The sequence below is a fragment of the Typopeltis vanoorti genome, chromosome 15 (genome assembly GCF_054136105.1).
Source record: "Typopeltis vanoorti isolate ZY-2024b chromosome 15, IOZ_Tvanoo_1.0, whole genome shotgun sequence".
NCBI classification, from domain to species: Eukaryota; Metazoa; Arthropoda; class Arachnida; order Uropygi; family Thelyphonidae; genus Typopeltis; species Typopeltis vanoorti.
In genome coordinates, this window is record NC_143563.1 from 67,947,305 (window position 1) to 68,235,662 (window position 288,358).

General features: G+C 35.7%; 2 protein-coding genes across 4 annotated transcripts; one reads left to right on the plus strand and one right to left on the minus strand.

Moving 5' to 3' along the window:
* Positions 1-996: 996 nt before the first annotated feature.
* Positions 997-178,725, minus strand: LOC150098844 (proteasome subunit beta type-4-like). Of its 3 annotated transcripts, none has more exons than XM_090405570.1 (9): positions 178,291-178,725; positions 169,132-169,181; positions 156,879-157,085; positions 137,293-137,376; positions 125,699-125,761; positions 82,454-82,535; positions 62,850-62,966; positions 53,878-53,966; positions 997-1,497 (listed from the first exon to the last, which is right to left on the minus strand). In XM_090405570.1, the coding sequence occupies exons 1-9, from the start codon at positions 178,291-178,293 to the stop codon at positions 1,461-1,463; spliced, it is 732 nt and encodes a 243-aa protein (XP_090261696.1). In that variant the 5' UTR covers positions 178,294-178,725; the 3' UTR covers positions 997-1,460. The 3 variants fall into 3 exon arrangements, with proteins under 3 accessions (XP_090261696.1, XP_090261699.1, XP_090261698.1); XM_090405572.1 differs by lacking the exon at positions 997-1,497 and adding an exon at positions 48,563-48,648; XM_090405573.1 differs by lacking the exon at positions 169,132-169,181.
* Positions 178,726-179,079: 354 nt separating this feature from the next.
* Nct (Nicastrin) lies at positions 179,080-185,695 on the plus strand. Its single transcript, XM_090404981.1, has one exon. It carries the CDS (start codon positions 179,153-179,155, stop codon positions 181,175-181,177), a length of 2,025 nt encoding a protein of 674 aa, XP_090261107.1. The 5' UTR covers positions 179,080-179,152; the 3' UTR covers positions 181,178-185,695.
* Positions 185,696-288,358: the final 102,663 nt, after the last annotated feature.

Below are 288,358 nucleotides of genomic sequence, written 5' to 3' on the forward strand. Positions count from 1 at the left end.
ATGCAGAGGACACAGTGGAGTTGTATATATCACTTTATTGAGGATTTCATCCTGTGGAAGGAGGTTTTAATACTCTATGCATTTTGCTATAGTAAGAGAGCTGAACGTAGTAAATGGATTGCTTGCCAAGCCCTTTTAGTAAGGTTTCTGATGCATCATCCCAAATGTAACAGCGATATTCCAAGGTTAGGTGAATTTACTGAGCAGAAATGAACTCCAAGTTTTTTTTATTTTATTTATGTATTTTTTTAAAGGCTAAGGTTATGGATTTGTGTATGCTCCAGGAAAAGCTAGCAGTTCAAGTAAGCCTAAAAAAAATAATAAATTCATATATTGTTCAGAGAACTGAGTATTATCAAAGGTAAGGGGAAATGACATGAGATCTGTCTTGCAAGCAATAAGACATAACTGCATTTTGTCAGAGATGAGCTCCAGAAGGTTGTTCTTGTCCTAGTACAGATAGGAATGGAGATCAGAGTTTAAGACACTGGCTATAATCTGTTGACTGGCCTTTTCGTACTAATTCTTATTAGTACAAAAAGGCCAGTCAACAGATTATAACCGAAGGTTATTCTTGTCCTAGTGAAGATAGGAATGGAGATAAGAATTAGTACAAAAAGGCGAGTCAACAGATTATAGCCAGTATCCTAAACTCTGATCTCCATTCCTATCTTTACTAGGACAAGAACAACCTTCTGGAGCTCATTTCTGACAAAATGCAGTTATGTCTTATTGCTTGCAAGACAGATCTCATGTCATTTCCCCTTACCTTTGATAATACTCAGTTCTCTGGACAATATATGAATTTATTATTATTTTTTTTTAAGGCTTACTTAAACTGCTAGCTAATGATTCACTTGCTGATCACACTATCATTGCTATAACTTTAAGAATAACTCAGCAACTGGACATAAAAATATTAGTAATAAAGCACTTACTACATTTACCTATCATGCTATGTTGTGATAATTTATTAAATTATAATAACTATACACATAAGATTAAATACTAACAAACTTAATATGCAGAGAATGTGAAGATAAAATTGACAAATAATGGCAAGCAACAGAAATAAAACTTCATAAGAAGAGATATTAAACACTGGCTAATTAATTAATTAAATAATAAATAAATAATTAATTAAACAGCTTTCAATATTTTTACATATTAATGTTAGTTTACTGTGTTAAAAGAATTTTAACACATTTTAACACTAAAAATTTTTCAGTGTTAATATTATATTACTGTAATCCACAGACTATTTGTAATTCTTTTGACAGACATCAATTCTGTATCTTCAACATAAATGAAACATTTAGAAAAGTTGTCCTTCTTAGAACAAACAGATAATACATTTTACAGAAACAAATCTAGAAGGAAATACTACTTGAATAATGACTAAAAATGAACAAAATTTCTTTCAACTTAAGTTTTGATTCATAAAACTAGTAATGTACACATCACACATTTTCTCTGTTTTTTTCCCAGTTGTCATCACTGCAAATATAGAAAAAAATGCATTAATCAGATACATACACACATAAATATACCATATTTTCAAAATAATAATAATTAAAAAAACTGCAATTATATGTTGTGCACATACTATACAAACTAATTATTTTAACAATAAACCACATGGTATTTTGTTGTTGTTGACCAACAAAAATATAAAAAAATATGGTATTATCCCAGTTTTATTTAAAAGGCAGAAGGGAGAGGACAATCACAAACATCCATGCCTATGCAGGATTTGAACCCACAGCCTCTTGGCTGGAGAGCGGATATGCTAACCAACCAGACTGGCATATATATATATTATTATTATTATTATTATTACTAAAAACCATGGTATTTCAGGGTCTAGCTACTCACTGAGGAGACCTCAAAAAGGTTGAAACTGATCTGGGTAGTGCCTCCCCCTTCATAATGTATAACAGTATACATGTCTTAGTGAGATGTGTTTTATATTATGGTAAATACTAAGAATAGTGATCAGAGCTTTACCCGCCTTTACAATGAGTTGCCCTGGTGTTGCACTACCTTTAGACTTGAACTATGTTCAGGTGCAAACTTAACTGTTTTGCTTACTTGGGAGAAGTAAAAAAAAAACAAGTTTATAAAATTACTTGGTATCCTTAATATATATTATCCCCAAAGTAAAAAACTTTTCACATCTTTATCTCATCCAGAATTTCTTATTCAAAGTAAAATCACCTTGTAGCAACTTTATAGGTAGAGTTGATAAGGTTCTGTATTACTAAAAACTGTGGTATTTCAGGGTCTAGCTACTCACCGAGGAGACCTTAAAAAAGGTTGAAACCAGTCTGGGTGCAGTATACATGTCTTAGTGAAATGTGTTTTATATTATGGGAAATACTAAGAATAGTGATCAGAGCTTTACCCACCTTTACAATGAGTTGCCCTAGTGTTGCAATACCTTTAGACTTGAACTACGTTCAGGTGCAAACTTAACTGTTTTGCTTACTTGGGAGAAGAAGTAAAAAAAAACAAGTTTATAAAATTACTTGGTATCCTTATATATATATATATATATATTGTATTTTTGATTGTCTTGAAAATATTTATTGTGAGGGGAAAAAAACTAAAGAGGTATGCACATTTTTTAGGTGCATTCACAAGAGAAAACAGTATGCATTAATTATAATAAAGAGCCAAAGGCTTCAATTCGGCGACATGAACTTTTTTTAAGTTAAAGGATATTATATCCCATATTGTTTCTTAGCCGAATAAGAAACCCAAAGAGTTTCATGCCGAATATAGAAACTATATAAAGTTTGGCGATTCCAAGCGTAAGCAAATACCTGGATAGTGCAGCAACTGACCCTTGAAGGTAGTGCAAGCTGAGGCAACTTATGTAAAAGGTGGTGCAGCTTGCACTACCTTCAAGGGTCAGTTGCTGCACTATTCAGCTATTTGCTTACGCTTGGAATCGCCGAACTTTATATAGTTTCTATATTCGGCATGAAACTCTTTGAGTTTCTTATTCAGCTAAGAAACAATATGGGATATAATATCCCTTAACTTAAATAAGTTCATGTTGCCGAATTGAAGCCTTTGGCTCTTCATTATAATTAATACTTTAATAGGACACCTCTTGGCAATTCTCATTAAAGGGATGTAAGTTCTGTTCGCTACAAACTTGGTATTAGCATGGTCTACCTACTCATCGATGAGACCTCAAAAAAGGTCGAAACCGGTCTGGGTAGTGACCTTCTCTCATAATGTTGAACAATAATACAGCTCCTAGGAGTTAAGTTCACATTATGGGTAAATATCAAGAATAGTGATCGGAGCTTGCTCCCCCTTTTAAATGAGTTGCCTCAGCTTGCACTACCTTCAAGGGTCAGTTGCTGCACTATCCAGGTATTTGCTTACGCTTGGAATCGCCGAACTTTATATAGTTTCTATATTCGGCATGAAACTCTTTGAGTTTCTTATTCAGCTAAGAAACAATATGGGATATAATATCCCTTAACTTAAATCAGTATGTATTAGTTTTCTAATTTCTGTATGTTCACTTTTAACTTACATGAACCAACTAGAGGATGAATGAGCGGATTTAAATGAAAGTATTTATGGCTCTGGAAAAAAAAAAAAAAAAAAAAAACTGCACAGAAATTTTGATTTTTATTAAAAATAATAACTACTACTTTACAAGATCTACCAGTTATTTACGTAATATGATATTTTACTGTTATCTGAACCCTAACATTAGCTAATATATGAAGTGATCCAAGCATTACTAGAAAACTGGAAATCCATAATGAAAAAAAAAAAAAAGAAAAAAGTTCAATATTGAACTATTGGAAAATGAAAGAAGTAAAACAATATATCAACAAAGAATAAAATGAATAGTTTAATAAAAACAATTTCATTAAAAACAATAGGAAGAGTTGGACATTTCACTACTCAGAGAAAGTCAAAACAAAAAAAAAAATAGTGGGATGTGCTGCAAATGAAGCACATTTGCAGCACAAATCTAATAAACATATGAAGTTATCTGTATAACAGATATAAAACAAATTAAACTGGTAACAAAATCTACAAATTAAAACAGAATGAATTATGTAATAACTAGTCAAAACAGTTGTAACATGATTTTGCAAAAGCAAATAAGGAGAGTAATTAAAAAACAAAGAAATACATTATGTGAATATATAAACTAGAAACTGACCAGACATTTTTGGGAAGAATATTTTTCTTACTATACAAGGATAAAGTAAAAATAAATCTGCTTGAAAACTTCAAAGGTGATACCAATTTAGAAATACTACAAAAAACTGAAAACCTTCAACCTGTTAATATAAGAAATATCAAAGGAAAAGAAGTGGAGCAGGCAGAAGAATTAAAGAAGTACCATCTTGATATAATTAGTGTTATCCAAAAAAGGAAGACAAAAAGAGGGGTGAGATTCTTCTAAATAATGACAAGATATTATATTCAGGGAACAATGATCAGGAAAAGGAAAGAGTAGCTATAGTAAGCAATACTAATCACAAAGATAATTTTCTTCAATGGCAGGTAAATTCAAGTGAAGCAGACACCTAGATGGGGAACTGAACAATAAGATTTATTGTTCAGTTCTATAAGTTCTATAATAATATAATAATTTTATTATAATATTGCATGTAGTCTCAACAGGTTGTACTATGGAAAAAAGCGGAGGAATTTTTCAAATCATCAAAGAAGACAGAACAACCAGAAAAAGAAAAAGTTGGCCCTAGTTGGAGAATCAAACAGCAAAATAAGAAATGAATAGTAGACGTATATAAATATATTGGAAAAACTTTGAGAAAGCCAGCCTGGTTGGCCAAGCAGCTCTGCTCGGCCAACCTGCTCTCTAGCCAAAAGGTTGCAGGTTCAAATCCCACCATGGGCATGGATGTTTGATTGTCTGTGGAAATACTAGTGGTGGTGGGTGATACATGGTGAGGTTGAAGTTAGTTGTAGTTGGTGGATTGAGTGGTGGAGACAGAGAGATGTAGAAAAGGTGTCCTCCTTCGATGACTCCCTGGAGGTATCATGTAATAATAATAATAATAAAGAGCAAAGCCAATAATAATGGTAATTACCTGCTGAATATTTGTTCAGGAAGGGATTGAGTCATCATTAATACCACATTCCACCTGAAAGATGTACATAAGTTCACATGAAAAGAACACATATGACTGTGAGTGTTGATAGCGATATCTTTATGCCAATTCACCAAGCTTCTCTTCCACAATTCTTCTTAGCCATATACTTCCATAAATCTTACCAGGAAAATTTTATCAATAGGGAAATACCTCTATAATTTTCATGTTTGGTTTTATTCCCCTTTATATATATGGCATTATGAGAGCTCTACGACAATCATCCAGAATTCAACCCTCTGACCAGGCCTTCTGAACTATGCAGTGCAGCCACTGTAAAACTTGTATATTTGAGAATGTCTAGTCAAATTTTATCTACTCCAGTTGTCTTTCCACATTTTACGTTTTTGATGGCTTTTTCTACTTCAAATATGGATATGTATTCCTAATTGCATTCCTGTTGGGAGTTTTCTTATGTTGCTTGCTTGTTTCATTTAGCAATCTTTTTAAAGTAATTACTAGAGACAACTAGAATATCTTTATCTTCAGTTTTCATGTCACCTTTATCATCTCTGGTTCCTTTTACAGCACTTTTTCCTCCATTTCTAAGCTTTTTCAATAGCCTCCAGAATATTTTGCCACCTTCCAGATATTCATTTTGTATGTTCTTACTAAAGTCTTCTGATGACTTTTGTTTAGTTGGTTTTACATTTTGCTTTCCTAAATCTTTCTCTTTATTATATTTCTCTGTACATTTTAGATTACAGGATGACACTTACTTGTAAGGATCTCACAGGAGATGTCCAACTGTTTTTGCTGCTGCTGATGATGATGATGCAAAGATGGACAGGGTAATCAGGGATGCTACTGATATCCAGCTCACAGAATAATTTGAATTTTGAGCATTGGAAATTTGGGTAAACAATAATGGCAATTAGTTTAATGTTAATAAGTGTAAAGTTATGCACTTTGTTGTGATGAGATTTCCAATGGCATATTATATTAGCAGGGAGGTATGCTACAAGTAATTGATGAGGTTAGGGATCTTGGCATCATGAAGTTCAAAGGTCACATAGTGCAAATACAACTCATAGGATAACTGTGATGTTGAAATAAACCTTGACATGTCAGGGTGAGGAAGTGATTTTGCTGCTTTACAAAGCCTTGATAAAATGCACCCAGACTACTGTATAAGTGTAAAGTTATGCACTTTGTTGTGATGAGATTTTCAATGGCATATTATATTAGCAGGGAGGTATGCTACAAGTAATTGATGAGGTTAGGGATCTTGGCATCATGAAGTTCAAAGGTCACATAGTGCAAATACAACTCATAAGATAACTGTGATGTTGAAATGAACCTTGACATGTCAGGGTGAGGAAGTGATTTTGCTGCTTTACAAAGCCTTGATAAGAGTGCACCCAGACTACTGTATGCAGATTTAGCCTCTGTGAGTTTAGAGGGAATAAAAACTCTGTGGAAAGGATACAAAGAAAAGTTACAAAGATTATGGGGTTATGGAATGTAGATTATAATGATTGCAAGTATACAAACTAAAGCTTCTGATTAACAAGAGTGATGTGATAGAGATGTATAAACTTCTGAACCTGTGTTATAAGATATTGTCTAATGAAATTTTTCATTATATGGAAGATGAGAAGAAAACATAGGGCATCCATGGAATATTTGCAATTAAGATAGTGGCAGAGATAGATTTTTTCTAACAGAGCAGTTTGCCCTTTGAAGTGGATAGTGTAGCTGGTTTGGGCGATGTATAGCTTCATTTGACGAGTCCTTGATTCCCTGCAGATCTCAGATAATAATTTCAGTTAAATGGACTATTAAAGAAGTGTTTTCTAAACAACAAGTACCAGATGAATGATGAAAAAATATTACAGTGCCAATTTTTAAAAAAGAAGATAAAAAACTGACAACAGAACAATCCGGACATAATTATAAATAATTATACAAGAATTATTCTGTTATCAACAATCTTAAAAAGTTGTATAAATCTTATCCAAGAAACCATAAACATATTTCTGATATTAAATGATGAGCTACAATGTTTTAGTTCTGGAAGATTATGTATATATGCAATATTTTCAATAACAGCTAATAAAAAAATCAACAGAACATAACTCATGCTTTGGAGAAGAGGAGGAAATGAGCAAGTGAATTAGTGGTGGGTGTGGGGACAAATGAGTTAAGTGAACACAGGTGAATGTAAGGGTGAATATCAGGAGGTTATTGAGGGGAGTGAAAGATAACAGTATAGTGAGAAAGGCTGTCAGTGTCAGGGGCGCGCCAGCCATATGTGCAATGTGTGCAATGCACACAGGCACCAGGATAGTAAAGGCGCCAAAGAGGAGGAAATACTTAAAATTTTTAAGGCGATTTTTTTTATTGGAGGGGGGGGGAATAGGAGCACCAACTAAAGTTTTGCACACAGGCACCAGACATTACTGCCATGCTACTGGGTATAGGGGTGCCAACTAAAGTTTTGCACACAGGTGCCGGACACTACTGGCGCGCCCCTGGTCAGTGTGTTGCCAAGGTATGACAATGATGAGTTGGGACAGAGATAGAATCATGAACGGTATGCTAGTTAAATTGTGTGAGAAGAAGGGAGTGCAGTTTGTGGATGTATGGCATGTATTTGAGTGAAGAATGGAATTATATAGATGTGATGGATTGCATTTGAATGGCTTTGGAGTGAGTGAACTGGAGAAACTGTTGCTAAATGGAAGTGCAGTGTGTGTGTGTGATGCAAGTCAAGAGATCAGAAGTAAGAAATGAAGTGAAAGAACAGGATAGTGGTACTAAAGAGACAAAAGTGCGTGGCAATGGAAACAGTAGTAGTGTGAAAGATGAAGAGAGAATGGGAATGCAAGAGGAACAGGGAAACAGGAGGAGAGGAAGGCATGGCATAGGGAGAGTGGATGTTGGAAGTAGTAGTGAATGTATGTATGGGGATGATCAGCATAGTAATGGAATAGATTGGGATGGGAGTAGGGTAGTTGAGACTGAGTAGACATATGTGGTATGCAGTGATAAAGGTGATTCGGCAAAGGCAGGCATGGGAAAATCGCAACCAACATGTAGGATAGTTACAGACTGAAAGTGAACTGCTGTGTTTATTTACAAATGCCAGGAGTATCAGAAATAAGAGATGGTTTCACTCATTGAGTTTATTTGCCCCAAAATCATTGGAATAAGTGAAACATGGCTGAATGAAGATGATATCCTAATGGGAATAGAAATCGAAGGGTACAGTGTTTTTTTCAAGGATAGAAAGGACAAAAAAAAAGGGGGGGGAGTGCTGCTGATGATAGCAGTGGAATTATGTCGACATAAGGGATAGATATGAGAGAGGAAAATAGTAGCAATGGTTATGAGACTGTGTGTGTGTGTGTGTGTGTGTGTGTGTGTGTGTGTGTGTGTGTGTGTGTGTGTGTGTGTGTGTGTGTGTGTGTGAGTGAGAGAGAGAGAGAGAGAGAGAGAGAGAGAGAAGTGGAGGTTGACAGGAAGAGATATTTAGTTGGATGTTACTATAGGCCAGAGGGTGGTGATGAAAAATGTATAAACAACTTGGGTTAGTGAACAAAGGAAAGGTGAGTATTATGGGTGATTTTAATTATGGCAGTATAGATTGAAATAAAGAGATATAATTTACAAATAAGGAAACTGAATTTTTTGATGAGAGACAACTATCTCAGGCAACATGTAAAGGAGGACACATGAGGATAGAGAGTTTTGGATACAATCATCTCATAAAAGGATGTAATTGTGAGTGGAGTTTTGCACTTTCCTCCAGTTGGTGAAAGTGATCATGCAGTGATTACACAGGTTGTGACTAGTCATATGCATACTTCTGTGAGGTAAGGATATATATGGAAGTACAAGGCTGGTGATTATGACAAGCTTAGGAGATAGCTTGGAGATGTAGCATGGAATGAGGAGTTGAGCAGTAAGGAAATAAATGTTGCTTGGGAACTGACAAAGAAATATATAAAACAGCATCAATGTGTGAATGTATTCCGAAGGTCAAAAGGCTGAATGAGGTGGGTGTAAAATGGATGAAAGAGGGGATTAAACATGAAATCTGGAAGAAGAAGCACTTTGGAAGCAGTACAAGATGAATAATGGTAATAATCAATCCTTTCTTTTAAGGTCAGAGGGTGGTCAGCATTCATAGTGAAGAATTTATGGAGACACAAACACGTGTTAGAATAATTACTTTATGTAACATTAAGAAATGAATTAATCAAATTGGTGATTACATGGCCAGTGGAAACAACCGAAAAACTAATACTGCATTATGCCCACACTCCCAGAAATTTATTGCTTACCAAAAATACACAAAACAAATGCACCACTATGACCAATAGTTGAAGGAATTGACAGCCCTAATTATCACTTAGCCAAGAAACTAGTGCCCACACTCGAGGAGTTGGCAGGTCATTCTCCCTCCTACATAAAAAATACACGATACTTCATAAACAAAATTAGAAACATCACACTCAACGATGAAGATTTATTAATCAGTTTTGACATAACTGCCTTACATTTTGAAAAATTATGGAGACAACTACCTTGTTATACAGTAAAAAAAAAAAAAAAAATCAGCTAATGCCTTTTTATTCCCATATAGGGAGTAGGTGAGGTCTTTTAGCCCTATCTAACTTTTGGAGACTGAGTGGGCAGTTCAATCTCCACTGGCAGCCAATCAGAGATAGCTGGCCCAAGGCTATCACTAATTAAGCAGCACGCAGTGAAGAGAGACGGCTCAACAAGTGCTCCATCTCGTGGTCCCTAACCCTAACACAATATATTTAATGTTTTTGAAATAATGTGGGTTCTACGGTTGATTTTCTTGAGTTTATGGGACGAAAAACCTGAGTTTCCAGGAGAAAAAAACCTGCTTGTCCGTGCTGGAGATCGACTAACTCGGGAACCGGTCGAAAAAAAGGCTTAGGAAATTTCCTCTAGTCAATGACTAGATTCGAAACAAAGTCTTCCTTCATGCGGTCAAGCGGCGTGGTGTGCAAATGCCACCTCCACTGAGCTACACAGGCTCTACACAGCTCTAGAGTAAAACTTTACTTTAATATAAATCAAAATCAACACTCGACGTTTCGACCTTCATATCAAGGTCATCCTCTGGAGCATACACAATATATACAGAAACAAGCTGCACTACAATCTACATGGTTTGCTAAAGTTACTGACCAACCGTTACTACAATTATTGACCTGACCTGTGGTGGGAAAAAAAAACTTGACTACATCAAAGCTAGAATCTTATTATTATTATTATCTATTAGGTTACAAAAAAAGGCCAATCTGTATATCTGAAGTTGTGGTGAAGGTAATAGAGAAATTGGTAAGGGACACAGAGATGGGCTGATAAGAGCAGTATTCTGTGTAGTTGTCAGCATGGGTTTGTTAAAGGGAGATAATGTTTTACTAATTTACTTATGTACTACAACAAGATGACAAATGTCTTGGGCAAGATAGATGCATATACAGTTTTATGCTTAGATTTTGCAAAAACGTTTGATAGACCACCCTGCAATAAGCTGTTAAATAAATTGAAATGGATGGGATTGGATAACAGACTTCTGAGTGTTGGATTGGTGACTGGCTGTCAGATAGGTATCAAAAAGTTGTATATGGGGGTGCAGTATCCTGAAAGAGGAAGGTCACTGGCGATATGCCATAGGGGTCAGTTTTAGGACCAATGTTGTTCAAATTTGTGTATTAATGATACTGGGAGATGGGTTTAACTGGTGAAGTGTAGCTGTTTGCAGATGATGCAAAACTGGGGAGAGCAATGCAGAGTCAAGCAGATGTTATGGCCTTTGCAGGAGGACTTGAATAGATTGCATAAATGGGTAGGGAAGTGGAACTGTCAGTTCAATGTTTCAAAGTGTAAGGTTTTGAAATTTGATAAGCAATGATGGGATAAAAAGTACACATTTGATGAGGAAACTTTAAAGATAGAGGAGTTGAGAGATCTAGGAAAGGTAGTGGACAAGGACCTGAAATGCAGGGGCCACATTGCACAAGTTGTGAAGACATCACATCGGATAATGGCAATGATGCAGAGGACCCTGACACGCAGAAATAAAAAGGTTATGATACTACTGCATAAGGCCTTGTATAGATTATTGTGCACAGATTTGGTCACTGGATTTTCATGGTGATGAGGATATATTAGAAAGGGTTCAAGAGAAGATTCACAAAAGTGGTCAGTGGTCTTTGGAATGTGGAGTATGAGGATAGATTAAGAGAATGTAAACTGCAAAGCCTTGTGAATAGGAGGGGAAGATGATATGATTGAGACATATAAGTTAGTCAGGGATTGTTATCAGCTTGACATGGAAGAGATTTTTCAGAGAATGGGAGATGGGGGTAGAACAAGAGGCCATCACTGGAAATTGTATAAGGAGGGTGTGAGCAGATTTTTTACATGGAGCAGGGTTGGTGAGTGGAATGCATTGCCTGAGTGTGTTGTGAATGTAGACACAATGAATCAGTTTAAGGCACGGTTGGATGAACTTTGTGTGTGATAGTGTGTACTTCCTATGTTGAGTCTGACACCATGGAGGTTAGATGTTAATAATAATTATTATTATAATAACAACACTCCAGTTTTCAAGTACTTTCCTTCTTATCATCAGCATTCTTCCATCCACTGCTGGATGAATTCCTCTCCATGTTTCTTCCATTTTATGTGATCTTGTGCATCTCTAAGCCCTTATCCTATATCACAGCTGGCTTGCATGGTCTTTAAGTCTAGTTCTGGGTATCTATTCTATTGTTCCTCTCTCCACCTGTTGTCAGACATTCCCATCATATGTCCGGTCCAATACCATTTACTGCCTTGTATTATTGTTGCATTACCCATTACATTTGTTTGTTTACTTATCCACTTTATTATTCTTTTTACTTAACTGTGTTATTTCCGAAATGGTCTTTCTCTCTGAGCATCTTATAGTAAAGCCCTTAGTTTCACTGATGTACCAGAATTTAGAATGGTTGTAAATCTTTCTTTTTTACATAGACTGATATTCTTTTAAATATATCTTACTGGAGAATGTAGTTATCTAAGTGATATTTCATTATCAAATTTATCAGGGAGTGGGGAACCTTTTTTCTGCCAAGGGCCATTTGGATATTTATAACCTCATTCATTGGCATACAAAATTATCAACTTAAAAATTAGCCTGCTATATTTGGTCAAACATTTAATTAACTCACCTCTAATGTGATGGCTGGAACTGCTTCTCTTTGGTGAGGCATGTGATGTTAGCTGGTATTGATGATGTTGCTACTTGCAACTGCTTTTCTAGGGTTTGCGTCAGTCAGTCTGGAGTGCAGTCGACTCTTTGCGATGGTAAGTTTTGAAAAGAACTGCTCACAGCAGTAAGTTGTTCCGAACACAGATGCATATTTCAATGCATGTCTCCCCAAAGTGGGAAATTCATCATTGCTTATGTAATGTTTATAGAACTCAAGCAGTGGGAGGTTGGTGTACCTAGCTTTCAGCTCATTATCGCTTTGCAACTGAATGATTTCATGTTGTAGGTTATCAGGCATATCAGTTGGTTCCAGACAGAACGGCGTAGCAAAGTTGATCAATTCCATTTGTTTACTTTTCATGTCCTTGAATCTTTCATTAAATGCCTCAATTAGTTTCACACATTCACCAGCATATTCAAGTGTCATAGAAGGCTTTCGTCCTTCCAGAGTGGGGAAATGCACCGTGTTATTCCTTTCGAGTTGCACTTTCCACAGCCTTAATTTAGCTTCAAATGATTTCACATTTGAAAGTAAGGAGCTGAGAAGCTGGTTGGGGCCCTGCAGCTTGATTCAGCTCTGAAAGGTACTTGGTAATATCCACCATGAATGCCAGATCACACAGCCACTTGCTATCATTGAGTTCCCTGACAGGTTTTCCACCTTCATCTCCATGAACTGCTTGACTTCATCCCGCAGTTCATAAAACCTCATGAGCACGTTCCCATGATTCAGCCACCGCACTTCACAGTGATAAACAAGATCACCGTACTCACACTCGAGATCATTCAGTAACTCCTTAAATTGGCGGCTGTTAAACCCTCTGCTTTTGACAAAATTTATGCATGGCACTGCTGTTGATATCACATTGTTAAACTGCAATGACTGTGCACAGAGACTTTCTTGGTGTATGATGCAGTGGCATATAATTAAATCACTTGGATCAAGACTGAGACGATTCAGTTCTTTCTTGACAAATGTAATTAACTCTTTTTGCGAGCCAACCATGGCTAGAACTCCATCTGTAGTGAGGCCACTTAACTTTTCAAATGTTAGCTCAAGTTTGATAAAACAAGTCTCTCAAACAAGTCCTCACCTATTGTAGTAGTGCCATGCATGGCTTCCAGTGACAGCAGTTCCTCTCACGTGTTAAATTCTGCAGTTATCCCATGAACGAAAACAGACAGTTGAGCAGTATTTGTTATGTCCGTTGTCTCGTCACAAGCCAGAGAGAAAAATTGGAAATCTCCTGCAGAATCCTTCAATGTTTTTTCAATATCTTGTGCTAAGTCAGTAATCCGATCTGAGATGGTTCTCCAAGACAAACTAACACTCTGAAACAATTTTACTTTGTCTGGTGCTAACAACTCTGCAGCAGCCACCATGCACTCTTTCACAAATTCTCCCTCTACATGAGGCCTCAGCTTCTTTATGATTAGCTCGCTCACTACATAACTTGTCTGAATAACGTTGTCTCTGTCACAATGAGGCCTACTGAAAGCAGCTTGTTGTGATTCCAAACTCTGCTGAAGAGAATTGATTTTATCCAGATGCATTTGGCCTCCCAATTCATTGAGTTTAGCATGCTTTGAACGGTAATGAAGCTCCAGATTGGCTTTTTTTCATTACTGCTAACGCATTGCCACAAACTAGGCACACAGGTTTGCCTTTGACCTCAACAAAAAATAATCATTTGTCCATTTCTCTTGGAAAGATCGACACTCTGCATCAACTTTTCTTTTCTTTCTGGTCACCATTTGTAGGATGCCACTTAATTTTAATAACTAACCAGCGTATGTGTCATCAGTGATGAGATTATTTTGCTTTGATTGCTGTTCTAATCCTGCATCTTGGATTTGAAACATATCTAACGTTCGTACCATCGACTCTCGAGGTCTTCTCGTCGGCTGCTGTGGCAGCCAATGAGAAGCATATGTCTGTCCCATCATGTACTCATATGTGTCTTGTCTATCCCGTAATGAAAGTTCCTTGCTTGTCCCTCAAAATTTAAGTCATTATTATGATTCATTTAATATAAATTTATGTTGCTATGAAAAAAGCTCCTAGATTTATTGAATTTTGAGTCCTGCCTACAGTTGCCTTGGCAGGGCCAGACCAAATGATTTCGCAGGCCTTATACGGCCCACAGGCTGGACATTCACTACCCTTGAAATTTATGTTCACTTATGACGATTTGCATTTGATATTTATATGAACTCACTTGATTAACCTGTTTTTCAACCTGTTTTTGATTTATTTCTATTTGTTTTCTTTCTACTGTTTCCACTATACATTATTTTTGATTTGCCCATCTCTAGATTTACTTCATTTCATTCTATAATCATGCATTCTAATTCAATTGTTGTTGTTGCTATTAGAATAATATAATATCATTAGTGAATCATAAAATACGAATATTCTCCATCTACATTTAATCTGTTTACTCCCAGTTCAATTTTCTCACAGCATTTGATAGTATTAAATTACAAAGATATCCTAAACATAATAGCATAAGTACATTATAAAAAAAAAACAGTAAAGCTTATCAGAGATATTTACAAAGATAATAATATGTAATAATGTATTTCAATCATGAAATAAAGGAAACCAAAATAAAGAAGGAAATTAGTTGTACACGGTGGAAGTCCACAAATGTTCAATATTCTAAGAGATAAAATCATAATAGAATTAAAAGATAACACATTAAAAGGAATAACGACTGATAATGATACAGTAATTCTGATCTGTTTTAAAGATAGTACAGCAATATTAGCAGACATGAAGGATAACTTACAAAAAGAGTATTCTATTTCTAAAAAATCTGTCAAAAATATAAGATGGGAATATCAACAGAAAAAACAACAACAACAAGGAACTTGTAACTGGTAGGCAACCAAACAGGTGTAAGCTAAAAATAAATAGAAAAATAATGGAACCAGTTGATGAATTTAAATGCTTAGGAACTCAGATTAACTCAGAAGGAATAACAACAAAATGAATTAAAAGAACAATCACTTCAGCAAACAAGATTTCTGGATGTTTAAGCAGAACAATAAGAATTTAGATATTGTAATTAAGATAAGTTACAAGTACATTTTTGTACATAATAAAACAAGTTAGTTTACACTTTTGAAACATCTGAAAGAAGTGCACTCATGAACATTGTGGGAGAAAGAAAAAAAATCATAACATCAGAAATGAAGAGGCATAGCTTTACAATTACCAATAAACGAATAGATGACAAACAGGAAAAAGGAATGGCACAAATGTATTAACAGACTGCAAACAGACAGAATAATTAGAAGAAACAAAAAATGGCTTATTTAAGAATCAAACCTAGATAACTGCGAGGAGACTTCCATATAGGTTTTTAAGGAATGTGAAGAAATAACATGGGATTCTAGATTGGTATCATCAACATAAGAGCCGTTGATGGAAAAGAAGTGTGGAATTTGGAAAAGAAACATGTCGACATGTTACTGAAACAAAGAAGATAAAAAAGGTGAAATTATTATGAATAACAAATACAAGATGTTATGTTCAGGCAATAATAATGAGGGGGAAAGGAAGATGTAGCTATAGTATTCAACACTAAAGACATGGATAATCTTGAATGGCAGGCAATGTCAAGTAGAGTAATATGGGCAAATATTAAAATGAAGAGCATCGTATTTAAGGAAATTAACAACAGACCAGATAATAACTAGAAATATTTAATTATTACTTCCTATATTTTGCTGAAGTTATTATTATTATTACAGGCGACTCCAAGGAGTCCTTAGATTCATCGAGGGAGACCCCATGTCCACCACAACTATTCGACATTCACACAGTATCTATCATACTTTGCCTTGAACTCATTCACTGTCATAGCACCCACAACAGACTGACAGCTTATTCCACTCATTCACCAATCTAAAGGTAAAAAATACAGCTCTAACATCCTTACTAACCACATTCTTGCCCAGCTTCCATGGATGTTCTCTAGTCCTCCCACCACCACCAGTCCTGTTCTCAAAAATATCCCCTGAGTTAATCCCATAGAAATCCTTCAGCCATTTGAATGTCTCAATCATAGCTCCCCTTTTCCGCCTATCAACCAATTTCTGCAACCCCCAAATCTTCAACCTGTTTTCATAAGGTTCATTCTATAGACCTGCTATCATCTTGGTCACTCGCCTCTGGATCCTCTCAACCTCCTCCCCATCAAGAAGAAACTTAGGTGATCATATCTGGGCACAGTAATCAAGATGGGGTCTTATCAAGGCTCGATATAGAGGAACAATAACTTGCTTATCTCTGCTCGTCAAAGTATTCTTCAGCATCCAAGTGATTTGATGAGCTGATTTAGCCACTTTTGCGATGTGCCCCCTAAACTTCAACTCCCTATCCACCAACACTTCCAAGTCCCTGGACTCATCAATCTCCAGGAGTACAGTTCCACCAATGTGATATACTGCTGCTAATCTTTTCACCCCAAAATGCATAACCTTACATTTTGCCACATTAAATTGACATCCATTCTCCTTAGCCCATACCTCCAACCTATCCAAATCATCCTGCAAAATTTTGACATCTTCTGCATTCACTATTGCCCTACCCAACTTAGCATCATCAGCGAACAAATGAACTGTTCCTCTCAGATCCTTCCCTATATCATTACCGAACAAATTAAACAGCAGTGGTTCAAGAACAGAACCCTGCAGCACACCACTAGTCACAGGCTGTCTTTTGGACTCTACTCTCTGGTATCTCTCCATCAACCACCCTCCTACCCGCTTCACCAACCCTATATCCATTCCCATATGTTGCAGTTTACGGATTAGACATCCATGTGGTATCCTGTCAAAGGCCTTAGCCAGGTCCAGCAGTATCACTGTAAACCCATTAGCCTTATCCAGTTCAGCCGTCACTGTGGTATAAAACCTGAGCAAGTTACTGAGGCATGATCTACCCTTCACAAAATCATGCTGTCCTCCATACAGTATCTCATTTTCATCAATTCATTCCTGTATTTTACCCTTGACTACTTTCTCCAAGACCTTGACAAAGACTCCTGATATGCTGATTGGTCGGTAATTTGCAACAGTAGTCTTGGATCCTCCTTTATGCAGTGGAACTATTTTCCCCTCTTTCCACCTCTTCAGGATTAAACCAGACCCGAGACTCAGATTAAACAATAAGGTCACGGGCACTGACAATTCTTTAGCCGCTTCACATAAGATCTGTGCTGATATACCATCTAATCCCATAGATGTATTCGCATTAAGGTTCTGTAATAGACTATTCACCTCCACACAATTCCCATATAAACTAATGATTCCTTCAACATCACCACCTGGATGATATACTCTTACAAAGTGCTCACTCAGTAATTCCACTATATCGACTGATTCAGTGACCTCCCTACCATCAGTGTTCCTTAAAATCATTCTGCCATGTAGAGTTTTCTTTTACTAGCAGCATATTGAAAGAACTGTTTGGGATTCTCTTTAGCTTGCATGGCTAATTTCCTTTCATAATCTGTTTTTGCCTTTCTCCCAACACTCGTTACCCTTCTGGCCTGCGCTTTATACCGTTCATGTGCCTGCAGGTCACCTTTCTCCTTAAATTCCTTCCACAGTTGTTTCTTTTTTTGTAACTCAAGTTTAATGGTATTATTCATCCATTTAATCCCTACTTGATTTACTATTCGGACTCTAGGTATACAGTCTGCCATAACCTCCTGAAAATGTTCCTTGACCACTTCTCATGCCCCATCAATATCCAGCCCTTTTAGCTTACATGCCATGGCACTGAACAAAGCAATCTCCTAAGCTTGTCATACTTGCCAGCATGGTAATTCCATATGTACCCTGTCTTAACCGAAAATTTCACACATTTAGCCACCTCCCAGGTCAAGACCCTATGATCACTCTCAGCAACAGGTGGCAACAAGGTCATATTCATTACAGTCAAATTCTCAGATGCTATTACTAGGACAAGTATCCTTGAACCCCTAGTATTTTCCATTACATGCTGTCTCAGATAGTTATCCCTCAGGAACTGAATAAAATCCAGTTCCTTCCTCACATGTGTCCTCTCCTCCTTCCAATCAATGTTACCATAGTTGAAATCCCCCATAATAATTACCCTCCTTCCACTCATTTCATCAATTTGCCTATGCATACTATCTCCACCATCTATTCCAACACCTGGTCTATAGCAGCACCCAACTGTACATTTTGTTCCGTTAGTCTCAATCTCACACCAAATAGCCTCAAATGAGCTCCTTTCACTATCTTGCAATACAACTTCTATTCTCCTTGGTTACAGTTCATCAGCTATCATCAATAACACTCCTCTCCCCCATTTTATTCACTCTGTCCCTCCTGAACACACTATACCCTACACATTCTATCCCACTAACCATATCATCTTCTGTCAGCCACATTTCACTAATGCCAATAACCTGTGGCCAGGAAGAGCAACCAAGACCAAAAATTCTTCCTTCTTGTTCCTAATACTCCTGGCATTAGTATACATGCAGAGGTCCATTTATCCCACCCTTATCTTGATGCGTTATACTAACTACCCCATTCTGATTTCTTGTCTTCGTACTGGCTTGGGCACATTATAAACATTCTTACACTCAACTGCCTCACTGATGTCTCCAGTGGTCACTGAAGTTAAATCGACATCTTCAGGGATTAATACACTGGTATATATATATATATATATATAATTACACTACATACTGGCTTTGGTTGAGTGTTCTTGGCCGCTGACTGTCTGCAGATGAGAGTTTCTATTATAGAACTTTAGGTCATCCTGTATCTTTCCTGTTCCATCTCTGTTACTGAAGTGTGCCTGCATGCACATGTTTAATACCAATGTATTAATCCCTAATGATGCCAATTTATAATTCCTACAATGTAGGAATTAATAATTCCTACATTGTTAATTTCCTTAAACAACACGATGCTGGAGAATCAATGTATAAACCTAAACACCAGGATAAAAATTGAGAATTGGATATGGACTATGTTCCCATACCATATGTTAACAAAACGACATGTACAAATTCACATGAGAAGATACAAGAAATACGAAAAATCTCTACATTATTTTTGATTGTGATGTCTTCACGACAGAAGAGTATACAAAGGATTTGCAATAAGACATGATAACTATTTAGTTTTAAGCAGGATAAAACTGATTTTCATACTGAAAAGAAAAATATGTCAGAAAGTTTTGAAAAGAATCAAAGTAGAGCAGATTTCAGAGTTGAATTGTCAACTTAAATATACAGCTATTATTCAATCCAATAATCCAAGAATCAAACTTTGGAGTCTCAATGGTAAACTACAAAGAAAACATTGATTGATTCAGCCAGGAATTCATGTGGTTAGTAACAACTCTAAATTAAAGATGCCAAGAAATTATATTCTTGATTTCATCCTTTATCCAAGTGTAAGCAAACAAACTTTGCACATGAAGTAACTTCATGACTGGATTATTATTTAAAGCCAAACGGCTATTTTTCTAGCATCCTTAATAATAATTAAGGGGGATACAAATCCCTTGTTGTTCAACTGCCAGTAAACAAAACTCTAAGATTGAGAACTACGAATCTATGAGTTTCATATATATATATATATACTGAAAAACTATCAGCGAATCCAAGTGTAAATGACCACTTGGTAGTACAACACCAAGGCAACTCGAAGCAAAGGTGGAGCAAGATCCCTCACTATCCTTGATATTTTCTCATAATGTAAAAACACAGCCCCTAGGGGATGTAATACTGTAATTACATTATGAGGAGAAGTAACTACCCAGACCGTTTCAACCTTTTTTTGAGGTCTCATCAGTGAGTAGGTAGACCTGGAAGATAACAAGGTTTAAGTGAAAAGAACTTACATACCTTTACTATACAAATGCCATAAAGGTGTGTTTGTATATTATAACATAAATTTAAAGCCAAATGGCTATTTTTCTGGCATCTAGGTTCATCAATCAAATCTATCGGCGAATCCAAGTGTAAATGACCACTTGGTAGTACAACACCAAGGGAACTCGAAGCAAAGGTGGAGAAAGCTCCCTCACTATCCTTGATATTTACGATATTTACGATTATGGCATTCGTATAGTAAAGGTATATAAGTTCTTTTCACTTAAACCTTGTTATCTTCCAGGTCTACCTACTCACTGATGAGACCTCAAAAAAGGTTGAAACCAGTCTGGGTAGTGACCTCTCCTCATAATGTAATTACAGTATTACATCCCCTAGGGGGAAGGGGGGTGTTTTTACATTATGAGAAAATATCAAGGATAGTGAGGGAGCTTGCTCCACCTTTGCTTTGAGTTGCCTTGGTGTTGTACTACCAAGTGGTCATTTACACTTGGATTCGCCGATAGTTTTTTGGTATATATGAAACTCATAGATTCGTAGTTCTCGATCTTAGAGTTTTGCTTACTGGCAGTTGAACAACAAGGGATTTGTATCCCCTTAATTATGGACTATTATTACTAAAATACTATGGATTACAGTAAAAATTTTGCAAGTTTTTTTTCACTTGGTCATACTCCAAATTAAAGATGCCAAGAAATTATATTCTTAGTTTCATCCTTTATCCAAGTGTAAGCAAACAAAGTTTGTAAGTGAAGTAACTTCCCAACCAGGCTAGATGTATATACAGGATAATAACTTCACATCATTTGGATTAGAGATAGATGTTGAAAGTTTTTTCATTTGGTTATACTATAAATTAACATCTATTTCCAATTTTCAAAATCTGTCTCTAATCCAGAGTATTTTAGTAATAAGGTGTGACACCTTTTGACTACTTGTATATGGGAAATATATGACTTCTGCATTACTTCAACCTTGGTACATCTTCTGGATCTGGCTTCTCGATGTGATAAGACCTCAATAAAGGTCAAAACCAGTCTGGATAGTGACACCCTTCCCATAATGCATAGCATTGTACATGTCTGTAAGGATATGCACCTTACATTATGGGACACTAAGACAACTGATGTTAAGTCATTAGACTCTATATACAAGTAGCGTGAAGTTACTTCAGATGCAATATCGAAGTGTAAGTGAAATAACTTCACTTACACTTCGATAAAGGATGAAACCAAGAATACCATTTCTTGGTATCTTTAATATAATATATAGAAATAGATAGGTTTTTGTTTCTGCAGAAGATCCTTGATATCTTTGCTATTTTGGTGGAATCCACAATAGTTCCACTGTAATAATTTCCCTATTCTTCTAGGTATGTAGACTTAGATTTCTGAAAGGCTTGTGTTTGTAAATGTCTGTTGTGTTTGTTTTTGGAATGTATGGGCAGCCAGTGTTCATCTTTTCCTCTGGAAAAATGTTTAATAAATTACCAGTGTCAGTTCTTATGTTTAATTTACATTTTTTGATGAAAATAGAGCTATCATTTTGTGTGTGTGGGGGGGTGTGTGTCTGGTGGTTTATCTTTTGGTGATGCATAATTTCCTTGACTAGTGGGTTCTCATTCAATGGGACCATTTTTAGTAGTTGTTTCAGGACTGAAACCATGATAGGTTAAACAACTAACATGCTCCAAACAGAAGCATTCATAATCATAAAGTTTAGGTGTGCTGATATTATTACATGATAAAACAGACATGTGGGTTTGTGTTGTGTTTGATCTTTTCTTAACTTCTCCCTTAGCATAAGAGGATTTCAGGAGAGATGTGTTGTACTGGTTGGCTTCCTCTTTGCATCCTGATATGAGATAGTTTGTTCAGTTTTTATTTTCTGTATCCATTTTTCATCCTTTCAACTTTGGTATGCACAGCAGTAGGTTGGATTGTCTCTATCACAGTTGACAGATTTAGGTTCTTTTACAGAACAAGAATTATTACCATATGCTTTACTATTATATTGGACACAGATGGAAGAGCCACAACAGGCATTTTGGGCATGTCCATATTTCTGACATTTAAAGCATCATAGTGGATTACAGATTGGTGGATATCTTATTTTGACTGTTGAAAATTTGGGTGAGTCAAAAGTAAGGATGATATTCATAATTGGTTCTAGGTGACAATTCCTACATATCAGGATTATCTCACATATTTCACTCCTTGATCTTTTAGCTCCAAATAGATCTCCTCATCTGAGCATCAAGAGTATCACATTCTAGAATAGTCAAGTGTATTATGAGACATTACCATAATTGGTGTCCCCCACTGATGAAGCTCGCAGTAGTTTTTTCTGAGTGTAGCTAACAGATGTTTCAACAAGAATAGTTGCATGAATAATGAGAAATACTGGTGTGTGTGTGTGCGTGTGTGTTTCTTATTTCAGTTATCAAATGATAATGATGTATCTACAGTATCTATTGGGACCTTGTGAGAGCTCTTGAAAATTTGAGGAAGAAGGTTCATATTCAAAGGGATTTTTTGGTTTGGTGCCAGAAATCCTCACCTACCATGGAACCACACATTGAAGCATACTATCCAGCAAGCTATAAATGTTCTCACAAGTGGAATACCATGGTTTCCCTAGATACTATTCTGGAAATGCAAACAAACAAGCTTTGGATCATGGGGGTAGGGGACTTACTGCAATACCATCATCTCCCCTGCAAGGCAAGCTCACTAGATGACTGATCCTTGCTGAGCCATCCACTATCAGGATCCCCCTGTCTGGATTTCAAAGGGCAAATATGATCTGGAAACAGAATAGTAAAAACGACTCAGGAGAAGTGGAGTGATGAATATAGGAAGTATAGAAAAGGAAGAAATTAAAATGGCTGAAAACCAAGAGATCCCCTCAGCTATGGACAGACCTCCCCCCCCCCCCCATATGGGAAGAGGAAGGTGGCAAAATGTTCTAGAAATTATCAGAAAAGCTCAGAAATGGAGGAAAGAGTACTGGAAAGGGAATTAGAGATCATAAAGTGACATGGAAACTGAAGATAAAACTATTCTAGATATCTGCAGCAATTACCTTGAAAGATTACTATATGAAACACAAAGCAGAAAGTTGTAGAAAACATTCAAGAGGAATGTACTTGGAAATATATATCAATACTTCAGGCAGAAAAACCTCAAACATGGAAAGACAGCTGAAGTAGATAATATTTGACTAAAATTGCTCAAATTTGGAGGAATAAGAGTTTTACATTTGCTGACCTGCATAATCCAGAAGTCATGGTCAGAAGGTTGAATTCCATGATTAGAATTTTGAGCTCTCATAGTGCTTGGCTATAAAACTGAATGTGAGAATTGCAGAGAAATTTCCTTACTGAGTGTTTTAGGGAAGATTTATGCAAGCATACTTCAAAAGTCTAAGGAAAAACTGTGAAAGGGGAAACCTGGAGAACAAACTGGATTCAGAGGATATCAGAAACAGATTTTCACTTTAAGACAAATAGTTAGGAAATCATGAAAATATAACAAGGATTTGTATTTACATTCACATCTGGAAAGCATGTCATAGGTTGCTAAGAAAAAAACCCATTCAAAATACTAAAATTATAGTGTGTTATTTTTATTATTATTATTATTATTTGACACCTCCAGGGAGTCCCAAGACTCATCGAGGGAGGGCACCTGCTCTACAACTCTGTCTCCACCAACTGACCGCAACTACACCAACGCCATATACTGCCGACTACTAACACTAGTTTTTTCCACAGACAATCACAAACATCCATGCCAATAGTGGGATTCGAACCGGCAGGATTTTGGCTGGAGAGCAGATACACTAACCACTCGGCCAGCAAGGCCAGCATTAGTTAACCTGCAATTAGTAAGGTGGGGTGTCACAGACCCCAAAGATTTTAAATTGACAACTTTTTAACAATGTGTGGCAGTGAGTCATGCCTCAGTATATGCTTCCATTCCCGTAACCTGCTACTCGACACCATAGACAACAGGCTGTTGCGTGCAAGCAAGTTTAGTGTAGGATCCCACCTCACCACTTTTGTTACATTTTCCCACCTTACTAATGGTTAAATGGGACATTATATTGAGCAATACATAGTCTATATTAGAAAATTAAAGTCTGTAGAGTTATTGGCTATGGAAGGGTTGGATCTTTAATATCCCCTATTTCTATTTGTCGATATTTGAGTTATAAGTTAATTAAATCAGAAGGAGGCAGAGGAAGCTGGTTTGAAGTAATCAAAATAACAGTGAAATCAATATTATCACTGTTATTTTGATTAAAAGACTATTTTTCACTGTTATTCATCAATATGCAGTTCATGTGATGCACAACATAATGCCCCCATGTGAATCCTGGCTATGTGAGTTTATAATTGCCTGCTACAGTCAATCAGCAATCTCTGAAGCACATGTCAGTGTGCTGAACACGAATAAATTTAGTTTTAATAATGTAAGTAATTATATAAATATATTTTTATAAAAATTGTTATTAATAATATATTTATTCACCCAGACAATGTCGCTTTCTAAGACAACAAGAAAAAGAAAATTGCTGATGAGTGGAGAAAATTAAGAAAAATGAGAATTGAATTACTTCTGCACTGAAACCAAGGACAAATTGTGTGCATTATTTGTAATGAAATAGTGTCGCCAAAGAACATAATATAATAAGGTACAACGATAAAATTCACAGAGAACAATATTCATGCTTTGAGGGTAAACTGAGAGAAGAAAAATTAAAAAGTATGAAGAATTCACTTCAAAGTCAACAAGTATATTCAAAAATTATGAAAGACAGTTATAAAATCAGCTATTTATTGGCAAAACATTCCAAACCTTTTAGTGACAGTTCCTTGGTTAAGGAGTATATGATAAAAGCAGCCTACAACGTCTGTTCCAAAAATGTGCAAGTATTTCACGATATTTCTTTGTCCAGAAATAATGTGATTGAAAGAATAACTGAAATAGCAGATAATCTGTATGACCAGTTGCAAGAAATATCCACAAACATACAGTGCTTTTCAATTGCGCTTGACGAAAGTTTCAATATTTACGACGTGGTTCAAAGTTGCTTTGTTTCTTCAGGCTTGCGACGACAATATGAATATTACTGAAGAGTTCTTGGAAATGATTTCCATTCATGGAACCATTACAGGGGAAGACATTTATGACACCATGTGGAACATTTTAAAAAAAAATGCCAACTTCCTCTGAACAGGCTCGTAGCTGTGATAGCCAATGATGCTCCAGGAATGACAGGCAAAAATAAAGGTTTTGTACTAAGACTTGCAAAGTTAAAGGAAATATATCTAGACATTCCAAAACTGCAATCTTTCCACTGCATTATTCATCAGCAGATCCTGTGCTCCTTAGTATTGGAAATGAGCAGTGTACTCAAGCCTGTGACAAATACTCTGAACTTCATCCAATCCAGAGGCCTCAATCACCACCAATTTGCACAATTTCTTAAAGACCTGGAGAGTCGGTGAATTTGAAAGGCTACCTTATTACACAGAGATTCACTGGTTATCTTGTCATAAGGTTCTAAAATGCTTTTTCTACTTTTAGAGGAGATAAAATTGTTCCTAGAAATGAAAAATCATGATGTTGCATTTCTTAATGATCAGCCATGGGTACAAGATTTTGGCACTTAGTTGATATTACATTTGAATGATTTAAATGTCAAACTTCAGGGAAAAGATCAGTTAATAACACACATGTATGATGCAGTGGCAAGTTTTAGCTGTAGAATTGGTTTTGTTTCAAAATCATTTAAAAGAGAATATTCTAAATTACTTTCCTATGTGTGAACAATAAGAATCAAAGTTTTACTTTTCTCAATATTGTTCCAAACTAGAAAAGAATAAAGAAGAATTTGATAGGTGATTTAAAGAATTTAAGGAGCAAGAAGTTTTTTCGCTTGGGCAAGCGATCATGCTTTCTATAAGGTCCACGCTAGGGCAACTGGTAAATGCCAGAGAGTGTAGTCCCATAATCTCTCTGGTGGAGGAGTCTCTCGAGAGACTCCTCCACCAGAGAGATTGGGACAAAAATATCTGAAGTTATCCCTGTCGAGCAAGCAGGTTTTAGGACTCAACACAGTTGTACAGACCAAGTATTAGGCTTTACTACCCATATCGAAGCAGACTTCCAGAGATGTTTGAAAATCTCTGTTGTGTTTGTTGACCTTACTGCTGAATACAACACGGTATGGAAAGAGGGGATGCTATACAAGCTGATACAAGTCATACCATGCCAATCTATCATGAGACTTATTTGTAACATGCTTTCTGACAGGTTCTTCCATGTGGTACTGGGAAACAAAATGAGCAAACTGAAAAGCTGAACAATGGGCTCCCACAGGGCTCAGTATTAGCACCAATCTTGTTCAACTTATATACATCTGATCTACCAACAACTAGGTCAAAAAAATTTGCTTATGCTGATGACATAGCCCTCACCATCCAACACAAGAGCATTGAAGTAACAGAAGATATTCTCACAAATGACCTTAGAACCATTGGGGAATACTTTCATAAATAGAGACTAACACTAAACCTTAATAAGACCGAGGTTAGCTCTTTTCACCTAAATACCAAATTGGCAAATAGGAAACTTCAGTTCAGCTTTAACAACACAATGCTGCAGCACCAAGATGTCCCTAAATATCTGGGTGTTACCCTGGATAGAACACTATCTTTCAAAAGATGTTTAGAGAATCTCTCTTTAAAGATCAGAACATGTAATAAAATCATACAAAAACTGTGTGGTTCTACATGGGGTTCTTCTGCAATTACACTAAAATACTCCACATTGGCCTTAGTCTATTCTACGGCAGAATATTGTTCACCAGTATGGCTAAACAGTCCTCGCATCAAGAAAATCAACATGCAAATAAATGCAGCGATGAGGACAATATAACAGGCTGTGCCAAATCCACTCTCCTCTACTGGCTTCCAACTTTGAGCAATATTGCACCACTGAACCTGCGCAGACAAAATGCTCTGGTAAAAGAATACAAAAAAATAAACAGCAATCCCCTGTTGCCAATATATGAAGACCTCCCATATATAAATATGAATCACCTTAAATCTCGACGGCCTCCACTAATACTGGCTGAAGAACTAGTAAATAGCAATTTCAATGTTAATTAGAAATGGCTAGAAATTTGGAAAGAAAAATCGCCACCAGACTTAAACAAGAATATCCTTCCCAACCAAAATCTGAAAGGGACTGACCTTCCACGTCATCTATGGAACAGCCTAAATAGGATACGCACAGGACATGGTATCTGCACAGACAGCTTACACAAGTGGGGAAGATCACCTACACCCCAATGCAACTGTGGAGCCAGAAACCAAAACCATCCAGCACATTGTGGAGGACTGCAGCATAAGAGTTTGTATGTATGTCCATTACTTGTATCATTTTTATTGTCTGCACAAATATGTATTTATATATTCTGATGACATGTGTCTTTATTATGCCATACGCTAAATAAATAAATCTGGTCAAATTTCTTACGAAACTTTCATAGTTTCTGCATTCAGCTTTGAAATAACATGGGATTTAATATCCACTTTATTTATATAATTTTGCATCACCAAAATGAAGCCTTTGGTTGTTTATTTTGAGTGCAAATTTTGGCAAGCTGGTTAACAATAAACATTGTCAAGTGTTGGAAAAAAATTAAAATTAAATTAAATTCCTTAAAATTACTATAATTATATTATGCAAGTATATATATACAGTATATATACACTGTATATATTTTTACCCCAAAATATTTAAAAAAATTCCCCAAAATATAGACATTTCATCCTCAAACTAGAAGTATTTTATTTCAACACAAACACAAATTTCAAACTAACAGGAGGCTCTAAATTTTTGCAATGGTTATTAGTGAGACTTTATACTTTCTTAGACTTTATATATATTATTGATTTGTTCAAATAAAATTTTAATTTCGGTTTAATCTGGTTTAAATATTGTAAATATTAATATAATAAAAATATTCTTTATTTTCAGTTGTCATAATCATTTTACTATTATTTTATGCTTGTAATGACTTAGAATAAATAAAATTTTCATTAATTTTCCAGTTTATTTCTACTCATTCTTTCACTTCCCTTCGATTATAATTAGTGCAGCATTTTTTAGTTGAATATTTTTTTGCAGCCCACTTGAGATGCACTTTTATGGCAAATGGCTCGCAGTCCAATTGAGTTTGACATTCCTGATCTATATGGATCACATTATGAAGGATGGTGGCATTAAGCTTAATATCAGAACAGGAGATAATTAATTCAGCTCATTTTATATGAACAATACAGTGCAAGCATGCAGCAATAAAAAGACAGACTATGAACACAGGAAGAAACACTAACATCGGTTGCAATGGAGAACCTATAGTCTATTTCAACTATTTAGTGAAGATGACAAATTAAAAGAGAAAGAGACAACGGAATAAACAACCCTGATATGGGGAGGAGTCAAATGAATAAATTTATATAGAAATTACTCAATTAACTGGATAAAAGATAGTATTCAAACCAGTTTTAACTTATGAATCTGAGAGCTGGATTCAAAATAAAACACTTGAACAAAGACTGGAGACCACAATGATATGAAGAGGTCTGAGAAAAATTAAGAGAGTGAACAGATGGCAGCATCAATAGCAGAATCATATTAAAAATGAGAATATTAAGAAAAAATCCGATATTGTTAGCATTCAGGAAAGTGTGCGAGCAGCATTACTCTAAGATGGTAATCATTTCAACAGAATGAGAGGAAATGTTAGCAAAACAAGTATTTGTTGCCATAATCACAAGAAAAAAACCCAGAGGAAGACTAAATTTAAGTGGATTATTGGAAGATTTTTCACTTAGTTATACTATAAATTAAAGATACCAAGAAATTGGAAGTTTATTTTTCACTTGGTTAGACTATAATAAATTTAGTTTAATCCTTTATCCAAGTGTATGCAAACAAAGTTTGCAACTGAAAATATCTTCAGGACTGGGGTAAGGTAGTGCAACACCAGGCAACTCCGAGCAAAGGTGGACCAAGCTCTCACCACTCCTTGTCTCAGTATCTCCTATAATGCAAAGCACATCTCCTTGCAGACATGTATACTGCTATGCATTAAGGGAAGGGCCACCACCCAGACCGGTTTCAACCTTTATTTAGGTGTATTTAAGTAAAGACCTCTCTAAAAATTAGATGATCCCAAAAGATCGCCCAAATCAGCTTTGTTCCACTCAGTGACAGGCTCACTCCATTACCAAGAAGAACTTCTCAGCGTTGGCTCTACCCCACCACCAGACATAGCCATAATCTCAGCGGTGGCTCTACTCAGAGACAGGCAGAGCCCCTCATATATATCCAGCATGGGAGGCAGACCCAAACGTGGAAATACTAAGACAGAAGCAATAGGAGAGGTCATATTTACTACAGGAGTTGCCAACAGGTGTACCACCTCATTATTGAATTACTCTGGATTTAGAGAAAGATGTTGGAAGTTTATTTTTCACTTGTTAGACTATAATAAATTTAGTTTAATCCTTTATCCAAGTGTATGCAAACAAAGTTTGCACCTGAAAATATCTTCAGAACTGGGGTAAGGTAGTGAAACACCAGGCAACTCCGAGCAAAGGTGGACCAAGTTTCTGTCTTAGTATCTCCACGTTTGGGTCTGCCTCCCACTAACGAGACCTCAATAAAGGTTGAAACCAGTCTGGGTAGTGGCCCTTCCCTTAATGCATAGCAGTATATATGTCCACAAGGAGATATGCTTTGCATTATGGGAGATACTGAGACAAGGATGATGGATGAGAGGATGAGAAGTCCCAGTCCTGAAGATATTTTCAGGTGCAAACTTTGTTTGCATACATACACTTGGATAAAGGATTAAAATAACTTTATTATACCAAGAAATTATATGCTTAGTTTAATCCTTTATCCATCTGAATCTGAAGATTGCATTTTCAGGACTGGGGCAACTCGTGGTAAGATGGTATATGACTTCACATCACTTGCCTTAGTATCCAATAATGCAAAACACATCTCCTTGTGGACAGGTATAATGCTATGCATTATGGGAAGGTGTTGGAAGTTTTTTTCCACTTGGTTAGCCTATAATAAATTTAGTTTAATCCTTTATCCAAGTGTAAGCAAACAAAGTTTGCACCTGAAGTATCTTCAGGACTGAGGCAACTCATGGTAAAGGTGGACGAAGCTCTCATCACTCCTTGCCTCAGCATCTCCCATAATTCAAAGCACATCTCCTTGTAGACATGTATAATGATATGCATTAAGGGAAGGGCCACTACCCAGACCAGTTTCGACCTTTACTGAGGTCTCATCAGTGGGAGCCAGACCCAGAAGTGGTGACACTAAGGCAGAAGCAATGGAGAAGTCATATTTACCTATACGAGTTGCCAAAAGGTGTACCACCTTATTATTAAATTACTCTGGATTTAGAGAAAGATGTTGGAAGTTTTTTTTCCAACATCTTAAATAAATTAGTTTAATCCTTTATCCAAGTGTAAGCAAACAAAGTTTGTGCCTGAAGTATCTTCAGGACTGAGGCAACTCATGGTAAAGGTGGACGAAGCTCTCATCACTCCTTGTCTCAGTATCTCCCATAATGTAAAGTACATCTCCTTGCGGACATGTATAATGCTATGCATTAAAGGAAGGGCCACTACCCAGACTGGTTTCGACCTTTATTGCGGTCTCTAATTTATTATAGTCTAACTAAGTGGAAAAAAACTTCCAACATCTTTCTCTAAATCCAGAGTAATTTAATAATGAGGTTTAATACGAGTTGCCAAAAGGTGGTACACCTTTTGGCAACTCGTATAGGTAAATATGACCTCTCAATTGCTTCTGCCTTAGTATCACCACTTCTGGGTCTGGCTGCCACTGATGAGACCTCAATAAAGGTCGAAACCGGTCTGGGTAGTAGCCCTTACCTTAATGCATAACATTATACATGTCTGCAAGGAGATGTGTTTTGCATTATGGGAGATACTGAGACAAGGAGTGATGAGAGCTTGGTCCACCATTACCACGAGTTTCCTCAGTCCTGAAGATACTTCAGGTGCAAACTTTGTTTGCTTACACTTGGATAAAGGATTAAACTAAATTTATTACATTATGGGAAGGGGTCACTACCCAGACTGGTTTCGACCTTTATTGAGGCCTCTTCAGTGGGAGCCGGACGCAGAGATGATACTAAGGTTGAAGTAATGCAGAAGTCATATTTTTATATATGATATTTTCATATTTTTATATATTTTATTTTATATTTTCATATTTTATATATACAGGAATATCTTGTATAGCGTAGTTAATTGGTTCCAAGAAGCGTCCGCACTATGCAAAACTGCGTTGTTCGAGGTCTATTTATAAAGGTTTTCAATTTAATTTGTTTATTACAAAAATTTAGGATAATAAAAATGTTTAAAAATGAAAAAAAAATTGTTATTTTTATCAACTAAATAACAAATAAAATCCTTTCAAACTGATATAAAAGTTGTAGAAAACAAAACAAATAACATTGCTTCAATATTAGCATACAGTAATTTACTTTTTACTAAAGTAGTATTTTAGTGTTCGTTGAATCATCCTTGTCTTCTTTGTCTCTTCAAGTACTAGATCTCTGTAGCATTTGATGGCATTATTGAGACTTTGTCTCACTTTGATGCTTCTTTCCAAATTCGGGTCGGCATTTATGAGAAAGTCGGAAGCTTCGTCGATTTTTTTCACAAAAGTTGAAAGGTCAGCAAAGGAAAATTCTTCAACCATGACATCAATGGGACCATCTTCGTCTTCTTCTGCTTCATAGGCTCGTTGTTGTTCCAACTCCAAAAAGGGTTTCATCATCCAGATCATTTGAATGAGAATCAATATATTTGTACACATTGTTACAATCTAAACTTGTAAAACCAAGATCTTTGCCCATCTGCACAATTTCTGTTGAGATTTCCTCTTACTGTGTTGCAAAGGCAACAAAGTCATTTGAACAATGCGGCAAGATATTATGCCATACGGCTCTCATGTTGCTTTGAGTCACCTCTTGCCAAGATTCATAAATATTTTCAATGGCATCTTTTATGTTAAATTTCTTCCAAAATTCACTCAAAGTCCAAGAATCTTTTTCTGCTTCAGCTTTAATAGCTTGAGCAAAAGTTTGTCTTAAATAGTAAGCCTTGAAAGTGGAGATAACACCTTGATCCATCGGCTACAGAATTAATGTTGTACTGCATAAACGTGGCTCTTGACTGTCACTTGCAGTGCTCGGGAGTCGCCAGTCAGTGCTGACAATGTTAGTGTAATAATGATAAGTGTAATAATAAAAACCGCGTTAGCCCAAAACCCGCGTTGTTCAAAACTGCACTATACAAGGTATTCCTGTATTTCATATTTTTATATAGTCATATAAAAATATGACTTCTGCATTACTTCGACCTTAGTATCACATCTGAGTCTGGCTCCCACTGAAGAGACCTCAATAAAGGTTGAAACCGGTCTGGGTAATGACCCTTCTCATAATGCATAGCATTATACATGTCTGCAAGGAGATGTACTTTGCATTATGGGATACTAAGGCAAGTGATGTGAAGTCATACCACCTTTACCACGAGTTGACCCAGTCCTGAAAATACTTCAAGTGCAAACTTTGTTTGCTTACACTTGGATAAAAGATTAAACCAAGTATATAATTTCTTGATATCTTTATTTTATTTAAGTGGATTGACAAAGTAAGAAGTGCCTTGGAAGATGGAAATATAAGATATAATGATAATGGAGTTGTGACAGACAGCAGATTAATTTGAGGGAAAATCAGAAATAGGAAATTAGTAATGATGTAAACTTTTTATGTAATAATATTATCATAATATTAAGTATCCCCAGGGTATATATATTGGGAATTAGAGTTGGTTTTTTGGGAAGAATAAATCCTTAATAAATGACACTTGCCCTCAGTTGAAGAATGCTCTGTAAAAAAATCTTCACATTACTAATGAACTTCAAACCCAGCGGCCAGATCAGTTTGAAAGCAGCAATTCTCGTCTGATCACTGAAGTTAAGCAAACCTGAGCCCTGTTAGTACTTGGGAGGTTGCTTCTGGCATTAATTGTTTTGGGGTGTTGCTACAGACCAAGGAACAGAGAGAGTGGGGACCAAGAGATGTTTAGACAGCTGAGCTTGGCAAGTGCAAGAAGAATGATTGTTATTGGAGATTTTAACTACAGCAGTATAAATCAGGGAGAGGAAGATGCATATAGCAATAAGGGAATGGAATTTCTAGAATTCTTGGGGACAAATGTCTTAGGCAATATGTAATAGAAGGAACAAGAGGTTCAAGAGTTTTGGATTTGGTCATAGCATCAGAAGAGTTGATAATAACCGAGATGATATCTCTCCCACCAATTGGAGAGAGTGACTATGTGGTTTTGACTTGAAAGATGAATAGATATGCAGCAGTATCAAAGAGATGGGAACGTATGTGGAATTATAAGGCAGGTGATTATAATAGTTTTAGATCGCAACTTGGGGAAGTTTCATGGAGGGAGGAATTGGAAGGCCAGGATATCATTAGTGCTTGGGAAATTGTGAAGGAATATTTGTTAGCAGCCATAAAACAATTGTGAATGATGAAGAACAGATGGATAAAGAATATAAGACACAGGCCAGGAGAGTGACTAGTATGGTAAGGAATGCGAAACTGGAATATGAGAAAAGATTGGCCCTAAGATCCAAAGAAAATCCTAGGGAATTTTTTAGCTATGTGGCCAGTAGGAGGAGAAATGACTGTGGAAGAATGATATTGTGGGATAAAAATGGGAACACAGTGACTGATACAGAGGAAATATGGAATTGTTCAATGAACATTTTATTGGAGTATTTCATCCTGGAGGAGTAAATTTTAATACTAGAGGGATAGGGCTGGTTCGAGGTTTAGAAATGCAGGAGGAGAGTATGTTCCAAATACTGAGTACTCTGGATGTCAGTAAAGCTGTGGGACTGGATGGTATTTCACCAAGGGTTTTGAGAGAATGTGCTAAAGAACTGACAGCTCTTTTGACCTGGCTTTTCAATGAAAGTCTGGCTATGGAAAAGATACCCACAGAATGAAAGGAAGGTAAGATAGTGCCATTGCATAATGGTGGTAGCAGACTGGAAGTGTCTAATTATAGGCCAGTTTGTGTGTCATCAATAGTTGTTCAGATCTTGGAGAGATTAGTAAGGGACTGTATACAGCATTGGTCAGATGAGGGTGATGTTATCTGTGAGAGTCAACATGGCTTTGTGAAGGGAAGCTCTTGTTTTTAGTAATATGCTAGCCTTTTATAATAAAGTTACAAGAGCAGTAGATGAGGGAAAAGCATATACTGCCATTTTCTTGGACTTAGCGAAGGCATTTGACAGGGTGCCACATGATAAACTGATATTTAAGTTGCAGCACATGGGTCTGGATGTCAGGTTGGTCAACTGGATTCAGGATTGGCTGTCCGAAAGGTATCAGAGAGTTGTGTATGGTGGGGCAGTTTCAAGGAGGCAGAGATTTACAAGTGGGGGCTCTCACAGGGCTCAGTACTGGGAACTCTATTATTCAACCTTCATATCAATGACACTGTCAGTGGATTGAAAGGGGATATTCAGTTGTTTGCAGATGATGCGAAGTGGGGAAGGGCTATTAGTAATAGTGCAGATGTGGTAGCCCTGCAAGAGGATTTGAAGAAGTTAGATAGATGGGCAAATGAATGGGAATATCAGTTTAATACAGCAAAATGTAAGGTCTTGAGGTTTGAGACACATCGATGGGACTCTGCATAATCTATTGGAGGAGATATACTAGAGGAAGTAAGGGAAATAAGAGATCTGGGGTTGATGATTGATAGAAACCTGAAATTTAGGGGACATATTGCAAAGGTGGTGAAGGCAACACAGAGGATTGCTGCAATAATGAGGACAATGACCTGGAGAGATAAAAGAGTTATCATTCTGTTGTATAAGACTCTGATCAGACCACACTTAGACTATTGTTCTCAGATTTGGTCCCCAGGATTTGAAGGAGATAAGTTAATTGTGGAAAGGGTACCAAGGCAGATAACAAAGATGGTTTCAGGACTGTACAATGATAGTTATGAGGATCGGCTGAGGGAATGTGGACTGCAGAGTTTGGTGGATAGAAGAAGGAGAGGTGAAATAATGGAGACTTTTAAATTGTTGAGAGACACTTACAGGGTAGACATTGGGACTTTCTTTCACTTGGTGGAACTTTGGGAAGGAGGGATGACAAGAGGCGCCATCCCTGGAAGTTGCGAAAGGAAACTGTGAGCAAGAGGGTGAGGAGTGGTTTCTTTGCATGGGGGGTGGTTGAACCATGGAATGCATTATCTGATAGAATGGTGAGAGCGAGAATGGTCAATGAGTTCAAGGAGTGGTATGATAGACTTTGAGTTTCTTAGGAAGGACCTCCCACGATGAGTCTTTTGACTCCATGGAGGCTTGAATAATAATAATAATAATAATAATGTGATGTGTATTTCAACTGTGTGTGTGTGTGCAGGCGGAAAAGTAAAAGGGCAAAAAACGTACGAAGAGTTTATCTTACAATTATACTGGAGCAGAAAAAAATAAAAAATAAAAAAATAATAATTAAATTGGATATATCATATATTTCAAAAATATTAAATTTATATATATATATATTTATAAAGATAATTATATTTTATTCTAATTATATAAGCTCCAAATAATTATTTTTATTTTGATAAATCCCTGGGACAGAAACATTTAGATCTAATTTCATTGAGAAAATTTGATTCTCTTATAAACAGAATATTTTTATTTAAGAAACAAAATTAATTGGAAATTTTTATTTAGTAATTTAATATTTTAATATAAAAATTTGATATATTAATAAATAATATAAATATGAAACTGAAGGGCAGAAAAAAAATCTTGCACACACTCAAAAACTTGCTCAGGCCGGTGCTGTGTATGTGTGCGCGCTTTGAATGGAAAAGAAGTTTAAGATTTAATTTGAAATTATTATGATTATTGTTATTATTATATGGATATTATTATTATTATTATTATTATTTGACACCTCCAGGGAGTCCAAAGACTCATCGAGGGAGAGTGTGCCAACAGCATCGAACGATTGGCCCCCTTTCAACTACTAACCGTGCTCAAACTTACTTAACTGAGCCATTAGTAGCAGAGGCTCTACCAATTGACCAACCTTTGCCGGCATGGAGTCAGGAGACTTCACAGAAGATCCATGGCACTAACCTCTCCTTAAACTCATTTACTGTCAGGGCACTCATAACTAGTTCTGGCAATCCATTCCACTCATTCAACACTCTCAGAAAAAATAAATAAATAAAAAATAGTCCTCACGTCCTTACTAACCATGCTCTTACACAACTTCCGGGGGCGGGGGGAACCCAAAGTTCTATCTCTACTGTCATTAATTGAAAAAATTCTTTTATGCAAATCTTATATAACCCCTTTAGTAACTTATGTTTCTATCATGTTCCCTCTTTTCTGTCTATCATCTAACATTGCACCCCATATACCAATCCTCATAGGATATGTTGAAGGTGTGTGTATATGTCTGCTCATTTCCCTGCATTTGGTGTATATTACATGGAATCATTTGAACAAACAGCTGTCAATATTTACCATACTAAACCCAGACCGTGGCTTAGATATGTGATGCTGTCTTTGTCATTTGGTCAGGCTCTGAAGTATCCCTCCATAATTTTACAGAATTTCTCAACAGCTCAAACCACAAAATCCAGTTCACATTGGAAATTGAAAGGGACAGATCACCTTCTTTCCTAGATGTTCTCATCTTAGCAGAGAATGAAGACAGTCTTTCATTTAAAATCTACAGTAAAAAGTTCAACACTGGAATATATCTACATGCTATCTGGCATTATCATCGTCATGCTGCCTAAAGATTGGTATAATCAAATACAGGACATGGCTTTCACAATATCCAGTGATGGCACAAAAGGCAAAATGAAATATCTTAAAGATTTTAATGGATACAATCTTAATACCATCAGTAACATCTTAAATAGTCCAGTGAACATACAACAACAAGACAACTAACAAAAATGTTGTTTCTTTACCCTACACATTACAGATAAAAATAGTAAAAATGCTCAAGCAAATATAACTTAAAAGTTGCCCTCATTGCCACAAAAAAAAAGTGTCTATAATGCCAAGATTGTCAACACAACCTCATCTTCCTCACAGACAACTAGAAGTGTACATGCAGTATCTGTTATGATGAATAGATGGGTCAATCTGGAGAAATCCTCCTCAAAGAATGTATCAAAGATATGGAGAAAAAAAATGGATATATAAGTTTTTATAAAAGAGCATTTTATACTGCAAAAGAGCATTTGTAAATTTATGTTTACAAATTTAAAATCGCTACCAAAATGATATGATGTCAAATGCAATGTAATAAAAACCAAGTCTCATCTTAATCTAGCTTTGGGTGAAATATGTCAAAAACCTAAATATTAATGAACTAGATTATGAGAGAAGTTACATAGCACACTGTAACTATAAACCATGAATCTGACATTTATATGCTATATTCAACATCTGGATTAAGTTCATTTCATGTACAACAGTTATTAATTTAGAAATCTCTCTGTTAATGCTTTTTTTCCCCCTATTTGTACCTAATCTGAAGATATAGATGGCAGGATGTACAAAACTAGTAATTAAATATTTTTCTTCACATTTATAAATTTAGGGACACAAAAACACACGTGTTGAAAAGATTATTTTACTAATTATTAATAAAATAACACTTCACATTTCGACCCCTGTATCGAGGTCATCATCAGAAGGATACATGCGTATATGGAACCAAGTTACATGCTCTAGTCCTGTATTACTGGTAAACTAAATCTGCATAGTTAATTAATATTTTTCCTAGCCTGACCTCTAGCGATAAAAAAAACAATAAATAAAAAATAAAAATAAAAAATAAATAAATAATAATAAAAAATAAAAAAATTAATAAAATAAAAATACAACTACAATAAACTGCTAAATTCCTCATGTATCTCTGCATTTGTACAGTTCTGATTGTTATAATATGATTTCCTTCAATTGCTGTTGAATGTTCCAAACACTTCATCAGGTTGTCTTCTTGTAGTGGGATTTTTCTTCTGCTTGTATAGGTTGTAATACAGGTTGTAGATGGGTCCTCCACATTCTTGGTATGGTTAGGGCACCATTTTTGTTGAGATTTGGGTTATGTTTGAGCATTTCACATGACTCTTTAAATTTCCTCTCAAAACAGATTTTGGTGCAGTATAGGGACTTGGTATTTTTCCAATCAATTCTGTGGTATGTTTACAGGGGTCGAAACATCAAGTGTTATTTTATTAATAATTAGTAAAATAATCTTTTCAACATGTGTGTTTTTGTCTCCCTAAATTTATAAATATGAATGCTGATCACCGTGTAACCTTAAAAGAAAGAAATATTTTTCTTGCTAGTATGTTATATATTCATGTGAAAGTTTCTGGAACATAAAACTACACTGACACTGGAATGTATACAAATAATGTACTTAATCATTTACAGCCAATGTTTTGCTAGCTTATCATAATTATTATATGGGCACCTCCATGGAGTCCGAAGACTCAACGTGGGAAACCCAATCCATCCACACAATCTATCATACCTCCTTGAACCTATTAACAGACAAAGCACTCACAACTCTGGCAACCTATTCCACTCTTTCACAACTCTCCAAGCAAAAAATCTAGTCCTCACACCCCTGCTAACCACACCTTTATTCAACTTCCAGGGATGACCTAATTGTTCTGGTTCCTCTAGCCAAATGCTGAAATATTTCCCCTGCATCTATCCTATAAAAGCCTTTAAGTAACTTAAATGTTTCTATCATATTCCCTCATTTTCTCCTATCAACCAACTTCTGCAATCCACACATCTTTAATCTATCCTCATAGGGAACATTCCACAGGTCACTCACCATCTTGGTCATTCGCCTCTGAATAATCACCACCACTTCCTCATCCTCAACAACCAGGGGACCAGACTTGAACACAGTAATCCAGATGTGAGCATATCAAGGCCTTATAAAGAGGAATAACAACTTCCTTATCTCTACTTGTTAATGTGTTCTAATGTGTTCTTCAATAGCCAAGTAATCTATAAATTAAAGATACCAAGAAATTACCTTCTTGGTTTAATCCTTTATTCATGTGTAAGCAAACAAAGTTTGCGTCTGAATTATTTTCAGGCCTGGGGCAACTTGTATATAGAAGTTAAAGACTTCACATCACTTGCCTTAGTATCCTACAATGCAAAGCACATATTCTTACAGATATGTATAATGCTATGCATTATGGGAAGGGTCACTACCCAGACTGGTTTCGACCTTTATTGAGGTCTCATCAGTGGGTGCCAGACCCAGAGGTGATACTAAGGTTTAAGTAATGCAGATACTCGTATATGAAAATGACTTCTGCATTACTTCAACCTTAGTATCACCTCTGGGTCTGGCACCCACTGATGAGACCTCAATAAAGGTCGAAACCAGTCTTGGTAGCATAACATCGTACATATCCATAAGAATATGTGCTTTGCATTATGGAATACTAAGGCAAGTGATGTGAAGTCTTTAACTTCTATATGCAAGTTGTCCCAGTCCTGAAAATATATCAGGTGCAACCTTTGTTTGCTTACACTTGGATAAAGGATTAAACCAAGAATATAATTTCTTGGTATCTTTAATTTATTGTATAACCAAGTGGAAAAACTTCCAACAACTATTTCTAATCCAGAGTATTTTAATAATATCCATCTTGATTTTAAACAGATTTTGTCACATGTTCCTATCTATCCATCAGCATTAAGAACAGGAATCATTACAAAGAGTACTGCTGTCATTCTCCATGCATGTGACTGTTCTCATTATTAAGCAGGGCTGAAAAAAGAGCAGGTAATCCGGAGGAATAATAAAGGCCGACCAAACAAACAAGAAAAACAGTTAAGGAAGAAAATTATGTACGGAGACTCATGATCAGGGGAGCATACAAAAAATCGTGTTTCCTGGGTGCAAAAATTCACGATATTAGCCACACTATCTGGATGCAAAAGAGTAAGTTGAAGGAATTTGTCTTAATTGGTACAAATGATTTGAGAGGCAAGACGTTGTGTAGGAAAAAGTGATGATTCACTTTTGATGAGTCATCCTGTTTCCAACCCAACATAAGGTAATGTTTAAAAGCATGGATAAGGACATACTTATGCCTCCAGAAGAAAATGTGCATTGTGGTAATTCAGAACTATGTCTAACCATTTTTCTAGTAGATATTAAGTAAATTTTGAGAAACCCATAATGTAAATAGATAATGTTTGTGGATTACTTAACAAAGGAAGATTATGTATAAATGCTGAAAGATGTATATAGGATGATATATGTATTGAGCCATGTCAAAAACAGTTCGGAGCTGCGGTGACCAATCGGCCGCCGCTGTGTGCATGACGTAGTCACCAAGAGAGGGCGCTCACATTAGCTATATAGGTTTCGGTGCGTAGTTCGATCGCCCTCTTATTTTTCTGTTCCTGGTTCCTGATCCAAGTGCTGGATAGCTTTGAAGCTTGCCGCCGTGCCCAACAACGTTCTCCCGTTGCTGTACGTGCCGCGTTGACCATAGTCACAACTGAGGAATGCGGCCAGAGTTCCAGAAAAGAGCCGTTGGTTAGCCAAGCCAACGTATAAATCAGCGAAGAGGTGAACCTCTTTCAAAAAGAATAGAAGTATATCGCAGACGCCATAAGAAATATACGATGAAGAAACCAGGAAGTCTAATTAAGGAAGTCCCAATAAGTACCAGAAAAGCAAGAATGGTAAGGTGCAAGCTTTCGTATTAAAATTGAATAATAACCAAAGAGGATATAAGAAACAGAATGTTAAGAAGCTCCATATAGTCAACTTCCACTTTGTATCTAAAGAACTGTAAATTTTTGGACATTCTGTCTATGTCTAAAGAGCAAGTGACACCCTAAGCTTAAGCTGAGCTGGAAACCAAGGCTTCAGACTGTTTATGTTAGAAGAGACATTGTTATCATTGTGTTAAATTTGAATTTGAATATTAACTGAATTTTGGGGGGGAGGATAAAACCTGAGCAAAAGAGAGAATATTGTCTCATGTGAATTTAGCAAGGCAGAGTACGTCTAATATACTCCACATTAGGATTGTAGAATTTATCTATGTTTATGCGTTATTCCTATATATATGAGCTGAGCACTCTGTAGAAATTAACCGAGCCTGAACGTAGTTATACAAAGAAGAGTATGAGATTGATAGTATAAGATTTTAGAGTAAACCATTTGGATACATTAACTTAAAAAGGGGAGAAGTTAGAATTGGAATTTCTGACTAAAGTGTATATATGTATTTGTCTAAATAAATGTATTTCTTTAATTCAAACCTCATGAGTCTGTCATTGTTCTGAGAATTGAGTTACCACTTGTTAAATTTTGGCCCGTGCATAAGTAAAAGGGGAATCCATTAGCAACTAAGAAAGGGGGGACCATGACTGCAAACCAGTTGATCCCTATATTGTTTTTTCAGTAGTTTTAAATTGTGTGTCAGAATTCAGTTGCCGGCTGGTGCAGTCGACTTAAAAGAATATAAATTTGTCAGCAACGGAATAGCTGAGAATAAGTAAGATAAGTAAATAATATAACTAATAATACCAGGGCAAGTACAAGACCTAACAATGTATTCTTTGAGGTATGATGTAAAGGAGTTGTAAGAAGAGGCAAAACTGAAGATTGCAAGTCTCCTACCATGCTATGATAGGCGAACTGAGGAGTCTTATAGACTCATAGCCAATGTCTATATGTAGATTGTGGAAAAGGAACTATGCAGAATTTGTGGATCTGTGTGTTCATCTAAATGGTTTTGGTGTTAGGTGTCTGGAGAGAGAGAGCTTTATTCACTGAGCATGCTGAAGTGCAAATTCAGGCAAACTTTAGAAATTAGGTTGGAAGCAAGTGAGTTTGTGTTAAGGCACCTATGAAACAACTGAGTGTGAGAATGACCAAGTGAGGAATCTAGTCTCTCAAGCCCAAATATTGAATGGGGTAGTCAATTCAGAGAGTAAAGTTGAGTGGGGACTAAAGGGTTGCTACAGTTTTTATATACTATTGCCAGAAGTATGAGGAACAAGAGGGAGGAGTTTTTGGCATTAGTCAGTGCAACCTCATCAAACATTATAGGCATTGGTGAGACTTGGCTAACAGCAGATGATATAGTTACAGGGATTGAATGTGAAGGGTTTAGTATTTTAAGGGAAGATAGAATGGGGGGGGGGAGGAGTACTTTTGATGATAGCAGATGAATCAGCCAAAAAGGATAGGAGACAGGTGGGAGGGTGACTGTTCATTTGAAACAATTTGATGTTATATCAAAGCCAGTAAGACAAAATATACAGTTGGTTGTTGCCATACACCAGGGAGTTCCACAGATGATCTGGAAGACATGCATCATCAAATTAGAACATTGAGTACAGGTCAAATGATTATTATGGGAGACTTCAACTATGGAGATATAGACAGGAAGGAAATAGAATTTATATCCCTGCTAAGAGATAGTTACTTAAGGCAGCATGTGATGAGGAACTAGGGATGGGAGAGTATTGAACTGGTCATATGATCAGAAGAGCTATCCATAACCAAGGTGACACAACCTTGCCTCCAATTGGTGAAAGTGACCATGCAGTCTTGACTTGGGAGATTGCAAAACATGAGAATATTCTCTCAAGAAGAGAGATATATGTAGAACTAAAAGGAAGGTGATTATGACATGCTTAGGAAGTGTAAATCTGTACCATGGCATAAAGCACTGCAGGGTAAGGATGTTAGTAGTGCATGGGATATAGTTAAGGGTCATCTAGAACAGCGCTTCCCAAACTGTGGGCCACGGCCCCCTTGGGAGCCGTAGGTTTTGTTGAGGGGGACCGTGAAATAATGAAAAGAAATTTAAAATGTTTTAAGACTAAGTAGATTTTTTTTATTTTAAAAGAAACGTATTTAACTTTTATTATTTCTTTTTTGTTATTTTTTTATATTTTGATGGAAAAATTCACACATTGGTGTTGGTTCACAAACTTTGCTTCCTACGTATTTCGGCGCTTAATGAATATTAGTAAATATTGCTTATTCGTATGTTTCATTTCAAAGCAGTGGTTAATTGTATTTACTTCAAATGCTCTCCAGGGAAGCTCCAAATCTTCCTGTCCCTTTCATCACGCGTTCGTAATCAGGGACTGTTGATATTGACTTTATATACACATATCAAAACTCGTTTTATATTATCACTGTCATCCAAGCTAGTTTTCTGTTACCAATAAAAGTTTCACATATACTTCACACATGAAAAAAAGCTTAAACAAGTTCATGTGGGGAGATAGTAACTTGCTTGCAGCGGTAAACAACACCTCCCTAACAGCCTGTAGAGGCAATAAAAACAAGTACTTTTATTATGCCAGTGAATAAGGTATGGAGTCTGTGTAATATATTTCTCAACAAATAGTGCAATTAGAGACAACTGGGATAAAAACACACTAATTAATGAATCACATGTCCCCCCATACAGAAACTATGCTGTACAGACTGAAACAAAACCATATGTTGCATGGGCAAACACAGTATCTAACTAAAAACTATTGTTATTAATTAGATGCGTGTGAGTTCGATTTTCCAAGGCAGCAATAAAATTCAACCGAACATGTTAAAATTCGTGAGTGTTAAAACTAAGTAATATATATACATATAACGAATGTTATGGCAGTTTCACATATGGAATTCGGTTGAAGAGAGTTAGCATTTCAACTCAATTGTCAGCTATGCTTTTATCTTTCGGTTGCGCGATCTTTTGTTAATACCGCACCAATCATATGCACGTTTTAATAACCTGCCTTTGCTGTCTGTTTCGCGTTAGGCTTAATTACCGTAAAGGGAGAAAAGTCACAAAAGAGAAAAATGTTCCTGGTCCGGGGATTCCCTTATTCAGGTAATATTCACTAATTTCATGTTATCAATCTGTGGTGTGCCAGTATCGATAAGTGGTGATATTATTTGATCTATTCTACGTTAAAAAAAAATAATCCTGAGATGGATAAGTGGCTGATAAAAAATATAAAAAAAATCCCCACGAACAATCAGAAGAAGCAGAAACAGACTCAAAAAAAAGGACAATATTTCATATTTTACCAGAACAGCCCGCATCGTCTTCAGAACCAAATGGTAAGAGGCAAAAAATGTAATATATGCATTTGATTTTTGCAATATTCGCTGTGTATGTTTTGTATTGAATATAAATGCAATAAATATTATTATAATATATCTCTCTATTACGATTTTTTTTTCGAGGGGGGCCGTGAAATATTTTAATTTTTGCAAAGGGGGCCCTGACATCCAGAAGTTTGGGAAGCACTGATCTAGAAGAAGTAGCATTAAATTGTATACCTAGGGTAAAGAGGGTTAATCGGGTAGGAGTTAGATGGATGAGTAATATCACTAAACACGAGCTGCAGAAGAAGAAAATGCTGTGGAAGGTATATAAAGAGAAAGGTGACCAGCAGACTCATGAACAGTACAAGGTTCAGGCAAGAAAGGCAAAATCAGATTATGAGTAGATTCTAGCCGAGCAGGCCAAAGGAAATCCCAAAGAGTTCTTTCATTATGTGGCAAGTATGAGGAAAAATGACTATGGAAGATTAACCTTAATGAGTGATGATGGTCACGAGGAGACAGAAGCAGATAAAATAGTTTAGTTACTAAGTGACCACTTTGCAAGCATATATCTTCCTAGTGAGGTTACCACTTTATCCTATGTGACAGGCACTACTGTGGAAACAGAAGTGGATGAATTGGAGGTTCTTAGGATATTGCAGAATCTCAATGTGAATACAGCTGTAGGATTAGATGGGATATCAGCTAAGGTTTTGCGAGAATGTGATTATTATGGCGATTATGACATGTAGGGAGAAGCTTAAATCAGTACCATTGCATAAAACACAGCAGGGTAAGGATGTTAATAGTGCATGGGATAAATGTCATCTGGAGGAAGCAGTATTAAATTGTATACCTAGGGTAAAGAGGGCAGGAGCTGCAGAAGAAGCAAATGCTGTGGAGGGTATATAAAGAGAAAAATGATAAAACTCATAAACAGTATAAGGCTTAGGCAAGAAAGGTGACCAGCGTGACAAGGAAGGCAAAATCTGATTATGAGAAGAATCTAGCCAAGCAGGCTAAAGGAAATCCCAAAAAATTCTTTTGTTATGTGGCAAGTAAGAGGAAAGTATGACTGCAGTAGCAAATTATTGACCAATCAGTATCTCATGCTGTATGTGGTTCAACATGATTTTGTGAAGGGTGGGTCATGCCTTGGTCATTTACTAACTTTTTATAATAGAGTAATAGCTGAGTTGGATAAAGGAAATGGCTACATGATGATTTTGCAAAGGCATTTGATAGAATACCACATGGAACTCTGTTATGCAAATTAGAACAAAAATAGGCAAAAAACAGGTGACTAGTGGTGTGCCGCAAAGTTCAGTGCTGGGACCATTGCTGTTTAATTTGTACATAAATGATATAGGAAATAACCTGAAAGGAAATACAGGTATCCCTTGCTTAATGCGGATTTGATTATCATGCGAAATTAATTGCGGCAATCCCTTGATATATGCAGCAAGAATTTTGTTTAACGTGCCTTTAAATTTACCACGCAAAATCATGCTCAAGCCACGAGGCTGCTAGCCTGGTGGTCATCCAAATTCTCTTAATGACCTGTGTGAGAATGTGAAAGTTTTATTTTTTCCCACCAAATACAACATCATTGTTACAACCTATGGACATGGGAGTCACTGCAACTTTCAAAACCTATTTTCTTAAAAAGACATTCTCAAAGGCAGTAGAAACAACAATGGGAGAAAATGGGATTACACTCCACGAATTGCAGAAAAAATTTAACATTAAACACGCAATTGAGAAGATTCGTGACTCGTGGGAGCAAGTGTCTTCTAGTTGCATGAAAGTTGTCTGGAAAACCTTCTGCCAGAATGTGCTAATGACTTAGGTTATTTTCAAAATCCTGTGAACAACGTGGTCAAAGAAATTGTTGCAATTGGTGAAGACCTCGGTTTTGATGTTATTGATGCAGAAGATATTACAGAATTGTTGGATTCAAATTCAAAAGATTTCAGTGACAACAATCTTCTTGAAATTGAAAAACGCACATATGAAGACAACGAACAAATGGAATGTGATGAGGTTCCAAAGGAAATAACAGTCAAAGAACTGGATGGAATATTTCGCAGTTTAGAATCGCTTAAGCAGCAAGTAATGGATATGGATCCAGATGTTAATTGAAGAATGTTTGTTTGCGGAGGTCTGAAGAGTCATTTTGCTTGTTATCGTAGAATTTATGCCGATAAGAAAAAAACTAACACTGTTCAAATGACTCTTTATAACTTCTTTTGATTAAAAAAAATTGCAGTAACTAACGTAGGTACAAGTATTTATTAAACATTTACTTTGCATTCATTTTTTATCTTTCCTAAAAGGGTACCATATAAAACGAACTATTAGTACAGTAATCGATCAGGAATGAATTGTACTTTTTACCATTGATTATTATTAGATTTGATTAACGTGATTTTGATATACGCGGTAACATCGAAGGATTAATTAACCGCATTAATTAAGGGATACCTGTATTCATTTGTTTGCTGATGATGCGAAAGTAGATAGAGTAATAGTTAATCAAGGTGATGTGGATAGGCTGTCAGTGTAAGCAAAAAATAATGGGTGTCAGTTTAATGTCGAGAAATATAAAGTTATGGATTTTTGGATAAATAGATTACAAGCTATATATCACTTTGATGGTGCTGTACTCCAGAAAATAGATGAAGCTAGAAATTTAAGTGTGGTGATAGGCAGAGAGTTAAGGTTTAGAGCAGTGGTCGCCAAAGTGGTCGATATCAATCCCCAGGGGGGGATCGATATAACATTGTTAGGGGTTGATTTGGGCTCAGGGGTCGATTGGGGGTCAATAGAAAAATATAAGACATCATTGTACGGGTAATATTTAATTCGGTTAACTTGGATTACCTCCATCCTGAATGACAATGCAATTGAGTGAATCGTAGGAACAGTGACATGAATAAGACCTGTAAGATGGAAGAAGGTCATAAAAATAGTTACGGAGGCCAATCAAGTAGGCCAAAATGACGTATTTACCAATAAATGGATGTTTGTGGTTCCCACCCGGCTGGTGCGGCAGGAGTGAGATCGCAACACGCGCGCAGTTGCTTATTTACTTATACTTACACGTATTCGATCCCAGTCTCATTTTTGCCATCGACATACAAGTGAGCGTTAATGTTCTAAAATTCATCAACATACATATTATAATTCAATCGTTATTCATTCACGAACTAAACTTCTCTATGTTGAAGAATTGAGAAGGGCTGGTAGTAATACCGGTGATATTAATACCAGTAGTTTATTAATACCAGCATATTAATATCACTAGTAATACCAGTGATATTACTAGTGATAGTAATAGTAGTAGTAATAGTAATATAATAATATATACTATATTATACATACAATAAACATTGTAACTATAAAATAAACAATCTAAAAACTCACATAAGCGTCTTTTTCGCTTGTCCTATTATAATTACGTAATAGTAAAATAGAGGGGGTCGATAAAACACCAAGAAACTCTTGAAAGGGTCGACGGTCAAAGAAGTTTGACGACCCCTGGTTTAGAGGATATATATTGCTCATGTTGCTAAGGTAGTCCATAAGATTACTTGTCTGTTGGAAGTTTTTCCACTTACTTATACTATAAATTAAAGATACCAAGAAATTATTTTCTTGATTTGATCCTTTATCCAAGATTTGATCCTTTAACAAAGTTTGCACCTGAAGTATTTTCAGGACTGGGGCAACTCATATATAGAAGTTAATGACTTCACATCACTTGCCTTTATTGAGGTCTCATCAGTGGGACCCAGACCCAGAGATGATACTAAGGTCGAAGTAATGCAGAAGTACATATGAGTAGCCAAAACATGTATCACACCTTATTGATGATGTGTTCTTTTCTCCTGACCAAAGTAGTTCATCCTGTCTGTCTGAAATACTGAGTTCCACACTGGCAGGGGATGCTGAAGACATCAGGGAAGGAGAGAGGGTCTAGTTGATCCCTGCCTTTAGTTGCCTAATAAAATAAGCTTTAGTTAGTGAAACATTGGCTGCAAATGACCAATTTAAGCTATTAAATTATTTGATTATATTCCAGTGTCCATGTAGTTTTATATTCCAGAAACTTCGACATGAATAACAGCAACAGCTACAGAAATTTAAACATGGAATTATGTTATATAATGTGTGGTTCTGGTAATGCCTGGTAAATCATTAATTATTTTCCATATTTGGTAAATAATAATGATTTTTATTAATTAATATTTCATGTGACAGAAATTAAAGTGACTCCTACCTTGCCTCTAGGAGTCGCATAAAAAATGAATTAATTAATTGTTTTGTCTGTTTTCATTGAGTTTTAATTTTTTTGTATTATTATTTATTTTTTTTTTTATATAATCCAGAAACCCTGCTCTAGAGACCAAACATGGAATTATTCAAACCACTTCATGCTTCCAATAATCAAGGTGGTGATCTTACACCAGATAATGAAATTCACCTCCCATATTAGAGCTTGTATTAGTTCTTTTAAATGCAGTACAAAAGTGGGAAGGGTATGATATTTTGTTGTGTGTTATATGTTTTTCCAACATGGACAAAAAATAACTGTCTATGTGAGTTGATTTGGCAGGGATTTTATTTTGGATGCATACTGCCCAGAGAGTTGTTGATGAAATCAGTGTGATGATTCACATTCTTCAATGTAGACTAGGAACGGGAAATGTTAGGAAAGTTTCACCTGCAATGCTAATTACATGACAGTGGATAGGATCCAACCACTGAAGTGTGCTGTCTTGGGCAAAATTAGACTTCAGACTCATAGCCAAGTCTTGAATGCTTGGGAGAAACAAAGCAAATAACATCATTCTGACCCACAGGTAGAAGACAGAATATAAATGACTCTCTGCACTTACCCACAACTCAGGTACTGGAGGTAGAAATCCCTGTTTTTTTGTCAAATATGAGTCCTGAGAACTTGGTTTCTATCACAACTGGGATTATTATTGGTCCACTGGTCTTAGCTGTGGATAAAGAAGAAGCCTATATTTATGGCAAAGTGCACACAAATGGACTGGTGTGATATAAACTTGAATCCATTTTCCAATCTTGGAAAATGGATTACTATTCTCTAGAAACCATAAATTAATCATTTTTTACTAGATCTTGCACACAGAACTAGTCGTAGCTCCCTACCTGGGATGGATGACAAGTTATTTGGAATGTTTGATCCTTGTCTAATGTGTTGATGATATCCCAAGTTTTGTTCTGAGCTTTCTTGGCTGCTGTGCATTCAACAATCTACCATGGTTTAGGAAAAGGCAGAAACCAACTTTTAGGTATTGCAATTGTGGCAGCTTCTATATGCACTCTATAATGTGATTCACTATGTTATGACGGGATGGATAAACTCAGTATCAAAGAATCAAATTTTGCTAAAAATGTGAACCAGTCAGCTTCCTCTATTTTCCATCAAAATATCCATGATAAAGTACATGGCTGTCCATGTAAAAAGTGGATATCAAGGGAAAACGATCATTCTCATATAGAATGTTATCAGTTCCCCACTTTGATAGTGAGAAGAGGGAAGACAAACAGACTGTTGAAATCAATGGCAGTGAATAGTCAGAAAGGCATATGGAAAAAGGTATTGTTTCCTGTGTTTGTGGCCATTGAAATCCCCATTACAAGAACAAGGTATGGCAACTGCAACATGACGTCAAAGTCATGCTGGATATATCTGCAGAAGACTGTAAGTGGATGCAGTATATTGTAATAAGAGGTTCCTCACTGAGAAGCAGATGGCAACTGCTTCTATATTAGTATTAAGAGGGACTTGCTAGAGCAGGATACAGTTGCCCACAAGGATGACAATCCTGAGCAGATGCATTCCCCTATCTTGTCCTTATGGATTATGACAACATTCTGTAATGTAGAATCTTCACAAGGCTTTAAATATGTCTCTTGCAAGCAAAGGTACATAGGCTTATACCTTCTGTAGGAGGGATTTGTCATTGACGTTTTGGTGGAATAATGCAACACTTCCATTGTAGAAATGCTTTCATTATACATTTTTGGTAGATCTGTCTGATTTCTGGTGTTTGTGAAGTAGTTTTTTTTTTTTCTTTTTCTTATCAGCATTGGAGTTTTGTATATTTTGAAGAACTGAGGACAGCCAGTGTTCATCTCTTTCTCCTTAGGAAAAATATCGAAAACATCATTAAATTCAAACTTTGTCCATGATTCTGGGTATTTTTTTAGTTTTATTTTCCTCTGAGGAAAGACAGGTATTGATCTATTAGTGGAATGCAGGCAAGTTCTTTATTCTTTGAGGTGTGCATTTCATTATATATTTATTTAATTATTATTATTTTTTTGCCAGCAAGTTTTTCATGTAGGAGAATCATTTTTGCTGTGTGTTTAGGATTAATGCCCTTATTATTTTTTTTCACTGATTTATTCTATTGAAACTGAGTAAATTATACTATTAAGAAACAAGAATGTAACTGTGAGCAGGTGGAAACAGTCATATGTGTTAATGTCTTTTTACTTTTACTTAATTGTCTAGATACTTTTTTTTTTACTGTTACCTTCTTAGTGTAGGAGGGTTTCTGCTAGATGCTGTGGTATACTTCCTCTTCACCTGGTACAGTATGTTCTGCTTTGTCTTGATCTTTTGATTCTGTCTCTTTCTTTCATCTCTGGCATGCTTGGAAGCATGTTAGATAATCACTCTTGGAGTCAGTACAATAAGTAGTGCAAAAATAAAGATTTCTTTTGCAATATTTATTTTTGTGTTCCTTATTATCACTATATCAGGCAGAGATGGCAGAGCCATGACAGGCAACGAGCAGGACCATATTTATGACACTTTAAGCAGTGCAAAGGATTCAAGATCTACGTAGCGCCTGAGAGAACAGTTGAAACATTCTGCTTCACTGATGTTGGGGGTTTCAAGGTGTTAAATTCAAGGATGATATTCCTAGTCAGTACCAGGATACCATTCCTATGTACTGAGTATTCTTTTTATAGCTTTCACACCTTGATCTTTTAATTCAGAATAAAATTTGTCAGGCACATCAATGAGATACCACTCCAACAATATCACTCCTCTAAAAAATTTTTAAGTTTTCTCTGTGTGTGTGTGTGCGTGCGTGTGCGCATGCGTGTGTGTGAAGTGAGCATATTAGTATTTTCCCAATTGATGATGCATGAGGGAACTGGCATTTTAGACAAAATAGACAGAATACTACACAAATACAACATCAAAACCACCTTTAAACCCCTGACAAAATTAAGACACCTACTCAGTTCTTCCAAGGATCCCCTGCCACACTTAGCCCACCCAGGGGTTTACAAAATAGATTGCACATGTAACATACCATACATAGGGGAAACGGCAAACCATCCGATTCAGAAAGGATGAACACAAACATCGCATAAAATACCTCCATTTTGGAAAAACTGGCCTTTCTGACCACGCACTCCAAACATACCACAGAATTGAATGGAAAGGTACCAAGTCCCTACACTGCACCAAAACCTGGTTCGAGCGAAAATTCAAGGAAGCATGTGAAATGCTCAAACATGATCTGAATCTGAATAAAAATGATGGTCTAACAATTCCAAGAATGTGGAGGACCCATCTACAACCTTCATAGCAACCACGAAGAAAAATCTCAATATAAGAAGACTCGGTGAAGTGTTTTTTTTTTTTTTTCCTCCTGAACATTCAATAGCAACCTGTATTGTACAAATCCAGAAGATAATCGTAATATAACAATATAAACTGTATAATTCCAGAAGAATCCTAGTACGTGAGGACTTTAGCAGAGTTTATTGTAGTTTTTATTTTATTTTTGTTTATTTTATTATTATTTTTTTTTTTTCACTAGAGGGCAGGCTAAGAAAAAAAATTAGTTAACAACGTAGATGTAATTTACTTGTATAGAGTGCAACGGCATGTAGCTTGTTCTTATACACATGTATCCTTCTGAAGATGACCTCAATATAGAGGTCTAAACGTAAAGCTATTATTTTATTATTAATCAGTAAAATAATCTTTTCAACACGTGTGTTTTGTGTCCCTAAATTCAAAAATATGAATGCTGATCACCGTGTAACCTTCAAAGAAAGAGTCATACAAAGGGAGGATTTGGCATATTATCTACTATAGTGATGTAACTCAACTGGAGGAAACTGATACCCCCCCTTATGGATTTAGTGGTGACTGTAGATATGAATTGAAGTTTAGAGTACATTGCAAAAGTGACCAAAACAGCAGGATTATCTGGATGTTGAAACCCACTGACAAATAAGGATAAAAGAGGTTTATTATTCTTCTTTATAAAGCTTTAATAGGCTTCATCTGGAATACTACACAGAGATCTGATCCTAGGTTCTTTGGGGGGGGGGGAGTGGAAAGGATTCAGAGATGAGTGATCAAGATAGTGAAAGGCTGTACGGAATATTTCCTATGAGGATGAAGGTTTGTGGCTTATAAAGCCTAGCTGATAGAGAAAAGAGTGATAGAGTAGAAACATGTAAGTTATTAAAAGAGTATAGAAATTGATGCAGAAGAAATTTTTCAATACATGATTAAAAGTGTGGCTGGAAGTATGAGGGCTAGAATTTTTGCTTGAAGAGGTGAGAATTGGGTGGAATGGGTTGCCAGACCATTATTTTTACAAGAACTATTATATTTGTGAAAAAGTTACATTATTTGAAGAACTCCTCTAATGAGCAGTGGCATTTTTTTTATAAATGTTTTAAAAAGTGTGTTTAAAGTTAAAAAAAAAAATCATATTTTGTGAATGCCTTTAGGTGGCAGACGATTTCTGTTGCCTGACATAAGACCACTATTAGAGGTCTGAAGTGACTTGAAAAAAGTATCATGTTTATCATGTTACAGCAGCATTTCCAGATTATGTAACCCTCAGCCCACATACAGGACTGAAAGATGTACAACAGGTTTATAACCTTTCAGGTGAGATTCACACGAAAAAAGGGGAAAAAAAGAGGTAATGATAAACTTTTTTAGTCATCATTTGGTTCAAAATCTTCGAACCAAGCCATGACTAATGTTCAAAAGTAATATGGTATTTAAGTTACATTTATCTAGATGCTCAGATTTCAATATTCAATTCAATATAAGATGTATAAAAAGTCATGCATTACAGGCTGTTATATTTTCACTTAGCTTATTTGTTTATTTATTTATTCTGAAATCCAAATAATAAATCCTTACACATGTTCCAATGGAATATTCCAATCTATATCCAATACGAAAGGCCCTTCAATAGTTGCTCCTTTTGAATTTACTGTTGCAATCTGATACTATAAAAGAATATATATTTTAACTTCTATTAATGATTAGGGTTAATGACATCTATTTTATATATTATAAAAGTTTTTATTTCATTTATCTACTAGCTACCAGTTTACTCATCAGCTCTGCTGCAGAGTAGGGAAGACTAAATAAAAGAAATTAACATAAAATAAATTTAAATGCCAGACACGAAAGGTCCATACAATTTTAAATGAGTTTCATTCATATTCTAAATATCTCACTTATTCCAAGAATGTTTGGGTGAATGAACTTAATGCATCCATTTCCCTTGTTTCTGATACATCTAGAATTCATATACAAACATAACAGCCCATTTCTGGATTGATAACAAGATTCACTGATGCTACTTATTCAATGTGACTTCTCTGTGACTTCCTCAAGACATATATTTTTTTTTATTTACCCAATCCAGAATCGTCATCAAATTAAACTGTTCGCTCTATATCCCAGCCATTCCATTCTTTTCTTTGTCGACACACACACACAAACGTTCACTTCTTTTTTGAGCATTGACCTTTCTCACACTGTGTTCCTCAGTTCACTCTGAATCTTCCTGTTTCCCAGTCTGTCTGTCTTGCAGACTTGTTCTCTCATTCTCTACACTCATGCTACCCACTTCTCTATTCATAAACACCACTTCAATCTAACCTTCCTCACTCTTCTGTTCTTTCCTATCATTTCTTATTTGCTCGGATTTGTAATCGTCACTCCTTACTCTCCCTTCCAGCAGAAGTCTCTCCAAATGACTTACACTCCAATCATTCAAATGTAGTGTATGGTAAGTTTCAAATATATGCTCCAATGGTGGGTATCTAAATGTGTCCCTAGAGTTTGAAGAACAAACAGAATGGGATTGAAAGAGATGTGCAATTTCATTAGACTATAGAGATCCAAAAGACTTATACAGTTCAATTCATCTTTCAAACTCATTCCACGCATTAACAAACTGCACTCCTTTCTCTTCACACATTTCTGTTAACATATGGCATGGATGTTTGTGCTTGTCTGTGAAAATACTAGTGGTGGTGGTCGACGGTAGATGGTATTGGTGTAGATAGTGAAAGTAGTTATAGTTAGCAGATTGAGTAGTGGAGATGGAGAGTTGTAGAGTAGGTGTTCTCCCTCGATGAGTCTTTGGACTCCCTGGAGGGGTCATGTAATAATAATAATAATCCTTGCTCCCCACCTCATCTTGTTATAGTCAATCTTGGCAATTGATAGTACTTTTCCTATCCTACTATTATCTTTTATCATTACCAACAACCTCTAGCTTTAAATTCTCCTTGTTCCCAGTTAAGTCATTTGTTCCCACTCCCAAATCTTTTGCTCATTTACTCCTCATATCCAACATCTCAATCACTCTATTCATTTTACCTACTACAAAACAAACCATGTGCATCTTGTCATTTACCACACATCTAATAATTGAATCCCCATACTACACAACTTGTGACTCTTTCATACCAACATTATCTGTTTCCATCTTCTTCACTCTTCCATACATATCTACAATTCTCCTTTTCACTCTACATCTGCTTCATCTCTTGCCATCAGTTTTCAAATTTTGCATAATTTTTTGCTATCATTCATTCTCACATGTCAGTCACATAAGCTTGTTCACCATCAACCTCACTTTCCATTTTACCATTAATTGCACTCTTTTCTTTGCTGTCACTTCTACATGTTTTTTTAACTTTTGCATAATCTTCCTCAACAACCATTTCATTTACAATGGCATGTTCCCTACTCTGATTTAACCAGGCTTGTGGTCCATCAGAATATCGTACTTCCTACATACTCACTCTTTTCTCTCTCTCTCTCTCACACATACCAGTACATTCACAGCACCATACCATCCTTCAAAAATCCATACCATTCACTTTATTCGTCTTTTGTTCCTACCTTTCATGCCATTTTATGCTAGAGCACTAATAAGAATCAACAAATTTCAAGTAATACTGCCTATGAAATTTAACCAAGCACCACGTTCCACAATCAAATATCACACAGTAGCACTCATCTAAAAATTAGACAATATCATCACAATAAATAAAAAATTAACTTACCTTGTCTCAGCCCACATGACAACTGATGTTTAACACTCAAACAAAGCACACCAAGTGGCCAAGCAAAGTTTATGAGAATATAACCTTTAGCATAGGAGTTGCCATGGTTTTTTGTCCTCTTATGATTTCTGCCTGGTCTTTGATGAGAACCAACAGTTTGAAACTGTTGTCAAGCACTAATAAAAGCTATATATATATATGGACTCCTGGGCAGAGTTCACATCTTTTAACTAGTGTGAACCATGGAAACTCATTGTCATAGGTTATATTCTCATAAACTCTTAGAAAAGTTTGAATCTGGCAATACAAAATGAATGGATATCTAATGAAACCTTTTAGGATCTTTATTATTAACACCAAAGAAAATTTGTAGAAATTGACTACACAGTATGCCCATTAAGTAATGAGACAACAATTATTATATCAAAACAAGGAACTATATTTGGAATTGTCAATTACATAGATTCAAAAATAATTTCTCTCCAACTCCAGTCTAGTGGATAGGAGGACGAGGGGTGATATGATAGAGACCTACAAGTTAGTAAGGGGGGGGGGGGGTCACATCAACATTATAGGATTAATGTTGAGGAGATTTTTCATAAAATGGTGGGAGAACAAGAGATAATCCCTGGAAGCTGTATAAGGAGGTTGTGAGTAAAAGGAGTGAGCAGCAGCAGATTTTTTGCATGGAGAGTTGTGAAAGATTGGAATGATTGCCTGGGAATATTGGTGTCTGCAGAGAAGTTGAATGTGTTTAAGGCACGATATGATGAGCTGTGCATATGAAAAAAGGGACCTCCTAGATGACTCTGTGACTCCATGGTATGAAGAAAGTATGAGATGATGTGATTTGCAGAATCTAGTGGGTAGGATGAAGAGGAGTGATATGATAGTTGATGATAGAGTTATGGGATGCACGTTGGAGTTTTCCATAAAATGGTGGGATGGGGAGATAGGGGAGAACAAGAGGTCATCTCTAGAAGCTTTATGGAGGATGTGAGCAAGGAAGCGAGAATCAGGTTTTTTTTTTGCAAGTAGAATTGTGAATGATTGAGATGCATTGCCTGAGAGTGTGGTGTCTGCAGAGAACTTGAATGTGTTTAAGGCATGATATGATGAGCTGTGTGTATGACAAAAGGTACTTCCCAGATGAATCTGTGACTCATGTCTTGATATCATGTCTTAGGATAATAATAATAAATATCAGTTTGGATAATTTATGAAGTTCATGCTATTATCATTCTAGATGGACTTGTTTCTCCTGGTGCAAAGCCAATAGTGATAACAAATAACTGGTAAAAAAATCAACACAGAAAACACTGAGTAAATAAGAAAAGAAGACACATATAATGTTTCTTTTTATAATGCTTTTCTTAGTGAATAATCTGGGAGGCATAATCCAATTGTTTGATTACAGATTGGAATAATGTTATCATGACTTATGGTGAAATTTTGAAGGAGGTAGAGGAAATAAAAGATTTGGAAATGGTGGTGAATAGAGACCTAAAGTTTACGATTCGCATATATAATTCTCGTAGACAGGCTTATGCGTTGGTTATGCATTATTAAAACACTTAAGGAATTGAACAACGTAGTTAAGGATATAAATTAAATTATACTTTAATAAATATTTTCCGATATTTCGGCAACGTCACGTTGCCATCTTCTAAAGGAACTTACAAAAAAAGGCACGTGCACGTAGGCGCTACAAACACAGTAACTGGGAATGAAGAGATGAAGCTATTGTTCACCTAAAAGTCCTGATGGTGCCTTCTAGCGGGCTAAGTAGGTGTTCTTGGCCGTTGGGCTGAAGGTCTGCTGATGTAAGCCTCCCAAATTTGGGGCAATCGCATACAACCAAATTTGTTGAGGTTTGGAGAATTTCTTAGGGCTGAGGCTGATTCCATAAATAGTCTTTCGAATTTGTATTTGCTACGGTGTATTACTGTAGCTTTCTTCCACCGTATTCTGTGGCATGTATCCAGAGCATGGTCCGCAAGACCAGAATGGCTGTACTTGTGAAACCGGATGTAGTCCTTGTGTTCAGAAATTCTGATATTCGCTGTCCTGCCTGGTTTGGCCAAAGTAAGACAGTTTACAACTTTCTTACTTTGGCTTACAACTTACAGAAAATTGGCATCCCTTATCCGCTCCATTAAAGACCAACCACTTCCTCTAGACCTACCTGGTGTATACCAGGTCCCTTGCAGTTGTAAACTGTCTTTAAATTATCCTTTAGAAGATGGCATGTATAATGTTTTTTTGTTTTCTTTTTCTCCAGGAGCCTTGAGAAAGTGTTGTTCAGTGAGAGAGTTTGGAAGTATAAGGGGGTTTCTGAAAAGTAAGGCAACACAATTTATTTCTTAATAATGGTGAAAGGGAATGAGATAAAACACAGTGGACAGACAGACCCATTAATAACGTTCAAAAAGACTGCCATTGCAGTGTGGCACTACTGTGGTCTCACAACTAACTCCAGTTGCAAGATGGTGGCTACTGTGCAAGTCTGGTCCAAAATAGGCGTCTGTGAAGTTATTTGTTTTTTGCAAGCACAAGGAACTTCACCAAGTGACATTCGTGATGAACTGGTTGCTGTGTATGGAGAAAAGGTAATGTTAAAAAAGCAGATGTGTTTTTGGTGCAATGAATTTCAAGCAGGATGTGGTGATTGAAGATCGACATCAGGTGGGCAGACTTTCATAGAGCAAGACAGAAGGCAACATCTCACACATTAACAGCACTGTTTTTGAAGACCAGTGAGTAAAACCATATGAAATTGCATAAGTGGTGAACTTTAATAAATTGTTCACCATGTCCTTGGCTTTCAAATTCATCACTTTAGTACGAAGAGCAAGCAAGGCTCCATGACCTGGAAACATCCACAATTTCACTATCCTACTCTCTGAAAAATCATGGCCACAGTGTTCTGGGATTGCCAAGGCATTCTGTTGATGGACTTCTTGCTGAAGGGAGGAACAATCAATGCAAAGCTTTACTGTTCAATGTTGGACAAACTGAAAATCAACATTCGACACAAATGACCAGAATTCCTGACAAGCAGCATGATTTTTGTGCATGACAATGCTACTCCACACACTGTGCCACTTGTGAGTGGTTATACTGAGGAAACTCTGCTGCTCGCCCCTCCCCTCAAGAAATACCTTTCTGGAAGGCACTTCACTATGGATGAGGAAGTTCATCAGGTGATGTGATATATTGGTTACAGGTGTGGGCTCAGATTCTTCTGTAATGGTATTGAAAAACTGTAACCTACTGTAGGGACAAGTGAATCAATAAATCTGGAGACGGAGAAGTAGTGCATGTTCAATTATTTCCTGGTGTATAATTTCAACTTCTATTATTAAACATCCTTGAGGAAAAAAAAAAGTGTTACCTCACTTTTTTGGAAACCGCTTGTACAAAGTTGAGGAATTTGAGTACTGTGGCACACCATTACTTGTCAGTTGGTCCTGTTATATGCCCTTCTGAAGGTTTCAACTCTCTGAAGATCATATGCGTGGATAGGCTTATGTGTTCATCAGACATGTTTGTAATAGATTTCACGGTTTGATATGAACACACATGAATTCATCTGTGTACATATCAAACCGTGAAATCTATTACAAACATCTCTGAAGATCAGTCACCCCATCCATCCATCCACCTCATTGAGGGTCGATCTCTTCCTCTTTTTTTCAGGGACCCTATTCAGCTGGCCTGATTTGCCCAGTAGTTAGCATATCTGCTCTCTAGTCAAAAGGCTGTAGGTTCAAATCCAGGCATGGGCATGGATGTTTGTGATTGTCTGTGAAAATACTAGTGGTGGTGGCAGTAGATGGCATTGGTGTAGATCAGGGTTTCCCCAAATTGTGTTCCACGGAACACCAATGTTCTGCAGAAAGTGAATAAGTGTTCCGTGATGTCAGCGACCAAGCTGTGTATTTTTAAACATGGAAGTAATTCGGGAAAGGGAATACCACTGTTTATGATCAGTCATAAAAACTGCCTGCAAGCCGATTACAACAATGGGCAGCGTATTCTCTGTTCTCAAAACTGAATGAAATAACATCTGTGTTGCAAATGTCAGTGACCAAGCTGCATATTTTTAAACATGGAAACATTCATGAATTATCGTTAATTTTCACACATCGAAATCTTTCAATATTTGGGAAAGAGAATACTGATGTTTATGACCAGTCATAAAAATTGCCTGCAAACCGATTACAACAATGGGCAGCGTATCCTCCATTCTCAAAACTGAACAAAATAACATCTATGTTGTAAATGTTAGTGACCAATCAGCAAGGAAGTATAAAGAAAATTTTTCCACTGAAATTGAAGATCAAGGTTGTATGTATCTGGTTCTCAAATCTAGTAATACTGAATACTTTCTTCACAAGTTCGTATTGTAGGGTGCAAGTGCTTGTTTCGAAACCATAGTGCCGTGATTTTTTAAAAGTAATATGCCTGCAGATTTAAATTTAATATGAATAAGAAACAAGCGACTTTGTTTAATTTTGGTGTTAAAAAATCTCTTACTGAAGGTGTCTGACGCAACAGACAGTGATTCATCCACCTCCAGCTTCCAAAGCGATCTCCAGAATGTACAAAAGGAGGAAACTACCAGCACACAGGAGAAAAAGTCTGCATTCACTCGTAAGTACTTATAATAATATTATAAATTTTTGGTGATCAGAATGGGATATGTCAATGAAAATCAGCACAAATTAATTTAATGATGTTGGCCTGAGGAAACTACAATATGCCACAAGATGTCATTAGTCCAGTGATTGATAACTGATTTAAATGTAATTTTATATTTGTCAACATGTCACACTGTATACATAAATGTACTAATACTCTTTATGATTATGCCATAATTAATTATTAATACATTACAATTAACCAAGGTGTTCCATGAAATTTTCAGGATTTGTGAAGTGTTCCATCATAGGAAAATCTGGGAAATGCTGGTGTAGATGATGATGATGGTAGTTGAGGTTTATTGTAGTTGGTGGATTGAGTGGTGAAGACAGAGTTGTGGAGTAAGTGTCCTCCCTTGATGAGTCTTTGGACTCCTTGAGGTGTTGTATAATAATAATAATAACATTACTGTTTTGAGAAGTCCTCCTTCCATCCTTTCAATGTGGCCACAGATTTCTTCTGGCAATAACTTTAAGGAGACTGAAAGTTCTGCCAATCCTTTCTAGCACCCCCTCATTTGACTGCCTTTCCATATATGATATCCTCATTAGCCATCTGTAATACTATATCTCAAACGTGGCTGTCTTTTTCCTATCAGACTCCTTTAGGTTACAAGTCTCACATTCTATTGTCACTGTTGGAGAAACAATGCATAATTAATAATGGATCCCAGGTACTTGAACTTGCTGGCGTCCTCAATTCTTTTCCATTAAGATACACTTGTTTCTCAGGAGCCTCCCTGTCCTATATTTCCTTTATGCATGAATAGAAATGAATAAAATTCACATAAATTCACTGTATTGCTAGAAATTATAAAAAAAATCAATATAATGTCAAAATATAATTCATACAGAGGTGTCTTAGGCATACACCTATTGTATGGTATGCCTAAGACACCTCTGTATGACATTATATTTTGACATTTATTAATTGAAATTTGGTTAACTCACCATTATCAAATTTCAATTATCTCTTATCTTTGATGATATAACACACCTGGATGATCAACATTTTGCTGTATTTATATAATAATAACTCAAAAGACAATGCCAAGTGGAGTACAAAATTTCAGTGACTACTCTCAATTAATAAAGTTTCATTATTATCAATATTTTCTGATATATCAGAAAAGTGGCATATTCGATATTATAGCTGTTGAAAGTTTATTTTTCACTTGGTTAGAATATAATAAATTTAGTTTAATCCTTTATCCAAGTGTGAGCAAACAAAGTTTGTGCCTGAAAGTATCTTCAGGACTGGGGTAAGGTAGTGCAACACCAGGACGACTCCTTGCAAAGGTGGAGCAAGGTACTATCACTCCTATCTCAGTATTTCCCATAATGCAAAACACATCTCCTTGCGGATATGTCTAATGTTATGCATTAAGGGAAGGGATACTACCCAGACTAGTTTCGACCTTTATTGAGGTCTCTTCAGTGGGAGCCAGGCCCAAGTGGAGATACCAGCCAGAAGCATTAGCAAGGTCATCTCTACCTAATAGGAGTTGCCAAATGGTGTGCCACCTTTTTAATAAATTACTCTGGATTTAGAGAAAGATGTTGAAAGTTTATTTTTCACTTGGTTAGGCACTGGTGTTGCACTACCTTACCCCAGTCCTGAAGATACTTTCAGGCGCAAACTTTGTTTGCTCACACTTGGATAAAGGATTAAACTAAATTTATTATATTCTAACCAAGTGAAAAATAAACTTTCTCTAAATCCAGAGTAATTTATTAAAAAGGTGGCACACCATTTGGCAACTCCTATAGGTAGAGATGACCTTGCTAATGCTTCTGGCTGGTATCTCCACTTGGGCCTGGCTCCCACTGAAGAGACCTCAATAAAGGTCGAAACTAGTCTGGGTAGTGGCCCTTCCCTTAATGCATAACATTAGACATATCCGCAAGGAGATGTGTTTTGCATTACGATATTATAGCAATATAACAAAATTATGATTTCATACCTATTTTCTGATCAACAGTTTCTTCCAAATATCTATTACTTGTCAAGTTTTGGATTTGATATATTCTTACATTTTAATTAGCAATATTTTATTTATCATTAATATTTTTAATCACTAAATTACAAGTGCCTACTTGCCTTGTGATGTGAACTTGGATCCCGACAATAAAGAATTCTCATACATTCCATGATCAGATTTTTTGCTTCTTCATATGACATCCTTGGATTCCTTTCATATGCATCTCTCAAAATAGGCTAAGTAAATAGCAAAAACAACAGGATATCAGAAAAACAAAATTTTTGTATGAACTATCGATTCAGTCACATACATTATTTCTGCTAACATTCATGTAACAGAAAACTGGCATCGGTTGAATCCTCATTCCATGTTTTAAGAAACTCAGAGGACACCTAAATGAATTAACAGAATTCTTTCTGCACTATCAATGTTAATTTATTATTATTAACATCTGACCTTCATGGAGTGGAGACTCATCGTGGGAGGTAAATACTATTGCACACAATGCTCATCCAACTGTGCTTTAAACTGATTCAATGTGTCTACATTCACAACACACTCAAGGCAATGCATTCCACCAACCACTCTCTGTGCAAAGAACCTACTCCTACTTAATTTAAGCATTTCACCTATTGGCATATCTATCCTCACAACAAACTAGAACTATTCTAAAATACAGTAATAAATCTTTTCATATAAGTTTATTTTTTTTATATATATATAATGAACTACTCCTAAACAGGTATTTTTTGCTTTCTCATTCTGGAAAGCATTTTGAAAAGCTGTTTTTTTTTTTTAAATAGAAATATTTTATCAAGCTGTTTTTAAAGAAAATATATTAATCCCATTAAATATATAACACAAAGTATTTATTATAGATCGGTAACAAAGAAGAGCTGTCACAATGATGAATGGAATAATGGCTGAAATGTGCAGAGAAAAGGGTTTCAAAAGTACATTTTATGGAGCTGTGGAATGAATTTTATGCATAAATAGAGCAATGCAGTCCTTAAAAGGCTATGTGGGGATATCCACCCATTTTTCTAGCACTGATCCATAATTTTTAGCAAAGAGTTAATATAAAGGAAAAAAAAAGCACTGAATAACTACAATGATATATGTTTACACATGATGATATGTAATCCACATCGGATTACATATCATCGGATTACAAACTATCGGTAATCCACAACATGGGCACCTTGTCTCTCAAGACAGATTTTGTAGTACATGCGAAGGTTCTCTGTCATCTTGGAGAACAAGGGATGGGACATCTACTGGACATATTGTATAATTTTATCCCTTAGTTCATCAAGATTTGAAGGCAGATCATGGTGGAATACATATTTCTTCAACATACCTCAAATGAAGACATCAAGTGATCTGAGAACAGGAGAACGTGAGGTTCACAGGAATTCTGTGAACCTCAAAATGAGCCTTCCAGGGAAGTGTTCTGATAAATAGGCTCTAAAACTATAGGATGTGTGACAGGTTGCTCCATCCTGTTGGAATACCTATGCACAAAATGGAATGTTTTTTTGCATGACACATCCTATGTCTACAGGAGACATAGGATGTGTCATGCAATTTTAGGTCTGACCTCAACAAGTCAGACCTAAAATTGCTGGAATGAAGCTCATATAAGAAATACCACATGAAAATTATGGAAGTGCTATCTTCACCTGGCAGGAGCTCCAGGTTTCAGGATGCCTAATCACAAACCAAAATAACATAGAAATCCTTGGAATAAATCTGGATAACGACAGTGTTTTCTCAGTATATAAACCACCCAGTATAACCTTTGCTTTTCAAATGTCCCAGTACTCAACACAAAGGAAATTTGCTGCTATTATAGATGACTTTAACAGTCATCTATAATAGCAGCTGGTAATTTTTACAGAGAGACTTGACAACAGCTTTGAGCAGTGCCAGTGCTTAAAAAGCAACAAGGAAAGAATGCCAGTACATGGGAAGTGATCAAGGATTGTTTGAGAAAGGCAATATCAAGACACATACCCAGTAAGGTGGATAAACTAAGTGGGAGTTAAGTAGATCAGTAGCAACATAAAGCAGGTGTTACAAACATTGTGGAGGGAATATAAAGAAAAAAGGTGATCAGCATATTCATGAGCAGTACATAGTACAGGAGAAGGATGACTAGCATGGTAATAAAGACTAAATCAGATTGTGAGAAAAACAAAATTAGCTAAGCTGACCAAAGTAAATCCAACAGTTTTTTTTCACTATATAGAAAGTAAGAGGAAGAATAATTATAAAAGGCTAACTTTAATCAGTGCCAATGGTAGGAAAGTAACAGAAACAGAAAAAAAAATAGCTGAGTTACTAAGTGATGTGCCACACCAGTCCTTGCCAGATGATTTTGTTGTATTCTCTTCTGGAGGATCTGACCCTGAAGATTAGTTACATCAGACACACCATCCATCTCAATGAGGGTCTACCCATTCCTCTTTTTCCAGGAACTTTCCTTCTATTGCTGTTGTGAGAAGTCCTCCTTCCATCTTTTCAATGTGTTCAAAGTATTTAAGCTTTCTGCTGTCGATATCTTTAAGGAGACAAAGAAGTTCTACCAATCCTTCCTAGCATCTATTCATTTGACCACCTTTCAGTATATGATATCCTCATCAGCCTTTTGTAACACCACATCTCAAAAGCAGCTATTCACTTCCTATCAAACTTCTTTAGATTCCAAGTCTCAGATCTGTAAGTCACTGTAGGAGAAACCAGAATCCTTAACTTTGTCCCTGTGGAGATAGATATCCATCTTTACAGATTCTAGACAGACCTCTTACGAAATTCTTCACGTTAATAATGGATCTCAGGTACTCGAACTTGCTAACTTCCTCAATTCTTGCTGTTAAAGGTACACCTGTTTCTCAGGAGCTTACCTGTCTATATTTCCTTTGAGAACCATACTGTTTGTTTTGCTAGGAATGAGTTGAAAGTCCTTTGTTCTTACTGATCTTATTAACTTTGTCAAGCATGACTTATTTTTCATGGTATTAACAACACCACACAATGTTATAAAAGAGATGTTTTATTAAAGCTTATATTTCGCTGATTTTCAACTCAGCATCATCAGAGCACAACACACTTGTACATGCGACAGTGAATGAGTGAAACAATATAATTGCAAAAGACAAAAGATCTAAAGTCCTATTTTTGGTGCCCTCTAACGAAAAAACAGCTATGCAGGAGTTTTTCTTAGGATGACAGTCTTCCAAATTTTTGGCAAATTAATGCAATTATATTTGTTAAGGTTGGGAGCATTCTTCAAAGCCATTGCTAACTCAAAAAATAATCTTTCAGATCTATAACAACTCCTAAATAGCACAAGTGTTTTCCTCCATCTAGTCCTGTGTGAAGGAGTGTCCAAAGCGTGGTCTACCATAGTAATAGTAGTTCCGACTTGCCATAGTAATAGTAGCGAATATATCTTTCATGTTCTTCCAGGCGGATGTTAACTGATCTTCCTGTTTGCCCATAATAGTCCAAGTCACAGTCCCAAGGAACTTCATACACTCCTGGGTGTGCTAAAGGGTGAAGTTTATCCTTAGGTGAGCAGATCAGCATTGCCAGCTTGACATGAGGTTAGAAGTAGTGCAAAGGCCATGTTTCAACAATACTTTGGCTATCTTTTCAGATGTACCTCTGATATAGGGAATAGAAATGGTAATGTTGTATTCTTGTGTATTAAGGGAGAGCAGAGTGATGGCCTATGTAGTATTTTATCTATTTTGTAGGGAGTGTAGCCATTTGCTAAGAACGTATGGTGCAGATATTGGAGTTCTGTAATCAGAGCTGCATGGTTAGAACAAATGGCTCTGGCTCTGTGTGTAAGTGTTTTTAAAATGCCATGCTGTTGGACTGGATGATGATGTGATTATTTATGTAGGTATCTTCCTGTGTGTGTGGACTTTCTGTAAATAGAAAAAGATAATGATCCATCTGAAAGGTGGGTGACTAATGTGTCAAGAAATGGTAAACAGTTATTTGATTCTTTTTCTACTGTGAAGTGGATTTTAAGGTGTTGGCTGTTTAGGTAGGTGACAAATGCATCCAAAGTGTCTTGTCCATGGGGCCAGATGGCAAACATATCATCTACATAGCGTAACCACACTTGTGGCATGTATGTAGCTGTGGTTAAGTACTTTGTTTTCAAAGTGTTCCATGTAAAAATTTGCTAACGGGGGGGGGGGGGGGGGAACCATAGCAGTACCATTAATCTGTTTGTAGAATTTTCCTCCCAATGTAAAGTAACTTACATTCATGGTAAATTTAAATAATTCAAAAATATCAGGGGGAAATTTAGACTTGATTAAATCGAGAGTGTCTATAAGTGGTACATTGGTAAATAAGGAGGTGACATTGAAATTAACCATTATGTCTGAATTTTTTAGGATGAGATTTTTAACCAGTGTTTTGAAATAGACTGAATTTTTTTACAAAAGTAGAGGAGTTGCCCATAAGCGGGGGAGGGGCAAGCGACTTGGCTAAATACCAGGCCAGTTTATATGTGGGACTATTTATGCTATCAGCTATTGGACGTAGGTGGATATTAGTTTTGTGGATTTTTGGTAATCTATAAATACAGGGTGGATTTAACATGAATTGGTTTTATTTTCCTGATGATTTCTTTGGGCCATGATGTCGCTTTTTTTCAGTAATTTTCGGACTTTTTTTCTTTTGAGACATCGTAGGGTCTTGCTGTATAATTTGATATGTGGAACTGTCACATAGGAGATCTTGCATTTTTCTGTTATACTCTTCTTGATTCATGATAACCGTTGCATTTCCTTTATCGGCTTTTCTAATAATAATATTTTTATTATTATATAACTTTTTTAGGGCAGTTATTTGCTTAAGTGGCATATTGCTTTTTGGAGACTTAGCCTTGTTTAGAATATTTGCTATATCTAGTCGCACTTATTGGCCATTGCTGACGGAAGATCGTGGATACCCCGTTCTACTTTAATCATAATTTCTAGTTTAGGAATTTGTTTGGGCATGAAGGCGAAGTTATGCCCTAGACTGAGAGTGTTCTTGGCTTCTTCAGTGAGTGTTTCGATGATAGGTTTACAACCACATGGTCTCGTCGAAGTTGCGGTCGGGACTTCGTATGTTGGTGCTGTTGTAGGAGTTCATATTTCTTTAAGTGTCTGCTTTTTACTTTTGTGAATTCTTTTTTTGCTGCAACTTTGGCGATGTGATGTAGGACAGTCCACATTTCAGGATTTAACACATTGATTAGTTCTTGTTGTAGAGCTGTGATAGAGCTGTTTAGCTTACTAAGCTCTATGCGAGTAGCGCATAGAGCCTTAGTAAGCTCTATGCGAGTAGCGCCGATTTGTTCTCGGAGAAGAGCTAAACTCGCCCATCGATAAATACAATCTGTCTTTGCCGATTGCAACTGTTCTTTGAATTTCAGAAAAGATGGAATGATATCGTTGTCGAGGCATCGTTTAAGAAAGGCTAATCTGTTCAATTTTCTGGACAATTTGAGTTTCAACTTACCGAAAACCGTCGCGTTTTGTATACAATATCTTCTCCGTGCAGAATCATCGATCTAACAGATAAGCTTAGGTGTTGACAGTTATTCATGACTTATTTTTCACGGTATTAACAACACCACACAATTTTATAAAAGAGATATTTTATTATAAGCTAAACAGCTCTATCACAGCTCTACAACACATGATAACACAGCTCTACAATGATAACAGTTTCCCAAAAATATGGGAGACTGTTATCAAGAAAAACTCCTGCATAGCTGTTTTTTTTTTTTTTTTTTTTCCCTTAGAGGGCGCCAAAAATAGGAGTTTAGATCTTTTGTTAATACCGTGAAAAATAAGTCATGAATAACTGTCAACACCTAAGCTTATCTGTTAGAACTTTGTGGAGCATTCGTCCTAGTTCCTCCTTGTCATTAAAAAGGAGTACAGTATCATCAGCATACCTCCGATTATTGATTGGTCTGCCACCTATCATGATTCCTGTGTTAAGCTCATCCAATACTACACACTTCACTCAGCATAGATACTAAACAAGTTAGGAGAAAGTAGGCAACCTTGCCTAACTCCCTTGCCAATCGAAAGCCAATGAGTTAATCCCACACCTATTCTTACCATCACTACCTGCTCACTGTACAAATCAGCAATCAATCTGATCATGTACTGATGAAACCCACTATTTTCATTACTTCCCACAATTTCATATGCTGAACATAGTCAAAAGCTTTGGAGTAGGATATGGAACACACTACCATAGGGTGTCTAAATTTTTTAAACTTTTCAATGATATGTATAAGGCAAAGGATCTGATCTCTGGTAACCTCGCCTTCATAAAACCTGCTTGTTCCTCTGGCATCTCTGAGCACAGAAGTGTAGGGTTGAAAAAAACGATTGTAGTATCTTGAACAAATGATTTAAAAGGAGAAAAGTATGGTATGAGAGAGGACTTGAAAGAATTCCTGGAAGTGGCAAAAGAAAAGAGTGACAGTGTTAAGATAATGAGTCTGTTGCCACAGAATGACAGAGTAGAGTTGAGAAGGAGAGCCATAACAGCAAATGATTCAATGCATAGGTTATACAGGAGGAGTGGTGTGGAATTTGTGGATGTGTAGAGTGAGTTTGATGAACAAAAGGACTTATACAAGAAGGATGGTTTGCATCTGAATGGATTTGGTGTTCAGAGAGTGGAAAAATTGTTGTTGAATGAAGTGAAAGTGAATGTGTAGAATGAATGCTGAATGTGTAGAGCTTTTAGAGGGGGGGGGGGTGGATAGCTGTTGAGTGGATATGAAAACATCAGTGAGGCAGTTGAGTGTAAGAATGTGTATAATGTGCCTGAATTAGTACCAAGGGTAATAACAAACCAGAATGGAATAGTTAGTATAAGGTGTCAAAACAGGGGTGGGACTAGGGGGCCTTTTGCACTTTATGTACACTAATACCAGGAGCATTAGGAACAAACAGGAGGAATTTTTGGCCTTGGTTGGCTTATCCCAGCTGAAGGTTATTGGCATTAGTGAGACATGGCTAACAGAAGATGATATACTTAGTGGGATAGAATGTGAAGAGTATGGTTTGTTCAGGAAAGATAGAGAAGGAAAAAAGAATGGGGAGGAGTGTTATTGATGATAGCTGATGAACTACAGCCAAAGAGAATATAACTTCAACTGCAGGATAGTGAAAATAGCACATTTGAGGCTATCTGGTGTGAGATTGAGGTCAGCAGAATAAAATATACAGTTGGGTGCTGCTATAGACCAGGGGATGGAATAGATGATGGAGATAGTATGCATCGGCAAATAGACTCAATGAGTGGAGGACAGGTAATTATTATGGAGGATTTCAACTATGGTAACATTGATTGGAAGAAGGAGAAGACACATGGGAGGAAGGAAATGGATTTTATGCAGTTACTAGGGAATAATTACCTGAGACAGCATGTAATGAAATATACTAGGAGTTCAAGAGTGCTCGATTTAGTAATCGAGCACTCTTGAACTCCTAGTATTGCATCTGAGAATTTGACTATAACGAATATGACCACTTTGCCATCAGTTGGTGAGCGTGATCATAATGTCTTGATCTGGGAGGTAGCTAAATGTGTGGAATTTTCAATTAAGATAGGGTATATGTACATGGTATGCAAAATACCCTGTTAAGACAGGGTATTTTGGTATTTTGCATGCCATGACATGCAAAACTGAAGGGCTGGATATTGATAGTGCATGGGAAGTGGTAAAGGAGTATTTGAGAGAGGAAATGGCTGACTGCATATCTAGAGTCAGAAGAGAGTAAGTCAAATGGAAGTTAAATGGATGAATAACACCATTAAGCTTGAGCTGCAAAAAAATAAACAATTGTGGAGAGAATTTAAGGAGAAAGGTGAGCTGCAGGCACATGAACAGTACAAGGCACAGGCCACAATGGTAACTAGTGTGGTAAGAAAAACAAAAGCAGATTATGAAAGGAAGTTAGCAATGTAGGCTAAAGAGAATCCCAAACAGTTCTTTCGATATGCTGCAAGTAAAAGAAAAAATGTATACGGCAGAATTACTAAGTGAACACTTTGTAAGAGTATATCATCCAGGCAGTGATATTGCAGTAATGAGGGAACTGATGGCTTATTTATTATTATTGTTATTACGGGTATCTCCATGGAGTCAGTAGACTCATCGCAGGAGACCCGAACTATCAAAACAATATCTATCATATCTCTTCTTGAATTCATTTACAGACGAAGAACTCACAACTGAGTCAGGCAATGCATTCCACTCATTCACCACCCTCCATGTGAAAAACCTCGTTCTCACACCCTTGTTAACCACACTTTTCCTTAATTTCCAGGGATGACCTCTTGTTCTTCCATCACTATCACACAGCTGAAACATTTCCCCTACATCCATCTTATAAAAATCTTTTAGTAATTTAAATGTTTCTATCATATCCCCTCTTCTCTGCCTATCAATCAACCTCTGCAATCCACAAGCTCTCAATTTATCAATTTAGGAAGCATTTTTTACATCACTCACCAACTTAGTCACTCTCTTCTGAACCCTCTCCACAGCCTCCTCATCTCCAAGGAATCCAGGTGACCAAACCTGAGCACAGTAATCCAAATGTGGAATTATCAACACTTTATAAAGGGGAATAATAACCTCTTTATCACTGGATGTTAGTGTGTTCCTCAATAACCAAGTAATTCTATGTGCAATCTTGGATACCTTAGCAATGTGTCCCCTGAACTTCATCTCCCTATCTACCAACACCCATAAGTCCCTAGCCTCATCAATCTCTTGGAGTACCATTCCATCAATGTAGTAAACAGCTGGTAATCTTTTAATCCCAAAATGCATAACTTTACACTTTTCCACATTAAAATGACATCCATTACCTTTTGCCGATTTTACCAGCTTATTTAAATCATCCTGCAAACTCTCAACATCAGCTTGATTTTTAATTGCGCTACCTAACTTTGCATCATCACCAAACAACTGAATATCTCCCTTTAAGCCAATCCTATATCATTTATGTACAAATTTAACAACAATGGCCCATGCACAGAGCCCTGAGGCACACCACTGGTCACTTGCTCCTCCATACACCACCTTCTGGTATCTCTCCCTGAGCCATTCTCCTATCCATATCACCAGTTTAGTATCCATCCCTATCTGCTCCAATTTGTGCAACAGTATTCCATGGGGGTATCCTGTCAAAAGCCTCAGCAAAACCCATAAGTACCACTGTGTAGCCATTTCCTTTGTTCAACTCAGATGTCATTCTATTATAAAAAGCTAATAAATTGCTAAGGCAGGATCAACCTTTAACAAAACCATGTTGGCCCCTATAGAGTATCATATCCTGATCCACCCGTTCCTGAATTTTGTCTTTAACCAACTTTTCCAATACTTTTACCACCACTCCCGAGATGGTGATTGGTCTGCAATTAACTACCGCAGTTTTAGAGCCGTTTTTATGCAAAGGACTACTTTGCCTTCTCTCCACTCCCTAGGAACCATACCAGAGTTCAAACTTAAGTTAAATAACCAAGTAAGAGGCATTGACAATTCCCTTGCACATTCACACAACACCCGAGCTGATATTCCATCTAAGCCCACAGCAGTGTTTGCATTTAAATTTTGCAATATAGTAAGTACCTCTGATTTCTTAACTTCAATTTTCACATTAGTTATTGCTACAGGTACAGAGATAGTCTCACTTAGGTGATAGACTTTTGAAAAGTGATCACTCAGTAACTCTATTATTACTTCTGAATTTATCACCTCAATACTATCAGCACCCACTAAAGTTATCCTTCTGAAGTCATTCTTCCTTTTACTTGCTACACAGTGGAAGAACTCTTTGGGATTACCCTTGATCTCCTTGGCTAAGATCTTCTCATAATCTGATTTAGCTTTTCTTACTATGCTGGTAACCTTCCTAGATTGAGCCTTGTACTGCTCATGGTTGTACTGTTTGCCTTTCTCCTTGCAAATTCTCCATAACATTTTCTTTTTTTTGCAAATCAAGCTTGATACTACTACTCATCCATCTAATGCCTACCTCGTTTGTCTTCCTGACCATGGGGACACAATCTGATATTGCCTTCCTCAGATACCCGCTGATTTTATCCCATGCACTGCTAACATCTTTCCCCTGCGACATGTTCCACCATGGGACTGCTGCAAGCTCACTCCAAAGCATGTTATAATTGCCTAACCTGCCGTATATATCCCTTAAGAGAGAAATCCACAAATTTTGCAACCTCCTAAGTCAATACTACATGATCGCTCCCACTAATTGGAGGTAACGAGGACACCTTACTTATGCATATATCCTCTGAACCAATGACTAGGTCCAGTACTCTCACATCACGTGTCCCTTCAGTTATGTGCTGTTTCAAATAATTATCTTGTAGAAGATGTATGAATTCCATTTCCTTTTTGTCAAGTGATATTTCCTCCTTCCAATTGATATCACCATAATTAAAATCCCCCATAATAATCACTATGCAATGAGTGAAGGCTTAGTGATTATTATGGGGGATTTTAATTATGGTGATATCAGTTGGAAGGAGGAAATATCACTTGACAAAAAGGAAATGAAATTCATACATCTTCATTCATACTAATTTGCTGATGCATGAATTCAATATCACCCCCTATACCCTCTGGCCTGTAGCAGCAACCAACTGTATATTTGGTTGCGTTGGTCACTATTTCACACCAGACCACCTCAAATGTTCTATCATTCACATGTCTATCATCTTGATATACTACTTTCTTTGGCTGCAAATCATCAGCTATCATCAACAGTACTCCTCCCCCACCGTTCTATCTTCTCTATCCTCCCTGAAAATACTGTACCCATCACATTCAATTCCAGTGACCACATCGTCTGCTGACAGCCAAGTTTCACTGATGCCTACAACTTTTGGTAGAGATTACACTGATTAATGCCAAAAATTCTTCTTAATTCTTAAAATTCCAAAAAATTCTTATATGGGAACTGAGGTGAATGAAATGAAGGTGAATAGCATATTACAGAACCTTAATGTGAATACATCTATGGGATTGGATGGAATACTAGCACGAGTCTTACGTGAAGCAGCAAAGGAATTGTCAGTGCCCTTGACCATACTGTTTAATTTAAGTCTCAGCTCTGGGTGAGTCCTGAGGGGGGTGGAAAGAGGGGGAAAATAGTTCCATTGCATAAAGGAGGCCCCGAGACTGCTGTTGCACATTACCGACTGATCAGCATATCAGGAGTCATTATCAAAGTATTGGAGAAGTTGGTCAAGAGAAAAACACAGGAATGGATAGATGGAAATTGGATACTCTATGGGAGGGGGAAGCATGGTTTTGTGAAGGGTAGATCATGCCTCAGTAACTTGCTCATGTTTTTTAATACAGTGACGGCTGAATTGGATAAGGGTAATGGGTTTACATTAAGGTATCGCTTTACCCTTAATGGGAAATGGGATACTGCTGGACTTTGCAAAGGCCTTTGACAGGATACAAGCAGGTTAATGTTCCTCTTTATTGAGCCTTGATAAGACCCTTCTTGACTACTGTGTGCAGTCTGGGCACTAGGGTTTCTTTTCTTGGTGATGGAGAGGAGAAGGTAGAGAGGATCCAAAGGCAAGTGAGCAAGATGGGGGACTGGTCTGTAGAATGAACCTTACGAGAGCAGGTTGAAGATTTGTGGGTTATAGAAACTGATTGGAAAAGGAGGAAAAGAGGTGATATGATTGATTCGAATTTCTGAGGGATTTTTTACAAGATTAATTCAGAGGAAATTTTTCAGAATAGGTGTGGTGGTGGGAGAACTAGGGCTGTCCATGGAAACTGAACATATTTACTGATGACATGCTCAAGCATCCAATAGCAGCACATTCTAAACTCATCACATGCCATAAGAAGAACCAGAAACTCATATGTTTAGTTTAGTAAAGAAAAACTACACCTTTACTCTGATTCCATGGATGACCTTGAGTTCTTTCTTGTAGCAATTTTCCATTGATATAATAGTCAGCCTGTAATGTACAAGTTCAAATGCATAAACTTGCAACACTTATCTCATTTTGCCTTGTTTACGATACTGTTTATGTACTGGTCATGAATCTGCCTATAATCTCTTTCTTTTTATATTTCCTCCATAACACTTTTTTTTTTTTTCAGGTCTTGCTTACCATTGCTGTTCATTCATTTAACTGCCACATGATTTACCCTCCTGACTCTGGGTATGTAGTTTGATACTGTTTTCCTTTAACATCCCTTGACTATTTCCCATATATTGGTAATATCCTTCCCTTGCAATCCCTTACACTACGGTGCTCAGAGCTGCCTCAAGCATTACTCAATCACTAGCTCTCCATATATACCTGTTCTTAAATGAAAATTCCGAGCACGTCATCAGTAAAGCTGTTAATTATAATAACCATAATATTGTTTAATAATCTACCTAATGATAAAAATAAACCAACTGGAAAAGCCAAAAAATCAAATACTATACTGAAATGCAAACTCATCCCACATTAATAGCATGTTCTTAAAATTTACCTAATGCAAATTGTTATATGAAGCTTGTTGTTCTGAAGATATTATTGTTTTATTAGAACAGAGCCTAATCTGAAACATGCATAAAACATTCTATAACCTATCTATGATTAAAAATGGGTCTATTATTCAATTTTTAATTTATTAGATATTCAACATAACAAAATTTCCCAAAACGGAATGGAATGGAATAATCCAACCAGCACTCAAAAGTGACTTTCAAAGTCATTTCACTATTGCCAGCTGAAGGTGTTCTAATAAGAATGGAAGGTGGACTTTGTGCCTTTTTACCCTTTCTTCTCTTCTTTCCACATATTCAGAGATTTCCAAGTTGCTGTTTCAGTCTTTCTGTTTCTCTTTATTTATGTCTAAAAGGTCTGTTTAAAGTATGGCTTTTATCTTTCCTATTTATTTCTATTAATATACTGGTCTGGATTTTTAATGTATCTACTATTTTTAATTACTTTCTTCTGCCTTCCTTTTATTGGTAAATTGCTTTTTTATTTAAATTTATACCTTTTATTTCATAAGTTATTTTTATAGCCACATGCTTCTGCTCCAACAAATGAATACAACTAAAATGCAAACATCCATAATTTTGCATGAGCTGCTTAAAACACTATGTATGGTTTATTTTGTATACGTCAATTATTTGCATTTCTAATCATATTTTTCATATTCTTCACCAAATATATCCTTAAGATTTACAAATCATAAATAATTCTTTTACTATAAATAATTTGCAATAAATTACATATTTAATAAATACAGAAGTTTCTGCTATGTGATATCCTTGTGGTGTACAATACTTGGGTGGTCTGAAAAGTTCTCGACCATAGATTGCAACACTATCACAAGTTTTTTTGTTTTTTTTTCTAAGTTGGTACATCTGTCATAAGCATCTATGTGAAATTGCAAGCCATTCTATCAAGTATTTTGTTTTATACAGCTGTCTGAAGGAAAAGTATTGTCTATATCCCTTGAAATGGATAAAGTTGAGTATCGTGTAGTTATAAAATTTTTTGTAAAAGAAGACTAACAGCAAAAGAAATTCATTCGAAGTTCATAAAAATTTATGGGCACTCTTCTCCTTCATTTCTGAGAATTAAGAAATGGGCTGCCGAGTTTAAACATGGCTGTACCAACCTTGAAGATGATCCACGTGAAGGATGTCCAAAAAGTGTAACACCAGAAATCATTGATCAAGTGCACAATATGGTATTGGATGACCGGCGAGTCAAAGTGAATGAAATTGCTGAGACTATAGTCATTTCAAAAGAATGTATAGGATATATTTTGCATGAAGAATTGCAAAAATGCACTTGCATGAAAATCTCTGAATTTTGGAGCGTTTTAACAAGAATAAAACTGATTTTGTGCGTCAATTTATTGCTATGGATGAGACTTGGATTCACCATTACACACCAAAATCCAAACAGCAGTCAAAACAGTGGACAGAAGCCAGTTGTTTAGCGCCAAAGAAGACAAAGTCAGTTCCATCAGCAGAAAAGGCCATGGTATCGGTATTTTGGGATGTTAAAAGGCATTTTGTTTATTAATTATCTTAAAAAAGGGTAAAACAATAACTGGGGAATATTATTCTGATCTTTTAACGAGACTAGATGAAAAAATTCGTGAGAAAAGACCTGGTTTGCAGAAGAAAAAATTATCTTTCATCAGGACAATGCACCTGACCACCTGTATTTTGGCAATGGGATTAAGGGATCTGCACTATGAGTTGTTGGAACATCCACCCTATTCCCCAGATTTGGCTCCCTCTGCCGTCTATCTCTTCCCAAAACTAAAACTCTTCCTTTCTGGTCAGCGTTTTCTTCGAATCAAGAGTGATTGCAGCTGTAGAGGGAACCACTACAGGAACGGGATAATGGCACTGCAGCATCGCTGGAATAAATGAATTAGTCTTAAGGGAGATTATTTATAAAACAAAAATAATTTTGAAATTATAAATTCGTTTTTTCATTGTTAGGCTGAGAACCTTTCAGACCACCCTCGTACAATTGTATACTTCTTCTTCTTCTTCCTTTCCAGGCTTATAGGCCAAATGGCCTGTTCCGTGTGCAGGACTCAATTCCATCTTTTTAAGGGTCTTCCTCTGCATCGAGTACCTTTTGGGTGGTAATTTAGAATTTGTTTAGGTATTCTGCTTCTATTCATTCTTAGTATGTGTTCATTCCATTTTTCTCTATAGCAAATCACTGTTTCATTTAGGTGAGGTTGTAATTCCAAGTTTTTTTTCTGATTTCGCTGCTTTTCATTTTGTCCATTATTGTGCCTCCTTCAGTTCTGCACAGAAATTTCATTTCAGATGATTCAATTCTTCTTTCATCTGCTTTTTTTATTGTCCATATCTCACTGCCATAAAATAAGGTTGGTTTAGCAACTGTATAGTAGATTCTTATTCGTGTGTGTTTTTGTACATAATTGGGTTTAAAAATTTTATTTATAATGCCTGTTACTTTTAAAAAGTAACAGACATTATAAAAATTTGATATCTTTGGTTCTATATCAGCTTCATTTTCATATGACATTGTGCAACCTAAATATTTGAATGTATTTAATTGCTCTATTATTTTGTTGTTTATTACTATTTTGCTTCTTATTGGATTAGCACCTTTGAAGGCCATGATTTTTGTTTTGTCTGTTGATATTTCCATACCATATGTTTTTATCAGATTATTTAGACTGCATAATGATTTTTGTAGTTCATCTTCATTATTTCCAAGGATTATTTGGTCATCAGCAAAAAGAAGAGTAGCTAATCTGGTGTTACGGTTTATCTTGAATCCTCCTTCATTAGTTATCTTCCATTCTTTTATGATTTTATCTATGTATATATTAAATAAAACCGGTTTGAGAGGGCAACCCTGACGTACTCCTCGATTTATTGGTTTCCAGCTTAATGTTGAATTATTGTACTTCACAGATATTTTATTATCTTGATATATATTATATAAGGCTCTAAAGAGTTGGTTTGGTATTTCATATTCTTCTAGGATTTCCCATAGTTTTTCTCTGATAATTTTATCAAATGCTTTGGTGTAATCTATAAAAGCTATGTGTTTCTATGTTCGTTTCTCTGTGTTTTTCAATTAATAATTTTAACGTAAATGCAGAGTCTATGCAAGACCTGCCTTTTCTGAATCCATTTTGCTCTTCTATTAATTTTGGGTCTACTATACGTTTAAGTTTATATGCTAAGATTTTTGCATATACTTTATAACAGATACTAAGTAAGCTGATTCCACGATAATTGTTACAATCAGATTTGTGTCCTTTTTTGTAGATGGAAATAACTATTGCTTTGATCCAATCTTGTGGGCATTTTCCTTCTTTCCAGATCATATTATAAAATTTAAGTAACCTGAGTGAGAATTCAAGTCCTGCATATTTGATAAGTTCCAAGTTTATATTGTCTTCTCCTGGAGCCTTTCCTATTTTGCTTTGGGTTAATGCTTCTGTTATTTCTTCTAGAGTGATGTTTTCCAAGTTATCAGAGATGATTACAAAGGGTAGTTTTCTGTTTTGAATGTTTTCATCATACCATAGATCTTGGTAGTGATTTTGCCATGTTTCTATTTTAAAGGTATTAATATCTGCTTTTTCTCTAGTTTCATTGTTTAGATCTTTGAGGATTTTATATGCATTAAGTCTTTTGAGCATAAAGTCTCTCTCTAATTTTGTTACAAAACTGTTCTATCTGTTTCTGTTTATTCTCCTGCATGCTGCTTTTTCTATTGCTTTTTTTCTGTTGTAATCGATTTTTGATTCTATTGTTTTTAGGTTGAGCCAGGTTTTATATGCTTTTTTTCTTTTCTTCAATAATGCATTTAATTTCATCATCCCAGTCCCTAAGTCCACTTTTTCTTTGTTCCTAAACTTTCTTTTGTAGCTTTTGTCATTATGGTTTTTAGGTTTGACCATTCTTCTTCTATGTTCTGATTTTGTTTTATAATTGTCATCCAGTTCTTTATTCTTATTTGGTACAAGTCTTTAATACTGCTGTCGTCCAAAATCTAACTTTGAAAGATTCAAAATTTATATTTTCCTATCTTGGTTCCCATTTTATTTTTCTAATTAAAAGGTAATAATGATCTGATTCTATTTCAGATCCTCTGTATACTCTTGTATCTATTATCATTTCTGACATTTTGATATTGCAGATTATGTAATCAATACTGCTTCTTGTGTCTCTTGCTTCCCAGGTGTATCTGTGGATGTCTTTATGTTTGAAGAAGGTGTTCATTATTTTAAGGTTATTGCTTATAGTAAAATCTCTTAATCTATTTCCATTTCTATTACAGTTAAATTCTCCGATAGGTCCTATGCTTGGTTTATATGGTTTATTGCCAATTCTTGCGTTGAGATCTATTATTTAATTACAGTAGTATAAATTGGAGAGAGGAAGATGCATGTAGCAATAGGGGAATGGAATTTCTAGAATTGTTGAGAGACAAATGTCTTAGCAATATGTAACAGAGGGAACAAGAGGTTCAAGAGTTTTGGATTTGGTTATAGCATCAGAAGAGTTGATAATAACTGAGATCCCACCAGTTGGAGAGAGTGACCATATGGTTTTGACTTGGAAAATGAATAGACATGCAGGAGTATCAAAGAGACGGGAACTTATGTGGAATTATAAAGCAGGTGATTATAATAGTCTTAGACGTCAACTTCGGGAAGTTTCATGGAGGGAGGAATTGGAAGGCCGGGATATCATTTGTGCGTGAGAAATTGTGAAAGAATATTTGTTAGCAGCAATGGTAAGTTGTATACCACGAGTGAAGAAGAGGACACAATTTGGAGTAAAGTGGATGACAAACAACATTAAACAAGAATTGCATTGCAAAAAAGAGGCTATGGAAGAGATATAAGCAGAAAGGTGAAGAGAAGATGCATGAAGAATATAAGACACAGGCCAGAAGAGTGACTAGTGTGGTAAGGAAAGCGAAATTGGAATATGAGAGGAGATTGGCCCTAAGATCCAAAGAAAATCCTAGGGAATTTTTTAGCTATGTGATCAGTAGGAGGAGAAATGACTGTGGAAGAATGATATTGTGGGATAAAAATGGGAATAGAGTGACTGATGCAGAGGAAATAGTGGAATTGTTCGAACACTTTAGTGGAGTATTTCATCCTAGAGGAGTCAGTTTTAATGCTAGAGGGATGGGGCTGGTTCGAGGTTTAGAGGTACAGGAGGAGAGTGTGTTTCAGATACTGAGTACCCTAGATGTCAGTAAAGCTTTGGGACTAGATGGTATTTCACCACGAGTTTTGAGAGAATGTGCTAGGGAACTGACAGTGCCTTTAACCTGGCTTTTCAATGAAAGTCTGGCTGCAGGAAAGGTGCCCGGGGAATGGAAGGAAGGTAAGATAGTGCCATTGCATAAGGGTGGTAACAGACTGGAAGTGTCTAATTATAGACCAGTCTGTGTGTCATCAGTAGTTGTTAAGATCTTGGAGAAAGTAGTGAGGGACCGTATACAGCATTGGGCAGATGAGGGTAATGTTATCTGTGAGAGTCAACATGGATTTGTGAAAGGGCGCTCTTGTTTTAGCAATATGTTAGCCTTTTATAATAAAGTTACAAGAACATTAGATGAGGGAAAGGCATATACTGCCATTTTCTTAGACTTAGCGAAGGCATTTGACAGGGTGCCACATGATAAGCTGATATTTAAGTTGCAGCACATGGGTCTGGATGTCAGATTGGTCAACTGGATTCAGGATTGGCTGTCTGATAGGTATTAGAGAGTTGTGTATGGTGGAGCAGTTTCAAGGAGGCAGAAGGTTACAGGTGCGGTCCCACAGGGCTCAGTACTAGGACCTATATTGTTTAACCTTTATATCAATGACATTGGCAGTGGATTACAAGGGGATATTCAGTTGTTTGCAGATGATGCGAAGCTGGGAAGGATTATTAGTAATAGTGTAGATATGGTAGCCCTGCAAGAGGATTTGAATAAGCTAGATAGATGGGCAAATGAATGGGGATGTCGGTTTAATACAGCAAAAGGTCTTGAGGTTTGGGAAACATCGATGGGACACTGCATACTCTATGGGAGGAGTTATACTGGAGGAAGTAGGGGAGACAAGAGATCTGGGGTTGATGATTGATAGAAACCTGAAATTTAGGGAACATGTTGCAAAGGTGGTGAAGGTAACACAGAGGATTGCTGCAATTATGAGAAGGACACTGACCTGCAGAGATAAAAAGGTTATCATTCCATTGTATAAGTCTCTGATCAGACCACGCTTAGACTATTGTTCTCAGATTAGGTCCTCAGGAAATGAAGGGGATAAATTAACTGTGGAAAGGATACAAAGATGGATGACAAAGATAGTTTCAGGACTGTACAAGGATAGTTATGAGGATCGGCTGAGGGAATGTGGACTGCAGAGTTTGGTGGATAGAAGAAGGAGAGGTGATATGATTGAGACTTTTAAACTGTTGAGAGGTGGCTATAGGGTTGACACTGGGGAGTTCTTTCGCTTGGCTGAACAGCGGGAAGGAGTGATGACAAGAGGTCATCACTGGAAGTTACAAAAGGAAACTGTGAACAAGAGGGTGAGGAGTGGTTTCTTTGTGTGGAGGGTGGTTGAACCGTGGAATACACTGCCTGATGGTGTGGTGAGAGCGAGAATGGTCAATGAGTTTAAGGAGTGGTATGACAGACTTTGTGTTTCTTAGGGGGGACCTCCCCCTCGATGAGTCTTGACAGACTTTATGTTCTTAGGAAGGATCTCCCACGATGAGTCTTTTGACTCCATGGAGGCCTGAATAATAATAATAATAATAATAATTACCAAAATGTGATCCTTAGGATTGGTCTTATTTAATATGTTCTGCAGTTGGGTGTAGAAGTTTTCTTGTATACTAAAGTGGATATATGTTATTAGTCCACATGTACATGTGGAATGAGGTTATAGTAAGATGTCCTTATGGGGTTAATAAGGTAACTTTGTGAAACCAAATGTTTATAAGGTAACTTTGTGACTAGGCTTAATGTGCAATGAGAGAGCTAATAAGAACACTACTATACAGGATGTGAAGCAATGCACTGAAAAATGCTCATAAAATTTTTACATAAACTTCAATAATTAAAAGTTTCAATAACTTACTTTTGCTATATAATCCCCATAACCAGTGGCTATTGTTGGATCCTGAAAGGCAGTACCAATTTTATCGATGCATCCCAAAAATCTAAAATAAAATAAATGTATTCAAGTTATCTTTGAAAAAAATAAAAAAATAAAAAATAAAGACATATTTTGATAATGAAACTGAACAACAACAACAAAAAAAAACCCTCTTTATTATTATTATTATCTGACACCTTCAGGAAGTCCAAGACTCATTGAGAGGGCACCTACTCTTACACCAACAATCACAAACATCCACTCAACCTCATTCACAGACAATCACAAACATCCATGCCCACGGCAGGTTTGAACCCACAGCCTTTTAGCTGGAGAGCGGATACAATAACCACTTGGCATCCAGAATTGAACTTACGATGCTCTCGTCTCAGGAAATCTAGCACAGCAGACACACCACTTCTGATATTACGTTTTTTATGTGGATGCTACCCAAGAAAAGAAGCAAAATCACAGCACATTACTATGGTTGGTAAGATAAGATAACCGATAATCCTGCTCAACAGACCAAGCATGGTGCTTCCTAACCCTCTCCCCAAGCAACTTTAGCCCTCTATCTTAATAAGCATGGTAGTGATGGTCTTATGCTAAGCAATGAAATTCATTATCACTGAAAGACATTTAACACACACATGCATGCCACAATGCAATTTGAACTGAGCCTGTTGTGATGCTAGTGGAGAAGCTACCGTATATTCCGGCGTATAAGTCAACTTTTCAGCATTGAAAAAAAAAGTACTAAATTTTTTAGGTCGACTTATACGCCGGGTCAAAAATTGATTGCGTTCCAAGAAAAGACTAGTACATATCATACTCTGTTAAATTTATTAACAATATACAAAATGGGTAAATAAGTTAAAATATTTCAACTTATATCAAATTTATTTACGGAAAAAATTATTTACATGTTATATAATTATTTATTTACAAAAGAAAATAGGTAGGTAACTACATAATTAAAATTTAATTTTCACTGTCTGAATGTATGAAAAGTTCATTGTGCTCTGGTTCTGTAATTTCTTCCGGTATATCGTCATATAAATTGTATTCATTTTCTCCATCAGATTTAGCATCAATTTCATCATCATTTTAAACAAAATCATCTTCCAAGCCATTTAATTTGTTAGATGTAGCATATTTTTTAAAAGATTTTATTACTGTATCTGGTTTAATTCCGTCCCATGCTTTCTCTACCTATTCACACATAGTTACCAAAGACGCATGTCGCATTTGTCCTCCTTTTGTATAACTTTTCTCTCCTTCTTGCATTCACGCATTCCACTGTTTTCGTAAACAGTCTTTAAATGGCTTGTTTATACAAACATCCAATGGTTGCACTAGTGAAGTTAACCCATTGGAATCACTGCCATATTGGTATTATTCTCTCTTAATAAAGATTTTGTGTTCTCTGTTAAATGGAATTTGAACATGTCTCACACTAAAAGACTGTTGGGATTTTTTAATGCACCTTGTCATGTATTCCAAATATTTTTTATCCAACACTTAACTCCTGCTTTGTCCATCTAACCATTCTCATGAACATGGACAAAAACGTTTCTTGGAATTTTGATCTTTGGCATTGTTTTTCTTTTAAAAATTATCATAGGTTTTAATTTAGTACCATCAGCCATACAAGCAAGTACAACTGTGAAACAGCTTTTTTCATGTCCAGTTGTTTTTAAAGAAATAGTTTTACTTCCTTTCAATTCTACTGTTCTATTACCAATCATGTCAAACATAACTGGAGTTTCTAATATATTTCCGATTTGAGACAATAATTTTTTTTTGCTTTCTTTTAGCAATTATAAATCTTTAAAAACTTAATAACTTATCATCCAAACCCTTTGGCAGCTTATGTGTGATTTTCGTTTTTAGTCAAAGAACTAAATTTTTCCTTTCCATAAACCGCTACACCAACTCACTGTAGCTTTCAAGTTTTCGCTGTCCTTTTTATTTGCTTTGCCTCACTTCAAAGCAAATAAACGAATGTTATTTCTTGTTATAATGAGTCCATTTTGGCGATTTTCTCAAACCCAAACCGCAACATTATTTTCCAGAATAGGCTACTTACAAATTCCTTTCCATAATGCGCACTTATTTTTTAGCATTTTCATTATTAAAGTTTCATTTTTTTCTCCAATCGCGAACTAGTTTTTCGTTTACTCCGAACTGACATGCAGCAACATAGTATTTTCTTTTGCAAATTTAATCACTTTGCACTTAAAACTTGCATCATATTTCATTCTTTTAAAAGGAGCCATTGAACTTTAGTTCACTATTGGTCAACTGGTCGATATGAAAAAGAAATTTTTCGAGTCGACTTATACGATGAGTATACTATAAAAACTCAAATAAACTCAAAAAATTCTACTATCGACTTATACGTCGGAATATACAGTATCTATTTGGCTAGCCAAGCTAGGTTTAGTGACACCAATTTTAGCAAACAATTTTAAGGAAACTACTTGTTCCAAAGTGAAAATAGAGATTAGTCCTTGAAACTGCATAATAAAATGCAAGAATTATTTTAGACCACTGCTCAAACAAAGCATAAGAAAATACATTCTAAAGATCATCCAAAGTAAAAGTGGTTTTTAAACAGATTACTTTAACAGACTTACTTAAAAGTAAGTCACAGTGCAAATCAAGTATTTCATTCAAAGAAAAGAACAAATCCTACTATACAACAGAGCATGTATTCATAACTGTTTCATGGTAAAAAAAAAAGCCAAGAGAAGAAAAAAGATAATTAATTTATTGAACTTGTTAATATTCTGCTGGTTTTTCTAGCCAGCATCTTCAGAGCACAAATTACAACTCTGACAAAAAAAAATTATTAAAAAAAATATCTTGGCCAAAAGAAATTACCAAAAAAGCTAAACCTTATCATGTCAAGCCACCCTGGATAAATGGAGTCCTACAAAAGTACCCCCCCCCCACACACACAACAGTTGACAGCATAGATAGTCCTACCAACCTACATAGCCCTACCTCTAGAATTATCTGCACTGCTCATGTACAATGTGATGTGGCATTGTCATCTAGAAAAATTAATTCTTCTCCTACAGCACCACGGAATAATCGAACATGACATTGAAGAACTTCGTTGCAATATCATTCACCAGTCACAGATACTTTTTTCCAGCATTTGTAGCTCAGTGCATCCATTAAGCATAATACTTCTCCACACCATGACTCCAGCATTTCAGTATCTATCCCTTTCAAGAACATTCTCATGATGGTAAGCAGTACCACTTTTATGCCAGATCAAGTGTCATCTAGAATCAGAGGAAAGACTAAAACAATTCTCATCTGTAAAGAGCACATTAGCTCACTGGTGTCTTGTCCAGTTTTTTTGATACACTGAAAATGTGTTCTGTGACGACCTGTGGATAAAGGGATGCATCTACAGGCCTTTGTGCATATAGACCTACTTGTCACAGCCATCTTGCCACAGTTTGTTGAGCTATCTCCATACCTGACTGAACAGAGCCAACTTGCAAAGGTGACCTGCCATGGTGCATCTATTATGTTTTGCTGTTATAACCAAAAATCTGTCTTCATTCTCCATGGTAGAGTGAGGGCGACCTCTTAGCAAATGTCTGGAACACATTCCATTGATTTGAAATGCTGCCTAGAACCTGCATACAATGCTATGTCAGATTCCAAGCTCTCTGGCAACATCAGTAATTCTCTGCAGCCTTCTTCAAGCTTTCCAATAATTCTTCCCCTATGTGAAAATACCTAGATGATGTCTTTGAGACATTACAAGACATACAAATTTGCAACTTTATTACTTCAGGTTCAAGTCCCACTGTGGACATGGATGTTTATGGAAATGGACATGGAAATTTGCCTTTAGGTAAATTTCATCACCTGGCATAAGATATCACCCTGCTTTATTGGAAGCCTGAAAAAGTTTGTTTGGTCTCTAGAGTTGGGTTTCCAGATAATGTAAAAAATAAATAAAAATGAAAATAGAAAAATGAAACAGTCCACCAGTGGTATTAATGTACCATAGATTTACAACCTTTAGTGGGTGGAAGTCACATTAAAAAAAATTAAAGCATGTTTTTTGTGTGTGTAGGTATGTGGGTGTGTGTTATAGATACTATTGGATTGATTCCATTCTTGCTTGAATATTATGTTGCAGGAGGAACAGTTAAGGAAACGCACACATTTGACACTACTGATATTCAACTTATCCCATCTCATTGAAGAAAACTCCATTATCTTAGGAGACATGAATAGCAAACACCTGTTATGGGGTTCTGAGGAAATAAACCCAAGAGGAGAAAACCTGAGTAATTTCTTAGATGAAACAGGACTAATAACTCTCAACAGTGGAGAACCTACTTATCTGTCTCATTCTTATGGTACAAAAGATGCCCTAGATATCACTGTGATGTCTCCTGATCTTCACGACAAAGCTATTTGGTCTGTTTTGCTTCCTACTGGTTCCAACCATACTCCAATATTAATCAATCTGAACCCAAAAATGACTAGACCCACCCAAAAAAGAAAATATTATTGGAACTTCCAGAAGGCAAATTGGGAGAAATACAAGGATGAAGTAAGTAAAATGCTGAAAGATCACAGATACCATGATGACTTAGACAAAGACTATATAACTTGGAAGAATACTATCCTAAATGCAGCAAAGAAAAGTACCCCAAAGGGCTACAGGAGATAAGTTATTTCAAACTACACAAAGGTTCACTAGGAACTTGCCAGTAAAATAACTAAACGAAATGAATTATTTAATATCTTAAAAACTGAAAGGTCTCCAGAAACCAGGATTGAGTACAACAAGATAAATGCTGAAATTAAACAAAAATATAATATATTACAAAGAACTAGGTGGCAAGAATTTTGCCACCTAGTTCTTTGTTACAAATACCTTGGCCTTTCATTTTCAAAATATAAGCAAACTAGAGATGAATACTAGGAAAGACCATCAAATATCAAAACAGGCTTGACAGCAGAAAAATGCTGCAAACTCCCCAAAATATCAAAACAAACTATTCTGGGATCCATTTACAATCTCTGAATTGGGAGATACCTTGGAGAGACTAGATATAAATAAATCATGTGGACCAGATAACATACAAGGAATTATGATCAAACATCTTCCTTCCCTAGCTCTAGATTGGCTACTTCGCCTATATGACAATAGCCTAAAACAAGGAAAAGTTCCGAAAAACTGGAAGACAGCCACAATCATACCAATCTTAAAGCCTAACTGCAAGACCAACCAGAAAGTTATAGGCCAATTTCACTGACTTCAATTCCAGGCAAATTAATGGAAAAAATGATACTCCAATGTTTGAATTACTATCTACACAATAATAGTATACTACCACATTTTCAGGCTGGCTTTAGAAGAAATCATTCAACAACTGATCAACTTTTCTACTTAACCCAGACAATTCAAGATAACTTCCAGACCAAACCTACCAAATCCACCATTGCAGCTTTTATAGATTTTATAAATGCCTTTGACAAGGTGTGGAGGCAGAAACTCTTTTCCAAACTTTGTCATATTGGAATATAAGGGAAAGTTATTAACTGGATCTATGACTTTCTAAGAAATAGAACAATTCAAGTTAGAATAAATAATACCTTTTCCAAGAAAGTGAAAATAAGACAGGGACTCCCTCACGGTAGCATTTTGAGCCCACTCCTTTTTTCCATCTACTTAAATGACTTAGATAAAAATATAAATAAAGAAACAAAGATAGCTATGTTTGCTGATGATTTGGTCCTATTCTCAGCTCACAACAACCTAGAAACAGCAGAAGGTCACTTAAACAAAGCCATTGAAAGTTTAGCTACATACTGTGAAAATCAAAAAATCAAAATTAACCCTACTAAATCAGAAATCTGTGTTTTTACAATTAATAACCACCTTAGAAAGTGGAGACCAAAGATTAAACTAAACAGTCAATTAATTACATTTAATGAAAACCCCAAATACCTTGGAATTACTCTGGATCCATCACTAAACTTCAATAAACATATCAACAATGTTGCAGTCAGAGCAAAAAGAAGACTAAATATCATGAAAAGTATCTCAGGTAAAGAGTGGGGAGCTGATGCTAAAAAAGTCACATATACCTCTATTATCCATCCCATAATGGAATATGCTTTGCCTATCTGGATGCAAACATCACAAACCAGTTTAGACAAGCTTATAAGAATTTTCAGAAAAATGCAGCTAAAATCATATGTGGACTAAGAAATACAACTCCTGGAAAAATAGCAGAATTCGAATCCAACCTTGTTTCTTTAAAAATTAGGTGGCATGAAAATCTTACCAAATTTGTAGAAAAAAGAGCCAACCTTGCACATCGTAGAACAAGTGAACTTTTTAAAAACTGGAAACTAACAAACAGAATACAGAAAAAATCGACAATGCATGAAATCATATAAAATAAAATTCCCTTGGATTGTCCAAATAAAATAGCCGACTACCCAGCATTTCCTCCAAATCAAGACAGGAAAAATATAGTAATCAACTCTGAAATAGGGAAACATGAGGAAAAAGCCTAGAAAACCCTGAAATCTTGAGATCATTAGCCCTTTCAAAAGTAATGGAACATGGACCTGACTCAATAAAGATCTACACAGATGGCTCCAAAAATCCAAATGGCAATTCTGGGAGCGGCGTACTGATCTATGGCTCTCATAATATAGAACTAAAAACAACTAACAGTATTGGATGCAATTCATACCATGCAGAATTAATAGCCATATAGCCATTAACACAGCACTGCAATATTTGGACAAACAAAACCCGAAAGAGTTTATATTTTTCACAGATTCCTTAGCAGCCCTTCAAGCTATTAAGAACGGCTACACTAGCCATCAAGAAATACTTAGAGACATAGCAAAAAAACATAAACAAACTACATAAGGATTCTGAAATAATCTTCCAATGGATCCCATCCCATGTGGGATTAAAGGAAAATGAAACTGCAGATGAAGTAGCAAAAATGGCCGCAACATCAAGTGATACCACAGATTCTGATCTTTTTAAAACCACCCAAAAAGAAAACATAAAAATAACAGTTCTTCAGGACATGACTCACCACTGGTACTTATCAGAAAATCCAGGAGCTACCATCAACTCCAAGTTTAATCACAGTGCCACTACCATGATCTCTTGCCTCAAGACCAATCAAGTTTAACAATGGCATAAAAGTCTTCCCCACCTGCAAAATCTGTAACATCAAGGAAGCATCACCAATGCATTTGCTAAACTGTATGAATATTTCCAAACGTGAACTCTATAACAACCCAGGAAAGGTGCTGTATAAAATACATGAACTTGACCTCTATGATCTGGTGTAATAATACCATGGGATAATAAAAATAAAAAATAAATAAAAAAAAAGAATAATGTTAAGAATTACTGAAGTATTAGAAAGACTTTGCAATAAAGGAACATAAAAACAAACTTTTAAGATGTTTATCTTAAAAACAAGAACAACAAATCAAATGCCTAACTTAGAACCAAAGACTAACATAAAAAATATAATAAACATTTATAAATTACAGCTTGATTTTAATGGAAGGTGCATAAGGAGCCAAATCATCATATAATGGTAAGGAAAAGATAGGAATGAAAATTTTGATTTCCTTCTTTCTGCTTATCTTTTTAAAGAGAAAATGAGATTCATCAAAATTAAACATTAGAGAGCAGTATATGATAGAGTAGAATCCAAGAGAATGAGGTGACTAGTGGAGTGCCGTGGGGCTCTGTACTAGGGCCACTACTGTTTAATATGTAAATTAATGATATAGAGAATGATTTAAGGTGGGGGGAAGTATTTAGTTGTTCACTGTTGATACAAACTAGGGAGGGAAATAGTTAATAAAGATGATGTAAAAATCCTGCAGGATGACTTAAATTGGCAGTGTGAGTGACGGATAATGGTTATTAGTTTAATGTTGCAAACTGTAAGATTATGCACTTAAGGCTGAAAAGGTTACATACTGTGCATCACATTGATGGTATTAGATTGCAGTAAACTGATGAGGTCAGGGACTTAGGTTGATGGTGGAGAGAGAGTTGAAGTTCAGTGGGCATATTGCAAAAGTTGGTAAAATAGCCCAAAGGCTTTACTTGGATGTTGAAGAATACATTGACAAGTAGAGATACACCGGTTATTATCCTTCTTTATAAGGCTATGATACAGCTTGATTGCTGTGCACAGTTTTGTAATCTGTGTTTCTTAGGTATGAGGAGGTGGTGGAGAGAATCCAGAGATGAGTGACCAAGATGGTGGTAGGTCTGTCAGTCAAATGCTCCTTATAAGGATAGTTGAAAGTGTGTGAGTTGCAGTTTAATCAACACACAAAAAAGAGGGGACACAATAGAAAATTATAGTATGTTACTAAAGGGTTCTATAAGAGTGATATAAAAGAGATTTTTACATTATCAGTGGGAAGCAGATTATGAGCCATCCTTGAAAGCTGTACAAGAGTATGATGGTTAGTAAGGGTGTATAGAGACTATATTTTTTGCTCGGAGAGTGACAAATGAGTGGAACAGATTGCCAAAGGGCATTTGGATTGGTGGTTTGGTCCTCTGAAGTGAATAAGTTATGGACAGTGGTGAGCTATGGAAATGTTAACAAAGGGCTTGCATCGTCAAGCAAAAAAAGCCATATTTCACACAAAAACTTTTATTAATACAGCTTGTGTACAAATGCCAATCAAAAAGTATGCAGGGGCAACCTGTAAAGGCTATCATTTTTAAACCAATATTTCATGATCTAAACATGAAATATTTATTATTATTATTACCCCAAGACCTCATGGAGTCAAAGAGGTCCTTTTATCACACACACATCTCATCATACCGTGTCTTAAACACACTCAAACTCCTTGCAGACACCACACTCTCAGGCAAGGCATTCCAATCATTCACAACTCTGCACAAAAAAACCTGCCTCTCACTCTCCTACTCACACCCTCTTTATACAGTTTCCAGGGATGACCTCTGGTTCTCCCAGTATTCTCTGTAGAACTTCTCCACCATTGATCTTATAACAACCCCTTACCAACAACATCTGCACACAATCATCTGTGTTAATTTATCTTATCACAGATGATTTGTGTTATTTTCTTAATACATAAGAAAAACATTTTTTTACTATCAAAATACAATAAGAATAAAATATTTTATAATCGCACATATGAAATAGTCCCCATTTTTTATAAACAAAATAAATTTCTTTTGTTTACAATACAAGTTTTAATGACAAACAATCCATACATAATAAATAAATATTATCTAAAAACAGTAATATTGAAGTGAGTTATATTTCTCTTTGTTTTTATACTTCAAGTGGTGAGATCTTTCTGAGCAATAAATACAAAATGTTATATTCAGGCAATGACAATCTAGGAAAAGAAGGAGTAGCAATAGTATTCAACACAAATTACGAGGCTAATCTTCTTGAATGGCAGTCAGTCTCAAGTAGAGTAATGTGGGCAAATATGAGAATGGGGAACTGGACAATGAGACTTATTTGTGCCTATGGTCCAACAGAAGGTTCTACTAAGGTAGAAGTGGAGAAATTTTTTGAAGCTTTAGAAAAAGCAACTGACACAATGAAAAATGAAAAGTTGGTCCTTGTTGGGGATCTAAATAGCAGAGTAGGAAATGATTGTGAGACATACAAAAATGTTTTGGGAGAATTTGGAGAAAAGAGCAAAGCTAATAATAATGGCAAATATCTGTTGGATTTCTGCTCAGGACATGGACTGGTTATTACTAACACCATGTTCCAACATAAAAATGTGCACAAATTCACATGGAGAGAAGAGGCTAGGAATAAGAAAAGTCTCATTGACTATGTTATTGTTGATAGTGATGTTTTCTCCCTGGTGCAGGACACCAGAGTGTACAGAGGATTTGAAATTGGAAGTGATCACTATCTAGTCTTGAGCAAGATAAAATTGAATTTCATATTGAAAAGAATAACATGTAAGAAAGTTTTAAAGCGAATAAAAGTTGAGCAGCTCTCAGATGTGAACTGTAGACTAAAATACATATTGAAAGATTATTGAAGAAAAAATGAAAGAGTTTGAGAACAGGAATCAAACCTTGGAGATTCAGTGGCAATCTCTGAAGAAAACATTGATTGATTCTGCCAGAGAGGCATGTGGTGAGGTTGTCTGTAAGGATGAAAAAATCAGAACTCCCTGATGGACACAGGAAGTTAAAGAGGCAGTGAGGGAAAAGAAAAAAGCATATCAAAAGTTCCTGTCAAATAAGTCAGCTTGTGCTCTTAGAGAATATAGAGACAAATGCAAGAATGCTAAACAGTGTGTAAAACTAGCTAAACAAAAGTCATGGGAGGACTTTGGCAAGAACATAGAAAATAAATATCAAGAAGGTGGCAAAATATTCTGGAGGTTGTTGAAGAAGCTTAGGAATGGAGGAAAGAGTGCTGTAAAAGGAGTTAGAGATGATAAAGGTGACATGAAAAACGGGAGAAAAAGATATCCTTGAAGTATGGAGTAATTACTTTGAAAAACGTCTAAATGAAACAAGCAGTGATGACAGCATAGTGGTAAAAAACACTGACCAGGCATGCAGTCAGGAATACATATCCATACTTGAAGTAGAAAAAGCCATCAAAGGCTTGAAATGTGGAAAGGCAGCAGGAGTAGATGATATCTGACCAGAAATGCTGAAGTATGGTGGTGTGAGAGTCTTACAGTGGCTGCACTGCATAGTTCAGAAGGCCTGGACAGAGGGACGAATTCCTGATGATTGGAGTAGAGCTCTCATAGTACCCATATATAAAGAGGGAAATAAAACTGCGTGTGAGAATTACAGAGGTATTTACCTACTGAGTGTTCCCGGCAAGATCTATGCAAGTATACTTGAGAAATGGTTGAGAAGAATTGTGGAAGAAAAGCTTGGTGAAGAACAAGCTGGATTCAGGCCAAATAGAGGCTGTCAGGATCAGATCTTCACTTTACGACAAATAGTGGAGAAATCATGGGAATATAACAAAGATCTGTATTTAAGTTTTGTCGATTTGGAAAAGGCATATGACAAGGTGCCAAGAGAAAAGCTATTCAATACGTTGCAGTTATATGGTGTCAATGGGGCATTATATCAAGCAATACTTAGTCTTTATGTGAGTTGTAAATCAGCAGTTAGAATTGAAGGAAGTACAGGAAGATGGCTTAATGTTAAATCTGGTGTGAGACAAGGATGTACATTATCCTCTCTGCTATTCATTATCTATATGGATCACATTATGAAGGAAAGTGGTATTAAACATGATATCAAAATTGGAGATGTTAATGTCAGCTCTTTGCTTTATGCAGATGATGTTATACTTCTAAATAAATCTGCTACAAGTCTGCAAGATTCTCTGACTAAATTGAAGAGCTGTTGTAATAGATATGGTATGAAGGTCAGCAATAAAAAGACAAAGACAATGAAAATAGGCAGAATCATTGAAAATGTCAACTGTGTTGTGAATGGAGAACCTGTGGAACAAGTAAAACATTTCAGCTACTTAGGCACGATTTTTACTGAAGATGGTATATTAAATATGGAAATAGACAACAGAATCAGCAAAGCTGGTATGGTGGGAAGTCAAATGAAGAAATTCATATGGAATAAGAGAGAAATTAGTCGGAACACTAAATTAGCTGTATACAAGACAGTGTTCAAACCAGTTTTAACTTATGGATCTGAGAGCTGGGTCAGAAGTAAAACACTTGACCAAAGACTAGAGACCACAGATATGAGAGTCCTGAGAAAGATTATAGGCATGAACAGATGGCATCAATGGCAATATCATATTAAAAACAAGGATATTAGGAAAGAACTTGACATTGTCAGCATCCAGGAATGCATCAGCAGATAGATATAGGTGGACTGATATGGTACAAAGTGCCTTAGACGATAGAAATATAAAATCTGATAATGTTGGAGTCTTGACAAGTAACAGACTGATTTGGAGGAAAATTGTAGATAGGAAATTAATAATGATGTAATTTTTTTCATGTAGTACTATCATATCCTGTACACTCCTTGAGGGTACATAGCAGGAATTAGATGATGAGTTATAATCAATGGTACGAATCAAGGGGCATTATTTTATAGTCCTATTTATTTATATGTGATTACCAATGCAGCTTGGTATTCTTATTTGTAAAATGGTAGTAACAATAACTATAATATTTTATTTAATAAAATCACTTTGTTAGGTTACCGTATGAGTTTGTCGCTTAATATATTTCAAAAAATTTTGTTTTTTGTTTTTTTTAAATAAAAAAGTAAACAAGAAGAACAAGGGGCTCACAAATTCGAGAAAAATTTAACAAAGGGCTCAGGCAAGCCCCGTGAGCCCCTTATAGGTCACCACTGGTTATGAATCTGTTATGATGAGTTTTCAGACTCCATTCAGATGCCAGAAATAATAATAATAATATAAAATAATCAAACTATTGATGAATATTAAATTATCTCTGTTTGTGTGATTTAATTAATATTCACAAAACCCTGACTGTCCTATTAGCTGAACTCTATGTCTCTGGAGTCCATAACTTCCGCTTACTTCAGTGAAATCCCACCAGTGTAGCATAGCACCCAACTTTTCCTCTTTGATCAAGTGTAAGCTTTACACTTTGGATACTAATTCACAAAAAAAAAGTGAACTAGTATCTATTCCCATCTATTCAGAAGTTCAGATTAATAATTAAAACCAGTTGGAGTTTGGAGTTTAAAGTTCTTTGATTTGTTCAATATTACAATTTATGAAAGTGCAATATTTTTTCAAATATAATGTAGTATAATGTCCCATTGAATATCTCTGTTAGTTATTGAAAATCAGGAAACTACTGATGGTATTATAACAAATTTTTAAGAAAGAGGTCTAACACAATCAGATGCTATATAACACCACAGATACAACTTTTCAAGCTATGAATAACAAAAACAGGTAGGTGATTTTCAATCTCAGTGCGAGACCATCAGAATACTTACTGAACAAACAAGAATATAATGATTTCTATAGTGCAGTTGCTGAATTCATTCATTAAATCTATAACATTAGTTCAGTGAGATAGAGGTGAATGAATCAAATACTTGGTTAGATGTTGTTATAGACCAGGTAATGTGGATGGTGGTGATAATAAAATGTATAATCAAATTAGCCAAGCAAATAAGAAAAGGTTGATCATTATGTAGCATAGGTGGGTGATTTTAATTATGGCAATATAGTCTGGAATGATGAGATAGCAATGAAGTAAAGAAAATGAGTTTCTTGAGTTTTTGAGGGATAACTACTTCAGACAGTATGTAACAGAGGGCACGCGAGGATTGAGGATCTTGGATTTGGTCATCTCATCAGAGGATGTAATTATAAATGAGGTGTCAAATCATCCATCAATTGGTGACAGTGACCATGAGGTGATTACCTGGGTGGTTGCCAGCAGTGTGAGGACCTCTGTGAGAAAAGGGTATATGTGGAACTACAAGGGAGAGGGATGCTTATGAAGAGCTCAGGAGACAGCTTGCAGGTGTAGCATGGAATGAGGAGTTAGCTGGAAAAGAGAAAAATGAATTTAATGTGTCTAGACCATGTGGCCAAATAGCAAACACATCATCAACATAGCAGAGCAAAACTATTGGTTTGAAAGTGGCTGTATTCACAATGAAATAGGAAGCTAATGACATTGGAACGCTTATGGGCTCCCCAATTTCTTCCACGTTTGTTTTCTAAGTGTTCCATGTAGAAATTGGCTAAAGGGGAAGAAATTGGGGAGCCCGTAGCTGTCCCATATCTCCCCTTTCCATGCAATAATATGTTTGGGGGAAATATGACTTAACAATTCAAGGGCCTCAATTAATGGTACATTGGTTCAAAACTTTGAACTGTTAGTCACATTTTCTATGGTCTACTGTCTAACCATCTGGTTTAATGCCTGTTATCCCAGTGTCCCATCTGGTTTAGCATTTGTCCTGGTTTTTTATTTTTTAAAGATGTCTTCTCTTTTTTTTTTTGTCCTTTTCCCTTTGCAACATATCTACAGCTTCTTATTTTTTTTAATTAAGAAACTTATGGAACAGAAATGTACTTGGAATTGGTTGTGATACACACATAATTCATAACTGTCCAAAGAAGCTGTGATATTATACAATTGAGACAGAAGCTGTAATTGTCAAAATTGAATTGACAAATATTCACATACACAGTTAAAGTAACTGAAGTACAAAATTTTTGTGAAGCTGATATTACATTAAAATAAAATACTTCAAGCATGGGAGTGATGGTTTCAATCTTTATTGCCAAATTTTTATCAATTGGATCCATTGATGTTTTCTATCAATTGGATTTTAGAAATGTTTAGAAATGAAGAAACGTACTCTGAATGGAGGCAAAGAGATAGTACTTGTGAAAATATATGAGATGAAATATTTCACACATTTCAGTACCAAAAAAAAAAAAAAAAAAATTTTGAATTAAGAATATTCTCCATTTACTAGAATTTGCTCTGAGCTTAGCAGTTACCTCAGTGCCTGTAGAGAGAGAGAGTATTTTCTCCAGCAGTCTTCTTCAAATTTCAACTTTGAAGAAGACTGCTGACAATTTTATCAAAAAAATTAAAAATAATAAGATCACATTGCAAAAAATACAGTCTTCAGAAAAATACTAGTGACATAGTTTTAGGGATAGTTACACCAATAAACTGATTAAAGTATTTACTTGATAAATATTTGTGCAATGAATACTTACCAAGAACAATTATTCTGCTGATGTTCATTTTTAATGCTTAGATAATCAATAAAATTAATTTTTAATTGATTTAATGTACATACTGTTCAACCACAGATGCAAGACCCTCAGTTGGCAATGTGCCAAGAAGAGTCAATTTATGTTGAAAGGAAGAAAGGAATAAGTAATGATGTAAGAATTCGTTACCAACATGACAAATCATGTACTTTATACATAACATTTTCCAATTGTTGTGCAAGCAAAGTAGTTACCACTTTAAAAACCAGAATTTTCATAAAAGAAAAGCTAATTTTCTGACATATAATAATAAACACTCATCCCACATTGCATCATCGCATTGATTACCCTATTACTGGAATGGATTCGCCTTCTTCTGCCATGCGCAGAAGTGTCGAGGGATCTCGCATCTGTAGTCACACAGTACACAGATATACAATGTTTTTATTTTCTTTAGGGAGAATTTATTTTTGAAAATAGTTTTTTAACAGAACTATTTATAGGTACACAAATATAAGAAAACCAACATATGAGTTAATAAATAAATATTTCAAATTGTTATATAATTTTAATTATTTTTCAGACAATCCTCCTTCCCTGCTTTAGTTTCAAAAATCTCTTGTTTTGGATGATAAATTATATGGTTCCGTATTGGGCAGATGTGAATCTACCAGATTTAAGGTGACAACTCTTGTGCCCCAGGGATTAGTCCTTGGACTATTGGTGTTTAATTTATATACAGGCAGTCATTGGGTTACGAATGAGATATGCTTCTGAGAACATCTTTAAGTCGGATTTGTATGTAACTCGGATCCCTGATGAACAGCCCATATGCGGTAATAATAATAATACTATGACTCACATGTGGCAATAATAATACAGTGTAATAATAATACCCCTGTACTATAATAATAAGTTATATAAACTACTGTGTTTTCTTTCTTTTAATTCAAACAGACAGAACATAAAAACAAACTCATACAAAAAGTTTAGATAGGAGAGAGGAAAAATTTCAAAAAAAATATTAAAGGTTGCATCAATGTCTTGCTTATTGGAAGGGGCATTTCTGAGGCAAGAAGGTTGCCTAACATTAATCAGAAGATGATGATGATGGAAATGGTGCTAGAGAGGATGGATCTGGTGCTGGAGAATAAGGATTTAATTCTGTTTCTGGAGAAGAGGAGCTTGCCACTGAAGTCGGTTTCTTGACAAAGGTATCTAAGGGTTGTTTGCACAGCCTTTTTTTTTTTTCATCATAAATGGCCTTGTAGCAGCTGATGTTGTTGCTAGCTGCACGGTAAACCTTTGTAAACTGCTGAATGTCAGGATCTTGCTCCTCAAGCTTAGCAAATCCTGCTTCGATGAGACAAAAGGCTTCATCTAATTCTTTGGTCGTAAACTTTCTTGGCTCTGAATCTCCTGATTTTTCGTGTTCTTGAGTTACTATTAGCTGCTTTTCTATCTTCACGAGTCCTTCATTGGTTAATTCTTGTGAGTGGGACTCTAGTAAGTCAACAACATTATTTTCATTGCTGTCCAATTGCAGTGCATTGCCACTATCCACCACAGCTTTTCTGGTTCGGCAATGTCTTCTTCTGTGAAGCTATGAAAATCATCACAGAATTGAGGGCACAGTTTGTTGCACAACCCTTTAATTGTTGATTGCTTCACTTCCTCCCAAGAATGTTTTTGATGGCAACATGGATGTTAGAATTCTTTCAGAACTCTCTCTCAAGGTCATCACAATCTTCTGTAGCCCTGAATGCTCGCAGGAATGTACACCACAAGTAATAAGCCTTAAATGCAGAAATGATTCCCTGGTCCATTGGCTACAGTAACGATGTAGTGTTGTGTGGTAAAAATACCATCTTTACATTAGAGCGAAAGCCATCTAAAGATGTTGGATTTCCAGGAGCATTGTCCAGCACAAGTAGAATTTTAAAGGGAATTTTCTTTTATGAACAATAATGTTCCACAACAGGAATAAAACAGTTCAAGAACTAATCTTCAAACATGGCAAGTGTGACCCAGGCCCTTAAATCTGACTTCCAAATAACAGAAAGAGCTGCTTTAATAATGCTGCAAAGTGCAGATTTGTTTATATTCACAAAAGAAACTAGTACCCAGATTATTAATTATCCTTATGGAAGCCTTGGGAGCGTGTTCATAAGTACAGAACGTCATAAGTCGGGTTGTCCATAACCTGGGGACCGCCTGTATTAATGATATTGGAAAGGGGCTGACAGAAGATCTTTAGTTGTTTGTGATGATGCAAAGACAGGGAGAACAATCAGAGATGCTAAGTGATATACAGAATTCACAGGGTGATTTTAATAAGTTGGAAGTGCGGGTGAATGATAATGACTATCAATTCAATGTTAGTAAGTAAAGTTATGCCCTCTGGAGTAATGAGATATCCAATGTCATGTTATATTGGTGGGGTTATAATTGAGGTAATGACAAGGATACAGATCTTGGAGTTATAGTGAATAGAAAGTTGAAGTTCAGGTTTTACATAGCAAAAACTGCAATTACAACTCAAAGGATAATTGCAACATTGACATGAACACTGACATATAAGAATATAGATATCATATTGCCTCTTTGCAAGGCCTTGCTACAACCCCAGCTGGACTACTGGGTATAGATTTGGCCTACTAGGTTCTAAAGGGATAAAAGAAGCAGCTGTGGAAAGCTGCAAAGAAGAGTTACAAAGATGATATCGGTATTATAGATTGGTATTATTATATCTCAATCCATTATGAGGATGACTGAGAATACATGCATTGCAGTTACTGGTAAACAGAAGAAAGATGGGTGATACAATAGCAGCCTATAAACTTTTGAGAGGGCATTATAGGATATCAGATACCTGAGATAAATATATATCAGGATATATATTTAGTTAGTAAAACTGTTCATTATATGAGAGGTGAGGAGAGGACAAGGGAGCATCTGTGGAAGTTAAGCTTGTGTGTAGTTAAGAAAAGGATGAGAGCTAGGTTTTATCACAGAGCAGTGAGTGAGCAGAACAATTATTCACACAATATCTATAATACCTCTCCTTAAACATCAGAGCACTCACAACTACACAAATGAAATTTTTCAACATGCTGAAAAATTTCTTTTGCATCAATCTCATAGAATCCTTTTAGGAAAATCATTGTCAAAACATTGCCAATGATTTTTTTTTGTTCACACCACCAATTTATTTAAATCATCCTACAGGATATCTACATCACCTTTATCCACTACTGCTGCCCTCAATTTTACATCATTATCAAACAATTGAATATTCTGCCTTATATCCTCCCCTATATCATTAATACATAAGTTAATGAGTAGTACAGTGTTCTATGGCAACCTTATTTGCCTTGATTCCACTTCATCATACACCACTCTCTGATATCTGTCAGTACCCCCCCCCAACCCATACCAAGCTTCATATCCATCCATATTTGTTCCAACTTAAGAAAAGGTTTTCCATACATCCAAATGGCTGCCAAATGTCTTTGTAAATCCAGTAGTATCATAGTGTAGCCATTTACCTTAACTAATTCAGTTGTTATTCTATGATAAAATAAGAGTAAATGCAGTGCTGCATCACTATACAGTACAGTATTCCTATCTACCCATCCCTGGATTTTACATTTAACTAACTTTTCCAATACTTTAACCATCACTCTCAAGATATTAATTGGTCTGTAAGTTACAACTTCTGTCTTGGAGCCACCTTTATGTAATGGAACTATCTTACCTTTTTTCCACTCCCTTGGAACCTTGCCATAGTTGAGACAGATTAAAAACTTCATTACTAAAAATACTCTTGCACATTACCATATCATCCATGCCATCAAGTCCCACTGCTGTATTCACATTGTTATTTTTCAATATGCTGAGCACCTCCAAGTTCATCTACCACAATTCTCACATCAGTCTCAGTCATATCAGCAAATGCAAAACCCACACCTGGTTGATACATCCTTGCAAAGTGATCACTTAGTAATGCAACTATTTCATCTGCATCTGTCACTTTTCTACCACCAGCACTAATTAAAATTATTCTTCTATAATCATTCTTCCTCTTGCTAGCTATACAGCAAAAAACTCTTTTGGATTTACTTTAGCCTGCTTGGCTAATTTTCTCTCATAATCTGATTTATCCTTTCCTTTAGTATTACACAGTGATCAGCATTCATTTCAGACAAATTATGGACTCTACAACTGTGTTAGAAATAATTATTTTAATTTCTAACACAGTTGTTAGAGTTAGAGTCCATAATTTGTCTGAAATGAATGCTGATCACCCATTCATTTTCAGTGTCTGAAAATCCCAAGAATATGGAAGGCACATATTCTACTCGCATAACCTTTCCACCTAAAAGTTAATTGATTTCGATAGTTTTAAAGCACATATCAGACTTGCTTTGCAGCCCTATTGAGCACTCTGAGGACAGCTTTCTGTGATATTGGTGCCTGGCTCTGTTCTTTTCACAGATCAGGTTTTTAATCACATCCATAAGTAGGTGGAAGTTTGTGTGTAGCGCATCAGTGAGTGGCAGTTGTTATCTGCTTTTCTAAGCTCAAAATTGAGTCATCAATTTTTTTTCCTTTGAGTCAATGGCTGGAAATGGGCCAACAGATTTGTGTTGAGCAGTGTTAGTTTTGTCCAGTTGATGGTTTGGACCTGATATGGGATAATTTCATGTTGCGAGTCCAGTTGGAGTAAAACTGGATTGTGGTCAGAGCTGAGGTTGTCCATTACACTTATTTGGTATTGATGTGCAACATATTGTAGTATCATTATGTCAAGGTTATAAGGAAGTCCTACCACATTGTAGTACATGGGTTCTGAGGTTCTATAATCACTATGTTCCTGGCAGCAGCAAAGTCATTGAGATTCTACCATTTTCATTTGTAGCTGCTGTCCCAGACTCTGTGTGTGTGCGTGCGCGTGTGAGCTAAGCATTTAGGTCTCCTGCTACTAGCACTGTTTCATTTGTGTCTAGAATTTCAGTCGTCTGCTTCCAATAAATAGTTGGAGAGCTATATATATGGAGTATATTTTCAGGGACTCACATTCAAGGTTTGGACCTCCATCTCCATGATTTCTGTGTTGGTAGTGGCAGGATTGACAATTTCACTGTGTCCTATATTGAGCTTGTAAAATATAGGTGCCCCCACAGCATCGGGTCTGTCATTATAGCATAGAACAGTATTTCTCAACCTGTGGTCTGCAGGGAGACTTAAATTAATTAAATAAATATATATTCTTTAGTTATTCAAACAAATTAAAATTGAATAAGAAAGTAAAAATTATTGAAATCAAATGGAGACTTAAAAAAAAAAAATAGCGTCAGAATGTTCAAAGGCAGAAGCAATAAAATTATATTGTTGTTCACTTCACCCTTCCTATTACTTGTCATTCTGGCAGTACAATATTGATATAAAACTCTAACTTTTGAATTAAGGTTCCATGTATGCCTGAAAAGACTCAATTTAAATAAAAAATTAATTCATTTTGGTTGACAAGAACTGGATCATATTTGTTGTTTTGATTACTACATTGGATATCAGGAAATCTACATCTGGATTATAAAAATCAGAAATTCATGTGTATTTGGTCCTGTGTAAGTGCTGTGCAGACCAACTCTAGTCAGAGTGTAGTTTTGGGAAAAAGGTAACATTTTCCTTTCAGTTGGAAGAATGTGGATTTGACTCATCCCATGATGCAAGGAACATTTCTGACTTCTCAACTGAAGGTGAGCTAATTGGTTTCGTATGAAGGTAGTATTTTTCAACCAGCCATTGACAAACATAAATATTCTAGTTTCATGGCCTAAATCACTTTGTCCATAATTAATATTTCCAACTCTCACTAGATATTCATTTTCATTAGTGTTGTACTTTACAGGAATAAATATCTTTAATATATTACATAATATGTATTTTTATATTATCAGCTTTCTGCCACAAAAGAGATTTAAGTTTATCTAGACGGTAAAAGCATGAACTTTACAAATTACCAATTTGTCTGCTACAAAAATGTTTGAGGATGATTTTATGCCAGATCAAAATGATTTGACTGTTTTTAATATACAGAATATGAAAATAGGTAGAAATATCGAAAGGTTTGTACTATATATTGAAAATACTAGTGGTGTTAGTGGGAGATAGATGGCATTGGTGTGGATGCTGGTAGTTGTGATTCGTTAAAAGTTGGTGGATGGAGTGGTGAAGACAGAGTTGTAGAGTAGGTGCCCTCCCTCGATGAGTCATTACATTCCCTTGAGGTGTCACATAATAATAATAATAATAATTTGTAGTGGCAGAATGACGAATAATAAGAGGGGTGTAGTGAACAACAATATAGTTTTATTGCTTCTACCTTCCCTTGCTGTTTTTTCAGATTTGAAGTGAACATGCACATCCACATTTCAACCAATTGATCGTTGTTTATTGATTTTTATTACTGAAGGGTTTTCCTCCTTCAACCAAAAGCTCAGTATACCTTCGGAAGTGCTAAATGATACTTGGACAAAGTGTGTCGTGAGTTAACCCCAGTATTTATATATTTATATATTTTTCGGAAACCTTTTTTAACCCTGCTGAGGTCATGGTCGAAAAATTGCAGCATAGGTCGCATGTGTCTGAGAGATACATTCATTACTAGTATGTGCTAAAATGCGATAAAACTTTAAAAAAAAAACACTGCAAATATAATACATGATGGTTTATTTATTTTCAGTTACAATCTAGAAATTACTGAACAGAAACAAAGAAAAAAAAACAACTAAACCAATACTATACTGACATTGGAGTTTGCGGTATCTCTCAGATACAATTTACTATCAAATATCACTTTCACTTTCGACTCTAGCATTCTCATCATCAGACTGGAGTAACAAAATCGCTGAATCTCTTCAACATCTGATGGATTATAAAATCGATATATTTTTCCAGCGATTTTCAACGGTAATTTAAAAAAACAACTGAACCAATACTATACTGACATAGGAGGTTGTGGTATCTCTCAGACACAATTTACTATGAAATATCACACACCTTTATATAACATGTGTTAAACCAAAACTAACCACATAAACAGTGTGGAATATCACTTGTAATATATGCATGCACAGCTACTCATGACCTCCAACTATACACCGGATATGTATAAGAATATTTATATTAAACAATTTGTTTGTATCTGCCAGATCAGCCGCGACCACCGCAGGGTTAATAATGGAAAAGTGGCTTAGAACTAGGACTTTGAAAAGAAGAGCAAACGAAACAAGTGATGCTAACCCTAATTATGATACCCATGTTGTAACGGCGAGTAAATCTGATACTATTAAGGTAGAAGAAACAAGCAGTTCAAAGAAAAAATATGGTGGTAAATATAACAGTTCATATTTGAAATTTGGGTTTACTTGGTGTGGAAATGAAAGTGAACAGAAACCTCAACGTGTTTTGTGTTATGAAGTGTTGTCGAATGAGTGCATGAAACCTGTGAAACTCTGACATTTAAAAACTAAACATTGTGATGTGAAAAATAAGCAAATGGGAAAAAAAAAAAAATTTCAGCAAAGCATAGCAACATTAAATCATGGGAAAGATGTAGTTTTGGCCATGGGTTCGATTAATAGCAAGGCACTAGAAGCATCTATCTCTTAAGTTTGCGCATAGCGAAAACAGGGAATCTCATTCTATCGGAGAAAATTTACTACTTCCAGCTATAAAAGATGTGGTAAAAACTATGTTTGGCACAAGTTACTAAAAGATGTTGATTTGACTTCTCTTTCAATGACACTGTAGGTCGCAGAATTAATGATATGGCAGGTGACGTAGAATCTCAGTTAATTGAAAGAGTTAAGAAGAGCCCTTATTATGCGTTACAAATAGACGAGACTACTGATGTTACAGATGATGCGCAGTTAATATGCTATGTAAGATATGCATACAATAACAACATTCATAATGATACGATGTTTTGTAGAACTTTGTCATTCCGAACAACTGGAGAAGAAATATTTCACATTCTCAATAATTACATAATACACAAAGGGATCCAGTGGAAAAAATGCATGGGCTTCTGTTCGGATGGAGCTTGTGCCCTTACAGGCAGACATAGTTGGGGGTTGTTTCTATGGTCAAGGACGTGGCTCCGGATATGAATCGGGTATATTGTTTCATACATAGGGAAAGGTTGGACTCCAAAGGAATGTCACCAGAATTTAAAACTGTGCTATACAACGCTGTAAAGCTAGTAAATTCATTAAGGCTCGACCAATAAACAACAGGTTATTTTCAGTACTCTGCAATGAAATGGGCAGTGAATACATACAACTTTTGCTTCATTCTGTTAATTCGTTGGATTTCCAGGGACAAAGTACTAACAAGATTATTTCAATTAAGGCATGAAGTTTTATTGTTTGTAAATGAACGTCATTCTAATTTTGCATCACTCCTTGTTGACGAAGCATAGTTATCAACACTATCCTATCTTTCAGACATTTTTTTTCGAAATTAAATGAACTAAATCTCTCCCTTCAAGGAAATTCTTAAACTGTTCTTGATGCATATGACAAAATAAAGGCATTCAAGAAAAAAAAAATGGTGTTGTGCATTAATTATATAAAAGATTTTTACATAACTTTACAGAAAGGTATTTTTACATAAAGACCTTTTCTAACATTAGAATCCTTTTTAGTGGAAAATGATCTTTTTGTTGATTCTGAGTTTCTGGAAAGGGTTTATGACCACCTCAAACAGAATTTTGAAACATATTTTCTGAATAACTTTTATAAGAAATTTCTTATAAAAGCATGAACAACATGGGTTCGAGATTTATTTCAGGCTTATAGTCATGAGAACGACCTTTTGTTATCGAAAAAAAGAACAGTTAATTAAGTTTTCAAGTGACAGTGGGCTTAAAATGCAATTCCGTGATCGTGGTTTGGCTCAATTCTGGATCTCACCTTCATTAAGAAGTGAATTTCCCAAATTATCTGAAGAAGCATCGAAAATTGTCATGCAGTTTTCTACAACCCATCTTTGTGAGAAAGGATTTTCATCACTCCTTCAAATAAAAAGAAAATACAAAAATCATCTCAGTCTCAGTCAATCTTCGACTGAAGTTGACCAATATTGAGCCAGATATTCAGCAATTCTGCAAAGGACGAGAAGCTGAACCATCTCATTAAAAGTAAGAAGTAACATAATTATATCATATTATTTATTTGGACTACAGTTTCTGATTATTCTTGTTACTGGTTTTTGGAATTAATCTATTTCCAAAATCAGACAAAATCGGGGATGAAACGAAAGTTATGCAAAGTGACGTCATGGTGAGGCTCAGCTCTGCTGGTGAGGAGGATAGCTGCACGAGTCCCATTTAGCGAAGTTTCATATCTCGTACAGTCTGAGCACACTGAATCCATGATATGCAGATAACAACATCCATACAGTCATGGATTGTACAGAAACACATCACAACGTAACGAATACCAGCAGCACACAGGACGGATGTAAATAAAACCACCACACCATTAATGAATCTGCCAGATTTAGAATGACCACTGTTGTGCCTCTGGATAAAACAGGACAGATATAATTAAAACCACCATTATAACACGATTAGTACAAATCACATGCATACGGTCGCTGGCGGGAAAATGCACCCAACCATGAGGATGGCACTTTGCGACTGACATCGTGGGTTGGACTGTATAGATATTGGGAAGGACCTGACATAATAGGATGTCTAAAATTTTTTTTGCTGGTCATGGAAAACTTGTCAGGGAAATAAGGTGATTCTTATCAGCAAGAAGTGTGTGTGTGTGGACGCGTGGAGGGGCATTAATGGCTTTGGGATGTTCCCAAGTGAAATTTTTGGGTGTATGCAGGGGATGGTTTGGACAGGACAAGGGATGTCATCCATGATGGAATTCATGGATAGTTCGTATTCAGTATTATGATAAATGGAGTAAGATAAGAACAACATTTTTCCCTCATCTCACAATGTACTTAGCGAATGGAACAGTTTACATGTAGCAGGTCGAAGCAGAGAGAGAGAGTGCATGAAGATTAAAGTTGTTGTGGGGCTAGCTTCATGAGTATGGGCAGATGAATGGGATTACATAAAAAATATAAAAGTCGCTGCGGGAACATGAATGGGGATTAAAGATAAGTGTTGTTGTGGGCAGATGAATGTAGGTCACAGCGGGATGGCACTGACATTCCCCATTCATTTGCTCATGGTACCAACTGGGGAAAAAAAGTTGGTGGTGAGCTTGATGAGTGTGGGCAGATGAATGGGGGATATATATATATAAAATATAAAAGTTGTTGTGGGCAGATGAATGGGGGCTAACAGCAGGACAGCGCTGATATACTCATTCATTTTCCCAAAGCAAATCGGAAATTGATACCTTTATTTGTTTAATAAAAATAAAAAGTTTGTTCAGTGATGATACACTTTTAATCGTTTACTTCCAACTTAATTATGTTTCAATATGTATTCAAAACATGCTTTCAGATTTATTATGTTATAAAAGGCACAGTTTTTCCAAAATGTTGGTAATTCCCACATACATTTTTTTAAAAAAATTACATAACTTAGTGGTACATAGAATTGTTTTAGGCATTTTACTGGTCCTTGGGATTAGAAAGGTTGAGAAACGTGACATAGAACATAATTCCTAAGCTTTGGGTTGTTGGCTGGTTGAAGGTGTTTTGTTTACAAGGATCACCTTGGCACTAAAGCATGTAGTAAATTCTTGTAGTTTGTGCATTTTGTTTCTACGATTGGCATTCCAGAACACAAAGTATAGAGACTTTGGTCTTGTATGTTTACAACAACATAATATAGAGATGATAAAGAACAGGGCACAACTGGTGGGACACCATCAGGACTAGAAGCCTTCTTGATATCCAGACTGTGTAGTATTCTTTCATCATGTCTTTCTGGTAGAGAATCACAAGGGGAATGCGATGCAATGTTCCAAGTCAAGTAGGAGATGATCTACCATGATCATATGTGCAGAAGTTTGATGAGAAGAATGATGCCAGGAAATCAGCTTGATCTTTATCTGATGTTGCAATATTGCCATCTGGATGAAACAAAGGTAGGGAGACTTTGTATTCTATACCAGAAAGACATCATGAATTTGGCGACCCCTCATGGAGCAGGGATCGTCAAACTTCTTTGACCGTCGACCCCTTCAAGAGTTTCTTTACTTTTTATCGACCCCCCTCTATTTTACTATTACGTAATTATGACAGGACAAAGCAAAAAAAAAAGACGCTCATGTGAGTTTTCATCATCATCATCTTCAAATTCCTGCCATGTACACTCAAGGGGTGTACAGGATATGATAGTACTACATGAAAAAATTACATCATTACTAACTTCCTATCTACAATTTTCCTCCAAATCAGTCTGTTACTTGTCAAGACTCCAACATTATCCGATCTTATACTTCTATCGTCTAAAGCACTTTGTAACATATCAATCCACCTATATCTTGGTCTTCCTCTGGGTCGTTTTCCTGCCAACCTGGCAGAGAACACTTGTTTTGCTAATCTTTTCTCTCCCATTCTATTTAAGTGACCATACCACCTGAGATTAGCTCTGCTGACGGATTCCTGGATGCTGACAATGTCAAGTTTTTTCCTAATATCTTCATTTTTAATAAGATATTGCCATTGATGCCACTGTTCATGCCTCTAATCTTTCTCAGGACTCTCATATCTGTGGTCTCTAGTCTTTGGTCAAGTGTTTTACTTCTGACCCAGCTCGCAGATCCATAAGTTAAAACTGGTTTGAACACTGTCTTGTATACAGCTAATTTAGTGTTCTGACTAATTTCTCTCTTATTCCATATGAATTTATTCAGTTGCCTTCCCATCATACCAGCTTTGCTGATTCTGTTGTCTATTTCTATATTTAATTTACCATCTTCAGTAAAAATCGTGCCTAAGTAGCTGAAATGTTTTACTTGTTCCACAGGTTCTCCATTCACAACACAGTTGACATTTTCAATGATTCTGCCAATTTTCATTGTCTTTGTCTTTTTATTGCTGACCTTCATACCATATCTATTACAACAGCTATTCAATTTAGTCAGAAAATCTTGCAGACTTGTAGCAGATTTATTTAGAAGTATAACATCATCCACATAAAGCAAAGAGCTGACACTAACATCTTCAATTTTGATATCATGTTTAATACCACTTTCCTTCATAATGTGATCCATATAGATAATGAATAACAGAGGGGATAATGTACATCCTTGTCTCACACCAGATTTAACATTAAACAATCTTCCTGTACTTCCTTCAATTCTAACTGCTGACTTACAACTCAAATAAAGACTAAGTATTGCTTGATATAATGCCCCATTGACACCATATAACTGCAGCGTATTGAATAGCTCTCTCTTGGCACCTTGTCATATGCCTTTTCCAAATCGACAAAACTTAAATACAGATCTTTGTTATATTCCCATGATTTCTCCACTATTTGTCGTAAAGTGAAGATCTGATCCTGACAGCCTCTATTTGGCCTGAATCCAGCTTGTTCTTCACCAAGCTTTTCTTCCACAATTCTTCTCAACCGTTTCTCAAGTATACTTGCATAGATCTTGCCAGGAACACTCAGTAGGGAAATACCACTGTAATTCTCACATTCAGTTTTATTTCCTTTTTTATATGGGTACTATGAGAGCTCTACTCCAATCATCGGGAATTCGTCCCTCTGTCCAGGCATTCTGAACTATGCAGTGCAGCCACTGTAAGACTCTCACACCACCATACTTCAGCATTTCTGGTCGAATATCATCTACTCCTGCTGCCTTTCCACATTTCAAGCTTTTGATGGCTTTTTCTACCTCAAGTATGGATATGTATTCCTGACTGCATGCCTGGTCAGTGCTTTTTACCACTGTGCTGTCATCACTGCTTGTTTCATTTAGCAGTTTTTCAAAGTAATTACTCCATACTTCAAGGATATCTTTTTCTCCTGTTTTCATGTCACCTTTAACATCTCTAACTCCTTTTACAGTACTCTTTCCTCCGTTCCTAAGCTTCTTCAACAACCTCCAGAATATTTTGCCACCTTCTTGATATTTATTTTCTATATTCTTGCCAAAGTCGTCCCATGACTTTTGTTTAGCTAGTTTTACACAGTGTGTAACATTCTTGCATTTTTCTCTATATTCTCTAATAGCACAAGCTGACTTATTTGACAGGAACTTTTGATATGCTTTCTTCTTTTCCTTCACTGCCTCTTTAACTTCCTGTGTCCACCAGGGAGTTTGATTTTTTTTTATCCTTACAGACAACCTCACCACATGCCTCTCTGGCAGAATCAATCAATGTTTTCTTCAGTGTTTGCCAGTTAATCTCCAAGGTTTGATTCCTGTTCTCAAACACTTTCATTTTTTTTTCAATAATCTTTCTGTATTTTAGTCTACAGTTCACATCTGAGAGCTGCTCAACTTTTATTCGCTTTAAAACTTTCTTACATGTTATTCTTTTCAATATGAAATTCAATTTTATCTTGCTCAAGACTAAATAGTGATCACTTCCAATTTCAAATCCTCTGTACACTCTGGTGTCCTGCACCAGGGAGAAAACATCACTATCAACAATAACATAGTCAATGAGACTTTTCTTATTCCTAGCCTCTTCTCTCCATGTGAATTTGTGCACATTTTTATATTGGAACATGGTGTTAGTAATAACCAGTCCATGTCCTGAGCAGAAATCCAACAGATATTTGCCATTATTAGTAGTTTTGCTCTTTTCTCCAAATTTTCCCCAAATATTTTTGTATGTCTCACAATCATTTCCTACTCTGCTATTTAGATCCCCAACAAGGACCAACTTTTCCTTTTTCATTGTGTCAGTTGCTTTTTCTAAAGCCTCAAAAAATTCCTCTACTTCTACCTTAGTAGAACCTTCTGTGGGACCATAGGCACAAATAAGTCTCATTGTCCAGTTCCCCATTCTCATATTTGCCCACATTACTCTACTTGAGACTGACTGCCATTCAAGAAGATTAGCCTCGTATTTTGTGTTATATACTATGGCTACTCCTTCTTTTCCTTGATTGTCATTGCCTGAATATAACATTTTGTATTTATTGCTCAGAAAGATCTCACCAGTTTTGGTCTTTTTTGTTTCAGTCACCCCTATTATGTCGATCTGGTAATTATCTAATTCCTCAGCTAGCTCCGTTTCTTTGCCATTCAGGCTTCTTACTTGATAGTACCGATCTTTAACTCTGGTGATGTTGAGTTGAGGTTTGTTTTCAGATTTGTTCCAGTAGCTGACTTTTTTGCTGTTCGCCCTGGTTGCCTGGAGAAAACAATGGGGGCCCTTGTTTAACCGGGCGACGCCCCAGTCGGCATGAAATTTTGTCATGTTGTACCATCATTTTTTATTTTGGTTTAACCAATAAGAATACAATTTGGTCGGCTAAATCCCAAATTGCCAGCCCATCCCCGTTCGTTCACTATCCAAGTAGATACCCAACAGGGTGCACCATGAGAAGATGAGGATTGGACATTAGGTCAGAAGCCCTGGTCGGTTCTCCACATTCCTTTAAAGGCTACGTGGAAGTCTCCTCTCAGTTATACAGCTTTGACCCTTAAGCACCCCCATGTGAGTTTTTAGATTGTTTATTTTATAGTTAGTATTTCTTGTATGTATAATATAGTATATATTATTATATTGGTTTAACGTGAAATGGATACGTTTTTGTTTTTGACATCCTTATTAACATTACATATTTGATAGGAAGGATAAATAATATATAAAATATAAAATTTAATTTAGATAACAAAATAATAATAATACAATCTTCCTATAGGTATATATAGGATGTACCACGGGCAGGAACCACGGACATCCATTTATTGGTAAATACGTCATTTTGGCTTACATGATTGCCCTCCGTAACTATTTTCATGACCTTGCTCCATCTTACAGGTCCTATTCATGTCACTGTTCCCATGTTTCACTCTTAATTGCGTTGTCATTCAGGATGGAGGTAATCCAAGTTAACTGAATTAAATATTACCCATACAATGATGTCTTATATTTTTATATTGACCCCCAATTGACCCCTAACAATGTTATATCGACCCCTGGGTTCGATATCGATCACTTTGGCAACCACTGTGGTAGAGAATCACAAGGGGCATGCGATGCAATGTTCCAAGTAAAGTAGGAGGTGATCTACCATGGTCATATATGTAGAAGTTTGATGAGAAGAATGTTGCCAGGAAATCAGCTTGTTCTTTATCTGATGTTGCAATATTGCCATCTGGATGAAACAAAGGTAAGGGCAGCATAGATGGACAGAAATAGTGTCCAACAGCTTTTGCAAGGGGCCCGTCAGGTATGACTGCCATGGTGCAGGATGCAAATTTTGTTTTGTAGGTGCTGCAGATGCTTCAACGTATACAGTGAATGAAGCTGGAGTTTTTGTCTCAAGCCACTTAAGCCTTTTGTTTTCACCTTATACCACCCTGACATATCTATCAGAAAACTATGGCTTGAATACTGGATGGGAATTTTAAACAGAGTGAGGTATGAAGGTCCTCATTCCAACATAGATAATTTCTGTAACAAGATCACAACAATATCTGGATCTGGAGAACAGAAACAATAATTTAACTATGGAAATGAGGTAAAACGTCTCAGAGATCTTCTCACAGTTGGTAATTTGTAGTTACTGTAGGACTATTTGCTGATTTCCACCAGGACAAAAGAAACTGACCATTTATTATTATTATTAAGAGAGACCTCCAGGGAGTCAGAGACTCATCGAGGGGGGGGGGGCACATACCACACACACCAGCTATCCTAGTTATTCTTGAATTCATTCGCACTTCTTGCACTCACAACATCCAATGGCAATCCATTCCAATCATGCATCACTCTCAGAGAGAAAAATCTAGCCCTCACACCCTTCTTGGCGGCCTTCATTCTCAGCTTCCAAGGATGCCCTCTTGTCCTTTCCTCACCCTCCATAACTTGAAAAATTCCACCAATTGTATGACCCTTTCAGAAGTTTGAAGTTTGTAAATCTCAATCATATCATCCCTCTTTCTCCTGTTTGCTAGTGTCTGCAGTCTATAAATTCTCAATCTGTCTTTATAATCAGTATTCCACAATCCTGATACCATTTTTAACACTTTGTACTCTCTTCAATATATCAGAATCACAACAGAAACCAGGAGACCAGACCTGCACACAATAGTCCAAGTGAGGTCGTATCAAGAGGCAAAAACACATCCTTATCCTTACATGTGAACGTTCATTTCAGCATTGCAATTATCTTTTGAGTTGTATTTGCAATCTTTGCCACATGGCTCCTAAACTTCAACTTCCTATCTATTAACACTCCAAGATCCCTAGCCTCATCAGTTTCTTCTAGCCTAATCCCACCAATATAATACGACATTGGATATCTAATCATGCTGAAGTGAATGACTTTATATTTACTGACATTGAACTGACACCCATTTTCCCATGCCCACAATTCCAGCCTATTCAAATCATTCTGCAAAGACTGCATATCAGCAGCATTCCTGATTACCCTACCTATCTTTGCATCATCAGCAAATAACTGTATGTCACTTGTCAAATCCTTTCCAATATCATTAATGTACAGATTAAATAACAGTGGACCAAGCACTGATCCTTGTGGTACACCACTTGTTATTTTTTTTAATTTTATTAATTTTTGTACTGGTTATGGGCAGTACTACCCTTACATCACGTCTAGACATCTCGTCCAGACTTCATATATAGGCCTAAGCCTTTACAAGTGTTTTACCCTATGCCTGTTCTAGTTATCATTGTGGTCATTCTCTGGTGGCGACGCCATGCCACCAGTGTGCCCTGTAGGGCCCTCAAGGAAAGAACTTTTATATCCTTCTGTTTTAAGCCCAAGCTGTTTTAAGTCCTTATAACTATCTGCACTCCACATGCCATGTAAGGAGATGGTGGAGCTGGTAAACCTCAGAGTTGCCCCATGCTCCTCCCATATCTTACTAACTAGATCTTGGTTATTTTTATAGTAGTTTACTTTATTATTATGGCTATAGGCTAGTGGGCACCCTGTTCCCACCACCTGGGCATCAACTACCAAAACATCACCATCTCTTTTAATCACTAAGTCTGGTTTATGCAAACCTGTGGAGGTCCTATAATGTGGTTCCACCGCAGTCTCCCAACTGTTGTTCTTAAAGCGGTTGTTCAGAATGGAGACCACGGCATCATGCCTCTGCACGTGGACCCCATGGGTGCGGAAACAACACTGTGCTATATGAGACAATGTCTCACTGTAGTGGCAGTCAGATCAATGCCCTGCCTACTCGAGTTGTGCGGGCTCGAGTAGGCAGGGCATTGATCCTCGCCTGGATAAGGTCAATATACTCGAACCCAGGGAGGAATCTGGTGCCATCCCTTACCCAATCATGCTGGGGGAGGCACCAGATATGACTCTTTTAAAGGAGCACCATCTACAGAACAGTGCAACAGAGATGCCCATCTCTTATGTTCTGCGGGTGCTGACTCAATTAAGGTACCTTGATAATGGGAAAGCCTTTAAGTCTTCTTGTATTAATGGGCTATTGAAAGCCTCTCTGCAGACAGGGGAAGAAGATAGTTCCAACTTCACAATTCTTGACAGCCACAGGTATATCAGGGTCAGTCAGCCATCCTCTTATCCATGCTAATATTGTATAACTCAAACCCATTTTCTCCAATTTATGCAGCAGTCTGCCATGCTGTATTCTGTCAAAAGCCTTAACAAAATCCAAAAGTATCATGGTGTATCCGTTCCCTTGTCTAATTCAATGGTAACATTGTTATAGAATGTGAGCAAGTTGCTAAAACATGACCATCGAATCGATTTTATCTGCTCAGAGAAGACAACCAACGTTAACAGGGTTTGTGTAGCGGTTTTGGTTTTCTGTGACTTCTTCAGTGCCAAGGAAAGGAGGCTGTGAATAGCTGAGAGGAGAATGGGTCACCAGAAATGAAACCTTGGATGAGATGTGACCTGAATTACCAAGAGGAGTGGTCACCTCACCAGTTATCTGGAAGGAGAACTGGTTAAGAATTGGCTGGTCAGTGGAATTGGAAAATATTAGCCAGGTAGAGTTATGTGTCACCAAGATTACTTTATTGTCGGGATTGTTGGATTGTAGGAAATCAATCTTTGAGGATAAGAAGTCAAAGAGGTAAGAATGACTTTCAGAATTGGGACAGGGATAGAGAGTAGATGAATAATACAAAATGAAGACCAATAAAATGTTAAGCTTCAGAAGGTCCAAAAGATGAAATTCAAGATCAAGCATTGTTTGGTAAGGAATATTGGATTGCACAGAAGCATAGGTGGACCATTCTTGAAATGGAAGGAATCATACAGAGTGTAGTTTGGAAAGATAACATAGATTGTGGTTACTGTGGTAGTAATTTGGGATTTTGTCATAAACAGAGCAGGTTTGGATGACTGTAGGTCAGTGAACATCATTTATGATGTTCACTGACCTACAGGGTGACAGAAACTGGAACCCTTGCTCTGGGAAATCCTATTCAGGTTTATTGGTCTTATGGCAGTGACAGAAAACTGGGTGACAGAAACTGGAACCCTTGCTTAGGGTTTCCCAGAGCAAGAGTTCCAGTTTCAGGTTTATTGGTCTTATGGCAGTATTTTTTTTTTTTAAATCCAGACATATTAGTTAGGTACAAATCTGTTATTTTGGTTCTTGTCAAATCACTGCCATTCCTAAAGTTGCAGACCAGTCTTTTCCCCGAATCAATGCACACGATGTGTCGAAATAAGCCCATGCTGGAAGGTGATCTTATTATTAATAGCATTATTGCTATTAATTTCTTGATCTCTTACTTTACATTCAAGGCAATGAAAATATGCAATCCTTCATCAGAGTGATAATATCATAAGAAGTACACATATAACAAAACAGTTTAAATAACTTTTAAATATGATATATAACAAGAAATTACAGAAATGATAGATTCAAAGATGCCAGAACTAAAATGAGAATTCTAACAGACTGAGTTTGTGTTACAGTATTTCCTGATGTAAAACAGGTTTAAACATATCAAATATATCCAAAGTATGTCTCCATTCACTTTTAAACACTGCTGTTTACCTTTAGAGTCATAAAAGCTAAAAAAAGAAACTAGTTGCCAAATTATTAATTTAATTATTATTCTTATGGGAGCCCATTCGTAAGTACGAAACGGCATAAGTCGGGTCATCTGTAACCTGGGGACCGCCTGTATTTTGGTATATCACTGGACCAAACTCCTTTTGCATGAAAACATCTAAACAATTTTGACCAGTATGATAAGAACAAGAATCAATATATCACAAAAAACTCGTTGCAACAACTTGTGAAGTATCTCTGGAAACTCTTTGAACAACAGTTTTCGGTGTATTCAATTGTGGAATACTGTGCACCAGTGTGAATAAACAGCATAAATGAAACAAAAGTAAAGAGACAACTAAATACGCTATGAGATGTAACAGGAACTGTTAAATTAACACCTATCCATTGGCTACCAAGTCTTACATGCAGCACTAGCATATTCATGTTGATAAAAGAATATAACAAAATTTATGTTAAATTAAAACCTACAAATATGTGACAATATTGTAAACAGGGTTAAACAAAGATTAAAAACTGGGCTCCCAATGGCAGTGCCATAATGTTAGCCTCCAATAATTATACACCCAATGAATCATGGCTAAAGAGTGAAAAACCTTATCACTCTAGAACAGTGATGGCGAACCTATGACATGCGTGTCAGCACTGACACACTTGAGGGTTTCAGGTTACACACCTTGGATGTTGAAAAATATTGGTATTCTGATGAAAAAAAACTAATTTCAGTAATTTCAGTTTATTAAATTAATTGTATAATATGAATTCAAAGATTGTATATCAATGTCCTATTAAATAAATAGCCTAATATGATATGTATAAGTCACCATCTATGATTAAGTAGTTAAATTTATAATGCATGTATGCAAGTGGCACATCAACAACGTCAATATTTAAAAAAAAAAGATGTTTGACACACCTGGGTAAAAAGGGTTGCCATCACTGCTCTAGAACAACCAACAATCAGAACTGACTGCAGGTTTTAATCCTCAGAACTGATTGCAGGTTTTAATCTTCTTTGCCATAATATGGTGCAAATTAAACAGAGTAAAATCTAGTCATGAATGATGTGATCATTTAATGTATAAATGATATTTTAATTATCATCATATGATTATGGCTCTTCACACAAAACTATCCATCACATTGTTGCCAAAATGACAACAAATTTATTGGACAGTATATGACAGTACATCTTCCAAAAAAAGTCATTTTTACTCCATTTTCAGATTTCAAGTGGATGAGTGGTCTTGACATATCACTGTAAATCAAATCATATGACTAAACATAATTAATGTGCAAAATGTGTATTTCACTATATTTTATATACTTATCATTATATTTATTGCATCTCTGTGTATTTCATATTATATTCTCTGCTCTCAATTTGTATGAAAAAAACATACACCAGTGCTTTGCATATAAAATTCAGTGATGATTACCAATATTTTCATATCTCTCTCAGCCTACACAAGTGACAGTGTTACTTGCGGACTGATGAATAGACACATATAAACTGGGTTTAACTGGTCGGAGTTTTTTTTTTTTTTTTATTGTAAAGTAAGAGTCTAGTAGTTTTACCGACTTGACTGTTAATTTCGTTGGCGGGCATGCAAGGTGACAAAAACAGATTTGGCAGCAAAATTGAACTCCGATGTGTTGAGAGATCTTATCAGACTTTTCTATATGTCACCAAGGATCATCCCTTGGTTTCTGTTCAGGTTACCTCTTGAATGGATAACTACTGCAGCTACTTTGAAGTTGCGGGAACAAAAAACTTCTTCCAAGTTGAAAAAAAGAGCATCTTGCATCACAAGAGATGACAAAACTTTAAAAAATAAATTAGGCCTCATCTTCAAAACTCTAATAAACAATGGCTATCCAAAAAATTTCATAAATAAGATTCTTTTCTCCATCCCTCCCAACAACAAACTCAAGATACCCACTACAAATCTTCAATTTCCATTCCTTTTGTTGGGTCTGTTTCACAGAAAATTGCTAAAATGCTCAAACCTCATGAGATCCGAGTGGCTTTCAAACCAATAAAGATTATCTGCACCTTGTTAAGATCACCTAAGGAAAAAAATGCTTCTATAAACATCATGGAGTTTACAACATTCCCTGCTCTTGTGGTTTAAATTATATTGGACAAATGTCTAGAAGTCTAGAGATAAGAAAGAAAGACATATCGGGGATGTTAATAACAACAGAGAAGACAATTCTGGCTTGGTGCTCCATTTTTCTAATACCAATCATAACATCGAATGGGATAAAAGTACTATGCCGTACTTGGAAGAAGATTTTCGTTCCAGCAACATCAAAGAAGCTGCAGTAGTTATCCGTTCAAGAGGTAACCTGAACAGAAACCAAGGGATGATCCTTGGTGACATATGGAAAACTCTCATAAGATCACTCAACACATCGGAGTTTGATTTTGCTTCCAATTATAGATAGTACATGTATAACAATGACTGATAACATACAAGCTCCATGCGTTTGATGTAGTATTTTATTTGAATTTAAATAATATTTAGCATTCATTTATGTTATAACCTGATATCCTTTAAAAAAAATTATAACTTTTGTTATAATTTTTTTTAAAGCTGTTTTGTCACCTTGTATACCCAGACGAAGCCAACAGTTTAAATGCATCTAAGTAGAGTTATAAACCTCTTATACCAAGCAGATAAATATGTTAATTATTATTATTATTATACAGTATCTCCATGGAGTTAAGAGATTCATCGTGGGAGACCTAAACTAACTATTATAACACACAAATCCAATTATAGCTCTACTTAAACTCCTTCACTGTCAGGGCATTCACAACTAATTCTGGCTATCCATTCCACTCGTTCACCACACTTCATGCAAAAAATCTGGCCTGCACACACACCCCAACTAACCACACTCTTACACAACTTCCACGGATGGCCCTAGTTCTCTGAGTAACTCTCATATTGGAAAATTTTTTGTGTATTAATTTTATAAATCCCCTTTAACATCTTAAAAGTTTCTATCATGTCCACTTTTTTCTGCTTGTCAACTAAACTTTATAATCCACAAACCTTCAACCTGTCCTCATACGGAGCATTCCACAGACCCGTCACCAACTTAGTTACTCATCTCTGCCACCTCCTGATCACCCAAGAAGCACACATGACCAGATCTATGCAAAGTAGTCAAACTCTGCCCGAATCAAAGCCTTATAAAGAGGGATAACATCCAAGTAATCCTTTGAGCCATTTAGCAACTTTTGCGATATGCCTTCTGAATTTTAATTCTCAGTCGACCATTATCTCTAAGTCCCTAGCTTCATCAATTTCCTGCAATCCAGTACCATCAATATGATACATTCTATGCAACCTTTTCAAACCTTACATTTTGCAGCATTAAATTGACAATCAATAGCTTTGTACACAATGGCAATTTATTTAAATCATCCTGCAGGATATCTACTATTGCTCTCCCTAGTTTTGCATCATCAGCAAACAACTGAATATTCCCTCTTAAATCTTCCCCTATATCATTGATATACAAATTAAAGAATAGTGGCCCTAGTGCAGAACCCTGAGGTACTCCACTGGCATCCTCATTCTCCTAGATCCCATTCCACCATATACTGGGTGTCTGTCTGTCAACATCCCCCCCCCCTTCCATTCCAATTTGCTCCTTTTGTAATAGTTTTGCAAGTTTTATTATTATTATTATTATTCAGGCCTACTTGGAGTCAAAAGACTCATCGTGGGAGGTCCTATCTAAGAACATAAAGTCTGTCAAGCCTCATCGAGGGGATGTCCCCCCCTAAGAAACACAAAGTCTATCATACCACTCTTTAAACTCAATGACCGTTCTCGCTCCCACCACTCCATCAGGCAATGCATTCCACGGTTCAACCACCCTCCACGAAAAGACACCACTCCTTACCCACTTGCTCACAGTTTCCTTTTGTAACTTCCAGGGATGGCCTCTTGTCATCACTCCTTCCCGCTGTTCAACCAGCGAAAGAACTTCCCAGTGTCAACCCTGTAACCACCTCTCAACAGTTTAAAAGTCTCGATCATATCACCTTTCCTTCTATCCACCAAACTCTGCAGTCCACATTTCCTCAACCAATCCTCATAACTATCCTTGTACAGTCCTGAAACCATCTTTGTCATTCGTCTTTGTATCCTTTCCACAGTTAATTTATCCCCTTCAAATCCTGGGGACCAAATCTGAGAACAATCCAAGTGCGGTTTGATCAGAGACTTATACAACGGAATGATAACCCTCTTATCTCTGCAGGTCAGTGTCCATCTCATAATTGCAGCAATTCTCTGTGTTACCTTCACCACCTTTGCAATATGTCCCCTAAATTTCAGGTTTCTATCAATCTTCAACCCCAGATCTCTTGTCTTCCCTACTTCCTCTAGTATAACTCCTCCCATAGAGTATGCAGCATCCCATCGATGTTTCCCAAACCTCAAGACCTTACATTTTGCTGCATTAAACTGACACCTCCATTCATTTGCCCATCTATCTAGCTTATTTAAATCCTCTTGCAGGGCTACCACATCTACACTATTACTAATAATCTTTCCCAGCTTCGCATCATCTGCAAACAACTGAATATCCCCTTGCAATCCACTGGCAATGTCATTGATATAAAGGTTAAACAATATAGGTCCTAGTACTGAGCCCTGTGGGACCCCATTTGTAACCCTCTGCGCCTCCTTGAAACTGTTCCACCATACACAACTCTCTGATACCTATCAGACAGCCAATCCTGAATCCAGTTGACCAATCTGACATCCAGACCCATGTGCTGCAACTTAAATATCAGCTTATCATGTGGTACCCTGTCAAATGTCTTCGCTAAGTCTAAGAAAATTGCAGTATATGCCTTTCCCTCATCTAATGTTCTTGTAACTTTATTATAAAAGGCTAGCATATTGCTAAAACAAGAGCGCCCTTTCACAAATTCATGTTGACTCTCACGGATAACATTACCCTCATCTGCCCAATGCTGTATACGGTCCCTCACTACTTTCTCCAAGATCTTAACAACTATTGATGACACATAGACTGGCCTATAATTAGACACTTCCAGTCTGTTACCACCCTTATGCAATGGCACTACCTTACCTTCATTCCATTCCCTGGGCACCTTTGCCAAAGCCAGGTTAAAGGCACTGTCAGTTCCCTAGTACATTCTCTCAAAACTCGAGGTGAAATACCATCCAGTCCCACAGCTTTACTGACATCCAGAGTACTCAGTATCTGAAACACACTCTCCTCCTGTACTTCTAAACCTCGAACCAGCCCTATCCCTCCAACATTAAAACTGACTCCTCTAGGATGAAATACTCCAATAAAGTGTTCATTAAACAATTCCACTATGTCCTATGCATCAGTCACTCTATTCCCGCAATGATATTGTGGGATAAACCCACAATATCATTCTTCCACAGTCATTTCTCCTCCTACTGGCCACATAGCTAAAAAATTCCCTAGAATTTTTTTTGGATCTTACGGCCAACCTCCTCTCATATTCCAATTTCTCTTTCCTTACCACACTAGTCACTCTTCTGGCCTGTGTCTTATATTCCTCATGCATCTCTTCACCTGTCTCCTTATATCTCTTCCATAACCTCTTTTTTGCATGCAATTCCTGTTTAATATTGTTTGTCATCCACTTTACTCCAAATTGCGTCCTCTTCTTCACTCATGGTATACAACTTACCATTGCTGATAACAAATATTCTTTCACAATTTCCCACGCACTAGTGATATCCCGGCCTTCCAATTCCTGCCTCCATGAAACTTCTCGAAGTTGACGTCTAAGACTATTATAATCACCTGCATTATAATTCCACATAAGTTCCCGTCTCTTTGATACTCCTGCATGTCTATTCATTTTCCAAGTCAAAACCATATGGTCACTCTCTCCAACTGGTGGGAGAGATGTCAACTCAGTTATTATCAACTCTTCTGATGCTATAACTAAATCCAAAACTCTTGAACCTCTTGTTTCCTCTGTTACATGTTGTGTAAGACATTTGTCCCTCAAGAATTCTAGAAATTCCATTTCCCTATTGCTACATGCATCTTCCTCTCTCTCTTCAATTTATACCACTGTAGTTAAAATCTCCCATGACAATCATTCTTCTTGCACTTGCCAAACTTAGCTGTCTAAACATCTCCTGGTCCCCATCCTCTGTGCTCCTGGGTCTGTAGCAACACCTCAGAAAATATCCTGTCTTGCCTACCTGTACCTCACACCACACGCTCTCAAAATCATTTGTCTCACTTCCTTCGAAAGCCTCCACTCTTAGAGGACATAGGCCATCACTTATCATAAACAGTACCCCACCACCACGCTTTCCCCTCCTATCCTGACGAAAAATGCTATACCCAGCTACTTCTATTCCTGTTGTTATATCCCCTTCTGTCAACCATGTCTCAGTGATCGCAATAATTTTTGGCCAGGCTGATGCTATCTGCGCCACCAATTCCTCTCCCTTATTCCGGATACTCCTGGCATTAGTATAAAGCACATAAATGTCATTGTTTCTATACCTAGCATTATCCCTTCTAGATTCCACTGGGCTCAGTGTTACCTGACATCGTCTCCCTTCTCCCAAGTATCCATTCCCACAAGAGGTCACACCTGCTATCATCCTCCCTGGGACACACTGACTTGTTCAGAACAGCAATCTCTCCAGATGCCTACGTCCTTCCTCATTCAAATGTAAAAGGTCTCTCGCATACAATTCCTCTCTTTCCTCAAACGCACTCCAAGCATCCACATATACCAGTCCTCTCTTGTCACACATTCTTGCTATTATGCCATTCAATATCACCGCTCTTCTGCTCAGCTCATCATTATCATACCTAGGCAACACTCACACTATTTTTCCTCTCTCTGTCTTCTTCCGTACAGTCTCAAGCAAAAATCTCATATCTCTCGCTGCTCGACTTACATTACCACTCAAGTCATTCGTTCCTACCATCACAATCATCTCATCCACCCTTTTACCTCTCTTAATTGCCATAGCCACCCTTTCTATTGTTCCTCTTGGCAAACACTCCTCATGCATCCTATCTTGAACACCACGGATCACTGAGTCGCCATACATTATACCTCTTACCATTCCTTCTCTCCTATTGTTTCCATTCTCTACTCTTCTTTCATTCCCATAGGTCTCTCTCATTCCCTCTCCTCTACTGCTATTCTCTCTTCTAGCATTCCCATACCTCTCTCTCTCTCCTACTGTTTCCATTCTCTCCTCTTCTAGCACTCCCATACATCTCTCTCATTCCCTCTCTCCTACTGTTTCCATTTTCTCCACTTCTAGCACTTCCATATCCCTCTCTCATTCTGTCTCTCCTACTGTTTCCATCCTGTCATCTTCTAGCATTCCCATACCTCTCTCTCATTCCATCTCTCCTACCGTTTCCATTCTCTCCTCTTCTAGCACCCTCATACCTCTCCACTCATACTCCCTAAATTCTCTCTCTCCCCTACTCTGATTCGCCTTGCATTTATCTCTTCCATTCTCCTAATCTTATCTTTCATACTTCTGCTGTCATTCACAAGACATTCCACTTCCTCTTTCAGCTCATCTATCTCCCTCTACAGGTCAGTCACTCTTAATCTAAATTCACTCTCCCAAACAAAACCATCTCCTAAACTTTCACAGTCACTCACACCTTCCACACTATCAACTATTATTTTCTCAAGTTTTGTAATAGTTTTCCATGTGGTATTCTGTAAAATGCCTTTGCAAAGTCCAGCAATATCATGGTACAGCCATTTCATTTATACAATTCTGCTGTCACCTTTATAAAATGTGAATAAATTACTAAGACAGGACCTACCTTTTACAAAGCCATGCTGCCCAATATAGAGTGTCGCATCCTATCCACCAATGTTGGATTTTATCATTAACTAACTTTTCCAATACTTGAATGACCACTCCTGATAAATTAATTGGTCTGTAGTTTGCTACCTCTGTCTTGTAGCCATCTTTATGCAATGGAACTATCTTACTCTATATTATTATTTATGTGGGTACTCCATGGAGTCAAAAGACTCACTGCGGGCGACCCACACTATCAATTAACATAATACCTATCATACATCTCCTTAAACCTATTCACTGTTCAAGTAAAGAACCTAGTCTGCACACCCTTACTAACTGCACTCTCAGGCAACTTTTCAAGTGTGACCCCTTGTTTTCCCCCTACTCCCCATGTATTGAAAAATTTCTTGTGTCAATCTTATAGAACCCCTTTAATAACAAAGTTTCTATCATATCCCTTCTCCTTCACCTGTCAGCCAAACTCTACAACTCACACACACACCCTCAATCTATCCTCATAGGGTACATTCTACAGACGACTCATCACCAGCTTGGTTACTCTTTTCTGAACTCTCTCCACCAATTCCTGATTCCCAAGACACAGGTGGCCAAACCTGTGATTGAATTAGAGCCTTATAAAGAGGGATAATAATCTCTCTATCTTTACTTGTAAATGTGCTCTTCAATATCCAAGTAATCCTTTGAGCTATTTTACCAACTCTTGCAATATGTTCTCTGAATTTCAAATCTCTATCCACCATCACCCCAAGATCCCTAACCTAATCAACTTGCTATAAACTAGTACCATCAATATGATACAAAGTATGTAATCTCTTCATTCCAAAGTGCATTACCTTACATTTTACAATATAAACTGATAACCATTGTTCTTTGCCCATATTGCCAATTTATTTAAATCATCCTGTAAGATATCTACATTGCTTTTATCAACTAATACCCTCCCTAGTTTTGCATCATTGACAAACAACTGAATATCCTCCTTCAAATCTTTAGCAATATCATTAATGTACAAATTAAAGAATAGTGATCCTAGTACAGAGCCCTGGAAACTACACTAGTTACCTTCATTTGCCTTGATTCCACTCCACCAAAAACCACTGTCTGATGTCTATCTATCAGCAAATCCCCTATCCATACCACCAGCTTCATATTCCTATTTGCTCCAACTTATATAATAGTTTTCTGTGCAGTATTCTGTCAAACACGTTTGTAAAGTTTAGTAGTATCATGGTGTAGCCAATCCTTTTATCCAATTCTCCAATTAAGTTTCTCCAATCTTTATTCAATTATACAAGACAATTTCTTACACTATGAAAAATGCAAACTATAAATGAAGAGAGAAAAAAAACTTACGGAGTGCCTTTCTGCATTCCACCAACAATAACATTAGTCCAGAGTGGTCTAAGGCATGTGCGTCTAAAACATATAAAAAGATGCAAACTTAATTTACCAACAATAAGAATTAGCAATATTTATTAGTGATGTATAATGTGTACTTACGTAAAGTGTTTATCAACATCCTCTCCATAGGATACATATAGTCCTATTTTTTAAAATGGTGACAATCCTTAACTTTTGTTTGGGTGATGGAAAGAGAGCTGCCGTGTTTACCAATATGAATCAGTTTTCTGTAACTATTCAGCAAATTCTTGACATAATACAACTTCTATATTACAAAGCATAGAAGTCAGGACATCCTTTAACTTCATACAAACATTTCAAAGCATTTTCAGATCTCCAAAAGACAGTGTTCCTTTCCAAAAATATTTTGATGTCTATAATATCTCTTGTTCCAAAGGCAAAGATCACATCAATCAGATTGGGAGAAGTTTTAATATCTGGAAAGGGGAAACCTTTCAGTGATGATGGTGTCCATAGTCACAAAGATAAATCAAGTTACCATTCATGTCCCCACAGAACACAATGACATGGACAGAGCATCAGTTTTCATGCCTTGTCTAGCTTGGTAATAAGTTCATCCTGTATTTCAAAGGACCCAGTGAGGTCATAGGATTACATGGGAATGTAAAGAACCAAGGTCTCATTTTAGATGACTATGTGTGCAAATTACGTAAGGAAAATAATATAAACCAACTAATATTTCTTGATTATCTCATCACATCATCAGAGTGAATATACACAAAGAGAACAGACTGTGACATGAATCAAGCAAGAAAGGAACAGAAATTAGAGTGATCCTGTTCTGTTGCTCTCCAGCCAGTCATGTGATACAATTAGGAACCTGAGGAAACTGAGAACAGTCATTAACACAGTTATAAACAAATACAACCAAAAGGCAATGGAGTACAAAGCCTCGTTGTAAGATGTAAAAGCATATGGTACAGATTTAAAAAGAAAAATACTAAATTAAACCTTTGTAAACCTGCTCTGTACCAAAGACATTTACATGTTGTAACAAGCTTTGTACTCCACTGTCCTTTGGCTGTATTTGTTTATAACTGTGTTAATGACTATGTTCTCAGCTCTCACAGGTTCTTAATAGTATCACATGACTGGCTGGAGAGTGGCATAAGATGCACTCTGTTCTCTTTGTGTGCATTCACTCTGATGTGATGAGATGCTAATCATAAAATATTAGTGGTTTATATTAAATTCCTTATTTAATTTATACATGTCATTTAATCATGTCTATGAATTACATTACTATTAACAATCAAGGTCTCATTTTGCATAACACTTGAAAGTACTCATCTGTCTATGCAGCACAACACCACCACACGATTGTCAAGAAATCTGGGTGACCAAATCTGTGCACAGAACTCACAGCCTAATCACTTTATAAAAAGAGATAATAGCCTTCTTACCTTTACTTGTTGATGTGTTTTTTAACATCGAAGTAATCCTATTTTACCAACTTTTGCAATATGCTCCCTGAACCTCAATTCTCTGTCCACCATTACCCCCAAGTCCCTGACCTCATCAATTTCCTGCATTTCAGTACCATCAGTGTGATACACAATATGTAACCTATTCAACCCAAAGTGCATAACCTTACATTTTGCAACATTAACCTGATAATCAATATCTTTCACCCACAATATGAATTTACTGAAATTATTCTTCAGGATATGTACATCACCTTTATCAACTATTGTCCTCCCCAGTTTTACATCAGCAAACAACTGAATACCCCCCCCCCCACATTATCTTTTTCATTTATAATAGATATACAAATTAAATAGTAGACCTAGTACAAAACTCTGAGGAACTCCACTAATCATTCTCCTAGATTCAACTGCACCAAAGAAGCTGAGGAAATCTTTGATGAAGATAACAGGATGGTCTCAAAACTAAGCCTATACAACTTCGAGTACTACAAATATTTAGTGCAACCAGCAGGTGTAATGGAAATTAGCAACTTTACTGGCAACAAAGTTTCTTGCCAACTTAACTGGATTTTCAGTAAAAAAACATAAATAAATAAATAATAATAATAAATAAATATATATATATATATATATATATATATATATATATATATATGTAGAAAGTTTTTTTTCCTTGGGTATATACTATGTTAAAAATACCAAGCAATTTTATAAGCTAGGTTTTTAATCCTTTTTCCCAAGTAAGTCAAGTTTGCACCTGCACGTAGTGCAAGTCAAGTCTGAGGCAACTCGTTGGAAAGGTGGAGTAGGCTCCGATCACTTTTCTTGGTATTTTCCTCTAATGCAAAGCACATTCCCTTGCGGAGATGTATGACACTATGCATTAAAGGTAATGGTCACTACCCAGACCGGTTTCGACCTTTATTGAGGTCTCGTCAGTGGGAGCCAGACCTAAAAAATGCCAAGGTTAAAGTAATACAGAGCTTATAAATTTTGTCTAAACAACTTTCTACATCTTACTCTCATCCTGATATTTATATTTAATGAGGTTAAAGCACCTTGTGGCAACTTGTTCCCACAAGGTGCTTTAACTCAAGTTACAAGGTGTATTAATGATAAAAATAAACTAAAATAGATTTTTCATTTTCTCTTAGAAAATATAGTAATATGAGCCATTAATAAAACTAGAAGCACAATTTAATTTATACAGTTGATAACTACAGCAAACACTAAAAAAATTCATTCTTATTTACATCTAGTTTACTCAACTCCCCAAACACCTCTTGCTCACTTACAGTCAGTCTCTCCTCCCCATCATCAACTGCTCTCAATCTCTCCATGAAGTCACATTCACAAGATTGAAAAATCTTTATGAACTGTTCATTAAGTATCTCTACCACACATTCTGCAACAGCTGTCTTTATACCATTTTCTCCAATCGATGTCATCCTTCCATAATCATTCTTTCTTTTGCTGGCTACATATCGAAAGAACTCCCTAGGATTCTTTTTGGCTTCATTAGCTAACCTCTCTTTAGCTACTCTCACCAACCAAGTCACCCTCCTTGCCTGGTCTTTATAGACCTCATGAAATTGGTTATTTCCACTTCTCTTATGCTGCCACCACAATGCCCTTTTTCTCTGTATCACACGCTTAATCTCTTTATTCATCCATCTCACACCTACCTTATTTAACCTTTTCACCATCTGGTTTATCCTATCCTATCTGGAATCCTATTTGGTTTATGAAGAACCTTAATCAAGGCTTTTCAACTGAAAGTGAATTAGCCATCTCATATGGAGGTGGAGTTTCCTTTCAGAAAATCAGGAGGGGAAAACCCTACAATTTAAAGACATACAGACATGATTAACTATCCCTATCATAAGGAATATCAGGTTTCAAAGAAGCTTAAGTTTTTTGGACAAGACATGTCACTGAGCCTAACATGAAAAACAGATGATGAGATGAGACCCTCTAATACTTTTCATTCCCCAAAGGCAGTAAGCAGGTGAAACTCTTCTAACTTTTTAAAAATTGGTAAGGCAGCCAAGTTTAGTCTCCCCATTTGCTTTCATTGGATATGAATTCATATATAATAGGTGATGAAAGTACAACAGACAATGGTTACTATTTTTTGTTCCTAACTCTAATGGGTACTGTTATTATGTGAAACAGGTTCTATGAATGCTTTTCTTGAATTGCAAGGTTGGGTTGTTGTTATTTTAGAATTGCAGCTGAATCAACTAAAGTCTCTCAAGACCAATACATTATGTCATGAGTGTATATATTTTTCTGGCTGGTCTGCAGAATGAAAAATTCTGTCATCCTTTTAAGAGACTGGTAATTCATCCTCAGCCAAGGAAGATGAGAGGTTAAAAATTCAAGTGTCTGGGAGAAAAATCAAACACCTTATTTGTCTGTAACAAAGCTAGTTCAGGAAGGCTGTTTTCATTAACTTTTATGATAGTTTTTAGCATCATAAAAGTTTCAATGAGGATAAACAGAAATGCTAATTATATAAATAATTTTACACGTTACTTTCAAATCTTATCATAACTTGGAACAAAGACGAATCCACTAGAATTGCACATTTGGAAAATAATATTTTTTTCAACAAAATTTGTTTTGTCTGTTTAGACAGATAATCAGAATAACAGTTATATTTGCTTGAGGATAAATAATGTAGAGATGTCTGAATATATATAGATGGCATTGCAATTTCTTTATCTTTACTTGTTAATGTGTTCAACCTCTAAGTGATTCTTAATGCTGTTCTGTCCACTTTCACACTCAAATTTATAGCCTCGTCAAGTTTTGAGGTATAGTCACACTGATGTCATACAAGATTAATATGTTCTAAATCTGAAATGCACAATTTTACACTTAGAAATGTTAAACTGGTAGCCATTATTATTTTTTATGGTAATCCCAAATAACAGAGGTTGTCCACCTAGAGCTAATAAGTAGAATAGATGGATAAAAAGTTGTTAATAATGAATTTGAAGATCTGCAGATTGTGCTATTCAGGAAGTGATTGATATATATAAGAGAGAGGACTGTTCCAGAAGTAAAAGAAATTAAGGAATGAAGAGGAAGAAAATATGAGTTCAAAGTTGAACTGTGAAAGAGTGTTGAATAGTTGCTGCATGAGTTTTAACAAATTTAGAAGGGAGTGGGGGAATTATTGATGCCAGTTTGATTAACAGTGACCAAAGCAGTATTTGAAGAAAATGCAAAAAGTAGAAAATTAATATCTGTGCAGAAGGGAGTAAATTTGTGAGAAGTAGCTCATTAATTAATCAACCTAACTGCTCTCTTCCGTGCTTTTGTCAAGTATTTTATGGAACTCATAAATGTAAGCACAGTATTCAATGTATAAATTAAAGATGCCAAGCAATTATATTCTCAGTTTAATCCTTTATCCAAGTGTAAGCAAACAAAGTTTGCATTGTGAACTTCACAACTGGGCAACTCGTATATAGAGACTAATGACTTCATATCACTTGCTTTAGTATCCCATAATGCAAAGCCATTATCCTTACGGATATGTATAATGCTGCTATGCATTATGGGAAGAACATCTATCTCTAATCCAGAGTATTTTAGTAATAAAGTGCGACACCTTTTGGCTACTTGTATATGGAAATATGACTTTGTAATAATTTGTTTATTTAATATTAGTTGTTGTTACTGTTGTCTTTGTCTGTTGACTGCGCCTTTGTATTATTTTCTTCTTATCTTTAACTAACGGAAAATTTTACATCAAAATTTTCCCTTCTATTATATCTATACAGTACTATACTATGTGCTCGTTACAGTTACTTTCCATTTAATACACTTTACTTTATTCTAATCCGATTAACTTTGTTCCCGCTTGTAATCCTTTTTACTTCCTACAAGTGCTCGTGCTGTTAGTGAAAAGCCTCTGAAATAGACAATTCACAATTACAGTTTACTATCTCCCACACTATGTAATTCAGGAAAAATTTATATTATTTATCGACTGTGCCATCTTGAATTAATTGTATAGCACGAGAAGATTAGTTATAACACTTATAGTATAGATCACTTTCTAAAATAAACCTTAATTATTCACGAAATTATACTATATTAGCCATGAAAGTAATCCACAAACCCTCGCATATCAGAAACTACCTCCATTTCCACTCATACCATCCATATGCCGTTAAAAAATCGGTCATCTTATCACAATTCATAAATGCTTACAAATTTTCAACCAATCATAGTTATCTAAACGTAGAAATAAAAAAACTAACACAGATCTTCAAAAATCGCAACTATCCTACAGAACTAATAAATTACGCAAACAGAACGGCCAAAAACCGCCAAAACAACCCAAGTACCAAAACAAACTTCCCAACACAAAAAATTATCAAACTACCATACACCCAAAACACATACAAAGCCTATAAATACATCTTCAAACATACTGACTACAAACTAGTATTCAAGACGAACAAAAATTGGCAAATCTCCTAAAACCCACTAAATCTCACACACAAAAAGAATTATTTGAACACCACAACGTAGTCTATAAATTTCCCTGCCAAAAAGACTGTGATATCACCTGCACAGGTTCCACCATCAGGTCTTTATGGGAAAGACTACAAGAACACTACCACGATTGTAACATCCCTATTCCAGAACATTTAAACACTAAAAAACGTAACATCAAAAAGAAAAATCGAATACAAAGCACAGGAAAAATGGAAATAGCTGTTCATGACCTTGAACAAAAACATACCCCGCAGATCGACAAGGCCATCATAGTAGACAGACAAGACAAGATAATGAAACAATAGCCATAAAATGTGACACGAACTCTATCAATGTCCACAGGCCCTACATAATCTCCGAGATTTGGAAGCTCCACAACATAAAATTGAAGTCACAACCCCGACCAATAGGCGATAACACAAACACTTCAAAAGCAGAAGCACCTAAACGACCTGACATAGCATCCACTTCCTCCATGTGTTCAGACAATGACCAAGCGTAGTCAAAACGGACCGCACCCCGTCAACCCCCTTTCCCACAACCCCCGCTCTAAAAATCAGTTGCTGTTTTCAATCCTTTTCACCCTTTCCCACCTTATATAAATATAAAAAAAAGCTCCACCCATCCCTAATAATATAATATATATGTATATATATATTATTCAAAAAACCCAGGTTTTTTCCATTTTTCATTTCTATTTTAATTCTCCCACATTGCCAAAACCCATCCCACACACACACAGTAGTTTGCATATCGCAGAAAGAAGAAAAGCCACAACACCCAGAACAAGGTATGTGTAAATTTCTCTTCCTTTATGCTACATATATTTATTAGTAAATATACATCTACAATGCCCTAAGAATCCATGAGTACAATGCCCTAAGAATTCCAATGACATTTAAACAGGGGCACTCCTTAAAAGAAACAGGCAAAATAGCTGTAAATATAATACCTTAATTATTCATTCGTGGCAATTTCTCTATTTAAGCGCACAGGTGTGATTGTTTTTGTGAGACAGTGCATTGGTCAAAGATCAGGTGATACTTTTTAACAAGCAAAACATGTTTACTTAACCTTAAGTAACTTTACAATATAATACACAACTGAACAATTTCTCTCTAATGTCTTGAGCTCAAATCATAACCTTTACATACAAATCTCTTAATCGTTACCTTAGCATTAGTACAACAGAATCTACTCACAAATTTGCAGTATCACATACAGTCCTACCAGCTTTGAAGACTTATGGTGGTTCTGCTGACTGCTTCCTTCTGTCCTATGTACTGGCCATCACTGATCGGCTCTTGGCGGTCATCTTTCTGTAGTTCTTTCTCGGGAATTGTAGCACTGCTCTCTGTCGGTACTGGATCTACTGTAGTCGGCGTGTATCTAGTCACACGTAGCACGTTCCATTACTGGAAACACTTCTCCAAAGAATAAACTGCCTCTCCTGGGTTCCCCTTACCTGGGAGGGGGGGGGGGGTCACACTCCAGCAAAATCTTGGGAGCCAACAAACTGCAGCAAGAGGAAAAACTAAGAGCCTCTTCTGAGGTTCTCAAGACCTCTTTTATATGACCTGAAGCTCTTTGTTTTAGGATCAGAGATCCCCAGATCTTCTGTAAACATACTGATGTCAGTTGTCTTGTCCTTCAGTTTTGGCAGCAAAATCTCCACATCTGAGTGTCCTTGCACCTTTGTTCACTCTGTTTGCCAGCATAATGTTGTATAATCCTCTTAACTTGAGGCAGAAATACTTTAACATTCGGTTATTTTTACAATTTTGCATCAGAATTTAACATTAAATCAACATTATGTACAATTTGAACCTTCACAATATTTTATAACTTATGTACAATTCTATGTCATTCCTTTTTTCAGCTACCTTTATCAATCAGTATTTAACCGTTAAAATACAGTAATATACAAACTTTGTTCTTTTTATATGATTAACAACCTCTGTAAAATTGATGTTGGAGAATTTTAACAAAATTTCACCGCATGGGATTTTACAACTTCTGCATTACTTCTACCTTGGTATCACTTCTGACCCTGGCTCTCACTGATGAGACCTCAATAAAGGTCAAAACTAAATAAAGGTCACTACCAGTCTGGGTAGTACATGTTTGTAAGGATATGTGCTTTGCCTTATGGGATACTAAGATAAGTGATGTCAAGTCATTAGCCTCTATATACAAGTTGACCAGTCGTAAAGTTGCTTCATGTGCAAACTTTGTTTGCTTACACTTGGATAAAGGATTAAACCAAGAATATAATTTCTTGGCATCTTTAATTTATAGTATAACCAAGTGGAAAAACTTTCAACAGTATTCAGAGGTTGGCCAGATATGTGATTTGTACAAAGTTAATAGCTATTCAGAGGTAAAGTATCAATTTGAGCAAGAGAGAAAACCTAATTTTTGGATGCTGAGAAGGGATATTTGTAATATGTTTATGCCAAGAGACATCTGAAATTAGGATAATCCTAAGAAGAGTTCTCATCTTATCAGAACCCCACAGAAGGATGATTTGGAGATTAGAATTTAAGATTGTAGAAGTTGATATTCTGGAAGTTTTGGTGATGTGTAGTGCAAGGTACTGTCATCAGCAATAATGGATTTATAGTCAACTGAAGAAGATCACTGATATACAGAAGAAATAGAGTAAGTGAAAGAACAGCCTTGTGCTGAGGATAAACTCCATTCGCCACTGCATGTAATGTGCATTGAGATAGAAAGCTAGAATCCAGTTGCAGAAGTAATAAGACAGACCAAATGATGGAGATTACTTAATAGGCCTTGATGTCAAATCCAATCAAATGCCTCAAGGATATGAAGCAACTGCTTGAGATTCCCTAAACTTTTCCATGGTATTTGTCCCCATTATAGATTTCACCACTGTGGGTTAACAATGGTGGAATTCATATTGGCAATTAACGACTTCCTTCATCAATTTTGAAAAAACAGAAGTGAATGAAAGTGAAAGTAGGTGGTAATTTGATGGCAAAAATTTGTTCTTCTTAAGAATAGGTTGAATATGGATTAATTTCCAGGATTCAGGACAGATATTAATGGATGGGGGGGAGAGAGAAAGGCAACACTGAATAGTAGTCAATTCCAGAGCAAAAAACCTTCATAACATATCAGAGAAAAGCCATCAAGATCAGAGAAAAGCCATCAAGACAAGTTTTGGATGTGTTAGTGGTTGGTTTTTGTGGTTCTATTCTTGGCAGAAAGAAAAATGGAGATTTTTGATGAAAGCCAATGACAACATACCTGGTTCTTCTTGGCACATTTAATATAGTCTTGCCACATTTCTTGAAGAACTAAGACAGATAAGGGAAAAGAATTTAAAGTGGAATGGAGAATGAATGTTTCCATAGGACAAGAATGAATTGCTTCAGTGATACATTCAGTACACGTTTGGATCAGAACACTAAAAACAATAATCCAGAGAACGAGGAAATAGGGGTGACAGAAAAAACAACATTACATTGTGGTCTGAATTGCCTATGTGACAAACAACACTTGACTGTATGCTTAGAAGAGATCTAAGGGGTTATCTCAAAGAAATTCTGAACAATTTGTGTAAGGTCACTGGTGACAGCAAATGTCTTGGCATATTTATCTGCCTGATCTGTGCAGCTGGAGAGAAAACCTGGTTGGCGTTAGAAACATTAAACTGACAAAAAAAAAAAAAAAAAAAAAATCAGAAGAGACATGACACAAAGAAGTGCCAGCAATGGCAAACAAATCTAACAGAATTGGGCAGAGAGACTTTTAATCAATTATCTTTTCTTTGCAAGACCAGAACCTATGATATTTTCTTAGTTATGTACCTTCTTATAGATTCTCACAGAACCTTCTTATAGATTCTTTTCCACCATAGACTACTCTGATGTTTGTCTATCAGTCATTCTCTAATCCATATCATTTATCAAATGAAAAAATACTGCTAGTGCTTATTCATCATCATCAATTACAGCCATGTATCCTCAAGTGGTGTACAGGATATGATAGTAGTATATGAAAAATTTACATCGTTACTAACTTCTTACCTACAATTTTTCTCCAAATCAGTCTGTTACTTGCCAAGACTCCAATATTATCAGATCTTATATTTCTATCATCTAAGGCACTTTTTACCGTATCAATCCACCTATATCTTGGTCTTCCTCTGGGTCGTTTTCCTGTCAACTTGGCAGAGAACACTTGTTTTGCTAATCTTTTCTCACCCATTCTGTTTAAGTGACATACTGAGATTAGCTCTGCTAACGCATTCCGGAATGCTCGCAATGTCAAGTTCTTTCCTAATATCCTCATTTTTAATATGATATTGCAATTGATGCCATCTGTTTGTGCCTCTAATCTTTCTCAGGACTCTCATATCTGCTGTCTCTAGTCTTTGGTTTTACTTTGGTTTTACAAGTGTTTTACTTCTGATCCAGCTCTCAGATCCATATGTTGAAACTGGTTTGAACACTGTCTTGTATACAGCTAATTTAGTGTTACGACTAATTTCTCTCTTATTCCATATGAATTTATTCAATTAACTTACCATACCAGATTTGTTGATTCTGTTGTCTATTTCCATATTTAATTTACTATCTTAACTAAAAATCGTGCCTAAGTAGCTGAAATGTTTTACTTGTTCCACAGGTTCTCCATTCACAACGCAGTTGACATTTTCAACGATTCTGCCTATTTTCATTGTCTTTGTCTTTTTATTGCTGACCTTCATACCATATCTATTACAACAGTTATTCAATTTAGTCAGAGAATCTTGCAGACTTGTAGCGGATTTATTTAGAAGTATAACATCGTCCGCATAAAGCAAAGAGCTGACATTAACATCTTCAATTTTGATATCATGTTTAATACCACTTTCCTTCATAATGTGATCCATATAGATAATGAATAAGAGAGTACACAATGTACATCCTTGTCTGACACCAGATTTAACATTAAACCACCTTCCTGTACTTCCTTCAATTCTAACTGCTGACTTACAACTCAAATAAAGACTAAGTATTGCTTGATACAATGACCCATTGACACCATATAACTGTAGCATCTTGAATAGCTTCTCTCTTGGCACCTTGTCATATGCCTTTTCCAGATTGACAAAACTTTAATACATATTTTTGTTAAAAATCCCATGATTTCTCAGCTATTTGTCGTAAAGTGAAGATCTGATCCCGACAGCCTCTATTTGGCCTGAATCCAGCTTGTTCTTCACCAAGCTTTTCTTCCAGAAGTATACTTGCATAAATCTTACCAGGAACCCTCAGTAGAGAAAGGCTAGTGCTTATTTACATTGGCAAAAATGTTGAATGCCAGAGGAAAGTTCTGCATAATAATCACATTGCTATGCATGAAGATGAATATGTATTGCAAAAAAAAAAAAAAATTATGAACATTTGATAGACTTTCATATAAAGAGGTATGCTGCACAGAGTTTCAGCTCGTAATACTATAAATGGAAATGCTTTTATAGTATTACCTATATTGGCAATGTAAAAAATAATTTTGCTATATAAGAAAACAAAAAGAAAAAAAAAAGATTTTGCTAAATCTACTTACCTCATGTAGAGAATTGTCGTAAGCCATGTGTATAGCGTATCTGGTTTTATAGGGAAATTATCATTCAGGCATTCATTAGAAATCCTTGAAAAGCATAAAATAAATGACATTGACATCAAAAGCACACAAAATATATTTTAAAATAGTAATGCATCAGATTTATTACTATTTGTATTAAAATATCAAAACAAAATGATTTAAAAATGGATCTATCACAAACTGAATGAAATTATCAGCCTATTTATGTCTGATAGTATTAAATGTTTTATGTGTTGTTTTTCTATAAAAAAAGTCATGCATGAGTTTAAAGGAAATTCAGTTTTAAGTCAGTCAGATCTATTTAAGAAAATATGCATGCAGTAGAATATCAAGATTATAGAATTTTCTTAGCAAAAGTTGGTAGTTATATGGCAATAGAAAAAAAAAATTGTTTAAAACTTCTTTTAGATATTTTTAGTTATTTAAAAATTAATTATAGACTAGGCTTGTACTTATATGTAACAATATCTGACAATTTTTATATATATATATATATATATATATATATATATATATATACACAAAGCCTACAAGTTTGTGAGCAGTTTGTTCATCATTTCTATAAGCATGCCCCAAGCAACAATGTCATCATTGCCTTAATCGAGAGGTTCCGACGTACTGGGAGTGTTCTGCCATGATGTAAAGGGTATTCAGAGAATCTTTATGGAGCTGGGTGCCTTTTTTGTACATCATTCAGGTGGGTCAGTGTCTAACAGCAACAGATTACGTTGCACAGTGGGAATACTATGCTGACCAATGTCTATGAGGATCCATCCTTCCTCCATAATGTCTGGTTCTTGGACGAACCACATGTCCATCTAAGCGGTAATGTAAACAGACAAACCTACAGGTTTCTTGGTTTTTCAAGACTTGAATTTGCCCAAGAGAAATCTCTTTACAGTGAAGGTCACTGCATGGTGCGGTTTCTTGGCCATGGCATAATTGGGCCCTACTTCACTGAAGAGGGTGGTAATTGTGACTCTGAATAGTGAACAATACATCGAGAATGTGTTGGTTCCGTTCACCAAGGATTTGCATAGGATGTGTCATGCAAAAAACATTCCATTAAATGCACAGATATTCCAACAGGATGGAGCAACCTGTCACACATCATGTGGTTCTAGAACTTATTTATCAGAACATTTCCCTGGAAGGGTCATTTCAAGGTTCACAGAATTCCATACCCTTCATGTTCTCTTGATGCCTTCATGTGGGTATTCAACCATGACCTGCCTTCAAACCTTGGTGAACTAAGGGATAAAATTATATGATTATGTCCAGGAGATGTCCCAACCCGTGTTCTCCAAGATGACAGAGAACCTTTGCATGCTCTACAAAACCGGTTTTGAAAGACAAGTACCCATTTCGATTACATAATTTACCACCGTTAAGGCATTATTCGACCAAGATTCCAGGCAATAGTGTGGATGTACATATATTTCTTTGTTAATAAACCCATTGACTCCATAACATATATCATTGTAGTTATTCAGTACTGTTTTTTTATGCACCATACTGTGTATAAGTAATTACATTTTTTTTTTAATGTGCCCTGAACCTCAGGTTATTCATACCTGAGGTTCACGGCACATTAAAAGGGATATTCATACAACACTCTGTGAGACATTGTTCTAACTCATTCCAGCTTAATACACTCTGATTAATTACTTTTTACATGTGCCATGTGGGTGAACTGATGTTGACATGATCATGTTCCAGAGGCATATTTGTTTAGTCTACTGTCCAGACAGTACAGTACATGCAAACAGTGGTGGTTTTTTGTAGCTATGCAGACCTAAGCAAATTAATTTGGTGCTCAAAATTTTACAGGTGATAGCTACACAAAAAAGGACAACATTAATAATATGAAAAATATTATGTTAGTGGTTCTAGTGTATTAATACCCTAAAACTACTAATGTAATATTCTCACTGGCACTAAACACTTAATACACTAAGTAGAAGTGTATTAAATTGGAACGGGTTTTAGTGCGATAAACCCAAGAATTTCTTATAGAGTTTAGACTACGTTTAAACCTTATAGGATTTTAATAATTTGTTTATAAACTGTATGTATATGCATATTTAAGTAGCTGAAGGAGGAAGCATTTAGGTTGCTCTTAGAGAAATATTTATCATGCAATGTACAAGATCTTGTAAAAAAGATGTTGCCACCAATTTTAGGTATATCAAATTAAGAGTTTATGGCTTGTGACTTTCACTATTGTGAATGCAGGTTACTGCACACACTGAGTCTGAGACTGGAAACTTGTACATAAAATGTTTTTCCATGCGCACAATGGCCAGCTAAAATTAGAGAGAACATTGCTTTTTATATGATATATTTCTAATGGTTTCTACTAGTATATTAATCAAAGTAGTTATATACTTATCTTCAGATTTTATAGAAGATGATTTTTTATAATTGATGCCAAATATGACGAATAAAAGACTTGAAATGTTTTGATAACCATTTCATTTATAGAGCATTCTGTCCAACTCTTATCCATGAACAGACAGTAGTTTTTGAAACTGAGATATACACTTTCTAAGTGGCATCAATCTTTACTACATACTGATAATTACTGCAATTGGTAAAACTGTTACCAATGTTTAAATTATGGTACAGCATGCAAGTCTGTTAGTCAGAAGTACAGTACCACTTCATTCATCCATCCCAAAATGGAAGACTAATGTTTAATTGCATAATATTTATTTACATATAATGCTAATTTGCATTACCTTGATGGACCTGTGTTTCACTCAGGATTTCTCCATGAGTGCAGGTCACAAGATGCCTCCAACGATCTCAATCTTCAGACTCTCTCTTTCATGTTATACCCACAGATTTCACTAGTGGATCTTCCCATCTTGTAGGTGGTCTTCCTGCTTTTCTCTTTATTCTTGGTTGCCGTTGAGTTGAGTATTCTATATGTCCATCTGTTATCTCTGAGTCTGGCTATGTGACCTGCTCACTCATCTTGCTTTCATATACTGCAGTTAACACATCTTTTATGCCTGATCTCTTTCTTAGTTCCGTGTTTCTAACATGTTCCATTTTGCTGATGTTACATATCTTGCATTCTATTGCAGGATCTCTTCTTTTCTTGTCGTGTTCCATGTTTCTGATCCATATGTGAGTGATGGAAGTATGTCACTATTAAATAGTTTTACCTTCACAGAGATGTCAAGATTTGGATCAGTGAGTGTTTTATTCAACAGACTAATTTGCATAACAAGTAAAACTTACAAACTGTTTCATGTTTCTATTACAAATTTCAAATTAATTACATAATATCACTTTTTAGCACATCCAAGTTGAGTGAATTTCACATTTTCTAACAAATTTCATGATGGATAATCAAATAGTTTTTGCTAAAAATAGATTTTTCTGTTTTTTTCAGAAATTGTTCAGTTTACCAGTGCTTGAAGATGTTTCCCATATATTGACATAAATACTATACATACAATGTAGTACTCTCTCTCTCTCTCTCTCTCTTTGTGTGTGTGTGTGTGTGTGTGTGTGTGTGTGTGTGTTCCCACGTTATGCATGCTCTTACATAATGCGTCTATGTTATCACATTATGTAAGAACATGCTGTAACAAGGTCATTTTGTGTTGTCAACTTTTAGAGAACAAGTCTATTATCAAGGATTTGTTATTAAGGGTGTGGCTTATCTACATCAAATTTATACTTAAAATCTATAGCAATAGGAACAACTTTCAGGAGTACTTCATGACCTTAATGCATCTTCCTAAACTCATTCACCGATGATGCACTTACCATCTCTTACTGGCAACATATTCCACTTGATATGAGAAAAATCTGATCCTTGCTTTCCTGTTAACCAAATTCTTATTTGACCTTTATACATAACCTCTTGTTGTTTAGCTTGTCTCCACATATACTCATTCCTACTCCTATCTGATAAATGTTACCACCTACAGTTCCTTAATCTGCTCTTGTTGTCAATATCCTACAGTTGTTATAGAATATTATCCTATATCTTCTTAGTTATTCATCTTCGAACCCTTTCTAATGTTTTTTTCATCCTTCCCTTTCTAATGTTTTTTTCATCCTTCCCTTTCTCTTAAAACCAGGAGATGAAATCTGTGCATAATAATAAAAATGAAACTGAAACAATGCACACTATATAAATAGCACAACCATCTCCAAGTTGCCACTGTTCCAATCTCATTTTAATCCTTATAGTCTATATCAGTCTCATTTTAATCTAATAGCCTCTTTTGAGGTCTATCCAGCTTTCTCTTCCCATTTGGTTTACATGTTTTATCCAATTTTTCTTATATCTGTTTAGTTTTTCTTCTACTGATTTTAATTTTAGTTCTTTTAAAATACCTTCACTGCTTTTTGGCCTAAAAATGTGTACTTTGTAGTTTTTCTTATTAATCTCAATTTCACTCATGATTATTCATTTTTTTTTTTTAATCATCATCCTCATCAAATTCCTGCCATGTACAGGAGTGTACAGGGGTGTACAGGATATGATAGTACTACATGAAAAATTTACATCATTACTAACTTCCTATCTACAATTTTTTTCCAAATCAGTCTGTTACTTGTAAAGACTCCAATTACCAGATCTTATATTTCTATCGTCTACGGGCACTTTGTACCGTATCAATCCACCTATATCTTGGTCTTCCTCTGGGTCGTTTTCCTGCCAACTTGGCAGAAAACACTTGTTTTGCTAATCTTTCCTCACCCATTCTGTGTAAGTGACCATACCACCTGAGATTAGCTCCGCTAACACATTCCTGAATGCCGACAATGTCAAGTTCTTTCCTAATATTCTCGTTTTTAATATGATATTGCCATTGATGCCATCTGTTTACACCGCTAATCTTTCTCAGGACTCTCATATCTGTGGTCTCTAGTCTTTGGTCAAGTGTTTTACTTCTGACCCAGCTCTCAGATACATAACTTAAAACTGGTTTAAGCACTGTCTTGTATACAGCTAATTTAGTGTTATGACTAATTTCTCTCTTATTCGATATGAATTTATTCAATCGACTTCCTATCATACCAGCTTTGTTGATTCTGTTGTGTATTTCCATATTTAATTTACCATCTTCACTAAAAATCGTGCCTAAGTAGCTGAAATGTTTTACTTGTTCCACAGGTTCTCCATTCACAACACAGTTGATATTTTCAATGATCCTGCCTATTTTCATTGTCTTTGTCTTTTTATTGCTGACCTTCATACCATATCTATTACAACAGTTATTCAATTTAGTCAGAGAATCTTGCAGACTTGTAGCAGATTTATTTAGAAGTATAACATCATCCACATAAAGCAAAGAGCTGACACTAACATCTTCAATTTTGATATCATGTTTAATACCACTTTCCTTCATAATGTGATCCATATAGATAATGAATAACAGAGGGGATAATGTACATCCTTGTCTCACACCAGATTTAACATTAAACCATCTTCCTGTACTTCCTTCAATTCTAACTGCTGACTTACAACTCAAATAAAGACTAAGTATTGCTTGATATAATGCCCCATTGACACCATATAACTGCAGCGTATTGAATAGCTCTCTCTTGGCACCTTGTCATATGCCTTTTCCAAATCGACAAAACTTAAATACAGATCTTTGTTATATTCCCATGATTTCTCCACTATTTGTCGTAAAGTGAAGATCTGATCCTGACAGCCTCTATTTGGCCTGAATCCAGCTTGTTCTTCACCCAGCTTTTCTTCCACAATTCTTCTCAACCGTTTCTCAAGTATACTTGCATAGATCTTGCCAGGAACACTCAGTAGGGAAATACCACTGTAATTCTCACATTCAGTTTTATTTCCTTTTTTATATATGGGTACTATGAGAGCTCTACTCCAATCATCGGGAATTCGTCCCTCTGTCCAGGCATTCTGAACTATGCAGTGCAGCCACTGTAAGACTCTCACACCACCATACTTCAGCATTTCTGGTCGAATATCATCTACTCCTGCTGCCTTTCCACATTTCAAGCTTTTGATGGCTTTTTCTACTTCAAGTATGGATATGTATTCCTGATTGCATGCCTGGTCAGTGTTTTTTACCACTGTGCTGTCATCACTGCTTGTTTCATTCAGCAAATTTTCAAAGTAATTACTCCATACTTAAAGGATATCTTTTTCTCCCGTTTTCATGTCACCTTTATCATCTTTAACTCCTTTTACAGCACTCTTTCCTCCATTCCTAAGCTTCTTCGACAACTTCCAGAATATTTTGCCACCTTCTTGATATTTATTTTCTATGTTCTTGCCAAAGTCCTCCCATGACTTTTGTTTAGCTAGTTTTACACTGTTTAGCTTTCTTACATTTGTCTCTGTATTCTCTAAGAGCACAAGCTGACTTATTTGCCAGGAACTTTTGATATGCTTTCTTCTTTTCCTTCACTGCCTCTTTAACTTCCTGTGTCCACCATGGAGTTCTAATTTTTCTATCCTTGCAGACAACTTCACCACATGCCTCTCTAGCTGAATCAATCAATTTTTTCTTCAAGGCTTGCCACTGAATCTCCAAGATTTGGTTCCTGTTCTCAAACTCTTTCATTTTTCCTTCAATAATCTTTGTGTATTTTAGTCTACAGTTCACATCTGAGAGCTGCTCAACTTTTATTCGCTTTAAAACTTTCTTACATGTCATTCTTTTCAATATGAAATTCAATTTTATCCTGCTCAAGACTAAATAGTGATCACTTCCAATTTCAAATCCTCTGTACACTCTGGTGTCCTGCACCAGGGAGAAAACATCACTATCAACAATAACATAGTCAATGAGACTTTTCTTATTCCTAGCCTCTTCTCTCTCTCTCCATGTGAATTTGTGCACATTTTTATGTTGGAACATGATGTTAGTAATTACCAGTCCATGTCCTGAGCAGAAATACAACAGGTATTTGCCATTATTATTAGCTTTGCTCTTTTCTCCAAATTTTCCCAAAACATTTTTGCATGTCTGACAATCACTTCCTACTCTGCTATTTAGATCCCCAACAAAGACCAACTTTTCCTTTTTCATTGTGTCAGTTGCTTTTTCTAAAGCCTCAAAAAATTCCTCCACTTCTACCTTAGTAGAACCTTCTGTGGGACCATGGGCACAAATAAGTCTCATTGTCCAGTTCCCCATTCTCATGTTTGCCCACATTGCTCTACTTGAGACTGACTGCCATTCAAGAAGTTTAGCCTCGTATTTAGTGTTGAATACTATGGTTACTCCTTCTTTTCCTTGATTGTCATTGCCTGAATATAACATTTTGTATTTATTGCTCAGAAAGATCTCACCAGTTTTTGTGTTTTTTGTTTCAGTCACCCCTATTATGTCGATCTGGTACTTATCTAATTCCTCCGCTAGCTCCATTTCTTTGCCATTCAGGCTTCTTACGTTGATATACCGATCTTTAACTCTGGTGGTGATGTGTTGGGGTGTGTTTTCAGATTTGTTCCAGTAGCTAATTTTTTTCGCTGTTCGCCCTGGTTCCCTGGCGAAAACAATGGGGGCCTTGTTTAATCGGGCGATGCCCCAGCCGGCATGAAATTTTGTCATGTTGTACCATCATTTTGTATTTTGGTTTAACCAATAGGAATACAATTTGGTCGGCTAAATCCCAAATTGCCAGCTCATCCTCGTTCATTCAGTATCCAGGTAAATCTTATTATCTAAATTTCACTGCCATATAATAATATAGATAATTTTTAAGTATCTGTTTCTTGTCTCTTTACAATGTAATGTCCTTTTCATTATTCCTGCAATCCTCTGTGTCATGTTCTTTTCTATATGTCTCTTGAACTTCAATCTTTTATCTACTCTAAAATCTTTTGTCTTTCAGTGCATTTACACTAACTAATATAACATGCTGCATTCTTTCTCTTTGGTCCAAAATCCATTCCCCAGGGTCTTCTTCCCACAGTGCCAGCCCATTCAAATCATCTTGAAGGAAGTGAAGCGAAGAGATGAATGCAAGGAGAATCAGAGTAGGAGTGAGGGTGAGTTATGGGAATGATAGAAGAGAGAACAGAAACAGTAGGAGAGAGGGAATGAGAAGAATGCAAGGGAGTGCTGGAACCAGGGATAGAGAGATGCCAAGATGGCAGATAAGTAGGAGAACACAGAGAGAGAAAGTGTTAGAGGAGGGAGAGAGGATACAGGTGAGAAATCAAGAAAAAGAGTGGTAAACAGTGTGATGTGGAGACTCGATGATCCATGGTGTGCAAGACAGGATGACAGAGGAGCGTTTGCCTGGAGGAATGATAGAATGTGTGGCTATGGCAATTAAGTGGGGTGAAAGGGTGGATGAGATGATTATGATGGTGGGCATGAATGAATTGAGAGGCAGTGTAAATCTGGTGACGAGAGATATGAGATTCATGTTTGAGGTTGCAGAAGAAAACTCAGAGAGGGAAGACAGTGTGTTACCCAGGTATGATAATGACGAGCTGAGTAGAAGACCATTCATAATGAATAGCATGATGGCTAGAATGTGTCAGAAGAGAGAGGCTTGGAATATGTGGATGCTTGGAGGGCATTTGAGGATGGAAAGAAACTGTATGCAAGAGACCATTTAAATACGGAAGGATGCAGGCATCTGGAGAGATTGCTGTTCTCTGAATGAGTCAGTGTGTCAATGCAGGGAAACTGAAATTCCCAGGGTGGATGGTAGCAAGGGGTGGCCACTTGTGGGGATAGGTGCTTGGGAGAATGGAGAATACATCGGGTAACACTGAGTCCAGTGGAGTCAGGAGGGGATAAGGATAGGTATAGAAACAGTGACATTTTTATGCTTTATGCAAATGCCAGGAATATCCAGAATAAAGGAGATGAATTGGTGGTTCTGATAGCATCAGCCTGTCTAAAGATTATTGGGATCTCTGAGACATGGTTGATGGAAGATGATATAATAACAGGAATAGAAGTAGCAAGGTACAGCATTTTTCGAAAGGATAGGAAGAGAAAATGCAGTGGTGGAGTACTGTTATGATAAGTGATGACTGGAGGCTTTGGAGGGCAGTGACACTAATGGTTTTGATCCACAGCAAAATTTCTGAAGGACAAATGTCTTAGGTAACATGTAATAGAAGAAACACAAGGTTCAAGAGTTTTGGATTTGGTCATAGCATCAGAAGAGCTGATTATAACTGAGATGGCATCTCTTCCCCCAGCTGGAGAGAGTGACCATATGGTTTTGACTTGGAAGATGAACAGACATGCAGGAATATCAAAGAGAAGGGAATATATGTGGAATTATAAGGCAGATGATTGTAATAGCCTTAGATATCAACTTGGGGCAGTTCCGTGGAGGGAGGAATTGGAAGGCTAGGATATCATTAGTGCTTGGGAAATTGTGAAGGAATATTCATTAGCCATAGTAAGCTGTATTCCATGCATGAAGAAGAGGACACAATTTGGTGTAAAAAGGATAACAAACAATATTAAACAGAAACTGCAGGTGAAAAAGAGGTTATGGAAGAGATACAGGTAACCCTTGTATAACACGGATGTTAGGTTCCATAGAAATGCCGCATTATGCGAGAGTTAGATTACATAGAAAAAGTAGGGTTAGGTTCCGAAATCGTTCTTTTTAAATTATATAAACAACAGTGACATATCCAACAAAAAGAATATTTTTATTTAATTCAGGTAATTCATGGAAGTTAAGAAAACAAATTATGAGACAAATACATAGTATAAAATTATAAAAATTACAAATTGTACATAAATTTCATTGCACATAATGCATAAATGTTTTAGACACAATAAAATAAAGTGCATATTTTAATCATCATCACTGTCTTCAGAAATAACATTTTGTAGATGTTCTTTAAGTGGTCGGAGGTTGTCACCACTTGAAATCTCTTGGACATCATTTGCTATAATTTTCATTGCATACTTCAGCTGGTTTAGTTATCAAGAAGTCAGTAATAAGACTTTGCTTACCATTATGCTGCAATTTTTTTATTAAGTTCATAATATGGTGCTAAACAAATATCCAATTTTCTCGTGAATTTTCCCGAGAGCTCCATTGAGGGATCATTATCCGTAAAATAACTTCCTAACTTTCTTGCCAAGTCCAATCCTTCTGCCAATTTCTTTAAACTGAATTCTTTAATGGATTCATCACAATCAGAATCTTCGGCAGAACTTTCCCCACCATTTGGTTCAACGCCATCTATTAATTGTACCAGTTCCTCCTCATTTACATCTGTTTCTCCATCAATTAATTCACTAATTTCATTTTCAACCATATCACAAAAGCCCTCTGCACCAAAAATGTGGGCAACGTTTATTATATGACTTAGCTTGGAATCCACTGGAGATACAAAATTTTGTTCCAGAAAGGCTTCAGGCCATATTTTTTTCCAGCAAGCATTCAGCGTAGGGGGTTGCAATTCCTTAATGGACAGAGAAATAATTTTCACACAATTCAATATTGAAAACTCTTTCCACACTTGAGGCAGTATTGTTTGAATTAGATTCCATTTTTTCCAAAATTAATTGGAATGTTCGCCAAATATAGTATGACTTAAATGTTGATATTATTCCTTGGTCGAGTGGTTGAATAAGCGAAGTAGTATTAGGTGGCAAAAAAATTTATTTTAATGTTTGGATGGCTTAAATTTGTTGGGTGCATTATCTAAAATTAGTAGAATTTTGAAGTCCATATTCTTTTTCTATGTGTAACTTTCTACATCAGGTACAAAACACTTGAAAAACCAATTTTCAAACATGCTAGCTGTAGCCCATGCCTTTTTTGTTGGCCCACCAATAAACAGGTAGGGTGGACTTGTCGAGCTCTTTCATCACACGAGGATTTGCGGATTGGTTAATAAACATTGGTTTTGTCATGTAATCACCTGATGCATTATTACAAAACAGTAGAGTAATTCTATCTTTGGAAACTTTGAATCCAGGAGCTGATCTTTCATTTTTCAAAATATAGGTGCGTTTTGGCATTTTTTTCCAATATAACTAAGATTTATCCACATTGAACACCTGGTCTGCACTATAACCACCTTCTTCAATGATTTTTAAAAGTTCTGCTGGGTATTTTCCAGTCAGCTTCAACATCTGCTGATGCTGATTCTCCCTGGATTTTAAAATTATACAAAGAAAACCTCTTTTTAAAGTTTTCGAACCAACCCTTACTGGCACAAAATCCATGCTGAGATTTTTTCTGAAGAATCTTGATCAAGTTCTTTTAAATGTTTATAAACTTTGAGAGCTTTTTGCTTAATAAGGTGTCCATCTAAAGGAATTTTCTTTTGAGTGCAATCTTCTATCCAAATCATTAGAGATTTCTCCATTTTTTCTATTAGAATATTGCATACACAAGCAACGCGCTTTGCGCTTACCGTTCACCCAGCAATAACACTTTCTCGGATTTTATGTTCATTTTGTTTGATTGTTCGAATTGTTGATTCATTTAAATTCAGAGTCCTTACAACAACTCCTGGTTTTTCTACAATTTTCAGCCAATCCAAGATTTAAATTTTTCTTCGAGAGAAATGAATTTCCTCTTCAATGTTGTTTTTTTCCCTTTTGTCACAGTTTTAGTGGCCATTACAATAAAAATAAACTTTTACATAAAAAAAAGCATTACATATGTATGCAACTCACCAGAAAATAAACCGCTCAGCTTGAGAATAACACACTTATGATTTTTAATGTGCTTTCCTGGCAGAAAAGGAAGACAATTTTCAACAATAAACACTGTATACAGTAAACCCTACATGGCAAACCTATGGCACTTCTACCAGGGTGGCACGTCTGAGAATTTTGCTGGCATGTCAACGATTTACAGGTGATATCCTTTTATACGCTTATAAATTATTCAACTTTTTTTTTTAATTATTACAATACTACAAGTTGAATTTTGTTTTACACGAAAGAGCAGCTATAAAGACGTGCATATGATTAGTGCAGTATTAACAAAAGATCGTGCGACCCAAAGACAAAGGCAACCAACAAGTGTTGAGTTGAAATGCTAATTCTCTTCAATCGAATTCCATAACATCTGAAACTATCATAACAACATTCACTATTAGTTTTAACACATTCACGACAGGGTGTCATTTATCATTCTGACGGAACTTCTCATTACTGACTGGCTCAACTCACACAAAGTTTCAACCCTTGGTTGAATTTTATGGCTGCTTGTTTGCATTTGAGATGGCAGGCGAACTTACACCCTCATTATATAGCATGTTTCAATTCTTGGTAGAATTTTATTTTAAATTAACCTTTGTGATCTGTCATAATGACATCGAGAATTTCAAATGCAATAAAACAAACACTTATTTCATAATTGAAAAATTGGACAATAGTTTTTAGTTAGATACCGTGTTTCAGTGCAACATATGGTTTTGCTTGAGTCTATACAGCATAGTTTCTGTGATAGGGGACATGTGATTCATTAGTTGGCGCCATTTTTATTCCAGCTGTCTCTAATTGCACTATTTGTTAAGAATTACACAGACTGCAAAAGCCTCTGTACAGTACCTTATTCAGGGTTACAATAAAACTAAATTCGATACTTATAACTACTTGCGTGATATGGGCAGACACAAATTTAACAAAGATAAATGATTTTTAAGTCCAGCAGCGAAAAATATATGAAAAAAAAAATAAAGGGTGTAGACCGCATTGAACAAGGGTTACTACAATTTGTAGACCACGTTGTATAAGTACCGCGTTATACGAGGGTTACATGTATAAGGAGAGGGGGCGGAGAGCAGATGCATGAAGAATATAAGGACTCAAGCCAGGAGGGTGACTAGTATGGTAAGGAAGACAAAACTGGAATATGAGAAGAGATTGGCTCAAAGATGCAAAGAAAATCTTAGGGAATTTTTTAGCTATATGGTCAGTAGGAAGAGAAATGATTGTGGAAGAATAACATTGTTGGATAAAAATGGGAACAGAGTGACTGATGCAGAAGATATAGTGGAGTTGTTCAATGAACACTTTATTGGGGTATTTCATCCTGGAGAAGTAAGTTTAATACTAGAGGGATAGGGCAAGTTTAAGGTTTAGAGGTGCAAGAGGAGAGTATGTTTCAAATTTTGAGTACTCTGGATGTCAATAAAGTTGTGGGACAGGATTGAATTTCACCAGGGATTTTGAGAGAATGTGCTAAAGAACTAATAGCTCCACTGACCTGGCTTTTCAATGAAAGCCTTGCTACAAAAGTCTTGCTTCCTTTCATTCCTTGGGAAAGGTACCCAAGGAATGAAAGGAAGGTAAGATAGTGCCATTGCATAAGGGTGGTAGCAGACTGGAAGTATCAAATTATAGACCAGTTTGTGTTTTGTCAGTAGTTATTAAGATCTTGGAGAAATTAGTGCAGGATGATATACAGCATTGGACAGATGAGGGTAATGTTATCTGTGAGAGTCAACACAGATTTGTTAAGGGGCGCTCTTGCTTGAGTAATATGACTACCTTTTATAATAATGTGAGAAGAGCGGTTGATGAGGGAAAGGCACATACTGCCATTTTTTTGGATTTTGCAAAGGCATTTGACAGGGTGCCACATGATAAGCTGATATTTAAGTTGTAGCACATGGGTTTAGATATCAACTGGATTCAGGATTGGATATCTGATAGGTATCAGAGAGTTGTGTATAGAGTCGTGTATGGGAATATCAAGGAGGGAGAAGGTTACAAGTGGGGGTTCCACGGGCTCAGTGCTGAGACCTGTATTGTTTAATCTTTATATCAATGACATTGTCAGTGGATTACAGGGGGATATTCAGTTTTTTGCAGATGATGTGAAGCTAGGAAGGGTTATTAGTAACAGTGCAGATGTGGCAGCCTTGCAAGAGGATTTGAATGAACTGGACAGATGAGCAAATGAATGGGGGTTTTAGTTTAATGCAGCTAAATGTAAAGTCTTGAACTTTGGGATACATCAATTGGAGGAGCTGTACTGGAGGAAGTGGGAGAGACAAGAGATCTGGGGGTGATGATTGATAAAAACCTTGAAATTCATGGAACATATCGCAAAGGTGGTGAAGGTAACCCAGAGGATTGCTGCAATACTGAGAAAGATGATGCCCTGCAGAGATAAAAGAGTTGTCATTCCATTGTATAAAGCCCTGATCAGACCACACTTGGACTGTTGTCCTCAAATTTGGTCCCCAGGATTTGAAGGGGATAAATTAACTGTGGAAAGGGTTTCAGGACTATACAAAGTTGCTTATGAAGATCAGCTGAGGGAATGTGGACTGCAGTTTGGTAGTTAGAAGGAGAGGTGATATGATTGAGACTTTAAACTGTTGAGAGGTAGTTACAGATTTGACACTGAGGAGTTCTTTTGCTTGGTGGAACAGGTGGAAGGAGTGAGGACAAGTGGCCATACCTGGAAGTTACAAAAGGAAGTTGTGAGCAAGAGGGTGAGGAGTGGTTTCTTTGCATGGAGGATGGTTGAACCGTGGAGTATTGCCTGATAGAGTGGTGAGAGCATGAACAGTCAATGAGGAGTGGTGTGGTAGACTTTTGTGTTTTCTAGGAAAGACCTCCCATGATGAGTCTTTTGACTCCATGGAGGCCTTAATCATAATAATAATTCTTCCCAACTTTTCACCATTTATAACTAACTGAATGTCTCCCATTAAATCAGGTGCTACAACATCAATATATAAATTAAATAGCAGTGGTTCCCAAACAAACTCTTGTAGCAACCCCATTTATCATTTTTTCCCACTGCTCCCCCATACATAATATGATGATATCTATTACTTAGGCAGTCTCCATCTACTATTAATCACTTTCCCTAAAAAAATTTAGAAACTAATTTATCAAATGTCTTCACAAAATCAAGAAATGTTATGGTATAATGTTTGCTCACGTCCAGTGCTATTGTTGCCTTACTATAAATTGTAGTTACTGTAAGTTTTTTTTTTTTTTTTTTTAAATTCAAGAAATTACAAGATATGGAAAATTTATTAATATATCCTACATAAATAAATTCCTATATACATGCATATGGAAGATTCATACTACGAACGTGTATTTTTGGTGCTACAGTAACTCTCAGATTGTGATCTAAAGAGTGTCTCAATAATTGCATAGAATAGATAATTGCATATTTTACCTTAGAAAAATTGTTGTGCAATTACACTTATGATGTCTGTATATGTGATCCTAAAGCACACTCAAAAATAAAAATTAAACATATGTTTAAGTTATGCTGTAAAAGTCTTATACCTTCACACTAAACAAACAGTTATGGTTTACTATGGTGAAGGCATAATAAAACGTTTTAGATTTGTGGGATGTTTCTTAAAGTACTTGAGAAAACATCATCTTTTCTGCATGACACCTACACAATCTTAACTTTTATTTAACACTTATAATGAAGGTTAAGTCAGATGTAATGAAATTGTAAGATATTTGATAAGGAAAGGAAAGGAAATCAATTGAGAAGAAAATATAGAATGCTACACAGCTGCTAACATCATTTCTGTTCAATGATAGTCAGTAACAGATTTTAAAAAATTGGCAACATTTTACTTCATCATGGAACTGACACTATTCAGCAGCATAAAAATCAACTATGCCTATAGCCAGGGCTCCAGAAATTCACTCACCTGCATACCACAGGCAAGAAAACAGAGACAAGTGGTGAGAGAATTTTCAGCTTCCTTCTAAATGCATTCAAAATATATTCTTTTTTGGCATAATTTACACCTTTTTTTCCTTCTTAAAACATCTCATTCACTGTTACTTGATCATGGGTGGCTACCAACAAATTCATTAGAGAAGGGTTTTTTTTTTCCCCTCCAGAGTTGGAAATAAAACTTCTAGATCTGAAATTTTTAATTCGAACAATTTAAATTTAAATAAATTTAATTTTTATTTTATATAATAATAATAATAATTTTAATAATAATATTTTATTTTTATTTAATTTTATTTAAAATAAAATTATCTTGCAAAGACAAGTCAAAGACCAGATCTTGTAACTGAGTGCATTGTGAAAAGGAAGTCTGTCTCTACATCAAGTGCTACATTCATTCTTGTTTTTGTGGATTTTATTATTTATCTTCTATGTTAAATTATTGTACATGGAAAGTTTATATAAATTCATCCTTCATTATTATTATTATTATCCCAAGACCCCATGGAGTCAAAGATGCATCTAGGAGGTCCTTTTGTCACACACACACACACACACACACACACACAGCTCATCATACTGTGCCTTAAACATACTCAAATTCACTGCAGACACCACACTCTCAGGCAAGGCATTGCAATCATTTACAACTCTGCATGCAAAAAATCTGTTTCTCACTCACTTGCTCACACCCTTATACAGCTTCCGGGGTGTCCTCTGGTTCTCCCCTGATCCCCCCCCCCCGTTTGCTGTAAAACCTCTCTAACACTGATCCTGTAACAATCCCCTTACTAACTTGTAGGTATCTATCATATCACCCCTCTTCCTCCTATCCACTACACTCTGTAAATTGCATCTTCTCAACCTTTCCTCATATTCAATATTCCAGAGATCAGAAACTACCTTAGTAAGTCATCTCTGCACCCTTTCCAACATCTCTTCGTCCTTTTGAAAACCAGGTGACCAAATCTGTTCACAGAAGTCCATGTGTGCCTAATCAAAGCCTTATACAATAGAATAAGAATCTCCTTACTTCTACAAGTCAGTGTCCTCCGTAACATTACAAGAATTCTTTGTATTGTCCACACAATTTTGGTAATGTGTCCCATAAATTTCAGATTTTTATCTGCTATTACCCCATGACCTCTTATTTCCTCTGCCTCCAACAATATATTCCCACCAAGAATAAATTCTACATCCCATCTTTGTTTCCCCAAATTTTAGAACCTTACATTGAACTCTCATCCCCATTTCCATGCCCATTCACTCAATTTAATCAAGTCTTCTTGTAAGGCCACAACATCTTCTCTACTCTTCATAGTTCATCCCAACTTTGCATCATCTGCAAACAACTGAACATTCCCATCCAAATCTTCGTCAATATCATTAACATACAAGTTAAACAGCAATGGCTAAAAACAGACTTGAGGCACTGCACTAGTGACTTTCCTCTTCCTGGATTACTCCTCCATACACAACTTGGTGATACCTATCAGACAGCCAGTCTCTGATCCAATGCACTAATCTAATATCCAACCGCATCCGCTCTAGTTTGACTATCAACTTATCATGTGGTAATCTATCAGAAGCCTTTGCGAAATCTAAGTATACTACTGTGTGTCCCTCTCCTCTGTCCAAGGAAGCCATCACCTTATTGTAATAAGTAAGTAAATTACTAAAACATGACCTCCCTTTAGCAAATCCATGCTATCCATCAAAGATAATTCCATTGTTGTCAACCCACCTCTGGATCCCAGTTCTCACCAGCTTCTCCAACAACTTAACTACAACACCTGACCCACAAATAGGGCCTATAATTTGATGCTTGATTTCTATCACCTCCCTTATGAGGTGGCACAATCTTGCCCTCCTTCCACTCCTTTGGAACTCGACCCAGTGCAAGACTCATATTAAAAAAATATGTCAAGGCAAATGTCAACTTCCTTCAGAATATGTGGTGATATATTATCAAGTCTCACAGCCTTATTAACATCAAGTTTGCTCAATTTCCCATACACCTCTTTCTCACTTATAGTCATTCTCTCTCCTCTCCATCATCAATTGCTCTCAATCTCTCCATGATGTCACATTCACAAGAATGAAAGACCTATATGAACTGCTCATTAAGTATTTCCACTATATCTTCCGCACTATATCTTCCTTATACTATTTTCTCCAATCAATGTCATCTTTTCATAATCATTCTTTTTTTTGCTGGCTACATATAAAAAGAACTCCCTAGAATTCTTTTTGACTTCATTAGCTAACTTCTGCTCATACTTCACTTTTTCTACCCTTACCAAGTCACCCTTCTTGCTTGTTCTTTGTAATTCTCGTGGAATTGGTTATTAACACTTCTCTTATGCTGCCTCCATAATGCCTTTTTTCTCTGTATCACATGCTTAAAATTTATCAGAAGCCTCTGTGAAATCTAAGTATACTACTGTGTATCCCTCTCCTCTGTCCAAGGACCACATTCATTCATTTCACAGCTACCTTATTTAATCTTCTGATCCTTGGAATACATTTAGATATTGCTTCTAATAGATAGTTCTTGAATATTCCCCAAGCTGCATTGATCTCTTTTCCATCTAACTCCTCATTCCATGTTACACCTACAAGCTGTCTCCTGAGCTCTTCAAAATCACCAGTAGTTTCACATATACCCCTTTTCTCACAGAGGTTGTCAGACTGCTGGCAACTACCCAGGTAATCACTTCATGGTCACTCTCACCACTGGAGGGTGATTTGACACCTCATTTATAATTACATCCTCTGATGAGATGATCGAATCCAAGACCCTCAAATTCTCGTGTGTCCTCTGTTACATACTTTCTGAGGTAGTTGTCCCTCAAAAACTCAAGAAACTCCTTTTCTTTACTTCCAGTTGCTATCTCATCATCCCAATATATTGCCATAGTTAAAATCACCCATAATAATCACTCTTCTCTTATTTGCTTAGCTAATTTGATTATACATTTCATAGTCACTACCATCCACATTACCCGGTCTACAACAACATCCAACTAAGTATTTCATTCTATTTAATTCTATCTCACACCATACTGCCTCAAAACCACTGGCACTATTTCCCTCTTGCATCTCTATTTTAAATGGACATAACTCTTTCTCTATTATCATTAGTATTCCCCCCTCCCTTTTTACCCTTTCTATCCTCACGAAGAAAATGGAAGAGAAAGGCTCAAGACAGGAATGGCTGGACTCTTTACGATCTGTAGTCATGGAGAAATCCTGACTGAAATCACAGGTCCATCAAGGTAATTCTCACAAAACACATCATACCTTTCCATCTCTAGTTCTGTCAGGATGTCATCCTCAACCAACCATGTCTCACTTATTCCAACAATTTTTGGGTGAACAGACTCAATTAATGCAACCATTTTATTTGTCTTGTTTCTCATTATGAACAACAAATGAAAGAAACCACAACCTGAGTTGTGGCACACATTTTTAAACCCACCTTAAAGGAAAGCCTATTTCAGTATAATTATGTGTAATGTATAGTGAAAATTAAAGAATGAATTACTCTGTTTTGTCAATATAACATTTAAGTTTTTTTATTTCTTTTAATACGTATAACAATATTTATATAAAATAGACTGATACCTTTGGCAAGTAAACTTTTTTTCTGACTAGTAGATTTAATTTGTATTTCTGGAGCACTGCCTACAGCTATGTTCCAATTTCTTTCTGAACATCAGAAATGGCAGATCAGTCACCATTTCTAAGCAGAAGAGTCAGACTCAAGCATAAGATTCATCAGGTAATAAAACTTTAATAAGATATCAATCACAATTATATTAACTGAAAAAGTAACTCAGTAAAATTACATCTTTTTTTTTCATATTTGTAACCTTCCAAGATATAACAAAAATTATTATAGAACTCACATTTTATTTTCAATTAGTTTGGATAAGTACTGGAAATCTGCATAATCTCCACTTGCTCCTAGAACAACAAAATCATTAAGCTTCAAAAGACGCGTGCAGTTTCGATATCGTGCCAAAGAACCTTGTGATCCCAACATATCGGCAGCAATCAAAACACCCTCATTATACATTATTCCAAGCACAGAAGTACATATTACTGAAGGCTTCCTAAAATGTAAATATTTTTGATGTAACTAAATTTCATTTTCAGAGGCTAGTAAGTAAATGACTTTATATATATAAAATATAATTCACTTTGAATATAATTCATATATTCAATTCATATATACAATATAATTTTTTTTTTATAATTCAGTTTGAAGCACGTTTTCAGGATTGCAAGGAAGAGTACAACGAAAGTCAGTCAGTGTCTAAAATAGTGGTAAGGATTATGTTAACCAGATGCATGGTTCGAAAATCAAGTGTTGAGTGGTGTGGATTTCACTAAGATGGTTCGTTTTGGAAGTGTAATATGTATGTGTGGGCGAACGTGGCAGATGTATCTGTTGAGAGATTGAACAAAAGAAGTGAGAGAGTGAGGGTCTGGAGAAATTGTCATATGTTAATGGATTGCAGTGATTTGAATGAAAGTTTGCATTTTAATTTGAACTTTCAATTTTTAATATTTTTTAGAAGGAGACAATTTCATTAAACTAAAATGCGGGTGTAAAAACTATGAATGGGTTTATGACACAGTTTGGTGATCTTTTTTTTTACATGAATGTGGACCTCCAATGATAAGTCTTATAACTCCATGGCAGTCTGATGTTAATAATAATTATTATTATTTGGTATTCATTACACTATTCATTGTACAACTTAAATATGATCATGCTAAAGACAATTCTAAAGCCCTCCTATTCTTCTGGCTGTGCAAGACCTAGAATTGCACAAAGCTTATGAGCTAAGGTTTTGTAAATACTTTGTATATGACTGATAGTAGACTGGGTTACTAGTTCTTCAAATCTGTTTAGCAAAAAAGAACTGACAATGGGAAGAAATGGGTGGGTAAAAAAAAGGAATTGTAGAAAAATCTAAAGAAAAGATAACAATCCCTCCACTTTGGCCAGAGAAAGAAACCATCCACCTAATTACAAAAGGCAGACTACATATTGATAGCTTGCTGCAGCCTCTATACCAGCCTGATCAGATAATTTGGAAATGTTAACAGAAACTATAAAAGTCCCTTCCTCCCGTAGAATAAGTCTAAACTGTTTGTAGCATGTCTGAATTAAGCTGATTTAGCAAGGAAATATTTCAGCTCTTTGCTTTATGCGATGTTATAATTCTAAATAAATCCGCTACAAGTCTGCAAGATTTTGTAAGTTTATTTTGCACTTGGTTAGACTATAATAAATTTAGTTTAATCCTTTATCCAAGTGTAAGCAAACAAAGTTTGCACCTGAAAATATCTTCAGGACTGAGGTAAAATGGTACAACACTTTGGCAACTCGAAGCAAAGGTGTACCAAGCTCTCATCAACAGGTACACCTGTTGGCAACTCATATGGGTAGATATGACCTCTCCTGTTGCTTCTGCCTTGGGATCACCACTCTTGGTCTGCCTCCCACTGACGAGACTCAATAAAGGTTGAAACCAGTCTGGGTAGTGGCCCTTTACCTTAATGCATAGCATTATACATGTCCACAAGGAGATATGCTTTGCATTATGGGAGATACTGAGACAAGGAGTGATGAGAGCTTGGTCCACCTTTGCTGCGAGTTGCCAAAGTGTTGTACCACCACTTTAAGATATTTTCAGGTGCAAACTAAGATTCCCTGACTAAATCGAATGACTGTTGTAATAGATATGGTATGAAGGTCAGCAATAACAAGACAAAGACAATGAAAATAGGCACAAGCATTGAAAATGTCAACTGCATTGTGAATGGAGAACCTGTGGAACAAGTAAAACATTTCAGCTACTTAAGCATGATTTTTAGTGAAGATGGTAAATTAAATATGGAAATAGACAACAGAATCAACAAAGCTGGCATGGTAGGAAGTCAATTGAATAAATTCATATGGAATAAGAGAGAAATTAGTCATAACACTAAATTACAATAGCTGTATACAAGACAGTGTTCAAACCAGTTTTAACTTATGGATGTGAGAGCTGAGTCAGAAGTAAAACACTTGACCAAAGACTAGAGACCGCAGATATGAGAGGCCTGAGAAAGATTAGGGGCATGAACAGATGGCATCAATGGCAATATCATATTAAAAATGAGGATATTAGGAAAGAACTTGATCTTGTCAGCATCCAGGAATGCATTAGCAGAGCTAATCTCAGGAAAGATTACCAAATCAAGTGTTCTCTGATAGGTTGGCAGGAAAACAACCCAGAGGAAGACCAAGATATAGGTGGATTGATACAGTAAAAAGTGCCTTAGAAGATAGAAGATAGAAATATAAGATCTGATAATGTTGGAGTTTTGACAAGTAACAGACTGATTTGGAGGAAAATTGTAGATAGGAAGTTAGTAAGATGTAAATTTTTCATGTAGTACTATCATATCCTGTACACCTCTTGAGGGTACGTGGCAGGAGTTTGATGATAGAAAGAGGTTTGCTAATGGCTTTTTTTATTAGTTTAGAGTGAGACAAAAACTCTGGATTAATACTTTGAATGGCAAACATTTGTCACCTTTTTTCTTTTAGGAATGGACTGGACATGTGAGTTAGATGCCAGCAGAATAAGATAGTGTGTAGAAATTGTACCAGATTATATAAGTGCAAATTTTGAGTGCATTTGGGAGGAGGAGAACTATCAAGACTAGCAGGTTCCTAAGGACTGTTCAAAATTCATGTGATGTGTTTCTAACAAAAATCAAATGAGGAATACAATTCATAGTTTTTGCCTAAGAATAAGATCTTCTATGATCATCAGTATGGAACTGCTGAAGAAAAATGAATGCCAGGAAGTCAATTTCATCTTTATATAATGTTTCAGTGCCACCATCTGGATACGAGAAAGGCAAAGGTATAGACGAGTAGATATTGTAAGTCATTCTATCAAGTAGTTTGTTTTATACAGCTGTCTGAAACAAAAGTGTTGTCTGTATCCCTTGAAATGGATAAAATTGAATATCATGTGGTTATAAAATTCTTTGTAAAAGAAGGTTTAACAGCGAAAGAAATTCATTCGAAGTTCATAAAAGTTTATGGGCACTCTTCTCCTTCGTTTCTGAGAATTAAGAAATGGGCTGCCGAGTTTAAACATGGCTGTACAAGCCTTGAAGAATGATCCACATGAAGGATGTCCAAAAAGTGTAACAACACCAGAAATCATTGATCAAGTGCACGATATGGTATTGGATGACCGGCAAGTCAAAGTGAATGAAATTGCTGAGACTATAGTCATTTCAAAAGAATGTATAGGATATATTTTGCATAAAGAATTGCAAAAACGCACTCACATGAAAATCTCTGAACAGTGCTTAGAGCGTTTTAACAATAAAACTGATTTTGTGCATCAATTTATTACTATGGATGAGACCTGGATTCACCATTACACACCAGAATCCAAACAGCGGACTCGCATCTCCCGTATACCACTTTTTGATATCTGTCAGTCAGACATTCTCTTATCCACACTAATATTTTATAACCCAAACCCATATTCTCCAATTTATGCAACAGTCTTCCATGCTATATTCTGTCAAATAGCCTTAGCAAAATCCAAAAGTATTATAATGTATCCATTCTCCTTGTCTGGTGACATTGTTATAGAATGTGAGCAAGTTGCTAAAACATGACCTTCCTTTAGTAAACCCATGTTGCTCATCGCAAAGTAGAGATTCTCTGTCAACCGATTTCTGAATCCGAGTATAACCAACTTTTTTAAAATCTTCACCACCACTTCTGAGATGCAAATTGGTCGACAGTTGGATACATCAGTCTTTGCACCATTCTCGTGCAATGGAATTAACGTACATTCTTTCCATTCCTGCGGAATCTTTCCTATTCTGAGACTCATATTAAACAGCCTAGTCAAAGGAATAGCCAGTTGAGCAGAACACTCTTTTAGCACATGTGCTAATATCCCATCAGTCCCTATTGCTGAATTCTTATTCGGTGTGTGTGCAACAACTCTAATACCTCGTCCTCATACACCTGAGTTTCTTCATCCAGTAAAGAGGTAGTAGTGAGCTCAAAATCATGTACACCAGGTTGATAGCATTTAACAAAATGGATACATTAGTTGAACAACCTCTTCTGCATCTGTAATCCTTACACCATCTGCATTTAGAAGAATTATTCTTTCATATTCATTCTTTCTTTTACTTGCAGCATGTCTATAGAATTCTGTGGATTGTCTTTAGCATGCAGAGCCAGTTTCTTTTCATACTCAAACTTTGCTTTCCGTACAACAGTTGCGTCTATTCTAGCTTGCTGCTTATTATTATTATTATTATTATTATTATTGCCACGGGCTACTCCAGGAGTCCTTAGACTCATCGAGGGAGGCCCTAAACATCATGTTCACACAGCTGTTCAACATTCTCACAGTATCTATCATACCTTGCCTTGAACTCGCTCACTGTCATAGCACCCACAACAGACTCTGGCAGCTTATTCCACTCATTTACCACTCTAAAAGTAAAGAATCCAGCTCTAACACCCCTGCTAACCACGCTCTTGCCCAGCTTCCATGGGTGTCCCCTAGTTCTCCCACCACCAGTCCTGATCTCAAAAATATCATCTGAATTAATCCTATAGAATCCTTTTAGCAATTTGAATGTCTCAATCATATCTCCCCTTTTTCGCCTATCAACTAGTTTCTGCAACCCACAAATCTTCAACCTGTTCTCATATGGTGCATTCCATAGACCTGCTATCATCTTAGTCACTCGCCTCTGGATCCTCTCAACCTCCTCCCCATCAAGAAGGAACCGAGGTGACCAAATCTGGGCACAGTAGTCGAGATGAGGTCTTATCAGGGCTCGGTACAGAGGTACAATAACTTGTTTTTCTCTGCTCGTCAAGGTATTTTTCAACAACCAAGTGAGTTGATGAGCTGATTTAGCTACTTTCGCAATGTGCCCCCTAAACTTCATCTCCCTATCCACCAACACTCCCAAGTCCCTGGCCTCATCAATCTCTTGGAGTATAGTTCCACCAATGTGGTATACTGCTGCTAATCTTTTCACTCCAAAATGCATAACCTTACATTTTGTCACATTAAATTGACATCCATTCTCCTTAGTCTTATGCACATGGTATTCCTTTGACATCATCCTTTTCTTATGAATCTCTTGCTTAATAAGATTACACATCCATTTGACTCCTACTCTATTTATTCTTTGAAGTCTCGGGACACATTCTGATATCACATCATTTAAATATCGTTTAAATGCTTCCCATGCATTGATCTCTTTTTCACCAACTCCTTAGTCAGTTCTATTGCTCCAAACATTCTCCTAGATTTTCCTTAATTGCCTGCATTATAGTTCCACATATATACTTTTCTCAGAGAATTTTTCATATGGCTGGTCATCACAGGCAATTACTTCATACTTAGTCCTCGCAACAAGAGGCACATCTACACTTTACTCAGAATAACATCTTATGATGCAGTGATCAAATTTAAGCCTTTCAATCTTTATGTGATCTTTGATATTTGGTCACAGAATTTGCCTTTCAGCTAGAAAGACCCAGTTTTGAATTCTGTCTAGGATGTCAGGAGCCTTTATAAGTGCTTTCACATGAAGATTAGTTTAGTTATCTTCGTAAAGTGGCAGGGTTTTTTTTCTGGATTTCCCCCCCCCCACCCTGCAAAATAGGCAGTCTGACTGTCTATTTTGTACATGTACAAAATAATAATGTACATGTAGATCATGTACAATTAACAAACATGATACCTTAATTACAGTGACCATAAGTCTATCCAGTCCAAGACATTTTTATTATCCATTTATATACAAATCAAATTGTGCATACACTACTACCAATAATTGTCTGGACACCTTTTTATTTTAAGTTATGGAACATTCCAGGTTTGTTAATAACACAAAAACCAGTATACAGATAATAGGAAGCAGTATTTCATCATAGCAGTTAAATGCAGGTAATATGGCAACATGGCGTGAACTCAGTGACTTCAAGAGAGGTGTCATCATGTACTGTCATATTCGTGTCATCAGGCCCAGCGCGAGACAGAGGCAAAATGGGCGAATGCCACAGGCGGAAAAGTAAAAGGGTGGAAAACTTAGTTTATGTTAAATTATCATATATTTAAAATTGGATATATCATATATTTAAAAAATATTAAATTTATATATACATATTTATAAAGATAATTATATTTTATTCTAATTATATAAGCTCCAAATAATTATTTTTATTTTGATAATCCCTGGGACCAGTACCGTCAACAAGGTGTAGCATAGAGACAGCCTGCCTCATGACGCTGCTTAATAAGGGCACTCTTTCAGTCGTATTACGGGAAGACAATATTTTACAAAAATACAGCAATCACTCGATTAATGCATCATTTTTTTGATACCCAAATTCGATTAGTGCACCTATATACATCTTAAAAATAAATGTTACAGATTTTAAAAATTTTCGATCTATACATTTTTTATGGCTATTTTAAAAAATCACTCACCAGGATAAAATAATTTAGTTACCGATTTGAAACATTTTACAAAGTTATTTTTTAATGGCATACTACACTATTTCCATATACCCTATGTTCCAAATTTACAGCCAAAATTTATGTCGTCTGCTTTACATAACATTTTCCTGATCATATCTCATGCAATTGTTTTCCTTACTTTTTATTTTAAATTATTTTCCTAACCTTTAATCATGAGTAAAAGAATTAGTGAGCAAAAAATAGAAGTGTGAAAATGATTCGAAAGAGAAAGGTAAGGCTGCTTCAAGTTCATCGTGCATGCACTCGAAATCAAAGTATTATAAAGATTGAATTAGAGAGACTTCTTTTTACATGGATCGAAGATTGTAACCAAAAAACGGATCCTGCTAAACACTGGCCTTATTAAATCAAAAGCATTGTCTCTTTGTAACTGGAAAGAAAGGGCTATCAATGATAGAAAAGAAGAATTCCACGTTAGTGCTGGGTGATTTTCATCATGTTCTAATCACAGGCGAAGCTGCAAGTGCAGATAAGGAGATATCCAGAGATTTTGAAGAAAATTATGTAAGAAGGGAACTATTGTGATCAACAAGTATTTAATGTCGATGAAATCAGCCTTTTTTTTGGAAGCGAATGCCTTTTAAGACTTTTCTAACCAAATCAGAGAAATCTCAAGCCTGGTTATCAAGTCACAAAGTCGAGTGAAATTACTGCTAGCAATATGCGAGGCATTTGGAAGCACATTCTTCCACATTGTGCAAATGATTTCAGAGGCTTTTCAAATGAATCTAAGTTAATTAAATCTCATTCTGAGAAGTTGAGTGATTCTGACCTCTAAATTTAGATGCACAGTGGGAAGATCCTGAAGAAAATTTAATCACTGACAAGTACAAAGAGGTTTCACATAAACAATTTGAGAATAGTTTTCGTACAATCAAAGTTTTTAAGCAGCAATGCTTAGAGACTGACTCTGGTGAAGAGAAAAACCAATAAAATTTGCAGAAGAGGCAATGCGCCCATACCGTCAGTTGTATGAAAAAAAGAAACAGAATGCCTGCAAAACTACATTAGCTCAATTCTTTGTAAGAAGCAGAATAATAAATTTATATTCGAAATATGTTTTATTGTCTTTCAGCTTCATGGTTTTCCTTTAACTAGGCCCTGAGACATACCCTAATTCATTTATAAAAAAAAAAGGGCCAAAAAAGAAATCTGAGAAACGAATTATACATTTTCCCATTGGTTATTATATTCGATTAGTGTGTTTCTGATTAATACACCCGGTTTAAAGAGCACATTAATCAAGGAATTGCTGTACAGCGTTTAGTTTACCAAATAAAATAAAGGCACCATTTCCCATTGACAGTTAAATATGTGCTTATAATATTTTATTAAGAAAAAAAATTATTATTATTATTATTATTATTATTCAGGCCTCCAAGGAGTCAAAAGACACATCGAGGGTAGGTCCCCCCCCCTGAGAAACACAAAGTCTATCATATCACTCTTTAAACTCACTGACCATTCTCGCTCCCACTACTCCATCAGGCAATGCATTCCACGGCTCAACCACCCTCCACACAAAGAAACCACTCCTTACCCTCTTGCTCACAGTTTCCTTTCTTAACTTCCAGGGATGGCCTCTTGTCATCACTCCTTCCCGCTGTTCAACTAAGCGAAAGAACTCCCCAGTGTCAACCCTGTAACCACCTCTCAACAGTTTAAAAATCTCAATCATATCACCTCTCCTTCTTCTATCCACCAAACTCTGCAGTCCACATTCTCTCAGCCGATCCTCATAACTATCCTTGTACAGTCCTGAAACCATCTTTGAATCCTTTCCACAGTTAATTTATCCCCTTCAAATCCTGGGGACCAAATCTGAGAACAATAGTCCAAGTGTGGTCTGATCAGAGACTTATACAACGGAATGATAACCCTCTTATCTCTGCAGGTCAGTGTCCTTCTCATAATAGCAGCAATCCCCTGTGTTACCTTCACCACCTTTGCAATATGTCCCCTAAACTTCAGGTTTCTATCAATCATCAACCCCAGATCTCGTCTTCCCTACTTCCTCTAGTATAACTCCTCCTATAGAGTATGCAGCATCCCATCGATGTTTCCCAAACCTCAAGACCTTACATTTTGCTGCATTAAACTGAACCTCCAATCATTTGCCCATTTATCTAGCTTATTTAAATCCTCTTGCAGGGCTACCACATCTACACTATTACTAATAATCCTTCCCAGCTTCGCATCATCCGCAAACAACTGAATATCCCCCTGCAATCCACTGGCTATGTCACTGATATAAAGGTTAAACAATATAGGTCCTAGTACTGAGCCCTGTGGGACCCCACTTGTAACCCTTTGCCTCCTGGAAACTGCTCCACCATACACAACTCTCTGATACCTATCAGACAGCCAATCCTGAATCCAGTTGACCAATCTGACATCCAGACCCATGTGCTGCAACTTAAATATCAGCTTATTATATGGTACCCTGTCAAATGCCTTCGCCAAGTCTAAGAAAATTGCAGTATATGCCTTTCCCTCATCTAATGTTCTTGTAACTTTATTATAAAAGGCTAGCATATTGCTAAAACAAGAGCGCCCTTTCACAAATCCATGTTGATTCTCACAGATAACATTACCCTCATCTGCCCAATGCTGTATACGGTCCCTCACTACTTTCTCCAAGATCTTAACAACTACTGATGACACACAGACTGGCCTATAATTAGACACTTCCAGTCTGTTACCACCCTTATGCAATGGCACTATCTTATCTTCCTTCCATTCCCTGGGCACTTTTGCCAAAGCCAGACGTTCATTGAAAAGCCACGTTAAAGGCACTGTCAATTCCCTAGCACATTCTCTCAAAACTCGTGGTGAAATACCATCCAGTCCCACAGCTTTACTGATCCAGAGTACTCAGTATCTGAAACACACTCTCCTCCTGTACCTCCAGACCTCGAACCAGTCCTATCTCTCTAGCATTGAAACTGACTCCTCTAGGATGAAATACTCCAATAAAGTGTTCACTGAACAATTCCCCTCTGCATCAGTCACTCTATTCCCATTTTTATCCCACAATATCATTCTTCCACAGTCATTTCTCCTCCTACTGGCCACATAGCTAAAAAATTCCCTAGGATTTTCTTTGGATCTTAGGGCCAATCTCCTCTCATATTCCAGTTTTGCTTTCCTTACCACACTAGTCACTCTTCTGGCCTGTGTCTTATATTCCTCATGCATCTCTTCACCTGTCTCCTTATATCTCTTCCATAGCCTCTTTTTCGCATGCAATTCCTGTTTAATATTGTTTGTCATCCACTTTACTCCAAATTGTGTCCTCTTCTTCACTCGTGGTATACAACTTACCATTGCTGATAACAAATATTCTTTCACAATTTCCCACGCACTAGTGATATCCCGGCCTTCCAATTCCTCCCTCCATGAAACTTCCTGAAGTTGACGTCTAAGACTATTATAATCACCTGCATTATAATTCCACATAAGTTCCCGTCTCTTTGATACTCCTGCATGTCTATTCATTTTCCAAGTCAACACCATATGGTCACTCTCTCCAACTGGTGGGAGAGACATTAACTCAGTTATTATCAACTCTTCTGATGCTATAACCAAATCCAAAACTTTTGAACCTCTTGTTCCCTCTGTTACATGTTGCCTAAGACATTTGTCCCTTAAGAATTCTAGAAATTCCATTCCCCTATTGCTACATGCATCTTCCTCTCTCCAATTTATACTACTGAAGTTAAAATCTCCCATAACAATCATTCTTCTTGCACTTGCCAAACTTGGCTGTCTAAACATCTCCTGGTCCCCATCCTCTGTGCTCCTGGGTCTGTAGCAACACCCCACTAAATATCCTGTCTTGCCTACCTCTACCTCACACCATACGCTCTCAAAATCATTTGTCTCACTTCCTTCCAAATTCTCCACTCTTAGAGGACATAGGTCATCACTTATCATAAGCAGTACCCCACCACCAAGCTTTCCCCTCCTATCCCGACGAAAAATGCTATACCCAGCGACTTCTATTCTTGTTGTTATATCCCCTTCTGTCAACCACGTCTCAGTGATTGTAATAATGTTTGGCCAGGCTGATGCTATCTGCACCACCAATTCCTCTCCCTTATTCCGGATACTCCTGGCATTAGTATAAAGCATATGAATGCCATTGTTTCTATACCCAGCATTATCCCTTCTAGACTCCACTGGGCTCAGTGTTACCTGACATTGTCTCCCTTCTCCCTAGTATCCATTCCCACAAGAGGCCACCCCTAAAAATTATTACTAGTCATACATACTAAACATTTTAGAACCTACTTATTAGATACTTAAGGAAACAACCAATAAAGTATCATACAATGTGAATTTCATAAACTTTTATAGTCTATATATATAAAATTATATTATGTATGAATTCTCCTACTCATATTGCGAGTTGTTATCGCCCCGACTTTCACGTTGGAGTGATAACTCACTCCCTGCAGTAAACAATATGCCCTCCACAACAGCAACTATACTGCAGAAACATGAAAAACAATTAATTTTATCATGTCACTGAATAAGGTTCACAGACATTTTAAGACTGTGTAATATATTTCTCAACAAACAGTGCAATTAGAGACAACTGGGAATATAAACACTAACTAATGAATAACATCAGAAATTGCTGTATAGACTCAAGCAAAACCACATGTTGCCAGTGCAACATGTTGTTTTGCTTGGCACTACCCCATCATGAATGTGTTAAAACTAAGAAATATATAGTGAATGTATTTCAGATATTATGGAAATAGGTTTAAGAGAATTAGTATTTCCATTCAATTGTCAGCTTGCTTTTTGTTTGGGTCGCATGATCTTTTGTTAATACCGCACCAATCATATGCACTTCTTAATAGCTGCTCTTTCTCTACTGGCCTACAATTGCACACATCTTTCACTTCTCATTAGTAATTTGTCAAGGATTGTTCATTACGTATCTCAAGTCTTAAATTACCAGTAATTTTTGCTTGATATAATGGGAAAGAAGATGACTCTATTTGGGTAGATAACATGACATTGCACACAAGGAAATCGCTCTCGAGGGCAGAAGAAGTGATGGAGAATAGACGCTTCTTGGTAAGTCATACCCATTTTCAGTTGTTGTTTTTTTCTGAAAACTTTAGTTTCCAAAAACCCCCCTCATATATCTCACAAAATGATTTTTTAGCTTTAATTTTGTAAAAAAAAAAGTGCGACTTATATTCGAGTAAATACGATAATTTTTTTAGCTTTTAAATTCTTAAGCATGGATCATTGGTTAAAGACTGGATTTATAAAAAATACAAAAGAGAGCAATATAGCAGATATAGAAATAAGCAATTTCACTCCTCTCATTGTTGATAAATTATTTATATTAAGTGAAAATGTATAGTATCTTCATAAAGTTTGTTCTATTAAAAATAAATCATTTTTTTTTAATTTAAATGTACATCTAAATAAAACAGACATTTACAATGAAATATATTTTTATTTATTATTATTATTATTATTATTTTGATAAGGTACTTGGTAATAATGAAAATTAAAGAAAGGGTACCATTGATATTTCGCAGCAGGAGCAAATGTCCTTAATTGTAAGATATGTTTCTATAAAAGAAAAAAAATGAAGAAACCATAGATATTATACAAATAGAGGAAAGATTTCTAAATTTTATTAAAATTAATAATACAACAGGAAGTGGTATGGCTGAAGTAATTTTAAAATTATTAGAAGAAAAAAACTTAAATATTCAAAATATCCATGCTCAGGGATATGACAACAGGTCAAATATGAAGGGGTACAAGCACTTTTAAGGAACAAAAATCCTAGAGCATTTTTTTGTTTCGTGTTGTACGCATTCCTTGAACTTGGTATTGAGCGATGCAGCAAGCTGCAATGTAGATACGGTTTCATTTTTTGACATTATTCAGTCAATCTATAATTTCTTTTCTTCTCGAGTCATCGATTGGAAGTTCTAAACCACATCCAAAATTTTACTTTAAAACCTTTATGCACGATGAGATGGGAAAGTCACATTGAAGCTGTAAAAGGAATACAAAATCAAGTAAAAGAAATACATGAAGCGTTAATTTTCATCACAGAAGATGACAGCTTAATTGGGCAACAAGGCTTAAAACAAACTTGGAGGCTAGTTCGTTAGCAAAAAAAATTAATTCTTTCAAGTTTATATTTGGCACATTTGTTTGGTATGACATTCTAAGTGAAGTCAATGCATCTATCAAACAATTGCAAAATTATGGAAGCCTTGAAATCATTAGATGTCACGAAAAAATTCTTGACGTCATACAGAAGCGAAAATAATTTTTTGAAAGTTAAGCACCAAGCCCATAACTTTGCTCTAAATATTGGGTTAAATGCTGATTTCCCAACTAACAACAGCACACGAACTCGACATGTAAAAACTCAATTCGATTATCAATGTCCTGACAAATCAATTACTAATTTTGAGCAACAGTTTCAAATTAATTTTTTAATGTAATTCTTCATTCAGCAATAACATCAATTATTGAGAGATTTGAACAGCTAAATAAATATGAATCAATTTTTGGGTTTCTCTTTAACATTGGCAACTTAAAATTTGATAATGATACAGTAAAAAAAGCTTGTTTCGACTTAGAAATTGTTCTGTCTGATGGTGATCAAAAAGATATTTCAGCAATAGATTACATGAATTAAAAATATTCTCTCGGAGGATATCAAATAATTATTCTCCCAAAGAAGTATTAAATTATATTTGTGCAAATAACTGCATAAGTCTTTTTCTCAATGTGTACACATCACTACGAATTCTTCCCAACTGCAGTTGCAAGTGCAGAGTGCAGTTTTTCTAAATTAAGACTTATTAAAAATTATTTGAGGTCCACAATGTACCAAGAGAGATTAGATAGCTTAGTTACTTTATCTATTGAAAGTGACATAGCCGAGACATTAGATCTAGAAGTAGTAGTAAAGTCTTTTGCCGAAATTAAGGCTAGAAAGGTTTCTTTTTTTTTTAAATAATTAAAATTGTTAATTCTTAATTTAGATTTTTTCATATTTGTTTTGTCATATTTAATGTGATTTATGTAATATTTATAAATTGTGTTAAAATTATGTACTCATTATATAATAAACACAAAAATATTTTATTTATTTATTATTATTATCATTTATTTATTATATATAATTTTTATATATACATATACAATTTCGACCGAAGGACAGAAAAAAAAATCTTGCCCACACTCAACAATTTGCTCGGGCCGGCACTGGGTGTCATGTCCATACATGCCATTGCTGCTCAACTGGATCATCCAAAATCAATGGTTGGCGATATGATCAACAAATGGATAAGTTCTGGCATCACTAGTGTAGGAAAACACCCAGGGCAGCCACCAAAACTGACTGATTGACAGGGTGGTGGTGGTGGGGGTTAAAACATGTAGCATGCAAAAACCAGCTACAATCAGTACAAACCATTTGTGATGAGTTCTGGGTTTCCACAGAAGAGCAGCGGCACACAAGCCCAACATTACAACAACGAACAAGGCAACTCATCTGGCCTGGTGCAAAGAGCATGTGAACTGGACAAGTGACCAGTGGAAAACAGTACGCTGGAGTGATGAATCAAGGTTCACCTGTTTCCAGGCTGATGGCAGGGTGTGGAGGCAGCCTGTGGATGGTTGTTACCACAGTGTGTTGTACCCACAGTAAAGTTTGGAAGTGGAGGAGTAATGGTGTGGAGTGCATTCAGCTGGTTTGGAGTGAGACCACTGGTCATTGTCTGTGGTTCCATGAAGGCAGCTCAGTATCTTGATATTCTGGATAATCTGATGCTGCCTACACTGTGGAGTTTTTAAGTAATGGACTGGTGTTACTATCAAGATGACAATGCCCCATGCCACAAAGCTGCAGCTGTTATGAAATGATATGAAGAGACTGGTGTTAAATGACTGCACTGGCCTGTGCAGTCCTGAACTCAACCCTATTGAACACGTGTGTGATGAACTGGAGCATCGACTGAGATCCAGAGTAGCATGTCCTCAATCTGTCGCTGAACATAGTGCTGCTTTGATAGAGGAATGGAAAAAAATTCACCTGCTGTCTGCCGCACATTGGTGGAAATCCTCCCTTAAAGGGTGCAGGAGGTGATCAAAGCTAAAGGTGGACATATCTGATATTAGGATTTGCCTGCTGGTATCAATTAATAAAATGTAAATTGATAAAATGTCCAGACAATTATTGGTAGATAGTGTACATTTTAAATGTGTTATGTTATTATTATCATTCCCGCATCTGACCTCCAAGGAGTCAAAGGAACTCATGCAAAAAGATCACTGAACCATTCTTTAAATCCATTCACAGTTTCTGCACTCTCCAGTCACATAGAACCTGCTTCTCACTCCCTCCTTATACATCATTCAGGGATGGTCTCTATGACTAATCTCCTCCACATTAATCTGGTAACAACTTCTCACCAACTTTTGTCTCATTCATATTCCCTCTTATTTTTCTATTCACAAGGCTCCATAAGTTGCATTCCCACACTCTCTCCTCATATCTGACATTCCATAAAATCACACTAACTTAGTAACCTTCTTTGGACCCTGTCCAATACATCCTTATCCCTCTGAAAAGTAGGCAACCAAATGTGTGCACGGTAGTCTGTATGTGGCTTGATCAAAGCCTTATATAAGGGAACCATAACCTCTCTGCTTCTGCATGTCAATGTCCACCTCATTGCTGCTATAATCCATGGGGATGTTCTTACAATTTTAATAATGTGACCCCTAAATTTTAAGTCTCGGTCCACCAGAACAAGCAAATCACTATATACTTAGGACAACAGATATCAACGAATCAAAACTTGAATGGAAGAAGTCAAAAAAATGAACAATACTAGGATGGAAAGCATTTGGAACACTGCAGTTAAAGAGCCAATTACCATTATGCCCTAAAAAGGAAAGTTTTAAACCAACACTCCCTGTATGTGACCTCTACCTATGGCTGTGAAATATGGATATTCAATTGTAAAGAAAACTCAAAAACAAACAACACAATTTAATATGGAAAACTGTATGCTTGGTATCACAAGATCTGAATACAAACCAAAGTCGTTGAAATTATACAAATAGTGAAACATCTGAAGAGCCTCCATAGCCCAGTTGGTATAAACGAGCTCTTTGGTTGGAAAGTCCTGGATTTGAATCCAGTCTATGATGTGAAGACCTTTATCAGGTTCTTTCGATCAAAGTGAGTTATCTGGTCTTGTATGGAGGTGGAGGTTTTTCCCTCCTGGAAACTCAGGTTTTTCAATCCTCAAAACAGGCAAAACCGGTCCCATGAACACACACAGATCTGCAGTCATAAATACTTGCCCTTAAGGGATGCAGCAGAGGAATAGTGAGCCAGCTACATTAATTGGTAAAAACCCTAAATAGGGGACCCCACCCATTCTGGGTGGATGAGAATTAGGATGGAAATATTAAGTGGCAATAAACTAGATACATTGCTTAAAATCAAGGCAAATAATGGACTGGATATTACTGGAGGTAAAACAACCAGAAGGCTGACCAAAATCACAATGGATTGATGAAATCATCAGATTGGCAGGAGTGACATGGGAAAGAAAGTCACCGACAGACACTCTTGGAAAGGGCTTCATCCAGCAGTGGCTTGATAATGGCTGATGTTGATGAAGTTATATTATGTTGCTATCTTTGTCAAGATCTGATCTAAAGATCTAAATACTATTTAGCATATGAAATGGTGCTGAAAACATTTTTGTAAAAATCATTTTGCTGTCCAGAAGGGCAATAATTTAGCCTTTTTTTTTCATGTGACTCATGACTCACAGCAACAAAAGTATATTTTTTTTTTACCTCTTATAAACCTACAGAACATTAGGCTTGAGTGGGCTAAGTTTTTTTTTTTTTTTTTTTTTTTGCATTCTTATATTTTACATGGTCCAGAAACCCTGTTCTCTCTCTCTCTCTCTCACACACACACAAAGAGACTGTTTCTGTCTTTTGTATATGTTGGTTAGGTAATCATGGAAGAACTGTTAATACTACACGTAGTCCTTAAGCTGCCATCAACCAGGTTTCCAAATATGATTCACCAAGTCCAAGTCTATCTTTTCTGCACAGTCCATTAAATCCATGTTCTCAGTTACTTGGATCACATATAACTAGTCTTCTGCACCTGCACTTATTGTGGATCCATCATATGTTCTGATGGCTGTTTAAGTTTTTTGGCCAGTATGTCTGCTGAATGAAAAACTCATGTTTCCAGGAGGAAAAATCTTGCAATCCCTTTATGCAATTAATTTGTTGGTTGTTTATATTTCTAGAATACATATACTTTGTAAAATGAGGTAGTCAGTCTCATATGGAAGTGGCTGGATTTTTTATTCCATATGCAAAAACTGTCAAAGAATATATGCAGTTAGGTTATAGTAATAATGGCTAAGCATTTCATCAGATCTAGCTTTGAATGCAAAGATAGTATAGTATGGGCCTTCATTATAAGCATAATTATGATGAATGAATAAATAATGAAGGGTTTTAGCATGACATTTTGTCTTATGACTTTCTTTTAAGTTCAACTTTTCACATGAAATCAAGTGAATTTTCCTGTTGCTGCACTTTATTATTTCCAACAAGACTGCAACTTCAGATTTTTATCCTTAATATTCTATAAAATCAGTTGTGCATCCATAAGTCAAATGTGATGTGTCCTTTTGGGAAAGTTCTAAGGTTGATAAACCTTTCTGAGTTGTTGTTGTTTTTTTTTTAACTGAAAGTGACCTGTGTTATGTGGGGGTATGCTCCCCACACACACACACCATCTTTAAAAAAAAAAAAAAAAAAAAAATGGAGAATTGGTGGAAGAGAGTGGCTGAATTCTACAGTGCTCCCCACAATAAGTTACATATTTCCTTGGAATGGTAACTGCACCAGTAGTGACAAAAACACTATAAGCTTCTACATAAAACTTTAAGTTGGCTACAGAAGATCATAAGGAAATGAACTTAGATGATGCTGGGCAGATAAAACCCAGTATCATCATCAAATTCCTGATATGTACTCTCAAGGGTACCATAATAGTTCAAGAAAGTTTATATTATTACCAACTTCAATAATAAATTTAGTTTAAGCCTGAAAATATCTTCAGGACTGGGGTAAGGTAGTGCAACACCAGGCAACTCCGATCAAAGGTGGACTAAGCTCTCATTACTCCTTGTCTCAGTATCTCCCATAATGTAAAGCACATCTCCTTGCGGACATGTATACTGCTACGCATTAAGGGAAGGGCCACTACCCAGACCGGTTTCAACCTTTATTGAGGTCTCATCAGTGGGAGGCAGACCCAAGCATGGAGATACTAAGGCAGAAGCAATAGGTGAGGGTCATATTTACTTATAGGAATTGCCAACAGGTGTACCACCTTATTATTGAATTATTCTGGATTTAGAGAAAGATGTTGGAAGTTTATTTTATACTTGGTTAGACTATAATAAATTTAGTTTAATCCTTTATCCAAGTGTAAGCAAATAAAGTTTGTGCCTGAAAATATCTTCAGGACTGGGGTAAGGTAGTGCAACACCAGGAAACTCAGAGCAAAGGTGAACCAAGCTCTCATTACTCCTTGTCTCAGTATCTCCCAATATTATCAACAATTTTCCTCCAAATTAGCCTGTATTCTGTCAGAACGCCAACACTGTCAGATATTTCTTAAGAGAACAAAAATTCAGTATACTGAATGAGAGTTTTTGCTCTCTTAGGGTTTCTGCAGGTCTCTGAGGAGAACCAACCAGTTCAGACAGCTGTCAGGTCAGTGAAACCTTATCAAAAAAGGACTAATAAAAGGTGAATATATAGACACTTGGGTGGCGGCTATGTCTTCTATTAGTAGGTACTAAGGTAACTTGTGAACACTGGGGAGTGTGTTCCCACAAATTCTCCGATCAACTTACTTTACGAAACTTTCATAGTTTCTACATTCGGCTTTGAAATAATGCTGGATTTAATATCCACTTTACTTATATTTAGATTTTCTAAAGGCACTTCATCATTCCACCTAGATCCATCTTCTTGGAGCCTTTTTCTTGCCACTGCACATCAAACACCTGTATTGCTTTTTCTCTCTCATTCTGTTTAAGTGATTATACCATATGAGACCATACCACTCTGTTCACACATTCCCGAATGCTAACAATAGCAAGTTCCTTCCTGATATCTACATTTTTCACATGGTTCTGCTACTGATGCCATCTATTCAATCACCTAGTTTGAATTTCATTTCATGAATCACAATCTAGAGCCTCCATTCTTCTCAACTGTGTTGTTTCTAACCTGGCTCTCAGATTCATAAATTGGTTCGAACACTATTTTGTATACAGCTAGTTAAATGCTTAAACTAATTTCTCTCTTATTCCACATAAATTTATTCAGTAGATTTCCTATCAAACCAACTTTGCTAATTCTGTTGTCTATTCCCATAACTAATTTGCTATCTTCATGAAAAATTGTGAGTAAATAGCTGAAATGCCTTACTTGTTTTGTGGGTTTCCCATTTAGGATACAGCTGTTTTCAATATTCCTGCCGATATTCATTTTTTACTGCTTATTTTTATACCCAATTTATTACAGTAGTTATTCAATTAAGTTAAGGAATACCGCAGGATACCTTAACAAATATTAGAGTACTGGATTTAAAAGTATTAGAGTACTAATACCACTTTCCTTCATAATGTGATCTATATAGTTGATAAATAACAGTGGAGTTAATGTGTATTATCATCTCACACTTGATTTTACATCAAACCATCTTCTCACCTCCTTTAATTCTAACTGCTTCCCTAGATAAAGACTATATATACATATATACTGCTAGATGTACTGTCCATTGAAACCATGCAGTTGCATTTTGAACAGATTTCTCTTGTCCCCACCCTTTGTCATATGCTTTTTCCAGATAAACAAAACTTAAAATAGATTCTTATTATATTCCCATAATTTATCGACTATTTATATTACTCTGAAAATCTGATCTCTTGATAACCCCTATTTGGCCTGATGCCAGCTTGCTTTTCTCCAAGTTTCCTCCCCTCCCTGCAATTTTCTTACCTTCTTCTCAAATATGCTTACATAAATCTTACCTCGAACACTAAGTAGGTAAATTCTTCTGTAATTCTCACATTGTGTTATTTCCCTTTTTACAGATAGGTACTATGAGTTCTACTCCAATCACCTGAAATGCGACCCTCAGACCACGGCTATTGATTTAATGCACTATGACCCACTGCATTGCTTTTATACTCCTCCAAATTGAGCATTTCTGGCCAAATATCATTTACTCCAGCTTCTCTTTCACAATTCAGGTTTTCAATGTTTTTTTTTTCTTCCTTACCTCAGGTATTGATATGTACTCCTGATTGCATTCTTCTTGAATATTTTCTACCACCATTCTCATTTCTAGTTTCAGCCAACAATCTTTCAAGTATTTACTGCAGGTATCTTTAGTTTCAGTTATTATTATTATTTCGGGCAACTCCAAGGAGTCGACAGACTCATCGAGGGAGGCCCTAACATCATGTCAAGAACAACTATTTGACATTCACACAGTATATATCATACCTCGCCTTGAACTCATTCACCGTCATAGCACCCACAACAGACTCTGACAGCTTATTCCACTCATTCACCACTCTCCAACCTAGCTCTAACACCCTTACTAACCACATTCTTGCCCAGCTTCCATGTATGGCCCCTAGTCCTCCCACCACCAGTGGTATTCTCAAACATATCTTCTGAATTAATCTTATAGAAACCCATCAGTAATTTGAATGTCTTCTCAATCATATCACCCCTTTTCCACCTATTCACCAATTTTTGAAACCCACAAATCTTCAACCTGTTCTCATAAGGTTCATTCCATAGACCTGCTATCATCTTGGTCAGTCATCTCTGGATCCTCTCCTTATGTGTTATCTTTATCATCTGATTCCTTTTATAATGCTCCTTCCTCTATTTCTCGCTTTTCAATAGCCTCGAGAACATTTTTCTAACGTCCTCTTATTTATCTTCTATTCTTACTATATTCTTCCAATGAATTTTGTTTAGATATTTTACACAGTTTTTTCTTAATTTTTTTTTTCTTTCAAAGTACATGCTAATTTACTTGGTAGAAAGTTTTGATATGCTTTCTTTTTCTTTCCATGACTTCCTGTTTAGCTTTCCAAGTCCACAATGGAGTGCTAATTTTCTATTCCAGCAGACAACTTTACCACGTGCTGAATCAATCAGCGTTTCTTCAGAGTCTGCCAGTCTCCAAAGTTTGGTTCTTGTTTTCAAACTGTAGTTTTTTTTCATAAATATTATTTGTATAATTCAGTCTACAGTTCCCTTCTGAGAGATGCTCACCTTCCATTCTTTTTAAAACTCGCTTACTTTTCTTTTCAATATGCCATTCACTCTAATCCAGCTAAAAATTAATTGATAATAATAATAGTTTACCATTTTGAATTCTCTGTATATATATAAATTCTTGTGTCCTGAACTAGTATAAAAGACATTGATATCAACAATAACATAGTCAATTACACTTTTGTTTTGGCATCTTTTGTCCATGTGAATTTGTGCACATCATACTGGAACAAGGGGTTTATAAAGACTAGTTCATATTCTGAACATAAACCCAGCTGGTACTTACCATTATTATTATGACAAAAGAACCATCAGGAGTTTGATACTTATCAAGGAAGGCAACATATCGCTCACACAAGCTTTACTTTGCTGTTCTTTTCAAATTTTCTCAAAACATTTTTATATGGTATTAATTTCGTACTCTGCTGTTCAGATACCCAACAAGGCATAGCTATGTCACTGTCTTCTCTGACTTTAAAAAATTCCTACACTTCTTTCTTAGTAGAACTCTCGTATAGTTTTTTTAAGAAATAGTGATGTTAATGATTTAAAATTCATTTCATTTTGCAAATCAATTAATTTTGATTCTCCAACTGAATGCCAAACAATTATCTAAAAAAAAAAAAAAACTTTCAGTGCTGGCCATTACACAGAACTATATACAGGGCAATTTAATTCTAAAGGTTTTTTTTGTAAAAAAATATTCCTGTTATAATCATCATTCCGCCATTCTTTGTAAGAAATGTACGCCCTTCCTTGAAATTTACTTTTTTTTTTATTATAAAAAAAAAAAAAAAATCTCAGGCTTTTATTGTCACTCGACTGTTGACACAAAGATCACCTGTTCTCGCTGACGTATGTAATCAAATTTGCTTACGAAAATGAATTCCTATTAAAACATTCGCACAATTTTATACTTTAGCCTGCTTATATTTTCAACAATTATTTATCAAATTTATTTGGTAATTTTATTAAATATAAGTCATTAAAAAGGAGGGAAGAAATAAATACGAATATTCGAAATGGGAATCAAGTCTACCTTACAGAAAACTGAGCGTGACTGACGAATTTCTTGCTACTAGTATAGATCTGTATGTCGTTAATTATGTGTGTATTTTAAATTATCAAACTGATCTAAAGTTGTCGATATGTCAAAGTTTTTGTATTTCTTTTTATTTATTTGTCACTGTGTGTTTTCAGATCGTACAAGTTTGAAGATTTACGAAACTGTTCAAGGAAATTTATTTTGCTTCAGAAGATTAAATGCAACCCATCAAATAGGGTGTGCATCTCATCGTAGTGGCAACATAGGGATAGTTCATATCGTGGATAACCAGAGTGATATAGAATGGATTACAGAAACAGGGCCTAATCCACCTTATGTTGCAGTAATTCCGATTGAATTTTTCGATAAGGCAAACATGACTCTTTTGAGAGATTCTGGCCGAGTTACTGGAGTGTTAGTCTTGAAAGGTAACGTATCCAGTTTTTCTCCGGACCAGGCTTGTCCAAACCAAAATCATGGGTTGTATGTCGATGGTGAATATTCCAGTTGTAAAAAAGTAAGCTGGAATCCAGATAATCCAGCACTAGATATGATGTTTGAAGATTGGAGGATGCCTGTGTTTCTAATCACTCAAGAGGCAAGTATAAAGAAATTACGCTTAGACTGCTATAATCGCTTCAACAAACCTGGCATTACCCAAAAATGGCCCTTATGTGCTGCGCAGCTGAAAAGTGCCATGTTGGCTGCCAGAGATAGTTCAACTTGCATGAGACGAAGTAAGTTGGTTACAAACCTTAACCCAATGAAAGTTTGCGACCCTTTGAGTGACAGAAATGTAATAACAACGTTATTTTCAACCAATAAATCAGAGGAAATCAGTAATCGGTCAGTTATTGTAGTAGGCGCCCGTTTGGATGCATTTTCTTTGTTTGATAATCTTGCACTTGGTGCTCATACTGCAGTCACAGGATTAGTGTCACTATTAACTGTGGCTGATACAATTGCAAAGTGGAGGGATAATATTACTTCCAACATGAATGTCCTTTTTGCGATATTTAATGGTGAAGCATTTGATTACATTGGTTCCAGCAGAATTGTGTATGATATGCAAAAGGGTGTGTTTCCTGTGGAACTTGGACAAAATGGAACAAATCAACCAGCCTTAATTGGACTTCATCACATATCTCACTTCTTAGAATTTGGTCAGTTAGCACCTCAGCAGTCTGAGTCATTTTGGCTTCACACAGATCCACTTTCCAGACGCTTTTCAGAGGTGAATGCTTCAGTATTAGCTCTCATTAGGGAACTGAATAAACAAAGTGGTCCAAGTGAGGTCATTTTAAAAGAAGTACCTCAACCACAGCCATTGCCACCGGCTTCCCTTCAGAGTTTTCTGCGTCATGATCAAAATATTGCTGGCATTGTTATTGCAGATCACAAAGATACCTTTATCAACAAATATTACAATAGCATGTTTGATACAGAAGAGACACTGAATTCATCTGAACTGGCCACTACACTTGCTAAACTGGCAACTGTTGTATCACGTACTCTTTACACATTATTGACAAATAAATCTAATGAAGCTATAAAATCCAATGAAACTCTAGTAAAGGGACTTCTAGAATGCTACTTAAAGAATGCTTCTTGTGACTTATTTCGCACAATAGCTGATCCCGATAAAACCGAAAGACTTCGTGTTGATCCATATCCTTTATATGTTAGTGTGGAAAGTGGAGGTCATCGTATGAATGCAATCACTCTTTTCACTCGATATCTTCTTGCTTATTTAACTGGTGAAGAAGTTAGTAATCTTACCAGGGAGCAGTGTGTTGCTGATATAAAAGATCAGATATATCAATATGACTGGATGGTTGGACCAGATCCCAATATATCTGGTATTTGTATGAAATCAACAGTAACATTCACTGCTGCAATTTCTCCTGCTTATGTATTGGATGACTGGCAATCTACTACTTACTCTACTTGGACAGAGAGTATATGGGAAGAAACTATGGTCCGTATTTTTCTTCAGCCTAGCAGGTTACAAGAAGGCCTAACATTAGCTGTTGGACTTGTGATCTTTGTTATATCATTGATTATAGTCTATTTGGCAAATAAGCGAGCTGCCATTTTGTTTGGTATGAGGAACTTGGTTGGTTGCTAGGAAATTGCCACAAATCACATAGCTTTGGCTGATCTAGGTGGCAGAAATAGTGTTCCTTATTCACCACCACCTGCTCATTTGTAATACATTCCAACTTCACTGAAAGGATAAATCTGCTGTTAATAGATAATGGTCTTCCTTATGTTTGGTAAAGTAAATTTTTTTTCTATCTACAATGAGTTAGGAATAATCAATTCAAATTAAAATCAAATTTGATATCAGATAAGTCTAAAGCTTCCAGAGAAAAATAGTATTTAATATGCCCTTTCTTTTTAATGCAATATGTTAAATTATGGTATTTTAAAAAAGTAAAATGTATATTTAGTTTAGAAAGTTAATCATCCCAGTAAAATGAATTGAGAATAGTATATTTACACATTAGGTCCAAAAAGTGGAGTGCACTTAATGTCTGTTATAATAAGAATTATACAGAAATTTTTTTAAAAGAAAGGTTTTGAATATTGCCTCTAAAAAAAAAAAAAAAAAAAAAAGTTGCTTATTATAATTTTTCAGTCATAAATAGGTAAGTCATTTAATACAAACAAGATTTGCTGGCTTCTAGATGATAATTTTACATGCTTTTCTGAACATATGGAGATCTGGGAATTTTTTAGATATCTTCTCAGGTACTGGCATTATCAACAGCAGAATTATTACGAAAAAAATGAAGGAAACTATACTACTGGATTGTCCAAAGCTCTGTGATTTGTGGGTTTCGAGATTTGCTATTATATGTTTTAATACTGATTCGGGAACATGCGTGCATGTATACATGCGCTGTGTATATTACGGTTGAATAATGATCACAAAATTCAGCAGGATGCCCATCATATGTGTGTGTGTGTGTATATATATATATATGAAACATTGTAGATCAATAACTACTATTCTGCCCCCCCCCCTTTACTCTCCTTACTTGGAATGTTTTTAATTTCCATTGCTTACAATATTCATAAATATTAGTTTATTTACAATTTTCATCCAGATTCAGAAAATGTTAAGTCTTGGTCATATTTAATCTTGTGCAACTAAAAGATATAGAAATTGGCTTTTAAAAGTTCTAAGACAAGGAGATCACCCTCCTGTAGAGAAGTATATATATTATCCTTTCAAACAATGCAATCTCTGTGTAATCATCACTACATTTCAAATTAAGGTAATTCTAAGTAATGTAGTTAATCCTGTCAGCATGTTTTAATATATGCAGAAATTAATATACCCAATGAGGGAGATGTCATCAATTAGTAACTTAAGTTATACTTTGTTTCCACAGGATGAAAATTTTCTTAAAAAAAAACCAAAAAAACTTTTCACTATTTGTCAATGATGGCCATCCTGCTGTATAACTATTTATTTATGTGTTCTTAATGAAATAATTTGCAAGTAGAATAGATGATCAAACTTTTACTTTTTTTATTATTATTATAATTATATCTATATTAAGAAATGGTTGATCTGAAAGGTAGAACTGGTGAAACACATCACATACACATAAGAGAGAAAGGGGAATTTTGTTCTGTTTTACTAATAAACAGATTATATCTGCTTTATATAATGTAGCCCAATCCATTCCATAGTAGCGACTTGTATTATATAATATATTTTATTTATTGTAATAAATAAATAATATATATATATATAAATTCGTTTATTGTAGGCTCCAATGAAAATTCAGAACATCTTATTTTGTGTTTGGTGATAAGGAACATACATTTGAAATTTCCAAATTGTGCCAAAGGGAAGGTTGGACTTTCATGAGCATGAAGTGATGTTAGCTTAAAGTTACACATGCTTTTGATTTGAACTGTAAGATACAAAACATAAAATTAATAAAATCTTGTAGTTTTAATTATGTGAGTAAAAATATTTGTTCACTAAACTATTTTTTCCACTTTTTTATTATTATTAATCTGAAAGAAATATGAAGGTTGAGTTGGTATTTCATAATATACAATCATTTTACATTTTTTACTCGTTCTCTTTTGGTTGACCAAGCAGTGTCCCTGCTTCCAACCCACAAATCCTAATCTCACTGTGGCAAGGATGCTTGTGAATGTATTTAGGTGATAGATGACTTAATCATTTAGTGTGATATCACTCATCTGCTTATATAATGGGAAGATCCTTAGTCTTTCAACTGAAGATGAGTTAACTGGTCTCATATATATATATATGGATGGCAGGGTTTTTCATCCTGCAAACTGGCCAAAAAGATCAGATTAAAGTATTGGCCTCATAGCAGCCATAATTCAAAATAACCCAACCTAATACTTATTGGGTGGAGGCCTGTAGTGGCTTGAAAAAGTTATGTTTAGTATCTAGAAGAAAAAACATGATTTTTAAGTGGATTAATAATTTTGGTACAGAATGTACAATAAATTTACAAACTTCCCTGGGATGCGATTTACATTAAAAACAAAACATAGTAAGTTTGCAAAAGACAAATGGAATTAAAATTTCATTAAAATTTCTTCTTCTCTTAAAGAGAAGATATAGTTATTTCTTCAACCAGACTCATAGGAGAGTGAGAAATATGTCAAGAAAGGACTGAAATCTGGTATAAAGGTTTGCATATCTTTGATATCCATAGTATTCAGCATACATAGTATAAGATAGGACTTCCGGTTGACAGAACCAGATAGGTTAGAAGGTTAAAATTTAAAATGCCAGCTCTCTCTTTCAGATCAGTATGATAGGGAATATATATTTCATATCAATATATGTTAATACCAGTGAATTTAATTCATTGTCATGAAATATGCATTTCGTACTATTTAAAAAAATAAAAAAATGTTTTTTTTTTTTTTTTTTCAGATAAAATTTATTTATAAAACTTGTACATAATGTGTTCTAATATGATAAAGATAACTTTTTCAATTCATAAAGAGAAAAAAAGTGCACAATTGGTTTGTATCAGCCAAACCTATTTTATTTAGGAAGTTCTTTATCTCTCCGTCCCCTCCCTCTAATGAGTCAGCAATATGTTATTTGAGGGGTGGATTCCTTTGTGTAAAAAAAAAAAAAAAAAAAAAAAACCTGTTGAAGAAACTGAATACAATTTTCATGTATCAGACTGGATGCTGAGAGCATTAACATTTCAGATACTCTAGTGTTTAGCACTTCTTTTATTATGTCACCTGGCTATTATGAAGCCAAATAGGTAGTTGAAATCAGTATTAATAAGTAATATAGGTATATAAGTAAATGGCATGTATGTTTGTATCTGTGTGTTTATCATGCTCAAAGTTAAGACATTTTGCTCATGAATCTTTTCTAGCCTCTCATTAGTCAAATCATTGAAAGTGTACTCACTTTTTCAAATGGAGTAGTCATGCTATAAATTAAATTATTAAAATGAGTCTACTATATGATAGTAAAAGATATCATTGCAATGAGTAAAGAAATTTATTCTCTACCCAAGGTTTTGGAATTTGATGACACTGCCTTAACTTTCCTTTTACAGTACTGGAATATAAAAAATGTACTTCCATTATTTTTTATAATACTGCACTTTTTTTAGGAAAAAGTTCAATAAAAGTATACAATGTTATTTAGCTTCATCTCCATAATAAAAAAAATAAAGAAATGAATAAACATCTTTAAGTCATCTAGAAATACATTTAATCAGCATCTCTGTGGTACTAAGATCCCTCCAGAAATCAAAGCGCAATCAGTTGCAAAATACATATTCTAGACAAAGTTGTATTTTAAGTATGTGCTGAAAGTAAATGTATTAAAGGAAATGCTTGAATAACATTACATGTCTAATCAACTAAAACTATTAAAATTTGATTACAGGAAATTGGTTTAGTGTGTGTCCTTGAGAGAGAAAATAGAAAATGCATTAAAAATATGAATCTGCGTGGAAACAAAATGCTATTAACATTGTGACTGTGCATGCTTAAATGGTAATACTCAATTTTAGAGTTTCCTAGTGTGTTTTTCTTCACTTCAGATTGAATGAATTTTTTTTACTTAGTATTATTCATAATTCATTGAAACATGTTTCAATAAGAGAAAAACTTTATTTACTAAATTGGGATTCAGAAAAATTAGGCAATAAAATTAATTTATAAAGGCTGATACATTATTGAAAAGCAAATAGAATAGGCTAAAGTTTAATCCCACTTTGTGCACTTTTCCTTGTTATTTCTTTTGTTATATATTTTTTCAGAGGACATTTTAGCCATGTTCAGATGTAGATATTATCTATAAAATAACTCAAATGCATCAGAATAATTTTGCACAAGCTGAATATATAATTACATTGTGGTTTCTTTTTTATTTTTTTCATATACTCATAGTCATGTTATTTTAGTGTACCTCTTGAAAGCAACTATGGATAGCAGTGTAATGAGATAAATTATTATTGGAAGGAAAAGGTTTTGATATTTGTCAAAACAAAAAACCTTGATCAGAAATAAATATGTAAAATATCAAGATAAAAAAATTGCTTATATGTGTGTTTGATATGTATAGAAGGAAATTCAAAAATAAAACTTCATTTCATCAACTGTTTCCATATTTTTATTATAAAAAAAAATTACCAATTTGAGATATGTATATTAAAAATACAACCCAACATAGAGGTAAATGTATTAACTGCAGTTTTCTTCTATAGCATGAATCAGAATTTCAGTGTGACAGTAGGTACATATGTAGTCCTAAGATGAACTTTTTTTCCCCCATAAATTTAAGTTAATGTTGCTATTCACTACACTCTTCCGTGCAAAAAAAAAAAGTTTTTCACTTCCTTACTCAAAAACCTGTACTGTTGTCAGGGATGGCCTTTTGATCTCCCACCACCTGCTATCATGTGCAATATTTCACTGGTATATAAATTAAACAACAGAACCAGAAAAAAAAACAATGAGTATATCTTTTAGACAGTACATCTTTCTAACTGGCCAAGTGGTTACATAATCCCACCATGGGCATAGATGTTTGTTATTATCTTTAGGTAAGAGATGAATTTCACTGATCGATGTGAGATCACAACCCTGCTTATCTGAGTTCTGTGTTTGGTCCCTAGAGCAGAGTTTCCAATATCTAAAATTGATACAAAAAATAGAAAAAAAAAAAAATCCTGATCCTCAGTCCACCCATGGTATAAAATGAACTATATGTTAGCAAATAATCTTTTGTGGGTAGGAGCAAAATAAAAAAAATAATAAAGACACTGTTTTACTACTAATAAATAGTAACTGTTAATGCATGTAGTAACAATCATAGCACATTACTATTTTGTGTGTGTGTTCTTCTCCTTTCACTATACATATAGGGTGTTCAGCAGCATGTCTGTTAGACCTGACTTGTCAATTCTCAAAAACATGTGTTCTCAAGGACATTTCAGTTTTGTCAACCTGAGAGTAAGGAACAATGGATAAATAAATTGTTATTTATAATTGTTCTTTCTAACGTTCCAAGTGGAACATTAGAAATTGTTATTTCTAATGTTCCACTTGGAACATTAGAAAGATAATATTTTAAGATTTGGAGAACCCTAGTTATTCCATTCTGAAATTCACTAATATATCAAGTGGCTCTTCAGGCTATATCAAGAATACTAAGAAGAAGAAACTGCAGAATAGGCTTAGCATTAGCCTGTTGATCATTGAGTTTGTATTAATACAGGATGTTTCAAAAGGGTGTATACAACTTTGTAGGAGAACAGAGAATAAACGCAGATGTACAAAAGCTGAGTGAGTAATAATGTAGATAATGTACTGAAACACATTAATTTTTGGGCACATAACTTTATTACCAAATGACAACACTAGATAGTGTGATATGTCACACCATTTGAAAATGGCAACTTTTGATGGTACAGAGCAAACATGGTGTGTATTTTGGTTTGAGGAAACAAAGTCTCCAACACAAGTTCAGAGGAACTTCCGCATGTAATACAGCAAAGAATCTAGTATGTGCACAATCTACGCATGGCACAAAAATTTTGTGGAAACAGACTGTTCTGTACATCATCTAAGGTCAATGGGAAGGTAGCATGCTGCCGATGCTGTTTTAGAAGAAGTTCAGGAAAGTTTCCAGAGAAGCCCTGGAAACTCAACCAGACGGGTGTCTTGTCAAAATGGAATTCCAAGTGTGTTTGGCATGTTTTACGACAGCATCTACATTTAAGTCCCTACAAATTTATTCTCATACAACATTTGAAGAAAGATGATAAGAAGATAGCCAGGATTTCTGTACAGAAATTATCAGTAGGATAGAACAAAATGAGGACTTTTTTTTTTTTGGACACAATTGTGTCCAGTGACGAGTGCACTTTTAATGTAAGTGGGCAAGTAAACACTCGCAACTGCAGAATTTGGGGAAGTGAAAATCCACGTGCCATCGTATAACATATTTGCAGCATCCCAAAGCCTAATGTTTTTTGTGCCATAAGCAAGAAGAAAGTGTATGGACCTTTTTTTTGGAGTCTACCATTACTGGTGGTGTGTATCTGGACATGCTATAAGGATATCTAATACCACAATGAGATGACGATGACCACGACAGACGCTTACATTTCCAGCAAGACGAAGCACATCCTCATTACCTGACAGACGTAAGGTCATACCTCGACACCCTTCTTCCAGGCAGATGGACTGATAGAGAGAGGTGCCTATAGCATGGCCACTGCATTCCCCCAAACTTACACCATTAGATTTTTTTCTTGTGGGACTTTGTGAAAGATCGAGTGTTTGTACCACTGCTACCAGCCAACTTGAATGAGCTGTGTTCCAGAATTACTGCCGTCGTTGCGGAAGTTATGCCAAATATGCTCTGCTGCATGTAGCAGGAAACTGATTACAAATGGGATGTCTGCAGAATTACTGGAGGCAGTCATATCGAACTTTAACTGTTTGCGTTTGAAACTTCAAGTGTTATGCTACACTTGCATGGTAATAAAAATTGTTCATCTATCGCTATTTACCTTCTATTCTCATTCAAAGTTGTATACCCCCCTTTTTGAAATACCCGGTACTAACTTTATTTACAAATCAATACAATATAGCAAATGCTTATATTCTTAAGGGGTGCTCTTGGTAAATGATATATATGTAGTCTGAATATATCATTTATGTTTTAATTTTTATTCATATAAATCACAAGAAAAGTGAGTGTTTTTATACCATGGGTGACTTTTAAGAACATAAGCATTTGATATTATCATTATTATTATTACCCAAGACCTCATGGAGTCGAAGACTCATCTGGGAGGTCCTTTTATCTCTCACACACACACACAGCTCATCATACCGTGCTTTGAACACATTCAAACTCCCTGCAGTATTATAGAGGAGCTATATCAAAAAATTTCAGAAAGATAGCATTCCTATTTACAATTTTCTTCCAAATTAATTTGCTATTTGTCTGTTCTCCAATATAGTCACATCTAACATTTTGATCGTTTGTACTTACTGCAACAATCTGCCTAGATTATGGTGGTCCTTTGAGTCTTTTTAATGCCATACTGGTGCTAAACATCTGTTTTACTGGCCTTTTCCTTCTCATTTGGTTTAAGTGGCCATATTCTTAGATTAGACATGCTTGCACATTCTTGCAGTCAGGTTCCCTTTTTATATTTTCAGTGTAATTCTGCTTACAATTTCATATCTCTGTTTCTGGTCTTTGATCAACTGTTAATTTTTTAACTCATTCCTTCTTAGATTCATAAGTTAAACCTGTTTTGAACATTGTCTTCATACTGCTAGTTTATTAATTTGGCTAGTTTTTGTTTATTCCATATAAATTTATTCAACTCACTCCCCACTCCTAGCTTTGATTATTATTATCTATTTCCAAATTTAAGTTTTCATTTCCATCTTCACTAACCATTATATCTAAACAGCTGAAGTACATTATTTGTTTTTAGCTGATGTTTAACAGCTTGCTATCTTATCACAGTTTCCTTTTATTGCTGATTTTCATGCCAAATTTGTTATAGCACTTATTCAGTTTAAAGTGCCTTGAGAGTCATAGCGAATCGTAGCTTAATAAAGAGGGATAATAACATTCCTATCTTTACTTGTCAATGTGTTCTTCAACATCCAAGTAATCCTCTGAGCTATTTTGCCAACTTGTGCAATATGTCCTCTGAATTTCAAATCTCTATCTGCCATCACAACCAGATTCCTAGCATCATCAATTTCCTGTAAACTAGTACCATCAATATGATACAAAGTATGTAATCTTTTCATCCTGAAGTGCATTACCTTACATTTCACAACAATAAACTGACAACCACTGTCCTTTGGCTACACTGCCAATTTATTTAAATCATCCTGTAGAGATATCTACATCACCTTTATCAACTATTACCTTTCCCAGTTTGGAATCGTCAGTGAACAACTGAATATCCCCCATTGAATCTTTTGCTATAGCTTTAATGTACAAAGTAGTGGGCCTAGTACAGAGCCTTGTGGCACTCCACTAGTCACTCTCAGTTGCCTTGATTTCTCTCCACCATACACCACCTTCTGATGTCGATCTATCAGCTACCCCTATCCATGCTACCAGCCTCATATCCATTCTCCAACTTACGTAATGGTTTTCCATGTGATATTCTGTGAAATGCCTTTGCAAAGTCCAGCAGTATCATGGTGTAGCCATTTCCTTCATCCAATTATGCTGTCGCCTTATTACAAAATGTGAATAAATTACTGAGAGAATCTACCTTTAAAAAGTCATGCTTCCCACCTATAGAGTATCACATTGATATCCACACATTGCTGAATTTTACTTTTAAGACTTTTCCAATACTTTAACCACCATTCCAGAGATACTGATTGGTCTGTAATTTGCTACTTCTATCTTGGAGCTACCTTTATGTAATCAGACTATCTTACCCTTTTTCCACTCCCTTGGGACCTTGTTAGAGCTGGGACTTAGATTAAACAACTTAGTCACAGGCACTTGCACATTCTCTTAGCACTAAGAGAGACTTATCTGAGGCAACATGTAACATGAATTTGAGAGCACTCAATCTGGTAAGAACATCAGAAAACTTGGCAGTAACTAAGGTAGCCACATTACCACCTAATGCAGAGAGTAATCATTTGTTGCCCTAGATTACCAGACATGTAGAATTTTCAGTTTAAGGGGAGTATTGAGTAAAGTGGAATTATAAAGTAGGTGATTATGACAGAACCAGCTTAGAGCACTATAATGTGGTATAAGAATCTGGAGGGGGAGGGGAGTTGTGGAGGAACACAGGCAAGAAGGGTGACCAGTATATTAAGGAAGGTTAAAAACTAATAAGAAGCTAGTTAAGGAGGCCAAAAAAATTTCAGTTAATTTGTCGTAATAAAAAACAATTGTTATTGCAAATATCTTTAACTAGTGCTGATGGTGGGGAGGTAACAGAACCAACAACATAGTTGAGTTACTGGGTGATCATTTTTCAAGGGTGTATCATCCATGGTGAGATACTGCAGTATCAGATAAGACATTGACTGATGCAAAAAATAGAGGCAGATGGACCTAGAGGTGGTTAGGTTATTGCAGACTGTAATCCAAAATATGTCCTTAGTATATCAGCCATGTATTATGAGAATGTGCAAGAGAATTGACAGCTCTTCTAACCAAGCTATTTAGGTCAGCTCTCAGAAAGAGTCGATTATAAACCAATCAATATCTCAGGAGTGGCAGTTATGGTAGTGGAGAATTTGAGAATAGATGAATGAAAATTAGTATTCTGTAGGGACATTGTGATATTTATGAGGTTTCTTATCCTATCAATTTATAATATATAATAAAGAGATGCTTTGAGTTGAGTAAAGGAAATGGCTACACAACTGCTGGATTTGCAAAGGCATGCAACAGGATACCACATGTTACATAAATTGGAGCAAATGGGGATAGATAGGAAGCTGGTAATTTGAATAAGAGTGTGGCTGATGGATATCAAAGAGTAGTATATTGCATAACTAATCTAGGAAAAGGTGACTAGTGGTGGACTGCAGGGCTCTGTATTGCTGTTTAATTTGTACATCAGTGATACAGGAAAGTGACTGAAGTGGAAATATTCGGTTTTTTTTGCCAATGATGCAAGACTAGGAAGAGGGATAGTCAATGAAAATGATATAGAGATCCTGCAGGATGACTTAAATATACCGGTAGTATGGGAAAAGGATAATGGCTACCAGTTTAATGCATTTAAGTTGGGATGAAGAGATCACAAGCTAGATGAGATCAGGGATTTGGGGATAATCAAAGACAGGGAGTTGAGGTTTAGAAGGCATATTTTAAAGATTGCCAAAATAGCCTGTCAGATCACTTGGATGTTAAAAATAAAAAAACAAACAGAAATATTGAAGTTATTTTTCTCATTAACCATACTCTTACACAATTCCCAGGGTCACTCATAGAATTATATAATGGTAATTAGCAAGGGTGTGGGGGCTAAATTTTTTTGCTTGAAGGATGGTGATGGCTGGAATTAATTGTCAGAGGCAGTTATGAATGGTAAATGAGTTCAAGAAGTATGATAGGTATTGTGTGAATAATGGTTAACATGGCTCTGCTATGAGTCTTTGATCCCATGGGAATTCCTGAGCAAATAATCATATATTTAGTTTCTGATTTCTTGCTAATTTAACTATTCTTTTTGCATTCATTCTATTATTATGCTCATTTTATTCTGATCTATTTTTCATAATGCTTTCATTTCACATGTATATGGTATTTTTGACGTTTCTTTTCTTGTTTTTTTTTCACATGCATGAATTAATGTCGGTCAGGCTACTGATATATAGATTCTTACTTTTGTTAATCTTTATTTTTCCAAATTAAATTTAAACATCTTGATATTTTGTTAGCCCCCTTCAGAGGTCGTTCTTTTACTTCAGTCTGTGTGCAGGGAGTGAGTCTCCTGCTGCCTACCATGAAACAAGGTGTTGTTCAGGGGGCAGTACCACATGTTCTAGCACAGTGGCTTGATACTCTTTGGCAGTGGTTTTGATCCTTTTTTGCAGAAATGCAACTTGGATACCACTGATGTCATCTCCCCCTCACACACACACACACACACACACACACACACACACACACACACACACACCATCATTGATGTGAAGTGATGCTCTCTAAATCTTGGGTGCTATGGCACATGCTGTGTGACCATCTGGGGCATAAACCCAATCATTTTGGCAGTTAAATGACTCTTCAATGGTAAAAATCTTCTCATCTGTGGATATCTCTCTCTGTGTCTGTTGTTTGCGTATTGCTGGAGAAGTGCCTTTGATTTTATCCCTCTGCCACAAGTTGTGGTGTTAGGAAGTGTCCAGTAGAACAATGATAGGCTCTCATCCCCTAGGTCATGTTACATCATTCTCTGCAAAATATTCATCTCTTATGGTATCACTTTCTGCATTCTCACAGGATTATGGCTAAGGCATGCCTTCACAGCCCTCACAAGCTGTTGTGTCCTAATGTAGTGTGATCGACCTGTTCTTTGGTGGTCAAATATGTCTTCTGTATCATTATAATGGTTAATAGTCCAATACACAAACATCCTACTGATCCCGAGTGTTTCTAGCATATGGAAAATATCAGCTCATATGTATGGTATTTTTGATGTTTCCTTTCTTGTTTTTTTAACATGCATGAATTAATGTCGGTCAGGCTACTGATATATCGATTCTTACTTTTGTTAATCTTTATTTTTCCATATTAAATTTAAACATCCTGATATTTTATTAGCCCCCTTCAGAGATCGTTGTAGCTGCATTCCAATTGCGAAGTGCTATTACAGCTACACACTTCTCATAATCTCCCCCACTGCATGTTAACCCATACAGCCAGACAACTCTCTTTCTACTGATAAACAATTGAATGTTGGCTGCACACAGCACCACTAACAGAACCATGCTCGTGCAATTCTGTGGGTAGCGCAGGGATGTATGGAAGTTGTAGCAGTATTTATGGATGACTGTAGATTTATGCCAGTACTGACTAATGAGACTGCTGCCTCTTGCTATCTTTTCACCTGTTAGCATTTAGCTGAGCTCAGTGGAATGACCTTCATCCCTAGGGTGGCCCTACCAGGATTATATACTTCTGATGTGTTTTGTCCAGCCTGCCTAGAAGCTCCCACTTGCCATAAGAGGCAGTTAACGGGACTTGGAGGGGGGGCAGTGGTCTGGTTAAGGGATATTTATTGATAATTTTCTGGATGGGGGGTTTCATTATACACATTAGTTAATGCAGTTTTTAATGTTTTAAACAAAAGGGAATTCAGAACAGATTGTGCAAGCTCTCTGTGTATGTTTTTTGTGATTAATGATGATGTGAAGATGAATGGACATATATGCCAATGAAAGAAAGGTTTCTATAAACAAAAATTCAACACTGTCTATAGAAGTATAGATTATTAAAGTATCCAAAAAGGAAAGACTGTTAGTGGATACAGATTCAATAGTCAACTTGATTTATGGATGATATCCTTGTAGTTTGATCCCACTCAGAGACAATTGCTACACTTTCTGGATAAAATAAACTCCATGTGCTCCTGTATCAAATTCACTATTGAACTTAAATCTAATAACAGTCCTTCCTTTCTGGAAACTTTAATAATCCATACGGCTGATGGCAGTGTTAGAAAGTAGCAAAATATTTTTGAGGCTATTGAAAAAGCTTAGAAACAGATAAAGATGCCGTAAAAGGAGTTGGAAGATGATAAAGGTGACAACATGAAAGCTGAAGAAAAGAATATTCTGGATATGTGGAGTATTTCTTTCAAAGATTGTTAAATGAAAAGAAGCAGCATAGTGGTAGAAAACATTCATTAATCCTTGAAGTAGAAGGTACCTTGGGTAGTGATATTTGATCACATATAGAAGGTGTAAAGGTTTTACAATAGCTGCACTGCATTATCATTATTAACATCTGACCTCCATGGAGTCAGAGACTCACTGTGGGAGGTACAACACTATTACACATAAAGCTCATCCAACTGTGCCTTAAACTGATGCAATGTGTCTACATTTACAACACTTGAAGGTTGAATTCCAAATGACAAGTAGAGCTCTGATAGTACTCATCTATATAAAAAAGGAAAGTAAAAGTGAATGTGAGAATTATAGAGGAATTTCCCTGTGTGTGTGTGTGTGTGTGTTCCAGGTAAGATTTATGCAAGCATACTGCTTGAATCTCACATGGAAAGGAAGTATACAGGAAGATGGACTGATGTAAATCAAGTATGAGATAAGGGGGGCACGTTATCTGAACAGTTCATTATCTATTTGGATCACATTATGAAAGAGAGTGGCATTAGGCCTGATATCAAAATTTGAGTTATTAATCTCAGCTCCTTACTTTATGAGGATATACTACAAAATAAATCTGCAGTTCACAACTGCATGTTCTTAATTAAACTAAAATTTGGCATGAAAGGAAATAAGTAATAGAATAAATTAAGCTGGTGTGATGGGCAGTCAACTGAAGAAATTGGAACAAGAAAAATTAAAACATTAAACTAGCTGTATACAAGACAATGTTCAAACCAGTTTTAATTATGGATATGAGAGCTCAGTTCGAAGTAAAACAGCTTGACCAGAGAATACAGATATGCAAGTTAGGGGATTGAACAGATGGCATAATGTATAATCACGTTAAAAACATATAAACATAAAAACAGTTATCTTTAACTTCACATGGCTAGAAATTTAGGAACGTGTTAGCTAATTTTAAGTGCTATGGTCACTTAAATGGAATGGGAGAGGAATGTTTAGCGAGCAGAGAAAAGATGAAATGGAAGACCAAGATATAGGTGGATTAATTCAGTGCCTTAGAAACTGAAATATAAGATCTGACAGATAACAATTTGGAGGAAAATTGTTGATAGGATACTTGAGAAATTTGATGAAGATTCCAAATATAATTTAATTATAAATTATGATATATATATATATAGATAGATAGATAGATAGATAAATGTTACTGGCTAGCATATATCTGGATTGATGGTTGTATACAGTGTTGAAGAGCTCGAGGACAAGGATTGGGAATAAAGCAGAATCGTTGAGGATGAGACGGTTTTGTTAAGGAAATATCATATTTTAGCAGTTTACCTATATATTATTTACATTAAATAAGTAAACTGAATATATACAGCAGTATCAGATGACAAAATAAAATAAAATAAAAAAAGCTTGTACAGTTTTTAAGAATGGGGAAAAAAAATCAACTATAGAAACTATTTCAGATAATATAATGGCAACAGTTGTCTGCCATACTTTCCTTCCTGAATGCCAATTAAGAACATCAATAACAGTCTAAGGCCAGCTCTTCTGTCAGTGGGCAGGGGTGGAATCAAGCTGTCACTAGTCTTCAAATGTTAGGGCTCTGGCTCTTAAATGGTTTTACCTACTCCCTTTGGGAAATGGAAGGTATCAGCAGATTTTATTTTATTTTTTGAATTTTTATTAAAACACACACACACACAAAAAAAAAAAAACTCAACCATTACAACTACAACTTTTTCCCAACAAATATCCTGCTTTTTAAAAGTGAAGAAAATCAACTTCACTTCCTCATCTTTATTTCTAATGCCTTTTGATTTTGAAACTATTGTGCTATGATTGCCCATTGTTAAGAAAAGATGAGAGCTATATTCTGGAGAATATGAGTGGCACAGAATTTTGCAGTCAAGGTGGTGGAGCTTGTTCCAGGGCCCCTGTGCTGTGTGAGGCAATATATAACACTGTTGCAGTTAACAAGTACTAGATTTGACAAAATTGTACCAACCTGGCGCAACCATAAAGGATGTAACTGAGTCTGTTAGAGAGCAAAAGGAAAGGGTGAAAGAAATGATTGTTGTGGCAGGTACGAATGATTCGAAAGGAGATAAAATGAAAATGATAGAAGACCTGAATGAATTGTTTGAGGTAGCAAAAGAAAAGAGAGAGAGAGTTAGAATGATTAGTCTTTTGCCACGGTATGACAGTGAAATGTTTAAAAGGAGGGCCATAATTGCGAATGACTTTATGCGTGGGTTATGTATGACGAGCGGTGTGGAATTTGTGGATGTGTGGAGTGAGTTCGATGGGCGAAAGGATCTATATAAGATGGATGGCTTGCATTTAAATGGTTACGGTGTAAGGAGACTTGAGAAAGTGTTGCTGAATGTAGTGGATGTGCAAATTCAGGGAAACTAGATTTATTAAGGGGGGGGTTGGATATACAGTCCTTAGGGAGGCAGTTGAATGTATGAATGAATATAATATGCCCGAGTGAATAAGGACAACAAATCAGAGTGGGATAGTTAATATAAGGCATCAAGGTAGAGTTGGGGCTAATGGGGGTCTTAAATTCATGTACACTGATGCTAGGAGTATTAGGAACAAGAAGGAAGAGTTTTTGGCCATGGTTGGCACTTCCAGACCACAGGTTATTGGTATTAGTGAATCATGGCTGACTGTAGATGATATAGCTAGTGGGATTGAATGTGATGGGTATAGTGTATTCAGGAATGACCGGGAGAATAAAATGGGGGGAGGAGTATTGTTGATGATAGCTGATGAGCTACAGCCAAGGAGAATAGAAGTTGAATTGCAGGATAGAGAAAAGAGCACATTTGGTGTGAGATTGTGGCTAGCAGAACTAAATATACAATTGGGTGCTGCTATAGACCAGGTGATGGAAAAGATGGTAGTGACAGTATGCACAAGCAAATAGAAGAAATGAGTGGAAGGAGGGTAATTATTATGGGAGATTTCAACTATGGTCGCATTGATTGGAGTGAGGAGAGGACACATGGGAGGAAAGAATTGGATTTTATGCGGTTATTAAGGGATAACTATCTGCGACAGCGTGTAATGGAAAATACTAGGGGTCAGAGAGTGCTTGACCTAGTAATTACATCTGAGGATTTGGCTGTAACAAATATGACCACATTACCACCAATTGGTGAGAGTGATCATAGGGTCTTGACTTGGGAGGTGGCTAAAGGTGTGGAATTTTCAATTAAGACAGGGTACATGTGGAATTATCGGGCTGGAAAGTATGACAAGCTTAGGAGTTTGATTGGTTCAGTGCCATGGCATGTACAACTGCAAGGACTAGAAGTTGATAGTGCATGGGAGGCAGTTAAGGAGTGTTTGCATGAAGCAATGGCTGACTGTATACCTAGAGTCGGAATAATAAATCAAGTAGGGGTTAAATGGATGAATAACACCATTAAGCTTGAGCTGCAAAAAAAGAAACAACTATGGAGGGAATTTAAGGAGAAAGGTGACCGGCAGGCACATGAACGGTATAAAGCACAGGCTAGAAGGGTAACGAGTGTGGTAAGAAAAGCAAAAAAGGATTACGAAAGAACATTGGCCATGCAGGCTAAAGAGAATCCTAAACAGTTTTTTAGATATGTAGCAAGTAAAAGGAAAATGTACATGGCAGAATGATTTTAAAGAATGCCGATGGTAGGGAGGTAACTGAATCAGTTGATATAGTTGGGTTACTGAGTGAGCACTTTGCAAGTATATATCATCCAGGTGGTATTTGCAAGTATATATCATCCACATTGCAGAAACGAATAAACCAGTAGATTATACGGGAATTGTGGTGAATGAAGTGGAGGTGAGTAGTCTATTGCATAACCTCAATGTCAATACATCCGTGGGATTGGATGGTATACCAGCTCGTGTCGTACGAGAAGCAGCTAAAGAACTGTCGGTACCCTTGACCATTTTGTTTAATTTGAGTCTCAGGTCTGGGTTAGTCCCGTGGAGGTGGAAAGAGGGGAAAATAGTTCCACTGCATAAAGGTGGTTCCAAGACTGCTGTTGTAAATTACCGACCGATTAGCATATCAGGAATCACTGTCAAGGTCTTAGAGAAATTAGTCAAGAAAAGAATACAGGATTGGATAGATGAAAATGGGATATTGTATGGGGGACAACATGGTTTTGTCAAGGGTAGATCATGCCTCAGTAACTTGCTCATGTTCTATAACACAGTGATGGCTGAACTGGATAGAGGTAATGGGTTTACAGTGATACTACTGGACCTTGCCAAGGCCTTTGACAGGATACCACATGGAACCCTAATCAGTAAACTGGAGCAGATGGGGATAGATATAGGGTTGGTGAGATTGATAGGATGGTGGTTGAAGGAGAGATACCAGAGAGTGGTTTATGCAGGAGTGGAGTCTAAAAGACGGCTTGTGACTAGTGGTGTGCTGCAGGGCTCTGTTCTTGGACCACTGCTTTTCAATTTGTTCATCAATGATATAGGAAAGGATTTGAGAGGAAGTGTTCACTTGTTTGCTGATGATGCAAAGTTGGGTAGAGCAATTGTGAGTGCACAGGATGTCAAAATGTTACAGGATGATTTGGATAGTTTGGAGGACTGGGCTAGGAAAAATGGATGTCAATTTAATGTGGCAAAGTATAAGGTTATGCACTTTGGGGTGAAAAGAATAGCAGCAGTATATCGCATTGGTGGAACCGTACTCCATGAGATTGATGAGGCCAGGGATTTGGGAGTGTTGGTGGATAGGGAGTTGAAGTTTAGGGGGCACATTGCAAAAGTGACTAAATCAGCTCATCAAATCACTTGGCTTCTGAAAAATACTTTAACGTGCAGAGACAAACAAGTTGTTGTTCCTCTGTATCGAGCCTTGATAAGACCCCATCCGGACTACTGTGCCCAGTTATGGGCACCAGGGTTTCTTCGTGATGGGGAGGAAGTGGAGAGGATCCAGAGATGAGTGATGACCAAGATGATAGAAGGTCTGTGGAATGAACTTTATGAGAATAGGTTGAAGATTTGTGGGTTGCAGAGATTGGACGATAGGCGAAGGAGGAGTGATATGATTGAGACATTCAAATTACTGAAGGGTTTCTACAAGATTGATCCAGAAGATATTTTTGAAAATATGACTGGTGGTGGGAGGACTAGGGGCCATGCATGGAAGCTGGGCAAGAGCGTGGTTGATAAGGGTGTTAGAGCTAGGTTTTTTTACTTGGAGAGTGGTGAATGAGTGGAATAAGCTTCCAGAGTCTGTTGTGAGTGCTAGGACTGTGAATGAGTTCAAGGCAAGGTATGATAGATACTGTGTCAATGTTGAATAGTTGTTCTTGACATGATGTTAGGGCCTCCCTCGATGAGTCTGTCGACTCCTTGGAGTTGCCAGGAACAATAATAATAATAATAATAATAATGAGTTTGGAGCAACTCATGAACCCAGGATGATACCAGCTATAGTCCACTAGACATGAACACAGGAAATATTTCATCATCTGGAGCAAATTTTGAACCATTTTTTGCACAATGTATTCACTCGCTATATCTTCTCTGAATACTGCACATATCTTATTGACTGTTTATGGAGTATTTTTGAATAATTTGAATAATTATAAATTAAACAAATAACTATATGGAAGGGTCAGGTCAGGTCTAGTGTCGGCATGACAGAAGGGTTCCCTATTGTCGTAGGGCTACACCAAGGGTCAGCTCTGAGCCCCTACCTCTTTGACCTGGTCATGAATGTACTAGTGGAGGATGTCAAGAAGGAGGCACCATGGAGCATGCTGTTTGTCGATGACATTGTTCTCTGCGAATCATCCCGAGAGAAGCTTGAAAATACCCTGGAAGAGTGGAGAAAGGCATTGGAGGAGAGCGGCATAAGAATTAACCGGGTGAAGACTGAATATATGTCAACAGGGAGTGACGAGGATATCGTCATATGACTCCAGGGTGAAAGGCTAATTTCAGGGAAGAAATTCAAGTACCTTGGGTCGGTTGTCGAGAGGAATGGTGGCCTGGACGAGGAAATACAGCACCGAATAACATGCGGTTGGATGAATGATGAGTGGGGTCCTGTGCGACAAGAGAGTGAGTTGTAAGAGGAAAGGAAAGCTCTATAAGATGGTGGTGAAGCCGGCAATGCTCCATGGTGCAGAGATGTGGCCTATAACTAAGGCACAGGAGAGGAAGATGGAGGTAGCGGAGATGTGGATGTTGAGATGGATGAGTGGTGTGACAAAGAAGGACAGGATAAGGAATGACTACATCAGAGGGCTGGTTAAGGTGGGACCAATTGGCAAGAAGATACAAGAAAGTAGGCTGAGGTGGTTTGGACATGTTGAGAGGAAGGGTAAGGAGTATGTTGGTAAACGAGTGGAGTATATGGAGTTGGAGTGAAGGAGGAAAAGAGGCAGGCCCAAGCTCAGGTGGAGGGATAAGATGACAGAGGATCTTAGGGAGAAAGGATGGAGTCCGAAGGATGCTCTGGACCGGAGAACTTGGAAGAGGAAGGTTAAAGATTGGTGCGCTGACCCCGTTTAACATGGGATAAGGCAGAGTGAAAGAAGAAGAAGAAATAACTATATGGAAGCAGCTTTTTTTTTTTTCCCTGCACCTTTTATTATTTTAGTGAACTGCACTAAATGCTTACTTAAAATTCAGTATCACTTGCATTTTCAGAATTAATCAATGTACAAGCACAGCTACAATCTGCATAACTGTAAACTTTGCTTTGGTTGTGGTATATTCAGTGTTGAATATCCTGCATCTAATCCTTACTGGTTGGCCAAGAGCTTAACGTATCTGCTTTCCAACCAACAGACTGGTCCAAATCCAACCTGGTGTGAGTAAGGGATTATTATTACATATCTCCATAGAGTCAGAAGACGCATGGGAATTCCATTATTCACACAGTACTTATAATACCTCTCCTTAAGCTCATTCACTGATGCTTAAGGACTAAACACTTATAACCACTCTCTCCCAGCAAAAATTCTAGTCCTGTGACACTTTTGCTAACCACACTCTTACACAATTTCAATGATTGGCCCCTTGTTTTTTCCATTCCTACCATGTACTGAAAAAGAAAAAAAGTCTTCAGTGTTAATCCTATAAAAACCTCTTTAATAAATTATATGCTTCTATCATGTCTCCTCTTTCTCACCTATCAACTAGATTTTAAAGGACACAGACCATCAATCTATTCTCATAGGGAGCATTCCATAGGCCTGCCACAATCTTTGTTGCTCACCTCTGGATTCCCTCTGCCATTTCTTCATCCACCACGGAATTCAGGTGTCTAAAATCTGCATGCAGTAGTCCAGCTGTAGCCTTATATTGGTGAGCAATGACCTCCCTATCCCTGCTTGTGTGTTCTTCAACAATCACAATGTGCTGTTTTGGATACCCTTGTAATATTATTATTATTATTATTTGTCACCTCCAGGGAGTCCAAAGACTCATCGAGGGAGGCATCCACTCTACAACTCTGTCTCTACCACTCACAATCCACCAACTGACTGCAACTACACCAACACCATCTATCGCTGATTACCACCACCATTAGTATTTCCACAGACAATCACAAACATTCACGCCCACGGCGGGATTCGAACTCGCAGCCTTTTGGCTGGGAGGCGGATACGCTAACCACTCGGCCAGCCAGGCTGACATTTTGACCCTATATATCTGGCAAAGTCCCTGGAGAAAATCATTTCCTATATCATTCATATGCAACAGAGGATCAAGTACTGAGCCCTGTGGTATACCATTGGTCACTGGCTTCTCCTGGACTCAACTCCTCCATAAACTGCTGTTTGATATCTGTTCATCATCCACTCTAATCCAATTCACCAGATTCATATCCATCCCTATTTGCTCCAATTTATACAACAGAGTTCAAAGTGGGATCTTGTCAAATGCCTTTGCAAAGTCTAGCAATATCACTGAGTAGCCAATTACCATATCTAGCTCAATTATCACTTTATTACAAAAGACAAGCAAGTTACTAAGGCAAGACCTACCCCTTCACAAAACCATGTTGTCCCTTATCCAGTCCTGAATTGTCTTTTGCCAATTTCTACAATACTTTAAACTACCACTCCTCAGAGTGGTAGTTTAAAGTATTGATTAGCCTATAATATAATTTGCTACTTCTGTCTTGGAACCTCCTTTATGCAGTGGAACTATTTTGCTCTCTTTCCACTTTGGCACCTTTCAAGTACTGAGGCTTAAATTAAACAGCTTGGTCAGAGCAGCTGATAATTTCTTTGCATATTTTCATAATACATGGGCCAATATGCCATCTAATCCGGTTGTGTGTTGGCTTTGAGGTTCTGCAATATTTTAAGCACCAACATTTTATCACCCTCTTTTCTACCATCAGTCAATGTTATATCTAGCATTGCAACATCATCCTAGATGGTACATACCTGCAAAATGCTCGCTCAGCAATTCAACTATTTGATTTGCTTCTGTTACTTCTCTGCCATGAGCACTTTTTAAAGTCATCCTTGTACTCACCACACTGCGAAAGAACACTTTAGGATTTCTTGTGACCTCATCAGCTAGCTTTTTCTCATAATTAGCCTTGGCTTTCTTTTACCATAGAGGTCATCCATCTTACCTGTGGTTTGTACTGTTGATGGGCATGCTGATCACCTTTTTCTTTATATATTTCCTCCACAACTTTTTCTTTGTCTGTAGCTCTTGCTACAGACCGATGATGCTATTCATCCATCTAACTCCTACCTGATTTATCCTTCTGATACTGCTTTCTTCAAACAGCTATTGACCACCTCCATGAACCACCAGCATCTTTCCCCTCCAAATTCTTATGCCACAGCACTGAAAGCTAACTGCTCAGCTTGTCACAATCACCTGATTTCTAATTCCACATGTATCCCTTCTTAACAGAAAATTTTATGTCTGGCATCTCCCAAGTCAAGACTACATAATCATTTTCCCCAAGTGGAGGCAGCATAGCTAGATTGGTTACTTATTAAAGTAGCTTTCATGGCTTACAATATGTCTAGTGCTTAATTCCATTAACACTTTGAGTCCTATCAATGTAAATATACATCGATATGTATATAAGTCCCAGTAGGTCTCGGACTCAAAGTGTTAAAGCTATTAATTAGATTGGTTACTGTTAATTTCTATGATACTAGACGTAGATTCAGTACTCTCAAACCTTGTGTCTCCTAAAAGGGAGGAAAAAATTAAGGATCTGCATGGATTGTTATTTTTAATCAGCAAAAAAGTGATGTAAGAACCTCAAGATTCTGGCATTTTTTAGATTCATTCTGAGTGGAAAGATTTATGATGATAACCAAGTAGGAAGGTTGGTATTTGAAATAATGCACAAAAACTATTTTTTTCCCCTGTGTTTGTATCCATTTGGTCACAGAAATGAGTGCAATATTTATTGAACTATAAGTGGTCTCCATGGCTCTGTGTATCCGTCCTTGCTGTGGCAAAATGTTGAAATACTGAAAACCATTGTTGAATGTCCTTTGTTACATCTGCACAATAATTGTACATGTGTTATTAAGTTTCACTTCACTTTGGAACTTCATTTCACCATCACCACCAAACATAGAAAAGTAAATTTATGCTGTAACAGAAATATATTATAAACTTATACTGAATCATTTGAAGGTTGTTGACTTGCAATTATAATAACAGGAACAGATCAGAAACTAAAACTTATTTATTTCATTGTGATATTCAATGGGTGTTCTATTAGTGCAGTGGTTCTTAACCGGTGTTCCGCGAGAAGTTCTGGAATTTGTCATTTTTAAATTAATTTGTCAGCAAAAAATAATTTAATGATGGTTTAATTGATGTTTAATTAATTATTAATTATCAATTAATAATAAAAAATCAGCTAAATTACCAATTAATTATTAATTCATACATTACAAAATAACCAAGGTGTTCCATGAAAATTTCAGGATTTGTGAAGTGTTCCGTAGTTGAAAAAAGTTTGAGAAACACTGTATTAGTGTATTTCATGTGGGAGTTATGTGGTGCTGAATAACATTTGGAAGGAGGACAAAAGAATGGCAGTTCAAGAATAGGAAATGTTTAAAATTTAAAGGAAACTTAATAAGGCAGTGAGACTGCCTTATTAACATCGAAGTCGGTTAGAGACAGAATAAATACAAACCTGAATTGATAAGAATGGGAACCTGAGAGAGCAAGACTTCCCTTTGTTAAAGGGAGATCTTGCTTCAGTAAGTTGGTTGCATGTTATAATAGGGTGACTACTGTATTATAAAGAGATGATTATATATGGTAATTTTATGAAAGGATTTATTAGAATACTACATGGCAAACTACTGTTGAAATTAAGCAAAATGGAGGGAGGATAGTTAGTTGGTAGCTTGGTCACAGAAATGTTTGGCTGATAGGAGCCAGCAAGCTGTGTATGGGAGTGCAGTGTCCCTATGAAAGATGACAAGTGAGCATCAGAGGGTTCTGTTCTAGGACCACACTTTTTACTTTATGTGATTCCTATCCACGAAGGATTGTAAATCTAAAGTACATTAGCACCAAATTAAAGATACCAAGAAATTATATACTTATATATACAAGAAATTATATGGTTTAATCCTTTATCCAAGTGTAAGCAAACAAATGTATAATGCTATGCATTAGCTTCTGTATATGAGTTGCCCTGATTATATTTCAGGTGCAAACTTTGTTTGCTTACACTTGGATAAAGGATTAAACCAAGTATATAATTTCTTGGTGTCTTTAATTTATAGTATAACCAAGTGGAAAAAACTTCCAATGTACATTAGCACCATTAATTTTATAGTTTTTTGTATTTTTATAATTTTTTTTTACCTAGTCTGGAAATCCTGCTCTAGAGACCAACATGGAACTCTTTCAAGCCACTTCAAACCTCGATGTGTCAGTGGTTTCACACTGGGTGATGAAATTAATCTACCACCTAAAAACAATCACATATGCTGCCCACAAGCATATGTGATTCAAATCTGTAGCATCTTAGTTGGAGAGCTAATAATACACTAATCACTCAGCCAACCAGGCTTGCAATTCATATATGTTCAATTTATATATCTGATATAGCTTGAAAAGATATTCTGTTGTTTGCTGATGATGCTAAATTAGGAAGAGCAAAGTCAAGATGTTTTGATGTGATGTTACAAGAGCATTTGAATAGTCTTCTAATTTGGGCTAAAGAGTGGGGATATTACATCAATATTGATAAAGTGTAAAAACATGCACTTTGGTCAAAGAAAATGGAATAATGTTTATCATATTGGAGGAACTCTGTTCCAGGAGGTAGAGAGTGCTAGGGAACTGAAGTTCAGGGAACACATTGCAAAAGATATTTTGCAATGTGTTCTATTTGCAATGAACACATTGCAAATAGAAAGAAGAATGTGAGTTTTACCATATAAGGCAATAATCAGGCTACATTTAGATTTCTGTACATGAATCTTACCTAGTTGTATTGGCAGTATGAAGCAGAGAGAGTGCAGAGGCAAGTGACTAAAATTGTCTTAGGATTCTGGAATGTTGAGCATGAGGATAGATTAAAGAAATGTGGTCTTCAGAGTTTGATAGACAGGGGGAAAAGAGTTGATATGACTAAGACATAAGTTGATGAGAGAGATGCTTATCAAAGATGCAGGGATGACAATGCACAGGGTAACAGGTGATGATGGAGAATGAGAAGTCATCCTTGGGAACTTTACAAAGAGTATGTGTTGATTGGATTTTAACAGTATAGATGAGAACACAGATTGATAAGAAAATAACTATTTATTGACTTAATTGCAGATATTTCGATAGTATTCTATCCAGCATCTCCGGAGCACACAAACAAAGTTTGTTACAGTAGTGAGACAACCACAATCCAGTGTAACAGTGGGACTTGTATGAACAATTGTAGCATGCAACACAAAGACTAAAGTCCTAATTAGATGCCATCTAAGTTGAAAAAAAAAAATGAGAAAGCAGGTATTAATTTAGTCTTAGGATGACTGTCTCCCAAATCTTTGGTAGATTTATATTGCCATACTTGTTGAGGTTTGGAGTATGTTTCAAGGCTCCTGTTGATTCCAGGAACAACCTCTCTGACTTGTAAAGCTTCTATGCAGCACTGTTGTTTTTTTCCAATCAATCCTGCGTGCAGGGGTATCCAAAGCATGGTCTGCTAGACCTGATTTGCCATAGCGAAAGTGCTGGATATATTTTTTGTGTTCACTGAGGTGGATGTCCACAGTTTTTCCTGTCTGTCCATAGTGGGCTCGATGACATGAACAGGGCACTTCATAGACTCCTGGATGTGATAGATTGTGACAGATTCTCTCCTTTATCACTAGGGAAACTAGAAGTGGTGACTCCCTCGGTAAGTACCAATTTTAAAATTGGGTCACCATACCATATTACCTCTTTTCTTAGATATTAACTGACTTACCTTGTTGTTATTAATATTTTGATTTCTATATTCAGTATTTTCCTGCCTTTTCTTGTTCTCATCCTTTTTATCCTGTCGAAGTTTAGACAAATGTTTGCTTGTAGAATTTTTGAAAATATTTGAAAACTGGTTAAAACTTTTCACTGAAATATAAAACAAATCATGATCCCATTTTTCACAATGGTAAACAGTCAAATGTTGGAATGCTCACTATTAGTGAAGTTTCTACATTTGTCAATTCTTAATGACAAGTTATGGTTTATGCGGGCGTATAAGCTTTCTTAAAAAGTATTAACGGCAAACTGTTAATTTATATTGAGTGAAACAAGCACTGTGTCTCGCTACTTGTGATACGAAATTTGCGTGTCGGCATCGCAGATCACACATATCTTAAATTTTGTTTATTAATGTAGTTAATAACATGTTAATATTGCGAGCGTACCTGTACTACGCTGGACGGTATCTTACCTCATTTCATTTTATAAGGTCTGAGAAATTAGGTTCTTAAGCAAGCAAAGTTTTGTGGACAGCGATTGGGAAACATTGATCAAGATAGTTGTAATTAATTCACTCTCGCTCAGAGTACCAACAAACCAATGTTTAATACCAATGTTAATTAATTTATAATTTCCAATATTTAAGAACGTCACGGCCATACACCACGAAATAAGCTTTATTTAAAAATAATCATTAAACTTAAAAAATGAGCCAATCCTTCCGTGGACCAACAGCTTTGTCAATGTGAATGGGGGGTAGTAAAAAGTGTGGGCCAGTTTTCATTTTATCTAGTGCTCTAAGCTACTGTCTCACAAGGACACAGGATATTTCATTCCTCAAAACAAACACAACACACTGGCTTCATAACCTGAGTTGCTTCTGCCGTAAATCCACAGCCAGCAAACAACTAGCTCAGTCAAGTTTCTAGGAACGATAGATTATTATTACTCCAACAAACCTCAATGGAGTCTATACACTCATCACGGTAAGTTTGCTCAGTCAGCAACAAGCAACATACTCCTTTACACTAACCATTCACAATGGATTTCACTAACACCTAAAAATCTTCTCTCTTCACCAGTGGTGTAACTAGTTTTTGCCGCCCCTCTCAATACACACCAAAAATACTACAAAAAGTCAAAACGACATATAGGGAAATAAATTAAAAACAGTATGTTTAATTTTAAAGTAAAACTTTAATTTCAACATTCTAAAATGTTCTTTTTCTTGCTTTTCTGTTAGCAAAATCGTCAATGACATTGGCGAAGTCTATTTCATAGTAATGTAGGTAATTCTTAACCAATGTTATTTGGAAAAACTCCTCTCACAACTAGCAACAAGTACAGCAATTGTGAGGAAAATTCGCAGTGGTATTACAATATTTGGAACTGAATTCTCGAGACTGTATTTTAGAATTAACTGCAAAAGTTCAAAGTGTCGCCCAGGGCGACCACTCCCTCCCCTAGCTACGCCTCTACTCCTCACTCTCTTGGGCAACTTTCAGAGATACCAACCCTCCCAGTCCGAATCTGCTCTTATGTTCTAACCGCTTTTAAAACTGTTCTATCCTTCCCGTGTTCATCTGGTAAATACCTCTTACCAGCTCAAACATCGAATTATATCATTTGGCTTCTGTATAGCAACTATGCAGATAATACAGTTTCAATCTACATACAGTTACTCACAGTTTTTTTCTTAATTTTATCCTTATACAAAAGATACTCACGTGGCCATGAAAGAATTGCAAGATATAGCATTCCATGTCGAATCTGTATCACGCGGAGATAAGTAAGATTCGACAAATAAAGCCATTAGTATTATTCTTCTAATAAGCTTAATACTTAACAATTTTAAACTGCGTGAGAATCTTGAAACCAATGCTTTGTACTTGTAATCATCGCTGATTGTGGCGACATTGTCATAAACAGTAAATAAGTAAATATGATAATTTGACTAGTAGATATACTAACATTAAGAGAATTATATTTGAATAATGCAAAATAGAAAACTAACCGGATTTTTTTAACAGTGACCACTTATTAATTTATTTAAATTAAAGTATAAATTTGAATAAATGTGTAATTAAAATCAATGACTCGGATTATCATGGGTCTCACATTTTTGAACCATATATTTTAGTTCCCCTACTATCCATTAAGAAGTTTATTTAAAATTTTTGTATCAGTTATTCCGTGATTGGCTAAAGATAGAAACTAGATGCCCATTAGTCTTCTTCAAAAGTTAGGGCTAAATTGTCTCCCTTCCTTCGAGGAATAAAAGACGGTAGTTTACTTATTTCCGTTTGTTTAATTTTTCATTCAAAAACACTTTGAATGAAATATTAGTAATTTTCTTGAGAACTTCATCAATTAATAAGTATAGAACACTGGCTTCCATAAATTAAGGAACAAAGAAAAATCGCGATAACTCGGGGGTTGAAGGGAAAAAAAACATGAAAGTCAAGTACAATATGTACAAAGCAAAGTGACTGAATCTAGTTATTATATCCAAAATGAGTGGTGCTATCAGAGGTATATGCAAATGAGCCACAGCAAAAAATCTGGTTTAATAGTGTTTTTTCGTTTTGTGTGAAAGCAATATATCCATCACAAATGGATGTCTTGTTCTCTGGAATGGAAACAAGACATTTTGTTAGAGCAAACGTCTTTGATATAGCTGTAAGACGCTATTTAACTGATGAATCCAGGTTGCAAAGTCAGGTGACAGTAGCAAGATGGTCGCACGTGAGTCATTCCGTAGTTCACAGAATGATGAATCAATTCCAACCATCAAACAGCTTCCCAGAGATACAGTTCACCGCACTAGGTGAACGATATCTCCAATAATCTGCTCGCTGAAACTAGTGCTACCACGAATTAGCTACGATCTGATATCGAGTTGGCTACAGGAACGTATTATTAATAATAATAATCTGCTAACATGCGCGGAAGGCTTCATGAATGTGATCTGTGTGCTCCACGACACACGAGAGAAGTTTGAAATGGACCAAACTCTATGTCAAGTGAATCCAATACTAATGAGGATCACTGTTGGGAAGAAGGAGTCCCGATTTTCTCTACAAAGTAATACCAGTCGTGCTCTGATATACAGAGAACCAGAGGCACCTTACCATCGCTATAATATCCATAAAAGGGACAGTTATGAAGATAATGTGTGATGGGGAATTGGGGTGGGTATACTGACCTATGTGCTTCCTAGTAGAATCATGAATGCTGGAACTTAGAGACAAGATCTTGGAACCTTGTGTTCATCCATATGCAGGTGTGATAGGGGACACATTTGTTCTACAAGCCGATAATGCTCATCCTAATCGAGCGAAGATCGAATCCCCAATATATCTTCAAGAAGAGACTATCGTATTTATGGAATGATCTACCAGCTCCCTTGACCTTAATCCTATTGATCATGTCTGGGATACTCTAGGTAAACATATTGCTTCTCTCACTTCCAAACCTTGAGTTTAGGAGAACTTTGTAGAAAGCAGTGGTTGTTATTACTAACTGAGCTCCTGGATCATTATAAACGGTAGGAGCAATCGTTGTGAGCGCTGTATTGCTGTCAGCAGTGACCACAGTTGTTATTGAGACAATTTGATAATCTCATTTTGACCTATTATTTTTGACCATTATCTTCATGTATCCAATTGTTACATCCACAAAAACTGCAATTATTTATTTGCAGTTTTTGTGGATGTTTCTTCCACATCTCATATCATACTGCTTTTGACTGAATTGCATAAAAATTCGTCACACACATTTTTTTAAATTACTGATTTTTTCTTTTTGTTCCTTAATTTATGGAAACCAGTGTATATTACTTGATTATTTTCTCAAGAAATTAAAGAAAATATAATTGCACACTATTAATAGGCACTTTCCAAGGATGAAAGAAAAAATATAAATGAAACGACTGGGATTTATCCCCTGGAGACTTACAATAGTATCGACTTGGCCTATGGTTATTATTGAATAATATTCACGATGCAACATTTTTCCTGGTCAGGGTCATTGGAGGTTGATCGGTAAAGAAAATTACAGCCAGTGAGCCTATTTGAACTGCTGATGTAATGCAACAAGGGCAGATTTTGAGTTGGTGAAATAATGCGAAACAGAAAGTGAAGAAACTTAATGGTATCTATCTTAAACAATAGTCACATCTAAGTGAAATTCATATATTAAATAAAATTTTCCTACTTTACGCTCGCGTAAACCTATACATTTTATCGTGTAAGCATTCGGCACCGAAATTCTACGGAATAGGTTGGTTACTCCTTATTCCTGAAGGTGTCCTATTTCTGTTGAAGCGTGTGTTCACTGGTTAAAAAACGAGTTACTGGGTGTGAAAAAAAAACCTACCCTCCGTAGGACACCGGTTAACTCATCTTTCGTCGAAAGAAGCCAGATAAAGGTTCCATCAGTTACCTCAATCATACTGCTGATTGAGGTAACTGATAGGTGATCGAACTTTGGTCGGAAAGACGAAGGTCTTTCCGACCAAAGGACTTCGTCTATACAGACGGAACTACAGAGGCTCTCAAATAAAATATAAATAAAAAATATAGACATCTGAAAAACTGGAATCGAAATCTATATGCTATATAAATCTATATATATTTTGTATTTAATACAAAAAAATTAAATCATAAAACATAATAAAACTAAAATCCAAACCGGCTATATTTCTGAAATTTTTGGATTTCACTCAAAATTGGAATCGATATATTTTTTTTTTTTTTCAGTGTCCCATCCCTGATGTCAGCCATGCGACTGGTAACAGCTGACCAAGAAAGGGGAGAGAGAGAGAGAGAGAATAATCAGCACGAGCCTTTGAAATCCAATGGAGGTACAGCAATCCCTCGATTAATGCGCTCTTTAAAACAGGCGCAGTAATCGAAAACGCACTAATCGAATATAATAACCTATGAGAAAATGTATAATTCCTTCCTCAGATTTCTTTTTTAACCCTTAATTTTTTTAATAAAAGAATTAAGGTATGTCTCAGGGCCGAGTTAAAGGGAAACCATGAAGCTGAAAGACAATAAAACATATTCAGAAATATAAATTAATTATTCTGCTTCTTAACAGAGAATTGAGCTAACGTAGTTTGGCTGGCACTCTAGGTAAACATGGTTATGTTTACCAGAGTGCCAGCCATGTTTACTCTAGGTAAACTAGCCATATTTACCTAGAGTATCCCAGACATGATCAATAGGATTAAGGTCAAGGGACCTGGTAGGTTATTCCCTAAATACGATAGTCCCTTCTTGAAGATAATGGGGATTTGATCTTCGCTCGATTAGGATGAGCATTATCGGCTTGTAGAACAAATGTGTCCCCTATCACACCTGCATATGGAAGAACACAAGGTTCCAAGCCCTTGTCTCTAAGTTCCAGCATTCATGATTCTGCTAGGAAGCACATGGGTCAGCGTACCCACCCTAATGCCCCTATTAAAGGTGGCATTAGGCAATAAGGCCATACAACTTACGATATGGCCTTATTGCCTCTTCTGCAAATTTTACTGGTTCTCTCTTCACCAGGGTCAGTCTCTAAGCATTGCTGCTTAAAAATTTCGATTGTACGAAAACTATTTTCAAATTTTTCTGTGAAACCTCTTTGGGCTTATCAGTAATTAAAGTTTCTTCATATTCTTCGGGATCTTCCCGTTGTGCATCTAAATTTAGCAGTTCGGAATCATTGAACTTCTCAGAATGAGATTTAATTAACTTAGATTCATTTGAAAAGCCTCTAAAATCATTTGCACAATTTGGAAGAATGTGCTTCCAAATGGATCGCAGATTGTTAGCAGTAATTTCATTCAACTTTGCGAAACCAGGCTGAGATTTCTCTGATTTGACTAGAAAAATCTTGGAAGGATTCGCTTCCAAAAAAAAGTCCGGTTTCATCGACATTCAATATTTGTTGATCACAACAGTAGACAATTTTCTTCAAAATCTCCGGATATCTCCTTATCTGCACTTGGAGCTTCGCCTGTGATTAGAACATAATGTAGGTTATTTCTTTTCTTCTTTATTTTTTGAAACCCTCAAATCACCCAGCACTAACGTGGAATTCTTCTTCTTTTCCCATCATTGATAGCCCTTTCTTTCCAGGTTACAAAGAGAGAATGCTTTTTATTTAATAAGGCCAGTGTTTAACGGGGTCCGTTTTTGATTACAATCTTCGATCCATGTAAAAAGAAGTCTCTCTAATTCAATCATTATAATACTTTGATTTTCAGTGCATGCATGATGAACTTCAAGCAGCCTTACCTTTCTCTTTGTATTCAGCAGTTGATTCACCTATTTTTGTGTTCTTGTCCTATCTTTGCTCTGGATTCGCCTTGTTCATTTTTCTTTATTATTTCAAGTTTTTCTTTCTATCAGATTACTTTTGGAATCATTTTCACACTTCTGTTTTATTTTGCTCACTAATTCTTTTAATCATGATTAAAGGTTACGAAGATAATTTAAAATAATAAAGTACGGAAAACAAATTGCACGAGATACGATCAGTAAAACAGACGACATAAATTTTGGCGGTAAATTTGGAACCTAGCGTACATGGAAATAGTGTAGTATGCCATTAAAAAATACTGTAAAATGTTTCAAATCGGTAACTAAATTATTTCATCCTGGTGAGTGATTTTTTTAAATAGTTAGCCATAAAAAATGTATGGATCGAAAATTTTTAAAATCTGTAACATTTATTTTTAAGATGTACATAGGCGCACTAATCGAATTTGGGTATCGAAAAAAAAAAGACGCACTAATCGGGTGCGCATTAATCGAAGGATTGCTGTATTACAATCGAAAGGACTTTACGGTACAACTGGGAAATGCAAGGGGATATATTGAATACATCATGCATCAGACACTGTTGCAAGTGGCGATATAAGAGTAGAAAACCAGTGTGTGTGTGTGGGGGGGGGGAACAGTTATCCAACAACGACAAAAAAAAAAAGTAGCTAGCTAAGGTGGAAAAAGGAGCATTATGAGAAGTATAGAAACGGAAAAAAGTCATTGGTCACGTGCGTAAAGGAATGAATTGAGTGCGTTTAATAAATACATACTACACATTATGTACATGGATAAAAGTAAGATCACAGTTTCCTTAGATGAGTGCCATAATTCAGAGAATTATGAGACAAATTTATTTAGCGAATTAGGAAACATGAGTGTATTATGCTAACATTTTGGGATTTTGGAAAATTCCGTTTCTTTGCTGCATTATGTCTCTGAATGATTCAGGTTGCAGAAGATGACAGCCTTTTACATTCTAAAATACTTCATGTTGAAAAATTCGTGGAATGACGGGATAAATTTCTTAATTCATCTGGAAGCTATATAGGATTCCTCATTAATTGTATATTTTGATATACAAATATATAAAATACTGTAAGGCCTTTGACCAACCGCGCGGTTAGCCTAGTGGCTTTGCGCTTCGCAACCATATGCCTGGGGAAGGAGTATCCCAGGTTCGATTCCCGTTGTAGAAGTGAGGAATTTGAGGATCTTCCTCGGCATAGCCAAGTTAGCCGGTCTTGCGCGCGGTCAGTAGGGTTTTTTCCGCCAGTTTATCTGGCGTTTTTCATCCCGCAAACCGGCCCATGAACCTACGCCTCTACAGTCAAAAAAAATCCCTCCCCCCCAGCGGCAGACCAGGCGACGGGTCGGTTGGGAATAGTACTAACAAGAAATCACATCTAAAAGTAACACGCGCACCCCGCATAGGAAGCGGGAATAACGCGTAGAAGAAGAAAGCCTTTGACCCTTGTATTATTATTATTATGGATGCAGCGTCATCTAATGAAAGAAGCTCTGGGTTAAGAATTGTTCCTAGTTAAACAGACTAAATAATAATTAGTCTATAATAGTCATTAAAACACATAACTAATAATATTACTACTAAGCATAATGCACTTTATGGGAATAACCTATAGAGCCTGCAAATATCACGTGAAGCTTCAAACAACTTATGTCACAAAAAAAGTCTCAATTTTTAGTAAAGTAAATTTCATCGAAACATGAATTTTTGCCTTTAAAATTAACACAGCAGCAAAGATGATGGGACAATGTCTTTAAAAGGATTCCGATGTAATGCGCAGAACGTTTATAAGGGCCCTTTTCAATTTATTTTTTATTTATTCGTATGGAGTTTCCTCCCTTTTTCTCCCCCGTCCCTATTGGGGCGTGTTAAGCCCCCTTATGGGGGGATTAAGTATTTATGGCTGTAGATCCGTGTGTTCACAGGGCCAGTTTACCTGATTGCGGGATGAAAAACCAGATAAACTGGGGGAGGAGAGAAACCCTGCTGTCCACGCCAAAGACCGGCTAACTTGGCTATGGCTGAGGAAGATCCTTAAGGTTCTCACGTCGGCGACGGGAATCGAACCTAGGACACTCCTTCCCCAAGCATATGGTTGCGAAGCGCACAACCACTAGGCTAACCGCGCGCGCGCCTTTTCAATTGCATTGACATTATTTAGATGTATATGAACAGGGCTGGTTTTACCATTAGGCGAACCTAAGCAATCGCCTAGGGGCGCTAAGACTTCGGAGCTTATGTTTGTGTGAGTATGGCAAAATATATAGAGAGAGACAATGTATAGGGTCGCTTAAATTTTCTTTGCCTAGGGATATCAGATACTCTCGGATCGGCCCTGTATATGAACAAAACAACTACTTATGAAGCCAGTGTTTTTTATGTCTATTAACTGTGTATGTTCTTCCAGGTGATTTTGCTCACTCTCCTCCTAGTTTTCTGTGAGAAGAAATCCCGATACTCCAGTCTGATGCCGGCCATCTCACGTTCACTTGAAAAGTCCCACAGGTTCTCATTTTTTGCGTCCTGCTTTTCAACTGCTGGGTAAGACAGGAAAGTCTTCATAAAAGCATTCATGAAGACTTTCCTTAATGAATGTTTTTATTTATTTATTTTTCTGCGTCAATCGCGTACAGGCGCAGTTAGCTGTTCCGAATATATTGGCCTCATAATATTCACTTATGTATTTCTATACAGATTTCTTAAATCCAGTGGCGAATGCTGGTCTTGAAATTCACGCTTGCTCTAGTTATCATTCAGGGAATGAAAGGTGTGATTGAAGTCTGATTAGCGGAATAATGAATTACTGACCATTTAAAACTATATAATGTATTTAGAAATTTATGTACATTTAATCCTGCTAATACAACATTTATTTTGCAAATGATATTCTATCTTTTTCAATTTAGCTACTTGAATTCAAATTCTACCCTACGGTTCTTCTTTATGAACTGGTCAATAACATTCATAAAAAGTCGGCTGTAACTTAATTTTCCTAAGCAACACGCACACTTGTAAAGGCCGCTGAAACTCACTGGCTAGAGCTACGTTGACTGTGTATGGCCTGTGTTTAAGACTACGTGAAGGGAGCTGAAATGGCTATGCGCGCGCATGAAATCACAGTGCTGCAGCGAGGACCTGGAAGCTCCTACAACCGAGCAAGCCAAGGTAGCTTTGACTAGACGAGCAAGCATCGGCCTTCGATACACAACGCAAAGCTGAATTATTGCCGCGCAAGCTTAAGACGTCTTCTGTCTACAAAAATAAAAGCCTAAATGGAATGCTTATAAATGCATGCATTTATTAACAAATAAATATTACTTCTTTCTGAATTAATCATGTTTTTGTTTAATTTTATGTATGCAGCATTAATATTTCGTCTGTATTTCAGATGCCTGAAAATTCCATGCATGACTGTTTTTTTTTTTTTTTTAATTACACGTGATAAAGGAAGCTAGTCATGAGCGACATGTATCATGTCTGTCAACCGCGTATGAGTATGTTCTCTCGATACTTGGCTTGGTTATGCATTATAATCAACACTGATAATTTCTATGAGGGTGAATTAGATCGACTAATTCACCATCAGTTGAAAACCCATTATAAAGTTTTTTCCCATCCTAAACCGAAGCGTTAAGGACATAAATTCTTTCATTTTAAGTGAATTTCTATAGAATTCGCTTAAACCCTACAGAAATATTCATAAAAAGAGGGCACTGCAAACTGGACATGACAGTAGATATTTCAGATGTTATTGACAGTTTGCGGGGTTTTTTAAAATAACAGGACTCTGTTTTACATATTTGAACAAAGCGTATACAGTTAATGGAGAAGAATGGTTGATTTATATCAACATAAAAGAGCAGTCTTTAATTTGCATTATTAATGAGAAAGTATAATTGGATTAAACATAAAATTACAAAAAGGAAATCATAATATAATATTATTATCTCTTGCGGTATGGTTCGGGAAGTGATTAGTAGGCATAGCGAAGATTATTGCGAAACAGTACTCTCTCTTCCCGTATGTGTGTGTGTGTGTGTGTGCGCGCGCGCGCATATGTTGGGTTATTATTATGTTTTGGTAGAATCGAGGAGTACGGTAAATTAATATAGATTAAAAAATGTCAGGGAAAAAAATTATACTCTCATTGTGAGAAACGCAGTTCACTCAAGAATAGCGTGCCCAAAATTTAAAACACACACACAAAAAAAAAAAATAAAATAAATGGGACAAACTGTGGGAGGGTATTCAGATTTCCTCAAAAAATTCTTAAAAAAAGTTTTCAATAACTTTAAGTCCATTATTTCGACTAAAAAAATCGTTAATACAAATAGGACGAAAAGTATGTATTCTGCTATTTTAATATTTTGACAAAATGTATTTGTAGCAGTCAGTTATATAATTAAGCAATAAGTATTTAGGGATAAATTTGCATGTTGTTGTTGTTGTTGTTGTTTTAATAATAAAGAAGTCAAATTTATAGTAAAACACATAATAGATCCCTCAAAAGTTTTCCACATGTCGCACTAGAAGTCCCACCAGTTACATTTTCTTGGAATTTTGCTGTAATGGCTGACGCAGCTGATTCGTTTTTGTCTTTTATATCATCGTGCTCATGCGTATCAAGGATTTAGGCCTAGCATGGCCTGTTCCGGTCTTAGAAATCATCGTTGAATTGTTTAAGAAAACGTCCTGGTTTTCTTTTTCCTAATGGCTTGTACTTTAAGGCTCTTGTTTTGGTAATCTTTCTGTTTTCATTCTTTGAACGTGTTCCATCCATTTATGATTATATTTTTTAATTTTTTCTATTACTGGTTCTTGGTTTAATTCTTTCATAATTTCTTCGTTTCTTTTGTGATCAAATAGGGTATACTTTGCAGTTTTTCTCATAAACTTCATTTCTGCTGTTATTAATCTTTGTCTTTTTGTTTTATTGTCCAGATTTCGCTTCCATACATTAAGACCGATAGGGCTAATGTATTGTATACTTTTAGCCTGGTTTGTTTTTGAACTAGGTTTGGTTTAAATATAGAGCTAATTACACCTGTTATTTTTAGATATTTTGCAATTTTTACGTTTTCTTTTTCATATGTGATCATGCATCCTAGGTAGTTAAATGAATTCACCTGTTGTAAGATCTTGTTATCTAATACTATTTTAGTTCTTGCTGGATCTTGTCCTTTAAAGGCCATAGTTTTTGATTTTTCTGTTGATATTTTCATACCATAATCTTTGGATATCTCATTTAGATCTAAAACAGCTTTCTGTAGTTTATCTTCAGAATTTGTAATTATTATTTGGTCGTCGGAAAAAAAGGAGAGTGTTTAAGTTCACTGTAGGAGAAAGTTTAATACCTTGATGTAAATTTTTATTCCATTTTATTATTATTTCATTTAAGTAGATATTAAAATTAGTTGCTCAGAAGGGACATCCCTGTCAGACTCCTTGGTTTATCTCTCTTGTATATGATAGCTCGTGATTTAATCTTATTTGTATTTGATTATTTTCATATATACTTGTGATAGCTTTTGGGATATTATTTGGTATTTGTCTTTCTTTTAATATGTTAAATAATATGTTTCTTTTAACTTTGTCAAATGCTTTTTCAAAGTCAATAAATGTAATATGTGTTTCTAAATTGTATTCTCTTCTTTTCTCTATTATTAATTTTAGGCAAAAGGTCGGGTCTATACATGATCGTCCTTTTCTAAATCCATTCTGTACTTCTAAAATAAAGTTTTCAGAATATTTCATTAGTTTGCTATTTAAGATTCTGCGATATATTTTGTAAGTCTTTTATATACGTTTCAAAAAAAAAAAAAAAAAAGCCGTTTTGCTTTTTATCTTATGTACAAACTTGTAAAAATCATCGCATTTCGTTCTTTCACTTTCATGTGCAACTTACTTACTAGCCAGCTTCTTTATAAATTCTTTGATTTTAGAGTCCTTTGGTTTTACTGCGTCAATATGTAATCGATTTTTTCTCCTTGGTTTATAATAAATTCACTAAAGAGAACATTTTCTGCTGAAGCAATGGAACCAGGCGGTTCACAAAAGGATTGTTTTCATTATGAAAATACTGGAAAATATTTTCCCGTCTAACAGAAATCGAATGATCATTTTAAAATGTTTCCTCCATCACGAATTTTCAGGTAGTAGTAGAATTCGTTAAATAAATTAACGAATGATTAATAAATTATTCGAAAGAATAAGCCCATTCTCGTGTGAATTCTGTTAGATTACAGAATTAATCGTATTATGAAATAACTCTTCAACAGTGACAGGTAAATACTCTTCATTTTGTTTCATTCAATAAAGATATCAATTTCAGCTCTTATTTCGATTCTCTGAATTGTAAACAAAAGGAGTTTAAGTTGACTGCATAAGAAATGTATTATATAGTATATAAGAGAAAATAGATTTTTTTTTTTTAATATGAATGCCTTTGTGCATTTATCGATAGAATAAAATATGATTTGCAAAATACAAAATATATAGCAGAATTTAAATAAGAAACTAATAAAATATTCTGAAAATTTTATTTTAGAAGCACAGAATGGATTTAGAAAAGTACGATCATGTATAGACCAGGCCTTTTGCCTAAAATTTATAATAGAGAAAAGGGGAGAATACAATTTAAAAACACATATTACATTTTATTGACTTTGAAAAAGCATTTGATAAAGTTAAAAGAAGCATTTTATTTAACATATTAAAAGAAAGACAAACATCAAATAATATTCTAAAAGCTATCATATATATGAAAATAATCAAATACAAATAAGATTAAATCATGAGCTGTCATATACGAGAGAGAGAGAGAGATAAACCAATTGGTCGGACAGGGATGTCCCCTCTCAGCAACTCTTTTTAATATTTACTTAAATGAAATAATAATAAAATGGAATAAAAATTTCCATCAAGGAATTAAACTATCTCCTATTCTGAACTTAAACACTCCTTTTTGCCGATGACCAAATAATAATTGCAAATTCTGAAGATAACTTACAGAAAGCGATTTTAAATCTAAATGAGATTATGGAATGATGATATTAACAGAAAAATCAAAAGTGGTGGCCTTTGAAGGACAAGATCCAGCAAGAACTAAAATAGTACTAGATAACAAGATCTTAGAACAGGTGAATTCATTTAACTACCTAGGATGTATGATTACATATGAAAATGAAAAATATATTAAACCTAACAATTGCAAAATATTTAAAAATAGCAGATGTAGTTGATAGCAAGTGTAGTACAAAAACAAACCAGACTAAAAGTATACAATACATTAACTCTATCAGTCCTATTGTATGGAAGTGAAATCTGGACAATAAAACAAAAAGACAAGCGAAGATTAATAACAGCAGAAATGAAGTTTATCAGAAAAACTGCAAGGTATACTCTATTCGATCGAAAAAGAAATGAAGAAATTATGAAAGAATTAAACCAGAAATCAGTAATAAAAAAATTACAAAATATAAATATAAATGGATGGAATACTTTGAAAGAATGAAAACAAAACGATTACCAAAACAAGCCTTAAATTATAAACCATTAGGAAAAAGAAAACCAGGACGTCCTCTTAAGAGATTCAATGATGATTTCTAAGGCCGGAACAGGCCATGATCATAAAATATGATTTAAGTCCTTTAATAGCAGTCTATACTCTTTTGTCTATTACTGGGTCCTAATATAGTTTTATATTCTTCATTAACAAAACCATCAAATTATCATTCATTGAAGTGCCGTCTTCGATCCTGTGGCACAATGGCCTTCCACTTATTCCTATCTTGTGCATCTCTAAAGATCTGTATGGTACTTTTGCCTGTCCAGTGTCCTTCACATAGCGATATGTTGGTCGATCTCTTTTTCCTTGTAGTTCTGTAATGTTCATTTTTGTCAGTCGTCCTTCACTTAGTACATGTCGTAAGAATTTCATTTTCTTAGGACATTATTGTTCTTAAATCCCTTGAGTCCAGACCAATGTTTTCTAAGATTCTTTATCATGTGAGACAGTGTGAAATGCTTTTTCGAAATCTATGAAGCAGAGTTAGATCCGCTTTTGTACAACAGTCGATCTTTCACATACGCTTCGAAAGTAGACTGGAGCTAACAGCAATGCAATACCATTATTGTTAGCTCTTAAATCAAAAAAGCCTAACATTTTGATAACAGAAATAAATCCATATAATCGATCCACCATATACGACTTACAGTTGCAGAAATAGACTTTACAACTCTATTTCTGCAGCTGTTGTTTTATGAATGTTACATGAAAACATGTCATCTTTGAAATGGATATTGAAAAACTGGTTATTTTGGTGGCTTGAACGCATGTCTGGAAAAGCAAGGGACACTTTTTGTGAAACGGGAATATGAAATAAATAAATGTTAAATAAATGATTTCTTTACTCGAAATTAATCTTTCTTTCATATTTCAATAATATATGAAATTTATTAAAATCTGATGCAGAAACGACCAAAGCGCCACACACTTAGAGTGGTCATAACGAGGACTATAATTCTAAAATTCTATCGGGATACATTCCGGAAAGGTAGTGGAATTTTTTATTATTATTATTATTATTCCTGATACCTCCAAGGAGTCCGAAGACTCATCGTGGGAGGACATCTACAACTGTCTCTACACCTAACCTCTACTACGAATCATCTCCATCAACGCCATCTACCGCCCAACTCCAACACCACCACAACTAGTAATTTTTGTCTGTAAATTGCGTGTGTTCTGAAGGGCCGATTTGTATGTATGCGGGACGAAAAACCCGAGTTTCCGGGAGAAAAAACCCTGCTACCTCCGTATGAGATCGGCTAACTCACCTTCGATTGAAATCGACGATTTTATAGTGTATTTACAAAAAAAACTTCTTGAGATGCAATAATTTTTGGAATGCTGTGTTTCGGGAGTTTATTATAAGAAACTAAAAGAGAAATATATGTTTAAATGAAGTAGAAATTATTTAGCTTATTTTAATACTTTTAATTTGATATTATCGCATGATTGACACTTTTGTTAGCAATAATGATTATCAAATCAGTATATCTAATCATGCCATTTATTTTGATTTGAGTTCACGGTTAATCAAAATGGATTCCAAGAGATCTGAAAAGCAATCTTAGTCATCTATTTCAAATAATCAAGAATCTAATGAAACATTTTACATACAGTATATGTTCAACAACTTTCTGTCAAGTGTAGCCATCTGGTGTCGTTGAACGAAAGTTCTCAGCTGTTAACATGTCAGCTCTCGACCTTCTCTCGGTGCTAACCGGATAATTGAAGAGACAAATAACGTGACTTTGACTTGCTCGTTGATTATATTAGTTATCGCCATTGATGAGCAGGCTTAGGAAAGTAATAATACTCAACGGAAGCCTCTTTTGTCATATCATGACAAAATGCATAAAGCATTGTTGGTGGGCACGTTGTGAGTAATTAGAACAACCATGAGATGGCGCTTCATATTATAATATTCAATGAAAGCAACCTTAAGGAGGGGAATAAATCATTTCTCATTCAAATTGCTGAGCTGAGAATTCGATTCTTGTCTTTCTCTTCCAGAATTGGGTCTTAATTCTTCATTATACTGTGAAGTGGTGTGGTGTTGTCCTACTGTCAAGGCCTTAAGCTGATTGACCGACGGGGTCTAATTTGACCTGCGCTATGTGATGAAGCAAGAAATATTTAAAATTTGATAAAATTTTGGAAGATTTACTTGAACAAAACAAGAAATGTTTTTAATAGTTATTTTATATTTTTGTAAAATTATAATTAATATATTTAATTTTTAATATCGTAATTAGGACTAATTTTGACTCTAAATTAGGACTAATTAGGACCACGCGGTGGAGGGACAAAATACATTATTACTGATATGTCAATAATTACTTGAGGTTCCTGTTGTCCTTTCCATAACAAGCACATTAAAATACTGAAACAAATTCAATCTGTATAAAATATATATTTTAAAAAAAATAATAAAATATCCCGCAGGCTTTGCTTATCTTCGTGAAAACTTTCTTGACACCCAGAAGTGCAGGAATGCTATGACATTGGGACTATTGCAAGGTTACTGGTGTCAATAGGACACCAATGACATGATATATGAACTGTCATAAATTGTCACATTAAAAAAAAAAAAAAAAAAAAAAAAAAAAAAACGCGTGTAGGTACGAATTTTCAAAGGTGCAAATAACCTCGTTACACTTCCATTGAAGCTATTTGTCATAAGAAAGATATGAATTCGATTTTAGCCACCGACTAGAGGAGCTCTTCTTTAGATGCGTTTTTCAGCCGATTAAAAAGTTAGTTGATCTTTGGCACGGGTCAGTATTTCCTTCGAGTAGAAAAAAAACCGAAGTTTTTATTGTCTATTATCTTTTCATTTCTATTATCTAGCACGCCGTGAGAAATGCATTCAATCTCGGCTAAGGTAAGAGGTGGAGGCTAGCTCCATATCTGTTCCTAGAAAGTTAAGCTAAAAGAGGCTGCTTACGCCATTTGAGTAACGAAAAGGCATTAGAGGATTTATTACACTTATTTAGATTTATAAAAAATAAGGAAATATTCGTTATGATTTTTGTTTGAAAGAGGACGTTGAGGGTTTTATCAGTGATCAAACTATTTAGAAAAACAACGAATTATCCAGTCTTATCACTACGTATGCCACTAAAAGTGGCATGCCCGTAATGATAGAACTGGATAATTCGACTCGATAAATCCTAAAGTGAAAACTTACATGTATACCACTTTTAGTGAAATACGTGTAAGCTATCACTTTAGGAATTTTGTTTTCCAAGCTGAAATATCTGTTGGTATTTTTTCCCACGTTAACCTATTGCGAGAAAAGGAGAATTCATCCTTTTAAATTTGTTATAATAATAATAATAATAATCATCAGTGACGGCTAGTGGCTTGAAATCGTGGGAGTGCTGCAACTTTCGAAATATATATATACACTGTAAGTACAGTGTATACGTGTTTGGATAAAATATCAAAATTATGGTAAAATAAAAAAAAAATTTAAACATGAAAAAATATTGTTTATTATCGATAAAATTATACAGTTTGGTATAATTCAAAATACTTAAAAATTCTGAGATCATAATTGTCAATAACTCCAATAATGTTCTAAAATAAAAACTATAAGAAATGTTGTCTTTAATTCTAATGTCCAAATATTTAAAGAGACGGAGTAATCACGATAAGCACTATAAACACTTTATTACAGGCGCAAACTGCATATAAACAACAGTACCGCATTACGCTAATAGCTCGCATCTCACTATGACGTGCATATGCTTGCGCGCGTAGCAATATGACACTGTGGTAAACACAGTGCTGCTAGCGTCTTCGCCCTCCTAAGTGCTACAAGATGGATTTTTATTATTTTTTATACAAAATAAGAGAATTGTATAGGATTGTTGATAAAGTTTAATATTACAAGCAAATATAAATAAATTAAGTATATTTATATATCGAGAAAAATTGCTGCAGTTCCGCAGTGCCTATGCACGAGCCGCTCCTGCCTTCGATATTTGGCGACATTTTTTGGAGATCACTGGCAGCCATCTCTATCCTTCAGTGTTTATTGATAGTGAGGTCAAATAATTAATGAATCAAGGCTTAGGGCAGACAACATTTTGCTGTCTTATTGCCTTAATCCTTAAAAGTTATATATTATGTCTGCAATGGTCCGAGTTTACTGTCATTATATTTTTGTGCTGCAGATTTTATAAACAAGTTTCCGAGAGCGAAACCCTACTTGCCTGCCCCAGAGTTCGACTTACTCGTGAATCGAGGAAAAAAAAAGAAAAAGGAGGGGCTTAAATTTTTTTCTGTAATTATCAAGTAGAATAAAACCTGTAATGATCTTAAATTAAGGGGATATTAAATCCCACATAGTTTTAAAACCGAATAAGAAACTCAAAGATCGGAATCAGAGAGTTTCTTGCCGAATATAGTAAACTATAAAGTATCGGCGACACTAGCGTTAGCCAATGCAAGTGATCCTAGTACGTAGTACAATACCGGGGCAACTCGTTGCAAAGGTGGGGGAAAGTTCAGATCGCTATTCTTAGGTATTTTCCATAATGTAAAAACACATTTCCTAGGAAATGTATGCTGTTATTACATTATGGAGGGAGGTCACTACCCAGACCGGTTTCAGCCTTTTTTGAGGCTTCATCAGTGAGTAGCTAGACCTAATACCAAAGTGTATAGCGAAAAGAACTTATGTACTCTGCGAACGAGTTTTCCAAACAGGTGCAACCATTAAGTTACTTAAGTATAAAGAGCTAATAAGCTTCATTTCGGCAATGAAAATATTACTTAAATTAAGGGGATATTAAATCCCACATAGTTTTAAAACCGAATAAGAAACATAAGAAAACAGTTTTCATTGCCGAAATGAAGCTTGTTAGCTCTTTATACTTAAGTAACTTAATGGTTGCACCTGTTTGGAAAACTCGTTCGCAGAGTACATAAGTTCTTTTCGCTATACACTTTGGTATTAGGTCTAGCTACTCACTGATGAAGCCTCAAAAAAGGCTGAAACCGGTCTGGGTAGTGACCTCCCTCCATAATGTAATAACAGCATACATTTCCTAGGAAATGTGTTTTTACATTATGGAAAATACCTAAGAATAGCGATCTGAACTTTCCCCCACCTTTGCAACGAGTTGCCCCGGTATTGTACTACGTACTAGGATCACTTGCATTGGCTAACGCTAGTGTCGCCGATACTTTATAGTTTACTATATTCGGCAAGAAACTCTCTGATTCCGATCTTTGAGTTTCTTATTCGGTTTTAAAACTATGTGGGATTTAATATCCCCTTAATTTAAGTAATGTTTTCATTGCCGAAATGAAGCTTATTAGCTCTTTATACTTAAGTAATCCTGTAATGATCTTTTTTCAGTAAAATTTTTAACAAAATTATTGAATGCTTTGCGTAGCGACGGAGTGTCAAAGTATGCTTAATGAAATCTCATAATAAGCGAGCTACAACGTACATATTCGCAACCCAAACATGTTTTAACTAGTCTACTCTTGAACTTTTAAGCTTTTTCTCTACGCGTATTCACATCATAACAGAGCGTTGTTTAAAAAGAGCAAAGTACATCGACGAGTAGAATTATTACCCAGAAGACAACAACAAATAGAACAGCATGCCGTATTACTGGGCACAATCGATTGGGGCATATCGACTTAAACACTATGTACGATAGATGAAAATTATCTTCTAGTAATAACAACTGAAGAAATATTTTCCAGATTTGAAAGCAATACGATTGGCAATCATTGAAAATATGTTGAACATCTTCAAAAATATTTGCATTTGGAAACTATCAAAATTAACTTCGAGTCTTGGGTTATTTTTGGATAGCTTCAGTGGGACTCTAATCAATAGCCTGTAGATCTGAGACGCTATCCACTTAGCCAATCAGATCGACGAAATATAATTAATTTATTAGAAATGTTAATTTAATTTTATTGTACATGACTTAAAAAAATCATAATATTGTATACTTATTTCAAGGATTACAGATTCCTATCATTCAAACTTTTACAATGTGTGCTAGAAGATAAAAAATCAGCATAAAAAAAAAACGTAAAATTTTGATCACTTGCATTCTGCATACCAAGTTCTAAAACCATGGAACTATTAGTTCAAATGTATCATTAACAATTACTATTTTTTTTTCCTTAAAAGTTTCTTTGGGTAGGATATGACGTCCTTTCTACAGTAGTTTTGGGTAAAACTCAGAACACAGCAACAGAACTTTTTTTTTATTTAAGAAATATAATTTTCATTAGATTTAACGGGCTGTACTGATTATTTAATTTTATAAATCTTATTTGAATTTTTTTTTTTTTTTTTGAGAAAAGGGAATAACAGGAATGAATATAATAAAACTATGGAATTCATTACCAGAAATATCTGCAGGTTATCTAGACCATCGTCTAAAACAAAGAAGCTACTTTAAAAGTAGACTTCATCTATTAAAATTTTCTTGTACTACATAAATCTCAGGACTCTATCCGTATTACGATGGTGCCATTGTAATAAAAATTAAGTGAAGTTATCAATAAATTACTAAACAAAAAAAGTTTTCATTTTCTCATCCACTGATCTGCTTTGTGGTGAAAAAAAAAAATAGCAGCAAGGAGTTAACTTTGTAGAAAGCTTTGATCATCCTTTATTCGGATTACTATCAGGGTTCTGGGAGATCAAGATATATTGGAAAAGATGCATATGTGGCTAGCCAAAATAATAATCAGTTTATGGAACGTTGACTGAGGAGAAATTGAGATCGGAGGTTCCAGAAGCTTGTAAATAAGAGAAAGAACATAAAGAAAGACGTATATGTTGGTAAATGGATTGTAAAAAAAACGGGGGCGGGTTTCATGGATTGGAAGGGGAGTTTATTGACTATTCTTTAACTGATATAGTTTATAGTTATTCGGTGCTATTTTATAAATTTTACATGGACAGTAGTCACACGCAAGTAACGAATCCTACTGCACAGACCAAACGTGCACCTTTTCCAAACTACCTCAAGTCCCAAAAAGCAAACTGCTGATTAGCAACGTGGGAGATGAAAATCGTTTTCTCCTAAAAACATTTCCAAACATCTATGAGATACGACCGACAACGATCTGTTTGATTGAAGAACCGAAATGCTATCTACTTGGCCAATCAGCCAATTATTTGTATTCATAGTAAATCTACGACTTAGAAATATTGATTTTAATCAATAAAATTGAAATATCAGATCAAATAAAGTAATTTTTGTTATTTTATTTATTCATTATGTGTTTTAAAGATCAATCACTTCCCATGTTTTCTTTGTTCAATACAAAATAAACATTCAGCTAATATTGATGACCTAAACACGTGTTTCGGGACTGACCATATGTTTCCATTCAACACTCTCAGCATGTTCATCACAAGTTGGCGACATACGTTATATTTTTAACTTTGCCATATGCGTGTGTATACGGGAGTAAATTTATCCACGTGAAGTTGTTCATAAAACGAAATCTAATCACACATGTAAGGTTATTTGGCTTAGTGCAGAAGTAACAAACGACCTTCAGTAGATGATATTCAGTACAATACAAAGGGAGAATACATTATTGAATCACAACCCAAATTCTCGTTATATTTCAATAAAAATTGCAGTAAATTATGTGGAAGCAATAAAGAAGGTATACGGAGCAACAAAAATAGTTTTCTCGCATTAAATATTCACTCGATTTTTCTGTTTGCATAGAGTACATAAAAGCATCTAACATCTCTTGTTGAGCGAAAAAAAAAGAAAGAAGACTTAATTTACTTTTTTTTTTCCTGAGTTAAAAAGGGTCGGAAATCTGTTTTCTATACCAATAAAAACGGGCGAATGATGAAACCTGTACTAATTATTCAATAAAGTACTGTGATATCTCACACTGATGGCGACAAAAAAAAAAAAATTGATTACATCTCCTTATACCGTTTTTTTAAACAGAGCACGTGAAGCTTCTATACACCTGACCAACTTTTCGAAATCGGTGGAGAGCTGGTTTTCACCCTAAGATGAGCTCATAGCTATCGATGATTTTGAAGGCAGAAAATAAAAAGATTCCAAGCGTTAAGGGTGATGTTTATTACGGGTATTTATATGTATTTTATTATATGTAATTTATTTTGGAACTTACCATTTGAATTTAATAACAATAATTCATCATCATCAAATTCCTGCCATAGGTTGTACAGGATATGATAGTACTACATGAAAAAAATTACATCATTACTAACTTCCTATCTACAATTTTCCTCCAAATCAGTCTGTTACTTGTCAAGACTCCAACATTATCAGATCTTATATTTCTATCGTCTAAGGCACTTTGTACCGCATCAATCCACCTATATCTTGGTATTCCTCTGGGTCGTTTTCCTGGCAATGTGGCAGAGAACACGTGTTTTGCTAATCTTTTCTCTCCCATTCGGTTTAAGTGACCATACCACCTGAGATTAGCTCTGCTAACGCATTCCTGGATGCTGACAATGTCAAGTTCTTTCCTAATATCCTCGTTTTTAATATGATATTGCCATTGATGCCATCTGTTCACGCCTCTAATCTTTCTGATGACTCTCATATCTGGTCTTTGATCAAGTGTTTTACTTCTGACCCAGCTCTCAGATCCATAAGTTAAAATTAGTTTGAACACTGTCTTGTATACAGCTAATTTAGTGTTCTGACTAATTTCTCTCTTATTCCATATGAATTTATTCAATTGACTTCCTACCATACCAGCTTTGCTGATTCTGTTGTCTATTTCTATATTTAATTTACTATCTTCATTAAAAATCGTGCCTAAGTAGCTGAAATGTTTTACTTGTTCCACAGGTTCTCCATTCACAACACAGTTGACATTTTCAATGATTCTGCCTATTTTCATTGTCTTTGTCTTTTTATTGCTGACCTTCATACCATATCTATTACAACAGTTATTCAATTTAGTCAGAGAATCTTGCAGACTTGCAGCGGATTTGTTTAGAAGTATAACATCATCTGCATAAAGCAAAGAGCTGACATTAACATCTCCAATTTTCATATCATGTTTAATACCACTTTCCTTCATAATGTGATCCATACAGATAATGAATAACAGAATGATTAATGTACATCCTTGTCTCACACCAGATTTAACATTAAACCATCTTCCTGTACTTCCTTCAATTCTAACTGCTGACTTACAACTCAAATAAAGACTAAGTATTGCTTGATATAATGCCCCATTGACACCATATAACTGTTTTCTTCAGAGTTTGCCACTGAATCTCCAAGGTTTGATTCCTGTTTTCAAACTCTTTCATTTTTTAATGAAAGAGTCTGAGAGCTGCTCAACTTTTATTCGCTTTCAAACTTTCTTACATGTTATTCTTTTCAATATGAAATTCAATTTTATCCTGCTCAAGATTAAATAGTGATCACTTCCAATTTCAAATCCTCTGTACACTTTGGTGTCCTGCACAAGGGAGAAAACATCACTATCAACAATAACATTTTTGAGAGTGAGATGAGTCAATGAGACTATGTTGATAGTCAATGAGACTTTTCTTATTTCTTGCCTCTTCTCTCCATGTGAATTTGTGCACATTTTTATGTTGGAACATGGTGTTAGTAATAACCAGTCCATGTCCTGAGCAGAAATACAACAGGTAATTGCCATTATTATTAGCTTTGCTCTTTTCTCCAAATTTTCCCAAAATATTTTTGTATGTCTCACAATCATTTTCTACTCTGCTATTTAGATCCCCAACAAGGACCAACTTTTCCTTTTTCATTGTGTCAGTTGCTTTTTCTAAAGCCTCAAAAAATTCCTCCACTTCTACCTTAGTAGAACCTTCTGTGGGACCATGGGCACAAATAAGTCTCATTGTCCAGTTCCCCATTCTCATGTTTGCCCACATTGCTCTACTTGAGACTGACTGCCATTCAAGAAGTTTAGCCTCGTATTTAGTGTTGAATACTATGGCTACCCCTTCTTTTCCTTGATTGTCATTGCCTGAATATAACATTTTGTATTTATTGCTCAGAAAGATCTCACCAGTTTTGGTCATTTTTGTTTCAGTGACCCCTATTATGTCGATCTGGTACTTATCTAATTCCTCAGCTAGTTCCATTTCTTTGCCATTTAGGCTTCTTACGTTGATAGTACCGATCTTTAACTCTGGTGATGTTGAGTTGGGGTTTGTTTTCAGATTTGTTCCAGTAGCTGACTTTTAGCTGTTCGCCCTGGTTCCCTGGCGAAAACAATGGGGGCCTTGTTTAACCGGGCGACACCCCAGCCGGCATGAAATTTTGTCATGTTGTACCATCATTTTTTATTTTGGTTTAACCAGTAAGAATACAATTTGGTCGGCTAAATCCCCAATTGCCAGCCCATCCTCGTTCGTTCAGTATCCAAATAGATACCCAACAGGGTGCACCACGAGAAGGTGAGGATTGGACATTAGGTCAGAAGCCCTGGTCAGTTCTCCGCATTCCTTTAAAGGCTATGTGGAAGTCTCCTCTCAGTTATACAGCTTTGACCCTTAAGCACCCCTAATAACAATATAAATATTATTTATACAATTAAACAATACTATTTCATAGTGTGATTTTCTTTCTTGACTACTTGTATAAGAAACTATAACACGTTTTGTAGGAATGTTAGTCAAGTGAGTTTATTAATCGTCCTACTAGTTTCACCGATTTTTGCTATCGGCATCTTCAGGGAATACAATTGGTAAGCGATATGAAGGTAACAGACTAGGTTTTAACTGACAGTTCTAATTCATACAAAATTAGTATTGTGCGAGACAATGCGCGTGTCTCGGGAACATGATTTATTTGTTACGAAACAATGTAATTGGCATGAAAGTTCATTTCTTTGATGTTTAGTGATCTAATTAAAGTTTTCCAAATTTCCGGTAGGATTAGACCTTGATTCTTATTCAGGTTTCCTGTTGAACGGGCGACCATAGCAGCATCCTTGAAGGTTCTGGAATGGTAGTTCTCTTCTATATAGGGCATATGACTCTTATCCCACTCAATAAGATGGTTGGTAGAGGCAAAGTGGGAAGAAAGGCCTGAAATATCTTGTCTGTTGTTTCTAACATAGCCTATGTGCTCCTTCTGTCTCGTTTCAAAGCTCCTAGAGGTCTGACCAACGTAACTAACACCACAGGAACAAGGTATATTATATACTCCAGAGTACTTGTAGAATGGATAAGGGTCTTTCGGTGATCTTAAAAATTTCCGAATAGTATTGACCGGCTTGAATGCTACTCTAATATTGTGTGGTTTTAGAAGGATAGCCAATTTTTTGGAAATGCTGCTGACAAATGGAATAGTTATAGTACTGATGTATTGGATGTCATCACCTTGTCTTTTTGGTATATCTGAAAATAGAATCTTGTTGCAGAGTTTTTTAGGATAATCATTTAAGGATAGCTCTCTGGATATTGTCATTAATTCTTTTTGTAAGTCAATTTGGTCTGTGGTGTACTGTATAGCTGTTTTCTTAAGCATATGGGTAATGTTAAATTTCTGGGATATATGATGTGACGAGTTGAAATGGAGGTAACGTCCAGTATTCGTAAGTTTTCTATACACAGACAGGTTGATAATGTTATTGGTTTGTTTCTTTATTAGGGTGTCTAGAAATGGAAGTTTTTCAATTTCTAATGTGAATTTGATGATATGGTGGAAACTATTGATTTGGTTGAGATAAGCCATTAGTTCTTTCGTATGATTCCAAATGATAAAGATGTCATCTACATATTTGTACCAAGTTTTCGATTTTGGGGTAATTTGAGATAAGATTTTATCCTCTAGGTCTTCCATGAATAAGTCAGCACAAGAAGGAGAGAGGGGGCTACCCATGGATCATCCAGTAAGTTGCTTGTAGACTGTTTTTTGCCAAACGAAATAGTTCGAAGTTAAACAATGATTGAACAACTTAGTAATGTTTCTTGGGAACAAGTTGTCTAAGATGTTGATGACTCCAAAAACTGGAATGTTTGTAAACAGAGATGTGACGTCAAGGCTTGCTAGTATATTATCTTCAGAGATAGTGATGTTTTTTAATTTTTCAATAAAATGTTGTCAGATTTTGATATAAGTATCCGAGTTGTGAATGTGTTGTTGTAAAATCTTGGCTAGATATTTAGACAGTTGGTAAGTTGGAGAATAGATTCCATCAACTATTGGACGTAATGGTGTACCTTCTTTATGTATTTTAGGAACGCCATACAATCTTGGAGTCAACGGGTGGATGGATTTAAGCTTTCTTATTGTCTATAGCCAGTTAGTCATTCACGTAATAGTTCATTGGTATCGTTATGGGTTTTTTTTGGCGTAGGAACTGTATTGAGAACGTCATTGACAGACGTGTCTGATAATAGATTGTTAATTTTCTCTTCATAATCTTTTATGTTTAAGATAACAGTATTATTGCCTTTGTCAGCTTTAAGTATGATGATGTCTTTATTATTCTTTAATTTAAGTAGTGTTCTTCTTTCCATTTGGTTAGAGTCGATCTTAGGAGATCTTGACGGAGCGGAGAGGATATGCTGCTTTTTAATCGTAAGTCATTAGCTATTGAGTATGGTAGTAATGAGATGGCTATCCATCTAGCCATGAATAAGAATCAAGGTCTAATCCTACCGGAAATTTGGAAAACTTTAATTAGATCACTAAACATCAAAGAAATGAACTTTCACGCCAATTACATTATGTCTCGTAACAAATAAACCATGTTCCCGAGATACGCGCATTGTCTCGCACAATACTAATTTTGTCAGTTAAAACCTAGTCTGTTACCTTCATATCGCTTACCAATTGTATCCGTGAAGATTCCGATAGCAAAAATCGGTGAAACTAGTAGGATGATTAATAAACTCACTTGACTAACATTCCTAAAAAATGTGTTATAGTTTCTAATTTTATTTCATTTTTGTTAAGATTCTGATCAAATATAATTTTTATAATTATACGTAACGTTAATATTAACACTTATAGTAATATCTATTTTAGATCTAAATGAGATAGCCAAAGATTATGGTATGATAATATCAACAGAAAAATCAAAAACTATGGCCTTTAAAGGACAAGATCCAGCAAGAACTAAAATAGTACTAGATAACAAGATCTTAGAACAGGTGAATTCATTTAACTACCTAGGATGCATGATCACATATGAAAAAGAAAACGTAAAAATTGCAAAATATCTAAAAATAACAGGTGTAATTAACTCTATATTTAAACCAAACCTAGTTCAAACAATCAGCCCTTTTGTATGGAAGCGAAATCTGGACAATAAAATAAAGAGACAAACGAAGATTAATAACAGCAGAAATGAAGTTTATGAGAAAAACTGCAAAGTGTACCCTATTTGATCACAAAAGAAACGAAGAGATTGTGAAAGAATTAAACCAAGAACCAGTAATAGAAAAAATTTAAAAAAATATAAACATAAATGGATGGAACACGTTCAAAGAATGAAAACAGAAAGATTACCAAAACAAGCCTTAAAGTACAAGCCATTAGGAAAAAGAAAACCAGGACGTCCTCTTAAACGATTCAACGATGATTTCTAAGACCGAAACAAGCCATGCTAGGCCTAAATCCTTGATACACAAGATGATAGTATCATCTTTTGAAGCCAATGTCTGGCTTGTATAAAGATGTTTACAGGTACTATACATTATTAATAAAATACTAATTGTATCAGTCATATTGTCCGGACCTCTCTTTAACACAGATTGGATTATGAAAACAGCTACAGGCATAAGGAGAGGAATAAAATTGAATCGTAGCGCAGCTGGAAGATTTAAGTTATGTGGACGACACAGTTTTGATATCGTAAAAAACATCTGGAAAAGCTAGATTATACAGATGATACCGTTTCGATATTAAAATACAGTATATAAGAAAAACCAGAAACATTATATAAAACAGCTGAAAAGGTTGATCTTCAAATAAATAACACAAAAGTTCTGAAATGAACAAAAAAAATGTCAGAAGGAATATTAAAATTTACGAACATGCAGTAGTAGTTACGAATTTTATATACTGTGGAACTAATACTTATACTGAAGGTGGAACAAATAAGAATATAACACAAAAGTTCACAAAAGCAAATACTGCTTTTAAGAAGACTGAATGATATTGGAAATCATCCAAATATCAAAATACTCTCAAAATAAAAATCTCCAATGTCAAGGCTATATTATTATATGAATAACAGACATTGGCACCAACGTATCACATATGATGAATTGTACAAACAGACAGAATAATAATAATAAAAAAGTATCAGTGTAATAAGATGAAAATGGATTGGACATTTACTGAGAATGACGGAGTAGCAGAATTAGTTGCAATTCAGGGTTCACTAGAGAAGATGGATCTTGAAACCTTTTGTTGTCGGGTGTGTGAAAAGGATAGGTAGGTAGGCCTAGTTATCGTGATAATAGTATCGGATTGATAACATTAATAAAAACATAACGAAGACATCCAGTTGCTCTTTCATGAAGTACCCATGTAACATAGTCTTAGAAGCGGGTAGGGTGTGCGGGAAAACATGGAATGTGCGCTCATTATATGGACCAACAAAAAACATTTTAAGAACAAATAAAACATCTTTGACTTAAAATGAATAAATAAAAATGAACAAAAAATAGAATTTTAGAGAGAAATATGAACTTCATAGTAAGCAAGGATAAAATCTTGAAAAAAAAAACAACCGAAATGCCACGAAAGAATGGTATTAACATTCCTAAATTTAGACTGCGGATTTACTAGTCTTTATATCTAATGTAAAAAGAATTTACTTCGTTCTAGGCAATGCATCTAGAATTGATAGAATCTACCTCGAAATGGAAGGTGCGTGGGAGCGTTTAAAAGCAATACATTACTGAAGAAAAAAATGCTGAAATATGAAAATGAAGATTTATGGAAAACACTGCAAAATAAATATTTACTGAGGGTATCTCAGGAACATTTTGATGGTCTATTTCAAAGAAGAAAAAAAAAGAAATAAAAAATATCGAACTCAGATTCTTGTGATTTTGATACAAGATAACTCTTAGGGGGAGAGAAGAAACTAGCGTCCCTATAATAAATCACAGAATGCAGGCATACAATAAAGCATTTACCACACACACAAAAAAAAGTCCTCAGAGGAAGATGGTGTAACGAACTTATTTTTTTAAGCGGTTGCATAATTTGAATACTTGTTTCTCAGGATTCAGAGAAGTAGTCGAAACACAAATAAATCCAGAGAAATTCAACAAACGAACATATTATCTTAATACCAAAATATTTTGATAATGACAAATCAAAAGAAATAAAAAAAATGGCGAGATGTCATGCCATATCACGAGATAGGCAGACTATAAAATCATATGATTTTATAGTCTGTTGGCCAGAATTTCAGATATCTGAAATTCTGGCCAACAAAGTGCACAGGCATCTACAGAAACTCGCATAACCTGCTTAGACATGCGCAGTAAAAGGAAGAAATATAGCCGGTACCGTAACACAACTATGGTGTATTAATGAATGTTATCAGCTGACCAGTATTCCATGATTAAAACTGGGTTTAATTAATAAAGCTTTTAAACACAGTCATGCGTACGGTTTCGAAGTAAGTTTAGGACCAAACGTCAAGAGATGGTTGTAGGTTTTTTTTTTTTTCCAATTAAAATGCTGAACAAAAAAGCTCCGGTCAACTTTTAAAAAACAAATGTTCGTTCCAACAGAAAAACTACCTCTCTTTATGGATCTCTTCGCGATAAATACCAATAAGAAACCAATGTTCATGCTAACATATGGCGATGATGTCGCTGTCGCTCTAGAGCAGGGGTCGGGAACCTTTTTTGAACCAAAGAGCCATTCCACCAAAAAAATATTAATTAAAACAAAATTTTGGGAGCCGCAACTTCGGTTCGATTTTTCTTGGTGACCCAAAGTTGCAGTTAGTTCAAACTTAGGTAAATTTGTTTTAATTCAGTACTTCCAGATATCAAATACCACTTTTATGTTTGCATATAAATTTTTTATGTTTTTAATCACGAAGCATGTTTAAGTAAATATGATATTGCAAAAAAGTCAGAATTTGTATTGCAAAAAGAATTAGTCCGAACAAAAATACAATATCATGCTAAAATTAAGGGGATATTAGATCCCACATTGTTTTAAAACCAAATTTTAAAAAATTTCGGTTTTAAAACAATGTGGGATCTAATATCCCCTTAATTTTAAATAATGTTTATATCGCCGAAATGAAGCCTGTTGGCTCTTTATATTTAAGTAACAATATTATGCATTTTAATAGATATTTGATTGTTTTAATTTAAAATTCATCAATGAGACTTTTGATTTTGCATCTTCTCAGACAATTTACTTAAATCTGGATTGTATGTCGTGCACTTTAATAGTAATTCGGCTTTCAAACTTTCATCAGTCAATTTGTTCCTATACTTATTTTTAATGTAATTCATTGAAGAGAAAAATTGTTCGCAATTGTACGTTGGACCGAAAAGAGTCAAAACCCCAAAAGCAAGTCGCCTGGCATTTGAATAATTAGTTGGGAAAGAATTCCAACATTTAAATATAATTTCCTGTGATGTTTCTTCCATAGTTTCATCATTTTCTTCAATTTGTGCTACCATTTCCTGAAGTTTTTGTACACAGATGCTTTTATTCTGAATTTCCAGAAGCTCCATTTGTAGTTCAGCAATTGATATTCCAGGAAAAGCTTCGATATCTATTAATTTTAAATTGCAATTTAACGGATGTAATATAAATTTCATCATCTACTGATGTTTTTAAAATCCTGAAATCTGCTTGTAAATGAATCTAAATTTACAGTAGTCATTTCAGCGAATATTTTGCAATCAACCTTTTCTTGATTTAAATTCAATCTATAATTTTTTAGATTTTCAAAATATAAAAATTTTTCTTCAGTAACATCTTCGAAAAACACTCAGTTTCTGTTCAAAGGTAAGGACTTCCTTTAGTAATTGTAAGGCCGTGTTTCCCTTCACTTGCAACTTCAAATTTAGCTTATTAAAATGTTCTCTCATATCAAGCAAAAAACAAAAATTTTGTATCCATTCGGGATTACTGAGAAGTTCCACACGATTTACGTTATAATTTTTAGTGGTTAAGAAAACTGTTACTTCTTTTAAGCACTGAAAAAAACGTTTTAATGCTTTTCCTCTTGATAACCATTGAAGATGTAAATGTCACTAAGTCTTTATGTTGACTACCTAGTTCCTCTAAAAATGTGTCAAAAAGTCTGTGATTCAACGCCTGAAATCGGATGAAATTGATCATTGGCACAACAACAACATCCATCGCTCTTTTTAGTTGTGGTAATAATCCCAAAGAATTTGCAACTAAAGCTTCTTGATGCAATGAAATGAAATAACTCCATGTGAAATATGAGGGGAGAATAATTTAGCAAACCCCCTATTTTTCGCAATCGTAGAAGGCGCGCCATCGGTCGCAATGCATACTATAGTATTAATATTTATATTCTGCAAACTTGTTAGAAGGTTTTCTGAAATATCTTGACTCGTAGCGTGTCTTTTAAGTGTTAGAAGATCAAGAAACTCTTCTCGAATACCAGAAGATGTGATATATTTAACCATCACGCAGCATTATGCCATATTGGAAAAATCATTTGATTCATCAACCGCAATAGATATAAAATGGGCAGAATTAATATCCATAATTTGCATATTTGAAACTTCTGCAGAAATTGTTACAATCCGTTCCTTGACAGTTCTAGCCGAAAGAGGTAAATCTTTCATTTTTTTACTATCTGGTCCTTATTTTTCATATCCTTAAATAGAATTTCAGAGATATTATACATGCAATTTTTTAGAAATTCACCATCGGTAAAAGGTTTTCCTTCTTTTGCTATTTCAAGGGATAACAAAAAGCTTGCTTCAGTAGTATTCGACGAAGACATCGTCCAAGTTGACAAATTTCTTTGCTGAAGCAATGTTTTCTTTTGTAATTCTTCAATAGCTTTTTTTCTATTATCACCCTCAGGATATTTTTTACTGAAGTCTAAATGTTTTCCTCGAAAATGTCGTTCGACATTACTTATTATTTTTTTTTTTATTTTGAAGTCGTAGATGGCAAATTAAAAATTTCGGATTTCCATTTACTTCTATAAATGCAAATTTCTCTATCCACATTTTATTGAATCCTCTGTTTTCTTCGATTATTTTTATTTTTCTTGAACTCATATTAAGAGGGTTATTATTACAAATTTACCTGCAAGTAAAAACACAAATTCAACATAATAGCATATTAAAAATTAATTTGTGCCTAACATTACCTGACAATAAATTAAACATCAGTTTAGTACCAGAATAAATAAGTTAACTAACAGAATATTTATGTTGACAGTTAAAATCCATATGTATCTATAAAACCGTGGTGTTTGACAGGACAGAAAATAAATTAGTTCAAAATTTCGCTAGTGGCGCTAGTTACCTTAGGCATGCGTAACACACGTCACATGCATAATACTTAGCGCCACGAACAGGCCGTATCAAAAAACAATATTTAGTTGTTTGTATTAATTAGGTATCTTTTAATTCAATATAAAAGAACCGCACTTTGTTCAGCCAAAAGCCGCATGCGGCTCCGGAGCCACCGGTTCCCTACCCCTGCTCTAGAGAATCAGAAGTCCCGGGAAGAAACAAGATACATATCGAATTCGTCTTGGAAAGGCCTCGGCTTTTCATTTAAACCTGATAAAAATCTTATCGTATGTTTGAAAAAGAAACCCAAAGTATCAGAAGGTATAACGATGGGATAAAATTACCTATCTGTATTAAGAATTAAAATTAAAGATCTGGAAACAGTTATATAAAGCAATTTCTCTCTCCCCCCCCCCACCAAAAAAAATGCACAGAAGATAAGTTTCTTTTTGCCGAAAAGCAGGATTTATTTGTACATAGCCTCTTCGCTGTCTCAAGGTACACCATATCTCATTACCATGGACGGATAATATTCATAAGACCCTGTGAAATCGATATATGGGATTCCAATATGCCATACATCGATTACCCTGTCTGATATCTGAAATGAATTGATACAGACCACGTTTTCGGTCACTGGGTTCGGTGTTTATCAAACCCCTATACCAGTGGTGTTCAACCCTTTTTACTACGCAAGCTACTTTTCTATGAAAAGTTATTCGCCGATCTACTCTCTTATATAGATCACGTTCCCCCAACCTGATATCTGATTACGCACAAATAAATAACTAAAAAAAAAAAAAAAACCACAACTCTAAACTTCATTTGTGTATTTAAAAATTTATTTATCACTTTTAATACAACAAATATTTTAATACAAAAAAAAAACAAATATATTGGAATAAAATATTTATTTCTCTATTTTGGAAAACCAATGTTAGAAAAAACAACAGATTGATTACAAACTCGCAAGTTACATTAAATGCTGGTTAATTAAAAAAAAAAAAAGTTAATGTGAAATTTTGCATTGTTTGGACCTCGCAATAATTTCATAGTCATAATGATATGAAGAAGTGGCCAATGGCAGACAATCATCCAAACGATAATTTGTAATTTGGTTTCTTAATTAATTTTTCATCACGGTCATATTTGAAAAGCGATTAACTTTTTCGCGCAATATCAGTTAATATTGGGAATTTTTCATGTGCCTACTTCCAAATGACATCATTGTTTATTAATTTTAAATGTAAACTATTCTGAATGTTTATTATCTCAAGTTCTACTTCAGCTTGGTTTATATCAAACAGCCCACTAATTTTATTTGAAATTTCTGTGATGTTCAAGTTTTCTTGAAATGGATTATTGATAAAAGATGCAATCACTTCAGTTTTATTAAAATCTTTAAATCTTGAATTTATTTCTTCCTCAACTAATTCTATTTCACGAATAAATTCTTTTAAATCATAGCGAAGCATTTCTTGATTTTGTTCAAAAAATTTTAATAAATATGGAAGATGTCTAAATTCGCGGTCATTTATATTTTTCTTTAATAAAAGTAAGTATTGTTAGAAAGTTGTTATTGAACTTAACATGTTAATTAAATTTTTATCTCTACCTTGTAACTCTAAATTTAAATTGCTTAATTTCCTACAGAAATCTACTAAAAATGATAAGTGTAACAACTATCTTTTATCACTCAATTGTGGATAAATATCTCCTTTTTCATCAAGAAACATTTTTATATCGTTAATTAATACAAGAAATCTTTCTAAAAATTGACTTCTTCTGAGCCAGCGAACATTATTGTACAACAGAAGTTCCCTCTCATCATCTGTCTGTAATTTAAATAACCGCAGGGCTTTTCCTCGAACAGAATCTATAATTTTTAAATGTAATATCCAAAACATCTTTTGTGTTTAATCTTTTACTACACAGTACTTGTTGGTGAATAATACAGTGGTTCATCGTTTTTACATAATGAAATGAAGCCAGATTTATTTCCTATCATTGCAGGAGCACCATCAGTAGTAATAGACACAAGTTTAAAAAGCGGAAGTTTGTGTTGTTTCACAAATTCATCAAATGCCAAAAAAATGTCTTCTCCCCTAGTCCTTCCCAATAATGGTATAATTTTCAAAAGTTCTTCTTTACTTGAATAATCTTGAAATACCATGCGAATAAATACCATTAACTGAGCAATATCAGTGAAGTCGTTTGATTCATCAAATTGTAATGAAAGCGCAACACACTGGTGAATGTCTGACATGCCTGGAAACTTTTCTCCGGCAATTGGAACTCTTCCTTTCGGCAATTTGAAACCTTGTCTGCAGCCTAGAAGTAATCTCTCTCTAGCGACGTCTCGAACCGAGAGGCTCCTTTCTGGAAGCGGGAAACTCCTCTCTCAAGCAACGTGGATCCGAGCAGTCTCTCTGACGGCGACTCTGGACAGGGCGGCCTCCTCTCTGACAGCAATTCTAGAACTGGGACTCCTTCTGCTTGCTTGCTTCAGTCCCTTTTTATTAGGCCTCCTCTGAGACCTCGCATGAAGTTTGGCAACCCCAAAGAATCGGTATGAGTCTTTCATCTTAAGTTTCAAGTTTGGCACGCCTTTTGTTCTCCTCGGCTTTCTTTTGATTGTAAGTTGCCGGCCATCGGAAAGTTGTTTGAACTCTTTCTGACTGACTTCGGAGATGTTTACACTTAGAGCCTGCAAGCCTTTCTCATACACACACACACGTTTCAATAACAATCTTTCTAATGCCGGCTTGTACAGCTTCGGCGACAAAAATATTGCCTTTGTTTTTAACACTCTAACATATTCTTATTAAAGCAGTATATACAGTTAGCTTCGAAAGAGTTATTTACAAAAATATCTAATACAAATTATACCGAGACAAACAAAGTTTATTTTTTTACAATATTCACATGGGACTTAACCTAAGTAAAAAATCGATGTAATGCGCTTTGGAATATTTAATATTTAAGCTACAATCGAGTTTTTACACTTTGCTTATAATCGTATTCGCTTCGCTCGCTGTTTGAGTTCCACCGATCCATATTAATTCATTTACCCGGACTTATAAGAAAATTACTGATTTGACAATTTTAACGAAAAATAAATAAACAATAGCAGTACACTTAAAGCGAATTAAAAATAATACAAAATAATGATAAATAAAATATTATGTTTTCAGTTTTAATTAAATTTTTAAGTAAGGAGGAATACACAAGAGATCGACCAAAAATTGCTCCGCGATCGACGGGTTGAACACCCCTATCCTATAACCTTTCATGAGTCGGTGCATAATATGCATTTTTTGTCTTTTCATTAATTATTATTGTTAATACTGCTAAGCGCTAACTGATTTTTTTCCTCTATTAAATTCTAATTTATTTAATGTTACCGTGTGTATTTTTAATATATTTTTTACGAGATTTTCTGTATTTTTTTACTCAAAAGATGTTTCCTTTGTAATAATGTTTAAAGTATAACGTATAATGTTTGTATTAATCAACATAAATCATGCCTTGTGTTCGAATAAATAAGTACATAAATAGTTAAAACTATAAACAATTGTTATTTAAACAAAACTGGGGAAGAAAGGGAATTATGGAGAATTTTGGAATGTACATATACCAGCCATCGAATTAAATATCTTTATGCGTGTTCTAGGCAACTATTTAAGAATGGTGCTGAAGAGCAATCATCAATGATGTTGATCACAATGCTAAAAACAAAGGATCTTTCGTAGTTCGATAAAGGACTTATTGTGGGTGCCCGAGCTGACTGGTTTCTCAAAAGGTGAGATATCCCGGGTGTTTAATCAGTGGAAAAAATAATCCATATTACTGGTCTAAGAGACGTAACTGTGGTCCTAAGATTGTCAGGAACAAGATTGCCGTCGTCTGAAAAGCCTTGTACGGATTGATATGATTCTGATTTTCCCTTTTCAGTCGTTTCCGACCGTAGGTGACTTTGTAGGTATTGCCCACAAAGTATTCCTGGTGAGATTTTTATGCATATGGCTGACGTATTCATGACTGTAACCATGTGTGTTAACGGGGCCGGTTTGCCTGTTCTGAGGGACGAAAAACCCCTACCTTCTGGTAGGGGTTTTTTCCCACCCGGAAACCTTGATACCTTTTTTTTGGATGGAAAGATCTGAGGTTAAAACTAGGATGCGAAGAATCTGTATGACTTTTCAACTGAAGGTGAATTAGCTAGGCTTATATAAAAACGGTAGGGTTTCTCCTGCTGGAAAATCGTAGATTGTTCATCCCTGAAAACACACGAACCATACTTTGCATTGTTAATTGAAGATGTTGCAGAAGAACATGCGCTTAACCGACATAATATACTTACCTCTTAGCCTTAGTTCCTTCCGTCCGTAACTAAGAACAAAGTGGAGTGTGGAGTGCAAATCTCCAATAAAACAAATGCTTCAAAATCTAACAAATGGATTACTAAGAGTTTTCCAAACACCTAGCCCTCATCCGATTAGAACTGAAAATGTGTATATCATTATTATACATGTAAACTATTATACTATTTATAATAAATTTAGTTTAATCCTTCATCCAAGTGTTAGCAAGTGTTATTATACTATTTAATGCTGTTGAAAATGCAGCATAGGACGAAAGGTGCCATGATTCCTACGGAATGTACTACTCCAATTTGTATACGTATTAATTATTATCAACCTTAAATCAATATTATTTAATCTCCGACCAGAGTTACAATAGGTGGAATATGTCTCACGATTCTGGTAATCAAAGTCTTAAAATTCTAAAATTTACTTGTTATGAATTAAATATACTTTTGCAATTGACTAACCCATTAGCCATATTGTTTACTGCTACGATATTTCTTTTTCGAAGTGGTTTCTTTTTATTACCATCTTTGCGACTTCAGTTATAACCTTCAGTCGTCTGTACGACTTTCCTAGTTGTTGTTGTTGGCTATTTTTATTGAAGCAGAACCAGCTTACTTGCAAAATTGGGTCAATGTCTGTAGCATTGTGAGCTTCCTATATATATACATTAAACATTTCGTATATTAATATTACACTTTCTTTAAAATGGAGTTTAGGTCAATATCTAGCACACACTTTCCTGAAAGTGTGTCAGGTCATGTGAAAATTTATGTTGCTATAAAGGGGAGAAGGAAGAATCAGCATTTTATGGTTACTAAATTTAAAGAAAAATTTATATATATTTGCGTGTTAAATGAAATAGTAGGCTAAACTCGAGTTAGTGCTTTTTTTTTCTCTTAAATATAATTTAAAATAGGCTGTTGATCATTTTTTAATTTTTTGGTACTAAAATCAGTTTTATTGCTTTCATAAAAGGCACGTACAAATATAAAGTGAGTACTCCCGACAATGTTCTGTTTGTCTTGGTTTATCGTAAAAATTCTCTAACAGGTAAGACAGAATATTGAAATTCGTTTCACTAATTATTGTTATTAGTTCGTTTTTAAAAACGGAATTAAAATAAAATTGAAATCATTTATTTTGGTTGTGTTTAAAGTTTCGTTTTTAAAAACAGAATTAAAAAAAAAAAATCCAGTACAATCGGGAAGTAAAAATTAAATTAACTAAGTTCACGAAAAACACATTCACCAAAGAAAGAACAGAAGTCAAAAATTCCACTGTTTGCTTACCACAGCGACATCTACGTAATTAATAAAGTTCGAGGTCAATATGCAATAATAAAAGTACTACAAACAAAATCATTCCTAACCATTATATATATAAAAAAAAATGTTTACAAGTTATTGAGGGTAGAATTTCGGGAAGTTATTTTGTACACGTGTTTAACACTGTACGTCAATGAAACTTTCATCATTTTACGCCTTTAAGAGTTTCGTTGATCTTTTCCATATATATATATATATATTTTTTTTTTTTTAAACTAAACCTTTATTTGTTGTGCACCTTCGAAAACAAGCAAATACAAGCGCCACGTGGGTATGTAAAGCAAATTACTTCCTTCTATTTAAATATCAACATTGTGTGTGTTTATCGGACTATTTTTAAGTTTTTTTTTTTTTTGTCCTCTTTTCCCACAGTTTTTGACTTTGATAAATTTTAGTTGTTAGAATAAATTGACAATTAGAGTTTATGTCCCTGTTTACCTTCGCTTTTGTTGGCAGTATATTCGGGACTTTAAAGATGATCTCATAACAATACGATGTAGAATTACTGTGTGAGCTACTAACTAGCAAACAGTCAGTTTAGGAGATAAAAACCGAGACTTGATTTATGACAAAGTTTCATTCTCACAAATAACAAATAAAATTAAAAACGAAATCCCATTAAATGTATTTCATAGAATGCAAATGTTTTGATGTTGCATTATCTTATTGTTATAAGGAGAAATAAAAACATTTTACAGGAAATACTTGTAAAAAGGTTTCCTCCCCTGTGATATGTGCAGTGATACTTAAAACGTTTGCTGCAACCTTCAGTTGTGAACCTTGAAATATTACCTGCACGTGGCAGATTAGTGCCACACGTGTGCGTCAATCAACAAATGATTTTCCTCCGACTGTCAGTTAGTACAAACCTTGAAATATAAACGCACGTGGCAAATTAGCGCCACTTGTGTGTGTGCGTGCGTGAGTAATTATTAAAAAAAAAAAAAAAAAAACTCTAGAACTAGATATAGGAGTTTTATTGAAAGCAGATAAAAACTGATTACAGAGTATGTGAGATTAAATTATCGTATATTAATGATAACGAACACTATCTATCAGCAAATTCTCATATTTTTATCACAAATTATAATAAAACCATTGATTGTGAATGATGGAACTGTGTTTGTATTTTTAAAATCTTATTAAACTCAGGTTCAAATTTTGAAGTGCTAATTACAAGTAGCGATTTCAAATGTTCATCAGATAAATTTGTCCTGTATTTTGACTTGATATATTTCATTCGGGAAAAAGTTTGTTCGCAATGATACGTTCTCCCAAAAATAGAGATAAATTTGCTAGTAAAATTTTATAAAATTCAATTTTTTTTTTCTTCGTTAGTCCATTTTAACAGACCTTTTACAGTCAGAAAGACCATAACTTGGATTAGGTTATTTTTTGCTATTCGGGAATATATTTTGAACATAATTTTAATTAATGCATTTGAAATCTATCAACACCCCGTGTTTTTTTTTTTTTTTTTTTTTTTGCGGATTCTTATTGAAAAATTAGTCCAATTGGCTGGCCGGATAAAATCATATCGCGGGCCGCAACTGACCCGCGGGCCGTAGTTTGGAGACCCCCTGCTGTAGACATAAAAGTATCACTTGTAGATTTGAAATTAAGACAAATCAATCTGATAATTCAGTATCACGTGAAAAAAAAAAGATTTGAATGCGAATTCAAATCTTTTTTTGAATTCACATTCATTTTTTGTAGTAGTTATTTATAGTTATAGATTCGAATATCAACACCATCTTCAGTATTTGACCCATGTCACACTGCATACTTATGTTATTCGGCGATTTTTTCTTTAATTTTTCTCATCGTATGAACGTATTGATGCATGTCACACGAAGGCAATCAGAGGTGGTAAGAAAAGAAGGACCATTTAGTTCCGGATTCAAATTCACAGGGAACAACTCATTTACTTTTTGCTGTAAGTTTTACAACATATTAAAGAATAAAAGGGGAATTTGTTGAAAGTTTATTTTCCACTTGGTTAGACTATAATAAATTTAGTTTAATCCTTTATCCAAGTGTTAGCAAACAAAGTTTGCGGGACTGAGGCAACTCGTAGCAAAGGTGGACCAAGTTCTTCAGGTGCAAACTTTGTTTGCTAACACTTGGATAAAGGATTAAACTAAATTTATTAAAAGGGGAATTTCCAAACTTAACCATGGTGCAATAGAGATATGCCTAAGTTAATTTACCAAACAGATTTTAATACATTTCTGTATTTGGAATCATTAGACCAATTTGGGGAGTCATCTGAATTTTTGATTAAATCAGACCAGTTAATAATACCAATGATCTTTAAATTATCATACCGGAAGACATGATAGGAATGAATCAACATAGTCAGGACTAGTGGTGTGCCATTGATACTTCTCAAAGGAAAGGTTTAGCCACTGTGGTGATAATACAGAGTGGCCATAAAATAACTTTCCCTCTTTGGAAGCACAGATGCTTCCAAAGAAGAAGCTAAAACCAATAAATGGAATGAGACAAAATTTTATATTGAGACTTTTAAAGGCATGGGGAGATGATTTCCGCAAAAAAAAAAAAAATTAGTAGCAAAAGTCGCCGACAGGGAAAATTTTGGCCCTGGCGGAGCTGAAAACAAACGGATAATTACATTAAAGGCAGATAAAATGGAATAACAACATTTCAACAGTGTAAGCGACAGCCGCGTCACTCATTCTAGCTGGATATGTGGCGCGTTACAATGATAATAAGAATAATTAAACTAAAACAACAACTTGCGAGAGAGAGACAGAAATTAATGTAGTGATTGAACTCGCAGGAAAATGTTTTATTCATCAGAATCAGGGTCCCCTGGACCACATACATGATTTTCAATCTGCTGACCTTTCTTGTGTACAAAAAATTGCATCCGGTGTGCGACATGCTCTACAGCTAAGCGTAAGGAGTCGAATTGGATGTTCATAACAGCCCGTTTTATGTTCTCTTTCAAGACATGCAAGTTGGGAACCAGCTGGAATGAGTGAAGCGGCTATCGTTTACACTTTCGAAATGTTATTATTCCATTTTATCTGCCTTTAATGTAATTATCCGCTTGTTTTCGGCTCCACCAGCGCCCAAATTTCCCCTATCGGAGACTTTTGGTACTAAATCGTTTTTTCGTGGAAATCATCTCCCCCATGCCTTCAAAAGTCTCAATATAAAGTTTGGTCTCATTCCGTTTATTGGTTTTAGCTACAGATGCCTCCAAAGAGAGAAAGTTATTTTATGGCCACCCTGTACCAAAAACTAAGCATTGATAGGTTTCATCATCCGATGTAATTCCACCACTTTGCTTATAGGAGGCTCGAAGTGGCATAAACCGCATCTGGATTTCAGAAGAAATCTGGTGGGCGATATTTTTCCAGTTACATGGGATGTCATAGAAAAACCTGGCAGCATATCTTCTTTTTCATAGAAGAACTTTAAAATGGTTATTCTACAGACTGCCCTTTAGACAGTATATCGGACGTGAAGTCATTTAGCATATGATGATGATGATAATACAATGGCCATGAGGCACATACGGGTAAGTACGACAATAACTAATGAAACCAATGTAATTCTACTGGTTGTGCATTTTTCTTTGTCAACGGCGTGTGTTCTCCTGTTTGCAGGAGGAACAAACCGGAGTTTCCTGGAGGGAAATCCCCCTCTCTGTCACCTCTCATTAAGCCGAATAACTCATCTCCAGCTGAAAGCCCTGATAAAGGCTCTTTGCGTCCTAGATTCGAACCCAGGTCCTTTCAACCAAACGAGATTGTCGGAACCGACTGAACTACGGAGGCTCTTAAAGTAATAGTAACTTTTCCAGGTCAACAAGCGAATAATTGTGCTATCATTTTCTTGCTAGATATGTGTGGCAGGAGTCTTAGAAGTGGAATGTAGAGGACACTGCTCTGGCCGCAATTTGTAGAAAGTTGGGGAAATTATTCAAGGGTTTGGATTAGCATGGCATCCATTGTTATATAGTTCGTGTTCGCCTTCCACCAATTTCATCTTACCTTGAACCAACCACGAGAAGTTACGGAAGGAGAATACTCCCGCCCTCCAAACCTTTGTGATTCACTTCATAAATATACTTGGTCTTAATTCCAAACTCACTGATGTAATTCATTTAATCTGAGAAACCATTCCTTTTCCAAATAGGAACTCGTGCATCATCTTCTTCAGCCACTGTTACCTCACCTTTTCCCATTACACATTCTATGGCATTTGTTCGCTCTAATTTCCGATGTGAGAAATTATCCAATTGTATTCCCTATTAGGTCTAATTTGAATATAACGAGATAATTTGTTTGCCTTATTATGTAAATTTCGTTTATTGTCTCTAGAACAAAAGAAAATGGATATAATGAGGCAAACTCCTTTGATTTCTTTAAACTTGATTTTCTTCTATGCAACATTTCTTAATAGTGAAGACCACAGCCCCTTGGACACTAAAGTTCACAACTCCAAATGGTTTATCTCATTACACAGCCCTCATTACCACATAATAATCTCAACTGCAGAAGGCACTTTAGATTATTATGTGATCTTGATTTATTATCCAATAGAATAACATTTGCATATCCACCCTTGTCTTCATTGCCTGTCACTTGAAGAAAAGCGATAATCTTCGTAATTTCTGTGTATCGTTCGTTTCTTTAGTTTGATTATTTTAAAGTATTCTAATTACAAATATTTACACCCCCCCCAATTACTGACATAGGTCTTATAAGGACATTTATTTTCTGTTCCAAGACTTCGTACTTTATCTAAGTTTTTGTTCTCCACGTAAATCAAAGTTGTTCAAGGGGGACGGATAATAATATCGCAAAATATTATTTATGTATTATTTTTAAATTGAAATCTTCATATTCTCTTTCAGTATACTGAATTTCCAAATAGTTGCAAGTAAATTATATATTCGTCACTTGCCAGAAGGCTGGCAAGGAAGCTCAACCTGGTACTTTCTCTCTGGCTGTCAATTTTGCCCTACGCTGCTGTTGTAGGTATTCCTTTTACTCTTCTGTTGTTTTACAGACTTTACTGGAACAATTTTTATACTGCTACTTCTAGCTTGGAAATTATCCCATATCCAACCTATTCAAACGAAAGGTGGAGCAACAAATCTTTACCATCACATTACTATCCGAATAATCTCACCTTCATCTCTTTCAAATGTAATGGAGAATTCTACTCGTGGTCAACTTTTAAGCTATTGGAAGATTTGTCAACTAATAACTGATCGACAGTATCCATTGTCACTCAACAGGAGATCTTCATGTCACACACCTTTGAACAAATGTCATCAAAACGTTTGGAGAAACGTAAATGGCTGTTTAATACCCAAGTCATTTGGTCGGGTTTGCTATAAAGACTTAAGTTGTCATCTTATGGTCTGCAGTTTGACAATTGCAACAGGGTTGCCAGCTTTCTTTCTGTTCGCACATTACGTGTGATGGATCCGTTCTTTGACCACCAGCCTTCCTTCTACATATCAAGAACTTTCTACAGTTAAGTGCACGTCTAATCCACAGATGATTGTACACTGCACTCCTGTTTTCATTTCCCAGAACGTGAGCTACACAAACAGCCAAAAATCTTTAGCATATCTGTTGTACTCTGAATTCTAATCTATAACTATTTCTCAATGGTGGCTCTAATAACTTGTTAATATGATTGCTAGTGAAATTCGATCCTGCTTTATATATTTCAAGAAAGAATCCATTTTGCTGACAAAGCCGAATTCACTGTACGAGGGTTGGTCGAGTGGTTACAGCATTCATTCTCCACTCAACAGGCTGCGAGTTCGACTCCGCTGTGAGCATGGGTATTTGTGACTGTCTTTCGGTGGGAAATGAATTTTATTGTCCGTTGCGAGACTATTATCTTGCTTTTGGAGGTTCGATGTGGCTCGATAAAACTTATGTGTTTGATTTCGAGAGGGTTTAGGTTTATGTAATTTAATATATAAAATAATATGCGTTTACAAAGTTTGGTGGGTAGGAATCATAAAAAAAAAAAAAAAAAATTCTATTTGGATTACTCTGACCTCCAGTGTTTTCTTGGCATAAGCATATTACAAATATATCTACCTTAGCATTCAAGAAATTAATTTTTTTTTTTCTTATGCTGGAGACGTTACCTTGCTTTGGATGTTACTGTTGAACAGCTATTAATTGCCCGCCTACGGTATACATTTGTACTATAAGCTTACAAATATATATATTTTTTTTTACAGTTTATTTACAAAAAAACTGTTCAACTAATAGTGTTCTAAGATTTGGAGTGGTGTCCCTACGAAATTCATAAAAATACTTGACTTCAATACAGAAGAGTCAAATTTGAGAAATAAATGGTTCTCTCTTAAGAATTTTACTCTACTGTCTTTCACACAGACATTGCCACGTGCATTTTCCTCAAAAAATTAAAGTCGCTCTTCATCAGAACTGTCATCAATAATTCCTTTACTCTCCTCTAAATCTGTTAAAACATATTTGGTAGTTATTGAACACTCACATTTCAACTCCGAATTCAGATTACAATTTCGTTGCTCTTCATCCGGGTCCTCTATACGCAACTCTAGTGACTTACTATAGATTGAACAATTTGTTATGTTCAACCTGCAGCACATCGTGTTTCCCAGTGTTTCTTCCCTCCTTCCTAAAACTCGTTTTAGGAAAGAGGGAAGAAGCCGAAAACAGACTATTAAGATGCTATCCGCTAAACAATGCTACGTTGTAACTCGCGCACCGTGATGGAGTCTTAAGATTTGTATAGTGCTACCTTCTTTCAAACCGCTTTGTTGCTTCTCCAAGGACAGTGCCTGCTTTCTACATTCATGTTTTTCCCCATCACCTTGTCTCACATAACATTTGTTGTAGTCTTTGTTCGTTTAATGATGCTAGTGAGCAAATCGATGACGCAATAATACCGGATATGTTTTGGAATTATTAATATCACAATACAGTCATGGATTCTAAAATGATTGGCTTGAATTAAAGTAACTATCGATGTAGTAAAAACAACGTGTATTAGGTTCGTTTTGTTCCCTATTCTTGGCTGACTGAATTGATTTTACTTAAATTTGATATTTGGAATCGTTGCTAAAAGTCTATAAGATGCCTTTTCCTTCTTCCTTAGTTTATTTATTTATTTTTTTTTTCACTTAACTATTTCCCACATAGGAATTCTGAGGGCTGGTACTCCTATTGCTCCAAGGTTTAGATTGTAGTTTCAAAAGTCTTTATTAACACTGATAAGAAGCACGAGCTTCGTTTTTCCCCACACGTGTGTGTGTGCATTCAGTTTTCATGATTCACTAAAGAAGATAATGACACGTGGAGGAGTAGTTGAAGTCTGCACTTTGTTCGAGGCAATGAGAGCATAGCAAATGATGCCATTGTAGGTACACAACACGTGTATAAAACAGATATTTTAATAATTATCTTTTCGTTGTTTATATGGAATGCAAGAATAAACACATGAACAGAGATATGTATCGAATTTAACTTTCTCCGATGGAAGAAAAAAAAATAATAAAGGTTCAAAACATAACACTTAGGAACAATAGATCGCATACCTAATACATGCATCATTAAAAATTCATGTCACGTTGGATAGGTTATAGTATTGCAGGCGTAGACTTCTGTGGCTAATTGATTCAAAATATATATTTCGTATAATTAAATAATATAGTTATACAAAATACTAAAGTATTTTGTATAACTGAATAATAAAAAATGTGGTGTAATCACCGAAATATATCTTTTGAAAGGTTATACTATATTTTAATGATTTCCTGATAGTGCTAAATTGTTACGTCACTGCACGGACATATCTTTCATCAAATGGAAAATTAATATAATGGCAATAATGGTATATTATTACATATATTCAGATACATAAAATCATAACCAGGAATTACCTCTTTTTGGTCCCACTTCAAGATTGGGAATGATAACGCCCTTTCTTCCTGTTACATAAGAAGTTGAAACACAATTTATTTTTTTATTACCAATAGTATCTTATCTTTATTGTTTTAAGCTATTTTATTTTTATCTTATCTCATTAAGAATTAATTATTGTTAAGAATGTGTGGGATATTCACTGGCTTAAATATTACTTTTATGTTTTTATAGGGCTTCTCCAGAAGTCTATGGCTAGGAAACATGACCAAGTCCGTGCATAATATGAGAAATTTACTAAGCCTTTTTTGAAGGATGGCTAAGTTAGCCAAGGCTGATAATTTCTTTTTTCCGAAAATTCGAGCAATGTAATTTATGTTTTAGCATGTTATGCGTTAGGTACAAATCTTAATTTGTACTTCATTTTTGTTGGTATGATTATGATCCCTATATCAACTTTTTCTTGAAAAGTCTACTGCTCAAAAGTGAAAGCCATGACATGCACAAGAACTATTGGGATTATAGCAGAGGTGATGATAGGGCTTGTTCTCAACGCGAAAATTATAATTCTTTCATCAATTATGAAATTTATATTAATATTTTTAGACCTCTAAAACATTTGATAGATTACATCACATAGATTACACTTTTAGCTAAATTCTAATCAACTTTTCTGATGATTTCGAGGCATTCCTCAAAAGTTAAAATAAAAAAAAAACTTAGTTAAAACTAAGTGGCAGTTATTCTATTTTTCGAGGGGGGTGATTTAACAAAGAAGCCATTATCTGCAGATTCCACCCATCTCTGTCATCACTCTTTCTAAATTCAGATGATTGTCTAGTGGCATCGCCAAAGACAAAAAAAAACCTCATGGGATCATTTTTCTTCAAACTTGTGTATTAATATCAAAGGAAAAAGTTCCTCCTGCTATATTAGATACTGCACAGACACTTGCTGTGTTCTGTGCTCTTTTGTCAGCGAAAGATCAATAATATTTTTATGAATCCCCCCCCTCCCCCCCAAAAAAGTCCCCCAGCTTTGATGGTATTTCTTCTCATTACATTTTCAAAACCTGTGCTTCAAAAGTAAAATCTATTTTATTCTGTCTTTATTACATCCTCTTATTCCACTGGAACACATCTTATAGTTTCAAAATTAACCTATTTTTCCAAAATATTATCCAACTACAAACCAACCCTCCTCCCTTAAGAACTTTCGACAAGAATGGCAAATCCATCGTTGTAACCCAAATCAGAAATTGCCGTATGATTCTTCCATATCCATTCCATACAGACACTGTCAATGGTGGCCAAATTCTAGAGAAATACCATGGAAAGGTTTCAAGAAACGTATAGAGTTGTTATGGATATCCCCACGATATTTATGTTTGACAGACTTTTAAAACAAACTGCTATTCTATGGTCTTACTCGCTGCAATGTGCTATTGGTTATCTACTTTCCATTGGGGTTACTCACTATGTGTAGGAGAACAGATCGTTTATGTCTTCATTTTATACTAACGCCAGAATAAATCAAGACTGCGTTCTGCATTTTCTCTATTTAACTCTACAAGCGCTGCTCACAACTTTTGTAGACTCCGACAACATTATTCTGCCTCCCTTTCCATTGAGAAACCTTGAAATGTACCAAGCAAGATTTCAAAAATGTCTACAATTACTTTGCTAAATGATGACTCCATACCACAATTCTTTAATGGCAGGAGATGACCTAATCGAATTCAAATATCAAAATACAGTCCTGCATTATTTATCATAAAAACAAATTAAATTTGTCTCTTACTTTAATATTACTCCACTCAAAGATTTCTATACCAATCTCTCTACTGGCATAAATATATCGCAACTATAAAAGCCTCAGCATCCAAAAAGCTAAAGTTTCCCTTCAACTCCAGACCGTATTTATTTTCCAAACAACTGCCTGCCCTGTATAAATCATTCTGATATGAAATACTCAGATAAATACCTCTTAAAATCCTAGACTTCAAACAGACGGTTATCAGATTGGATAATCCCCTCCCTTTCTTAATCCACCAAAATTTATGGCATGGAGACTCGGTATGTATACTTCTTGTACAGATACTTCCTGTCACATGAATTTGCATCCATAACTCCACTTATCAATTCTCGTTTAAATTTAGACTTACTGCACTAACAACTCCATCTTCTTTCTTCATCCGAGCCACCTGTGTTCCGCGAAACAACCTTCTTCCACACCTATTTCCAAGAAGCCATAATCTACATGCAAAAATAGTGAATGACCTTGTACTGTCTACACAACATAGTGTTCAACTACAGGTGTTCTAAAACCTGGTCATGAGCGGAAATAGAAAAGTGTTTTTTTTTTTTAAATTATTGAATAATCACAATTATTCGTAATAAATGAGCTTGTAATCACAGTCATCTAAAACAACAGAATTGTGAATTAAATCCCAGATAATAACCGATAATTTCCGTGTAGATTTTTGTTCTATTGTCTTTCACGTGTTGTATAAATTTATGCCATGTCACCAAGCTTTCTTTTGTAACAAGGTATTAATCATTATCATATTTCCTCTTGAATGTAATCGTTTTGTCAACACCGACAAATGTTTATCTCTTATACACCCTGTTCATTTCATCATCAAGACTATGGATGCTGACATGCTGCATTCGATGGTGTTAAGAAGTTTTGATAACTAAGTAATCAATGTAACTTTTGATAATGAAAATAATGATGGACTTAAAAGCCCTTGATTAGCGCTAATTCGATGCAACTTTTTATTATTAATATCGGAGACTTCCAGGGAGTCAAGGACTCAGGGAGGCTGTAAATTACCCACCCCAACTATCATACCTTCCCTTAAATTCATTTACACTAGATGCACTCACTACCCCTAAGGCCAAATTATTCCACTCACTCACTGCTCTCTGGGAGAAAAACTAGCTCTTAACCCTTTCTTGACTGAGAACAACCTTAACTTCCATGGATGCCCCTGTGTTCTTTCCCTGCCTTCCATATAACGAAAAATTTCATCATTTGAAATGCTATAACACCCATTCAAAAGTTTATAGACCTCTATCACATCACACCAGTAGTAGGGTAGCCACTAATAACCAGATCAAGATCAAGACAAGACAAGGAATCCTGACGTGATTGGTTGTTCATCTGATGACGACATTGTGTGTGTGACGTCATGGGTTTGAGATAAGATATCTTGGAATTTTCCCAGGGTGACATACATTCGTCATTATCATCATGTTTTGTCTTTGGTTGTCTATAGATGGGTGTCCTAATTTTCCAATACAGTTTGGGGTATTTCTTTCCTGTTAAAGGGTGGGAATTCTTAGAGTAAAGTCGTGATGGCGGCAGTGATTTAGGCTTTTCTGAATAATTTAATTATATGCTAGTGTCCCTCACACACACACACACATTAGCGACTTTTCATGTCTAATGTATCCATGTTGATACTCTAATATGTACCCTATGATTATTCTTATGAAAAACACTATTCAGTATTACGCTTACCAAAACATATGGGCAGTGATTATTGAAATTACAATTATCATGTTTAAGTTTAAAAAAAATTAACTTTCATTTCTTTCCAGAATGGGAAGATCTTGGTACTATCTAGGTTGTCTGAATATTCCAAATTGTTGATTTTTAACATATATTCACAGCACAGAACACAAGTCTGAAAATGCAGGTGACTTTTTCATTATAGGTTACTGGGGCTAACATATATTCACAGCACAAAAACACACAAAACATAGGATTTGAAAGATATTTCTGTAAATAACCACAAAAGCTAGTTGACTGCTTAATTTAGATTACTATCCGCTTGGTTCTCTGTATTAATTCCTTCCCACAGTTGCTCATGCTATGTTTTCCCAAGCTTGGTGGGAAAGTCTACACACCGTTTTGGTTAGGGCAGTGGCGCCAAAGTGGTCGATATAACATTGTTAGGGGTCGATAGAAAAATATAACACATCATTGTACGGGTAATATTTAATTTGGTTAACTGGATTACCTCCATCCTGAATGACAACGTAATTAAGAGTGAATCGTGGGAACAGTGACATGAATAGGACCTGTAAGATGGAACAAGGTCATGAAAATAGTTACTGAGGCCAATCAAGTAGGCCAAAATGACGTATTTATCAATAAACGGATGTTGGTGGTTCCTGCCGGCCGGCGCAGTGGGAGCGAGATTGCAACACGTGCACGGTTCTTATTTACTTACATATATTAAATCCCAGTCACATTTTTGCGCATCGACGTTAGTGTTCTAAAATTCATCAACATACATATTATAATTCAATCGTTATTCATTCACGAAACTAAACTTCTCTATGTTGAAGAGTTGAGCAGCGCTGGTAGTAATACCAGTGATATTAATAGCAATATAATAATATAGTATATATTATATTATGCACACAATAAACACTAACTATAAAATAAACAATCTAAAAATTCACATAAGTGTCTTTTTTTTTTGCTTGTCCTATTATAATTACATAATAGTAAAATAGAGGGGTCGATAAAAAGTCAAGAAACTCTTAAAGGGGTCGACGGCCAAAGAAGTTTGGTGACCCCTGTTTTAGGGTAAGTGTCATTTCCTGTTTCGAATTCTGAGTACTGTTAGAGTATGGAATTCTGACAAGTGAAATGAATTTTTTTTTCAAAACTGATTGGTTATTTTCTGTATTTTACTTTTAAAATTCAGTTTAACTACATATTCTAAAACTGAGCAAAATTAATAAATAAAATGTATGTGAATTTATTTTTCAACCCAGTAGATTTCTCATTGTCTTATCTTAAAGATATCTCTCTTACCCAGTCACCAATTTTGTTGTACGTAGGTGAGAAATCTTGTGTTTAGGTTGGAACTCTTCATTCCCGTGGGAAATTATTGCTGTAGTAAATTAATGCTTACATTTATTTTTTAAACCAATACGACTATTAATTTTACCTTCGATTCCTTGTACTCTAAACCTATTTCTGTAACTGAAAATTTATTATTTTTTTTTCTTTAGCATTAGTAATTTAAGTAACAAATATGAGACAAACAAGATTCTGAACTCTCTGTAGCGTTTTTTTTAGAAACTTCTTTTGCCAGCACAAACAAATAAATAGTTATTTCTTATTATTTCAAATGAATATTAGCTCTGTAATATATACTTTGTTAATTTCTATGTTACCATTTATTTGACTGTAATATTAACAAATTGTATATACTGAATCGTACATACAGAAATTAAATAAAGTGAAAAAGACAGTATTTTTGTTCTTATTCTTCTGAATTAAGATTTGCGTCGATTTGCTACTGGTATTTACATGTAATTCATGTGATTTTTCTCCATGTGACATTTCAAAACAAGTTGAACTATGTAAAACTCATTTCCGTCAGTCCCAATTGATGGTTGTCCTCTCAGCCTGACATTTTACAGTATGGATATTTATATATATATTTTAACACAATTATTATATTAGATATTCTTTCCAATAAAAATAAATAATTATTTATTTTTATTTCAAATGAAAATTAGCTCAGAAAGAAAGAAAGAAAGAAAGAAAAATTGTACAGAAAAAATGTTTACCCTGAAATAAATATTTATGATCACAGCAAACAAGAAATTCATCAGCATTTTCAAAGTTTTGACGTCATCAGATGAACAACCAATCACGTCACGATTCCTTATCTTATCTTGATATTGATCTGGTTATTTGTGGCTCCCCTACTACTCACACTCACCCCTCTTTCTCCTGTTAACTAGAGTCTGCAATTCACATACTCGCAATCTGTCCTCATAATCTAAATCCCATAATCCAGATATAATCTTTATAACTCTTCTTTGCACCCTTTCCACAGCTTCTTTATTCCCTTGGAACCCGCGAGACCAAATCTTCGCACAATAATCCAAGTGTGGTCTTATCAAAGCCTTTTAAAGAAGGAAAATTATTTCCTTATCCTTACATGTCAAGGTTCACTTCAACATAGCGATTATCCTCTGAGTTGTATTTGCATCTTTTGCTATGTGACCTTTGAACTTTAAATGCTTATCAACCAATACACCAAGATCCCTCGTCTCTTCTTGTAGCATAACCCTGCTAATATAATATGCCGCCAGAACTCTAATCATGCCAAAGTACATAACTTTACACTTACTAACATTAAACTGATAGCCATTTTCGTTTGCCAGATTTCCAGTCTATTCAAATCATTTTGTAATTGCTGAATATCAGTGGCATCCTTCGTTGCCCTGCCTATCTTCGCAAACAATTGCAAATCTGATGATAGACCCTGCTTGATGTCATTAATGTATAGATTGAACAATAACGGTCCAAGGACTGAACGCTGAGGTACACCACTGGTTACTTAAAATCTGGCAGATTCACACCAACTGTATACCAGTTTTTGATATCTGTCTGTCAACCATCCTCTGACCAAGTCAATAGATTATTTTTAGTCCCATATTCTCCAATTTACGCAACAGTCTGTCGTATGGTATCCTATCAAATGCCTTACAAAAATCCAACATTATCATAGTGTATCCAATCCCTTTATCCAACTCGGCCGTAACATTGTTATAAACTATGAGCAAATTGCTAAAACATGACCTTCCTTTAGTAAACCCATGCTGTTCGTTGCAGAGTATAGAATGCTTGTTTACCCATTTCTGTATGCGAGTTCTTACCAACTTCTCTAAAATCTTCACTACCACACCAGATATAATAATAGGTCGGTAGTTAGACACATCAGTTTTTGCACCACCCTTGTGCAATTGAACTATAATACATTCCTTCCATTCCTGTGGTATCATTCCTGAGCTGAGACTCAAGTTATACAAATGTGCGAAAGGCCTAGCCAATTCAGCTTAAAAAAAAAATTCCTTTAACAAACGGGAAGATATTCCATCTGTTCCCATTGGCAAATTCTTATCCAGGTTATGCAAGAGCTCTTCAACCTCATTTTCACGAACCTCTAACTCTTCATCCAACGTAGCAGTAGCACTGTGCCCCAAGTTACATACACCTGCTTGATATATCTTAGCAAAGTGAGCACTCATTAACTGAACAATCCCCTTAGCTTCCGACACCCGAGTACCATCTGCATTCAATAAAGTTATTCTTTCACATTCATTCTTTCTTTTGCTTGCGGCATAACGATAAATTTCTTTTGGATTGATTTTAGCATGCATGGCCAATGTCTTTTCATACTCTGTTTTAGCTTTCCTGACAATACTTGTTACTTTTCTGGCCTGAGGTTTATATATTTTATAACTCCTCTCACTCTTATTCTCACGATATTCTTTCCACATCAACTTCTTCTTGTAGATCTTTAGCTTAATAAGGCTGCACATCCATTTCACTCCCAACCTATTTATTCTTCGAACACTGGAGATACATTCAGATACCGCCTCATTCAAGCACTTTTTCAAAGATTCCCATGCATTTCTGACATATTTTCCATTTAGTAACTGATACCATGGGGACCAAACAGTATTGTTCTAAGTTGATCATAATTTCCAGCTTTGTAATTCAGCATGTAGCCTGATTTAATCGGAGCTTCAATACAAGTAGACTTCATTTTACAGCTACATTTTATATTGATTATAAAAATCAATCGTTCGACACGTAGTATACCCTCAATTCCCCCCCCCCTTCGTATGAATTTTTATATTTTATTTTGCATCATACTTTAATTTTTGGCTCTCTGGGTACCCTTCGAATAAGTCTGGCTAGTTGGAGAGGTATGGAAACACTATTAAATTAGCCTTATGATAATTAAGTCATAACCTTGATCATGTTTTTCTTTTTTTCCATCAGTATCTTTCCACGAATCATCGTCTTTTGAAATAACTTGGTGATTTCTGACAAATTAATTAAGAGCTAAAACTACCATTCATTAAAATACCCCAGTTTCATTTTTCTTGTTTACATCTAAGTCTGTAAGATGTAAACAACAGGAAAGACTTGCTCAATAGCCTTAATTAATTGGGTATTCGTAAACAACACACGACAGATGGTATCAACGCAATAATTACAAACAAGTTATAAATAAATCCAGAACTATTAAAAGAAATAAATGTCTGATGTTTTATTGTCAAATAGGCTTAGTAAGGTTTGCCCTTTTTTTGTTTACATCTTAAGGCTGTAAGATGTAAACAACAGGAATTACTTGCTCAATAGCCTTAGTTAATTGGTATTCGTAAACAACACACGACAGATGATATCAACGCAATAATTACAAACAAGTTATAAATAAATCCAGAACTATTAAAAGAAATAAATGTCTGATGTTTTATTGTCAAATAGGCTTAGTAAGGTTTGCCTTTTTTTTTTTTTTTTTGGTGTTTATTAATTGTGCGTTTACAACTTTTGGCATGAGTCAGTTTGGCATTGCATTGCTTAAAAGAAACCTGGCCCGACATTTTCAATACCAAACTGGTAGTCTCTTTTCATTTCTTCAATGTTTATGATTCACACACTAATTGCATTTTCACTTAAGAAAAATACATCATCAAAAATAAGCTAATTTGATATTCTGTCTTTTGCTGTTTGGTCTGTAATGCGAACTAGCAGCTGTGAGTAAAACTCGTCAATTACTCGTCACAATTAAGTAGTTAAAGTCAAAAGGAACTTTAATTGCTTAGGCGGTACTCTTGTGTTTAAACTTTTGAAAATAGATGGACAGTCGTTCTCTACTTTTGAACTCATCGGGAAGAGAGTACAACAGACAAGTGCCACCATCTAATATTCCTAAACTAAATGGTCTATCATTGTTTGCATTAGCGTGAGTTCTATGATCGATTTTTTCGGAATTGATGGGTGCAAAACCCAAGGAGGGGGGGGGGTAAATCTTACATACCAGCAACAAAAATCGGGAACCCCCTTAAAAGCAAATAGAAAAGTTCCTCTAGTGAGTCTGGAATTATGCAACTAGAAACATTGCCACAAAGCTAAACAAGAACTATAACAAAAAAAAAAACAAGCGTCTATTCAGTGCTACTTTGAAGCCTTTTGGCTCTCTTCTTCAGTGTTTGTAAAGTAGGAACATTTTAAAAAATCCGAAGGAAAAAAGTGTATCGTTCCCCCCCCCCCCCAGCGAAATCTATATCTCTACTTCTCTTTTGAGGTGCGCATCGTTTTATTAAGGATTGTGTAAAGATTAGTTGACTTTCCTTCTGCATTTATTACATTTCCTTGAATGATGCAATAATCTGCCAACCCCTACTGACTTGGATTTTTCTCAAGATAGAGATTAGAAACGTTAAACATCTGGACGACACGAAGACTTCTTGTCAGGAGGATAGTTCTGCAGTTTTTCCACCTTTCCTTCAGATGTAATCTATTGTTCTTTTGCGGTGGTTAACGAAACTATAATTCAATTGTTTATATGGCATCTTATCGCATTTGTTGTTTTCCTATAAATAAGATAATTTACGTTCAAATTTATTATTATTTCCCTTTAAGTGTTTGGAAAGTAAAAGAATCCCTCGATTTACGTAGCTTTTTACACATAATTATTATTGGTAATGTGTATAGAGTTTTATCTAGTGCGAAGAAAAATAGATATTATAAACAGATTTATTACCTTCATTTTATTAGCACATGTCAACGATGGCGCTAGATTCAATCAATCGAAATTAATGCGCTAAAATACATTTATTTTATGCTATTAGGATAATTTCCGGGCTTTTTTTATCATATAAAGTGGTAAAACGATTCTTCATACAAACTCATTTAAAACTGTCCTTGGTCAAAGTAATATTATCGCTACTGGAATACCCAGCACATGACAAACCATCCTTCAATTAACAGTTTATTATTATTTATTTATTTTTTATTCTTGGAAGTGTGTGACTTCTTTTGTGTCATTCTATCACAGGTACAACTGCATATTGATGGCAGAATAGCAATTAAAAGAGAAAAAAAATCCAAACACATTTTTGGTATATATAAACGGGGTTAAGGATGATCTGATAGATATTTTCAGTCTTCCTTTGTACAAATTATAATTGTGATTATATGACCTCATTACAACACTTACTGTGTTTATCACAATACGTTCATTGCCAATTCTCCAAGAAAAAATTAACACACTCAATTAAAATCGCACGATAGTATGTGGCCTTGAATTCTTGATAGATTCTACAAGGTTGAATCATGCTATTGGTTTTGAAGGGCCAACTCCACTTGTCTTCTTGAGAATGAGGGATGCTCAAGGCCGGCTGGTGTGATAATGGCACTCTACATAATCACGTTGATAATGTAAGTATATGATAAGGAAATGTGGATATGAGAAATTGAAAGTGTTGGCGGCAGATGTGTTCGAATACAGACGTCAGTTATCATACAAAGAGTTTTGTATACACTAAATAAAAAAACTGTACGTATTCCAGTTGGAAGTACAAAAGAATATCGTAGATGAAGGAAATTAGTTAATATTATCCTATTCTATAAACATCTTTTCCTCACATACGGAAGTATGTAATCTATTTTCAAATTATTAGTCGGAAAACTGGAATATTTTCATTCTATTAGGTTTTGACATCTTGTATTGAGAACAATAATAACGGGCTAAATGCGTGTATTTTAGAAATTCTGTTATTTGAAATATTTCTGAGCCTCCGTAGCTCAGTCAGCATAGACGAAGCCCTTTGGTAGGAAAGACCCGAGTTCGATTCCCGTCAATGACTTGAGGATCTGGTCTCTTTCGACTAAAGGTGAGTTAGCGGTCTCATACGGTTTGTTCTACCCGGAAACTGGGGTTTTTGTTCCCCAAAAACAGGCAAACCGGCCCTGTGAACACCCATGGATTGCAGTCATGAATACGTCCCAGCCATATGCTGGTCCCGAGCTCAGATAAAATTGGGGTGTTGGGGAAAGCAATGGTGAACTACTCTGTAAAAATCTCACCAGAAATACTTTGTGGGAAATGCCTACAAAGTCACCTACGGTCAGAAAAGACTAAAAGGGAAAACCAGGAAATATTTCAATCAATGTTTAGATGAAATATTAATTGGAACAAATAGGAATGGATTCGAAGAACCATTCCTATTATGGCTTTTGCCACAAAGCATAATTAATTTTAAGATTTTGTTTCACGTTACTTGAGAGGGTTTCTAATTTCATTTACACGAATTTTGAATGGTAAAATATTTCGCCATTAACTCCAAAAGAGTGGTTTATTTCTAGGGTATCATCTCTGATCTTCTCCCGGTTAGCAGTTTCAAATTAAAATTGAGAAATTTTAATTTAATCCAACACCTTGAATTAACCACATGCATAACACTAACTCGTATTTCACTGCAATGTCTTAGTAATCTTTGTGGTCTAATTGACTAAAATATAATCCGACTTTTGACTACCAGAATGCATCTACGGTCTTCGGCTGCGTTACTGGTGGGTCTGTGACTCTTATGTGATTCAGAGGTTTCTTGGAGGGAGATTGATTTTTGGGGGGGGGGGGGGAGAAACCACTGACAAGTGAGTATTTTTTCAATTTTTTTTAGTGATGAGTATATTTCCTTTTACTACAATAGAAGGCAGGAAACATACCTCTTTTTCACGACAAGACATTGTTCTACTTCTAAGACTTGGACATTTAATGGGCCACTGGGACCTGAACGTTCATGATACCAATTATTCACGTGATAGCCTTTGCTAGCATATAAGATCTTTGGCTGCCAGCTAAATGCATACACATTCCCCCTTACCTCTTCTCATATTTGAGATGGCACGCCAATCTCCCTAATCAATCGTGATATTTATCCAGAACAGATTTACAGAAAATCTGCTTCAATCTTTTGTTTTTTCTGTACCTCCACGGGCACGGGTTTATTGAAATAGCATCCATTATTTCTCCACTTTCTCCTGAACTTACCCAAGAGTAACTGTTGGTTATCCATACTACAGCCCGAATGAACCAATTTCTTTTCCTAATCTACCATTTTATCTATCTATCTATATGGAACAGCCTTCCTCATATAGTGTTTACCAAATACTACAACTTCTAGCTATTCAAAAAAAAAAAAAAAAGTGAATACGTCACGCCAGCGGATTATGTATGGTGTTGGGAAGTGTAAATAAATGAAAACACGTTTAATAATCGATTATAATTTTATTTATCGCAGGTCTATGGTAAAAGAAGTAAAATACAAACGGTAGACAAGATACATCCAAGTTTCTGGCAAAGTCAAATCAATACAAGTGTTACCTAGCGTGGTCGCCGTGGTCTGAACGTAAGTGAGATTAAACTCGCGTTCCATAAGTCCTGTAGTGATCGGTTTGGTGACACATCGACATTGAAGTCACCGGTGATACGATGATGGGCGTATGCAGGTCTGGCCTCGATATTGGGGATTATTTTCTTTATGCTTTTCGAGTATTGCAGCAGGGATCGATAGATACAACATTCTATCGCTGACGATGAAGCGTTCGGATGGACACAGCTCCGAGAACAAATTTAGATACACCGTTGATGGTTACGTCGTCCAGGCATATCTCCCCCACTGATGGTTTTTCGACTCTAAGCTTACGACTGACATCAATGATGACGACGAAGTTGACGTTGATTGCGTCGCCTTTCTATGGCTCTATTCTTACATGCTTTAAGTTCGAATGTGTGGTCGCCGTGGTCTGAACGTAAGTGAGATTAAACTCGCGTTCCATAAACTCCTGTAGCAATCGGTTTTGTGAACCAGATACATTCACAGGTGCGGCATCATCCATCCAGGTTTCACTGATAACCAAGTAGTCAGATCTGTTCATGATGGACTCAGTTTCGATATCTTCGGAGCACTTTACCAAAGTCTGTGTGTTGATCGTCGAAACAAGTAAGACTCCCCGCTGTGAGTTTTCGCCGTTGTCATGATCATCTACGTTTAATATCTGGACCTCCTCTGTGGTCGCAGCAGTCGACTATCGTCGACCACAGAAACTGTCAACTCGCTTAACCGGCGTCGGCAAGTGGCATTTCTTCATTCTCTCGTATTCGTCGAGTATCTTCCTGACAGTGGGAGCTGAATTTCCGTAACCGTGATGAAATTTATAATCGTCTCTCTCGTTAGTGTCAAATACAGCGCTCGACAGAAGTGACTTTGCTCAGTGCAACGTACACTGGTTGATTTTGTTGAGACTTGTACTGAAAGACGGCTCGATCGAAAGTGCCTCCTTGCGATTTGTGAATCGTTATGGCACAAGCGGGCTCGCCAACCTCCAATGCTCTTCCATTGTCAGCGATCTTTCGAAATCCACATCCATTTCGTTCAATCCATCTTCTGAAGCGGTGGCATAGTCGCTTACGTCATTTACATCCATATGTTCGTGCGCCGCTTCCAATTTCTTTCGCTCCCGATACTTCCGTATTCGTTCCGACCCAGACATTGGGATATTATTGAAAAGCTAACGAACTGTTCTTTCCCATCGTATGCGTTCAGCATATTTCTGGCTGGCTTTCCGGCGAGTATAGGCGGACATTGCGAAATTTCTAAAATTTTTCAACTTCAATCCATATTTTCTTCACCAACACTGTATTGAAATTTAAGAATTATACGTTAAATCGATAGATTTCAACGAGAGCTGTTGCTTGACCTAAAACGAGCGTCGTACCACGACAGAGTGCGAAGTTATAGTGAGTGGAAGTTTCCGAGGGGCGGCGGATCGTACACAAAAGGAGGAGCTCCCCACCCCACAGCCACCCGTGGGGCGGCATCTCACGGTCAGTGACGAATCTTTATTCCCTCAGCTATCGAATGATATAAGTTTAGTTTGGCTACCTTTAATACTTTAGAAATTATTTAGACAAACCTTATCGAATAATTTCGTTACACTCAACTTTTCGTCCCGTACCCCCCTAGGACTGGTCTGAATTTAAAGACGTATTCACGTCAAAAGAACCTAAATAGGTAGGTACTCCTGATTCGTCATTACACAGTGCGCAAATGTGCTATAAGCTCGGACATACGACAGCTTGCTTATAGATGATTTTTATCTCCCGATGTGCGACAGCCACCCTGCTTATTGAAAGTTTAAAAAAAAAAGTTCGATGTTTGGTTGTTGAATTAGAGATTTTTGATTATCTTACCTTCAGAAAACCCACGATAACTAATGCCTTGTGTCCTTGTCTGTTATGATGTAGATTTACAGGGAAGGGGGGGGGGGGAATAGAGTAATAAATGTCGTAAAAATTAGGTGATTATTTAACCTTAACATCCTGAGAAATTATTTATGGCATAGATCCAATATCTGATCTCTTTTATTATCTCATTAGTATTTCTTTCACTAATATTCGACACTGATTACATGCATCACATCATACTTAATGCTAGTCTCGTAAGATATATAAACGTAATCAAGTAGGTATTACAAGTTTTTTCCCCCCTCGTGTCGCAACAGTTGACGTAAAAATTTCACAATATTTACGTATGCTGTTCTTAATGTACTTTGCAAGTAAAAAAAAAAAAAAACGTAATACAGCCATCAACGTAGACATTGCTATCAAGCCATATCCTCTTAACACCAAAACGAAGTTGCTCGTGTCTGAAATACGGAGTGGTAAATGTCAGTACGCTCTTCAAAGCGGGCACTAAATTTTATATTTAAACAATGGAATCAATGCCAAATGTTCTCAAGAACATTTGGCATTGATTTTTGCTTATACGTATTACGTATTTGCTTATACGTATTTTTTGCTTATACATTTGCTTATACGTATTACGTACTTAAGCATGTCCAAACGTGTCTACCCATTTGCCGGTACTTATTGTGTTTCGAGAGGGAAAAATACGTCCGATCTGCTTTCTGATGGTGTCGTTAGTGGAATGCGGTGATGATTTCTGTACTTAGAAGGGATTAAGTCCTTCAAGATTTACATATCATTTACAGTAAATACAGGATCGCCTTAACAGGATGTTCGCATGCATCATGACAATACTCGACCTTATTCAGCCATTCAAGTATTGGAAAAATTCAAGCAAATTTTTAATTCTTCTTTATCTGGTTATCCAAACCTCGCTCCAAGTGCATATAATTTTTTTTTTTTGTATAGTTTTTTTCCACACTTTCACTACTTTCTGAGAAGTAGCGCATAATTGAATGTAGAACAACCAAAATTATCCTTCTCATAAAACATTAAGAAGTCGATCCTAACCAAGATGCTCTGATTTAGATAATTAAACAGCAAAAACCAGAATCAAATAGGGTACATGACATTTATATTTGTAAATACTGTATTGTATTTTTTTTTAAGTTATTCGTACTGTTCATCATTACCATTCGTCTTTATATTTTCTTTTGTATGTCACTATCTCTTGAAAAATCTCGGAAAAGTCGTAGAATGCCATAAAGTCAAGTCCGTCAGTAAGGCATCTGTCGGCCCTAGGCAAGCATATTTGCTTAGAACGACAAGTTTGGAGGACAGCAAAAAACAGAAAAATCATATAACCCTGCCCGTAATGTACTCGTACGTGTAATGAATATTCGTTCAAGTCGATAATGTTTAATAGGTTCAGGTCTACCTGATAATCATCCAAACCCTGTCTTTTCTCCCAAATCCTAAGATGTTCATAATGTTCTTTTATGTTTACTCTATTAACTGAAAGGCGACAAAAACCATAAGGAGAATTTAATTGTATGAGGAGACTTTGTTCGGCAAGTGCACGATAATATATTTGTTTCTAGAAGACATTTTGTAAAAAAAAAACGCATATAAATAGGACTGCAAACAGACAGGGGCGTGGTATCCCCTCCCCTTCCATACACACCTCGAGTTTTGAATTTTTCCCACCATATTGATCAAAGTATAGTAATAATTAAACTAAGTAAATTAAGTAAAGATATTTCCAGAGGTATCACTAACAGACTAAGCTTGGAATCTCTACATTAAGTTGAAATACGTGTTGTCTTGTTTTGGTCTTCATTCCTCCGCTACAGTTCTGTATACAGTGATGTACGATCCGAGTTTTATTTATCTTGTTATTGCGTACACAATGAACAAGTGTTTTTTTTTTTACAAGTTTGTCCAAGCGTATAAAAATACTAATTTCAGCAACACGAAAAAAATAGAGTGATACTGAAAATCACTGTCATAAGGTTTTTATGGTGATTTAGCTGTAGGTGAGAGTATTGGAGACGTATACATGCAGAAAAATTTGGAACTGTTTACAATTGACGTCAAGCATCAGTATTGTGACTACTGGTGGCGTGTTTTCAAGGTCTGTCTATTCTGAGAGAATTTTTTTTTTCTTTTTGGAGTTAAAACATCAACCTCACCCCATCTAATTCAGACTTGGTTGATAAGTTTTAAAAATTGTTTCTCGCGTCCTGAATGTGAACCCAGATTTTCTAAGAATTCCATGAAGACGTTTCAAAATTAGGAAGACAATTCAAATGTAATATCGCCACGTGTACTTCTCAAGTAGTATATTTCTATCTTCCTTAAAGAAAAGACAAGTATTACTAACCCGGCTATCTAATCTGGAAGTGTGCACAGGACTGTACACATTCCTGGTCAATATCAGCTTAGTAAGCAGAAATAAGAAAATCCCACTTAAGTTTTTTTACTTAGTTTTAACTTCTTTGTGAGTGAAGTGATCTTGAACAGCGGGCAAAGATAAATCACATAATAGTAGGTAGGGAGGCAGGTGTGCAAAATCGTAAAATTAATGATAGTTCTGAAGAATTCTAAGTATATGTATCTGATCATTCAGCACAGACAAGTCACTTAATGCGAGTGTTACAAAATAGTAACAGATCAGCTAGTCTCATACTTGACTACAAGTTCTTGCAAACTGTAAGAAGCATTTTCGGTACATATGCTTATTTTCCGCGCGGTTAGTCTAGTGGCTTCACAACCACATGCCTAGGGAAGGAGTGTCCTACGTTCGATTCCCGTCGGAGACGTGAGGAGCTGGGAGGGGACAGTAGGGTTTTTCCCCCCAGTTTATCCTGGGGTTTTTCATCCCACAAACAGGCAAACCGTGAACACACACGATACAGTTATAGGATATAGTACCGCAAAGAAGGCAACGGGAAACCACCTTGCTCATAGTCACTTCCCTAGTATGGTAGCATAGCTGCCCCTGCCATCTGTATGGATGTGGATGAACGGGAACTAATCAATTATCATGCTTATTTTTAAATGATAATAAAAGTCTGGAAATTATTAGATAATCATAAAAAGGGTGGCGTCTTTTAGAGTAACATCATTTGTAATTATTGTACTTGAATCTGCATCTATTTTTAACTTTTGTACTGTCAGGTTTATTTAACAGCATTTTGTCAAATATGACTTAGTTTGAATCGACTTGACACTAGAACTTGTTGCAGTCTGATCGAAACTGTGATGGCTTGAACAACTTTCAATAAATATTTCAAATACCAAATTTCAATACAAATAAGGCAAAAGAATGACATCCATACAAATATATCCAGATGGTATTTGCTTTGGTTTCATGAGAATGGTCGGTATTTCGGAATCAGCAAGTGATAAAGTTGTTTTAAAACAGTCAGCCAAAACTTTAGGACTAATATAATTGAGATAAAATAGATTCTTTTGTTGCGCCTAATCATAGTTTTTCTTTTGTTGCGACTAAAGAAATCTATCCCCCTAAAGTACCTTTCGATCTAATGACAACTTCAAAGATTGATTACAATTATCTTTATTTCATCACTACAAATTTTTTTTTCCTTTATTCATAATTTCATTTTATTAAAGAATGTGTGTATTTTTTTAAAAAAAATCATTAGTTATATTTTCTACCTGTTTAGGTCTTCGTAAATTTTCAACGAAAACTGCGTTGACGCTCTCGATTCAACATTAGTCGCCAATTATGCAGTCACAAAGTTTAATTGATCCCAACCAAATAGCATCTGAGCAAAAACAGTATTTATTAATTCGTATGGAGTTTCCTCCCCCGTTCCTATTGGGGCGAGTTGAGCCCCCTCATGGGGGGGGGTTAAGTATTTATGGCTGTATCCTGTGTGTTCACGGGGCCAGTTTGCCTGCTTGCGGGATGAAAAACGCCAGATAAACTGGCGCAAAAAAACCCTACTGTCCGCGCCCAAGACCAGCGCTAACTTGGCTATGGCCGAGGAAGATCCTCAAATTCCTCACGTCTTCGACGGGAATCAAACCTGAGACCCCCCCCCCGGCCGGCATATGGTTGCGAAGCGCACAGCCACTAGGCTAACCGCGCGGACAGCGAAAACAGTGAACAAGAGGTTTGGAAGTACTTCATTAACGCAGTCTAGAATTTGCAAACGTGTTAAGATTTTAAGAGTCCCTTAGTCAATCCAAAGAGCTTAACCGAGAGACATCCAACGGCCAGTCTTCAATGTATATTTAAAAAAAAACAGCATTAGCCAATATCATAATGACACTCATTTTTATGTATGAAGATAAAATTTTTGAATTCGGTTTAATTCAATGTAATACCGATCTTAGAACTACTGTAAATTTGATATAAATGCTGATGAAATTGAAACAGTATGCCGAGGAATACATTAAAATAGTTGAAAACTGGATCATTACATACTAATGCATTGTGTTGTAAAACGATCGCTGTGTAAACCATCCATCATGGCGCTCTCTCACACTAACTCATTACAGAGTGATTTGGCCTGATATCTTCTGCTTGCGTTCGCCTCCCCCCCCCCTTCTCTCGGAATCCATGACAGTTTCCGTCTTCTCTCGGAATCCATGACAGTTTCCGTGAATAGTAATAATAATAATGTGTGAGCCCGTAATATTTAATCAAGCTTTTAAGGTCCTCTTCTAAGAACCGTTGAAACAGTTTTTTCGGAACCACTCCCCCCCCCTACAAACTATCCCTCTTTTATTTAATGCTTGCATTTAGAAACTTTCTTAAGCTTAAAAACTCTTCATTATGAGCTTTATCCAGTACACTCCTGTCTAACAGGTGGAAGACAACGCTGTTCTGTTATAATTCATCCTTGTTCTTATCAACTTGGCTGTTTTTTTTCTTTGTAGGCGTAGCATCTTATTACTTGTACTATCACTTACCACGTATTCCTCCCCCCCCCCTCCTCACCTTGACCTTTCCAATGCCAATTTCCCCAAGGCTAAAATCTGTTGATATCTTATAACAAATATTAAGGTCTTTTACAAACAATTTTCTATCCTGACATTTACGCGTTGGCTTTCCCTATGATATTTGATTCCATCGCAAGGGCGGGGGGGGGGAATGATTAAGCAGATGATAAGAGCAAAGGTCTGAAAGCGTAGACAATCAACACAGGTAGCTATTGCTGAGGAATGGTGATGAAGATGGAGACGGTTCTTTTTTTTTTTTTTTCTTTCGAATTTTGCAATTCATTGATGACAAAGGATGATCCTTAATAATTATTACACGTTTCTTCTTTCAGGAAGCCACATGTTTTTAAAAATGCAACACACACAAAAGATAATAATGTAACCGCCAAATTGTATTAAAATCAGTCGAGTCAAAGCGGAATTATTAAATCGTAGGAATAGGTAAAGAACGAAGGACATCTAGCAGATACTCATTGTGAAAAGTATCTAAAAAACGAAGAAAATTAATGACTCAAAGTCGTATCATAGATCAGGAAAAGTCAATGTATGATTCGGAAGACGTTCTTGGCAAAGTGGGGCTTACTTTATAGATATTGCTTACAAAGTAGGCATAACATCTCACACAGAGATCGTGCCTAATTTCTGTGACTAAAATATAATTGCAGAAGCCGACTTTGATGAAAATTTCAGTAACAGTTATCAAAATTCATTAATTTTGATAATTGCCGAAATTCATATTTTAAAATTATGCTGTCATGTCTGCCAGTCGGTGGTATTCTGTTCACCCTATTGTTAATATTAGGATCTTAACCATTTGACAGATTTTGATAAAATTTCGTAGGCTGAATACTCGGCAATGTTAGTGGATTTCAAATTTTGAATGTTTTGTTCAAAATCTTTCACCAAAAGATTTTGGACAGCTTTAACTTTTATTTGTAACTATTTAAAATCATAATCGCTATTGAATTAAACATTGAATGGATTATAATTTAATTAGCCCATAAAACTTATCCATTTAGGATCATTTTCATAATAAATTTAATAAATTGTAAAATTCCAAATAAATTGCCGGCGGGGTTGCCGAATCTGCTCTCCAACACCAATCGGCTGAGAGTTCGAATCCCGCTGTGGACATGGATGTTTGTAACTATCTTTAAGGTAATAGATGAATTTCATCGTCAGGTGTGTGCAACTCTCCCCGCTTATTGGAGGCCTGAAGTGGCTTGAAAAAAAGTTCCATGTTTGCTCTCTAGGACAGTCTCCGGACTAGGTAAAAATAAATAAAATTAAAAAATAAAAATAAGAAAAAAAATCCCTAACTCACACACGGCACGAATGTACTCTAGCTTTACGAAATAACCTTCTGTGGGTGGAGCGACATAAAACAAACAAACAATATATTAGTCGTAAATCTCGAATAAGATCACAAAGTTAATGAGGGTGCATTCAAAATTGCTTTTCCGGAGAATTTCATTTTTGTGGCAAGTCCTGTATAACAGTGCTGTTCACTCTATCAATCCCCTAAGCAAGAGGAAACAAAATTTGATAAAACCAGCCCGCAATCCAAAGAAAAAGGGCGATGACCTCAAATTACCACAAATCTGGCAACAGCATTTCTCGTCTTTGATTGCATGCGGTAAGAGAAACCTGTTCTAAGTGTCCTTTATATTAATGGGATCGGTTGTACCATAAAACTGAGCAGTCATTTCTTTCTTGCAACCTGGGAGCAGAATTAAGTCATTAAATTGACCCGATCATTTAGGTGTCATCTTTTGATAAATTGTGGGACGTAATCGAAATCAGAAGATGCTATTTACCGACATAGAAGACGGTTCAGATGAGATTAACCGCCTTATCATAATCAGTAATCACCAGGTTTCTAAAAAAAGTCGAAGTTACCTGACTGTTAATGGTCTAAGACGAAAGAGAAGATGGCAGGTGGCTTATAAAGTTTCATGTTAAGTATTCTAGAGTGGGGGATCCATGATTATACCAATTAAACAGATCCTGCCTCCGTTGAATTAATATAAGGAAGCTAAGCCTACGAGATCAGTTGCGTCATGTTGTAAATCTTGTCATTTTTTTTTTTTTTGTGGTAGTAAAAACCCTAATTCCTGTATAATGAAAAAACGTCGTCCTCTAAAGTATGAGACTCAACACCTTTCGTTGCTTAAAGGCATCTGTAAAGATTTCTCCTTCTTAGAATTTCGAATGGGTGTTTTTCAACCGAACTGCAAATATCGCGTCATTTTGGATACAACATTACGAAAGGCACTCGCCAATGTCATAAAACAAATCTGAGATCGAGACAAAATCCGTCATATCCGAAATCTAAGAAGTCGTTTCAAAAAATAAAATAGAAAAGAAAACTGTAATGGTATCTTGTTCTGAGTGCGAAGAATTACCAATTGCACATTCGAATAGTTAGTGAATCACTAACCGCATCGCGCACTGACAGATTGTCATCTCTTTGAACCACTGAAGGAGGCGCTGGCTATCAACAATACCGATGGCAATATACAAGCATGCTGCTGTTGAGTTTTCATTTTTCACCCCCACCTTTTTTTTTTTTTACCACCTATACAGTATATTAAGATGTGATTATCATCACACATTTAACTACCTTCTTTTTTGTTCTTATTTATTTTTTAATTTTTGCTTCTATCAATCATACCAAGTATTTACAAAATGTAATATGCGTGTTTCATGTGTCAGTGATAGCCTTGAACTTTACTCGCGAAACGAGCAAATGACCAGTTTTACCAGAGGTCATGACCACTAATGCAGTTCCTCAGATCAGGTTTTTCACTCTCTCTTTATCTTTCTTTCTATCAATCATTTCTTGTCCAAGATATGAGGATGTTTCTAAATTTCAATGTCATGTTTATAATCATAAAGATTGCGTGGTGTAGTACGTTTGCCTTTCTCCTCCTCCACAATCGGGGTCAATAAGGTCACGAAAGCAGACTGGATTGTGAAGTTCGGCGCTTCTACAAGTAAAACCCACCAGTTTTAACCTACCAAATCTGTCACTTCTGGATTCTCATAATACGTTAGCTGTTTTCAGTAGCTATTAAAACACGAACATGCTATAGAGATGTATTGTTATTTATTATTAAAATAATAGGTCAAAATGAATTGATCACCTGGTTTGAGATTAACGCCCTACTGATGGGAGACAGCAAGATATGTTCACGTAAGTTTTGTAACTTACGTCTAGTTAATTAGAACGTGTCAGGAACTAACTGCTCAAACATATGATGGCATCCCACGAAACATACTTAAAAACTTCTATTAAATAAGACGGATTTAACTACAAAGTCAATAGTATATTGAAGCTCATGTCTGAAATAAAAAGGTACGAACATACAAAATATAATAAGAATGAAGGTAATGTGAATAACAGCAATAAAATTATATATTGAAAAGGGACATCTTTAAATGGAGTTATTTGAAGAAAGTCGGATTTTAATATTCCCCGAGGTTTGTTCTTCTGATAACTCGAGTTTTTCATCTATCAGAACAAACAACTTGACTAGAAGAACGCTACTGGCTTTATACTCTTCGATCATAATTCAGAATAGCCTAATAATCGAGCATCTGATTTAGTAATCTATGATAGATGTAATTCCCCACTTCCCCTACAACGTTCATAGAAAATGTCAAACCGGTTACCTTTTGTGCTTTTAAAAAAATATCATTAAAAACACTATCTCTAGAGCATTGTTTATATTTACGTGTATATATGACCCAATTGTTTAAACTGAACAAAGTCATTGTCTTTTGCATCGAATTAAAAAGCAGAATTATAATAATTAAATTGGTCAAGTATAGAAAAATAAGCCGTTTTTGTACTGCAAGCAACGCAAAGATAATCATAACTGCCCAAGTAGGAAATATAAAGTAGAATATTTGGGAGCCCAATTCATATTCAGTTGACTGCTTTGGTGTACTTTGTTGACTCCCCTATTGAATTAAAATAACTTTCAAATGTCAAAACTTCAAATTAATGAACTAAGGAAAACTCATACAGAATTTCAAATGCTATTTTTAAAAACATTTTAAAAACGAAAAGAAAAAACATGTCTGTATTAATGTTTTAAACTAAAACTGAAAACCGACATATTCGAAGGAAAACCAATTACAATACAGTAGCCCGAGAACTATTAGCAGAAAGCGAGCCATATGCTGACCACCACCATTATGGTCGAACTTCGGTGACCATGAAGAGTGTGATCCAAGACGCATGATCTCTTTGATCCCAAGACACATGCAAACCCATATAAATTTCCCCTTTGACTTCGTATAGGTTAGCATGTGTCTTAGAAATCATGCGTCTTGGATCAAACTATAGGAGGTGTCAAGTAATAATAATAATGAACACCTCCAGGGAGTCCCAGACTCATCGAGGGAGGGCATCTACTCTACAACTCTGTCTCCACCACTCAATCTACTACCTACAGCGAACCGCATCATCTACACCAACGCGATCTACTGCCTACCAACACCACTAGTAAAGGGTGTCCCAAAATTCACGCAAGATTTAAAATTTATCGCCATTTGTGCGGTAAAGTGTTGCCCACGAGAAAAAAAGACAGCGTGACAGCTGACAGTTCAGGTTATTAAAAATGGAGCGCTACACGAAAGAACAACGCATTTTCATTGTTGAGCAATATTTTAAAAATAATGAAGGATTTGCAGCTACAGTTCGCAATTTTCGTACAAAATATGGTCGGAATAGTGATTTAACTTCATCAACTGTGAAAAGATTAATTAAAAAATTCAAGGAAACTGGATAAATTAGTGATCTTATACACTCTGGCCGTCCTTCAACAGAAAACATCAAAGCAGTTCATGAGAGTGTTGCTGAGAGTCCAGGAACATCAATTCTGCACCGTGGTCTTGAATTGGACATTTCGAGAAGCTCTCTACAGCGTATTCTCACGAAAGATTTGCATCTTTATGCTTACAAAGTTCAATTGACTCAAGAACTGAAGCCTACTGACCACACACAGCGAAGAGAGTTCGTTGAATGGATTATGGAACAACAACAAGTGGATGCTTATTTTTCGAACAAAATCATCTTCAGCGATGAGGCTCATTTTCATCTTGATGGCTTCGTTAATCGACAAAATTGTCGCATTTGGGGTTCAGAAAATCCACGAGTGATTGTTGAGAAACAAATGCATCCACAACGTGTCACTGTTTGGTGCAAATTTTGGGCTGGAGGCATCATCGGTCCATTCTTCTTCGAAAATGCGGCTGGTAAGGCAATAATAGTCAATGGTGTTCGCTATCGCGACATGATAATCCAGTTTTTTGTACCTAAATTGCAAGATATGGATGTGGACGACATGTGGTTTCAACGGTGCCACAGCCCGAGAAACAATTCAATTACTGCACGAGTCATTTCCCGTTTTGGTGATCAGAATTGGCCGCCCAGATCATGTGACTTAACGCCGTTGGACTTTTTTCTTTGGGGTTTTTTGAAGTCTAAGGTTTATGCCAACAAGCCCACGACCACCCACGCCTTGAAGGAGGAAATTGAGCGCTGTATCAACGAAATTCAGCCACATTTATGCAAAACGGTCATGGAAAATTTCGACAAAAGAGTGCGTATGTGCCAGCAAAGCCGTGGAGGCCATTTACCCGATATGCTATTCCATGCATAACCCTATACTGTATACTTTATGAATCAATAAGAAACAATTTTTAATTAAAAACTTGTGTTTTCTATCAAAATTACTTCTTGTGTGAAGTTTGGGACACCCTGTATTTTCACAGACAATCGCAAACATCCATGTCTCCACAGTGAGATTCTAACTTGCAGCTGGAGAGAGCAGATACACTAACCACTTGGCCAACTTCAATGATCACCAATGTTGTCAACTCTGACAATTCTATGTCGTTAGAAAATTTCATTCTAACTGGACTAATGTATAATTATTTTTTTCTATTAACTAGCTAATAAAGTGTCGCTTATTAATAACAATTGCTAAGTATCAATACTTGTCAATCACGTGCAAAATCTCTTGTATATTTTTATATTTATTCCTTACAACAATCAACTATTAACACAGTGAAAAATACCAACCGTTGTTTAATTCGCGTGCTTTTTATTTTTTTAAAAAAAAATCTATTTATCGTTGGGGGGGGACAAAAATATTTGAAATCTATATCTAAATGCCGTGATCTGGTCTTAGCTCTTCGAATAGATTCGAATTAGCTTAAAGGAATTATGCAAGACGTACCCGAAGTAGTTAAGAATCTAATGCGATTCATATGGAGGTGTATTCTTATGCAAATACCCGCTGAGAAAACCTAAACTATTTTCCACCAACTGCATTTCTTATAGAGGAAGTAATTAGTACTTTGAATGTTTGTTTTCATATATATTTATCGCATGTTATCAGTATGATTTGAAACCAGCTGCTGAACTGAAAGAGTTAATAAAATATCAATCAAGCAAGATGTTTCCGTCTCTTCATATACAGGAAATACAACAGCTCCCATTTAATGTAAATGAGGCACTGCAGGAAATTATAAAATCAGATTATTTTACCCTTAATAGCGTATGTAGATGCACTATACAAAAGTAGAAATTCATTGCAAGTCGCCAAAATTAATATTATTGTAAATAATAATATTGTAGTATAATAAATTAAAATACAACAAATTTAAACAATGTCCGTCAGCTGGTTTCCACATAGTAAAGAACAATATAACTCTCTTACGTTCAATTACGGGAAAAGTAAGAAAAATACAGACGTATTTGAGCAGGAAAAGACAACTACATTAAGTAACTCTAGTTTTCCTTTCATGTTAATTTTTAAAAGGGAAATCCCACGTTAAACTTATTTATAAATAAATTACACAACAAATAAAAGTGATGGAAATGATCTGAAAATAAAATAGCTTTAAAAACATCTAAAAATTACCAATGATAGTATTATCATTCCTTTGAACAATACATAATAAAATAGTGGCTGAATATTAGCGAAAAAATGAGAAGATATTACCATGATTATTTCGAATCGTTTGGTCAATATGTGCAATTGATTTAACAATGGAAATATTACTAGTACTGAATATGACCGCAGATGTCGCATCACTGTTTCAAAAAAACGTTTAATTAAACAATAGATGAACAAGAATGTCATTTTTTTTTTATTCTTTTATCATTCTTTTTCAGTGTCATTAAGGACGACTTATTTGTTGTAATCATAAGACTTGCATGAGTACTAAATGAATCTATTTCAAAATCATATCAAAATTCTACGACTTTTGACTTAGCAGGCGTTTCTCTACGTTATAATCACTGATATTTCTGTAGGGACGATGAGAATATTTCTATTAGTTGTAGTTTAAAGAGATAGATGATGTTTATCTGAATGGGATGTACCAGACGTAACTTTATCTGTGGTTGATAAAAAGAAAATGCTGAATTTGCGTCTACCAAAAAGGTGTTTAACCTTTTTTAAAGTTTCTCTTTGGCATAAGTAGGATTGATTGTTCGTGTTGTTTGAATCAGGACTATAAAATAAAAAGCAACTTTTTTTTACGGAAAAAAAAATCTTAAAGTATTAAAAACAAAGATTTATTCATATTATTGGAAACATAAATGCCATAAGCACTCACGTTTCTCTTATAGTTTCATCTAGAGTGTTAATCCAAATTACTTGGCCACATATGAACGTTTGGCTTAATAGGTAATTATGAGATGGGATTAAAATATTAATTTCAATTATAATTCTATAATCTTTTTCACGTGATCGCGTAACCCTGTGAAAATGGAGTCTACCAAACGCTACACCACCAGAAGAAATACTGCTATAGGTTTCATTCTAGTCGCCTAGGAAAATTATTTCTAGATTTTTTTTTTTTCCCCAGCCATTTGCCGAGGTGGTATCTTCGGCACAGGGAAGCAGGATTTTTCCTAACGAAGTCTGATTTTAATTACTCAACTAAAAATAAACCTGATGGTAGAACTCATACTATTTCAGATCTATACTTATTAGGGTTTAGGATCACAAGATGGCCGTCGTTGTTTGCCATAGTTCTGATGTCTATATAATCACCGATAGCGTAAAAACAACTCAAGAAACGCTCTTATTAAACAAATCTGAAATTTCAAAGACAAATTATTTCTTTTGAATAGAAGAAATGGATTTCCGGTGTAATACAATATTCATTCGACTATAAGAATATATGAATTTCAACCTACTCAAAGTTTGTTATTTACGTTACTTGAAACAATATGTATAGCCTATTATATCTAATATGGTTCACGATTGTATTATTTTTCTTTTTTTCTTTTTTTTGTTTGATATTCTCTTTCTGGAATGCCTTTATGCATTCTCTACTCTCTTTCAGATCTTTAATTATAATCTACGCAACAATTGAGTAGAGCGAAAGCAGTAATTACTGATGTCATCGTATGCTAACGCACGTGGCAATACTCTAAAAGTTGACACGTGTCCTTTGTTAGTTGCCTAGGTGAGCAAATATATGTTGCAATAACGATAAAAAAAAAAAAAAAAATTATCATTCTACATTTTGTAGCCCAGGTAGGACACGCCCCTTGTTTGACAAGTCTTAGTGTCAAAATCCCTTCAAGGGCACGCACACAAAAATGATTTCTTATAGATATTTACAACAGACTGAGTTAACTGCTCTTAATCGGGCCGTGGAGTTTTTATTATTATTATTATTTTTGTTTTTGCCTTTTTCGAAACAGTCAAATAAATAGAAAGAGCATTAAGCCATGTGTTTGTAACGATTTACAAACAAATACATGGAATTAACTATCATTTTATTAAATTATTAATAATTTACTATTATTGAATGAAGACTACAATGGATGAAACAAGAGTTTAAACTCCTGTTTTAAAACCAAAACACCGTCTAGGAGCGAGTTAGCTCCCTTTGGCTCAAGTGCTTTTGCACCCATCTTGACATTGACTTCAGATTCCCGGTGTCCTGTTGTATTCTAGACTAAACAGCATCTCGGAAGTGAGCGACCGAGCGAGGCACTGCGTCGACAGGGGGATACTGTGTTCCACATGATCCACAAATGCTTGACGGGATTGAAAACAGGAGAGCACTGGAATGCTTGAACATCCTCTTCGAACCATGCGAGCTTTGTGACACGGGGGGGGGGTGTTGTCTTGCTGGAAAAGTCCAGAGAATCGGGCCACACTGTCATTATGTAGGGTCCGAACTTGGTCCGAAATAATTCCCAAGTATAAGTTTGCGGTCAAGATGTATTCAATGAGGATGAAAGGACCCAGTGATGTCCATGAGAACAATCTTCATATCAGGATATTGGCCAACTTTGCACTCTCGTTGGCCGGAAACAGGCTGGGGTGATTATGCTTTGGTTTATGAGTGCATTATAAATCGGCAAACGAATCATATTAATCAGAACTCACAAGATATGAATACTCTTAATTTGTCTAGTTTTACCGACTTTTTTTTTTTGTAAGAAAAAACCATGCAGGCATTTTAGAAAAAGAAAAACAAAGTTGGAAAAAATATTTGACAGTTCGAAAATAAAGAAATATTTAAAATAGAAACAGAATACCGCTTCTTTCGAATCTGTTAAGATGAAGCGAATGAATGGATTCTGGATTGGTAAGATAGATAAGCGAGTAGTTATCTCGGAGTCAAAAAGGAAGAGAGGACTACAATACACCCATTAGTATTCCACAAGGGTCTATTTTTGGTCATTGTTTAATGATATTGGAGACGATTTGAAGAGTGATATCCAGTTATTTTTTTGATTATGCTAAGTTGGGAAGAGCTATTGTAATCCCGCAGAATGTCATTGTGGTCAATTGTTTTTCTTTTTAATGTGCCAAATTGTAAGGTTATTCACTTTGGATTGAAAAAGTTTGTCTGTATTCTATTGATGGGATTTCGTTTTTGGAAAGTGATGAGGCCAGGGATCTGGAGTTATGGAAGTTCAGAGGTCATATTGCAAAAACTTACAAAACAGTTCAGAAGATCATTTGGACGCTCAAAAATACGTTGACTATGGACAAAAAAAAAAAAAAAAAAAAAAAGAAAAAAGTCATTATTCTACTTTATAAGTCTGTGTTGACATTTCATCGCCTGGGTTTCTTGGAGATGTAGAGGTGGTTGATAGGATTCAGAGGCGAGTTAACCAAGATTGTTCCGTAGGAGGGTAGATTGAAGATTTGTAGTTATAAAAATTGGCAGATAGAATGAAGAGAGGTGACATGATAGAAACATTTATGTTGCTAAAAGGGTTTTATAGAATGGAGGGAGGGGAACTTTAGTATATTTAGTAGACGGTGACAAAACAAAAGGTGATCATTGGAAGTTTCAGTTAGCAAAGATGCGAGATGTAGATTTTTCTTCAAGGATAGTGAGGGGTTGTCAGTTCTTCGTTGGTGAATCAGTTTAAGAAGAGCTACGATGTTTAGTTTCTTCCTCCCATTGGGAAATTTTGGGTGTATTGTGGGAACTATGATAGGTATATTGTGAACGATGCGTTTGTGGACTTCCCGCCACGAGTCTTTGGACTCCATGGAGTTACCCACTAACAATAAATACATAAATAAAAAATCTGCCACTATACATTTTGCTAATAAAACCAAAGTATTCCACTATGAAGAATAATCAGTGATATGCTTACTTTCTAATGGTTTGTAAGGGATAACTGACATTGCAGAGTCGTGAACACAAAGTGGCCAACCTTACATTTAAAAGGAACACATCATGAAATAATAATGATGACGTCACCACCTCCTTCCCGTAATAGTTGATTAATTCTTCGAGATCAAATCTATTATAATAGCTGGAGAATGTTTTTCCACGATTCGTTGCATCTATAAACAACCAATCACAGAAGTATGTAAATATGATTTTCTGGAATTGTAAACATTAAATTAGCAGACAATAAGCAGGGGCGGCTCGTGCATAGGCACTGCAACACCCTCAGTTTTTCTCGATATATAAATATAATTATATTTGCTTGTAATATTAAACTTTATTATCAACAATCCTATACAATTCTCTTATTTTGTATAAAAAATAATAAAAATCCATCTCGTAGCACTTAGGAGGGCGAAGGCAGCTCTGTGTTTACCACAGTGTCATATTGCTACGCGCGCCATGGTGAGATGCGAGCTATTAGCTTAATGCGGCACTGTCCGTCGCGCATTCCACGTTTATTTATATGCAGTTTGCGCCAGTAGTAGAGTGTACGTAGTGCTTATCGTGTTTACTCCGTCTCTTTAAATATTTGGACTTAATTACAATTAAAGGATTTAATTGTAATGTCCAAAAATTGTAAATCCATTCCCTTAATTACAATTAAAGGAATGGATTTTATTTTTAAGTAATTTTGAATTATACTAAACTGTACAATTTTATCGATAATAAATAATATTTTTTCATGTTTAATTTTTTTTTAATATTTACCATAATTTTGATATTTTATTCAAATGTACACGTACATTTCGAAAGTTGCAACATCCTCACGCTTTCAAGCCACGAGCCACCACTGACAATAAGGCACGCAGATAAGTATGTAGCGACTTGGTTTTAACCAATGGAGTCATTTTACGATTTTTCTGAAAACAATAGCATTCCTACGCACACATAATAGCTGCTGGGTTTTTGAAATCACTGTGAAGATCCAATTTAGATACAATGTCGCTGGTATGAGGAAAGTATCCCATAAACTATAGAAGGCGCCCACCCATGTCGTAAATACAGCATTTTACAAGGAAAACAAGAAACTTAAAAAGCGTTATAAACATACTACAGCCTACAACTTGAAGAAAAAGACAACTTCGTGATAAACACACACGTGCAAGGTATGCTTCGATGTGTAAAAAAAGCAATAACCTGAATGAAACCTTGTGAACAAGTATAAGTAAACCCTGTCATTATAGTTTATAATGCAAAAACAAATCGCCATTTTGATAAAAATAGTCTGGATTTTGGTTTTCGTGTTTTATTAAAAATTAGAGCTTTGGTGCGCATAGCGCGCTAAAATTCTAAGAACGAAATATTATCCATTTCGTTTTTTTTTTTTTTTTTTTAAACGACACATGCCATATATGACATACGTTGCATATGAACGCAGACGGCTTTAAAACAACGAATGCACCTCCATAGTGCAATTGGAAGAATGGCGATACTTTTTTGCAGGAACTTTTTTTTTTTGTGTGGAAACTCTGGTTTGTAATCCTCCATAGAAGCAAGTTGGCCATGATGAGAGCACACCACTTTACAGACAATATATCCCGTTGGTGTTGTGCGGTAGATGGCGCTGTCTGTTGATAATAGTGTTGTTTAGTTGGAGTTGGAGGATTAAGTAAGGGAGACAGGAGTTGTAGTGAAGAAGTGCGCCCTCTCCCGATGACATGTGATAACTTCTTACCTCTGACCTACGGATGGACGATAGCCTATTTAGTTCTTGAAGACGCAAGCTGTCAAGGACCATCAACAGACGAATATGACATTTGTTGGCATGGAAACGCGTAAAGATAACATCGCAGTGTTACAATATTTAATTGCAACATCATAATCTATCCCATGACTGAAAACAGCGTGGGAAATTGTAGATATAGCAAATAAATACAATAGATTCTTCCTGCCCCCGCTTGTGCGATCCTCCTTAAGCAAGCTATCGTAAATCGAACACTATTTTCTATAGGACTCACTCGTCGTTAAGTTTCTGAAAACAGTTTTGAACTATATAGCACCAAACCGAAATACGATACTTAATTATAAAAAAATGTACATTAGTTAAATTAAAAAAAAAATAATAAATAAAATTTACTGCTCTAAAGTTTTTATAATACACATACCGGCCACTCAATTAGAAACCTTTATTTTACGTATTAGGTATGCGACTGCTAATATACCGATCCTCTTCAATTCTCTGCGCATTGTTCGGTGAGATATGCATCGGGAACAGCCTTCATTAAATGCTTCGGTCAGTTGCTACACGCAGAAAGTTCTGTTTGTCCGCACAAGCCTTCTCAGACGACTGCAATCTCGTTCCTGACAGACTGTCGTAGGACCACACACTTCTTGGACAAGCATGCGGGTTATTTTTCCACTGATTAAACACCAAGGATATTTTTTTTTTAAAACGTAAATCTCTATGCAATATTTTAGGACAGAAATATAGCTAATGAATAAAAAATAAATAATTTTGATTGAGTTATTAGAAAGTTAAAATGATTTATTCGCGGTTGCACTCTGTGGTCTCACCGAGACAGCAATAGACCACTGAAGGACACTTATATACCCCCATTGCCAAACTTCAGTGGCCCAGCATTTCGTAATCATAACAGAAAATTTACATCAGTCGTAAAAGAGTAACGGTTGAAAAATAAAGGAGGGGGTCTACTGTATTTTACAATTGGAATTTTTAATTCTAATTAAAATTCCCATAGCTCATCTCTCAAAATGCTCAGTTCAACTGTATTCATAAACTGATCACGTGATGATCATGGAACAATGGAAATCTCTTTACAAGACCAAAACCACTTGATCCACTGTCCACGTTTTATTTGCTTTGATTCATTCATGCCGCTGTGTGTTTCTGGGTGTTGATGAGAAAGGGCTGCATCTCTTCCTCTTAAAATTCAGCTCTATGTACTGTAGATTCCCCTAGAAACACGAGTGGTTTATCCCTCAAAACAGGCTCTACGAACACTCCCAGTTAGACATTACACGTGCCCTTAGTTAGCTTAAATTTCTTCGGCTACAGATTCCTTAGTGGTCTAACTGAGAGAAAAGGTAACAAGCACTCACAGGAAGCATTGGCCTCTGTCAGTGGGTATTTATTTGTCTCTGGTCGTTTCCGGCTAGGATTCACTTACATGTTTTTGGCACGAAGCCAGCTATGGTCTCCAGAAGTTTATTTGCTACGCAATAGCATACAAATATTTCCTCCATTTGATATTCGACTCTCATTCTTGCTATTCTCACCTACTAACGCTATTAATTCTTTTCGTGCGATTATTTGGCACGAAATAACAAAGTCAAAATGACTTCTCCTTTATTAGCTAGAAAATTTGCATACAAATGTGTAAATATCTTAAAACTGATTCTTAAGTTGTAAAATCTTTTTTTCTTTTTTTTTTTTTTTTAAATGAACGAATTACAGTGATCTTATTCTAAATGTCTGTTTTCTACCAACAATGCTTTTTTTTTTTTTTTATCGTTGGATGATTATTTCAAACGTCATCAGCAGCAGCGATACAATCCTCCCATGGCAATACTATTCCCTATCTTTTTTTGCTTATACACGCTTTTCATGTGATTCCAGATGCAACAATTCGAAAACGTTAAAAGGTCGTGAGTTCTGTCTGACTTATCCAATAGTTGGGATAGTGACAATACAGATAATTAGAAACCTGGTGGGGTAAAATAGGGTCGAACTCTTAGCACACCTAAAAGGAACATCCATCAAACGACCCTGCAGCTAATTTTCCAAGTTCATTTATAAAAATAAAAATAAAAAAATAAAATAAAATAAAAATTGTGTTCCACACGCAGTAGTATTCTAGATGAAATTCGAATCCAGATCTTTTAATTCAAAGGGCATCGCCAATACCGACTGAGCTTCGGAATGTATGGATAAATCGCTTTAGTGATGAACAAAGTTCGCTCGCGACTTTAAAGTTACTTTTGTACTTATTTATTTTTTTGCCAATGTACCTTTTTATACTCCAAATAGTTGTTTCGGGAATCCCAAAGGGTGTATTATTTACTTGCTCCCGGATTTTCATTGTACTGCTTAACACGTTATTTTAAACTTGGAAATTGCCATGCTCAGATAGTGTTAAGATTTTAATCCATTTTCCCCCAGATATCAGTGTGCGTCAAAATCTTCTCATTGAAATACAACATAGGCAGAAAATAGTCGTCGATATTTCAGCATAGAAACTCTTGCATTGAAGTCATAAAATGTTCTCCTTTGTTTAAGTAAGCCCACAGTTAAATATTTCCTCAATAACACCCCACAGACACCCAAAACACCGTTCCTTTAACCCTGACTTTTCGAAGACAGCATGCAGACAGTTTCCACCCTTCAAGTCTTTACTGATAGTGATCTCAGGCTATCAACGAATCAAAATTTTTTAAGGGGAGAGAGAGAAGCAATAACATGTTATTGCATGAAGATACTTAGAATTACTGCATAATCCTAAGTGCCTCCTTTTTTTCTCTTTCTTTTTTTTTTTTTTTTTTTTTTTTTTTTTTTTTTTTTTACAAAACTCCGCTTGAATTTTAATAATACATGAATATGAAAATAAAAATGAATGAAAACAGCTAATGACATTAGCAATAATGCATCTGGTAAAAACCTGGTATGTAAAAAGAAATAAACCAAGTTAAATATTCAGAAAATAGGAGAATGATTTCAAATTAGAAACGCCCACTTGGCTTAAACTACCTTGTTTTCAAGAAGCTGATATTAAATTATTTTTAGATGCTTTTATGTGGAAGTGTAGGGAGAGACATGTCTCCCTATTGCCTAAATACGAGTTCGTCGATGAAATTCTCAGGAATATATAAATAATGAAGACTATAGATCAATATCTAGTTACAGCAAAGCAAATTTTGACCCTAATTATTATAAAAAAAAAAAGTCAGTAACTCGACAGTACTCGACTTAAAATAGCAATTAGCGTAAAGTATTGGAACAAAATTATTAACCGGTGGAGTCCACTACTCTCTCTTCATCCCGACGACCTATAAGAGGGGGATGATACATTCCAGGTAAGGATCAGAAGAAGGAAATTCTTACATACGCATAATAAATTCACAGAATTAGCAAGGCAAAGGTCAAATTTCTTGAAGAGAGAAGCTGAATGAAAGAAACTATCAAAAAAGGAAAATAAAATACAAGTATAAAAGAAGAAGAAAAAAGAATCATAGCCGAGAAGCACGTGCGAAGGCCACTCTTAACTATCACTAAAAAAAACTTTTTGTGTTTGGAATTGTCCTTGGGTTAGACGCACCCACAAATCTCCCGTTATGCAGTTAATGAACTTTGTAGCTTCGTTCACGCTCTCTTCATACTATAAAAAGTACCAAGAAGTACTCTTACTAGCATAGAATTCATTTTTCTGCTTGCTGGATACATGACCAAATGCAATGATTAATTTAGCCTTCACAACTAATCGCATCCCCCTGAGAGGTCATAAAAATAGACAACGTTTGGCCGTTAATGGCACCAACTTTCCTATACCGATAACATTGGAAGAATTGTAACCCGAACCAATGGTTCAAGTTACATTCCTTCCAGTGATGAAGTAGAGCTTAAAAAAGGTTACACGCACACACAGAAACCGATGGTTAAATCCAATTGCACAATGAAGTCTACTATTGCTGGGACTTGCACTTTATTGCTTGTATAGGACAATATTATAGCATTAATGTGCCGTATGATATACTCAGATTTTAAAATTACAGGCCTAGTTTAAAAGAAGTCTTACAATTCTAGCCGTTATGTGAATCAATCATTCAAAGATTAACAAGATAGAATTGCAGTGCTAGTAAGCCTCATTGAAAACCAGTAAGAAGTGGGGGCTGTTCTTTTGAAGTATAAACGAAGTACAAAAAATATTAATATAAACTGCTAACAAAAATTATTTGTATTCAATTATTTCTATTTTCCAAGTAACGATGGAAGAGGATGAAGAACAGGGAGAGAGAGATCTTAACTTAGGAGTGTCTAAGAAATACAAGGTTAAAATTTCTCTAATATTGGCATCACAATTAGCAGCCTAGTAGCGCGAGGGTTTTGAGATCACCATCTTGCTTAGTGGTAAATTATGTAAAAATAAATAAAATATACAAAATAAATCACTCATTGAATTGTCTACAATCTTTTGTGCATGGATTAACACAA

Excerpts from the sequence above, each read along its gene's own strand:
- Nct (XM_090404981.1), top strand. The coding sequence starts at position 179,153 with ATGTCAAAGTTTTTGTATTTCTTTTTATTTATTTGTCACTGTGTGTTT.
- LOC150098844 (XM_090405570.1), bottom strand. Across the intron at positions 62,967-82,453 it reads ATGGGGATTATATAGCAAAA|CCTATTTTGAGAGATGCATA; the intron begins GTAAGTTATTGA and ends CTATTTACTTAG. Across the intron at positions 1,498-53,877 it reads AATATTCCATTGGAACATGT|TGATGACAACTGGGAAAAAA; the intron begins GTAAGGATTTAT and ends CTATATTTGCAG.